At 41.1% G+C, this 288,358-nt stretch overlaps 5 protein-coding genes and 1 long non-coding RNA gene across 13 annotated transcripts; 3 read left to right on the top strand and 3 right to left on the bottom strand.

Annotated features, from left to right (window-relative positions):
- Positions 1 to 67,327: 67,327 nt before the first annotated feature.
- ptprub (protein tyrosine phosphatase receptor type Ub) lies at positions 67,328 to 257,411 on the bottom strand. Of its 4 annotated transcripts, XM_040012818.1 has the most exons (31): positions 256,666 to 257,411; positions 202,976 to 203,107; positions 159,660 to 159,931; positions 152,076 to 152,157; positions 147,262 to 147,377; positions 141,239 to 141,413; positions 138,366 to 138,659; positions 132,908 to 133,225; positions 129,754 to 129,863; positions 126,277 to 126,478; positions 123,951 to 124,053; positions 123,594 to 123,867; positions 116,401 to 116,437; positions 112,881 to 113,019; positions 111,900 to 111,923; positions 111,491 to 111,645; positions 110,686 to 110,873; positions 102,027 to 102,099; positions 101,847 to 101,923; positions 97,356 to 97,373; positions 95,800 to 95,836; positions 94,821 to 94,918; positions 87,801 to 87,917; positions 86,677 to 86,831; positions 85,150 to 85,285; positions 84,338 to 84,487; positions 81,163 to 81,477; positions 78,568 to 78,693; positions 76,548 to 76,705; positions 69,987 to 70,122; positions 67,328 to 69,882 (listed from the first exon to the last, which is right to left on the bottom strand). In XM_040012818.1, exons 1-31 carry the CDS (start codon positions 256,733 to 256,735, stop codon positions 69,820 to 69,822), a joined length of 4,350 nt encoding a protein of 1,449 aa, XP_039868752.1. In that variant the 5' UTR covers positions 256,736 to 257,411; the 3' UTR covers positions 67,328 to 69,819. The 4 variants fall into 4 exon arrangements, with proteins under 4 accessions (XP_039868752.1, XP_039868753.1, XP_039868754.1 ...); XM_040012819.1 differs by lacking the exon at positions 97,356 to 97,373 and having other exon boundaries at positions 256,666 to 257,409; XM_040012820.1 differs by lacking the exon at positions 111,900 to 111,923 and having other exon boundaries at positions 256,666 to 257,408.
- Positions 90,344 to 92,249, top strand: LOC120722068. Its single transcript, XM_040012833.1, has 3 exons — positions 90,344 to 90,439; positions 90,634 to 91,571; positions 91,661 to 92,249. The coding sequence occupies exons 1-3, from the start codon at positions 90,346 to 90,348 to the stop codon at positions 92,204 to 92,206; spliced, it is 1,578 nt and encodes a 525-aa protein (XP_039868767.1). The 5' UTR covers positions 90,344 to 90,345; the 3' UTR covers positions 92,207 to 92,249.
- On the top strand, positions 122,801 to 126,867 carry LOC120722072. 2 transcript variants are annotated; one of them, XR_005693325.1, is made up of 4 exons: positions 122,801 to 123,125; positions 123,695 to 123,860; positions 123,958 to 124,046; positions 126,721 to 126,867. It is a non-coding gene; the product is annotated as an uncharacterized LOC120722072 (long non-coding RNA). The 2 variants fall into 2 exon arrangements; XR_005693324.1 differs by lacking the exon at positions 126,721 to 126,867 and having other exon boundaries at positions 123,958 to 124,075.
- Positions 257,412 to 259,208: 1,797 nt separating the features above from the next.
- Positions 259,209 to 271,132, bottom strand: LOC120722069 (glucocorticoid modulatory element-binding protein 1-like). Of its 2 annotated transcripts, none has more exons than XM_040012835.1 (10): positions 270,705 to 271,132; positions 267,044 to 267,185; positions 265,475 to 265,533; positions 265,104 to 265,225; positions 264,845 to 264,948; positions 264,220 to 264,404; positions 263,757 to 263,903; positions 261,023 to 261,160; positions 260,668 to 260,784; positions 259,209 to 260,583 (listed from the first exon to the last, which is right to left on the bottom strand). In XM_040012835.1, exons 2-10 carry the CDS (start codon positions 267,166 to 267,168, stop codon positions 260,045 to 260,047), a joined length of 1,536 nt encoding a protein of 511 aa, XP_039868769.1. In that variant the 5' UTR covers positions 267,169 to 267,185; positions 270,705 to 271,132; the 3' UTR covers positions 259,209 to 260,044. The 2 variants fall into 2 exon arrangements, with proteins under 2 accessions (XP_039868769.1, XP_039868768.1); XM_040012834.1 differs by lacking the exon at positions 270,705 to 271,132 and adding an exon at positions 268,301 to 268,813.
- A 25-nt stretch (positions 271,133 to 271,157) lies between these two features.
- On the top strand, positions 271,158 to 284,003 carry si:dkey-34d22.1 (discoidin, CUB and LCCL domain-containing protein 1). Its single transcript, XM_040012829.1, has 15 exons — positions 271,158 to 271,322; positions 273,907 to 274,128; positions 275,518 to 275,655; positions 276,971 to 277,022; positions 277,105 to 277,177; positions 277,274 to 277,407; positions 277,522 to 277,559; positions 279,001 to 279,192; positions 279,369 to 279,481; positions 279,582 to 279,762; positions 279,890 to 279,982; positions 280,168 to 280,261; positions 280,404 to 280,447; positions 280,548 to 280,643; positions 282,806 to 284,003. Exons 1-15 carry the CDS (start codon positions 271,220 to 271,222, stop codon positions 283,183 to 283,185), a joined length of 1,953 nt encoding a protein of 650 aa, XP_039868763.1. The 5' UTR covers positions 271,158 to 271,219; the 3' UTR covers positions 283,186 to 284,003.
- Positions 283,408 to 287,143, bottom strand: si:ch211-79k12.2 (uncharacterized protein LOC568844 homolog). Of its 3 annotated transcripts, none has more exons than XM_040012832.1 (3): positions 287,006 to 287,143; positions 286,468 to 286,705; positions 283,408 to 286,384 (listed from the first exon to the last, which is right to left on the bottom strand). In XM_040012832.1, exons 2-3 carry the CDS (start codon positions 286,685 to 286,687, stop codon positions 284,835 to 284,837), a joined length of 1,770 nt encoding a protein of 589 aa, XP_039868766.1. In that variant the 5' UTR covers positions 286,688 to 286,705; positions 287,006 to 287,143; the 3' UTR covers positions 283,408 to 284,834. The 3 variants fall into 3 exon arrangements, with proteins under 3 accessions (XP_039868766.1, XP_039868765.1, XP_039868764.1); XM_040012831.1 differs by having other exon boundaries at positions 286,867 to 287,142; XM_040012830.1 differs by having other exon boundaries at positions 286,468 to 287,142.
- Positions 287,144 to 288,358: the final 1,215 nt, after the last annotated feature.

Raw genomic sequence — 288,358 nt, 5'->3', positions numbered from 1 at the left:
GAGGTGTGTGGTAAAAGTGACAGATGGATTCAAGGTAGGGGTGGTATTACATCAGGGATCAGCTCTGAGCCCCTTGTTGTTTTCAGTGATGATGGACAGGCTGACAGATGAGGTCAGGCAGGAGTGTCAATGGACTGTGATGTTGGCAGACAACATTGTGATCTCTAATGAGAGTAGGGAAGCAGGTGGAAGAGAGCCTGGACAAGTGGAGGTATGCTCTGGAGTGAAAAGGAATAAGGTCAGTAGAGGCAAGACAGAATGCATGCGTGAAGGAGAGGGAGACAGGTGGAGAAATGTAAAGAGCAGAGACAGTGAAGGTAGATGAGTTTAGATACCTGGGGCCAACCATTCCAACTGATGAGTGCAGGCAGGGTGGAGCGAGTGGAGATGACTATTACAGGTGATTTGTTTCTGAAGGACAGCAGCAAGAGTGAAAGGGTCTCACTACATGATACCTGTGAGACCTGCTATAATGTTCTGTTTGGAGATGGTAGAGTTGAAGATGCTCAGGTTTATAGTAACCAGAATGGATAGGATTAGAAATGAGTGTATCAGAGCAAGAGCTCAGGCTGAGCAGTTTGGATATAAAGTCAAAGAGGCAAGGCTGAGATGGTTTGGACATGTGCAGAGGAGGGACAGTGAAAATTTTTGAAAAAGGATGTTAATTTTTGGAGCCGCCGGGCAGGAGGTTCGTGAATGCAGTGAAGAGGTATTGCAGATGGTTGGTGTGACAGAGGAGGATGGAGACAGATGACCTGCTGTGGAGAACCTAAAGAGAGAAGAAGGTTTTAGTAACATGAAAATTATATAAATCTTTGAATTGTTTTTTTACCATAACATGAAATATTGAGAAGCATGTTCTTATTTTTATTTTTTCAACATTAAAAGCAGAGATTAATAAGCAGTTTTGGCTCTCTGCCATGCTGTGTGTTAAACTAAAAGAAGAAAAAACACTGAACATGGAAAAGTTGAATCATCAAAGCGAACATTCCTTTTTATTTAACGTCATTTTATTTTTCTGTCCAAAGTTCTCATTGTATTCAACAAAGGTGGTGGAGCAGAGAAGTTCATAAATGTTTTCTACATTAAACCCTTTCTTTTATCCGTTTCTTTCATGTGTGTCATTAGGAGAGATTTGTCTTCAGCTCACATATTCATGTTGCCTGAGTTTGGTTTCTCACTAATGCCACTGAAAATCTATTAAAAGTGAGCCACTGAATGTACAACCCAAAAAAAAAAGATTAATTTCAGGCCAAAGAGAAAAATTGATGATAGGCCACAGAAAAAGACGTAGAGAAAGGTGCATATAAACAAACCACAGACAGGGAGAAATGAGACAGGTTTTTAGAAAAATTAATTTGGACAGGAAGAGTGTGTGGAGGTTTTAGTTACAGCTGATGACTCTGCTGCGACAGATAGCTGCTCTAATAAAGAACTGGTCACAGCAGTCCTCTAAACTCCCTCTCTCTCCTCCGCAGGCAGGCTTTAACGCTGGCATTAAGCTGTTGTCAGCCCGCGCTCACACATAACAGAAACATTCTCAGAGGTCAAATGCCAGCCTGCATTGCCTAATCAGACACCAACTGGGACCATCACCATGACAGGGAGTGAGAGAAGAGAAGGTGATCTGCAACCAAATACCATCTGACAAAATCAAGACACATCAATCCACGTTTGAGCATTTCATCGCTCATTCTTTTAAGGTCTTTAGCAAAAAATGAAAGAGTTTTATGATGATGATGATTATCATTATCATTTTTATTATTATTCCTTATTATGCTCTAGTCTGTTCAAAGCATCACGTGAACATATAAAATGTTTTGTAAATTCTCTTATCTTAGAGTAGGAGTCAGTCGTGTTCCATGTCATGAAAATATCACTGCACAAAAGCTGACATCCACCTCAAACTGTGACCAAAAAAAAAAAGCTAAAGGTTGAGGTGACCTCCATGCAGGGTACCAGCATGGTAGAGTATCTTGTTTATTCCCTACTGCTTCAAAGCCTCTGGTGTATCAGATAATTTGGCCTTTTCCCTTCTCCTCCCATTTGGATCCATCATTCTTGGCTGTGTTATCTCTGACAGTATGGACCAGCACCCTCTTCCTCCACCTATCTTCTGGCTCTGACCTACAGGCAGATCAGCTATCAACCAAAAGGCATTCAGTAAGTACATGGTTTCATACAGTAGTTGGGACATGTTTTATTTGGACCTTGGCTTCTTTTTCTCTTATTTTCAGTACAGTTCTTGTACCTATTTTGAGAGGAATATTTTTTCGTCTGTCTGTTTGTTTGGGGTTTTTTTGTAGTTAATTAACACAGCCTTATGAATATTCAAGCACAAGAATGGGAACCTAACTTAATGTATGCATGCGTATTTTGCCTCCACTTTGTTATGAGTGTTGCCTAAAGCTTGCCACCTATTCTTATTAGTGATGGGTCGGTCGCGAACGAAATGGCTCTTAGAGCCGGATCTTTGAAGTGAACGTTGCGAGCCGGCTCCTTATTGGGAGCCGTGGGGTTTTTTTTTTTTCTTTCTTTCTCTCTTTCTTCTTCCCCTCTCTTTCACTTTTTTTCGCTTCACGCAGCAAGTCACCCTTGTGTTTGCGCTGAGCAGAGACGGCAAACAGAGCCTTGCGTTTGCGCCCCTCCCCCCTCTGCTCAGTGCTGAGCTGAGGGGGCGGGGCGGTAATTACACTCGCAACAGCAGTAGCACACAACAAGAGCAGGAGGGAGAGGGAAAGAAAGACAGCCGGGAGCAACAACAGGAGACAACTCCGTCACATTGGAAATGTACAGTAAAGAAAATGAGTGACACCAAGAAAAGTAGCAAAGTCTGGAACCATTTCAATCTTACTGACAAAACAAAGGCAGAGTGTAGAGTCTACAAGAAAAGGATATCATATAGAGCCGGCTCCACAAACAGCATGCACAGGCACCTGAGAACTGTCCACCCATCAGTGCAATGGGAAGATAAAACACAGTCAGTTGAGTGTGATATTAATATTTCTAAATGCCAACCTTTCCCTTAATTAAAGATCTGGGCGTTCTTTCCCCCCCTTTTTTTCCATATTTTATTGCATTGTGGTTTGCAGTGTTTTGTGTTGTTTCACTTTAAATTTGTTTAAAAGGAAAGAGTTGAAAATTTAAGTAGTTAAAAGTTGAAATGTATGAAATGTAAATAGATGTTTTTTGTATTTTAGAATTTATTTATTACATTTTATGTGGAGTGAATAAATAAAATTATATTTACAGTGGCCCCTAGAGACAAAGCACATACAAACTCCAAAACACAACAGAAGTGCTCCAGGATGCTAGGGGCCGTGTTGAGCTTTTATTACCTAGTGGCTACACAAGCCAGCAAGTACCAACAATCGGATTGGGTGTGTGGTAGTAACAGTTAAATTAAGTTTTTTCTCAATTATTTGAATATATATATATATATATATATATATATATATATTAGGGGTGCAACGATATTCGTATCGATATTGAACCGTTCGATACAGTGCTTTCGGTTCGGTACGCATATGTATCGAACAATACAACATTTGTAATTTATTTTATCAACTTTCCTTCTGACGATGCTGTCTGTGTGGAGCGCTCAGTGAATCTGCGTTCGACTACTCCGCCTAGGCTGCACTGTCGAGCGCAGATCCACTGAGCGCTCCACACAGACAGCATAGTCAGAAGGAAGAGCGCAGGGCAAGCTAGCGAGACAGAAGTTAAGCTCTCCTTGCAACATGGCAAATTGAACCTCCCCCACCCTCATTCAGATCTGGCGTTTGGAATTATTTTGGTTTTCATGTGACGTATGACCCTGAAGGTAAGCGAGTCATGGACTAAAGTAAAACAGTATGTTGGATGTGCCACGCAATGCTCAATTACATGGGTGGGAGCTAGTGTGTTAGCGCAGTTTGCTCGTTAACGTGTTGGCCGTCTAGCCCCATGCACGGGGCGATCGGCGGTAGCTCGTTAACGGAGATTTGCCGTGTTGTGGCGTTAAGGTCATTTTAACGAGGTTAACCTGAAAGCACTAGTGGGAACACAACGAATATGACTGCACATCGACGTCCCGGGGCTAGCGATTTTTTCAGTCAGGCTACCAAAATCTATCTCTGCCCTGCCCGTCGGGCTATTGTAGGAAGGAAAAATATATGTCAATGCTTTTGCATTCTTTCAGAAATGTAGCTGGGTAATTATGTCATTGGCATCGGTGAGCCACTGTCAATATTTGACATATTGAAATCGCGTTTGAATTTGCGCTTGTTTTTTTGCTTTCACTTTGCAATCACGTGAACTGTGTATAGAGAGCGACAATACTGATTGGTGAGTGATGATAATTTGTGCACCAATTCCTCTGACATTGTCTTATCAATCGTTAGCTTACTACGCAAACATGACAAGTGAAATCTCCCGCAGCTTAAACATGTGAGAGGTTGATCGTGCAGAGAATCGCTGAGCTTATGTGAGTGCGTGTGTAAAAGCAGCAGGATATATATTTTAGTTCTGCTGAGCCAAATAAGACAGGTCAGGGTGAAGAAGTGACAGCCAAAGAAAAGCTTACCGCAAAACGGAAAAGTTATGACAAATCAGACTATAAGGCAAAAAGAAAGTGCAGCTTTATGGTTTCATGGACAAAAGAATTTCTGTGGCTGCAATATGATGAGCTAAATAACCAGGGCTGCACATAAGTGGTCCGCAGGTGCGCATTCGCTGTCAAAATAAAAAACACGCACAAGGGTTAGGGTTAGTGTTGAACTTAAAAACTGTACTTTTGAGTTAAAATATATATTTATAATTTTAATAAATGACAAATTAAAAAGGAATGAACATTTTATTTTGTATCGAAAAAATATCGAACCGTGATACCAAAGTATCGAACCGAACCAAACCGTGAATTTTGTGTATCGTTGCACCCCTAATATATATATATATATATATATATATATTATTGTTTGTGTATTAATACAAAAACAATAGACATATGCATTCGATTGTGTAATTTAAGTGATCTAGGTAGCTCTGTTTTGGAAGTTCAGTTAGAGATGTGTTTTGGAATTTTTACGTGCTTTGGAATTTCCAAGTGTTTTGGAGTTTGTACATGTTTCGTCTCTAGAGGCCCCCATAAATAGTTATATATAAACATACATAAAGAAAACCACGTTTTTTTTACATTACTAATTCCTTTTGTGCATAATTTTATATTATTGTTAATAATAAATTAATTAAAGCAACAAAACAACCTGAAGAGCCGGTTGGGAGCCGAAAGAGCCGGCTCTCTTTAGTGAGCCGAGCCGAAAGAGCCGGTTCTCTAAAAAGAGCCGGAAATCCCATCACTAATTCTTATTTTTCTAGTTAAATAAACTCCTCCTCCTAATTAATATGTGCATCCATCCTTTACATTACTGCCATCTTGTGGCCACAGGTGGATATTGTCGCTGAAAGCACTCTTGTAGAATTGACCCTGTGCACGAGAAAATGCTAACTTCCTGGTTTGAGACCGGATGTGGGGTTGTACATTTCCGGTAGCTTTACTTTGCGGTCAATCGCTACTGCGAAGATATGCTCCAAAATCATGTCCAAAACTCGAAAACGGAAAGATCGCGTTAAGTTACAAAGAGCAGAAGGTGGGAACACTCACCACTGTTGTGTCATAAAAAAATCTAATGATCAATTTTGACGTTTAAAGAGTTTAGATCGATCAGTTGTTTACATCACTCAACACAAGCAGAACTGCATCACTGCATGCAGAAGACACATTGTCCACATTCAGAAGCACATCTCTGTATAGTGACTGGTCTTATGATTTAAACAGGCAAATATTCAGCATTCAAACTACAGGTGAAGAATAGTCAAACCAGATGTTTCCCGTTATGTCGATATCAGCTAGTCAAGTACACACCTACACAGCATGTTAACAAACCGTGAAAAAAGCCACACAAAAAATGAATGATTGCTGGTGTTGTGGAAGTTTTCCACTTAAATAAAGCCTGCAGACAAGCGGTAGCTAACATTCTTTAATCAAAACACACAAAGAACATACAACCAAGCTTGATGGAGAGCCTGCATGACCACGGGGCAGGGTCAGCAGAGTCTCACTGAGCCTAGTATGGCTCTCAGTTAAATACCTTCTTCAGGAACAAAAGGCAGTACACAGCTGTTTCACACCTTAAGGTTCACACTCCCTTGCTACTTCCCAGAGTCCTCGAAGAGACAAAAGACTGGTCCTCTGGAGTTCCTGTTTCCCCAACATCCTTACTACACCCCCTACCTTTGTCTTAAGTATGAGTGTCAGACATGTTAAAATCCAGTGGCACCAAGGCATTACAATAACGTGATTAATACATAAGTGAAAGAAATTCCTACACACTGGTAAGGGTTTCTATACATTAGTATTTACGAAGGGTATGTTGTGACTGTAGAATGTTTAGCTGATTTTAGAGTTTAGAAATGTGTTAAAATATAATGTAGAACTATTGTAGAGACACTGCCCTTAAAGTAATAAAGGCTGACTGTGTCGTGAACTTAGGAGTAGAGTGTAGGAGACCTCCCCCACTGAGTGGAAATCCCCAGAGGATGTTTTAGGGTGGGGGTCTCAACATTTGTAACTGTGGTTTGGAAGGGAGAGGGGTTTTATGACCTCTAGGGAGTTACCTACACCCACAGTGTTTTAACTGTCACGCACACACATCCACACGCACACTCACTCATGTGCACTCACACATACACACAGGTATGCGTACACAGTCACACACGAGCACTCACATAGACACGTGGGAACGCGCACATGTAGGCATTCATGTGCTCGTGCACATAGACACAGACACAGAGTTTGCAGCACACCGTGGGGGGTTTTATGATGGGGTCGCTTCTATAAAGCTGGCTGTAACTAACAAAGGGGTGAAGATTTTGGAGAGGGACACCGGCCTCGTCTTCCCTTCTAGAAGTGCATGCTTAAATGAAGATGAATAAAGATGAATAAAAGTTTTGTGAAAATGACTACTGAGTCCGGTGCCGTCTCTGGAAGTTTCGACGAATAAAAGAACCGGGGTAAAACTGATTTCTCAACATGACTTACCTTCAAAATTACAGTGGTCCCTCGCTAATAACGCGGTTCACCTTTCACCTCGCTGTTTCGCAGATTTTTTAGTGCAAGTTTGCATGCTTTTTTTTTACATCCCATTCAATTCAATTCAATTCAATTCAATTGTATTTATATAGCGCCAAATCACGACAAAAGTCGCCTCAAGGCGCTTCATAGATACAGAGAAAAACCCAACAATCATATGACCCCCTATGAGCAAGCACTTTGGCAACAGTGGGAAGGAAAAACTCCCTTTTAACAGGAAGAAACCATTGTGTCCTGCGTCCTGATCGCTGCAGACGATCTCCTCCGTGACGTCTCTCCTGTACAGTACAGAATCACTGCATCGATCGCTAGCAGTGTGACTGTGAAGTGCAGTACTGTATGTCCACGATGTCCACGAAACGTTTTGCACCGTCAAAAAATAAAATTGGCTACTTGATTTCACCTATCGCTGGTTATTTTTAGAACATAACACCCGCGATAAACGAGGGACAGCTGAGAAATATAACATTTGAATCCCTTTTCTCTTTTGCTCTGAGGCGCGGGGGGAAATATCGACAAGTCGATGAACATCATTTACAGATATATTGGGTAAATGCCCAAGACATCTATAGAAATGTAAATCGCCGCTTGATTCATTCATTTGCTTAACTTGTTTTGGGCCGTAAACAGGGCGTGAATTGGACACCGGAAACAAAGCTCCCCACAGGAGTTTCCGCACCGGAAGTAGCATATGCTAACGTGCACGTAGTCAATTATAGTTATCAGCGTTTTGAGGGTGTGTCTGTCTCCGATTAACACTGACTGGAGAGCGCAGCAGTGTTATTCTTTTGCTTTGCACATGCAAATTGTAACTAAACCACTCCTCTTTGAAGCTGATTCAAATTGCTGAATTACCTCCACAACATGTCTTGAAGTTCCCCAGAGGCCTGGTAAAAAACTAATCATTTGATTCAGGTGTGTTGACACAGGGTGATATCTAAAACCTGCAGGTCACCGGCACTCGAGGCCTGGAGTTGCCCACCCCTGCGGTAGAGCAAAGTGCAACGCAAGCTGCTGCTGATCTGCTTTCACTGCTCTCAGATCAGTTACTAGCCCCGCATAGCTAATGCTAACACAGTTAGCATTAGCAAGTAAACGAGCATGAGTGATTTTAGCATTGTAACAGATAAATTTTCTCTTGCTAATCACTTTGGCCAACATGTGTGAGGAGATCGTGTTTGATAAAGTTTGATAAAGTTGTTAATAACTCCATCAGCAAGGAAAACTTTGATGATGAGGGGAGGGGGCAGCAGCTCTAACTATGTCTGGTTATATAAAACAGGTAAATTCAACAGGTGCATGCTCAGCTAGCACTTTCAAATTAGCATTTATGAGAACCTCTGAACACAATGCATTTAACCAGCAGAGATCAGCAGTACTGTAATCCGATTGTTTTATTCAAGCAACAAGTAAAGGGATTACTATTGCAAAAAAGTAATCAGTAATTACTATTACTTTCCCGTAAGCTGTGTGTCGCTGAATCTGTATTTTATTTCTTTCTCCTGTGTTTTAATTGCATCTATTTGAAAGAGTGAGTGTAAACACAACACATTATTCTATTTTATATCCTGGAATATGCAGAAAATACATTTAAATCTTAAACAAATTTCTTCTTGACAAAGACTGTTGCATATAATTTAATTTTTGCTTGATGCTACGTGCATAAAGTTAAAATTTATAAAACTTATAAAATCATTTTTAAAAAGAGGCTTTTTCATTTGATTCAATTTTATATGATGGATTATGCAGAAAAAAATAGAATTGGGCTGAAAGGTCTATTGCTTTATTTTAAAAAGTAACTAAGTAATAAAGTAACTAATTACTTTTGAAAATAAGTAATCAGTCAAATAACAGGATTACTTTCTTAGAGAAGTAATCAGTAATTAGTAACTAGTTACTATGTTCAAGTAACTTGACCAACACTGTTAACCAGCTGCTTTGCCAACAATCCTCTTTCATTTTTCATTCATATTTTAATCCTTCCTGTATATATTTATAGTTACCATGTCTGATGAAGCATTTTAATACTATATATATATATAAAAAAAAAAACACTCAGCACGCCCCTGCGGGCGGTTTATCCTTCAAGCTCGGGTCCTCTACCAGAGGCCTGGGAGCTTGAGGGTCCTGCGCAGTATCTTAGCTGTTCCCAGAACTGCACTCTTCTGGACAGAGATCTCCGATGTTATTCCCGGGATCTGCTGGAGCCACTCGCCTAGCTTGGGAGTCACCGCACCTAGTGCTCCGATTACCACGGGGACCACTGTTACCTTCACCCTCCACATCCTCTCGAGCTCTTCTCTGAGCCCTTGGTATTTTTCCAGCTTCTCGTGTTCCTTCTTCCTGATATTGCTGTCATTCGGAACCGCTACATCGATCACTACGGCCGCCTTCTTCTGTTTGTCTACCACCACTATGTCCGGTTGGTTAGCCACCACCATTTTGTCCGTCTGTATCTGGAAGTCCCACAGGATCTTAGCTCGGTCATTCTCCACCACACTTGGGGGCATCTCCCATTTTGACCTTGGGACTTCCAGGTTATACTCGGCACAGATGTTCCTGTACACTATGCCGGCCACTTGGTTATGGCATTCCATGTATGCCTTGCCTGCTAGCATCTTGCACCCTGCTGTTATTTGCTGGATTGTCTTTGGGGCATCTTTACACAGCCTGCACCTGGGGTCTTGCCTGGTGTGATAGACTCCAGCCTCTATGGATCTTGTACTCAGAGCTTGTTCTCTGCCATGATTAGTGCCTCTGTGCTGTCTTTCAGTCCAGCTTTGTCCAGCCACTGGTAAGATCTCTGGATATCAGCCACCTCCTCTATCTGCCGGTGGTACATACCGTGCAGGGGCCTGTCCTTCCACGATGGTTCCTCGTCTCCCTCCTCTTTCTTGGGTTTCTGCTGCCTGAGGTATTCACTGAGCACTCGGTTAGTTTGGGCCATCTTCCAAATGTATTCTTGGATGTTCGTTGTCTAATCCTGGACTGTGGTGCTGACACTCACCAGTCCCCGGCCCCCTTCGTTCCGCTTATCGTACAGCCTCAGGGTGCTGGACTTGGGGTGAAACCCTCCATGTATGGTAAGGAGCTTTCTTGTCTTTATGTCAGTGGCGTCTATCTCCTCCTTTGGCCAGCCTATTACCCCAGCAGGGTACCTGATCACGGGCAGGGCATAGGTGTTGATGGCCCGGATCTTGTTCTTACCGTTCAGCTGACTCCTCAGGACTTGCCTGACCCTCTGCAGGTACTTGGTGGTTGCAGCCTTTCTAGCAGCCTCTTCATGGTTCCCATTCGCCTGCGGGATCCCCAGGTACTTGTAACTGTCCTCTATGTCTGCAATGTTGCCTTCTGGTAGTTCAATCCCCTCAGTTCTGACTACCTTCCCTCTCTTTGTTACCATTCGACTACACTTCTCCAGTCCGAACGACATTCCAATGTCATTGCTGTATAGCCTGGTAGTGTGGATCAGTGAATCGATGTCTCGTTCACTCTTTGCATACAGCTTGATGTCATCCATGTACAGGAGGTGGCTGACAACTGTTCCGTTCCGTAGTCGGTATCCGTAGCCAGTCTTGTTAATGATCTCACTGAGGGGGTTCAGGCCTATGCAGAACAGCAGTGGGGACAGAGCATCTCCTTGGTAGATCCCGCACTTGATGGTGATTTGTGCTATGGGCTTGGAGTTGGCCTCTAGTGTTGTACGCCACATCCCCATTGAGTTCCTGATGAAGGCTCTGAACTAAGAGCCTTCATCAGGAACTCAATGGGGTTCTTAGTTCAGAGCCTTCATCAGGAACTCAATGGGGATGTGGCGTACAACACTAGATCTTGTACAATTCTAGGCATTCCAGTATCCAGCTGTGGGGCATTGAATCATAGGCCTGATCAGGACCGTCCGACCTTCGGTTAGCCATTCCGGGTGTCTCTCGTTAACTAGCAGCTGGTTCATTTGTGCTGCCAGACGCTCGTGGAGTGCAGTCAGCTTCTTTAGCCAGTAGGCTTGAACCATGTCGGGCCCTGGTGCTGTCCAACTCTTCATACTGGAGACCCTTTCTTGGATATCTGCCACTGTGATGGTTACTGGACCCTGTTCAGGGAGGTCGCTATGGTCTGCCCTCAGATCCACTAGCCACTGAGCATTGCCGTTATGGGTTGCGTCCTTCTCCCATATGCTCTTCCAGTATTGCTCCGTCTCCAGCCTTGGTGGTGCTGTTCTCTTATTATTATTGTTCCCTTGCCACTGAGAGTACACCTTTGCTGGTTCTGTGGAGAACAGCTGGTTTATTCTCCTGCCTTCTATCTCTCTGGTGTACCTCCTCAAGCGGCTGGCCAAGGCTGTGAGTCTTTGCTTGCTGTATTTCTTATGCACCTTCTTTGTCACACCTTTCTGCAACTCCGTTAGTTGGCTAACCTCCCTCCGTGCTACTTTGATCTTGCCCTCTTGCCCTCCTTCTCCATTGAGGGTACTGCCCCTTGTGGCTGTTCAACTTGTAGCCAGGCATCTCACTGATCACTGCTGCCGTATTGTTAGTGTTGGTAATCGTGGTTGTAGGTATTGTCCGTAGTGCTGCATTAACATCATCTAGCAGACCTTCTGAGATCTTGGTAACCGGCTGCGGGGGATCCAGGTTTCAAGCTTGGCCATGATCCTATTTTTCTTTTTTTCGTCTCTCCCACCGATGCCTTCTTGTTCCAGTAGCCCACTTTTCGTCAGAGTGCCCTGGTTCCTCAACACCTGACGCGGACCTTGTTGATCCGGGCAACGTCCGAGCCGGCATGCCTTCATATTTATCTGTCTCGCTCATGTCTGCGGTAGGCTTGCTTAGCATAGGGGGTCTAGCCTTAGGACCCTTACTGGATACAGACGCAGGAATCGAACTTGCGATCCTCTGTTCCAAAGGCATGTAGTCTAACCACTACGCTATCCAGCTGCTATTGGTGGCCAGTATGGGGATATATATATATATATATATATACATATATATATGTAGAGAGAGAGAGAGAGAAATCGACTGTATTTAAATGAAGGCTTTTTTATGTTTTTTTGCTGCATTTCATTAAGTCTAAATTGGGCACAGAGTAGGAAGTTTTAATTGCTCTATAATTTCTCATGAGACCAAATGCTTTTATTTTGTCATAACTCAGCACACCTGTTGATTTGCAGAAGAAAGTGGAGAATAATTAATCGAAATCACAGGTTAATGTCCGCATAAGCTCTTGGGTTTCTGTGGTTATTTTCCAACAGTCTAAAGACTGCTGCACAAAATGTAAAAACCAGCCAGGGGACCAGCCTTGTATAATGTACTACATTACTCCAGTGAAGAGTCCAAATTGAAAGTGCCTGCTCCTTTCAGATACATAGTTGGTAAGTAAAACACCAGAAAGGTTGATGCTTTCAGTTTGGGTTCATTGGCTAAACAGAATATTATACATATATAAATGTATTTTTGACATTAATAAACTCTTAAGTTATGTGTTTTTTATTGTTGAATACAAGTATTCATATTTTTGTGTGTGGGTTGTTATTTAGGATATGTTCACCCTCTTGTTTAAGAGATTCTTACCAAATCTAGTCAAATCATGATAGTGAAGTTCAGTGTGTTAGTGGTGCTCCTGCAGAGTGCAAACAAGCTGATTACTTTTTTCATCTTTATTTATTTTTTGGCTTTGTATAATTCTTTGGTTACAGTCAGAATAAGCTCAGTATCTTCGGCAGTGTTGGTCAAGTTACTTGAAAAAAGTAATCAGTAACTAATTACTGATTACTTCCCCAAAAAAGTAATCCCGTTACTTTACTGATTACTTATTTTCAAAAGTAATTAATTACTTAGTTACTTAGTTACTTTTTAAAAACACGATTTACAACCTGAAGAGGTGATAAAGCGATAGATCTTTCAGCCCAATTCTACTTTTTTTACATAATCCATCATACAAAATGTAATCAAATGGAAAAGTCTCTTTTTAAAACTTGTTTTATCAGTTTTAATCTTTTAACTTTATGCATTAAGCAAAAATTTAATTATATGCAACATTCTCTGACTTGAAGAAATTATTTCAACATTTAAACCTATTTTCTACACATTCCAGCACATAAAATAAAATATTTTTGTGTTTACACTCACTCTTTCAAATAGATGCAAGTAAAACACAGCAGAAAATAAATAAAGTCAAAGACTAGCGGTCCTGTTGCTCTATTTTCACCTGTAAAGCAGGACTGGGGGTAGGCGGAGGTTTACCCTGGTGCAGGTGTGCCGCGGTCAGTTGAAGAATCCGCGAGTTTCTCTGTGAATTTCCCATTACGTCGTTGCGCACTCGGTGCTTGCTTGGAAGTTTAGGGGTTTTTTTCGCTGTAAAAAGAAGTTTTCTTCCCACGCACAATGGACACCAATGTTTTTGTCACTTTTTATGGAATCAAACTCAAAGTAAGGTCAGTACTTCCACGCTTTAAACGCTGCACGCTCATACTCTCTCCCACAATCGATATGTGATCCATTGTTGATCTGCACACAGCTGTTGTCACGAACGGCGCACTCGCTTACGTCACTGTCATGAGACATTCTCGCAAAAAATCACGGTTTTAGTAACGCAGTAACGCAGCGTTCCTATGGGAAAGTAACGGTAATCTAATTACCATTTTTGCAATAGTAATCCCTTACTTTACTCGTTACCTGAAAAAGGTAATCACATTACAGTAACGCGTTACAAGTAACGCGTTACTGCCCATCTCTGATCTTCGGTTTGTATAATCACATCATCTGGTAGAAAAATGTTGCATAAAAAGATAAGAACAACAAAGAGATTTGTTCTAAATGCTGACAAAACTAAACTGATGATATTGTCAGACTCAATCACTGGTATAGTCTTTTCTGTAAGGCTATTCTTGGTTCGTGCCCATCATACTTACTGACTTACATTATTTAAAAACAGTGTGGGGAGTTATTGTCTTCACTCATTTCGTCTGCTTTTTCAAAAGGTTTGCTCTGAATTTATAGAACAAGCATTTAAATTTGAAGCTTCTTCCTTCTGGAAAGAGCAATTCAACAAATAATACTTAAGGAACTGGTCTCATGAATGAAGTTAAATGTGATTTGAAATGATTTGGATGCAGTTGCAGATATTTTTCCTGGGTATTATTACCGTTGTGCTGCTAGTTTGTGCAATTGTACTGATCTTTCTTGGCTAGAAAACTCTAGTAAAAAAAAATATTCAGTCTTACTTTCTCCTGGTTAAATAAATAAAATAAAACGAAAAGATTTTTTGAATTTTTACAATGGTTTACTATCAGCAAGATAAAGGGACCAAAACATATTGGAATGAAAGTTACTTGCAATGTCCACCTACTTGAGAAAGTTGGCTTCAAAACCCAGAAATTAAGAATGCAGTGCACCACTGGGCTGGCAGCGCTACATCTTATTCCACACTTCTCACACTGGATAACCTCAGTGCACCCCAAGAAAATACCAGCTGCCAAATGCATTCTGTGCCCTCTGCCAATACAAAATATAGAGAGCCCTAAAACAGCCATGTTGGTAGCTCTGCAAAGCTGCAAAAAGGTACAATGGCACTTGGAGCAATATGCTAGTCCAAGCTCGGCATCATGGTCGTGGCAATGTTATCATGTTGACTTTACAATAATAATCCAGAGCATGGCAGGGATAAAGAGAATGGATTTAGTTTCATTGATGCTGGAAACATCAAGATGAAGAGTTAAGTTTGTTCTAAAGGGGGCTTGTGGGCTTTGCCAATTCTTTATTCCTAAACGTTTTAGTTAAAATCACTGTTTCAGGGTGGTTGAGGAGGACATTTCAGGGTTCATACATCATCTGGAAACCTCTATAAAAATTCATGTTAACACTGGTAGGCATTGCTGAAACAAAAAGATGAGAACAAAAGACAAAATTGTCTTAAAATGGATTTGATGAAATGTGGGGAAAAGCATAACTAGCAGTCAGGTGCTGCGAATCAAGCACTTGGATGTCTGATCATCAGTAAGTGTGTGCAGAAAAAAAATCCAAGAGCTTCATTTCAGACTCTACAGGCCTTAGTTAGCATGTTAAATGTTAAAATTCACAATAATAATAAACTGTATTTGTTTGTGCTTTTCAAACCACTCAGGGTCACCTTTCAGTACAAAATTAACAAGAACATTATTAAAAGAGATTTCAAATCCAGGAAGAATAAGATTGTAAAACATATAAAACAAGATGCTTGTGAGTGATACTCTGATGGAAAAAGATGGGATTTGAACTGTGTCAGAGATTGTAGTGGACAAAGGTGAAGTGGTAATAAGTTCCAAAGATGAGGTGCAGCTCAGGTAAAGGCTCCGACACCCATGGTGTTAAGTCTGAAGCGAGAAGCTGTCATGAGAGCAGCTGAAGCTGAGTGGAGGGCATTGGAAGTGGTGTAAGGATGAAGGAGGTCAGAAAGATATGGGAGTGCCAAGTCATTGAGAACTTTGAAAGTGAGAAGCATAATCTTGTACTAGATATGCTGGGGAATGGGGAGCCAGTGAATCTGGAGGAGAATAGGTGTAATATAGTCAGTAGACCTGGTGCAGGTGATGACTCTCACTACAGAGTTCTGTACAGTTTAAAGAGTATTTTTGAGAAGATAGGGAGAATGGCATTAAAACAATACAGATGAGAGGGGACCAGAGCATGAACCAGGATTTATGGGCTGTGTTCAGAAAGAAAAGATTGTGGTTGAAATGTTACGTAGGCTGAAGCACGGTGAATGTGAAACATTATTTATGATGAGGATGATAAAGGAGAAAGTATTGTCCAAGACTTTTGACACTATGGGAAAAAGCGGACCTGGGGTTTTTTGGCCACCAGAAAAAAAGTCTCTAAAACGTACACGACAGCATGACATAGGTTTGCAAAGTTGTATCTGAACAAACCATAAGACTTCTGGAACAATGTCCTTTGCACAAATGAGACCAAAGTATGGCGGTCTGGCTACAATGCACAGTGCCATGTTTGGTGATTGCCAAACAAAACATATCAACACAAACACCTCATGCCAACTATGAAACATGGTGGTGGAGATGTAGTTTGCAGTCACTGGACCTGCATACTTTGCAGTCACTGAATCAACCATGAATACCAAAGTATTCTAGAGTCAAATGTAAGGGCATCCATCCAACAGCTTAAGCTTGCCCCAAACTGGGTCATGCAACAGGACAATGATCCCAAACACAACAATAAATCTACAACAGAATGGCTAAAAAAGAAGAGACTCAGGGTGCTCCAATGGTTCAGCCAAAGCCCAGACCTCACCCTAATGGAAAAGCTTTGGCAGGACCTTAATAGAGCTGTGCATAAGTGAATGCAAATCTGAGTGACCTTAAGCAACGTTTTGAAGGAGAGCGGGTTAAAATTCCTCCACAACACCATGAGAGACTGATAAAGTTGTACATAAAATGATTACTTCAAGTTGTTGACATACTCAGGCTAAAGGTGGGTCTACTAGCTACTGAATTATGATGCGTATTTGGTGTGCACTGTGTGTGTGTGTGTGTGTGTACTTTACAGCACTCCTTAGAGTCATGCAAAAATATTCATTTTCAAAGCTGTACATGAATAATAATATCTTACAAGGCCTGAAAATATGAGGCATAGTAGTCAGGAACAGTGAGGATTTTTTTCAGGCTCACTGAGTGCAAATATGTGTATCATTCCATTCACTTATCATTAAGTAAAAATGCATTGCCTCAAACAAAGAAATCACTGTTGTTTGCTAATGAATCTATTCAAATGCAACAGTTAAGACAACACCTCTGGTCATGTTTGTTAGAAAGGATGATTACTATCCTGGCTCATCTTTTTTGTACTGTACTAGAGAGGGAGAAAAAACAGCAGTGCTCTGACTTCAGTATAATTAAGGGACAATGGTGCAACTGTGATGTCTTACAAGCCAATAATGGAGCCTTTAGTCAATAAGAATTGATCTGGGAGTCATTTCATTAATGACCGAGGCTAAAAGTTATGGTGGTTTTGTCTTAAAGAGTCAAAATAATAGACTTTTTTCAGAATGAATGTTCATGTAGCCATTTTGCAGATTTTGGGGGAATTTAGCTTAAATTACACAGACTGGATGAACTGTAACTGTGTGTTAAAGGATTTAACTATTGCTATAGCTAACTATTGTTAGCTATTGTAGTGCAATAGCTAACACTTTACTAAATATTCTACTAAATAAACACAGATGCAAAGATTTATACTGATTTCATGACTATACAATATTAACAAAAATAACATGCAGTATTAAACATCTATCATGGCAGAATACAAATGCGCTAAAAATCTGTCAACGCCTTGCTAATGCTCCCTGGTTAACATGATGTATCTATTTCTAGGTGCAGTGAGATTAAACTCTTACATTTCCTATCTGACCTTTTGTAATATGAAGCATATATTCCCCAATTATGTAAAAAGAAAGAATCACTAAAAAGCAAAAGAAATTATACATAATCTAATAGTTCGGCATTCAACTGGAAGAATCACTGACTAATAATTATTTATTCATTTCTTTATTTAAATAGGCAAACCAAAGGAATTTTTAGTAAACAGGTTTATTTTGCCAATAGTGTGTGTTGCTGCACAGCTTACACTCTCAAACAAATGACGTAAATTCTTCCACTGCAATATCAAATATAAGCAGTCACCCACAGAAGAAAATTATGCTAGGAGCATAACTTGCATTTGCATGCAAATGCAGCAAGTGATTTTTGGCAGAGGCAACGAAGAGGAACCATCATTTAATGGTTGCAGCTTGACATATTGTGTGTTTCTGCGCAACTCACTAATCCTCGACATTGTAATTGTTGGAGTCATACAGGGTTGTCAGGGCATAGAAAGGTCCTGATTAGCTCACACCTTTTACCATTCAGGGCTCTGTTCACAGGCATTTCACAGCGCTTTTAGCTTTGCCTTCTCATTAGTTACACAGGAGACCCGAGGTGCTATCCCTTCATTTAAGCTGATTATTTAACTTATTTAACTGGGCCTTCTCTTCTTTGTAACATACACCAAGGCTGCTCTCAAACTTCAACCAAGAATTTAACAAGGCAGACTAATTTGCTCCACAGGTTACACATTCAGTCGGCTAAGAACAATAGCCTCAGTTTAAATTCAATTAGTATAGGGATAAGTAAAAGTACTGGCTCAAACATGTAGTTGAGTCCATAAAAAAATACTAAAAATGTTCAAATAAAATTGTGATTAAAAAGTTCTACAGCTGCAATTATTAAAACAAAACAATTATTTGATTTGTAGATTGTTTTTAATATATGCTCTCTGAGCTGTAGTAGGGGAGAAAGGAAAATTTTATATAATATAAAGATGTTGCATTTTATGAATGAATGATCGCACCTCATAATCGCTTAATTGTTGATAGCATGGCATGACATTACCAGCATAAAAAAATATATAAAATGGCGAAAATGCGTTTGTTTCACTGCATTAAGTTGGAGTCATTTTGAGTTTTAAGGGCTATTAAACACTCACATCACAATGTCTAACCCTTCTAATTGTCCCATATGAGCTTCTGTGGTTTGTTTGAGCAGATTTTGCCCTGGTTCCTGCAGCCCCGAGCTGGTGTTTGCTTCTCTGTCTCCCTCACTGCCTCATGTTCTGATGGTCCTGGGGTGTGTCCACCAGGAGGAACAGCGATCACACTAAACACCTGTTTTTCATCATCCCACTCACCTGCAATACACAAGCACCGGCCTTTCCTCTCCAGCTTTGCCACATCATTTCAGCTGCCGACATGGTAATATCAGGCTTCTTGGGATTTAATCTCTTTCAAATATCGGTATTAGTCTACTTACCTTTTGTCTCGTCTGCTTCCCTCAGGATTCCCCCGGTGTGTGTGTGTGTGTGTGTGTGTGTGTGTGTGTGTGTGTGTGTGTGTGTGTGTGTGTGCGTGCTGCTGACTGGCTTCCCTTAGAAAGCTCTGGACTGTCAGGAAATCTCATATCTCTACCTGTCTCCCTGTGAGTCAGGAGTGAAACTCAGTTTCTGGAAATGCTGCAGACTCACCTGCAGGCCCACTCAGCAGTGTAGCTGTTTGGATTAGATTGGACTTTTCATTAGTCGCCCTGTCTGATTTATTTACCTGTGGATTTTGGACTTTAACATATTTCTAGTGCAATATTTAATATTATAATAAACCTGTTAAACTGCTTCTGCCATCTGCGTCTGCTCTGTGGTCCTTCTGTCCCAGTGTACGAAATGACCAAAATGAGTGAGTGCTAACATTCACAGTTCTGTTACATGCAGGCAAAAACAATCCTCTGATAAAGACCAAGTAATTTTGACCTAAGGGTCAGGAATAACTAGTAAATAGATCTAGTGTTGGGGCTGTTTGTCTCAGCCACTCATGTCTTGCTGGGAGAGATCACGGAATCAACTCTGCAAGAGAAATTATGAGTAGATAGAAACTATGCTGTACATGTGCTTGTAAGGAAAGTTTGCTCTGCAAACCGTAACACAAATTATCAGTGCTACTGCTGACCTTTTAAACTTATGGGCACTACTGAAAAGGTCTTTTGTTATTCACCACACATCTTCTGTACTGCGAACGTTCAGCTGTGCCACTGCCGGTCAGCCTAAATGGCCCCAAAATATGATGCTGGTGATTGAGGCTTGAGACATTTTTCTGTGATGGTCACAGTGCTGAAGTGAACCTCTCAGACAAGTATTAGAGTTGACAGTGGGCCTGCATTGCCAACCTCTGTAGTTATTTGCAAAGGACCACCCGTCTCTGTCTTCTCGGTGTCTTTATCTGCATGAAATGATGTATCGCTACTTCAGTGCATAAAATAGGCACATAAAGCGTGTGTTGCCTGGGCTGACACAAGACCCATCACTTCTAACTATGTGACACACAGCACAGAGTAACTGGGAGAACAGGCTAAGCTAAACCGCTGACTGCTTATGAAAAAACCTCAGCTTTGGGTCTGTGTGCATGAGCATGTGTTTGTGTTCTTTTGAAGCAGCGACAGACGTTAAATTATACAACTATGAAAGAATCTCTGTGTCAGCGATTTTTTTTTCACAGCCATTACAAGCTCTTTGACTGTTCAATAATAGATAAGGCTTAATAGCTTCTTCGCTGCTGCTTCTGGCTGTGTTTGACATGTAGTGAGATAATGAATGTAAAAGAGTGTTGGGGACATGGGTCACATGGTTAACATCTTTTTCTGGTGCTAAAAATGTCCCCTCGCTCCCTGTTATCCCCCGACTACCACCTGTCTGTGTGTTTTAGACATATTTCTAAAGAGCTCATTTCAGTGTCAGTATGCCAACAATCAATCTTACTCCACGCATCGCCAGCAACAGTATGTTCAGCTTTCTGTTTTTCTCACTTAATCGGAAAAAATTTCTTCTAAAAACTGGTCACTTTATTTTCTCTACCAAATAAAGCAATAACACTTTAAAACCTGGACACATCAGTTTTTAAACTAGAAAACTGTTAACACTACAGCCCCGTTTGTAACTGTCTGTAGCATGTTTGGGCCATTTTGAATGCAGTGAACAATGTTGGGTAGAGATTCAGATAAGCCTGGTACTGAGCACCTCTCATCCCAGCACAGGACCACACTGTCATTTACAGTAAATACTTCACTCAGCCATAGCCAAACAATATGGTGACAGTTTTGCTTCAGCCTGGAAATGACAGGTTATTTCTGTTATATAAAATTCAGTCAGCCAGACACTTTTTTAAGCAGTCAGTATGTTACCTGTGCGCATAAAAATACCTTCTGACTTTGAATTTACTTTCATGTGAGTGCACTTTGTTTGTTTTTTAAACCAGCGGGGATGATTGATGGAAAGCAGTCTGACTGGTCTGAGTCTGTTCTCTAAAACCTAAAAGAGGAATTATGGATTTGATCAACTGGATTTGATCAATTGGATTTGGTCAAATGCAATTGACACCCCTTTCTCAACGAGAAGTTTGGGCTTGGGTGAGCCTGAGTGCTGAAGATATCTACCTATTCGGAACCATGGTAACAGGGTTCTGGCTGATCGGAGCTGGCTTGGCCCTGACTTATCGAAGAATTAAGAAAGCGGAACCGGCTGTTCAAACCCCCACAAGGCTGCCCGCTGTGATTGGAACGATGGGAAGAGGCATGAGTTTCTCAAAATGGGCTCATTGAGTGCAGCACGGATAAGATCTTGGAAAAGCTACAGCTGCCGTGAATACTCAGAATAAGATCTCTGAGTGCAGACTGGATTACATCTCGGAAGGGCTTGCTCAGAATAAGATCTCTGAGCGCAAATTGGATGACATCTCGGGGAGGCACACTGTCGTGAGTTCTCAGAATCGGCTCTTTGAGCACAAGAATGACAACATCACAGAACACAAGTATGGCGAAGCTCGCGGCTCTCCAACGGGAGATTGAGAGACCAGTGTTGGACTGTAGAACTGCTTTGAAATTCATATGAGCTGTTCGCACTAAAGTAAAAAGCCCCATCACTTCATGCGGATACCCTCTCTCTCGGATTGCTCCTCACCCCCCACCCGACCCTGTGGCTTGTCACGTGTTCCATACTGTTGTGCTGTGGACATTTATGTGCTTTTTTGTGCAGAGGAGTTTTTTTGTTTCCTGTTCTCATGCTGTCCTCCCAGGAGCCCAGCATGAGTAGAGGTCTCTTTTTTTCCCTCTTGTACTTTCCCATTGTAGTGTATATTTCAGTGTTTTTCTTTTCTGTAATGCTACGGATCTCTGACCCGTATCCCCATGTGATGTCTGTGTTGTGTGTGTAAGGTCGGGGGGGTGGTCCTATTTCACTGCAGAGCAACCTGTACGTGGCGAATAAAGCCTTGATTGATTGATTGATTGATTGATTGAAAAGCACATGCGAGAAGATTTAACTCCTTCAGGTGCATCACTCAAGAAGTATTGAACTTAAATCTCATAATCTGCTGGTGCTACTGTCTTATTTTCCAGAAAAGGTTTGGATTACAGGTATAAATTTGGGTTTTTTTTAAGGGAACTAAGTGTTTCTGCACTGCACTAAAAATGACTTGTAGGGAGGCAGCTCGGGTGGATGACAGGAATACAGATTGGGAGTTTTGCTTCTGTAGAAAGCGCTGTTGAAATATTCTCCAATAACCCAAACTTCTGCATTTACCTGATGGTATCCTATCTGAACTTACAGTGTTTTGTCTTATTTCCACTTTTCCGTGGCAGTTGACACAGGTTCTCTGGTTGATTGATTTTGCTGCTGGTGCCTTATGCCTGTGTGCGCATGCGATAAGGCAGGTGGTTGTTAAACATGGCTGACATTAGTTAGAAGGTATGAACTCAGATTGAGGTGAGGCAGTATAAACAGATCTCTGTTAGTGGGTCCATCCCTCTGGGTCTGCTGCGCAGTGAAGCACAGAGATAGCCTTTCCATCCTTGTGGAGAACTGCTCAGAGAAAATTAGAGGCAGATTATTGATGAACGGCTTTAAGAAGTGAAAGCTCCTCCAGTGTGACAATGGGTGAATTATTCATTTCTTCACAGAGACCATTAAAATTTCATCAAATCTAGTTTGTTGTCATTTTTTGGCTTTTTTTTTTTTTTTTTTTTAATCGTAGATTGAAATATTCACAGTCAGAGCAGAGAGAGGCAACAACACGCAATCACTTTTTAACCAAAATATGGCCGCTGTAGTAGTCCTCGTATTTTTTTCTTTTTTTGTTCACAAGTATAAAATTATGTTTTTTAAAAATCATTTATTTTTTTCAGAGGTATTTGGCTATTTTAAATTATTTCTACTTCCGCATCTATAAAAAGCTGCGATGTAAGCAAAAGAATCACACATTGTTCTTTTAATGCTAACACGTTACCACATATCAGTTCTTAATGCAAATCAGAAGGTGACAAATGAAATGTTAATCACTGATATATTTTGTGGTTCTTTTATGTTTAATGCAAATTTCTATGCGAGTGTCCGTAAAAATAAATATTAATTAAGATTTGAGATGCTAGATGGCAATCACTGATGAATACACTTCTGCTTTGACAAGTTTCCCACAGAAAAGCTCATCATGTTACTGTTAAAAATGGTTCTTTTGATTCTTAGGGCCAAAAAGACAGTTAGAATTATTACTTGGAATTTGAAAATATTTTTAAACTCCCACAATTTGTGGAAGAAAATCAGATGTAACAAAAAAACAATGCATCAGAGGCCAGATAAGAGCATTTGTGCAGATAATGTTCAAAAATAGAGCGTGTGCAAGTGCATTGAGTTTTAAATCCTTTTTTAGGGGGTCCAGTTGTTGGGGATTGATATAATAACCAATATCCACTGCCTGAAACAAGTCATTTTAGTCCCCTTATTTTTAAGGCCCCTTATCTTTTTACTGGCCGTCCTCTCAGCTGGTTTCTGTAAACACAATCTGGTGTTTTGGAACATCACATCCTCTGTTTTTCTCAAATTATCTAAAAACTAAATACAAACCTAGTAATAGATATAAGTTCATGTTCTTTCTTTTTTCTGTAGCTGGAACAGCTTCGTATTTTACTGACAAACTGAGAATGATTTTTGTTCTAGACCACCTTAAAAACATTCTCAAAGATAGGATAAATGTAGCATTATCTTATTGTCTTTAATGTGGTCATCTGAGGCTGACAGCTACAGCTCTGAGCCTGAGATGACACATTAAGAAAATCTCCTCTTTGATGTCAAAAAACATTGAAAATCAAGCAGTCTGCAACTGCCTGATAACACTCATACATACACTGAGTTCATCATTAGAAACTGGTTATTTTTTAATATGATGATGCACTCCTTTAGTGGTTCTTTGTTACCCCTGCAAGCAGGATTCAATTTATAGTGACCCAAAAACCTTTTTCTTTTTTTTGTTTGTTTTTTTTTTGGCGCAAATGTAGAGGTTAACATCAACACTTCAAAATAAGAAGGTCTTGGGTTTGAATACACAGCCCAGCTGGGGTGCCCCAGTATGGAGTCTGCATGCTGTTCCTGGAGGCAGCCTCCATCCCCCTGCAACTGTAACTTGAACAAGTGGAAGAAGACTGATGTATGCTGATCCATCACAGTGTAATGGCTAAAATTCAATACCTGGACACACATATTATTACACCATATAATTCCATGTTCCTGTTGTCTGTCATAACATACTTTTGACTACCTGTAATTACTGAACGCTTGGTTACAACTGCCTGCCTTGTCCATAGTGTGAGCTCCCATCAGGTATTTCAGACACAGATCACCACTGCCTAGGTGTGAGGAAAGGTGGAGAAGAAAATTATTGGAGTGAAGAAAGACATTTAAAAAATTGTGAGGAATACAGTGAGGAAAATTAAAAGCTTCGACCGCTGCCAAGTAGCCCTGTACACTGACAGTCTCTGTGGACGTTCCACCGACAGCTGAACATGTCTGATAAGAAGTGAGCCAAGAAACAGTAGCAAAAAGAGAGGTACCGAGACTTAAAGGCAGAACGGTGAGGGGGTGTGAGGAGGATGGTGCTTATTTGATAGAACAAAACTATATCTAATATTAACTTAAATGAAACCTCCTCTCACCTGTTTCTGTACAAGTGCAACTTTGTAATGTAATCGTGTTCTTTGACTGCCCAGCAGTAGCATTTACATTGCTTTAATTATTCTAATTATTAAAAAAAAAGATTTTAAAAAAAGATGTCCTTTGGATCAAGGATAAAATATAAAGTATGGTTTATAATTCTAACAAACTTGAAAGTCAATTTATGTCAGCATCTTTATTTTTCAGCACAGCCATAATTATCTTAGGCAAGTTTTCTGCTAATTTGAGAGACATTGAAAGCTCTTTTTTTGCTCTGTTCTCTGTCAAGTTGAACCCACACTGCTTCTAAAATGTTGAAGTCCGGACTCTGAGGAGACCAATCCACCACTGACCACGTTCCAGGTACAATGGTTTGAAGTGTTTGCCCCCTTCATGAATTCCTATTTTTGTGTGTTTGTCACACTTAAATGTTTCAGATCATCAAACAAATTTAAATATTAGATAACTAAAGTAAACATGAAATGCAGTCTCTAAGTGAAAGTGTTTATTATTAAGGGGAAAAAGAAATCCAGACCTATGCCCCTGTGTGGAAAAAGTGATTTCCCCCCTAAACCTAATAACTGGTTGAGCCACGCTTAGCAGCAACAAGTGCAATCCAGCATTTGCGATAAATGGCAATGAACCTTTTCCAGTTGTGGAGGAATTTTGACCCACTCATCTTTGCAGACTCATTGTAATTCAACCACACTGGAGGGTTTGCAAGCATGAACCACCTTTTTAAGGGCATGCCAGAGTATCTCAGTCTGATTCAGGTCAGATCTTTGAGTAGGCCAGTCCAAAGTCCTCATTTAGATTTTTCTTAAGCCATTCAGAGGTGGACTTGCTGATGTGTTTTAGATCATTGTCCTGCTGCAGAACTCAAGCGCAGTTAAGCTTGAGATCACGCACAGATTCAAAAAAAGTTCAACTTTTGTCTCGTCCGTCCACAGAATATTTTCCCAGATGTCTTGGAGATCATCAAGATGTTTTTGGGCAAATATGAAACTTTTTGATCAGCAGTGGTTTTCTCCTTGAACTCTCCCACGGATGCCATTTTTGCCCAGTCCCTTTCTTATTGTTGAATCATAAACTCTGACCTTAACTGAGATGTGTGAAGACAAAGATTAGACGAAGACACATGTCTGAGTTAAGGTCATGAACTCTGACCTTAACTGAGACATGTGAATCTTGTTGTTCTTTAATGTTGAAACAAAGCCACCAAATATAAAATCTGAAAAAGATCAAAACAAAATATACAGAAATGAGTGGCGGCTCCAGATTTTGCAAAGTACTACACATGCCATACATTTAGATCTCGTTTGTGTTTTTAGTGTAGTAATATTTCACTACTACAGGGCCACAGAGACTGGCCTTTATATCATGAATTAGTTCAGTGCATTTTTTCATTAAAATACACAGTTTCTAAAGTTGCATTCAAATAAAACTGAGCCATCAGGGTTTTAACATAGAGCACATTAATCTGCTCCTCCTAGGTGAGGAGTCGTTTTTAAAATCCATACATACTGTATGCTGTGGTTGCCTTAACAGACTCTTTAATCTTGTATGACTCAGGCTACATGTAATGATAGCCAAAACAGAGCTTTTGTGACAGTTGTCTTAAGTAATGTTTCACTTTCAGCACAACACACAAGAAAACAGGAGTCTTCGTGCCTGCATTTGTCCCTGCGTTAGTGTTTCACATTATTAAATGTTGTGCTTTTATATTGCCAGGTCTATCAGAAGTCAGAAAATAAACAACATCCACAAAGTTGGCCCACAGGCCTTCAATGTGGCTGTGGAGATTAGAATGCAAATTTATTGGAAAGGGCTTTTTTGTACATTCCCAATCTTCACCTGAAAAACTCAGGTTTATAGAAGTCTGCTTCATCTTTCCCCGTTGCCTCTATAGCTGAATAAACAAAAGAGCTTTCATTTTAATCAGCTGAGTGAGTTGTTAAATTCAGCACATAAAAGGGTAAAACCTTGTGGGTCAGAGAATTTGAATATTTTCTTTTTGGACCTCCACAAAAAAAGAAAAATAAATATTTCTGAGTATGCGAGACTGCCTTTATCAGGCTGAACATTCAACCAATATTCCCTTTATGGTTTGAACAGCAGGCGACTGTTTTTAAAAAATAATCCAAGAACTTAAATAAACAAGAGCAAAAACACTGTATTTTGGATTGAGCTCATTTCCCACTAACATTCATCTGTCTGAGGGTGTTTTCAGTTCCATTGTTTCTCAGCGGTTTGTTTTTATTAACCATTTCCTCTATGCAAACTATTTTCACAGCTGTGCTGTTTTCTTCCTGCCTTCCTGCGGCAGTGTAGCTGACTGATATGGAAGAATGAACTGCCGGAAAGAAATTACCTTGGACTGGATCTATTCTAAGTAAAACCATTTTTGAAAGACTAAAGAGGGCTCTCAGGGTTCACATCACATGAGGTATCACCGCCAATGTGAAAACGGAGTGATAATTGCGTCGTCTCATGACACCTTTTGGTGTTTTCTGCCCTACTGAGTGATAATAACAGTTTTTGTCAATTAGTCAAACCTGATCCCAAACACCAGACTTTGTGATCATCTCTGTGGGACCCTGGTTATCGTGTAGTTTTTTGTACCTGAACAGAGATCACTACACACTGCTGTGCTCATCACCCCTGTCCACCCTAGTCTTTTAATCTGTCATGTAGCTACATGTTCTCTGACAGGGAGGCATGTCTGTTAGACCAACAAGTACTTCTTGTCAGCTGTGTCTTGGTCTAAAATTGCTACACTATGGGCCCAGACATGCTAGGGCACCCAGAAGTGGTGCTTGCAGACCAGCAGTATTGAAGGTAGTCGGCAGTGTTTTTCTTACTCAGGGTTACACAGTCTGCAAATTTAGAAAGGCTTTCTGCATTTACCCTGTTTGCTGAGGAATTAAACTTTTCCCAAGTGGGCTTTTTTGAAAGGGCTAGTTGTTCTCCCAGTCCAAGTGCATAAGAGTACAAATTATTTAAATTATTACAAGAGGTCCAAAGGAAATAGCAGTATTCACTATCCATTTAGCCACAAACCATAACCTTATATGGACTAGACTAATAACGTTGTATATTAGGCCTATTTGGAGGACTACTATTACCTGGGGATCACAAGTAATTTGTAATATTTGCAGATAGTCTGTAATCTTAATGCTAATGCTAATGCTAACATTCCACTGCAATATACCTAGCATATTTTGCCAAACACAGACGTTTAGACCATATTTGGTGAATGTGAATGACTTTTCTTTTTTGTTTTTATTTTCCCAGTGCTCCTTTGTTCTTTCTCTTTAGTAGTTGAATTATGGAGGCTCCATTGGCAATTAGAAATAAAAGTCCTGAATGTATTTCCCACTGAAAGTTAAGTAAGTCTTGTCTTGATGCATGCTCACCTGAATGCAGGTTTCCTCAGCCTTATAAACAGTACATTTGCATAATGATTAAAACTAGATTTCTATTCATCTGGATGCTGTGTCCACATGAATAGAATCAACTTTTTAAGTAAGGTTTGCACAGCAGGGAGACACATTTGTAGAAAGAGGAAAGCTTAAATGTAACTGTCATATTTTGGCTCTGCTGGCATTTTCTAAGTGTTTATTTAAAGGCTGGTGTGAACAAGTGGGCAGCTGGTGAGTATTTACAGGTAACTGGTTCTCAGAAGCTCTGTCAGAGAAGAGAGAGTGTTAGAAACTGGGAATAGTCCAGAGGGAATGGTTTGCTTATTGAGTGTTTTGTGATCTGAGATTTCAGCCTTACTTGCAAGGAGCTGCTCACAGGTGTGGAGTGAGCAGGGAGGTTCAGAGCTGGTATGTCCTTTGCTTTGCAGGGAATGTGAACAACTGATTGGAGCAGGAGAGAGAAAGGCTGTAGGTGCCTGCAGTTCCAAATCAAGGCGAGTTCCAGGGCCACTTCCAAAAGCTGAAAAAGAAGGAGTAATGAGAAACAGAGTTACAATGTGAGGAATTCGTAATGGCACAGGTAACGTAGAGAGCCTGATCTGGCAGAAATCTGTGGCATCCATCAGCCTGGATATACTGCAGTATTGATTGCTCCATTCTTCAAAGCTGTGGAAAGGACGGCATGAGCTAGAGGAAGTCGTAGAACAGGGAAAACGGAGCTGGTCCAAATACTCCACCTGAAACAAAACCCTACCCAGTTCGACCATGGCGTTATCAGAGGTGCAAAAAGTCTGCCGGATGGTCGGATAAAAAATGTGCATTGCCACATTGGTAGGAAACAATGTCTGCCTTTCAACCAGCTCAGCAGTTATGATTGTACATTAATAATGTGAATAATGTGAATAATGTGAATAGTGCTTTGGACAATCTAACTTTTATGATCTTGTAATTAGAGGCTAATGAAGTATTGGTTTCTTTCTGACCAGGATTTTCTCAATAATGCTTGGAGCAAAATGCAGCTAACCTGCAACTAATATATTATAGATGTTACATGAAAGATATATACCCACAGTGATTAAAAACAGTTGATAAAATGAGACGGTCCCACAGTAAGTCAAAGTGAAAGTGCAATAATGTGGAAATTAGTTTGGAATCAACAGTGTGCCACCATATGTGACTCCAAGTACAGTGTTTGCCTTTGCAACTGCCACCATATGAGGGGAAGCAGTGTGAAAATGATGAATAATAAAAGGATTAATTATTTCTCACCCGTACCACCAAGGGAGAAACCCCATATGGAGTTTTCAGTGAATGAATTAAACTCACAGATGTTTCAGCATCTGGTTGATCCTTTTGGCATTTGCCAAGGCAGGATGCATTACCGAGGGGGACCATACATGCTCTTTCCCCTGTTTTTGTGTGCTCACTTAGGCACTTCAAAGGTCTAGCACTTAGTTTACACAAAACTAAAATAAACTCCTGACAGGCCTGCCGCCAGCTCACTTTTGGTCTAAATTCACACTGAAGTTTGCTGATTGCTTACAGACCTGTAACTCAGATAGTGGGATCAACACAGCTATCGTTTACCTCTTGATTTGATTTTCTTTTACTTCTGTTAGTCTTCAAATTGTACAAAACTTTCAGAAACAAAATACACAGAGGAAGGTGGGCCTGTAATTGAGCTTGGCCAGAGCCGTCCTGATCACAGAAATCAATACATGAACATATACACAGGGCTGTACACGAGGCTTAAGAAGCTCTGGACTTCGTCATGTTGGAGCCTAAAAGCTTTCAAACGCACAGAGTTGTCAGGGTTTCTGGGTCGTTGACCCAGTATTTTCAGTTCACGTTCACTGTTTATCTACTGCCTGTTCCACTTCCTGTTTTATTGTGTTAGCCTTGGTCTGTGTGCATTATGTTCAGTCCTCTTCCCATTTATCATTAGTTCATTAGGTTCAGCTGTTCACTCACCTGTCTCCAACCGTTGTCATTGTTAGTCATGTATTTAAGCCCTCTCTTCCCTTCAGCCCTTGTCGTGTCATTGATGTTATGTTGTCGTTTCTGCCTGCGTTCAGCCAGCCAGTCAGTCCTTCAGTCAGTCCTTCAGTCAGTCCTTCAGTCAGTCGTCCAGCCAGTCGTCCAGCCAGTCGTCCAGCCAGCCAGCCATTTTCTACCTCTGTTCTGTTCATCCACTCCTTATAATAAACCTTCACCAGTCTTCACCTACCTGCGAGTCCTGCGTTTGGGTTCCTTCTTCCTCGCCTCCACACAATGCCTGACAAGAGTGTAAAGAGAGGTAGCACAGATCATCATTGTGCTGAAGGGGTGAGCTATACTGTAATCAATGTTTTCATAAAAAGAAGAGCAATCACTTTTTTATCACAATGTCAATGTCAGAAGTTAATTATTTTTTAAATCTGCATAATAAAGATTATTTTTTACACTAACAGGTCAATTTATCTCTGTAGAAAAAGCAGACACCATGAGATTACAAGATAATTTACCAAGACAAAAATAAAAATAGTTTTGTTAAGATCACTGTGTAGTTATGGAGAAGTCTGCAGATGTAAACAAGTCCCCTAATGTGGTTACTGGCAAAGTTAGCAGGATGCAGTGCCAGTAGCTTATCTCTATCAGAAAGACACAATGCAATGTCTGTCCATGTTAGATCCTGATTGCAGGCTGTTGCACTGATCACTAACAGGTACCTCTTAATTATTTTCTACAATGGACAGGATACCATCTGTGCAGTTTAACACACAATGTGAGAAAAATAATACTTTAAAATAATAATAATGTTTTATTTCACTTTTTATGGTGAGAAGGGACGTTTATACAAAATTTATAATAAGCTTTATTAAGTTTTTATTTATCATTAGCCATGCGGATGTGAGCAATAACAAAAGAAAACAGATATAGCTACTGTGTGTCACACCACCAACTGTTTATTTCAGAAATCATAGTAGCTCACTTTCTTGCCGATGAAGAAAAAACAGGATCATTTCACAAATCCACCCTCCTGTTGGGAAACAAAGTCTTTTTATTTGTTAAATTCTATGCTTGTCTACATTAACTATTTGGGCTATTTTATTTCCTCTTTTAAAGTGTTGACAAAGAAAAAAAAAAAAGCCTAAAAACAGCATGCTTGTCGATATCTTGTCTATGTCCTCTCAATGCTAATGTTTCATTGGATCCATGCAGTTGAAGACATATAAAGATAGATATGTTAATAATGTCAACATTAACAGACCTCTTAGAAAGCACACTGCTGCTGCATGCAGGTTGAATGTAAGTATAAGTGTGCCAGGGTCACTTACCATGATTCACTTCTTCCTATAAGAGCTACATTGCTTTCTCTTCTGCATACACTTATCAGGGTGTGGCTACCCTATCCCAGCTAACATAGGGCGGTGTACACCCCTCACAGGTCCCCAATGTGATGCAGGGCTAACGCAGAGATTCATACTCACATTCACCGCTACAGTATGGGCAACTTAGAATCAAGCTAACCTCAATTTCAATAATGAGAGAAGAATTGCAATTCACTTGGATGATTTATTTAGATAGAGAAATTACTGTATTTGGCGATTCGATTGGCATAACAGGAATACCAGCAATGATAGGATTTAGGACTGAACCCCTCAGAGTCTAGACGCTGGTGGTGGTGAAGATGAAGACTGAGGATTGAATAGAGCTCTGACTGAGGTGGAGGAGGTTGCACAAAAGAGAGTGTGAAAGGGAGAATAACAGAGCACACAGATTTAAACCATGCAAAGCAGAGGCTGGATGGCTCAAAGAAGGCCAGCAAGAAGAATAAACTCTGGAGTGTCTCCCTCTCTTTTTTCATTAAATCTTTAGCAGCACTTCTGTTTTTTCTGTATTTAAAGTTATCTGTTTTCATGGCCAGAGTACTCAATAGTGTCAACCAACTGCAACGAATGCCAACAGAGCAAAAGGACTTGAATGAACCAGTGCCACTCTGCCTGAAAAATTCAATACAATATTAAACTTTGTCTGATGGAATCCAGAGGTAGTTGAGGAATGCATTGTAAAGGCTGGAATCTACTTTTCCCTTTGAATCTTCATCAGAATTTGTTATGTAGTCAAAGTTTTTAAGATGCTGTGAGTAACTGGTGCTTCAAAAACTGCCTGGATTAGAAAGCAATCCCTCCTCAATCCTATCATTTTGACTTAATCTGAAACCATTTTGTCACACCAAAGTCACATCTGGGACTGAGCAGACCATGACATCCGAGCTCTAGCAAATTAATTTTTCAAACACTTCAAAGGCAGTCTGCCACAGCAAGAGCACCACTTTGCAACAGCAAGTTCATCATGCTCAGACCTTCGTACCAACTTTATACGCAACCTGAATTGTTCTGATTCTTAAATATAAGACATTTAAAGTGAATAGACTCAAGTTAAACATAGTTGATCTCCTTTTGTTTCCCCCTTTTTTCCTGTGCATGCTTATTCATATACCTATGTAATGTAAGGAGCATGGAAACAAAGAAACAGGACTTCATAAGTTCTTCCAGAAACTTCAGAAATAAGTGAAACGTCCAGTCGTTTTCATACTAACCGCCTTGACTACTATGACCTGGGTGACTGAGAACCTACACAGACATATTCCAATGTAATGACTTTACAGAAAACATACATATAAAGAAATGTGTTACTCCCCAAGTGATATAAACTTCTGAGTCACTGGGCATTTTTTTAGCATGCATCAGAAGTTATGATTGGATAATTACATGAAAGGATTTTCCGAGATTTCATTTGGTTTGGCCAATATTTGTCAAAATAAATTAACTTCTTTTGAAGCAAAGAAGCCAGACATCCACTGGTGTAAGCTCTAAGCAGACAGCTATGAAGAAACTAAAAAGGAAGCTGTTTTCCAAGATGTAAAATAAAAATATTCATGTGATATCATTCAGCCTCTACCTACAAATGAGCTGACAGTCTTTTTGAAGGAGACAGATACAAATACACAGAATGTAATTTAGGGAATACATTTAATATTTAAACGTATTTAGACACAGTAAAATAAATTAAGTAACAACTGACGGCTATAAAGGAAATGAGAAAAATTGTTCTGTAAGTACCTTTGGTGGGGCCTCTGTGGAGTTTGTATGTTATGTCTCCACGGATTTCCTCCTGGGTTTCTTTCCACAGTCCAAAGATATGCATTCTAGTATTACTACTGCTGCTACTACTACTAATAATAATAATAACTTTATTTATAAAGAACTTTCAAACAAAGTGCCAAACACTTATCAAAAACTAATAAGCATAGAATTAAGACACATAGGATAGCACACTCCCCAATAGTCTTTTTTTCTGGCTTTAGGAACTTTTAGTGGGCTAATTTAGGTGATGATTCTAAAGTCGTCCAACTTGACCCCACCTTTCACTGAGAGCTGGGATAGGCTCCAGCCCTCACACCAACTTCAATAGGTGGTTAAAAAAAAGGAGATCAATAGATTACTTTTGAAATATTTTAAAGGGAAAGAGACAAACGAGAGACACAAACGATAGTGTAAGTTTAATCAACAATTACCATTTGGGTATTTTAAAGAGGATCTTTGGCACGTCCTTTGGTTTGGAAGGGACAGCGCCAACCTGAAAAGGTTTACAGAGTCAAATGCTTTGATTAGATAATAAATTTCACGAGACAAAGTTTTTAAAAGTTTAAAACACTGTTTCCAGCTGTTATTGTTCAGGATAATTGGTAAGTTTTTGGTTTTTGTTTTTCAGTTTAAATTAAAAATTTGAGAGTAAGCCAGCCCATAATCTTTGCTAATCATTGTAACCACTACAAGTAACTATACCTGTCATTAAATATTTTTGTAATGAAACTTATGTGTTAGTTTAAATCCATTTATTAATAATATTTAAGTGGAAACCTGAGCTTTGATAGTGTCTTGGAGTCTTTGGTAGAGCTGATGCTTCTAGTGTGTTAAGGAAGAAGGTTAAAAAGAGAAAGAATAGGAAATGTGCATCCTCTCTGGGAAAGTTGTGCATTCTTACTGTGTGCGTCATTGAATTCTTAATAATATTTGAATTATAGTAATTGTTTCTACTTAAATTGCCATCGCTGGATGATTAAAAGCGCCATCTTCAGCTGACTTTAGCAATTAAAAAGAAATCACTCTGTTTAATATTCAACCAGTTATCTTTAATACTCCCCATTGTGACAAATGTCAGTATGTTAAATATGTTTGTTTTTCACGGAACAACCAGCACATTTAAGATATACCAGTGTAATAATCTTTTACAGTTATAGAAATAACCGACTCCCATACAAACAGTAGCCTTCATATAAGTAATAATAAAAAAAGTAGTGCTTATTGTTTAATGGATAAAAAATTATCATCGAGTTGTATCACGTTTTCAGTTGTTTTAACAATTTATGTATGTTTTTATTTCTTTTACTGTGTAATTAAACTGAAGCAAAGAAAATGAGTGTTGTAATTTTTAAATGCTCTTTCGTTTGAAAAAAAGGAGGTTTTGTTTTATTGCAGTACAAACAAACAAACATGTATAAAATAAGCCTGAGTAGACAAATTACATGGTTTTCATCAACACTGCTTCCCCTCAGGCATCGGTGTAATCTGAAAAGGAAAGCTAGTGTTGTGCAGTGTAAGGTAATGGCCCCAAATTACATTGTTTTCTGCTGTAATTTTTGGTCTGTTCAGCAAAATAGCCTCACCCAGCCATCTGTTTGCTCTTTGTGTGTCCTTCAATTCACTGCTATGTGCTATTAGTAGTGGCTAATCACAAAGCTGAAAGGTGGACTGAGTGGACCCACCAAAACGATGAGAATAATCTGTCGGGTATGTAATAAATTAATGTGTGTTATATATCGTTTTGAAATGTTTGGGGTTGTCTGTGTTCCTCAATTCCACATCATCACTGAGCTGTGACAGGGCAGGTGAAGCTGAACACAGGTTATGTAACAAATGTCTGTTTACGTGAGCCTTGCGGGATTGTTCGGAGACGTTACAAATGTACAGCACACTTAATATTCCCCCATGCAACCATCATCTAACCTCAGCTTTGTTCAGACAAACAAAAACCTCTAAGATTATATTTTCAGAGATATTTCATTTTAGAAATATAATAAACATGTAAACACACAAAGGGCCATAAAAACAGGGGGGGAAAACACATCAATCAAAAAAAGCAAATACTACATCTGTTTCCATTAGTGACAAAAACACTGTATAGTTGATCCATCTCATATCCATCAGTCTAACGCATACAGAAGAAACTGAAGAATTTATTTGAATTATGTTACTTTTGTCCTCTTTACTTTGGAAAGACAATGTGAAACATAATCAGAAAATATTTACCATTTACTATCCATCAGCTCCTGTCCAATAGGAGCTTATTAAATGTTTAAATCAGTTACTGAAGAAATCTATCTATCTATCTATCTATTGAGCACCTTATATTTTGAGCATCAGTTCTGATTAGAAAAGAAAACTTGCCATCTTTGCCTCAGTCCAAGTGTAATTGTACCAAACCGCTCATCTGGAAGGAATGTAAATCACCATTTCTCTTAAAAATGCCTGATCTCACTCCCACAGATGGACAAACTCAGGTCTTTAGGATCAATCAAGAAATTGCTAGTACTTAGACAAGGACACGAGGAGCTTAGTGACTCTTCCTGCTAATCTGTGATGGACCTCATTTGTACATTCCTAACTGAGCATTTTGCATTACAGCTATGTGCTGCTATGCCATGCTAGTAGTAGCGGTATCATTGTTGCAGTTATTTGTATTACATTAGTTATATAATCAAACAGCAAGGGTAATAAAAATGCAAAACACTTACATTAGTACCCTGGACGTGTGATCTTAAAGCCAAATTGATGCACATTTGTATAATAACAAGGCATCGAATTATAATAATTACAAGCTTTTAAGTAATTTTTGAGTATCTGTTCTGCTGCTGTACCTTTGTGGATTACATTTTTCACTCTCATGGTTAACGTTCATCTGCATCAGACAGTTGCTTCAATACAAAAGCTCTAAAACACCACCCACTCATTAACAAGCAGCAAAGAGACATAGTAACTATCTAGTGAACACAGTAGTGCATTTATCATCAAGAGAGCGAAAGAGATAAATCTCAATAGAAATAAGAAAATAAAGAAATAAAAAAATAGAGCTAAAACTTAAATTCGCTACATAGCCACAAACTGCCTTTAAATGAATACTACTGTTGCTTGGTGACAGCTGGATATGTAAGTATATAACAGTTAGCTGACAACTTAAATATAATGTTTAAATTTTGTGTCTGACACTTTCTCTAAATACACCAAGAAGGAAAAAAACATACAGCCATACAATTTAAAAGTGTTTTGTCCTCCAAAAGAACAGAACAGGTGGTATTTTCCTTGAATGGATTGTAATATATTAGTATTCATAATTAAGTGCAGCCACACCATTATATAACTTGAATATTGAGCACTGGCACACAGAAGTGTGTTTGTTTTTATTTTGACATATATGATACTATTAATTATGTAATAAAACATGAAAACTAAAGGTTGAATTTATAGTCTGAAGATATTCCAGATAGAAAACATGTGAGAAGTTGCAAACTGGTGTCACGAATCGATGTAGCAATGTCAGCTTTGTCATGGAGGAAATCAGGATTTGATCAAAAATAATGATAGTATAGAAAACTGGCATTGAAACAGTGAACAGTTTTCACACTCAATAGCATAATGGCCTGAAAATTGTTTGATAATTGTTTTCCTACTTTTGCAAATGAACAAAAACAGGATTTTAGATGCTTTACTCAAGTTGAAGTCACAGTTCTACTTAAGCAACAATACAAATGTTTGACCATCAAATTATACGTATAGCACTCGTTGTGCAAAATGGCCCTTCTGAGAATTATAGACTTTAACTTATTAGATCATAATTTTTGAGTGGTTAATTGTATATCATGGGCTGGAGATTATTTTAATTCTGTTGATACATGTAATGCAGGGTTGCTTTGTTTATAATAATCCATTATAATACAAACTCATTGAGTCCAAGTACTGCTGTTAGAACTGTTTGGACTTACAGTTATATCCATCTCACTGCAAACTTGCACTACAAACATAATGTTACATAACTAACATGACATAATTTTTGAATGTTGAGGGTCATTGCTGCCGGACGTGGGTTACTGATCTGGTAGCCTGGCTGCTCCTGGGTGGGTCCGGGACAGGCGTGGGGTTCTGGGGGCGCTCCGTCTCTGGGCTGGGGCCCTGGCTGCGCCTTGGGGGCATGGGTCCCGGTTGGTGTGTTGCCGAGGTTGTGGGCGGGTGGGTGTATGGGGGCCCAGCCCTGGTGCAGGGTGCCGCCGGTGCATCGAGCCACCTGGGGGGCTCTTCAACTGGTGGGGGAGGCTGTTACATCTTGCAGGAGGTCTCCTCTCTTCAGGAACTCACTCTGCAGGAGGGGGAGATATAGGAGAGGTGGAGGAAGATCTCAGCCTGGGCGTCTATTGTCTTGTGTAGTCTGGAAGATGAGTGGATGACGGGGTGGGTGCAGTTTTCTCTGTGGTGGGGTCGGGTGGGCTGTCCTGGGCTCTGTGGGGCCGGGCGGCGCTGCTGTTCTGGGCCCCGGTCCGGATGGGCCTGGGCCCCCTTTCCCTGGCGGGTTGCAGAGTATGGGGGGTGCCTACTGGGGTCAGCGGGGGAGCTGGCACCAGGGAGGGGTCACTTGCCCCTCCCTTCCTTCCCTCCCCATCTCCAGCTGCCTCCCTCTTCCCGCTCCACCACAATCACCCACACATGCAGGGCCTTGGGGTAAAGGTGTGTCACCAGGGTGCAGGGGAGGCATCCCCCCCCCCCATCCCCTTCTGGCTGCCTGTGCCTCAATTTTATCCCACAACTTAGACATTCACATTACTCACACTCTCATAACACATACATATAGGATCTTGGGGGTGGGCACGATACACGGACTCCAAAAGACCATCAGGGTGTACACCTCACCCCTGGGGTTGTTGCCCACCTCTCAATTTTAAATACACGTAGACATTGAGGGCTATCACGAGGGGCTATGCGCTTACCTGCTGCTCTCTGGCAGGTAGCTCCATGCCCTCCTGGGTTTTAAAGGCACCTTAGAACACACATGCATCAACACTACATATGAGCGGGCGGAGGGAGGTTTGGAGTCTTCTCTCACCCCCGTTCTCTGCAGCCTGTTGGAGCGGGGGGCCAGGAGGAGGAGTTGGCCGTCCGACTGGGGTCTGGAGTGTGGGGCCTCCCTGCTGCTGCCGAGTCGGGGCGGTCTGCTTCTCCCCACCCCAGGGAAAAGGGTAACACCACCTGGGTCTGGGTGCATTTTCATTCTGCAGGGGCGAGGGTACCTAGACCTGGGGTATAGAGTACGCTTGGGGAGTGTGATCGTGTGTACAGTGTCTCTCTTTGTCTGTCTCCACGTTGGGTGAGTGTGGAGTAAGTGCATATGAAAGCATGAGGGTGGGAATGGATGTTTGTATCTGTGTGTGCCTGTATATCTGTGTCTATATGTTAGGTTGGGTATCAGGCGTCACCTCTCTGGGGACATCTCAGGCCCTCCAAGGTATGGAGGCCTATCTCCCCCCACCACCACTTCCCCTGCCAGTGGCAGACGCCCTCAGACATCGGTGCGTTGGTGGTTCTTTGTGTCTGGGGATGGGCGTCCAGGTACACACCGGCTCACTCCTTGGTGGCTGCTTGTCGGGGCCTGGAGCCTGGGGTTCGCTCGGGCCACTTCGGAGGTGGGGTGCACCTCGGCCTCTCGGCCTGGGGCTCGGTCACTCAGGCACAGCTGGCTGCCGGCGGAGCTCACGGGCGCGTCACTGCAACTCCCCCTGGCTTCTGCTCCGCGGCTGCTGAGTGACCCCTCATCTGGGACTCTCCTCAGCTCTTTCTGGGACAGTGGCGCGGCTGCCCCTCTGTTGGTCTTCCTTGGTCTCTTGTGGTCTGGGGGCCTCTGGATGTCTGGAGTTTTGATCTCCTCCATACCTGCTTCATGCCCTGGAGGACAGGGCTGTGGCTCCCCACACCCTCTAACAGATCATTACATGAAGGAACACACACAAACTACACCCTTTTTGGCTCCTACCTCAAAGCACACTGTGCGCAGTCGATCTTACGTGCTGCACAATGATGTTTAATATTTAGTATTTACTGCTATATCCCCATAGATCATCGTGATGATGTTTATTATATTGCTCTCTTTTTCTTCTGCTTGTTTTCTCTTTTTTTCTTTCTCAACAGGTGATCCAGGAGATTGATATATCTATTTTTGTCTGCTTATTTTGTTGGTTTTTGTTTTTTGCCCCTTCTCCCCCGTCCCTCTTCTCCGCTGTTTTTCTTTCCCTCTTTCTTTCCCCCCTTTCTTTTCCCCGGTCAAGTCTGTCCCGTATTTAGCAAGTGAAAATAAAATAAAATAAACAATAAAAGGTGAATCACAAACGGGACAGGCAACAACAAAAAAAAAAGAATGTTGTTTTCCCTTTTATGCTGTATATTTGAATTGTCTTGTCTAACAAAAATATTTAAAAATATATACGTTTCAGTGCAAAACAAAGGACAATACTTGCATCAAAAATATATTGGAGTAAACGTACAAAACACTTTTTAAAAACTGTTCAGTTCAATTCAATTCAGTTTTATTTATATAGTGCTAAATCACAAGTCACCTCAAGTTGACCTTATATTTTAAGGTCAATAATACAGAATAATACAATAATACAGAAAAAAACAACATTTAGGCGACCTCCTATGAGCAATCACTTGGCGACAGTGGGAAGGAAAAGCTCCCTTTTAACAGGAAGAACCCTCCAGCAGAGCCAGACTCAGGGAAGAGCAGCCGTCTGCTGCGACCAGTTGGAGGTGAAGAAAAGTTTTACGAGTGTACTAGTTCTTTTTTCAGAAGTTGGATTCCCATTTGAACCATGCAACAGATGTTTAACAGGAAGCAATTCTGAAGCACAGGAGAAGTTGAGGTTTAGAGTGTTACCTCATCTGCTCTCCTTGATTATAACTGTGGCATCCTCTGAAATCCACATCACTTTTATTATTATAGTTGAGAGGTTTGGAGAGGTATAAACAAAAAAAGGTAAATGGTAACAGGGTTTTATAATGTGGCAACTCTGAAAGGGGACTTCACTTAAGTCAAGATGAAAAAGACGATAGTGCCACCAGTAACAGGTCGTGTCTCATTTGGATCAAGAGTGTTTTGTACAATCTAAAGCCAAGTTAACAGGCGCTGCTTTACTGAAAGCGTATTTCATAATCTGGAGAATATGTATCTTTGTTTTCTTTATATTGCTTATTTTTTGTGCACCTCTGTCCAAAGTGAGACACCACTGGTTGGCTTTCTATCCTTCGGGGAGCACTTTACATAAACAGCTACAGCTGGAAGAAAGCACTCTGCATTGAGCTTGCAGCTCTTTCAATTTATGCGTTACAATAGCTTTCACAAACATCATCAGAAATCCTCTGCTGGCAATAATGGACCTCTATTCAATCGCTGGCTCACACTTATCCCGCCAAGTGACATTGCCTGGTCTTTTGGACATCCTAGATAATATTATCTCTCCTGCACATACAATCATTATATTCCTACAGCACACGCTGTGAATGATCAGTAAATACCACACACAATAATGCAGGATCTACACACTTACATACCAGCACCAATGCAGTAATTAAAAATACACACTAAAGCACGAACTCACAACATTTACTGCAATATATGAGAGAATAATGAACAGCTGTCAGATATACAAGCCTTTTTAGATTTGGCTTAGGTTATCATTTGAGGCTGATTAATTTGCTGTACGGTAGTTTGTCTATCATCCAACAATATAGGTTAAGTTTGCATAAACTCTCAGAAACATGTATGCATACTTTGTGTCTCTGTATTCTAGAACTGTGCCAGTTGTCAGGGTCCACCCTGGCCTGTCTATCACAGGGACAAAGAGACAACCTAATGGCTAATTAGTGATTCTTAATTATTATTATTAGTAGTAGTAGTATTACTGGTAGTAGTATTAACTGGATTAATTCAGCAGAGAACATGCAAACTCACACAGACCCAGGACCTGCCTGCTGTAACAGGGCACCACCCTGCAACCCAAAACTTTAAACATTTTGAGAGAACTTTGCATCGCTCCTTCTAAAGAACAAGATCCTCTGTGTCCATTTTTTTAAGAGACACAAACTGCAAAAACGATTTCACTAATTATTTGTGTCTGGTGTCTCCATTACTCTTGTGTGGCTTGTCACTGCAGTCTGGCTTCCTAAATCCACAGTTGGTCATCAAAACTTTGGCAACTTTTGCCCTGACGCGTTTAACCAACCGGATTTTGTACATGGCTGACAAATAGCACTGAGAATCATGTGGCTATTTGTTTTCCTCTCAGATTACACACTTCTGTGTAAAGAGGGTCTACCTTACAATATAAAGCGCCTTGAAATGACTTTTGTTGTGATTTGGTGCTGTATAAATAAAATTTAATTGAATGGAAAAAAAATACCTGGTATTTTCCATACGTGTGCTTATGTTTGACACTCTATATCCGCTTTACCAAACATATATTAAAAAAATACGAATCTCTCTTTTACAGTAGAAAGTTGGATGAATTATTTGGGGGTTGAAAGGGCTCTCGGGGGATTGGACAGTACTAGAAGTACAGCACATACAGTACAAGGACAAGGCCCCCTCAACAGAGCCTCACCTGACAACACTACTGGTTTATTCAATAGAGTAAAATATTGCTGCTGGGCACTGAACACAGTTCTTTGTAGTGCTTTTCCCTCCTGTACCACCCATGTTCCCCCCAACCGTGCTGACTTCAACTGTACCTTTAGTTCAGGTTGAATTGGAGCACATTGTATTCTTCCACTACAAGAAATGGCTTTGTACTTTTACATAAAAGTATCAAAAGCTTTGTGTCAGACATATTACACACCTGATATTGTACATTTGGAAAAAGTGTGCATTCAGTACTTTTCAGTGTGTTCCGTTAGTGCCTGTATCCTCTTTCCTCTTCTCTTCTCTCTTTGCAAGTTTAATCTTTCAAATGATCTGTGTGCATGACACACCCGTACAGCCACAGGAAACACATACGGATAAAAATTATAATAACATAGTACAATATCCTCTCATGCATATTTCTTCAACCTTTATAGTGAAAGACTATTAGTCACTGTGACACTAAAAGGCATAAATAAATACAGCTATGGGTGAGTGGGTCAAAGGCCAGTGAAACAGAAGGGCTAAATACAGTCTACAGTTTGACATCTCGCATACTTGGGCCAAGGTGGTACGTGGAGTTGGATGGTGTGATGCCTTTTAGCATGCTTGGGGTTTTTTGTGTTTTTTTTGTAGTTACAGTATCTGTTTTTTATTTTGATCTTCACCTCTGCTGATATGAGAGAATACTTATTTTAACCTCCTTCTCCTGTGTCTAGGAATAATACGAAACTGTGTGTTAAGTAGTCAGCATGGTGGGGAATGACCTGAAGGAACGCATAGCAGACAAAGGACGCCATAAAAATAGCACGCGTCTGCCAATTTCTCTCAAAAATGTATCATTTCATCCTTGAAACTGTGTCCCGTGAAACACAAAGCAGAAGGCACTCAGGCATGAAGGATGTGCACATGCACAGAATACATATTCGTATATGGAGGAACCTCACATGCTTTCTCACCGTTTACACAGTACTCTTGTGGGCACAGGGCAGAAGTGTAAAGTGTAAAGGTCCCTTTTATGTTCATAGTGTAGCTTTAAGGCCACGGGTCATTGTCTCTGGGAATGTCATTTGCCAGAACATTTTATGACACTGCTGGTCGACCTCATAAGCCCCAGGGATGCTGCAGAGAGGAAGAATCTTTGTATTAAAGCTATAAATAAAGTCATTGGAGTTGCGATATTGTTTCGAACCTCTAGGCTGCTTGCTCACTCAGCTCCAGCAAAGGAAAATTTTCTGACTGTGACAGGTGTTAGAAGATTGTGTTTGGCCTCTGGGGTTATAGAAGAAGTTCTCTTGACATAGGCTACTGACCAACAGGATGCTTTGAGTGAGACATTGGCCCCCGATCAGGTCTATCTTCTGATAGAGTAAGTATCCCATTGTACTAAGTTTCACAGATGGGCAGTCCCCCCAGCACTGAACCACAAGCCTGTAACATGGTGATAAAATAGAGTAACTGGGCAGTGTTCCTCCTGATACTAAAGCAGGCAGGTTAAGGTCCACTGACATCTGCTTATAGTCTTTTGGCTTTGAGTTTCTACCTCATGAAGGCGAATTTGGAGCAAGTTTAAATGATGCCTCTTGCTGGAGCAGCCTGCGTGGTCATTATTTAAAAATGAGTCAAGGCACTCGAACAAGTTCAAAAACAACTGCAAAAAAACAGCAGCAGGGAGAGAAGCAGACATTGTGGAATCTATTTAGACAGGAAATTTTTTCAACTTTTTTGCTGCATAAAAGTGAAACATGACGACTGATGGGTGTTAAGCATGAATCTTTGCACTGCCAGATTCTTCCTCCAGTCATTAAATGTAAATTTCAGTTAATTTCAGTCCATTTTTCTTTCTAATCATTTGATTGGCTGTAGAGACTCAGCTCTATGGACTGAGTTGTTGTCTCTCCTCCAGCAAAGAGCTTTATCTTCATTTGCCTATTCGATTCTGTGACTGAGCACTGTTTTGCCAAGATGTTACCCAGTCACCTGCAACTAGATGTGGCCGCAGCTCCAGCAGAAAACAATCCCAGTCTTTTTCATGACTCGATATTCGAAAATCAGATACAGATTAGATGTGGGAGCATCAGCCCAGTAGAGTTAAACGCAATAACCAACCATAATGCCATTGCTATGTCCCTAAAAAGGGCTAGAGGATGAAGGGAGTTACGATAAAAGAGTCTATGTGAAAGAAAGACTCAGTGAAAGGAGGCTGAAAATGAAGACACTGTTATTAAAATACTCATTCCACCTGAATCAGCAAATTTTTACATTTTAGCTTGCTATAGCAAAGTTACATTTTCTGTTTCAACATTGTGCATACAAAATATGGGCTTTTCAAGGTGAATTTTCTTTTATAAAATGGGACTTTGCAGGAGTGATGGACTTTTTTATATATAGCCAAGACTCTCCCAAATGGTACATTGATATACTGATTCACGTTGACAGTAAGAAAGGCCAGGATAAATTACAGACTTTTTTTTTTTTCTATCTTTAATAGTTTTTGAGATGTTCAAACATTGCCTAAAATTTCAATGTGAAAATAAAAGGCCCTGAAAGTCAGTTGAATGGACTTGAAAGTATTTGACATATAATGCTAAAATTTCACAGCATTTTTAACATTTTTATGCAAATAGGAAACAGGCAAGCACGTTGATTTGGGATCAAGTCAATGAAGCTAGGGAGCTGTACCAAACATTAAAACAAAGACATCAACAAACCAGATGTACAGGTTACAGAATAAAGGTTAACAAATGGTCAAAAGAAATGGCAGCAACTACCCACTAGGAGCTCAGCATGATCAAAACACTAAAGCTCACCATGCTACAAAGGTGGCCCACACTGAGAGACTGGGTAGCTCTTCCATGGTTGATTGCTGAGTGGAGGCAACTGTGAACTAGTACTGGCTCCACAGGAGAGATGTGTGGCAGCTGAATCAGTGAGAGAAACAGGGGACACCCACACACAGGAGGCGTGCTAGGGCTGTAACACACCCTCTCATATGTACAAACTATGTTTGTAAAACAAGGTCACATATCATGTTTGCCAAGTTACTCTTTAACACATTTGACCGCTGTCGATTTACATGTACTTTGGAGCAAGAGCATAAATACCAAAGCTTAGCCTCCATAACAATGGAGGGCGAGGCTAATAGAGCCTCCCTGTATCCTTTTAATAGGTAAGGCTCAGTGGTCATCCTCTCCAAGGTCAGACAGCTGAACTCTTCTGTTTCTAAAATTGGGTCTGCTGTGGAATCCTAGTAAAAGCAGAACATCTATAGGTTGAGATAGATGCTTATTCTCCCAGAATGAGGACCTTGTGTTTTAAATGGCATAAATTTAAGCTGCATTTGAACGCAGTTGCTAATGGGTGTGGGGAACAAAGCTTTTAGATGACTCTTAAATAAATATGCATAAATATTTATGTATACAGATAATGTTCAACCTTACCTGATAAAATAAGCTCAAGATTGACTGGTAGATCAGACAACTAGTGTGATTTCTTTCATCAACAAGGAACTTAGTCACCAGGAGCATCCTAATTTACAACTAAGCAAGTGCTGTAGGGATTCTTGGTCTGTCGTAAGGATGCTAGGCTAAACCACAGGAACCTGCACGATTGTGTCAAATTGAGAGAAGCTAGTCTGAACATGGCCCCATGGCTTCAGTCCAGTGTTCATATTCTTTTGTATAATATACAATACAGAGCAAAAGTCTTGAGTCATTTTGCCCTTGAAGGGAGGGAGGATTTAATCGACTCCATTTGTTTGTCTGTCTGTTTGTTAGCAGTCTAATGTCCAGTTTTCAAGAAACCACATTCAATCTCTGCTTGATGGTAGATACCAATAACTTCTTGAGCTGATTTAATTTAGTAATTTAGTGGTCAAGGTTGCACCAAATGTGAAAAATCTGAAAAAAACTTTATGTGACCCACAATATACTTGGTCTTGGGGGAAATGAGTACCTAGGTTGGCCAGGCATTTTATCTTGACCTTCATTGTTAGCGCCTACTGTTCAAAGTTGATCTTGAAAAAAAGAATTTAAGAAACCACATCAAGTTATATAAATAATATGAAAGGACACGTATAGAGCTGTCCAACACGCTTTTTATTCTTCAATATGACGTCCTACAATGTAACAACCGTAACAGGCTGACGTCAGCATGCTATAACAAAAACATCATAAAACATCAAAGTTGTCGTTTAGCCCTCGCTGTTTCAGGTGGAGTTGTGCTCACTGAGTGATGTTGTTTGCCTCACAGACTCAGACTCACTTGACATTTTTAAATTGGTTTTGAGCAATAGTTCCCGAGGCTTTCTGAAGGTCTTCCACACAGTTTTCTTTGGATTTTGGTTACTTTTTCACTCACTTTTTGTCCAGTCCATTTCCAGAGGAATTTTCTTAAGCCACTTAACACTGACCTATGAATCGTTCAAGCATAAAAAAGACACCTAACTCAAAGTATAAACCTTTATTGTTTCTACACATGACTTATCAAAAAAAAAACAACCTTAAACTGGATCTTTAGGCACTTTGTTACAAGCAGCCTGTCACAAAAACACATGATATGGTGCAACTTTTTTATTGCCATAAAATGGCAAAGATAAAACAGTTTAATCCATCCACCGCAAATAAGGCAGAAAAAAATCCAGCGAAGATCTGAGACGGGAGCCAAGAGATGCATCTCGACCTTCTGTTGTTTCATCTACTGCTTGTTGGAGACTCATGGTTCAAGGATGAGTTCCAGCCGGTGGTGTTGATGGAATTATGACTACAGAAAAGTCCGATTTTGATCCACCAAGCAATGCAGTAAAAGCACACCTGGACAAAATAATCATAATTTTGATCGTCTTGACAGGAAACAGAACATGTAATTCCCATTTTCCTTGTAAAATGTAAAGAAATGAGGAGTAGCTCAAGACTTTTTGTACTGTATTTTTTTTCTTCCACAGAATACAAAACAGTGTTGCATAGAGCATTCACACGATTCAATACAACATAAAGTAGTATTTCTGACTTATTACTTTCCCACTAAATCAAGGCTCGACTTTTATTGTCAGTTGAATGATTTATTTACACAGCAGAGATTAGAAAAGATTCTGAAATATTCCGGTTCCCTGTTAAAATGTTTTACCCTTAATGAATCTGTGAGACACAAAAAAACAACACAATGACGGGCTGTCATCATTGGCAGTATCTCAGAACGTACTGTATTTTGGTAAACGAACAATTTTGGAGATGTACTCTAATCTTAAAGTAAAAAAAAAAAACCTTCTTGATGAAAATATCTCAGTACAGCCATTAGTCTGTTATTAACGTCTAAATTATACTAGACTACCAGAGTCTAAAGTGAGGCTTTCAGTATCATAGCATGGAAGAAGCCCACTGAGGGTCGGCCAGGTCATCTCGTGTAATATCATCACGTTCGCACCAGGCAGAGGACAGGGTTTCAACAACAGACAAGATTACAGGGGGTGTCTGTCTCTCACACTCTATTCCCACCAGACCACTCTCCTATTTCCATAAAGGGTCTTCTCAAACGATTGCCTGTGAGGTAAGCTGTGCTTCAGAGAGTGAATGAGTCCAAATCTGTGGACCTCTATTCTCTGTCAGCTCCATTTGCTGTTGAGAAATATGATCTGAACTGTCGTTAAAAAAGAAAGAAACAAAAGTGAGATTATGGTTTAGAAGTTTGAGTATTTTAAATGTATGTAGTCCAAACTTGGAGCCACTTGTCCTTTCAGAAGGACTGAGAACACCTGGATACTCAGCGCCAGAATAAACCAGACTGTTTTGTTTGAGGATGAAGAACCTGAGATCCAACTTATATATATAGCCTCTCATCTCAAAGCATTCAAAGCAAATAAACCAGCAACATTAACTCAAGGGCTTGAGGTTAGATGAAAAACCAGAGAGGCTGGCTTCTTTCTTGTCTCTCAAATTCCTATCTGTAACTTTTTCGTAATTTTATGCTTTGATTTTTTTTATTTTTTTTATTTTTTTTTTTGTAGATTTCCTTTAGAGTTTCTAGCTGCTATTTTTATTATGTTTTAGTCAGAAGATTAATGGTTTGAGCCCACGGGGTACACAAGAACAGGCAGCTGTGGGCGATAAAACTGGAAGATCAATGGATTTTAACATTAATGATGTTCCTGTTAATTATACCCCAATCCTGCTGGAGATACTGTTGGCACAGTCATAACAAGAGTTGTTTATGTCTTTGGTGAAGGGTCATTATATGTACAAGCCCTGGTTGGAGATCTATCCCTTTTTAATTATCTCTCCATTTGTTAAGTCCTGGTCATATACCCGCTGCATCGTGCTGCCAGCTGCACTTTTGAACTATAATGAGAAGGGGCAAGATTAATTATATTTTTAAGGCAAGGATGTAATAAACAACATCATGGAGGTCATACAAAGCAAACACTATCACAAGAATGTCCAGAGGATAACAAAAAACGACAAAGATTCAAAACTCAAAACGGGCAAATCTAAACGTAATATTTTGATTTATATGCTTACAGACACTTTGGTTATTAGTCAGTGTGTGACTGGCACAAAATCTTCATATCGCCAATACACAAAGGCTTCGTGGTTGGTTTCACTAATCCGAGAACAACCACTCTACAGTTTAATAAAAACTGTAGGTTTTGTTTTAACTTTAATTGGTCTTTTTAGTTGGACTGTAATTACAGACGCCTTGTCGCTTTTCAGGAATTCTTAACAGGATTTGATTTGGAAGCCTCGACAACCAAAATCCAAAACCGCACCATGCTTTCAAAAGAACAATGAAATCTTTGTCAGATGCGTCGACAATTAAATTTGCGTGTTCAAAACAACGGATTATCTTGGTGGATGGTTGGAAATGAAAGCATTCAAGTTAATTTCCCCCCAGATTTCTGGAAAAGACAAAAACACATTTATCAGACGTGCTGAGAGACGATCCTTGAGAAAAGCTAAGAGCTCCCCTGTCAGTAGTGCGTAGCATTGTGTGGTGCTAAGTGCCTCTGACTGAGTTCACTGAAATCATCTGTGCCTTCATTATCACCACAGAAACTGTACAAAGTCACTTGAATTGAACAAAAAAGATTACATGACTTCATTGTTTTGTATTTTGGTTTAATTGTATGTACCATTGGCTTTTAGAAATACTCGGGTCCAAAAACTGAAATAGCAAGAGAGGTTTGGGGCCATGCTCCCTAATGAAATGCTGATTTCCTTTATCTATATGTACATTTTAAGATGTTGGCAAACATTGTTCATGTGGCTGCTCTTAGTGTTTCGTCTCTCACTTTTTGATTTTTAGCATCTCTGCAGCATTGTTTCTCTCTCTGTCTGGATAGACAAACAGATACCTTTCATCTCTGTATCATTTCTCACATTTCTCAAACTGCACATAAATACCAGTGACACATTGTTTGTACTATATCATTTTTATACATCATTTCAGCATATTAATGAAGGTTACTTGGCTGCTCCCTTATTCACAGTGGGAATAATCCTTTTTGTTCTGCACCTAATAAATATCTAAGTAAAGATCAGAATTCCCAGCAGATTACAGCATTTTTTCATTTTGTAGCAGGAAAACTAAAAATAGTATTTACTATTTTGTGAACTGAGAAGCATTTTTCTAACTAACTACTAAGTTACGAGTAATGTTGGGATTGTACTCATCTAAAAGAAAATCACAAACCCAACAAAATAAATATAAACATTTGTAACGAATGTAAATATGAATGTGTAATTACTGTTCTAACTGCTGTGTTTTCAGGCTTTGTAAAATCACATTTTTGTAACCAGACTAGTTTGTAACAAACACTGTAATCGAGTATTTAAACCTTGCTTAAAGTTAAAGTGTTATTTTAAATGCTTATGAAACATCATTGAAGTATGTTGCATCATGCTATGAGCCCCCTAACTAGACTTTTCAGTTGGATCTGATTTCATTAGCGGCGTCTACTGTGTCATTTACCTCCTTTATGTAACTGTGGCAGTTACAGACCATTAGCTCTTTCGGGGTTGGATACTGTTATGGTTCCAACAACAGGGATTGTGCTGCTGCCGCCATCCAAACTAAACTGATATGCACATGTAGATATATATATGTCACATCCAGGAGATATAAACACACACTAATGTCCCTTGCTACATTTTGCTTCAAAACAGCATTCTTTTGCTCAAGGGCGGCATTGTTGTGTTTTCAAAGCACTAGAAAAGGTTATGTAAAACATGTTTTTGGATGCAACGGAGATCCTTGCTTGCCACTCTTGTGTCATGCGTAGTCTAAAATTACAAACAAGCCCAAGTTTCCTGTTGTTCACCCTTCTCCTTTGGGGATAACAGTGTAAATGTGCAGCAATCTACTATCCTAGGACTACAACGCCTTCCCTATCATGGTCTGTGTGGAGGCACTGCATTTCTGCAGCGCAGATTGAGTTCAAGCCCTTTTACTACTACCAACAATCTAGGCCATCTCTTTATATTTTTTTTTCTGAAATGAGGAGTCTGTGCGATTGACAGGGTGTTAATAGTACATGGATGAAACGAGAGCTGTTGTCTGTTCAGACGTGTGTGTCCTGACGGTAAAGACACACCTACTCTTTGGCCTTCCACACATGCTTATTATTCAAGCTGTTGGCAGCATTCCTCATGTGATGCAGGTATGGAGTGTAAGAGGGTTATGTTGATAGTTATATTCAGAGCACATGCACACATGATACATTTTCTGCATGGACATCACTGACACTTTTGAGGCAACACTGATGCAAATTTGACTACCAGCAGCAATCATCGGACTATTCCAACAATTGGTTGTTTTTTTTTGTTTATGGTACCTTACATAAGAAATTCAGACCGTACCTGATCCTCCAGTGTAACCTATTACTGACTGATCTCCACAGTGCTTATGTGCAGTCTTACAGTTATATACATGTCTTGTTGAATTCTAAAGTGGAAATTCACAATTACTGGAAAATGTGCCTGCATGTTGAATATAACATTAGATTTTTCAATGCAATATTTCCAAAGGCACGTTCACCCCGTATTTATTTATATTTCGCTAGGAAACAGGTGCAGTGATTTATTACAACATCTTCAAACATAAATGGAAATCCAATATGCAAGGAAACACACAGTACAATTCTAACCATCTTGAAAATCAGTGTTTGGTATGACCACTGTTATTATTCAGCACAGCATGAACTCAGTTTCTTGTAATTTCTATAAGGAGTCTTCAGGAATAGTTCTCCAGACTTCTTCATGGGCGTTCAAAGTTCTTTGGATGTTTCTGCGTCTGTAGCTCTCTTCCACAGCATGTCTTCTATCCTGTCTTCCTTCTCTCACTCCAACCAGATGGGCCTGCCCCTCCCTGAGCCTGGTTCTGCCGAAAGTTTCTTCCAGTTCAAAGGGAGTTTTTCCTTCCCACTGTCACCAAAGTGCTTGCTCACAGGGGGGATCATATGATTGTTAGGTTCTTCTCTTTAAGTATTATTGTAGGGTCTACCTTACAATATAAAGCGCCTTGAGGCCAATGTTGTTGTGATTTGGCGCTGCATAAATAAAATTGAATTGAATTGAACGATACTATATGTACTATTCTCTAATTTCCAAATGATTTCCAGTGTGGGTAAAATATTTCAAAGACCAAAAACGAAACAATTTTTTGCTGCTGTCTCCACTTGTAGTTTTGTTTTCTCCTGTTGTCACATCTTCATGATAAGCCTTTGTTATGTACATTATGACTGCAACAGCCTTTAATCTTGACAATCATACAGTAAGTCCAAGCATGTCTGTGCAAATCCAAGTGAGTGCTCATGTAATGCATTAACAGATTTGACACCAAATTTTAACCCAGTTGATTCAAAATGAGACTGAAAGTTACTCCAATAAATGAATCAGTCAGTGTCTCCACATCTGCGTGTGGAAATGCCAAGCGATTACAGTCTCAAGCAGTTTGAAGAATTGTGCCCGCCAGGATTTGACTCTGAGAAGAGACCGGTGCTGTCACACCTCACAGGGAGATTTATCGGAAGCTCTGCAAGAGGGTGCATGATTTCACAACACCTCTCTCCTGACTCAGGGGTCAGTGACAGAGACTTATGTGAGAGAAGACAGAAGTGTCATGGGGAAAATATGTGTGTCGGCTCACGTCAACACTGGTCTGCTCTCATATATGAAACAATAAGAAAGCAATAGCAGCAGTGATATAATAACTAATAATGGCATGATAGCATGACAAAGCCAAGTTCAAGTTAAAGTATTAAAAGGTCTGATCAGCAGCTCTGACCTCATGTTGATATGATAGTAGGAGATTCAAACTGGTGATATTTTTTTAAATAATAGTCTCGAGCTGAAAAAGGCAGGCTTTTATTTCTAAAGCCAAACCACTGAGTTTTCTAAATAATGCTAATTCCCCCTAGCAGCTCTATTAAGTTAAGCTAACATTAGTTGTGGAAATTCACTCTCCAACTTTAGTTTTTTTTTTCATTTAACTTGCTTCATGAGGGCCTCATAAATGGAGTCTTAAATATGTACTTGATTTCTACATGATAGTGTACTAAAAGACAGAGACTTAGGCATTATCTCCTAATTTAAAACTCAGCAGCTTCTAAAGTATCCATTGTAGTTTTACTGCAGAGTGGATCAGGATCCTAATTTGGTTCTAATGTAACTCTAACTGCTAAAAGCTAAGACAGACAAGATATTTCATCCTCCTGCTTTCAAACAGTGTGCCTCACTTTTAAAACCTAAAAGAGAATGTTTTAGGTTTTATAAATAAAGTCTGCACGACGACCATAATAGTATCTTGAATAACAAACGTGACTGGGATGATTGATGTAAAAGAAGTTGGAACAAAACCTGAGGTAGCATTGAAGACTTTTTTTGTGTTGGATTGTTTTGAGTAATCTGCAGCTCTGAGATGTTAACTAATTAAAAATTAAAAATCCTGTGGCAACTGAGTAAGGTAACTGTGAAGAAAAAAAACACCAGCAATTACTTGTCGCAGTGTCAGCAGAATCTCCTAAGTCATATGTGTCAAATGTGGCCTGTGAGAGCTTGTGCATGACTGTAAACTACGTTTCCCACAATGCATTTCAATTGTTTGAACCCCAGTGCCCCGGGTACCAAGGTCGAGAGGGAGAACATCTTAATGTGATGTACTGGCAGATCTGTTATTTAAATATAGACACATATGGTATCAACAGAAACTTCAAAATCTCAGCTAAAAGCTCATAAAACCATTTCAGCAACCACCAAAAAGCTAAAACAGCAAACTATCAAAGAGCAGGTAAACAGATTCAGCCAAAAGATGTAAAACAAAACAGGGACATGCCCATTGGGTACGGAAAGCCAACGTCTCACAGATTCTGAAACTCCAGAATTCGTCATTCTCCAACCAAAATTCATTGAACCAGCAGCTAAAGAAGAGCACCACACTCTTCTTCACGTTTGAAAAACATTGTAATGAATTCCCACTTACTTTGGCTGTCTTGCTTCCACCATGATAAAATTGCACGTCCTCCACAGCTCCATCTGTCAGTGTGCTTCGAAAGTATTTTCCCATCAAAAATCTCTATTTTCTGCCTTATTTGCTTGCTTATTATGCACCAGTCTACCATAGAGTGTTGTTTACCACTGTTTCTTCCCCCCCCACAAAAATGACATCTGACAAGAAAGCCTAATTTCTGCTATTCAGTCACAAACAAATTTCAACTTTCATAATTTATGCCAAATTGCAAAAAGCCTCTGTAACTTTGTGGCAAACAGAAAAGTTTATGTTTATCACTTTCTACTATATCAATCTCAGTTTTTTTATGACTACAATTTAAAAAAACAACAACATCCACAACAACAAAAAGCTGGATAGTCTGGTCAATGAGCTACCAGAACCTCTTCTGTAATTTTACACATTTATTTCTTACAGTTTAAGTCCAAAGAGTCGAGCTGGCAGATTTCTTTCTTTGTCACAGCAGCTTTTTCTTTAACATGTAGAAAAACAGTTACATATGTGACTGCATTTTTAGGTAAATAGTTGTATATAACTTTTTTGTTTACAAATTTTTTTGCATACGTTTTTTTTTTTAAATGTACTATTAATATTTGTATTTTAAGTTATGAAAAGAATTCACTAAACATGTCTGTGGTCTTTACAGTAAAAAAAAAAACGTTTTCTTACTATGATTGTATGTTCTTTGTGTGATTACAGATCAGTTGTGTTAATACAGTATGTCAATGAAAAAATAACTGTCAATTCAGACACGTGAGGTTGTGCTGACAATAATGATACCTAACAAGGTAAAAAAAACAACAAAAGTATGGCCAACTATATCCTGGACCCCAGAGGGTGAACCCAGTAGTCAGGAAAATTAGGCTTAAATGAAAATGTTTTCATGACAGCGCAGATTTCTGGCATTTTGTGTAAATGTAAGCGTGTAACAATCTGAGTGTGAAAGTTAAGCTAGACTTGTGTTTGTAAATGAACCACCCCATGTTGTGTAACTTTCTGGATTTTATACTTATTGGGCTACATACTTATTTATTATATAGGCTACACAGGACAGTAAAATAAAATAAAAATGCTACATAAAATGTTTTATGTAACTGAAACATGTTTCTGTGGACCAAAGAAAACAAGAAAGTTATAAACCATATTTATATGAAACGTGTAAAATTACTGCGTTTAATGTATTTTAACTGTATATAATGCATGTTATAGAGTGTAACACCTGCATATGTGTAAAAAAACAAACAAACATGGCTTTGATTTTGCCACCCTAAGAAAATGTCACTAGATCCGCCCCTGGTTCATGCACCACTTTATTCTGTTCCTTTTACTTGTCACTCACACACACTCGTGATACATGCATCGACAGCAAATTGGGGTTCAATATTTTTCTCAAAGAGCCGAGCAACAAACCAGTCACACAAGATTTTCTTTTTCTTGTACTTTCTGTGAGATTTCCAGTAATGCAGAGCATGTAACAAACACTCTCTCTCATTTTCTCTCAGACATAAGTGTGTGGAAATGTTTTAAAAATACAGCTATCATCCCATCACCTCACTGAGCCTGGCAAATATCAGTTTCTCTGTATATCATAATATGTGGCAGACTTTTTAAACTGCCGGTACGCATACTGTTCAAAAGGAAACAGTGGGACAACTCAAAATATCAAGGAAACTTTATTCTATATCTTATTGAGTTTTGTCCATTTTGACTGTTGTTGACTTTACTGAGACTTAGTTCAGGCAGCTTTAATTTTTAATTACAATGTTCCTGTAAGGTTAACAAGTTTTCCTTTGGCGCAGAATTTTACACCATGCACCCTTACTGATGCAACCCTCCAAATGATCTGGCAGCGCACTAGCTTGCTTACTTGGAAACTTTTGTATGTGTAAGTTAAACACATTTAACTTTCAATGTTATGTTGTTAAAACAATGCTGAATGAAGGGGACTCGACTGAAAGTTACTTACATGGTTAGCACTTTGAGCTAACAAGTGAAAAATCACTGGTTTGTATTTGGAGCCAACGTGAAGCCAACATTGTCACAAGTTGGAAAGTTTTATAACTCTAGAATTTTTTCTTGACTCAAAAATACCCATTATTGAAGATAATTGTTAACCTCATTGGTATAATGTAATTAGGCGAGTAAGAACACCTGAGCTTTCATTGTATAAATCTTAGTAAAGTCAACGACAGACAAAAGTTGAGAAAACTCAAAAAGTTACTGAATCACAGCTTAATATTTTGAGTTTTGTTTTTTTTTTCAGTTTTCTTTACAGTGTAATAGGCCACAGCACACATATTATTAGTCTATATTGCCATATAGTGTGTCCAGTTTTCCACTTTTTACAACCATTTATATACGTTAGTATTCTATCCATCTTACAGCAGAGATCACTGACTGCAGCAGAGGTTTGCATCTCCATAAAATGTCTTATCCTTCCCTGCACGGACCTTCTGTTAGTGCCAAAGCTAGAGTTGGACAAAACGATGACCTTTTTGTGTTGACACAACATGGCATGCATCAGAAACCATGTAAACTGACAACAAAGGTTGCATTCTTTGTTCTGCATTGCTTCGATGAGAAAATTATTTGTGATTCTAATATAATAAAGTGCATTTTAGATGCTTATATCTTCCACGAGACCAGTAATGTTAATAAAACACTAATAGCATCTCATTGCAGAACCATGTTTATTCTAAATCTCTACAGTGTGCACTACTCTTTGAAACCCGCCACTGTGGTCCCTGTAAATGCATCCAGTGCAAGAGCGCTACCCAGACGCTAGGCCAGAGATAAATCCTACTCATTTCCTGTGTTGACAGTCTGAGGCTGCTTCCTTGACTCGGTAAAATTAACGGCCCAGAACGTTATTTTCCCATCCAATATGCTGCCATCAATCATTCTGTGTGCCTTCATCGCTTTAAAAAATTATGTGTCACTGTTTTCTACAAAGGCAAAGCAACAAATTTAGTCACCAGGCAAAGGATTGATGATAAAATGCACACGTCTGACGGTAAAATGAAGGGGCCGTACAGAATTAAAGTTATTGCGCAACAATTAGTTATGAGTAGTTAGGTGCTTTAATTAAGAGAGTGGGGAACTGGATAAATGTGCTTCAAAAGTAAACGCGGAGGTGCGGGCCTACAGTGTACAGCGTTGGGTCACATTTGCAGGTTTTCTCTGATCAATTCATTGACATCAGTAATAGCAAGGTATTTGAAATTACTGCAGCTCGAGAGCTTTCTGTGACTTACAGACTTACCGAGAACAGGCTTAAACACTGACCTTACAAAATAACTAAAGTGCATCTAAAGAAAGTGCAATTTGCACGTCATTTGAAATTACAGAATCCTGGCAAAAGATTTAAAAGCTGATATTCTCCTCAGTAAGTGCATAAAAGTTTATTTTGACAAAAAAATGAAATTACGGTGGCTTGCACTTTATTTGTGAAGAGATCACAATGTGAGGGGAAAACTAGTGGCTGAAATAAAGTGTATTTATCATAGAATGACAACTAGCCTCATGTTCCCTGATAGACAGAGAAGAAGGTATATTACAGCTGTAGGCTGTGACTGCTCCTGCGTGAACTATATGGCGTTTTATTGCAGAGCGGGAAATTGCAAGTGCCAGGGAACAGAAGTGAGTGACATCAAGGAGGATAGTATGGTAAGGGAGCATGTAAAGCGCATCCTCATTTCACTTCCAGGCTTATGCTCTCCTACTCCCTGATCACAGAACAGCAAAGGCTGATGGGAGAGCGGATGGGTGGAGGGGAATGTGATTTGAGGGCATCGAGAAGCGGAACTGACAGAGACGGATTCACTGTGGCCCAAGCATGGAATTGCTTTTCCTTTCCCCTGGAACTGAGCTGGAAGTGTCTGCGGCTGCAAACAATCTCTAAGCAGGAGCTTTCACAAAGCCCAAGAGCCAGAACCATGAAAGCTCAGAGGCAGGTGAGAAAAACGCTGAACTATTTAGAACAAGAAAACGGGCAAAGTCAGCTTGAGTGCCCAGAAACTGTTGCATCAACACAAAGTTGTAATAACAAGATACTGTATGTTTTCCATCTTACAACATTAAGTGAAAAACGTGCGTTTGTTCACACAGTACGTGTCTGTGCATTTAAAGTGCAGACTATGTGTACAAAACCCTTCTTGTTGCTTATATGAGAGGAACAGAGTTCATGTGTCCACTGCTGTCGTGCTGCACAGCTAATTAGACAGGTGTTACAGAGCCCCAGGATACAGATAGGAAGACATGGGAGCATTTCACTCTCTCAGTTTGACACAACAGAGAAGGTGTTCTGTTCAATTTACACCTTAACCTGAGAGGAATTCCAGGCGGAGTTTGGTCAGGTATCCTAAAAACTCGAGGTTTGCAGGCAGTTTTATTTGAAGACATACCTCCGTTCCTAACCACAGTCACTGCTGCTACCGTCGTTATGACCGTATTAAATGAAAACCCTATCATCGTACTCCACACTGCACTGAGCCACAAGATGAGGTGTTGCAATGAAATGCATCATTAGAACCTATGTGCATTAGCTTAAAAACTACAGATTAAACTCCTGGTTTCTTCTAATGGTCCAAAGTCTCAGAGTTAACATTTGCTCTAAAGAGATCACATGAGCCCCTGGTGTTTCACCTCTAATGGTGCATGTCTGGGAGGACACTGGGCATTGGACTGAGATCCTCATTGTTACAAAACCTGCTTTTAATATTACTTCTCTTTTGCACAGCTTCTCCTCGGGTCGACAATGTTGTCAGGGTCTTTTATCACGTGAAGACAGGCTGGGGCAACCAATAAGCACACTGAGCCACAGTCTAAACCAGCAGTCTCCAACCTTTTTTGCGCCACGGACCGGTTTATGCCCAACAACATTTTCACGGACCGGCCTTTAAGGTGTCGCGGATAAATATAACAAAATAAAACTAGTACCGGTACCGAAAAAAAGAAGATTTATTCATAACACACTTGAAAATACCCAGGAAAACCGAGTTAACGATTAAAAACGATAACAAAATAACGCTGAAAACCGATAAAAACCCTGAAAACCATACATTTCACACCTGAGCCTCAACTCTCGCGGCCTGGTACCAAACGACTTACGGACCGGTACCGGTCCAAGGCCCGGGGGTTGGGGACCGTTGGTCTAAACCACTGAAGATGTGAGAGACTTTTAAACTCTCAAACAACCAAGTTTGTCCATGCTGGAAATGTCATTCATGTGACTGAAACACAGGCAGGATTATTCGAGCTTCTACTGGCCTATAGGAGTGACTTTTCCTTTTTCTGCATGCATTTAACGTGCATTTGGAGCAGATAATAAAAGAAGTGAAAGCAACAAACATCTACAATGAACAAGAAATGAATACATTCACAGATATGTTGTCCTCCTCAAATGTTGCTTGCACAGCTCAGCGTGGCCACAAGGGATGTCTACTGAACCAAAGACAAGAGAGTAACAATAACTGGCATCCAGTAGATATGACAAGGAGGTTGCTAGCTATTCTTCCATCTCTAATGTAAGCATTGCATTTGGCCATTCACGGTAATTACAGTCAGTTGTTGCCACTTTAGAGACACATGTCAAGCTCAATGCAATATGCAACATGGTTCAATGTGTTCGTGTTTTTCTGCTCATTCCAGCAGATTAACATCAAATATGGAGTTAGAATGCCACGGTGCATCAGTGAACTCAGTCTTTAAATAACAATGCCTTAGCACAAAGGCAAAGTCCAGTTAGTCGTCCACACCTAGCAGAGTGTGACTTTTCTTTTCTGCAAGTGTGCTCTCTCTGTCGTGCTTCTGAAACCTTCTTCATCCACTCTTAAAAAAAATTAAACGAAAAAGTAGAAATTGCTTTTCAGTAAATAGTGACAGCAAAACGGATTCGTGCCATGTTACAGGCGCTAAATCGGGATGTTTTGCATTGCTGGCAAAGCGTAATGTGATGCTGTGACAGGAGCAGAAAAGGCTGCCTGTTAACAGTATGTAGTTTAAAGGCAGACCTCACCGAGGACGCTGTTGTCGACGTTCTTTTGAGTGACACGGCAACATCAAATACAAGTTTCCACAATGAATGTCATGACCTCGTCACCCCGGTCACACGGCAGAGCAGACAGCTGACAAGCGGGCAGGGGGGAAAAAAAGCACCGCCCTACCCAACAAGCCCTCGATCAGCTGTCAGAAACTCACACCTCAAACAATCCCACCTGACACAAAACCGGTGAGATGCAGAGAGGATGAGGAAAGCACAAGAGGGCTAAAAAGGAAGGGAACAGATGGTGGGAGAGAAAGTTGAGGACGCTTAAAAAATAGACAAGAGGACAAAAAAGGAAATTGCAAGTGCAAGAGTGAAATTGATAAAAGGCTGCAAAAGCTGATCATTTTTTTAAAAAAGACAGAGTTAGATAGTCAAATGTAGTGAAACCGGGGCCATGCATTATTCTGTTATTATCCTGTCTGACGCAGTATCCAAAGATTTTTTTTTCTTGAGGTGCAGGCAAGCAGTCCAACCTGTGGAATGAAATATTAAAGAGCTCGTATCTGCATGCATGTAGATCCCTGGGTTCAGTCTACATGACATGACAGCATAATCCCCAGTGCTCTGAGGTTCAGGCACAGCATTAAACGAAGAAGCCATGCAGAGCGATGAAGAGAAATAGTTCCTTCTTCCCTTTAATTAGGTTTGAAGGTTGTGAAAGACCAGAACATGACACTGACAGTTACTCTCTGTGGGCAAAAGCCAAGACCTGGAGACCAATTTGTAGCCAAGTCATTCAGTACTACTGTCTTACTGACCTGCACAGGGATGGGAAGACGGTGGTAATAAGAGAAAAGCAAATTGTCAGATTTTATTAAATAAGCAATTTGTGCAAAATGTTCAACAAGTTTAAATAAAGTATTAACCCAGCAACTGCTAAAAGTAATAGTTTCACTTTTGGAAATTATGCTTTTGATAGGGTTTGGATACTAATGGCAGCTAGCTAGCTTAGCTTAAGGACAGGATCTTTCTGAAGTTTGGCTTTTACCAGAAGGCTGGAAATCAAAATTGCTTCATCTAAAAATATGACTGTTTATAGTTTTTAATTAACTATTATGTTATTTTGTTACCTTGCTTGCAGCAATGACAGCATTACTTATTGCTAACAGTTAGCCGATTTCAGTTCGTGCATCGGGAGGAGGAATATAGCAGAGTGATTTTGAGTAGATTAGATATTGTCATTACTTTTTTAATGCGCAAAAGAATAAGAGTGTGACAGTAAAGTCCAAACTGCCTCCATGACAGCCGACAATTGCATTATTCTGCTTGCACAACTTTGGCTTTTTTGGCCAAGAACACAAAGTTGAGTGTATGCTGACCTCAAACCTGCAGCCAGAGCCTAAACTTCAAAAGGTCACAAAGGCATCGATGAGCAGTCAAGCTAACAGCATTGTGGCCTCCATTTCTGTTCATGCTTCTGTAGTAGAATCTCTGTGGTGATCGACAGAGTCGAGATACTTTGGTTTTCAACTTTGCTTTACCTTCATACTCATCCAACTTGCAGACCACCACAGCAGATATTTTAAAAAGATTGAATGTGTGCAGATGCGTTGGACTGCAGCCTCAGATTTATAATGTCAGCTGGTAATTATGTGACAACGCATTTAAGATCAAGTTACACAGAAACATGAAAGTAATGTCAGTGTAACAAATTACTTTCTGCCTGGAGCAAAAAGTTACATTATACAAAAATTTACTTTAAAATAAGTTGTTTTGTTTTTTTACAAAAAAGGGGAACAAAGTAATGAGTAATAAATTACTTTTTTGACAACCCCAACACTGTTCTAGACAACATGTGCTTCATCTTTGTACAGAAAATACATAGTTATGTTTAACGTTTAGCTCAGTGTGTGTTTTTCTGTATGTGTGTAATATACAGAAAACAATCCTCTCTATAAAAAAAAAGAGCATGCAGGCAGTGTGGGAGTGCGCAACTATTCTCCACAGGATAAGGTGCTAAATGAAATGTAGACATTGTGAATGACGCTACATAGGTGTGAAAGACAAAGTACTCTGGGAAGTAATAGCGTTCTGGGCCATGTTTCCATTCAGGATGCAGACAACATTTTTTCACATAGCATGGCATTACTCAGCCCTGGCAGAAAGAAGATCAGTTGCCGCTATGGGGCTTCGTGAACCGGTGAACGTAGGGCTCCAGGGATGACAGAGTGGGGGAAGACTGGGGTTAATGCGGCCTGCAGTCGGGGATGTCTGGTGTGGAACAGAGATGGGAGAGCAGAGGACAACTGTGTTCTCCCTGAGGTTAATATAGTATTATCAGCTGCACAACTGTCCTCTCTTAGCCGCATCTATTTCAACAACTGCTGGAGGAAAGAAGGGGGCAGGAGGCGGGGGGATGAAGACAGAGAAAGATAAGAGAAGAAGCGACAAGAGAGAGAAGAAGGGCAAAAAAGGATGAGTGAGAAAAAAAACTTAGAAAACAAAGACAAAATAGATATTCTCAAGAGTGGACAGGAAAGTTTGAAGGCCTTGAAAGTTGATAACAGATTTAATTCTTCTCATATTATTTAATTTTAATGGCATAAAAAACACCATAAAACCCCAAAACAATAAAACGAAAACAAAACAAAAACACTAAGATGTCAAAAAATAGGAAGGTAGAAATCAAATCTAATCATTCTCAACGGGGGACATGTAATATGCAGGAGCTCCTGTGCCTGAATATGTTTTATAACTTAAAAGCAATAAAAGGTAATTCCATACTTTATTGACTTGAGTATACTCCCAGTGTTTGTTCCCTGCCTTTAGATGAAATCACAAAGACTCCTGCTCTTTCTTTAAGTTTGTCAAGGATCACAATGGAGTATGATTGATGCTAGTCGTCGCTTGTGGCCCCATTTTTCTGCTCTAAATAAACTGAAGGATAAATCCAGTTGCTAAGCCAGTCCCTCTAAGGGCTGACCTTTTGATAAGCTCATCTCTCAAATTTATAGCAGCTCGGAGAAGCATTATTGCCACAACCTAGAAATGGCTCATGTTGACATAAGATCGTTTACAAGCTTCTCCCCAGAAACCTCAAGGCTCAACATCTCTATGTGTGTACTAACAACGAGAGATTATCCTTGGAGCAAAATAACTTCAGCCTCTGCTTCACCTGAGATTGTGTTGTTATCGAGAGAGTGCGCGGTGGCAGAGACGGATTTTGTGTACACAATCCTGATATTTCATCACCACAACTTCCCAAACTTTTTTTTTTTTTGTCTCTCTCTGGATTATCCAACTTCTCTATCGCCTGCCGTGTTCATCCCCCTCCTCCAGCTTAATTCAGCTGTTGAACTCAACCCCACAAATGACACAAGTCAGAGGATCCAAAGTTAAAGGTGGCCGGTGTTGGTGGTGGCGGCAAGCTACTGTTGTGCTACCCAACAGCGAAAGGCGAGCGTGATAAAGAGGAAAGGGACGGCTGAATCACTCATGTGTCCTCTGATTCTGGTTATCTGTCTCAGGCTCCTTGTTTGCTTGCATGATCCAGGCTGGAACCATCAGAAGCTTCCTCTCTTCCCCTTGTTCATGTCAACCATGACTTTCACTGAACTCGGAGCACACTGTTGAGATAAGGACTCCAATCAGACTGACTGTGGCAATGGAACCGGTGAGAAAACATGGTGGACGGAGCCATCTGGCTGGCTCTTCTCGCTGTCCTCGCTCTGCTGAGCACAAAGCTGAACCACCTGTCTTGTCTGCTGCACTCTATAGCAGAAGCCGAGTACCACCAGGATGGTAGAACAAGATAGTGTGGATATGGTGTGTGTTTGTTTAGTTGTGTGTTTATAGTATAAAAAAAATGCTCAGAAAGAGAAGAATGGCTTTACTCAGTGGATGGGACTTTGTTTAAGTCTCTATTGGTCCTAAGGAATCATATAATACATCCCCAGACATACACCAGATATTTATCCCACTTTCTAAAAGCCTGCAACTTTATTTTCATGCCATCTTCTCTATCGACTTATTGACTGAGGCTTGGGCAAGGTCACCCGCAGAAGCTTCTGTGACAATATTCTCCCAGAGAATATTGGATTTTATCTGCATCTATTAGCAAAGCATTTGGCATGAAAGAAGAATCATTAAACATTTAGTAAGATACACCACTGTGCTTTGAAGAATAGCATTCTGCCGATGTTAAAACCCGGATCATGTCTCTGTAGCTATTAGGCAACGAGTGAGCATGTTTTTGAGTCCCAGACATTGCTTCTTTTTACAGTTGCAAGACTGTAAAAGTCACAAAACTATGAATAATTTATATTTACTGTGCAAAAGGTCTTGTTTGGAAAATTGGAAATAGGTGCAGCAATTTACTGAAACATGCAACCATTTATGGAAATACAGTATATAAGGGGGGAAAATGGGGTTTGTACAGTTGCAATGACCTTGAAAATCGATATATGATACGACCACCTTCATTCTATTGTTTTGAACCTTCACACGACCTTTACTATCTCAGACAAGCTTTCTTGTAGTTTAAGTAGTCTTCAGGAATACTTCATCAAATCTCTTGAAGGACACTGAAGCTATTCCTTGGATGTTGGCTGCCTCTGTGCTCTCTGTCAAGATGATTTGGACTCTGTCTTTATAGGTATTAATAGAGTAATAACACTGCATTAACATTGTGTTTGGGATCATTTTCATGCTGATAAATGAAGTCACTGCCATCTAGATGCTTTTCTGATTGCATGCTGGATCTACGTTCCTTTTCGGCAACGAGTTTGACAAGATTCCCAACACCAACGTTTGGAATACAGCCATACACCATGACAGAGCCTCCACCATGTTTTACTGATGGATGTAAACACTGACCTCCTCTGTATATGTTGATGATAATTTGAACCAAAAGTTTCAAATTTTACAATAAGACCTGTTGCTACTTATTTTCAGTGCAGCTCTTGTGTAATGTGGCATACTGCACCTGCTTCCCTTCCTTAAGAATGGATTTCTAATGAGCAGATGGATAAACTCAAGGACCTGATGCATACTCTGGTCTTTACTGGTATGCTTTAGATACTAAAGCTATCTGCTGCATATTGTTTATATGCTGTGGATAGTTTTTTAGCCATGCACCTTCTTCCTTTGTCCTCCATTTGTCCAGTTTTCTCACATTTTTAAGGACAAACTGAACACCATGCTTTTAACTAATAGCACTTTTCGAATCACCTTATAAGTGCAAATAAAAATTTTTTATATTATACGTTTATGTTAAACTCTGTTATATTTGGTGTAATACAAGGATTGGACTAAAAATGAGTGAAAAGGTGGCCAACTTTAAAAGAAAACCTGAATGAATATTGCTTAAGACCACTTAAAAGTAACAGCTTGGCTCCTTGGAAGCAAAATATAAAAATATGAGGGGGACACTCAAGACTTTGCACAATATTGTATTGTCTATCCAAATACCTTGAAGTAGATTTGTTTTAAAACTTCCATTAACAATAACATTAATCATACCTGATCAAATTACTAGATAATTTTTCAGCTTTCTCCGTTATATCAGCCAATAACAGAAGCTGTCGGAAGTCACAGCCGTTTTATAGAAAGATATCCGAGTGTATGTGGTGAGACTCAACAGGGAGACTGAGGAGAAGCCGACATCTATCGAGCCCATCAGTGACAGAATATAAGACAGGATGCTCCAAAGAGAGAGAAAAGACAAAGCCCTGTTGGATCCTGGCAAAGTGATAAGTGCCTTGACCACGACAGTCATTACACCATCAGAATTAAATGATAAGATTCCAATTACCAGCTAATTTAAACCGCCGGTCAAATATGAGAAATAAAAGATGGAAAAAAGGATTTTATGTTGTAATGGCTTTCTGCAGGTGAAAAGGGAAATTGAGAAAATCTTGCAGATATTAAATAGGGTTGTATAAATGACCTGTCTCCATAAAAATAGCTCATTGCCTCATTAATCTACAAGGTATTCCTGCCCTTTTCACCAACATGACTAGTGGAAAAGTACCAACTTAGGAATACTTAAATATACCGACACACTCCTTTAAAGTTTGTTTTTGCAGCTTAATCAATCTATGAGAAAATAAAGGCAAGTCTGCACAGCCTACATTGTCCTCATCCGAACAGTAGGGGGTCTTGTACTCTAATTAATCTGACTAGTCTCTCTGCTGAAGACTGGATCAGTTTGCAGGACTGCTGCATTATTCAACGTAGCCACGGGGTAAGAGAGGAAGTCTGTGGTCTGGAGTCACCTTACTCTGAGCTAAGGAGCAATGCAAGAGATGGAGAAAACGATGAGGAAAATACATTGAAAGTAATGGAAAATGAGCAGGGTGTGGCGGAGGGGTATGATTAAAAGAGATAAGGAAAAGAAACAGGGTGAGGGATCAGAAAGGCGGGTCAGATCAAATGGTCAATGCGGTTCAAGGTGACGGGAAAATGTTAAAAGATCACATCCGCATGAGAAACCGCAGGTGGGTCAGAGGGGATATAGACAGAAAGTCCATCTTTTGCCATCAGGTCTGTGCTTCTGCTGACAATCTGATCATGAAACCACGTTGTGTGTAGAGATGGACCGATCCGATATTACGTATCGGTCCGATACTGACCTAAATTACTGGATCGGATATCGGAGAAAAATAAAAAATGTAATCCGATCCATTAAATACCACGAAAGCACCTCACAAAACTTGCAACACACCGTAACTTACCTCAGAACGTTAGCACGTCGGAGCAGTATGCATCACATGATAGAGCGGCTGTGGCATGCGGGACCTGTCGGTGGTCTGGATAGCGTGTGGAGCTTCACTAGCAACCCGGCATTTCATCTCCGACAAAGTTATCCCCGAGAGAAGTAAAGCAAGTGTGTAAGTCCATCTCTGAATGTTTGTAAAGCATTCCTGCGTTAAGCTTAACAAGCGACTGCCTCTTCTTGCTGCTACTTCAATCATGAAACTGCTTAACGATCAGCTGATCGGCTTTTCTGTTGCGAGTCCGTCTCTGTTGTTTGTTTTTGGCCCACTTTGCACCAGAAAGAGGAAACCAGCGGATAAACAACAGCAGCACGTTTAAGCTTGATAAGCTGTTGTTAGAATTTATTTAATATTACTTTCTACTCGAGGATCTTTTTAAAAAAAGTTTAGCCAGGGGGGCCGATAGGGCATTAACAGGGAAAAGGGGGCACAAAGACATACTTTTCTTTCTTATTCTCATTTAAAATGTCTAGCTTTTAATAAATAATTATCTGACACCCAAAGTTTTAATTTGATGTAAAATGAATAGAAGTCAATTACTGTATATAGTAACTATTAAGTCTAATATATATACCCTAGTAAGCTATAGTACTTTTTCCTTTGGGAAGGTACCATCTGTGCAGTCTGCAATTTTGTTGAAGAAAGATGTTGAATCTATTTAATATTTCTTGAAAAATAATTGATTTCTGTGCATTTTTTTTCACACTGCATCAAATTAAGGTTGATTACGTCGATTAAGCATCATGAGTTGGAGCATGAGGGGTGGTTCCCCATTTTTTATTTATTTATTTTTGTTGTTGCTGGGAGTTGGAACCCTATTAGTTAGGTTGCTTAATATTTACGCTAAGTACTCTTTAAAATACCAGAATAGGGAGGATGGTGTAGGTTTAAGTTTATTAGATTGATCAGTATTGCTGAACTATGAAATATTTTTTTTTGCATACAGGTATAACAGAATAGCTTTAGTGTAGTTGTTGTTTTAAACTTGAGTATGAACTTATACAAAATGCAGCAAGATATTTAAAAAACAGTTTTGTTGATTAACAAACACTATATCGGATTCATATCGGTATCGGCAGATATCCAAATTTATGATATCGGTATCGGTATCGGACATAAAAAAGTGGTATCGTGCCATCTCTAGTTGTGTGTTGGGGTTTTTTAGCCGTGTATGCATTTGGTACAGAACATCCAATAAAGGCTGCGACAACGTCTTTTTTCCCCCCATTGTTCATTTATTGTTAATCGTTGGTATCGCTCAAAAGAAAGATCTTTCTACCCCGATATACATCTCTCTTCTTATTTTCTTTCATTAAATACACACCATGTCCCCACAAATACAATGATCAAAAACACAGTAGTCATGTACTGTTGGTTCATACAGAAAACAACAAGTGAAATCAAACGTCCTGTGTTGGCAGTTGTCACTCAGAAATAGTCATAATAAAAAGCTTTGGAATGGTAAAAGTATAATGCACTCACAGTCGTGGCTAAAGGTTGAAACAAATCATATGGATCGGGTTATTCTGAAATCACTGAAAAGAAAATGCAAAGCGTAACGAGCGCCCGAACACGCCTCATGAGCCGCTTCGCTCGCAGCGCTGGGATGAACGCTCGTCGTTAAAAGTTCTGACAAAAACTCACAAAATGCTCATTTACAGCAACATTCAGCTTTATGGTTATGTTGTGGTTACTTACTATACGTCTTTACTCTGGGCAAACATATAATATATTATTCACATAACATAATATACATCTGTATATACATATTCCTTCCACCCTTAACAAAAAAAGTGTCCAGGCACTTCCTTCAGCAATCTTTTGCCAGATCACTGACTACAATGTAGCTACCTCATTCTTCCTCCTCATCACAAACAAGCTGCTCTATTTGAGAATCTGTGGGAGTCTGGTGATGTTTGTATACTGTTAGATTGCTCACATATTCTGGTTATCCCACCTGAACCAGAGTGTGAGCTGCAAACTAGCAGCAGGGTTGCCTTTCTCAGCTTCTGCAGGCTTCAAGCTGTCTCTCCTTGTTCATTAGGATATGTCCTGGAGTGATACCTTTACCACCCTCCCTGAAAACCTCTACTTAAAGGAGTCTCGGGAAATGTGTTGGGGCATAACATATTTTAAAAGGCCTATGTTTTAAAATATCTCTAATGGAGCTTATTAGAGATATTTTTGTGGCTATAACGCAAAAGTGATTTAAAAAAAAAATAAATAAATCTCTTCCTCTGTGTAATGGGGTTTTTGCAAGAGCATGTTTCAAAGTTGTCTCTGATCATTATGTGTATCACAAATCCCAACCTGACTGCTTCTTACATTGATTCAGGCATGAAGAGTTCCAGTGCTCTCCAGGCCCTGGCCAACAGCTGAAAAAGAGTGGATTTTGTTTATCCATCAACTCTGCGGTAAGTCAGCAGCAGGGTATGTGGCCAACAGCTTCTTACTTTTACTACTTTTTTAAAACCACATTTCTGCAATCAAAAAAATATGTTCAGCAATGAGCGGTGACCCAAGATAGCACTCCCACCATCTACCCCATCTTAGTGCCCCCTACCCCCGGTTTTCTTTTTGCTTTTCTTAGACTTTTTTTGTTTTTACAGCACAACCAAACGCCTCGGACAATGAATGAGTAGAAGAGGTGCAGACTGAGACCTGTGTGACCGCACCAGTTCAGACACTTCACCACAGCATTAATGGCGCATCATTTTTCACACCAACACTGTGGCATCTCGATGCCTTTCAAACAGCTTTCGCCATCCTCTCCTTTTGCTGTCTCCGGTGAGTATAAAGTACAAACAATCACTTCGGAGCGAGAACATTAGCTGATGCAGTACATAGTGTTTGTTTGTAGGCATATATCAAGATGAAGCAATAGAACAAAGCAAAGGATTCAAGTCAGTCAGTGGGATTGGCACCGTGACAGTAACGAGACAGGAATCTCCCTCGGTGGCACCAGGCTCAGTGCCAGTAACGCCCACCTGTAGCACACATGGTAATCCAGCACAAACATTATGGAAAAATACAACACATTGCACTACTGTACAGTTTCTGCATCAATACTGTTGAATACTGGGCTGGTCTGCTTTACAATGTAGGTCTCTTAAAATCTCTTGTTCTTGTGTTCTACCCCAGGTGAAAAACTTTATCGATTTATTTGGTGGTTTCAATAAATCTGTCCTATCATTAGAGAATAAGGCAGTTTATGGTATGGTAGATAAGTCATGCCACGAGCACAGTGGACCGTTATTTTATGTAGCTCTTCCACGTTTAAATAATGCTGCTGTAACTCCAGAATTAGATCCAGCGTCTTCGGTTTGTACGAATGAAATGATGAAACACAGCCAAGGTGACCCTTGCTTTGAAGAGACAGGTCCACATTGCAGCTCCAAATATTGTTTTGCTGCTACAGAAACCCTTAGCACATACAAGATGTAGTCCAAGAGGCAAATAGGACCGAGAAAAGCACAAAAAAAAAAATATCAAAAGAGATAAACATCACCAACAAGGAGGAAATCACAGCTGTACATTAAAGGTTAAAAGTCAGAACCTTGACCATGTTTTTTTTCTTTGCTCTCCTTCCTCTGCAGTCCTTTCAAAGCCAACTTCACAGGTCCAAACATTTAAGTAGATGGGGGGTCACCAGGTGACCTTTGTCTCCAGCGCGTGGGAATTTGCTGCTGTCGTAAACGTTTAGTTGCTATCTGCCTTCAAAGCAGTCCAAGTACTCAAGGACAAGGTCATAGCAAAATCGATACTGGTCCTAAAGAAACAAAAAGGAAAAACACAAAACTAGAGTCAAAAATCTCAAATTTATTGAATTTGGGTTTTTTCAGTGAATTTACAGACTAGACTAAACTTCCATACCAGAGACTCGACCATGTTGGGTTTGCAGTTGCGTAGAGTTTTGACAGCATAGAATACGTCTACCATGTTCTGATACTGGATCATCTCGATGAGGATGTTGCAGGCACAGAAGGTCCCACTACGGCCACCACCATTGCTGTGGAAGAGAATACATTGTCTAATAACTATTACACAGTACAGGCATAAATCAATGCTGCTACTGTACCTATCCACAGGTATTCATGTGTATATGGACAGGACTCAATGCTCTCTGCCAGATCTGTTCAATCACTTCATGATTTGGACTAGTTAGCTAATTAGAGAAGTTACACAATGCAAACACTGCAGATACTAAGGTAATGAGAGATGATGAACACATGGATCCTTTGCTGCTCATTCCTCCTTTTGAAAGGCAAAGCCATGAATGTACACAAGCAGCATAGCAGCCCTCTCTGGCTGCGCTGATTAAAGCTGTGCTTGTGGATATGGTTAATGTTCAGATGTTACATTTATGGTTCAGTCCATAGTGCTATGGATAGATGCTGCTGTAACTCCTCTTTACTGCTCTAATGGACATTACCCAGAAAGCTCTGCTACAGTTTATGTCAGAGATAACAGTAGCAATTTTAGAGACTTCAGTACAATAGCACAAACAATCATAAAGAGTCAAAGCCGGACAAAACAAACCAAAAACAAGAAGCATCTGACAAAAAGCATAACCAGGCTAATCTACAGCAGTGTTTCCTTTCTTCCATTTATCTATTCATCTTCTACAGCTTATCCAGGGTCGGGTCACAGCCAAGTCCAGACCTCCTTCTCCAACTTCGCCAACTCCTCCAGCTTATCCAGTCAACGTAAAGACGTAAACACCCTGACAAGCTGAAGATGCAAACTCGCCGCATGTTCCGGGCCTATCCAGAAAACCCAGCCAAGGAAACATCCTAATCAGATGCCTGAGCCACCTTGTTTGGATCAGCTCTACTCTGAGTTCCTCTTCTGAGCACAGCCACCGTTTGAAGAAAGGGTTTGTTTCTGCAGTGTCATTCTGTCATCACTCAGAACTTTGTGATAAGAGGTGAACATAGGGATGTAGAATAACCAGTAAATTGATAGCGATGTTATTATAGACGTGTCAGCATCACTGCAGATGCTGCACCAGTCTGTCTGTTCACTCTTTCACTCCCCTCCCCTAACTCATTAACAAAAGCAGCTTGTCCCTCAGACTAGAAGGTGCTAATGCTCATTCTGACCACTGCACAACTGTGAGCTGCTCCAGTGCAAGCAGGAAGTCACCACCTGGTGATGGCAAAGGAACCACATCATCTGCAAAAAACAGCGATAAGACTCTGAGAGTGACATCCTTCTAGCACTTGGCTCCAGTCACCATAAGTGGTCAAATACCTTCTCCAAGTCCACAAACCACATCTACACTGGCGGCTCAAACACCCAAACATACTGAAATATTTGTATAGCGCTTTACTAGTCCCTAAGGACCCCAAAGCGCTTTACACAACCAGCCACCCATTCACACACACATTCACACACTGGTGAAGGCAAGCTACATTGTAGCCACAGCCACCCTGGGGCGCACTGACAGAGGCGAGGCTGGATGAAAACCACATTGTTCCTCCTTAATCCAAGGTTTGACCAACACAGAGTTATCATAGTTTTGTAGTTTTTAGTTTGTTTTTATTTTTATTTCATTTTTAGTTTAGGTACAGTTAGTTTTTAGAGCTGGTTCTCTTATTTCAGTTTAGTTTTTCAGTTTTTATTAGTTTCAGTCTTTTAAATTATTATTGCATGAAAGGCATATGTCTGAGGTAAGAGTTAGGAAAATCATAACTGGTATTACAAAAACAAAAAATCCAAGCAGTTGACTCCTTGTCTTGTCGACATCCAAAGTCTCAATAAGCACATTATCTATGACTCATCAGGCAAAACTAACAAATATTCCAACTAATCATATAACCTCCATTTTATTTTATTTTATTTTTTTTCATTTTTCAAAGTCTAGTTTTTATTTTACTGAAATATTTTTTCACATCTGGTTTCAGTTTTTAGTTTAGTTTTAGTTACCCATTATAACGTTGGACCAACTGGCACATTTATTCTCAATCTAGCGTTTCCCAGGGTGTGAATAAATATGGAGAGATAAGAACATCACCCTCGAAGTAAAACTCACGGCTTTTGCATGCAGCACACATTTCAGTTTTCTTCTACTTGGACGCTCACAGCTGACCTATAAAGGAAGTTCAGTGCAATGCTTATAAAAATGCACGGCATCAATGACTCTGTCGAGGCAGTACAAAAGATTATAATATAAAACACAGTGTTGATAATATCCAAAGATGGTTTGGGGTTGCCTCTGGCACAAAACAAGTGCAGGCTAAAAACTGTCTGAGATGGTAAGAGCTGGCCACTCATGTGCCTGCTGTGCTGCCCTGTTACTAATGTCGTGATAATGAAAGCAAAGATCCTTCAGTACATACATGACCACCAACGCAATTGCAGTGTCAGGTCATGCAATCATTTAATGATCCCAGCAGCTGTCTCAATTAATACTAGCTGCTGATGGTAAGACGACTGGTTGATTTAGTTCATCAAGATATTATTTCTTTCTCCAAAAGGTACAGATTGTTCCTGAGCACAGGTAAAGGTGCCTGTGGTCAAAGCAGCCACAGTCTATTTATAATACATACTATATCATACAATATATGGTCCAGAGGGAATGGAAAAACTTAATTAAAGTTAATGCAAGCTGACGAGTGTGAGGGGAAAATAACAAATGGGCAGACAAACTATCAACACAGAAATTTCTACCATGACCCTTCTGGGGCTGTGTAACATTACCATTGCATAATCCTGATATTTAGTAGGTGTTAGCAGTTTCGTGTAATATTTTATTTGAGTTAATAAAAAAGCTAAAGTTTGTTTTTCTTGTGTCAAAGAAAAGAAACATAATACTAAATAAGAAGGTGTATAACTGTATAACAGACTGGGTTGGAATCAGTAGTGAGCAAAGAATAGGTGGTTTTTGGGAAGAATACAAGTCAGAGTTGCTTTGGGTCATCGTGGCTCAAGAGTTGGGAGTTCGCCTTGTAATCGGAAGGTTGCCGGTTCGAGCCCCGGCTTGGACAGTCTCGGTCGTTGTGTCCTTGGGCAAGACACTTCACCCGTTGCCTATACTGGTGGTGGTCAGAGGACCCGGTGGCGCCAGTGTCCGGCAGCCTCGCCTCTGTCAGTGCGCCCCAGGGTGGCTGTGGCTACAATGTAGCTTGCCATCACCAGTGTGTGAATGTGTGCGTGAATGGGTGGCTGGTTGTGTAAAGCGCTTTGGGGTCCTTAGGGACTAGTAAAGCGCTATACAAATACAGGCCATTAACCATTTACCGTGGTGCAGTATTTTCTTTCTAAACTACCGGTTTATGTTAGGAGTAGGAGGCCCAAGTGAACGTAAAACATGAAATGAGAGCATTATCGAAGAATAAAAAGAGGCTTCATGGCTGTTTTCGCTCATGGGACACTACTGCATAATTTAACGAAGTGTATGCCATGAAATAAACATTTCTTGAAATGGAATATAAAAATTTGGCAAGTGATTGACAAAAAAAGTTCAAGCCTTCTTCATTAATGCATCAAATTAGTTTGATCCTTTGATATAATTTGCAACCTATAATATATACTTAGTCATGCTATTAGTGCAGCACTGTGTGCAGTCAAACTGACCACATTAGCTCAGACTGAAATACAGCACCAATAAATGGTTGGATATTTGTACATAAACATTTTTGATTCCCAAAAGGTATCTGATTGCCGTTGGTGGTCTACTTTTTCCCTTGCACCACTACGAGAGCGACATTTGTGATTCTGAGTGGAATGTTTCAACAGCTACCAAATGGATTGTCATTAAAGCAAGTGCCAACATTCAGGGTGCTTTTTTTCTTATCTGAAACCCTCAATAGGATAGTTTTAGTATATATAACATTTTCTAAGACTTTATATTTTGATGGTGATCACCCTCAAGTGCCCTGAGGCGACAGTTGTTGTGATTTGATGTTATATAAATAAAATTAATATTGAACTGATCACGGCTGATGTTACTGGCTAAACATCAGGATCATAGGAAGAATAAAACATAGATGCTGTTTCCTGGTCAAATGCAGAAGTGCCTGGAAGGTTTTATTCCATCCAAAAGAAACCAGAGGGCGATAGCTGTGGCTGCAAAATCACTCCCAGTCTCTTAGAAGTTGAGGCAAAAACAGCTTTCTGACTCAGCCTCTTTACACACTTTACTGCTGATTTTATGGTTTCAGTCCCTCATTTCGGGTCACACACAAAAAACCCTCACTGGCTAACAAGCTTCCGTCACAAGTCTTCAGCCCCACTGAGTGTGCATTTTAACATTTTGCAACCAAGAAGGTAATGGTGGAAAAATCCATCTCAAGACTTCAAAATGGGACTTTAGAAACGATGGTGATGTAATTGTAGCTACATCCATTTTTCATACTGTCTGTGATCAGCATGGGTTGATCTGATATCCTCGTGTTGGTGTAGTTCCCAGATCATCATACTAAATGTTGTTCCAGGATCAACATTGCAAGTGACCAATCAGAATGTTGTGACGTCATACTTTTGCGACTTCGGGAAAAACCGGCGTAAAACAAAAAACTGTACTTAAGCTGCGTGAAACCGCCTCTGTCCGCCGATCAACGGACCCTGACCCTAACCCTAACCGTAACCCTTTAATAAACAGTAAGCAGAATTGATATTGTCCTTGCAACATTGGAATTTCATAAATGCACGAATGGCTTGGCGCGCAAAGGAATAACGTCACAACAATGTGATTGGTCACTTGCAATGTTGAACCTGGAACAACATTTTCATGGTGGTCTGGGAACAACACCAACACGAGGATATCAGATCATCCGATCAGCATGTTAGCATTATCACGGTAAACGTGCTAGCATGCTTAGACTGTTAGCACCGCTTTAGACTAATACCTTTATTATGAGTTTAATTAACATATGGTGGGCAGTGGGTGCATGTGCAGTACTGTACAGAAGATCCATCCCCCATTTCTTTGTATTATGCTACAGGAGCAGTGATTTCTTGAAAGATGCAAACATAGATTGAAATACAGTGCATGAGGCAAAAACAGAGTTTTTACAGGCAGCTTGAAAGTCAGTATTTGCTACGACCTCCTTTATTCTTTAACACAGCCTGAACTTTCTTGGGTAGCTTTCTTGTAATTTCTGTAAGTAGTCAGGAATAGTTCTCCAGGCTTTTTGAAGAACATTCAAAGCTCTTTTTTGTGTTGATGTTGGCTGCCTTTTGTTCTGTTCTCCATCAAGATGATCCCACACTGCTTCCAGTGTGGGATCATTTCCAGGCTGGAAAATTAAGCTAGCAACAAAGTGCTAAAACATACAATTTAAATCTGGCATATTGACTCTTGGCTGAGTTGTCACACATAACAGTCAGAAAAAAAACTATTTATCTTACGAGACTACTTTAACAGATAACAAGATAAAAATCTGGATCCTTGGAAGCAAAATACAAGGAAATGATAGAAGGCTCAAGACTTTTCCGCAGTACGGCATATATATATTATCTATATGTACTCGTCTTATTTTTCCAGTATGAAATACATGTTTAACTGAATTCTGGAAAACAATAGTAGAAAACAAACAGTAATCTGATGACCCTGTATCTGAATTCCTATCTATCTCATAAAAACAGCATTTGTTTAAATTGAAACACAATATGAATATAAAATATTTATACAACATAAGAACAGCTATATGAGAAACACTGTAAGTAGTTTGAAATTGAGAAATAACACAATAGTGTGGCATTTTTGCCTTGTATACTCGCCCGGTCATCATAAATGTAAAACGCTATCAATAAGCTGATGAAGGACAAGCCACTTCCTCTCTCCTGAGACAAACGCAGCCAGGTGGGCCTGGGAGATTCTGCAGTGTATAGAAGCAATATTAAGGCAATCAATCGTCGTCAGTGCTCTGGCAGTGCTGGATTTAGTGTAGTGAGAACCATCGCATTCTGTATTAAGCTATAATTGATTTGATCTCCATAATCTCTTTCCTGGTTGTCGTGGGTAACACTGTGTGACAGCACTGAGTGATGTGCTTCTGGATGGGGGCGGTGGGGATGAGCGTGTGATGGGTTGGCAATGAGCTGGACGGCCCATTCATATTCATCAGCAGGGTGTGCTCTCCGGGGCTTTAGGACAACACAGACGCATATAACACCACTGACTTCACAGCACAGCACGGCGCAATTTGATTTTCTACAATATAAATACTGCCATGACAAATCACGCTGCATCTCATTGTGCCAAATCGCACATAACGACACAAAAACAAGGCAAGAATCGGTCGCCAATTTTACATTTCCTATGTTTTTTCATATACTTTTGCGACATCTCCCACCAAGAAAATGGTGTCGGCTTAAAATGCCTTCAAAATGTCTTCAACAGCAGCAAGAGCTTTTCAGAAATAGAATGGGCACATTACTGCCTTCTGTATCAATCTGCGTGACGCATGCTGCTAAAACATTACTCACAGGCAGTGCACAACTGTGCGTCCTTCTCCACACTCCCTTTGCCACTTGTGCACTTGAGCCAGCAGGTTGAGGAAAGCCTTCTTGGAGTCTGGAACGTCGCGATATGCCGACCAGCGCAGAAACTGGAACTGACACATCACCAGCTGGCCCTCTTGGAGCTTCAGATACAAGAGAAAGCACACAACACACATATCTGACACCATTGTTCTCTTTTGCTGAATATATGTATGCATGTGGCAAATAAATTGTTCTGGGTGTTTCTGTACATCTTGTGTGGTAGCCAGTTAGAAGCTACTTTTGAGTGCTCCCCAGGCTGTGTGTTGGCATTCGGCGCTGTGCTCACTCAGCAGCCTGACTTTGAGATATATGGGTCTGTGGGAGTAAGAGGGGCCCGCGCTGTGTCTGAAAGAGGTCCCTGTGTGTTCATAACCTTGTCCTGCAGAATCTCACCCAATACTTAAGGACCAGCGGAGAACTGTAAGTCATGCAAATTGGGCCGGCAAAGACACCGACGATGCATGGAGGAATTGCCTCAGTGGAAGCGGGATTTACACAGTGTGCTCTTTTTTGTACAAACCACATATCCGTACATATGCTTACAATGCACTTCCTTTGACTTTTACTCACTACCCTTGTATATCATTGTCAGGCAAAGGAAATCTACTCACTAATGCACAGAGAGGGGCTGAGTGAGGGAGAGGTGTGCGTTATTTTTGTGTGATTGTATTCCTTCCATGCTGTGTTAAGTTGCCCTCTCCCTGACTGTGATGTGCGCTGAGTAGAAAAGAGGTGCCATAGGTAGAGAGGGGAATGACGGGGGCGCAGTCGACACAGGAGGTGAGGATGCCAATCAAGACAGGAAGTTCTGGGCACCGCTTGTCGTGCTGCTTTTAATGGCATAGGGGAAACGCCTTGCATACAGATTTCTTTAGTAATTGGTTGATTTTGATCCTGAGCAGAATGCAAGCATGTGCGTATGTAAATTCCTGAGCATAAAACATGCATAACTACATATAAACAAACCAAACAGCCAACACAATGAAGTGAAAATGTTCTAGTCCTACATATAAAACACATTTGGGAATTCAGCTGAGGAAAGACCAAACTAACATTCCACTGTGCTTCCTCGACTATGACAGAACCACTGGTGCCTTCTTATTTTTTTTGTTTTTAGCCTATTTTCAGAGCTCTACCTAACGCTGCACTGTTTAAAAGGTGTGACGAGGTTTATGAGCAATTCAAAAGAAAATCTTCTTTGCTGCCGAAAAGAGTAGACGGCAACTGAAAATATGGCAGGCATCACAATGATGAAAGGTTCCTTTTTAGTATGCCAACGCGCGCATAAGAGAGGGAAGACACCTATCTAGGTAATAACAAGAAGAAATTGAAAAAGCGAAAGACTGACCTTTATGGCATGCATGTCAATGGCTTCCTCTTGCATGTTTTTCACGAAAAAGAAAATTCTTATAATAAAAATCATTCTCATGGGAATGTTTGATGGAAGCACTGGGGGCTCTGGTTCAATTTTCTGGACTGCTGAATATCAAAAGAATGTCCTTTGTAGTACGTATAATAAAGTCTATGAATAAAACTTCTACTCATCTGCCATTGTGCTCGATACAAATTTCCTGGCTCTCGTATAGAGTGTATTTTCTTAAGGGGACTTATTTGACAAACTCTTCTGTCCCATGAGGCGTAAACTAGTGAAGTGTTGCCGTGTTTGCATTAGTAACGCAAAAGCGCACACTATACGGAAATACAGTCTCATGTGAAACCCCGAGTTTCAGTTTGCATCCATAAAGGATATTGTAGAAAATGTTAGATGTATAACATTTATCTAAACCACCTGTAATACTTCTCTAGATTTTCAGGTGCACGTTAGAGGTGACGGCTCTGAAAGTACTGCAGGTAAAACCTCCCGCTCATACATTTCTAAAGCAGTTTAACTTAATATTTGTGAAATATCATTGAGCTCAATAAAATGTCCTGCGCTGGCTGTTTTGGGATGACAATGACTCACCCTCGTGACGTTCTTGACTCGAAATAGACGAGTTATGACGTCCTCGTCCGCTGACATAGACAGGAACTCCACTTCCATTGGCCCGTACTGCTGTAAACCAGGCTCCGGCCAGTACTGGACACATGGCTGCACAAACAACATGGGCAGAGACGAGTTCATTAGTGATTGAGCTTGAAAGAAAATGCATTTTTATGTAGCTGTGGCCATAATACTTGTTCTTAGAGCTCTGGATTATCAATTGCTGCTGGTGTTTATTAAAATAAAAGCAGCAGTTGGGTTACTGTGTGTTTTCATGGAATTTAAAAAGCCACACTAGTGTTAGCTAGAGAAGTTAGAGAAGCATTGCGAAGGGAGAGACCTAATGTGCTTTGAGAGATTTCAACAAGAGGGAGACAGAGCACCGCAGCCCCGCAAATGAACTCTATAACAGAGTTTATAACAAGATCTTGCAGTGGACATCTTAAAGTGGCTATAACTCAATTTTCAGACAAGACCCCACGGGCCGAAAGAAACGAGATGAAAACTTTTTAAAGGGGAGTGGATGAAAAGTGGGATTGAATAGGATCATTGCATTTGTTTTATTTTGTCTAGATTAGATAAGGTGCCGCAAAGAACAGCCATAAAAAACAGCACAGCACCTATTTTCCACTTAGCATGTGTAAACCAACAGTAAAGATGAAATATTCAGAACATTTATTAACATTTTAGCAATGCTCGTCACGGCTTTGGAGGTTATACTGATAGTTTAACGCTTGAGGACAGTTTTTACAAACTGCATTTGGTAGCTTTCACATTTAGTCATAAAAATAATAAGTATCTCTGTCTTAGCATATATATTTATAAATCCAGTATTGTTTGGGCTCTACTTTCTTCCTTCTTCAATTTTTTCCATCTTAGACCAAACGCCTGTTTTTCAAGGATCTGATGCACTGTAATACATATTTCACAAAGTTAATATTTAAAGACGGACTGAAAACCTTGTAAATCTAATGCCTAAAGGACAGAAAGGAGAATGCGTGAGCTATTATCTTCAGTGCCTTTGGCTTTTACAGGTGAACTCTGCAACTCACTCCTTATTCATGCCCATATTCATTATGCAAGACTGTAAATACAAGGTACTATGAGACTATACACAAGTACTTTAAATTGTCCTTCTAGCAGTACTAATAATAAATTGATGAAGGCCAGCGTTACTTTGTGTTGCAGACTTATGTATTTAAATTGTTTTTGACTCTTGTAGGCTGCATCCTTATTTTAGGACTGTTCTCACTTGTTTTGAATGCTTTCCCTTGGGCTACATTACTGGACTGCAAAGATTTCTTCTTCCTTTATTGCCAAACTGATGAGACCCAGTTGTACCTGTCCCGCAAGCTTAATTATTCAGCAACCTCGTTCTCTCTGCACAACTATTTATGTGCCATTAAGGACTGGAAGCTTGCCAATCTCCTTAAGCTTAATTCCAACAAAATGCAGTCAGGTTGTGCCAGCTTTTGGCTCTTTCACAGACTATGCGTTTCCTTCTGCTACAACTCGAGGAGTTACATTTGATCAGCTTCTCAGTCTGGTTTCCTATATTACTACCACAAGCTCATTAAATCCTGTTTCTTCCAGCTGACAAATGGCTTGAAGAGTGAAATCATTACTTTTCTTTAGGGACACAAAAGCAAACTACACGCTTCATGTTTGCTCGATGCTTATAATGATTTCTTATGTCGTAATCAGAAGAAACTATGTGAAAGATATGATTATGCATGACCACATGGAAAAGACAGGTCTGCTGGGGTAGAGAAATCCATAACTTTTCAGCATATTGTTGTTGTTGTTAATTAGCCTTCCGCGCTCCCCGTGGGTTCTGTTTTAAGACTTTAGAAAATGGCAATAACGTGTGGCAGTCACAGATCTTATCTGTTCAAATTCCATGACAGTTTATTTATTTTTTTTTTTTTGCCTAATGTCATCTTAAGCCCTTATTCACCTGCTCCAACCACATGAAATAGCTAGTGTTCAGGATTTAGCCTAGCAAAGACTTTAAAAGTCCTGAAGGCTAAAAAGGACAAGTTAATGACCACTAATCTCATGTTATGTTTCCACTAATTATTTTTAATATTGTTGGTTTAAAAATAATTTAAACCAAATTATTTTTTTAAAAAAATTATATGCTCATGAAAAAATGTGAGCTAGTTAAAAAAAATCTAAGATGTGGCTGGAGGGTAATGCAAGCCTATTCTTCAGAGATGTATCTTGAGAAGGGAAGGAAAAACTGGGGCGAGCGTTATCTAGTCATGCCTTGAGATCAATGTGGTCAGGGATCAAAGCCCAACAAAATGGCATGAAAGAACTAATCCCGAGCACAGTAAGATACAGAAACTGTACAGGCGGGGGATGTCAGGGAAAGTCTCGAATAAACTTCATACAACCCCAAGACTGAGAGTAAAAACTTGCACAGCAAACAGTGGCTCCTCTGTGTGTGTGCGTGCTCGCGTGCGTGTGTGTGTGTGTGTGTGTGTCAGATCTCAAATGTTTTAAGACATCTCTCTCTTTTTTCAGTGTCAACAAATCAATGGCAATAAAAAGTACCTAACACTTTGAACTTACCCAGGCAGAGTTTGACTGATTTAGCTGGTTGAGCATGACCACTGCCGTGCAGCCGTAGTCAAAAACCAGCCGCCAAAAATCGGCCGTGGTGCCCGGCAGAGGGTGAGGGGTCACAATGAAAGCAGCCTGCCGGTGGAAGCTGTCAGCGAGAGCAGCGTTGATGTAATTGTTACTCTCCCCTTCTGTCGTGACCAGGAACGCAAGGGCGCGATCGGGCGGGAGGACATCCATGCTGCGGTTCTTCTCTCGGTTTCTGGGTAAGAGAGCAATGCTGCACTCCTCCACATCCACGTGGGGAGTCACAGAGTTCAGCGTCTGAAAATGGAAATGTGTAAGAGGCCAGGTGAGAGGAAGGTGAGGATAAAGTGAAATTTGAGAAACCATTTAAAAGTGGAATATGTGAGGGGTGATGAGGCACCGCAGAGGAGTCTGAGATCTTAGGAAAGAGAAGGAGGTAGAAGAAGTGAACGAGACAGGAGGAGGGAGGACTGGAAAAAAGAGAATACAAAAAGACCAATGATGGTAATTGGTTTAGTCTTTGATACACTGAGCATCAGCAAACTAACTTAAAAGGAATAAAGCATAAGATTGGCAAACTGCGTAACAAAGCTGAGTGCAATAAAACAAATAAAAAAGAAATGTTGCATACTAATTATCCATAATGAATTTAATCATTATTACATTAAACAACTTGAAAAAAAATATTTGAATAATTAATGTATAGCATCAATAATAGATCTGTGACTTGCTGATCTCAGTGCTACCAATTGGCTGTTAGCCACAGGATGACAGAGTAAAAGGCAAACACAGCTCTTTGGTTGGTAGGGAGGCTTTTAGCATCAATGCCTGACAGAGAAGTTTACAGGATCAAAGCAGGGAGTGAAACACTTTCCTATATGAAAAGGTAACAGTTTGTTGCACCACCAACATTACTGCTCCCTACATACATCCATCATAATTTATACAATATGCATATTTTATGAGGATTAAATGGCACAAAATCATAAGGAGAAGCGCAAGTCTTTTTCGGAAGCACTTTGAAATGCTAAGTCACAGTGTGTGCTGGTTGAGCAGCGAGCGGCAGAGGAAGGTGAATGAAGCAGGTAGAGCGTTTTGGAACACAGCTGGCTCTCCTGTCTCCTAATCAAAACCTAATAAAATCTTCTGAGGGCACATTCCTTTAAACCACTCGAGGGGACATAAGTGGCAAAGAATAACAATGGAAACTAACATCATGTTTCATGTACGCACACATACATTATAGATGCAAACACGCCACACAGAGATATCTATTAGTCTGTTCCTTTATGCGCTCTTTGTCGAACTGATGTGTGCGCTACAAAGAGCATCTTCGTCTCTGCATGCGTGTCTGTGTTTTATTTGTTTTTCCCAAACAACCGTTCATCCTTTCTCCTTCATATCTGACAGGCGTGTTTGAAGTTGTTTGGATGAGCAGTTCACATATTTTGGTTAAAAGTTGACTGCATTTGAGATATTTATGGAACACCTGTGTGGTGTAGCTGCAATTACCGTGAATATATTCTCAACCTGTGGGAAACCACACAGTGGAATCCAGGCACACTGAAAACACCTGCTAAAATAGTCATGTGAAAAAGAAAGTTTTCACGGGACAGTGCTGTCCGATGAAATGCTAACTGCACCTTCCTGTTTCTTTAAGAATTAAGAGGGTAAGTAGCAGCCGGGTGCTGCTAATCATCTGCACTTGGCTAATTGATCATCAACAATCGTGAGCACCTGTAAAAGCACATGTTTTGGCTCTTTGGTGCTCTGGAGGGTTTAAGTGTGTTAACACCTGGGATGTCCCCTCTTTCCGAGAAGCAGACATCCCAGGAAAATTCACCCTACGGTCAGACCGTGCAGTGCTCAGAGAAACTGTAAAAGATCCAAAAGCTGCTTCTCAGACTCTGCAGTCCTCAGCTAGCATGTTAAATGTTAAAGTTCATGACAGTACAATTAGAAAAAGACTGAACAAGTATGACTTGCTTGGAAATGACCTAAATTTGAGTTCCATCTGAACAAACCACAAGATTTCTGGAACAATGTCCTTTGGACAGACCAAAGTGGAGATGTTTGACTATAACGCACAGCACAACGGCACAAACACCTCATACTAACTGTCACAGATGGAGGTAGAGGTGATGATTTGGGCTTGTTCTGCAGCCACAGGAGCTGGGCGCCCTGCGGTCATTGAGTTGACCGTGAGCTCCTCTTTGTACTAACGTATTCTAGACTTAAATGTTAGGCAATTTATTTGACAGCCAACGCTTGGTTGAAACTGGATCATGCAAAGCAGCAATTCTGTAACAGAATGCCCCCCCCCCCAAAAAAAAAAAAAAAAATCAGGGTGTTGCAATGATCCAAGGTCCAAACTTCCGGCTGATTGATGGTTTGATTGCTGTGGATAAATGAATGCCTGTAAACCTCAATGAAATAAAGTAATCTTATAATGACGAGTGGACTAACAAAGTCATGCAGAAAACAATTCAGCTTCATGTTATTGTTGCTGACGGTGCTTATTGAACCGTGAGATACACTATTTTCACATAACTAAAGTGGCCCAAATTTCTGTCTGTGATCGAGTTTTGTCTCCTCTCTCATGCTCATTTCTGTTTATTATCTGAGTTGTCTCTATGTTGGTCCTTTCTGTCTTCACTTTCACTTCACTCCCCCGAGAACATGGCTGGCTCTCCCTGAGCCTGCTGCAGCTGGAAGGACCGTTTGATCGTTGGTGTGCTCTCTCGAATATTCTGGGGCCTTTAGCTTACAATAAAAATCGCCTTGAGATGACTGTTGTTGTGAACTGGTGATATATGTTAAAAAAAAAGAACAAAAGAATTGAACTGAATTGAATCAACTGCCTGCAGGCGAGGGTGTTTAGGGAACACTGGTCACAGCCTGAATGTGAGATGCTGAGAGAGCACTGGAGTTAAAGCATTGGCAGACAGCCTGAAACTCACAACCTGTGAGATACATTTATCTTACTTTCAGCTAAAGAAAAGTAAGTGCATGTCCGGTGGCTGTGCTACTATCTGAATATCAGCCAAACAATATTAACTAAATTGAGCAAACCTACACTACATAACTACAAATGACTTCTAACTTGTACACAGTGGATCATTATCATGGCTCATTCTGACTTTGCAGCAACACTGACCTGAAACTCCTCTCGAAGCTGAGAGGAATTACTCTGAGAATCCACTCGCAGCATCTCTTTGTAAGTGACAGCAAACTCATTCACCAGGATGGCCGTCTCTCCGCACAGACACGCCTCTAGAATAGCATCATGGATGAAGATATACTGCTCCTGAAAAGACAGCAGGTGACATAATTTAGTTCATCGTTCAGGCTTTTGAATAACACATCAAAATATGTTATCTGAAGGTTGTAAGCAACCAGATGCTAAACACTACAAATGACGCAGGTTAAAACAGAAGCAGGTGAGAAACGTAAGTAAATAATCGAATAATAGTCAGAATGGGAGAAATCTTTCATAACCCGCCTTGTTCTGAATTAAACGTGCTTTAATGTTAGTGGTGTATCAAGGCCGCTGGAGAATAAATAAATATTTATTTGTAAACAAACACATGCAGTGTGCATTTAATTAGTGCGCCCCTGCAAATAGCTACAAATGCAATAAACAGCCAAGTCAACGTTGGATTTACATAATAAGAGGTAAAAATGCAAATTATGTGCACATCAAAGAACAGCACGTGCCTACACAGCAAACTGACAAAGAGACAGTCTTTTCTCTAAAACTTTAGCCGTGACCTTTACATACATCTAGAAGTGGGAGTATGGAAATGTACCCCCCTCACTTTTTGAATTCCCAAACAACAGAAGGAATTTTTACAAGCTTGGCTTTTCTGGGGGGGTTTGAGAAGATTATATTAAGGATCGAGATGTCACCTGCTAAATATGTGACATGTGCAAGAAATTGTGATTTCCTGGCTGCACTGCTGTCCTCACCTCCGTTTGAATCATGTTGATACGTCGAGAGCAGAGGGTTTTGACGCAGTTGTAGATATCCACCACGCCCTCACACTCGGCCATGTCCAACATGACATCCAGCACAATGTAGCAGCCGGTGCGACCTGCCCCCGCACTGCAACGGAAAGACCATCTTTTATAAGGAATTGTGTCTTAAAACATTAAAGGTCTGTGCATAGGATATGAGGGACCCATTGGCACAAATGGAACATAATATAATCATTGTGTTATAAATAAGTAATCAATATTGTTTAAATGGCTAAGAATGTGACAGATCTGCCCAATCTTATATATCTACAAAATGCAAGTACATGGGTCAAAAGTTTTCATACACTCGTGGGCATGAATGTCATTGTAATTTGGGGCTTTTAATGAGCTGTTCTTTTTCCAGATGGGATTGACTGGACAGCATACATCTTTGGTGGCTTTAAAAAACAAGAAATGGCTGCTCAAGTTTGAATTTATTTTGGATTTTCTCTCATCTACACAGGGTCAAAGGTATACATATAGGCCGAAATATAGACATACTCCCCAAAATCTTTTAATTATTGGTGATTAAGATTTTAAGATGTCTCTAAACTTGCCTATTAACTACTCAGTAATGATCAGGATGGAGTACAACTCACATTATCTCTTTGCAGTATAAAAAGGATTTGTTTGAAAGGAGTCACTGTACTGGCTGATACTCAAAGCAATGGGAAAGTCTAAAGACCTCGGTGAAGATCTAAGAAGGTGAATTGTAGAGTTACGCAATTTGGAAAGGATTCTTAGAGCCATTTCTAAAAAACTGCATAATACAAGATCATCAGATCAAACAAGTTATTCGGATGTGTCACTACTTTACCCGGGTTTAGAAGAAGAAAGTTGCCACCCCAGAGGAGAGGAAGTTAGGATGTTCAGGAACAACTCAAACAATAAGACTCAAGTCTACATGAACCATGAACTGGAAACTGCTGGAAACTTCAGTCAATGTCCACATTGAAACAAACTTGAAGAACTGTTAAATTGTCAAACAAGAATGAAGCCTCTGCTTCAAAACTGTCACCTTCAAGCTCAACTGAAATTTCTGGCTGCCCACATGAACAAGCCGAAACCGGAGAAAGGTCTTATTGTCAGACGTTTATTGTCAGAACTATTAGTGGGGACGTATATATAAATATATTTGACCCTGTGAGCATCAGAGAAAATCCAAGATAAATTCAAACTCGCACACTCAATTCTTGATTTTTAAAAACATTAAATATGTTTGCTGTACAATTCTTCCAACCCCGAAGAAAAAAAAATTCAAACAGTTGAAAGAAATCCTTAAAAGCGCAAAATTACCATCACATTCATGCCCATGTTAGAGCGACACATAGATATCTTATAGTAGAGTGCAGCGGTTTAGTGAGAGAGAGAGATTATACATATCTGTTACGCCAAAATAATGTATAACAGTTATAAATACAAAAGTTTATCAAAAGGTTATTAAAACATATATATAGCACTTGCAAGGCATTACGGTACCTGCAGTGAACCACGACAGGGCCAGCATCAGGTGGCGTAGAAGCTTTAACCCTTCGTATAAAAGCCAACAATCCAGTGGCGTGATAGGGCACCCCGTGTTCAGGCCAGGATGTGAAGTGGAACTGACGTACCTCATGCTTGGTCGAGTATCCTCTCTATCAACAGAAACACAGTGCACGTTAGTAGTTCAGGGAAAAAACAAAAACCATTGGCATTCTAATGCTAGCAATAGCCTACAGGCCTTGATCTCGCAGAAGATATGCTACAAACTATTCAGAGACTTTTTCCCTCTGTGATAGATGTGACAAATTTTTTTGGTTCAGAGTGAGGACACCCAGGACATTATTTACGCGGGGTGTTAGGTCTTCTAGGACAGTTAGGCCTCTGGGCCCCACATGTTAGGAGCAGCTGCAATCTGACAGATGTGCAGAAAGGAATTACTAAGGCTCTAGGGAGCTCAAGGAGGGGTAGCAGCTTTCTCTTTTCTTCTGGGAGGCTGCTGCAGTCACGTCGCAATTTCTTTTTCCATACAGAGATGACAAAGTAAAGCAATGCAAAGCAAAGATTTGTTGAAGACAGAAATCCAAAAAAAGAAAGTAAAAGAGCTATGAAAAACAAGCTGTCACCAGCTCGCAAACTCATGCCGATTTGAATAAGCAGCAGTTTGTGCCCGTGGAGAATGACTGTGACAGTGTGATGATAATGCTGTGTTTGTGCCACTGTCACTCCAGCACTGCTCTGAGCCCTTCCAATGAGAGATCCCCCAGGAGATTGACAGGATGGAGGCCATCGGGGGCACGGCACTGTAACAGCTATGCTGGAAAGACAGCAGGGGCATCCACAAAGCTACTGGTGTTAATTCCTCTCAGTTTAACACATGGACCTCGTGTCCATCAGCAAACCCCATCTAGTATCTAATCCCTTCTATTAATGCTCTACTTCTAATCCAAATTCCTGCTTCGCCAGGTAACATGATTAAGTTGTGTTTACATTGGTGAATCACAGAAAGAGATGAAGCAAAAACAGAACAAGATAAAAGGAATGTGTTTACGAGTAATCATAGATGATGTTCTACCAGGAAAGAGCAATCACAAACTGAGAATATAAAGAAATGCAAAACTCACCCTCTCCACTGCAAAGGTGCGAACTGTGTATTCAGCGAGTGTCTCTGTCTTAAGAAGAGTGATTTTGATGTCACCATACATCTCGGTGTCCTCTGGCCAATATTTGCAGCATTTCACCTGTTTCAAAAACGCGAAGGCGAAGTTTTAAACAATATTCAGAACTGCAAAACTGTAGAAAACGTGAGAGTAGTCAGTCTGCAGACAGAGAATAGTCAAGACACAATCTATTTTTTAAGTTTTAAACTTCTTTTTCTCCTTTTATATACTATCAGCATGTTAACAAATGGCTCACTGTGTTGCGTGAAATCACTACCCACACTTTTATTGAGTGGATTAAGCGGGTTGGTTTATGGTTTTGTGCACAAGCCATGCATTTATAGACTCCATCATGAACCGACGGCTCTCTGCTGAATTCCCACTGACAGGCAGCGCTAACTCAAGCAAAAGATCATTGGATGTATAAGATCTTTCTCAAATCTTTTCACAAAAGACACTGGAGGCTCAGTCATCTTTACTTCCTAAAATGAAGAGTAATGGTCTGAAGGCTTAAGTTAGGGTTTGTTAGATAAATCTAAGAGCCCCCCTAGCATGTTTCCTCGTGTCAGTATTGGATTTCTAGGGACTAAAATCCTTCCTGCGACATTTGAAATGAAACCACTGCATTTAGAGAGAGCGCATAATAAAATACTACTCTTTAAAAACACGACCAAGCCATTTTCAACAATTCATTCCAAAGTAAAGGAGATAATTGTAAAATGCATGAACACTATTCAAAATAATGAGATGATAATAATAAACGTGAAGTACTCAATTTCATGGTTTAACCACAACAGAAATATAATGATGTGAAATTTAACAAGTTAAAAAAAAATGTATTTATTTATTTATTTATTTATTTATTTATTTTGGGGGGGGGGGGCACACTTCAAATGATGTGGAAGAAAAAAATAGCAACCTGTTCTTTTGCAGATATCTTATCTTAGAGAGTAAAGAGAAGAACAACACAATAATCACATAATGAACAGCAGGGCAGTAATCTTTTTATTGTACCACCACCCAGTACAATGGAGGTAATTCTTTTTAATTTAATGGACGTGTTATTAGGATTCAGCCACACAGACCACTTCTCCAAACTGGACAAATGACTACTGTGTGATTTTCACCATCCGCCACAGTATATGTTTCTCCCGGCTCGAATGAAAAGGCTGGAATATTTAAGGTGGGATTTAAAGTAACTATGTTTATGTAAGGTAGAAAATAATACTGCTTAAGTATAGCAAGCAGAGCGTGTTCACAGACAGCAGCTCTAGATTTGTGGCCTGGAATACTGTATATATGCATTTGCAAGAATTGCAGTTTCATGATGTTTGAAATGCATGCATTCACCAAAAAACTCCACAGTAGCACACAGAGACAGGTTTGTGATGATTTCTGAACATGGTACAGAAAGTTAAAGCTATCTGAGTTCATTTATAAAAGTAAAATTCAATAGGACTTTTGGTCCATCCTTGGGCAATACTTTAAAACACTTAAACCCCCGCGGAGCCATCATTTTGCGTTTCTACCTATAAAACCCGGAGAGCAGTCAAATGGTGTAAGTGGAAGCTAAACTGGCTAGTCATTCATATGTATATTAGGCTGTTAAGTAGGAATTCTGGAGGGAGGGGAGTGGGGGAGTGGAGTGTTACAGTTTGCCATCTTAGGGAGAAATCAACACACATGGGTGTAGGTCCTTTGTTGCTGACATTTATTGATAAAAACAGTACAGTACAAAAAACCAACCATTTGTACACATATGTACAAATAATAATAAAAAGTGAGTGAGTGAGTACATTTCTACATTTTCAGCAATCACTCACAGTCCTGGCACTGCCATGGTATCTGTCGTCTGCATTTACCACATGTATATCTGTAGCAGTGAACACATTGCAAAGTGGCCTGATTTCTCTTGCATTTGTGTTTGACCTGACACGTGGCTCGTTGTTTTGTTGTAAAGGGTGGCAGGGCTTGGCTTCCTTTTGGTAGTGGAGCATTGACCAGTCGTCCATTGTGGCATCGATGTGATCACACCTTGTTTTGTTGTAAAGGGTGGCAGGGCTTGGCTTCCTTTTGGTAGTGGAGCATTGACCAGTCGTCCATTGTGGCATCAATGTGATCACACCTTGTTTTGTTGTAAAGGGTGGCAGGGCTTGGCTTCCTTTTGGTAGTGGAGCATTGACCAGTCGTCCATTGTGGCATCAATGTGATCACACCTTGTTTTGTTGTAAAGGGTGGCAGGGCTTGGCTTCCTTTTGGTAGTGGAGCTTTGACCAGTCGTCCATTGTGGCATCAATGTGATCACACCTTGTTTTGTTGTAAAGGGTGGCAGGGCTTGGCTTCCTTTTGGTAGTGGAGCATTGATCAGGAAGCCAAGCCCTATATATATGATACAATCTCACTGCACTTCGCCTAATCCTTCATTGCCCTGAAGAATTCTGTGGTGTACGGACCTCCTCTCCAAGGAAAGAAAATGCAGAGAAGACTGACCACTCAGCAGGCCTTGGAAATGATCCTGAGGGAAGTCGACCCTTGTGACTCAGATGGTGAAGACTTACAAGTTCAGCCAGATTCGGACTCAGAGCTGTCTGATCAGTCTTCCGGTTAGTTTCATTTCATGTTATTTCCTTTTTCATTTCAAACAAGTAAGTGGATGTAGTTAGTAAGTAAGATATTTCAGACATTATTCTGATACAGAGGAGGAGATACTGGAATTATAATTAGTATCTATGCATGCATTTGTGATTTTGTTTGACCTTCCCATTTTGCTCACAATTTGAATTTGTTCACACTGCAGATGAGGAGACTGCTTCTCCACCGAAAAAGAGACCTTGTTTGGGGACTGAGACAGCGAAAGATGGCACAGTGTGGCGTGAAGAACATGTGGGGACCTGTCTCCCTTTCACCCCAATAGAAGCGTACGCTGCAGATGGAGAGCCAACGGCTAAGGCCAGGAGAAGTATCTCGAGTCGCCTTCAGAGCTTCCTGTGTTTCATCACTCTTGACATGCTTCGTAGCATTCAAGAATGGACTATTCAACATGCACAGCAAACGGAGCATGTTCATTGGTTCATGGACCTCCCTGAACTAATGGCATTTATTGCAATTGTGATCTTGCGGGGGGTTTACAGGGTTCCATCTGTAAATGACTGCTGGTCAGCAAACCTGGGAAACCCACAGATAATTGGAACTATGGCACGAAACCGCTTCCAAAACATCATGCAACACCTACGCTTTGATGACAAGTCCACCCGCTGTGATCGAGCAAAGACTGACAAGTTTGCTGCAATTTCCAGTGTGTGGGGATCATTTGTCACCAACTGCATCACGTGTTACAACCCTGGTCTACATATCACCGTTGATGAACAGCTTTTCCCATCAAAGACTCGGTGCTGTTTCCTGCAGTATATTGCCAGTAAACCGGACAAGTTTGGGATCAAGTTTTGGGTGGCTTGCGACCTAAAATCCAAGTACATTTGCAATGTCTTCCCATATCTTGGCAAGGACCCCAATCGTCCCACTGGGGAGAGACTTTCTGAAAATGTAGTAATGAGGCTGATGGAACCATTCCTAGACAAGGGCAGAAATGTTACCACGGACAATTTTTTCACATCGCTTTCACTTGCACAAAAACTTCTTAGACGGAAAACCACCATCCTCGGCACAGTCAACAGGATTCGCAGGGAAATTCCTCAATCCACTAGACAGACAGATCGCAATGAATTCACCACTCAGGTATGTTACAGGTCTTTTGTGGTTCTATGTTTATGTGTTTCATTGTGTGTAAAAGGGCTATGGAAATAACAATTTATCTTATTTCTTAGGTGTTTTCAACCTCTGCTGCCACGCTGACGGCGTATGCGGCCAAACGGAAGAAGACAGTCTATATTCTTAGCAGCATGCACAGCGTGGTTCAGACTGATAACACCACCAAAAGGAAGCCAAACACTGTCACCCTTTACAACAAAACAAAGTGTGGCGTGGATGTGATGGACCAGATGGTTCGGGAGTACACTGTCTGCAAAGGAACACGGCGCTGGCCAGTCGCCGTGTTTTATAACATGATTGACATGGCAGCACTGAATGCACATGTGCTGTATCAAGCATGCACCGGGACGAAGGAAAGACGGGTGGACTTCCTGGTGGCGCTTGCAACAGAGTTGGCTAACTCTCATGTAGCTGGGAAGAAGGCAAGAAAAGAACAGTTGCTTCAGGCACAACCCTCCAAACCTAGCCCTGGGAAAAGAGCCACGTGTCAGGTCAAACACAAATGCAAGAGAAATCAGGCCACTGAGCGATGTGTTCGCTGCTACAGATACACATGTGGTAAATGCAGACTACAGATATGGCAGTGCCAGGATTGTGAGTGATTGCTGAAAATGTTGAATTGTTTGTACTCACTCACTTTTTATTATTATTTGTAAATATGTGTACAAATGGTTGGTTTTTTGTACTTTTTATCAATAAATCTCAGCAACAAAGGACCTACACCCATGTGTGTTGATTTCTCCCTAAGATGGCAAACGGAAACACTCCAAGTTGGTGACTTTTGGAGATTTATTTCCCTGGATGATTGAGAATGCATCAAGAAGTTCACAGCTTTTAGCAGCTCCCCCACCCCCTCAATCACACACCCCCACTCCCCTCCCTCCAGAATTCCTACTTAACAGCCTAATATACATATATTGTTTCTGTCAGATGTGCGGTCAGCCGAAGCTACAAATTAAAATTAACTTACTAAAAGCAACAAGTTGCTGTTGATGTGTGTTTACAAAGTATCCTTATATTCATCCCAGCTGCCCCCTAGCTAACAGAACCAGCCCAGTGTTGGAGCAATAGAAGTCGTCTCTGAGGCAGAAAAAAAGCTGTGGGTGCACTCGGCTTCAGAATAAAGCAAACACTACAACACAATAACATCAGTAAACTGCGCGCTTTATCTGAAGATTTCTAAGACACATCTTGAAACTTCCTTTATTTTAGAAAATGCATAACAGCAATCTGAAAAAGTAAATATAACTGTCTGACTGTAGCTTAAGACGTTTAATAATTTACCCTTGAACCGTCATGCAGCTGTTTTTCTTAGATTTATAGTGTACATATTATTGATTAATGCAATCTGCACCACCCTTACACAATGTCAGGCTTTTTTTAACTAACCTCATTTTAGCTTTTCTTTTGTTGTTATCACTGTTGTATGTATCAATGTTTGAACTCTCCCATAATGACCCTTACTAGGTGCCTGTGGCACAACTTTGCTGTTAATTTATTGTTTATTGTAGACTATACTATGCTGCTGTAACACAGCAGCAGGCTAAATGAGGGATCAATAAAATAACCTGCCTGTCTAACTGGTTAGGAGGTAAATGAGACAATTATGATAGCATACAGTAAGTTGCTATCACCAAGCCAGATAAGCAGGGAAATATTCTCTTTTGGTGTTTTGCAGCATTACCTTGGCATGAAATCGCACAATAAACTGCATGTGTGTTAAATACAGGCAGTTTAAATAAATCCACCAGAATCTTTAAATAAATCTACCAGAAGCAGATGGCTGGCTTAATGACATAAAAGGAAGGAAACAATTTGCCTGGTACTGTCCAAACAAAGGCTGAGTCACGACAGAGTGAAAATAGGACGGCAATGTCCTTGTGATTAGGAAAGAAAACAAAGCAAACAAGAATGGTGGCTGCACAAAGATTTCACTGAACCTTTGTTGCATTCAGTGACCTATTACAACTTGTAACAGCGACCAACTGGTTGCCCAAAGGTTGAGCCGCAACACCCTCGACCTCTGACCAACCGCTTTCAATCACAAGGCAATTGCAGGGGTCACCGGGTGGGAGGCAACGTGTCTCCAAACACTCATTGTGCGAATTGAACTGACTGCAATCAATCTCAGATACATCGGTGAAAGTTTGCAGATAACTGGCATAGAATTTATAAATACAGACAGATTGCCAACATGGTGAAATCAATCTAAGTCAATCTGTGCTTCTCAGCAGTAGGGGGTGAAATTCAGCTGATTGTATTCTGGTTACACGTCCAGATAATGATCTCTCTCTCTCTCTCTCTCTCTCTCTCTCAGGTAGAGCAGGTCCTCTACTAATCAGAAGGTTGGAGGTGCAATCCCTGGTTGCTCCAGGATATGCCAAATATCCTACGTCAACACATTGACCTCTAGTTGGTCTTCGATTGTTTGTGATTGTCAGCAAGTTGTATAAAGCGCTTTGAGTGCTTAGGTAGAGCAGCAAAGTGCTATTTAAAGACCAGTCCATTTACCATATAAAAGCAAGGTTGTCAAGGATGTTATTCTCCACTTAAATCACCATCCAGCAGCAACTACCTATTTGTGGAGGAGTTTCTGTTTCAGTTATGAAGTTGTGACTCAATCTGAATGTAATTAACTGAATTTGTCTTTAATGTGACTTTCTCTGTATATTGGAGGGAACAGATTTGTATTTGTGTTGACGTATCACAGTTAATTGCCATATTAAAACAAATATACTGCATGTAATTGCCAACTTCCTCCCATTTATTTGCAAACTGAGCCTGTCATTTTATCGTCTTGACACAGCAAAGCCACTTTGATGATGGCAAGTGACTGCCAGTGGTTGAAGCACTGGCCCCTGTCTTCAAAGCAACCATTTCAAAGGGCAACGTTGCACTCGGCTCCAGTAGTTTTGTCTCCCGTGCGACTGTAAGCTAACAAAGTCTGCAGGTCAGCACCTCTAAAACTAGTCATTTACCATACATTTAGTTTAATCTGTCCAAAAAGCTTCCAATTCACCAGATATTATCTTTCTGCAGTACTCGTTTTTTCCCAGTCAGTGCTAACTCACCGTTTCCATGCAGAGCAGGGTTGCAAACGCATAAAAAGCCTTTCATATTGACACCAAAAAGTCCCCTTATGATAAATGTGGTCTTTTTCTGAACACTGATTGGTGACAGGGACGGGGGAGGAAAAGGAGAGTGTACATCACTTACCCTGCCAACCTCCACCAGCTTAGTGATCATGACGATGCTGAAGCAATTTTCCTGCCACACCATCCTCCAAAAATCATAGAGAGTCTCCTGCTTAGGACCTAGTGGGAATAGGGAAGAAATAACAGAGGAAGAGACAAAAACGGCAGCATCAAAGCCTGCCCTCTCAATAACGGAGTTTCTGCTGTGAAATTTTGTATTATTGCGACCTAAGTGTCCTTTCTCAGATGGCAGGGTACTGATCTTTCGAGATTGTGCCATCAATAAAGTTATTGGAAATTCCAGGCAGGCAGAAGTAAGAGGCAATGGGTGACAAAACAACAGCAGTAGCTGATGATGAAAGCCCGGGGGACCGCCAGTCACTCACCAGGATCTGAGCAGGAGACGTTTAGGAAGTGAAAAACAGCTTTAAAAACGGGGATCACGTAGGAAGAAAAAGCTCTGAAACAGGAAAGTGCAGCTGACATCTTCTTTCTTTCCTTTACGTTTCATCTGCCTCTATCTGTTTAACAGGAGGGAAAGGAGGTGCGGGCGGAGGATGAACAGACCCTTAGGGATTTTGTGATGGGAGCTCCCTAGAAACTTGCTCCTCCTAAGAGGGAACGCTCATATTCCTGCAGATCCCAAGTGACCATCTGAAGCAAAAGTGCGTTTGAGCGACAGCGACTGAACTAAAGGTTCTCTGCGTGACAATGGACACATCGCTCCACATGTCACAGAGACTAAGAAGCTATAATTAATGTGTTTAATTATTCAACTCTACTCATAATTAATTCAGTGACTTCCCTAACACAGGCTCCATGGTTTGATAGTCACACTATCACCTTTGAAATTGGCAGAGAGATGGTTTTGGCAAGGGACTGTGCATGAGTAGGATCGTTGGCTGGATCATCTTCAATTTATTAAACTTCAACAAAAGGTACTCGCTGTACTGAATTCCCGCACACACAATTACACACCACAGCCTTGCCGGGATACTCACCCTGAGTGGCGATGAAGTGGTTGGATCGATGGTAGCCCTGAAACAGAGAAGAGGGATGACATGCTGAGTAAGCGATCTGCACCATAGGCACAGCTGTATGGGTGTCTCTCTCTCTCTGTGCTTCCCTCTTCCTTCCCTTGTTCCCTACATTCCCCTCTGTAAAGCCTGGTTTCTGTCTAATTCGTCATTGCTGTCTAACCTACTGACGCCTCCAGACCGCCTCCTTACCCTCGTTGACTCTGCAGACACGTGACGAACAAGTGCCGTTTCTTGAAAAACTGCTGACATCCCTAAAATAAGCTATTTATTCAGCTTGTCAGGCTAGTTAAGCAAACAATGCCTGAAAAGATATGATAAAGAACCTACAGGTGTGCATTTCTAAATTTCAGGTGTCCGGTTTATTTAGCCATCTCTGCCTCGGAGTGCCTACTCATAAAAATAAATCAATTTTCGTTGGAGATGCTATATGCACTGGGCGACGAATTAGCAACCCAAGAGGAAATTTCATCCTGAAATTCTTCCACTTGTCACAAGCCATACAGCTGGATCTGTGTCTTGCACACGTTACACATCAATGCACGACACCAGCAGTCTTCAAGAGGAAAATCAAAAGTACACAGCAAAGTTTTCTGAAAACCTTTATATCAAAGGATGTGACAACATTTGATATAGATGACAGACATTTTCATATGGCGAGTATGGGTTGAATATGAATGAACAATGAGATGTCACCTCTACAGCCTTGAGGGGGATAAACATGACAAAGACCACCTGAGGGACTTTGAAGCATAAACCCTTTTCAGGATGAGCAAACTGTTCAAAGGAGGTCCTCCTGGAAATAAGCACTGCTTAGCTAACCTTTTAAACGAAAGGAGACAACTGCCTTGAGATTGTATGAAAACATCAGCCAGAAAACTGCATAGATGGTTCCCTGTTTGCTGAGAGGAGCAGCTGGAATGATAATTGATGCTGCAATTACTTAACTTACAGGAGTCCGTGGAGGGGGAGAAGGCAGGTCAGGAATAATCTGAGAAGATTGCCAAGCCCACAGGCTCTCATCAAATCAGTATGATGAGGCAATCCATGTTGATAACACTATTTTTTATCTTTTTGCAGAGGGCATCTTCGTAATATTTTGAGTCCATCCACATTGCTGACGGATTGCTAAACTGAATCGCATCCACTCAGATAAATGTGGACATGTTTGAAATGGAGATGGATGACCAGTGCTGTGAGGCCTGCTATCCACAATTTCTCAGGCCCTGGCCAAACTCTATCAGCATGAATGCCAAGCTTTCTCCATATGAGACGGTTGCCATAACAACCGAAGATCCTCCATCCAGAGAGAGGACACATCTCTTTGTGTTCATTTAAAATCATGAGCTAAAAAGGGCATTTCTTTTGCATTTGATTGGTTTAATGCGCACTAACCTGATACACCCTGACCTTTGAGCATTTGTGGATAGAGGACAGTGGAAAGAGTAAGGAGGAAGGGGGTAGAGGGAAAAGGGAAATAGAGCAATGGCAGGCAGAAGAACGAGCAGTTAAGTACTTACTTCCCTGTTAATCCGAATCTACAGGGTCCGAGGTCGAGGAAGTGAGGTGGGAAGTAGAAAAGAAGACATATAGGCTAGTTAATGAAAGAAGCTTTAGGAGGTATGGTTAGAACAGCAGGGAAGCCTGCGTGTGCATAGGTGTTGATGAAAGAACAGCAAGAATTAGCTTCATCGTGTGTTAGCGCAATGACTTTGTGTGAATCAGTGACCTAAGGCCAATCCTGTTTGATCAACTCTCTTATCTCTCAGTTGTGTTTTTGTTCAAATTTGTGTTTTCTTTCCTTTTGAATTTGGCTTTAAAAGTATGCAAACAGTATTTTCATTGCATCTCGCAAATTCAAAGCAGCTAGTAAGCTTATATTAGTACTCTGCTTATTTAGCATTTTGCTCTCGTTGGCAAATTCATGATGCACAGTTAAACAGGGCGGTAGACCTGCAGTTATTCTGCACAACCAGATAATGTCTTCTTTATTCTGCATTTGCTTTAACTCATGCACTGCATATAACACTTAACAACAGAATGTGGTGTGCTAGTTACTTATTTAGCCACAAGATTTCGATACCACGCTCAAAAATTCTTTTCATTTTTTAACTTTTAGTCTTTGGCAGTCAGTTCATGAACAAAGCCGAGTACAGCTGTGCTACCGATTTGCAATGAGGAAAAAAGAAAAGGAAAAAGCATTCTCCCATTAGGCCAGAGCTAATTATGCTTAATATTTATCACTTTAAAGCTTATTGGTGCACGCCTTACCTAACAGGACTTTTGAAACCGTACAATCCAACCAGCGCACCGAGGTCTACGAACCAACTCCTCTTGGACATTCTGAGATCCAGACTTTGAAGCAGAGTCTTTTCAGTGGTGGCTCCTAATCTTTGGAACAACTTACCTTCTTACATAAGAGCTGCAGTGTCTCTATCATTTGAAAACACTTTGAATAACCTATTTTTTCTCCCTTGCTTTTGGGTCTAGTTGAGCGAGGAATCTTATTTTTCATACAAAAACAGCCTTATTTACCTGTTTTATTTGACTTCTAGTGTGTTTAATTAGTGACTGTTCCATAAAGTGTATATTTTATATAGCTTTTACAGCACTCTGGTTAACTGAGGCTGTTCAAATTAAGCTACAAAAATAACCTAATTTGACTCTACAGCAGTCTCAGTTTCTTGTGTGCCCCTTGGGACAATTTTCAACCACCACCCGCGACAGACCATTTCTAGAAAACAGACAACTATACCATTGTAAGAGAGATATTTTCAAATGCAAACAAGATTGGTTCATACTTTATTTCTTAGGCTTGATCATTAAAAAAGCTTTATTTGTGGGAAGTGAATGGGCTGAGCCAGAACCAAAACAACAAGAACAATAGAAAAGTGTCATGATTCACAGCAAGCGAGTAGTTTTCATTTAAATTAGTCCATATTGAAGTTTTCCTTTATACAGTCGAGCTTACAACAGAACTGAAAATGACTCAAGTAATGTCAAATAAGGGCTTCCTCTAATTTCACTGTAATATACACACTAAAACCCTTTTTACAGATTTAAATTCATAAAATCTCACTGAGGCACAAAGGCAGACTTAGTATAATTTATTAAGATTTAAACACTAAAAAAGCATGTTTGCTTTAGTTAGAATATGTGATGACTAAGTTCAGTTTGATCAGACCTTGTTACAGCCTGCGAGTGTTGCTATCAAGGTGCTGTCCACTGTTTGGTAAGTGTGAACATTGCACAACGTGCACATGCACGATGCTACTATCCGTGCCAGGGTTCATTACCAGGAGGCAGTCTTGAGTCCAGATGAAAGCTAGAAGGCCATTCAGACATGCACTCCCGTCCTGTTAATCTGAAAGCGTCTGATCGTGTCATCGTCATATCCAAATGGAAACCCTGGACCTCTTTTGAAATGCCTCCTAAGTGAATGCATCCAGTCACATCACCAGATAGCTACTATAAGATTATGACTACATCTTTATAAATTGCTCAGATCGTCACAGAATCCTTGTAAAAGTATAAACAGCATGAACTTAAAAACATTTTTTCTTTTCATTCAGAAATAAGACTCGTTTACCAGCACGATGCACTCATTGCCTTAAGTGTAACAAGTTGTTTGAATGTAAGACAGCCTTGCACATGCTGAAGCCATAAGAAACAGTAACATAAAGGGGAATTAGATCTTTATAACACAATGCTGTCACTTTAACAGGCAGATAAAGCCCAAAAGTGTAACATATCCCGTGTCTGAAAAGGAGTTGTACTGCTTTTAAGGATTTAACATTAGACCACTGTCTGTCACTTTTTCAAACAACAACAAAGGCCCTCTCTGCACTGCCTGTCACTACAGAATTGCATATGCATGCATATCTCAACACTCGCATCGACTCCTCGCATGACAGATGAGTGTCCTCCTTGTCTGCGTATCCCAGCTAGCCATACTCGTAGGATTTGGCGCACATGTTTGGCTGCGTATGCAATCGTCATGAGGATGGGGAGAGAGGGTTAATCACACGAAGCGCAGTGTAATCATAGTTAATCCTGAAGCACCCGCAGATTCAGATTTTGCTAATCTCCTATTGATTAACTTATCACCTTTTTTTCTGCGTGAACACTGCCCAACAACACTGTGTGAAAAGCAAGTGAACAGATTTAAATTTGGACGAAAAAAGGAGAAATTTAAAGCAAAAACTGAGAAAATCTTTGTATTTTTAGGGCCTTCTTATGCATATAACAACAAGATATTACCGTACTGCTATTTGTTATTTACAATATTTACATAGATTAACCCAGCATGGATAAAGAGTGTAATGGTGTAAGAGTATCTTCCTGAAGTGGGAGGAGCCTGTTGAGCCCAGTTATGAGGTGAGCCCATGGAGACATTAGGTTCAATTTCTTTGCTGGGAAAATGTCATCTGTTTTAGAGTTTAAGAATTTAAATAAATATTGTAAATGTGTGTTTGTTTACTGTCACGAACACCCCAAAACTCTTGATGCAGATAAAATGCAAAGTAGCAACAGCCATTAAGCACTGCTCTGCTCTCTCTGGTCTGCAAATGCTACAAGAAGCTGGTTCAGATATGCAAAGTTCTGTACACATCAGAAAGAAAATGCAAATAACCAGTCATTAAGCGACAAAGAGAGAAAACAGAGATCCAGCACTTTGTCCCCTCTGCTCTGAAAGCACGATAATGTTTCAGAGGGAGGAAAAACTTTTCCATTTAACCTCTGGTGAAATAATCACAGGCTGTCCAAAATATGCTCCACTGCGGCTGAGTACTTACAATTCATCTCGCTGGGTCAGGGAGTAACATCACTGACACTGACACTGTAGTGGCTGCTGAGTGGTGTTTTCCCTCTAATGCCCGCATGTCTGTGCCCTCAACGCTAATGGAGACCCTCACAATAACTACAGCCTAACAGCAGGCCAGGTTTTTAATGCCCTCTCATTGTAATGAACTCTCTAAAAGCATCTCACCACTGGCCTTTCTGTACAGAGTGTCAAACATTTAATGATACGATTTGGCCAAAAGGTAGAATTCACCCAAAATCAAGTCAATGTGAGGAACTAAAAATGACATAATTTGTCTTTAATGTATATCTTTTATAAATGTCTGGCAGACTGTTATCCTAAAAAAAAGAAGAATTATTTAAACTCTAACCATCCTCAAATGGAGTTGGGTGTACATAAGCACTTCTCTCTTTTATTCTTTTGTTTTACAGTCTGCCATACTTACAGTAGTCCCACTGAGAGGTGTGCAAAATAAATTTTGCAAGATCTAGATTGCCAGACTTCCCTTGACATTTCTCAAACGAACAGCAGTGTCACAACTATGACAGAGGATTCACAGGGAAACTGAAACACAAGTTTCTGCTTTTTTCCCCCCACATTCCTGGTTAAATCATTTATTAATAACTAACTGCTGCCTTCTAAGCACACGCGCTTCTGTTTTCTCAGTAAAAAATATAGCCTCGGCTAGCTGTAATGAATGACAACACATATGAATGGGAAACGTTAGCAACATACACATGTATTTCATATGATAAGTGAGAGATGTTGACTGCATGTGGTGTGACAGGAGGTGAACGGTGGAAAGGATCATCTCTGCTCGGCCCATCCAGAGATTGAATGACGACAGGGATGTCTATTTAATTTAGGGGGATTTGTAGCATCGTACAGAAAGGTTCATCTACTCTGCAAAGCATTAAATATATTTATCCTGTTCTGTTTTAATAAAAGTGATGGCACAGGTAAGTCTGGGTCAGGGATCCAATGTGGCAATTGACAACCATGGCATTTGGCAAAACACTGTCGGGAACGGTGTCTGATTGGATGAAAGCCTCCAGGTGAAAGTGGGGCAGCAGACTGGTGGGCTTACAGGAATGAGAGAGATGGACTGAGGCTTTGCAGAGTGTGAGAGATAGAGACTCAGCAGAGGCTATTTGTGTCCCATATTGAACCAAGACAGGAAAAAACAGAAAAGCAGAATCAGACTTACGTCAATGTAGTTTGCGTTAATGTAGTCTGAGTTGGGGTCTCCCAACAGAGGGTGGAGCTTCACTCTGTGTCGATCATCTGAGGGAGATAAAAATAAAAGAGCAAAGAAATATTAAAAATACCACTGTCACAACATTTTCTGTGTTTTTATTGATTTTTTAAACATTTTCTGATTACTTACATCCCAGCAAGGTGTCATGCCTCCCTTTTGTTTTGTCTTTTTTCTTTGTGCAGTCCCAGCCATCAAAGAAGCTCTGCGGATGAAGACGACACTTGTTGAAGATTTCAAGAGCAAAATCAAACACCTCCTAATCACAGTTTTCTCATGTTTTTCCAAGACGAAAAGGAAGATTGCATCTTGCGGTCAACAAGGAGCAGCAGCTTAGATCGAGAGCTCCTGTACACTAGGAAGTTTGGGGTTTTATGCATTATATGTAATTAAAGAAAAGATCTGTGTTAGCCGCAGATAGTCCTCGTCTGATCCCAGAGCCCTAATAAGTCACGGACCCCCCATTTGCAGCTAATCTTGTTAAAGCCCTCAGCAATTTAGAACTGGGTTTAAAGCTTTTGTGTCAATGAAAGTATCAAGAGGCAAACCAAAATAATCCAAGAATTAATTTTTTTCCCCACAGAGAAATAATGTCAGTTACATACAGTTCGGAGTGTCAGAGGCACATTCATCTGAAACTAATGAACACATTTAAATGTCAAGCTTCAGCTTTAATTAAAGCAGGTGAATTATGTACTGCGTATTAAAGAATACAACATGCCCAGAGATTAGAAATCAAAAGCAATTTGTCAGATAAACACAAAATCAAACACTATCATCATATCTATCATCTTGTGTGTTTGCCATCTTGTTCCGTTTATGTAATTCAGGGTCGCGGGGGGGTGGAGCCTATCCCAGCAGCGACAGAGAAAGAGGCGGGGACACCCTGGGTAGGTTACACAGAGAGAGCGAGACAACCATTCACACTCACGTTCACATACTAAGAATCCCGTTAAACTAACCCCACTAACTGCATGTGTTTGTACTGTGGGATGAAGCACCCGAATGATCCCACACAGACATGGGGAGAAAATCCTAACATCACACATATAGGCTCCGGCCAGATGGACCTTGTGCATTTGCTTCTAAATAATCCCAAATAAGAGAAAATAACTCCGCCACAGGCAATGTGGTGCAGGGAGACGCTCGTGTTTTTGATTACTAGTGAACTGAGGAAATACCAATCATTCCCTGAGAATTAAAGGTGGCCATAACACGATGGAAATGCTTCCATGAAGTGCGTGGGACTGTAAACAACAATACATGCTGTCGTCATGGCTACAGCTACTAATGGTTCTGATAATGCAGGAACCGCAGGTACTGCTGAAAGCAGTCCATATGAAGCTTTGAGAGGTTTTTTTAAAAAAAAAAAAAAACACGTGACCCTGACCTCGAGCACAGTTCGGGTGAAGAGCCATTAGGTGATTACTGTGTGTAAGGTTGATTACATTCTGACCAGTACTGCGGAGCAGGAATTGTAAACGGATGGATGGATAAGCTCATCGGTCCAGCTGGATGAGATAAAAAAAATTTCACATTTGAGAATGTCCCCGAGAAGCAGAATTAATAAAATAAAAAAATATGACTAAAAAGGTAAGACAATAAGACAACTGCTTACTTTACAGAACCGAAATCAATCAGCTTTAGGTCATGCTAAGTGCTAAAGAACATACTTGCATCTTTTTGTTCTTGGCTTTAGAAAGTAAGCTATGTGTGTTTCTGTAATAGTGCAGAATACTTTATTTATATATTTATGTATCTCTTTTTCTTTTTAAAGAAAGCATAAGAAATGAAGAGGAGCTAGCTTGTTTTGGGACTACAAGCTTACTATAAAAGGATAAAGTAGTCCATTTTCATTTGTGTGAGTGAACCTCCAGCCTAGCTTGGTTATCAAAAGCACATTTACAACTCCATCAGTGTGGATGTTATTGCTTTTTAACCAAGAGCGTGCCTTTTAACCCCCAGGTCATTAGCAAAGTAACATGGCTATTAAGAGCACACGAGACACCTTTAACAGGCTTCTTGTTTCTCTTTTACAATCCTGAGAAAAACAAAAATAACTTACTTGCTATGTGAGATAGAAATTGCCACATAAATCCACTTCACATTGCTGCTTACTGCTGTGCGACATACTGGCTGTTTGTGTACCTGCAGTTTACCAATCACAGTGTGAAAGCAGACAAACTGTCTACCACCTGCTTCATGGATGGCTTCTTAGTCATACTATAACACATCTCATTCACCGTTATCTGCCTGCCTGCATGGATGCACCAGCAAGCATTTACTCGCCCAAGTTGTCATAAGTCACTCAGTGGCTAAATTAAGCTTGCAAACAGCTCCCTCAGATCTGTGAATAAAAATACGCACACACCAGTGTACCCCCAGTGGTTTGCAGCCACTTGGGGAATTTTGTGAAACTCTGCCCAAGTCTGCATGCTGAGCAGGGGATTACAATGCAGTTCCCCCCGCAGAGAGCCAAGAACCAGCCAAATCCTGCCTAGGATTACACCCTCCTTCCTACTTTTTCCTCCTCTTTTCACACACTTCATTTCTGGGTCTGTCTTTCCCTCTGAATCACTTGTTCTTGTAACCAACTATTTCTCTCTCTGTCCACCTTTTCCTTTACTCCCTCCCTTATTTTATTGACACTACACCTCTGAGCTCTCTCTGCTTGTGTGAGTGCTCTGCTTCCTCTCCTGCTGCCTCAAGAGAGAAGCAGGAAAGTAAAGAATAAGAAAAAATACAGGAAAAACTGTGAGAGAATGGCAGAACAGTGAAGGAGAGAAAAACAACTCAGGCTTACGAAGGACTGATTAGAAACCATCGCTGGCAAAGGTCAGTGGGTGGGTAAGTCAAGAGGATTACATCATTTATTTGTTAAATTATTACACTTATAAATCAATTTTTTTTTTAATTTTAACATAGTGATGTTGTATCAGTGTCTCAGTAGATTTTATGACAGTAACAATCCAGTGGCAGACTTACTGTGCTGGATTAATCTTTGTGTCACTTTGACCCATCAATTTTTCAACCGCATAATTTTAAGATGACAATGAGTGAATTGTGGATCTCTCTGTGATGACTTTCACAATAATCCCCCCCAAACACACACACACACACACACACACACACACACACACACACACACACACACACACACACACACACACAGCCAAAATCCAATCAGAAATCTTATCTGCTAGAAAATATTCTACTAGAAAACAGCAGAATTAACAAGCTTGACCGATGTTTGTTTAAAAAAAAAAAGATTTAAAGACAGGAAAAAAAACACCAGCTGCCTATTTTTTTTTTTCTTTAAACAAACATAATAATTTGGTAGCCCCAGCTGCAACTAAACATCAAATCAGTGTTTGAATGAGTCCATCATTCTTTCTAACCTCAGCCTCAGGGTGCAAAGAGGTATAATGAAAGTTTTGAATTCTCCAGAAAAGCTCTGCCGCTGTTTACTTGTACGTTTCTGCGGTGGGAATACGACGGCGGTGACAGAAACCGCCACACGTATAAGCCCTTTTTACAGCTCACTGTAAATTCTTGATCAGTGTTTTTACAGAGCGCAGGTACTCCGCAGGGAAATAAAAACCTATGCCTGCCGAGGGAGTGTAATATGATACTCCTCATCATTTTCCTTCATAATAGAGAGAGACACTCCATAAAAACACATACTCTTAACACAGAGGGGGGAAAAAAAACACAAACACACACACAAAGAGATGTGTATTGATTTTTTGAGTGGAGTGTGTTTTGCCCGTGAGGGACAGTTTAATGAGTCTACAAGCAGAGTTCCAGAGGCGGAAACCATGAACCAGAGACAAAAGTTGTTTTCTCCCTCTCTTTTTTTTTTTGCAAATGTTTCAGGCCACGGGTGACAGAGATGGACTTCTCCTCAGGTTGTGAGCTCAACGTTCTGCCACAATTGTTCCATCGGGGAGAGGCATTCAGAGTTTTGGGCCCTTCGTTAGATAGCAAAGATAGAGACAGCAAAGCACAGCTAGAGGAGAAGGATATGTAATGTAAAATGTAAAAAATGAATAAATAAATAAAACAGCAGAGATAGAGACGGGCTCGTTATTGGTAAGACTGTGTATTATTATCATCATAATAGTTCAAAGAAAACAGGGCATTTGATCTCAGCGACACATGAGTTTTGAACTGAGGAATATTGGCTGACCCTTGATATCACTGGACACAAAAACCTAATAACCCCTACACACTACATTACAGGATAACTGGTGATTTGTACATTTCCTTGTGTTAACAAATCCCATTAAAAGATGAGAACCGCAACTTGAATCGTACTGGCTGTGTCCAAAGCTGGATTTAGCTTATGCCCCTTGGGGCCAGAGCTCCAGAAGAAGACATGTCACCCAGTGCAACATGTGACTCAATAATGAGTTCGTAAAAGTTTCTGGACAATAATGGGACACAAAGCTGTAAGACACACTAAACCAGGCTCTGGATGTATGTTAAGTCAAATACATTTGTAGCTAGTTTGCATCTCTTCAATAAGAAAAATATAGAAAATTACCATTGTTATAATGTAAGGACCCTCAGCTGCACATTATGGAGCATTGCCATGTTTGAGCTGTGACGGGGTCGAGACTTCTGGCTTCCAAATAATTACACACACTCTATATTTTCATGACAATTACAAGAAATCAAATGAACCAAACTGTGCCCGTCGCTAACAGCAAGTGCAAATCCACACGTTGTATTGTTAGATGTGCTCCAACAGAAAACATATACCGGGCATCACTAATGACAGTATTGATCTAGGCATCACAGTCTAATGATTACTTCTGAGAATAACAGAGCAGTGGGAGATAAATACTATCATAAATACTACACAACAGGGAGACTGTTATTTGGAGGCTTGAGTGACTGGGTGGCAAGAGCTCTCTTTTCTCAATTGTCTCCCTCTCACACAAAACGATCCCAGACAGCCCCTTCCTGTCCTCGTCGCCAAAAAAAAAAATCTGCTAGCAGTGGACGATGAGGCTCACTCGAGCTAGAGATGTTTAACCTCAAGACTGAGGTCATCTCTAGGGCCCAGATGAGGATAATTATTCATATGCACAACAACAGTGTGATCCAAATGCCTCTTTAACCTTGGTAATTAATTTCAGTGTGGGATAAGGAGGGCGGATGATGTGGAGGATTTCAGATTGATGGTCTCCCACTTTCAACATTCAGGCTATATGGCCTCTTTAAGCTCACAGTTATCTTCCACTGAGGCTGTGGCTAGAGTGCCCTGACACAAGTCCAGGTGTGTGTTGGGATTTTGTATCATTTATGATTGTGAGTGCATGAAATATATTAATTTGCCTTTACTGAATTAGTACACATCAAAGGTCAGGAGTAAAACATACAAAACCAGCTTTAAATAAAACAGGGAGGAGAAACTGCCGTAAAACTGACCTTGTGGCTTTAACTGGACCCAGACTTCAGCAGCCTTCAGCATGAGTATATCATTTGTTGGGAGGAGTTAAACAATGCTAACATGGTGCAAATTAAGCCAAACACATATTTGGAAACAATTTCAATTCACTTTCATAACACAGCAACAGTTGCCTCAAGGTAAAAACGCAGTAGAGAGAAAACCCCAACAATCAGACGACCCTTATTAGCAAGCACTTGGCGACAGTGGGAAGAAAAAACTCACATCTAACAGGAAATAAACAAATATCTCTTCTCCTGCTGTAAAAATAAAAACAAAACAACAACACACAGAACCTGAACCACAGGCAGCAACAACCCTTGCTTGCTTGTGCGAAAATAAGGGTACGTATACAAGCTGTCAACATAATCTAATAAGTCACTGATATAATTCCAGTTGACATAAAGGTTATTTTCTGCAAATGTGAATGCATGTGTACTTTAAAAATCAATCTCCTTTTTTAGCCTTGGGCACAAAAACAAACAAATAAAACAGAGAAATACCGATCCACAACATGAAATCACAGCCTATAGGCTTTCTTACTATTCTGAAATTTCCAGTTACTTTGGACACTTTACCAAATATCACATGGACTGGTGAAGTCATGGTGGACTGAATATCTGACCCAATTAAAAACTGCTGTTTTCCACCCCATCACCACAATAGACGGCTCACACTTTTGGGTCAATCCAGTTTAAAAATCAGTCACTTCTGAGAAATGTTCTCACCTGACTCATGAATCATGGCTAAAAGATGAGGCTGGTGTCAAAATGTGGGTACAAAGGAGAGCTTTTACGAGTTTGTTTAAGACAGGCACCTATCCCACATTGTTATATAATCCAAAATTCATTTTCTGAAGCTTTTCCCAGAAATGCATAAAATATCCAGGAAACCAATGCTTGTTGAAGAGCATCAAATAGGTGCAGTTTTGCTATGGAAACAGTGATGATCAAATGGAACTGATGCTAAAAGTGGGTGATCGCTTTAGATCATGAACTTTGGAGTGAGCAAAATAAATACAACTGATTTGGTTGCATTTTTCATCCAGGAATATCATATGAGGTACTCGGAAATGCTAGAAAAAATAAGACAACTTAATATGTACCAAATTTAAGCCCATCCCCATGAACTTACACAGCCTCTAGTTCAGAAAATTCAAAACTGACATAGTGTGAAGACAAAACTTTACGTGGCTTCACCACAAAACACAAAAACAGCTGATTCTGCAGGGTCAGGGGGGAGGCACTTCTGCGATGCAATGATCCTTTTCTGTGGAATAAATCTAATTTATATCGTCATCTCATCTCACATCTGTTTCTTTCTTTCCACTGGGTACCACTCCAGTCAGATCCCAAGTGGACTAAAAAGGGAACTAAAAGATAACAAAGTGTATAAGAAAGAACAAGTGCAATTCCTTGGTGTTTGAAGCTTTTTGTATGCGCATTCAAAAGCAAGCACAATTCCACCCTTCCTCCTAACAATGTTGGCAATTAAAGTCAAGCATTCCTACTGAGGGGGAGCCTCAGGACAGAACTAGGACACGTCTAAGAAGTAATGCTTTCCATCTGCCACTGAAACATCTGCAGAACCCTCAGAAGAAAAAGCCTTTAACTACTAGGTGTTACAAGTTGGGATGTAACACCGTAACACTACAGAAAATGCAAGAATAATATTTAGTAATACTAATTATGATAACATCACTATCAGCCAAGTTCTCCGAGCTGTTGGAGATAACTTGGCAAATATCATTTTAGTAAGTAATTTAAGGGAAAGGTGTAATTTCACCTGTCATCTTTAAAAGGTATGATAATGATATATTTAAACTTTTTATTTATAGGAAGGGAAGGAACCACAATTAAATTGGGCGATCAATGTGCCCCTAAGAAGAGAAGACCAAATACAAGGTAAAATCAACAAGTGCACCTATATGTACTAAATTCAAGGTCATCTTCTCCTGTACCTTGAACCAATTTCAGTGGAACTTCTATTTTTAGACTGCGCTCTGAAAGTCCCGTCATGACCGCTTGCACTTGTGCCTCTGGAATCTGGCTGGCACATGCCACAGCTCAGGTCATTTCCATTGAACGTTCGCCTCAGGACGTTACAGCAGAACTTCGCTGACCCCAGGGTGCAAATTCATTGAGCAAAGCCCCGTGACTGAAAATAAAAAATAGATAAATACATAAAAGCATACCTCCCCATTGCTAGCCTCCAATGTCACCGAAGGGGTTGGAAACTCTGGACTAAACAACTTGAAAATGCTGTTTGTTCTCTGGATTGTGCTTCCTCCTAATGCTCCTCGATACAAAAGTCCGATCAGTTTGTCACAGAAGTGGATATTTGCTCCCCGACCTCCTCTGAATAATTCCAAAGCACCGATGCATTTGGCCCGAAAGTGGGTAATGTGAAAATGGAAGCAGCTCTAGAATCGGTCCAAGTTTGGATGAGAGAGTGATCTTGAAGGGAGGACTGGACAGAAATGTAGTACTTTTAGGCATAATTTCACAATATCATGATCACACCCAACAAGTGTAAATTATGGAACTGAACCAAACAAGCACCTGAAGTACAAAATGTTAACTATCTCACAATATTAAAAATAACAAAACAAGCTCATCTCCATCTGTGTTTTTGTATATTTCCTCCCTGTAGCATCACTTTTAACAACTTTAACCAATACAAAAAGCTTTCAAGAGTCAGCAGAATGAAAGAGAGCAGATTCGGCTACACTTTGAGTGAAATTGCAGCAGCAACCATTGAAATCCATTAAATACGACAGCAGTGGTTTAGTGACACCTTCAGCTCGCAGTTCTGATAGCTCATTATTGCCTTTCATAGGCAGAATAGCCCCATCTTTTAGCATTAACATAGCTGAAACTCAAACTTCATGCTGGGTTCATTGAAAAAACATTGCTCTCTGAAGTTTTGGCTCGCGCTTTCTTCTTTGGGAAAGGCAAACACGTTTTCATACAAGTAAAGGACAACAATATTAAGGACAACTCCTCTCACTGACATCAACTAGCCAAAGAAGTAAAGGATACAGATGCGATCCAAGTACTTCAAATAGTCTGAAGCCTGAGCTTTTGGCTCACAGCAACTACTTGCATAGACTTTGACCTCATTATTTGAAACTTTGGCCATCTACCATTGCAACAGCACATATAAGACAGTAGGAAAAGTGTTATAGCTCCATTTTAAATAACTCAGCATGAGTGCACCAGCACCCATTCTTTATACCGCTGTTCATTTAACGTTGCCAGAGTGCAGGACTAATAGCTGTCTATGCTGTCTTATAATGTCACAGCGTTAAACAGGAGTACAACGGCGCCCTTTCACCTCATATTCCTGTTTAAAGCCGTAGCCCTCGGCGGTCTTCATCTGGTTAATGTGCTGGAGGAGGTCGGCCACTCTGACGGCAGGGTGGAGCTGTCCCGTGTGGTAGGGGGAACCTTTACGTCCACACTGGTGCCTCGGGGAGCCTCCCAGCAGGCTGCTGGCCTCGTTCACTGAACTTCGAGCATCACCTGAGCGACGCACACAGACACATTCACAGTTTGAGTGAGCTGAAACATTAATGACTCAGACACATCACGGCTTGAACAATTTATCGTTTTTTCTAACACTTGCGTGTCACGTTTATACTGGTGTGAATGTGTTAGCGGCACAGAAAGGCACTTTACAGGCCGATACATGACAAATACACGTCAGGCATGAAGTTTTGAATGGAGTTCGTCTCGATACAGATGTCTTCGTAATAGATCTTATGCTGATGCGTCGGCAACTCTTTCTCAGAAAGAGTGTGAAGCAGACAGGAATCTCGAGCATTTTTAGGATAAACACATCCATCTTTCCTCCTCTGTGATGCTGACAACATTAGAAAGCACAAAACTGACAAGAATCACAAATCATTTTTTTTTTTTATTTGCCATCTAGTGAGATTCTGTGTTTCTGTGTTGGCTTCAGGCGGTACTAGCTGACATGAAATCATACTGAAGGAGATTTTTCACATGTTGCAATTGATTGAAATATTTATGGAGCGATCGAGCAACGGCCAAAAAGATTACAAAGTGAGGGATGATGCATGTCAGATTCGGGGCTATGCAAAGCTTGCATGAGTGTCACAGCGGTGCACTTCTCTTACTTCGTGTGCCGCAAGTGTGTGAATCCATGAAGGAAAGAGCCATTCTTTCATCCTCCTGCAGGGTGCTCTGGTCTGTGAAACTGCGCTCCATAGAGCCCATATGGCTCTTCTCCTGGCGGTAGGTAATTGGCGTCTTATTCATGTTCCCTGGTTTCCTGTTAACGGATAGAGAAAACAATCAAGGGGCAATCAATATTAAGAAGAGATTGCCACAAGAGTCTCTGCAGTTATGTTTAGGTAGGGAAAAAAAAAAAAACACAGAAAGAAGCTTGTACACTTTTGATCTGCTGAGAGAAGAAAAAAAAGAGTGGTACACTCTTGTAACTCATGATTGACAGCCAGCAAGCGCACATGCACGTGTATGATGGATCACAAAACGATGGAAAAGCAAAGAGGTGGAGTCACTTACGGATAATAAGAGTAGTAGTCCCTTCTGGCAAGAGTGCAGGAGAAGAAGGGAAAAAAATAAAAATCAAGAGAAAGAAGAGATGTAAGATGAAAGCAATGTCAGCTAAGGGCAGAGCGCATTGATTACAGTGAAAATGAAAACCGTCCTCTCATGAGTTTAGCTGCGCAGGCGGCCATATGACACATGCGAGCGGATCAAGCAGGTGCTGACAGACTAAACCACAGCCGGGCAGAAAAATGTGTGTTTCTTTCAATCGAATACGTCTCAGTGTTACACTTCAAGGACTAGACCACGCGGCTTCCTGTCACAGCAAATTTAATAATCAATTCCCTAAAAGTGAAATTCATGGTGGCTTAGGAGAGCAACGCGGGCTAATGTGCAGAGTAGAAGCGACTTCCACAATCAAGATTATTCACCATTACCCTGAACGCTGTGTCAGCAATTTAAACACCGATTGCTGGAGCCTCTGACTAACTCCTATTTTGGCTGGATCTTTAGAATTCAATTTATCTTAAACAGGCGAGGGCGTCGAAGCCCGATTTGAGACTTTAGCTGCCGCTAAATAAATGCGGAGCCAGAGGTGTCGATGATTTACTGTAGACCTGCGGGATCATTGACTAATAATCTCTAAAAGCACACCTTTTCCCTCCCAATTACCATCTCATTTAAGGGTCAGGCGTCTGTTTGGTGTGTAATTAAGTGGCTAATTGAATTGCATCCGCCTTTAATTAAATACTTCACACTCAGGCTCTGCAGATGCGAGTTGTTTGGTCCCTCTGGTGCGATATAAGAAAAAGAAAAACAACGCCACGCCAGCTGTTTGCCCATCTTTTGGAAAGCGTGACCTTTGCAAAAGTCTAGCAAAGAGTAAAAGCCGATCACCGAGCTGCCGGAGAATAAAGCGTAAAAGGTAAAACTATGCGGGGTGATTAAGCACAATGACGCATGTTTTGTTCACAACGTCTATGGAAAGTTGTTTACCCTTTCTTGATGATGATAATGACGGCGCCCAGAAGGAGGATGAGCACTACCAGGCCTCCGGCGCACACACCGAGGATCAGCCCCATCTCCTCGGAGTGCTGCGACACCTCCAAAGCCTTGCGATGATCTTTACAGGCCGCTACACGAGGGAAGACAGAAGAGCCACATTAAAAAGGCAGAATGCAAACATAGAACTTAAAGGAACAAAGGGCAAAAAGGATTCAACAGAGGTAGGAAAGCTGAATTTTGTCATCCTGTCACACTACCTATCATAACCACTGCTAAGAGATCCACTGATCTGATCTGAGGCATTTTCAAAAAAATAGACAGAAATGAAAAACGTATGCAAATGAAGAGGTGACACTTTGAACAGGCTGTCCAAACAGATACAAGTGACATGTGCAAAATAAGCAGACTCGCTCCCACACGGAATGATTTTCTGTGATCATTTCAGACAGTTAAAGATATATGTCGCTACTATGACTACCATGATCGTTTTAAGCAGGTTTGTATGAATTGGAAAATTTTACAAGGCTCCAAATTTGGGAGAGTGAGGCGGTGAACTCACAGCAGCAAATCATTCTTGATTTAAAAGTTGTGCATTAAACATTATAATTATAATGCGACACGTTTGGATTGCAATTCATGCTGTCGTACACTCACTGACCTCTGAAGTCAATTTCCAATCAATAATCAGTTTCCAGTCAGAATCCTCCACACTGCTTTACAGTACAGTCTCAAGGTGCCCCGCTGTCTGTGAGCTACTGGAAAGGTCGTTACCATAATAGCAGGTTATTCATTTCTCCTACATAAAGCTTCATGCTTATGTAAATGGTGCTGAGCAGTGGGTCTTTCTTTGCCTTGTTCTAGGAGCCCACTGATCCAGTTTTTTTTTCCCTGTGTGTCAGCCTGTCCTCCAGGCCTTGACAGCCTGGAAACCAGCCCTCCAGAGCTTACTGGAACAGTATAAACTATCTGGAGAGTGGGAGAAAGTCAGAGCAGGCCTGGGGATAGAGCTCTATCTTACAGCCTGCTGGGGAAAAAGAAAATCAGATCTGGGGCAGGGAAAATGAAAACAGAGCCGTGCTTTAGTCCAACTATTTGCAGCCATGGGCACTTGGGCCGCCTTAGAACCCTCTGTCCAAATAAAGATGAAAGTAGTGCAATATCATGGTAGGATTTGGCTGGATTTTTTTAATCAATCATGAATGTCTGACATATCAGAATAGGGGGAAATTAGTCACTGGCCTGATATTAGTCTAAGGCTGTTATTTCTGAAACTGCTTTGGACATCACTTTCGTGTCGCTGTCCTCCGATTACATATTAATCCGATAGCGTGACATCTCTGCATGTGCTGCTTTTAAACGTCGCGTCTGCCGCCGTGGTGAGAAAGGATTTAGCCAGTGAGTGATTCCTTTTGTGGTTTCTGTTCACACACAGGGACACACCAACATCCAAAATGCCTTTGTGTCTCTGAGCGACTGTAACCAACAAATACCAAAGACTCCAGCGTGTCTGAGACGGGGCTCCATTCAAAGCACCGTCTCAGACACAAACTCAGATGCTCACTGTTTATTTTATGCCGCAACTTCATTTAAAATTAGGGGAAGGCTTCTTTATACGGGCTAAAAATGTAGCGGAGGAGGTGAAAAATCAATTTCAGTTTTCTGACATTTTGGACAGATAAGGCGGTTTTGCCTCTTTTACCCTCAAAATTTCTATTAAGCCAAACACGAGCATGAAATAGATTTCCACATGAATCCATGCACCTGCCAGCTGCCCGATGGTGGAAATTGGCACTTAGAGGAGAAATGGAAGTCTATTGTTGTGTTGAGCCTGCCAGAGGATCCTTAATTAAACTGTCACCTGGAAGTTGAAATGTAATCTCCAGCTTTGTTATCCAAGCCAGAATCATTTGCCTCCACTTCGCTTGTGATGGGCTGCTTGATAATAACGGCTTAGGACCCGATGATGCAGAGGCTCTGTTAATGGTAGAGGGATCATGGAGATCGTACATAGCAACAAAAAAAACAAAAAAACAACCCTGTGACCTGTTACACCTTGAAATTGGAAATACCCACATTTTTTTCTGTCATCAATGGGCATTTCAGGGGGTTTTCAGTTATATCACCATGCCTGTGGTGAAAATGTAGTGCTGGCAGTTTTTTTAAATCATAACTTTCAATTGTGCATTTAACCTTTTATTCTTTTGTCTTATCTCCACTTCTGTTCTCTCTACAGGTATTTTATTTCATTGCTAATTGTATTTTCTTTTTATCTTAGGAGCTCCATTGTTCATTTCTTTCATTCTGTCTCTGCCCAGTGTCAAATAAAAGTGGCACATGCAGCATAAAGTCTGTTGCTGTGGGGACTTTTAATTAATCAATGCCCAATTTGGCACTTGTGGGGAGCAAGAAGTCGAGCTGAAAAGGCTGGCCTCGCCTTAGCCTCATCTTTTTCATTATTTTCTCACAAAAGAAGAGGCCTTAACCAAAAAAAGAAAAAGACACCCCGCCAAGTCAATTTACTTGCAAGGCTCCTCTTACTGTTGCGGTGCTATGATAACTATAAATACATGACTTTTTATTTACCGTGATCTGACAGTGTACTATGGTGGAGGGGCTCTCCTGCCATAAGGACTTAGAGTCAATTTCTCTGCCCTTTTCATGTGCCTTTGAATCAAAAAAGCCGAGGTAAAGATAAGGAGGCAGGGAGGGCTTTCTCATACTGATAGGCCAAGGTAGCTCCATCTGGAAGTTTTGATCTGGAGAACCCTTCTGGACAGCGCAGAGGTCAGAGCCCTCAGATGTAGCTGTCTGGTGGGCTGCTGATGAGAACAAAGAGACTGCCTTTGATACGACGTGTCCCAGTGTCAGCCCCCAAACAAACAGGATGAAAGCCTGACCTCTAATCCTTCCCTGCTTGTTGCCCTTTTCTCTGAGGCCCAGTGCTAAACAACCGTGGCCGCCAGAGAAAATTTGTCCAGTTCTTCACCTTTTTACTTAAGAGAAGAGAGATAGGCGGGAACTACAGAGTACTAAGATGAAACCTTGCCTCTAACAACAGTGGCTGTAACAAAGGGAGGAAAAATAGTCCTTAAAGTGTCTTTTTTTCAATTTTAATAATTTGCTGATCAGGTCACTAATTTGTTTGAACCATCTGTCCCCTGTTAGTTTCCTCTTCACGGGACGGCAGGTTAACTATTGTTCGCTCTACCACGAGGTGTCACGAAGTAGCGACGCTGGGCAGTCAAACCGGCAGATCTGAAGTATTTGCACGTTTTAATGAACAAATAAATGGTGACAATGTATCGACAGCATATTAAAAACGAAAGCTACGCGAAGAATCACCTCATGAATATTTCATCCTACAACAGAGTAAACACACCATCACCGTCACATTCGTAATGTCCTGTCTTTCTACAAAAGTACACAATACTGCAAGTTATTTAGAAATGATGCAGGGAAATGGATTCAGGTCACAGTGTTTTTGGGAGGTGAGATATTTATGTTGAATTACCTTTGCGAGCAATGCGGATGCAGTTTATTCGAGATTCCTGAAAGAGAAAGACAACACAGACGTCAGGGGGAAAGTGTCACTTTGCATTTTGCATGAAAGAGATGTGATAATAGAAGAGAGGATGTGAAATACTGAGCCGAGGCGCACATATTTATCATGTGGTGAAAAAATTATGATTACAACACATAAAAACACACAAATGCTTTCAAAAATATGATGTTTATTCCCAAGACAAGCAGTACGGACTTAATGTTAGAAGTAATGCTAGCCCGCATCTAGAAGCATGATGCCGCCTTTCTTTTCAATTGTTCATACCCTCTGATTAGAAATACAAATTACTCAACACGAGTGGGTGGCACTCACGTCTCCAAAGAAAGCATAAAATGACTGAGTGTAAAATGACGAATTACCTCACAAGTTAAGATTCCTACTAACGACAGAAGAAAACAAAAAAATATCTAAAACCTGAGATCTGTGGTGAAGTGTATGAGAAGGAGATTAGGGATTCTATCTGAAGGAGAAAAGATGAAAGTTGAAACGAATTTAGCATAATTAAGAGGAGGGGTTTCAGACCAGTCCATCGCTATAAAAATCATTCATTTTATTCAAATTTCAGCTGATGGCATCTCTCTGTTACGAAAAGAACCTTTGTCAAACAGCACTAATGGGAACCAAGACTGTAATCCAATTCCATCCTGCCACCTCATGGAGGAGATGTATCATCAAATTAAGATTCAGAGATGCTAATTCGGGCATTATGGGACAATTATGCAAATTCTTCTATTCAGAAATGGGCAAAACGAGCTTTCCTCAAACTCCAGTTGCATTGCTTTTTTAAATTGAAAATACATTTTTAATCCGACACTTAAACAAGTCTTTAACTCCGTGGTTTAATCTGAAAATATAGAATCAAACTGTAAACAAACATGTCCCGTCACACAGAGTGCCATTTCTCCAGCCCAACAGTGTGTAAAACCTCACCACTAGATATCAGTAGATTGCAGATTGGAGTCAACCGAATCCAGTTTTCTTGCCCCTACTAATTCAAAAGCTTTGTGAAAGGAGTCCAATTAGAGTCAGTGAAACTCACTTCTGACCGATACTGAGGTGCTGTTGAAGATATACTTTTCTGTTGGTAACTGCTGCTATTTTGGCTGTTCCAAAGGTTGATTCTGCAGGTTTCCCCAACCTTATAAACAGTACATTTGCACAATAACTGAAACCAGCCCACTGAATGAACAATGGACTGTGAGGTCAGTTGCTTGATCATTAATATTAATTATTATTAATATAAATTATTAGCTGAATCAGTTATTGTGCAATGTACTGTTTATAAGGTTATTTATAAGGTTGGGGAAACCTGCAGTCAGCTGAAACTGAAGAAGTCACTCGGATAAGTGACAAAACGTTGCGCCTGTTGAAAACGCTACGTCCAGATGAACACAATCAACCTTTGGGATTTACTTACCTGGATGAATGAGCATGCATCAAGAAATTTTGGCTGTTGTTAATCTAGTTAGCTGCTAGTTAGCTTGCTTTCTTTGAAGTGGATCTAGCTTTGTTGGACTCTTTGCGAATAAACTCTAAGCTGGCCCTTCAGTTGATCCATCTACTGTACTTTTCACTAAAGCCTCATCAGAAATGCTCTCAGTAGAAAGATAGCTGTCAAGAAGCCATTCGTAAGGAAGAAAAACAGGGAGCAAAGGCTGAGGTTTGCCAAATTATAGAAAAATGAGACCAAAAACCATTGGCAACAGGTCAGATGGAGCAATGAATATAAATTTGAAATGTCTGGTTCGATGGTTTGGGGCTGTAATTGTTAACACAGACATGGCAGATTTTTGATTATCCATACAATAACATCTGGAAAGTATCTGATTGGCTTTGTTTTTCAGCATGACAATAATCCAAAAACACTGCCAGTGCAGTAAAAAAAGCATACTTTACTGGTAAAAACATACAATTATCCTGATAGAAAACCCAACAAAAGGCAGCCCAATATCCAAACTATTCCTGGAGACTCTTTAAAGGAATTAAGAGAAACTTGCCTAAGAGAGTTCAGGCTGTGTTGAAGAATAAAGGTGCCCAAACCAAATATTGACTTTCAAGCACCCTGAAAGTGAATTGAATGAATTCTGTGTTTGCCTCCATACTAGGGCTGGGCGATATGGCCTAAAATTCATATCGCGATATAATTTTGAAGCATGTGCGGTAACGATATATATCGCGATATATTCTTTTCTTCTGTATAACGTATTTATAATATATATAATGTTGTGCTACGTGATTGCTAGCGACACAGCTATATTAGCATAACATTAGCACAGTGAAGCTGGAGGATGAACGCCAACTTTTTTTCCACTCGATAAAAGTTAACGTGAGGGATTCTGGTGGTTGGGGACAAATGCAATCGCATAGCAGGATGCTATACACGGGCCAAACCTCAGTCAGGAGAACAACTGAGATCATTCATCCACAATACGATGTTAGTTATTAATATACTGCAACAACATGGGAATAGAGCAGCTGCGAGAGAATTCGGCATTAATGAATCAATGTTACGGAAGTGGAGGAAGCGCAGTTTTTGGCTTTCCCCATATTTCAAAAGTGCTTCATCTCTTTGCTATGACTGTCGCCCGCCATAATTTGCAGATGATACTGGTTGTAGCCACTGCGATGCTTTCAACCAAAACAGGCGCAGCTTGATAACATCATCAACATGCGATAGAGCTGTATAGTCAAAATCTCTATCGTTGGCCAAATTTATTTTGTTTCTATCGTATATCGTTTATATCACCCACCCCTACTCCATACTGTATTATTAACTGAAATGTTATAAGTAAATATTATACTAGTTAATGCTATATATATTATATTTCCATGTATGTCTGCATGGTTCGATAAATCGCTGCACCAATTTCCCATTTTCCTAGCAAAATATAAAGAAACACTTTTGCACATTACCACAATACAACGAAGCTGACAGGTGGATTTATATAACTTACTTTAAGCCACATTTCTAATATAATTTATATCAACTGCTATCAAATGATTATCAATTTGTTTTAATTAATACTATTCATCAAAGTGCAACCCACTTCATTTCCACTGCATGTATCAGGAGAACTGGAACATGCAGACTGCTGACTGGGGACTTTGAGCCTTCTGTGGACTGACTCAATTACATTAAACATTTTCCTTACGAAAGAAAAGCTGATTCATCTGAAGCAGTCTACTTTATGAAGAAAGTATTTGAAATCATTCATACATTCAATCATTACAAGCTTTGGCAAATTAAGACAGATACATTTACATCTCCTTAATGCAGATGATGAAAAATAGGTCGTCGTGATGGACAAGTAAATTTTTCAACTCGCATATCTAAGTCATTGTGCACTAGCTCAGCAGAAGTGTTAATTGGCAAGCTCCAGATTGTGGAAGAAACATCACGTCTCCCCACGCTGTGCCAGTTACGCCAGAGGGGCTGGTGGCTCCTGGCAGCTCTAAATACAAAACGCAAATGCCAACATGCAACACAGGGCTCTATGGCACACACTCAAGGTTTTTACAGTGTTTGTGTGTATGTGTGTGCAAAGTTTGGAGATCTAAGTGTAGTGGTTATAAATGGGTATGCTGTATCCTTCAAAGCTACAGCCTTTATCCACAGCTTTTCAAGTACCTCTTTAGATGGATCAATCAAAGCAATTACAGAGGCTTGAGAGTCACTCTCTAGATAATTAGCATGGGTAAATACCAAATATTATGGGTCCTATATACTGTTCAAACTGTTCCACCATTATAGAGGTTCAATGTTTCCCCTTCACAAAGACAAAACCTTAAATAAACCACAGAGATTCTGAAATAACGAGGCGTCCCAATAAGTCATAAAACGTGATGACAGCTCTGTTTGCCCCCCGGGGTGCAATAGCTTAAATAACTGTTAAAGATGACAATTATGTCAGCACGGCATCAACAAGTGTTTAATCCAGGTGTATGTGACTTTCAGATGCTTCACTCTTGGGAGAGAAACTACTTTCATTGCCAGCTTCTGGAGTGCTCTTTACATTTTTTTCTTCCACTAAAACGAGCAGGCATAAAGTAGTTACGCTTCGCTCTCTTCTTTACAAAACACCACTACAAAAATATCCCCAGTACATGCATTTGTGCCTCTGTACGCAATCGAATTCAAAATGCCAACGTTCACTTTTCTGGCCTACATTTTTGTGACAGTGTGCGCACAATGCGAAAATGTGAAAAGGCCTGTGATGCATAAATGCACATGGAGCACAAGCAGGAAGATACAAAACAGGACAAAACATTTAGCAATTGCTGAACCATTTCTGGTCCGTGCAGGCTACAGGAGCCAAACGTGAACATCTGCTTGATGGTTTTAATACACTTTGTCATTAGCACTTGGATGTGGCCACTTTTAAATGACTCTGGGAGGTGAAAAACTGCGCCTGCTAATGACGTTAATATCATTAACAAGCTAAGTGCCATGCCGTATAACTGTGTGCTCTGTTAGCAGTCTAATTACTGCTATTTTACACTCTTTAATACTTTTTTTGTTACATTATGCATATGACACCTTTTCTCCTGCAATCCTTGTCTTTTCATAATCCTGTTGTGATGTGTGTGGGTTATATACAAAAGCATAGGTTCGATTTAACTATACCGAACTCACTGACATCACACAGCTATTACACTGACATCAATGAAAAAGCTATATTAACCTCCTAGGACCTGCCGTCCACATATGTGGACATCACATTTTGGGTTATTTAGACCAAAATACTAAATTTTGCTCTACATGGGCCTGATATCCACTTACGAGGACATTATACTGCTACTGTTATATCAAAATTTTAAATGAATATCCTCATATGTGGCTCTCATTTTTCTTAAAAACAAAAATAAGGTAAAAAAAAAAATCTGGTAATTCTTTGTTTTTTACATTCATCGGGCCCCAATCAGCCCAAATATCAAAGAGAAATTAAAAATGCATGTCGTGAAAGAGTTCGGGTCTTAGGAGGTTAATAAGATCCTGTGCTAAGCAATGAACACTGAGCAAGGTCTGACACACTACCCGAAATATAGTGTTTGTGAGGGTAAACTTGTTCTGACTAAAACTCCTTGTGTTAAAAGCTGATTTAAGTGAAGTCGGTTCGGTCCTGTAGCACCGATATACAGATTTAAACACTCACTGCATCTGTACTTCCAGGCAAAGCAATGTTTAAAGGACTGAGGACAATGTTGGCTGTGTGATTTGGCACTGTGCTCCCATCACTGTGGGTCATGGATGCTGGCCCCCTGCCAGGCAAAACAAAGCCTAATCCCATCCGCCGGTAAAGCCAGGCCGCCCCTATCTAATCCCATTCTTGGTAGCCTAGCTGTGTGAAGTGCTCACACAGCACTCCGTCCGTGTGTTTTTTCACTGGGTTGGAAAAAGATCTTACTGGTGGGGACGAGCCACCCAGCTCCTGTTTGCAGGATTTTTAAAAACACTCACACGCACACTCCTAATGAAAAAGCAGCCGACAGAAATCGGAAAAAATAAGCAGACACGAGTGACCCAGCTTGCACGTATTTATCACCAGCTGATGATCACAGAAGACTGTGTTTTTACCTACGGCAATAACTCTCAGCTACATTGCCACAGTCTGTGAATATTAAAGCAGCAGCTTTCTACCACTGATCAGCTGCACCTGTGCCCAATTATCCTTAAGTAATTGCCTCACCCAGGTAGCAGCTCTTCCTGTAATGGAATTTGGAAAGGTAATGTGGCATCCTCTGGGTACAACTGAAGGTCTTTGTCTGTTCAAGAACAATGAAATGGAAGGAAGCACAGCCGTGTGGAAACAAGGTCTGCAAGTTTTTAGTGAGTGGACAGAAAAGCAGTCGCGTAAAAGCCTCAGGTTTAGTTCTGCGTTACCTTTGCCAGCTACATCTGGATTTCTCTCGAAGATAATTAACTAATTATTTGCATAAAGAAAGAGGGGAGCAGACAAGGACATGGAGGTAACAGGACAGAAAGAGGGGAGCAGACAAGGACATGGAGGTAACAGGACAGAAAGAGGGGAGCAGACAAGGACATGGAGGTAACAGGACAGAAAGAGGGGAGCAGACAAGGACATGGAGGTAACGGGACAGAAAGAGGGGAGCAGACAAGGACATGGAGGTAACGGGACAGAAAGGGGAGCAGACAAGGACATGGAGGTAACGGGACAGAAAGAGGGGAGCAGACAAGGACATGGAGGTAACAGGACAGAAAGGGGAGCAGACAAGGACATGGAGGTAACGGGACAGAAAGAGGGGAGCAGACAAGGACATGGAGGTAACGGGACAGAAAGAGGGGAGCAGACAAGGACATGGAGGTAACAGGACAGAAAGGGGAGCAGACAAGGACATGGAGGTAACGGGACAGAAAGGGGAGCAGACAAGGACATGGAGGTAACGGGACAGAAAGAGGGGAGCAGACAAGGACATGGAGGTAACGGGACAGAAAGAGGGGAGCAGACAAGGACATGGAGGTAACGGGACAGAAAGAGGGGAGCAGACAAGGACATGGAGGTAACAGGACAGAAAGAGGGGAGCAGACAAGGACATGGAGGTAACGGGACAGAAAGAGGGGAGCAGACAAGGACATGGAGGTAACGGGACAGAGGAGGCGAATGAAGTGGATTGTTTACTCTGAGTAATTCCACTTAATCAGAGCTTTGCTTGCTGTAAGTAATACATGCAAGTAATTCCTGTCTCAGAAATGCTTTGTTTGCAGAGAATCAAAGTGGTAGGATGTAAGCGTTTGTAGTTTTCAAGTAGTTACATTTGCCTGCAGTTTGTTTTCATCCAACAACCTCTTTCACTGCATAAGTGCTTGTTCAGAGGTCCACACAATACATCAGTCACAGCATTAGTACTTTAAATACAGATACTCATTAACGACCAAACACCACTGACTTCATTTGAGTACCACTGGCCAGGGATTAAACTGGGATAATATGGAGATGGGTGTGTTAACATCAGTGGTCAACAGAACAGTTTTCCATACAAAGGCCTGCAACTGATTTGAGAACATTTAATACATTAAAGAACAGGAGTGTCATTGGTACAATTTGACACAGACTATAACAAGGTCTGCAAAAACAACGTATCCAGATTTGCTGCAACACCAGTGCAAGTTTATAGTCACTCACCCCTCTGAAGTTGCTCATAGCCTGGAAGTAGACAAGGTAGCTTTTGCGGGGGTCCAAAGGGCTATTCCAGTAACCATTATACGTGTGATTGTCACCCACAGTAAAGGGACTGGCCTCGGGCAGACTGCTGGGCGGCAGCTCGGCTGTGTAGTAGTGAGGCGTCCCTCGGGCCTGGGCCTCCCCGTGTGACATGGGCAACGGAAAGCATTCCTGCACCCCCAGTTCCCGCTTCACTTTCTTCCCAGTTTCTTCCTCAACCACTACCTGGTATGTGCTGTACAAAGAGCGGATGTGCATTTTAATAAGCCTGGAGCATTGATGAAAATCATTTTTCTGTACCTGAAATGATCTCCTCACCTAACAGGTGCTCCTCTGCCTTGGGCGGGGCGCAGCAGGACAGTAATTGTGCTCTCTGTCTCACTCAGCGGAGACGGCATGTCTCCGTAATCAAAGGTGGGAGCTGTGGACACCAGACACAAAAGCTTACATGTCAAAAACAATAAAAGCACAGGCAAATAAGCACACGTCTAGCCTTAGCCAGTGCTCATTTCTGCCTCTTTGTCCTTTCACATAAACATGTTCATCCTTGAAATGTCACGTAACACGGAGCCTCACTCACTCACTATATAGCGTTTTCCTCATAATACACTAACTAGTGGCAATGCAGACAGTTGTTGATACACTGGCATATCTCGCCATGTCATTAAGATAAAAAATGTGCGCACACAGCTACATCACTATACCATCTTTTACATATTTACAGTTTAGACTATGGAACTAGAAATTCAGAGATGAATTTTTAAGTCAAGGGAGTCGACCTCATTTTGAATCGTGGGCCACACGCAGCCCAATTTGACCTTAAGTGGGTCGGATCAGCAAAACTTGATTTTGTCAATGTGCAGTCAAGAAGTTTAACTACAGTGCAGATCAATTTTTCCACACAAAGTTTTTCTACTGTAGCAAGTGAAAAGAAATCTGTCAGCACGACTCTTTGGGCTTAAATTATAAGAAAGAACTGTGTCAAATTACAAAAATAAATCTGTTTGTTCGTTGCACAGACAGCCCTGTAATTTTAACTTGCACTTAATTACTTTGTTTTAGTATGAATGACTGGGGGGGGGAGGTCTTTATCAGTGGGAAAAGCTGTAAAAAGTATGAAAATACAGGTGAAAGTTGAAAATTCTTATCCCATCTTTCACATTTTTCAAAGCTTCCCAGTGGGCCAGATTGGAGTCTTTGCCGAGCAGAGTCTGACCCCCCGAGCCTAATGTTTAACACCCCTGGTCTAAGCCGCACAAACTGTCTTTTTGAGCAAAGACTCGTTCCTTTGTCAGCATACAGGGATAAACGGGCTAATATACCCAAACCCCATATTGTCATTTTAAGTACAATGTTTGAATTTCCCTTCTAGTTGTCTTAGAAACAAGTCCAATTAAAAGTAAAGGGAGTGAAGCTAAATTGAATGGGTTTTTCATTTAAAAGGATTTGGCTAAAGTCATGCTCCTCCCTGGAGATGTGGCGGCACATTTTTCTTTAATATCAGCAGTCAATTAGCGAGGGGGAAGAGAGCAAACTATTCATGAGGAATCGATAATTATCATATTAAAAAGCAGTTCACTAATAGCGCAGAAGGAAAGAGCACGCATCAATTAAGGTGAGTTATTGAGGAAAACCAGATGCACTATTGTCGACATTACGTACTGCCAAAAAAGGAAAAAAAAGAGGGTTCGATGCCAGTTGCCACACTGAGCCTGTCTGAGAGATTAGTGCCCGTCAGCCACGACTCCGCGTGCACGCGAATGAGGAAACGTGCGTGGAAGGATACTCCGCGGTGGGTGTTGCTTGAAGATGCTGACAGTAGTGGCTGTTGAAGGTGTTCAGTGTTTGCTAGCTGTCAGTGCAGATTTGAGAGACGCTCAGTGTAAGTGAATGTTCTGCACCGTGGGCCAGAGGAGGAGGCTGAGGATGATCTGCAAAGACTTTTGGACTCTATCTGTGGTCTGGCTCCACGCCAGATTGCTGTCTGCCATACAGCGAGTGAGCCTGTGCACTAAATCTATAATTAAACAAACCGGACCTCTCTGCAAAGAGATGGGGGCAGAGAGAGTAAATGTTCGAGCGAGACCGAGTGGGAGTGGTCGTGCTGTGTGCTCCTCAGAGGTGTAATCTCATCCCTTAACAAGCGCAAATGCATCATTAAAAGGAAACAGAAACACAAAGGTTGGATTTCTATCACCAGTAATAAGCTCTGAGACTCTCAGAAGGGGTGTTCAGGTCCCGAGAATGTTCTAAATCTTTCTTCAAACATAACGCACAGCAGTGTCCCCTCTGTTGTGCTTTCCTGCTACCTGCAAGTTAATTTATGTCTTGAGAACTGTGAGATGACAGCGTGCCACTAGATTGGAAAGGCAATTGGAAAATAGCTCTTGCACTCTGGGAGCAGCAGTTTTGCCTCAGCGAGGGAAGAAGACACAGAGGTTAAAAGAGAGAAAACCTGATTTCTAATTATAGCACACAGTGGGTGAAGTCTCACTGTTGTACCTGCATGCTGCATTAGCGATAGGCAGCGATGGCACAGAGAACAGCCTCTACACGCCCGCCTTCATTTCTATCTTACGATTTTACACCAGATTTCACACCGTCGCCCACGATAGCACGGATGCTCCGACAGCGGCGCTCCTACCAGAGATGTTAGTGGTGATCTCGGTGAGGGCCGTCTGGCCAAAGCCCTTGGCCGTACGTGCCCGGACGGAGATTAGGTAAGTCGTTCCGGGGTGGAGGTTGGAGAACATGTGGTAGGTTTCGTTCTTGAGCTTTGACACTGTTCTCCTGGGTCCTGGGACGTTGATGCTCGGATCAGATGACTCGATACTCTGGTAGCTGATCTGATGTCAGATAGGGAATAAAAACAGCATAAAAAACAGTTAAAATGTTTTTTTGCTCTGTTGTTATACCTGCTAACAAACTTCAACTGTGATTTCCCCCCCACCAGTTGAGTTCATCAAATAGGTGCACAAATGGCTCGGTCATAAGTAGTAAATTAAATATTTCATTGATATGATTCACTTGACATGAAATAAAAACTGCTTCACTAAATAAACATGCTAATTGCTCATGTGGTTTCCAGTTTCAGGTGAATACGTCTTGATTGGCATGGTCGCCATTAGCTCAAAGGCATACGAGCAACATGGAGCTCTGGTGAGAAGCATTGGAAGCCGTAAGTGATTTTCTGACTAAGTAACTCATTATGAAGGCCAGAGACGGAACCTCACGCACTAAAAAGTATTTCCAAGCATGAAAATCAATACTGTGAAGTGTTTATGAGTTTAATTAACACTTGTTAACACTACGAAATCGGTGCGCGAGAGTGTCCTCAAAAAAGTGTAATCTTTTCAAAAGTTTTTCCTCGAGAGGTGATTAGCTGTGCCTCTACCTCATGAGAATTTCCACTTATGCTCTTTGAAATAGTGGAGAGCTAAATGAGATGACCTTACCGCAATCAGACAAGGGTGAGCGTATTAGGGAAACGTGGAGCTGGAGGAGATCCACTTCACTGAAGAAACGAACACACACACGATGCGTACCGTATGTGCTCGTGCGCGTGCACGTGCACGTTGCACACACCGGCGCTGACGCTCGAGCTGAACCGAAGCTTCTGCTGATTATCATAAGAAGAGCTTAATGTCTGCTCATGCTCGTAGGGAGAAGATAGAATTATGAGCCATCCAGTGACTGAGAACAGACAGACCACTGTGTTTCTGCTACAAAGGCATTCATAAAAAATGCCAGACCCAGCACAGAAGAACGAGGGGGGCTTGCAGGACAGCTTTCTGGTCGATAGGCTCAGGCAGACTGGTCAATAGTTTAATCTGAGAGAAATGAAGAGGATTTCTACAGCTTTGTATAAAGCTTTCTTTGTCAGTTGAGGAAGATCAGTGTACACTACAGTGTAAAAATCTTGTGCAGCCTCCACTTTATATGTCAAACTGGAAATTCTATTTAATATATCCTTGAGGTGACATTGCAAGAAAAGCCACGGAAGGAAGAGTTGAGCATGCTCAACTCTTCTGCAAACAGAGGGTGTAAAGTAAATGCAAAATGATTGTCCAGCTAAGCAGAAGCCCTACAGCAAAAATTTGTGTATCGATTAAGGTGCCACTCTCTGTTTCTACAGGACAAGAAGACCAAGCCATGTGCTCAAGGGTCAGCAAAAGCATATCCAGTCATCGCTGCTATTTTTGTTTATAAAGACACACATGCATTGTCCGTTGGGTGGAAAAAGAAAAAAGCATAAACTGCAGCAGAGCGGTTGTGTGATTAAGCACATACTTTATCTGTGCTGTGCCAGTTGCAGCAATGCTGAAATTGGTTCAGCAACTAGAGAGGGAAATATTTTTTGCACTAGGCAGGAAACAAAAAAGAACAGGCACGTTTCAGTTCCAGGAAAATGCTGTTTGGGTTTGTTATTTTTTTTGTATTGCTGGAGATTTTTTTTTGTGCTGGTAAAAATATTGAATATAAAGTTAACAACCCCTTAAAAAGAACCTCTAAATTTATCAAACCAAATGGGAAAATTATATTTTATTCTTGACCACAAAAATGGCATGGAAGCAGTAGAACAAACTACATCCACATCCACCTCAGTTTAATTTATGAGTTTAGTCGTATGTATGATGCAAGCAACCCAATAAAGAAACTCAGCCTGCAGTTAAGCACCTGATCGTGCATTTTGCTTAGCTTTAAGACTTTACCAGCTATCCCAGCAGCCCTTTATGTGTTGGAGGTACGTTTCATCCTACAGAGGTCACACAGCAGATGCCTGCACCGGGACTTTTACTGAAACTGTGAGTAAGGCGTCTATACTTTGCAGGCATTATATATTCTGGGGAGGTCTTGCATTGGATGACACCCAGGAGTGATTGCCACTCAAAATCTCAGAAGAAGATCATAGTTGATCTTCTATCATAGTTGAGTTCAGAGTGTCAGTCTCCTTTTTTCAGGCAGCATGTATGACCTACGTCTCTCACATGACACACTGTTGATGGCACACGTGGCACAAATGTTTTACTCACTGGCTCAATGGTCTTTCATTAATTTGCCTGATTTACAAAATTAAGGATGTTTAAATTTATTAAAACTGATTTTTTTTTTATTCTTTACATTTGACGTCTTAAAACTCATCCCTGCATCACTTTTCTTTTCAGCAATAGTGTATGCACTCATACAATCCCGATGCTCACTTTTATCACTATACAATACCAATAGGGTTAATACCACCAGGCTTTCCATCTGTAGTATATAATATTTAACAACTTTATTTAGAATATTACTGGGTTTTTCTTTGTATTGTCAAAGCCACTTTACAAATAAGGCACCACGGTTGCAGGTGGCACGGATAGCTTGGATGGCAGGTGAGGGAGAGAAACTGACAGAGACCTCACTCTGCGCCTTTCAACTGAAATGCCGACAGTGTTTAACAGGACGTTGAAATATGATTAAACATAATACTATTTAAACAACCAAAGTCAGATTCAAATTAAATTTTCCAGCTGTCTGTCAGGGCAGGAGAGGAATATCAGAGTTACTATTGGCTAGAGAATACGAGCTAGTTTGATGGTTTCCTAGCAATAACACGTTTAATATCTGTGTTTATTTTACTGTAGATCAATGTAATTTCATTTTTTTAAAGATTCATCTGAGCATATGAAATTCTCTTTTAGTTGTAGTCTAAAATCACTACTGTACAGACTGCACTTAAATAACTGATTCATCATCATCAGACACTTTGTACACAGAAATATTTTCCCAGTTAGTTTCTGGTACGCAAACCATGGCAACCCTGAATAAAGTTCAAGATAAAGCACAGAGACGTTGATTAATCACCCATCCAGCCACTGGTATTTAACATGCTGATATGTATGGGTACAGCCTTGCTTGTTATTAGATTTGAATATGTTTACACTCCAGAATCATTAAAAGAATCAGCAAACAACAGCACAGCAACCATGTTAGCTGATTAAGTCAACTTTTAAGTCCAGCGGAGCCAACAATGATAACAGAGAGACTACTAAATGCTCGCACCTGCCTCAATCCACCAAACTCTACAACCAATTAAATTTACACATCGAAGAAATTCACCCTCATGTCTCCATGGGCTCACCTCATACTGGGTAATAAGTCCATTGGGCTCAACAGGCTCCTCCCACTTCAGGAAGATCATGTCATCCAGTGGGGTGAAGGTGAGCGACTCCGGTGCGATGCCTCCAGGGACTATGAGAAATTACAGAACAAACATTTGTCAGGGAAACTGAAGGGCTAATCACACAGTGATCCTCTCCTGTCAATATCACAGAGTGAATGTCATTGTGGCCCAGAGCGACGCATCACACAAAGCACTCTGACACACAGAGCAGTAGGCAGGCAAAACTCACAAAAAGGATACAGTTTATTCATGAACTGCATAAATTATGCACCCATTACAAAGATGAGAAAAAAGAAAATATTATAAAAGAATTATATTTTTTATTCTGCTTCAGTCAAAGCTTAAATATACTGATGAATATGTGAAGGCCTGAGCTCTCAACTATACATGGTTTTGGGGCCATTCAGTTGAAGTCCTGGTCCCAGCGGTCTGTGCGAGTACTGCGCAGAGGAAGACTGTTATGTGAGATTCAGGCCTGAGGCTAAAGCGAGAGCCAAACAGCTGAGTTGACTGTTTTTTTGAATTGGGTTAGTCAGGACGACAAATTTGCTTATTGGGACTTTTGGAAAAGGTGGTTCTAATTGGCACACACTGTTTGTATTTATACATATACTCATCTTTATCTAAGCAAAAGAAAAACATTCACTCTCTTATTTGGTTGCTCTTTTTCTATCTTTCTCTGTACGTATGTGTGTATGTAGCTTTCTGAAAAATCCTGTTTGTTTAGATGTTTTTCCTTTTTTTGGTTCACGGCAGAATTGATTTCTCCTTTAGCCACCACGCAGAAAATCTGTGAAGGCACACAGGAATAATAGGAGATAAGAAATAAGAACAAAATCCTATCTCGGGATTGCCCGAGTCTCAGATATGTTTTCTCTTTTATGTTATTTCCATCTAAAAATGAAATGGATCTTTTGTGATGCTGACTCAGTCAGCCGGTCGCCCTTTCTGTATTAATGCGTAAGGGAGAAGGGGAGGAGAAGTTTTAATTACACAAAACTGGGCTGATAATGGATTTGTGTATTTTGAACACTGATGGAAAAGCAGAATTACACCAATCTGGCATAACATTATGACCACTGCCAGGTGAAGCAAATAACACTGATTATCTCTTCATCATGGCACCTGTTAGTGAGTGGGTGATATTAAGGAGCAAGTGAACATTTTGTCCTAAAAGCTGATTTGTTAGAAGCAGAAATCTGGCAAACCTAAGGATCTGAGCAAGTCTGAGATGTGCCAAATTGTGATGCTAGATAACTGGGTCAGATCATATCCAGAACTGTAACTCTGGGATGTTCCCAGTCTGCAGTCGTTTATATCTATCAAACACAAAGAAAGAACAGCGGTGAACCAGCAGCAAGGTTACAGGTGACCAAGGATCACTAATGCACAGAGCTGTTCTGGTAGAAAGGTGTCAGAATCTACATCCGCATTGCAGTTTGTTGTGTACCCCTGTCCCCAAATGAAAGCACCAACAATGGTCACGAAGCATCAGAACTGGACCACGGAGCCATGGAGGAAGGTATCCACATTTTCTTTGACATCACATGGATGGCCGGTTGTGTGTGCATCGCTTACCATGGTGAAACACCTGGTGTTAGGATGCACTATGGCAGGGGTGTCCAACTCCAGGCCTCAAGGGCCGGTGTCCTGCAGGTTTTTGATCTCACCCTGGGCCAACACCGCTGAATCAAATGATTAGTTCATTACCAGGCCTCTGAAGAACTTGTTGAGGAGGTAATTTAGCCATTTAAATCAGCCATGTTGGATCAAGGACACATTTAAAACCTATAGGACAGCAGCCCTTGAGGCCTGGAGTTGGACACTATGGGAGGAAGACCAGCCACCGGAGGCAGTGTGATGCTTTCTACTTGGAAACCTTGGGTCCTGTCATCCATGTGGATGGTACATTGACATATATCAATACCTAAGCACTGAAACCGTATTCCCTGATGGCTGTGGCCTCTTTCAGCAGGGTAGTGCGCCCTGCTACAAAACTAAAATAGTTCAGGAGCACAACAACAAGTTGTTTAGCCTCTAAATTCCCCTCAAAATCTCAATCCAATCAAGCATCTGTGGGATGTGCTTGACAAACAAGTCTAACAAGTCCATGGAGGCTTCATCTTACAATTTACAGGGCTTAAAGGTTCTGTTTCTAACAGCTTGGTGCCAGATACACCAGCACATCTTAGGGGTCGGGTGAAGTCCATGCCTCAATAGCTCAGGGCTTTTTTGCAAGCAAAAGAGGGACGACACAATCCTAGGGAGGTGGTGTATGTCCACAAAATTATAACATGGGACAGTTTCAATGTGGGAAGCCTGCACTTATTATGAGAACATACAGTGAGCTAACCCCAGACCGCAGTTTAGCATGTGACAATATGAGCAAATGCTTTAAGGCAATAAAACGTTGGACTGCCAACATTTAGTGGGAACCACATATTATTGGAACTTGTACTTTGTGATAATTGGAGAGTGGAGGGTTTCTGTTTGTTTGTTTTTTTAAGAAAATAACATTTATAATATGAAGGCCTGATGAATGACGGTGTCTTTGGCTGTTAAGGAGCGAGAGCAGCTTTAAGATTTTTCCCAGCTGCTCTAATATTAGTACACCTTGCTAATGTTACAGCTTTTTAAAGCAACAGTCCTACAATATTCTCACCTTCATCAAGGTCACAATGCTTTTGAAGAAAAGTGTTTCGGAAAGGTGTTGATTGGATTTTTTATTTTAATCTCGGAAGCGCTCAGCTTTTTGTTTCTCTCAGTTGTACTGCAATATAAAGCAAGGTGATTCTGTTATTTAGCCTCCCTTCATTGATTTAAATGAGGTGGAAAAGATAATAAACAGAAACGCCTGCTAGTAGGAAACAACGAGTTCAACAGCAACACAGACTACATCCGCCATTATAAAACAGTTTCACTGAAATCATTAGAACTTTAATAAACATTTGATCAGATATTAATGTTGCACTTTGCTGCAGATCTAATAAACTGGTAGTGAACCTTGAATGTGTAGCATTCATCCAGTGGCTCTATTCGGTTTTAGTTTCTCTGCGCTCCGTCTTTTACCATCTATCTACTGTCTTTTCTGTAATCTCCTTCTGGGACTTACTGTCCTCCTCCGTCTGAAAGGTGACCTCTCTGCCCTCTTTCTTCCCCTCTGGATTTGCCAGTGACAGACGGACATGGATGGCATGGTAGGGTGGCAGATCACGCAGCGTGAAGCGTGAGGCATTGTGTTCCACTGCAAGGCACTCGCGTACGGTGGTGTTGTGGCCGCCGCCTCCTCCCGCCATGGTGTAGCGGTAGCACAGGGACACTGAGTAGGTGTGGCAGCGTGTCAGGTTGAACGCCAAATTCTCCCACTGCAGGGACAACTGCCTGGGCTGGATATCTGTGGCGGCGAGTCCCCGTAATGCGCGCATGGGCTCTGTGAGAGATTGAGGAAAAGGATATGAGAGATATGGACAAGACACAGGTAAGCTTTTATTGTGAAATATTGGATTTTTGACAGAACATCCAGCAAATAGCCTGCATTACTAATATAACAGGACCACCCGGGCAGTTTTCAAGCTGTTCCTCTTCTACGTGCCGCCATACTGCCCTGCCACAGTGCAGAGGTCATTTTGCTGCCAGCACAACACACCCACATCCCTGATGGCAGAACAGGAACTTGCACCAATTGCGCTAATTAATCGGACAGGCCGCGGGTTGCTGTTGCACTCCCACCAGTCTCCTCCCTTTCCCCTACCGCAGAGCAAAGTGGTCATGCAGTAGTTTCACTCCTTCGCCCTGAGGTTTAATCCACATACAAAAAACACAAGAGCATTCACTTCCGCTGGTCAGTGTTACTGACGGGTCATCGCTGTGGCCCGGTCCATATTTTTAGAAGGCACCGAGTTAATTCTGGTCACTGGCGGGTTAACCCCGACTTTCTCTAACTCGTACTAAAAGAACAACAGCTGCGTCTGTGATATTCCCCTTGAATTTATTTGCTCACTGAAAGATACAGAGAGCCTCTATACCCAGAGGCACAGACCGGCCAGTGTTCGGGAGGACGTCCGAAACTGAAGCAAGGCCAAGTTAAGCCAAGGACATCCTCCGTATCAATGGAGGTATTTATCAGTGGAAATTATTAACACAATCAATGCCGTTTTTGTCAAGCAATATGCTACATAATGCATTGTATGGCTTTATTCTTTTAATAGGGCACGATGAGTAATGGGCCAGGGAGGCAGGGAATGACAGCAAAGATATCGGGTACAGCAAGAGATCAGTGGAGTTTGAGGTTACTGGCCAAGGTCTTCATTCCCTCGCTGACTTGCACACTCAGAGGGATTCTCGCTGCAGCACAGATTAGTGCAGAGAACTTAAATAAAGTGGCTAATGCATCACTGAGCAGGGGCTAATGCATTAAGACAAGTATTATCTGAGAAAATGGATTCAAAAGGTGCTCTGTACTTGTGCAAGGACACACAGGCACACAAACAGACATCACATACATATGTACATATATATATATATTCCAGACTGTCTGAGACACTTAGCTAGAGCAGTGGAGATTTTATGACAGTTCCAATCTATAGTAAAGGTCTCTGCAATCACCAACTTTCTCTTTTAATTTGCTATCTGGCATCTCAGGGTAGATGGAAATATGAACAGAGCATTGATCTGAACCTCATCCAGAGTAATGTGACGGTAGATAAATGGGTGGGCACGGTAATCGCACCGTAGTAGACTGCACCCAGTAAGAAATGTTAATGTACCATTGTTCAGTGTGACTGAGGATTGTCTTAATGGTGCAGTTGACAGTCTGCACAGTCTGAGAGCTAAATAAAGAGAGGCATTTAACTGCTGAGTTGATGAAAGCACCACCAAAGCGGCCACAGTGTGCTCATTATGGGTTTTCTCAAAGTGGACATTTGTGCCAGCCCCTTCCCCTAGCCTCGTCTTATTTGTCTGTATGCCACGGGCACCCGTTCCCTGGCACCCCGTGGCATGAAAACTGCAGCCGTCCCAACATGGACGAAAGCCCACAGCACCGTGGTGATGAACGGAGATTGGAAGTTAGAGAAGATGTGATTGGTTCTGGTTTACTTCCTCTAAAATTGTAGCATGGGACAGCAGCAGTATAGATTGTGTTATACAGACATTCACTCACACCCTGGTGCACAGAAATCCAAATCTGCCCATACAGGGAATTCTGCCTCTGAATGGAAGACATGATAAACGACATGCCAAGTAAGGCAAAGCACTTGTGTTCCTAATGTGCCTAATTTTAGTCGGGCTCCAGCGTTGGCTCCCTCTAACAGACCAAAAGCATCACGGGCAGGGGCTTTCCAGAAGGTTCAGTGACCCAGCAGCAGGTGGAAGCCCATTAGCATAGTTTGGGGACCACCTGCAGTACAAACGCTCGCCTCTCCTCTGTGGTTTACTTGAGGGGCTTCAAGCTGTGCTAATGCACCGTGCTGATAATCACAGCAATGGCTCATCAGGCACACCTGGATGACCATCGGAGCCAGGTGGAGACCGTGTTCACATTCACGGCCATTAGTTTTACAGCAGCGGCGCTAGGATGGCTCGCCACCACGAGGATGTATATGTGCACAGCGCAGCCGGCTAGCCAACATGCTTCACCATGAAAGTGCCAGATTAGTCACAGTGGTGAGACACGGCTTCGGGAGAGGAAATTCACTTCCTAAATACAAAAGAGGGTCCAAAATATCCCTTCTGTTCACCGGATAATTACAACCTTCCCCGAAACCAAACCACAACAACAACAGCAACCCCGCCGATCTATTTTCTCATACTTAAATGTAATCGGGCCAGCAGCGAGTGCATGTGCGTCTGTCTGTATTCAGGATTCAGCAGAAGCATGCAGGGTGAGCAGGGGTGGCGTGCACCAGATGGTTTGAAGGTTTGGGTCAGGGGAACTCTGGGAGACAGCCGGTTATTAGAGCTACTGAAGGGTCAAGAATGTGAGACGCACCAGGAGGAGATTCATAGTGTTGAAGTGTATAACAAAATACACACGTGTCAGAACTGTAAACACTGATTTGTGTCATGCAAAAGCCAATCAAATGAAGCCCCCACAACACACACAGACACACACGTATATATATGTACAAGATACACTGATGGGCCAAATTAATTTCACCTACACTTCCTCTGTGTTGAACTAGTGCTGCATCTAAATGCCCTGTTTAACAGCTCAGCAAACACAGCAGTATTACTTATCCCACACATGGCTGAACAACCTAATGTCACAGTGGTTGAAATGTAAATACATCATTAAAGGCAGAGTTTAGTGACTTTCACAAACACCGATAGCAGCAACTGTGAAAGCAATTTCCGTACGTTATGATTCCGCTCTCGCTTCACTTCTCGCACGCTCGCTTTCATTTTTACTCTCACTTTGAAAAACTACCCCGACTCCACCGCCATCGCCTTCCCTCTACTCTACTTCTTCTTGCTATCAACCTTTTTTTTTTTTTTTTATTGGGAATTTTCTCTGTCTCTCGTTGTTGCGGAGCGGTGTGCGGGGATAGGCGAAGGAGGGCAGAGAGCTCACTCACGGCGCCTGATGAATGAGGGGTGTCTCTGGCTGTTGGGAGAGGAGAGTAGCTTTAATATGTCATTGGAGAGGAGGCCAGGGAGGCTCTAGTGGAGCAGGGTAGGAAGATATGTGAGGGATGGTGTGTGGCAGGGAGAGACCGTTGGGCATAGAGAAGAGTGATGACCATGGAAGACGTGAATCCACAGACTGCCTTTGGGTAACACAAAGCTCTCCATTTTGTGTGTCTGTGACTACATCGCACACATTGCACATTCAGGCAGCGGTAATGACTACCTGCAGCTTCTGTGTGTGCATCTGCAGTAACGCAGTTTGTTGTATGTATATTTAAAAGAGAGCACGGTTATGGGGCCCTGCTCTTCTCCTGGGTGTTCTGTGTCTGAACAGTGACAAACGACAGAGACGGGAAACGCGAGCGGGACAAAATGAACAAAAACAATAAAAAGGCTTGATCAGAGCCTTAAAATGGACCAGAGAAAAATGATGATTTGGGGAATTGTTAAGTGTTAGTCTGAATAACGTAAGAGTCAAATGATAATGAGCTGTCTCTTTTTAAATTACAGTAGGCAGAAATCAACATTGTTGAGTTATTATTAGCCAAAAAAATCTTCTTTTTTCAGTTTTCTGACAAATCAAGAAAATCTTTCACCTGCTGATTCTTGTCCATTTGTTACACTAGCCAAATAAAATTTCTGTCTCCTCCAGTAGATACCAAAGAAGCCCTTTTTTAGACTAGCTACTGCAGTCAGCCAGCTGCTATCTTTTAAATAACCGTCAAAGCAATATTGCCATGCTGGCAGCAAATAAAGTCCCTTTCAGTCTCCTTGGCTACAGAGTTCAGAGAACACCAGTGATAACAAATATGCCTTTCTTATGAGATAAGTGCAGTATATGCAGCGACTGAGTCAGAACTTGTCTATCAGCTTCTCACTGATTGAATTTTAGCAGATTATCGTGACCAGCGCAGTCTCATATTGTAAGCTTCCTTTAAGTTGCAGTGTGTGGCTGTTGGGCATCAGTACAATGAGCTGAGGGTCTTTATTAGAACAGCTTCATCATAAGAAGGGGCCATATCTATAGGTATTATCATAGCCGAAATTAAAAGTATAAGCCTATCTGATTTAGAAATTCACTGAGCTGAGCTAAAGTAGAGGATGAGAGCTGCCTCGCACTTTACGGTTTATTAGTGTTCAACGTACTTTATCCTCATATGGTTTGCTCGGGGGTACTGCATTGCCTAAATAATGCAGATACCTCAGAGGTTTTTCAGAAACACAACGTGTTGTTTGGTGAGCTATTTCCACGCAATATCAACCCCCAATAAAAAAAAAAAAAAGATGTTTAAAAAAAGAAATGTTCTCACTTTTGTAACAACTCCAAACAGGAAACAGCTGACAAGACTGTCATCGTCTCTTCACACATGACAGCATACAAGATTTAGAGCTGCACACTGGCATAAACAAGATGTTAACAATAAGGCAGACATTCATCTGTTATTCAAATGAAAGCTTCCCCGTGGAGCTTTCGAGTGGAGCGTCTTCTTATTGTCTCGTGCACACGCACTAAGAGGCACGTCGACGTGAGGTGGCGTGACAGGTAGCGGGCCATGGAAAATATCAACGAGCCGGCACAAGCAGGAAGGACTCGTGCTGCTTAATAGTAAACACATAAACCGAGGTTGAAGCTTTGCAAGAAGGGAAGCACAATCATGTGTCTGCATATCAGGGATATGCAAAATGAATTTTGGGTGATTAGCAGCAATTTTTGTCTGCTTACAAGGAATCTCCAGAGAGTACCGTGCAGTATGGATGATACACTCCTTAAGAGTGTGTTTAGCTCCTTATGTCATCGTTTGGTACATTTACCCCATTAATCTTCTTTAAATCCTTAAAAGAAAACACACTTCCTGTGTTAAAAGAGAGAATATATACAGCATAAAATCCCATTTTTATGAAGCTCTTATGAACCAAAGAGTTTGGGAACAATTATTAGTCACCTGCACACTTGGTCCTGCTCACGAGAGGAGGTCCCGGAGGGCCGGTTCCGCCTTCTCCCGGTCGAGTCAGCAGCACGCTGATGTGATACTCTGTGTCTGGATCCAGGTGCCACAGCTTATAGGTGACCATGTTGACTCCATGCACCTCTGACCATGGAGACTGGCTGGCACGATACTCAATCTCCTTCCTGATAATAGGGCCATCTCCCAGGATAGAGTTGGTGTTGAGCTGGATGATCAGGTAAGTGGAGCCAGCACGCAGAAGCTGAGGCGGCGCAATGGGGGATGGGGGTACTGTCGGAGAAAATGAAAAGCAGTGTTTTCTCGTTTTGCTGGTTAAGAACACATTGGTATTGATAAAAGCACTTCCTGGCAGGCCGGCAGCACTGCTGCACAATCTAGGGTGGTAAAGTTGTGCTATTAATTTTACTAATCAGGCGTATGCAAATAGATTTCTGGCTATGTTAAAGCCCACTGAGTCTTAAATGAGTCTCCAGAGACTGCAGGATGTGAGCAGGTCAAACTATGTTCAAATAGCAGATTAGTCATACCTATTAACGGGGCGTTCAAAGCCTTGCATACATTTTTTAGCAAAAAACAGCTGTGCATGCGTCGCATTGAACGTGACATTCTCTGTAACTCAGACAATAATTACTGTGCGTGTTTTTCTCCAACTTCTCAGACAGCCGGCCACCACGATGAAAGAGCTGAATACATTACTGCTGGTAAAGCCTGGCAAACTGAGAATTAATACCACTGCCCACGTCACTTTCTGGCAGATCCAAGCCGCTAAACACTTACACAGGCAACCGTGAGAGTGAGGGATGGGAAAGCCAAAAGAAATGTGGACAAAGCATGAGAAAAGATCAGAGTTAGATCTGTGGCTGTGACTAATCCTTCATCCCTGCCTCTGTCTTTTATGGCCCTCCTCTCTGTGGGTTTTTCGACAACTTCACCTCTACTCTGTATTGCTTCTTTGTGCCTGCAGCAGCTCATCTTTTAACTGTCAATGGATGCATCTATAATAAAAGGCCAAATTTGAGCAAACAGGCAAACAGCCAGTGCGATTACCTTCAAAGCATCTCACCTACCCCTTTCACACTTTAAGTAGACTCAATTTTATCTGCTAATTTATCGTATCCCCCCCTAGTTCATTAATAGTTGTCACTTCCATGAAAACAAACCAAGCTCTCAGTGCTAGTGTCTGTTTAATGTGGGACTCCTCGTCGGTGCAACATTTATGTTTCTGCCAATGCATTTTCAAATATGCTTAGGACAGAATATGTGTGCACATATAAACTCAGGGCCCACAACAATAGCCCGAGACATACGGACAAGGTAAAACTGTTTTATTAATCATGTAGCTATCTCCGAGCCCTCCGTGGAGCAGTAGAAGGGTTTACTATGATTCTCGCATTCTTTCTGCATTATATAAACGAGTAGATCCAACTCATTAAGGGGATGATTAGGCTCTTTTTAGCAGAGCAGAGGGGAAAAGGGATTTATGAAAGCCTTGTTAAGTCAGCGAAGAGCACAGCCAGTTATGGAGTTTCAGGCAGCTGACATGAGAATAACTTAACTGGCCATTGCATTTACTGGTGGTGCAGCCTTGCCAGAAAGAACATCTTTGTCCTGATTATAACAAAATAAGGAAAGCAACAACCACAAAGACACAATGACACTTATTCACTGAGAGTGTGAGCAAATCACAGCCATCTGTCAAGTACATTCGCTGTGTCCTGGTTTTCTGGCACTCGCTGGTTAACGTTCTAGCAAAGGGGGCTCCTTTTTGCAGCAAATCAGTCTATCGCGACACTAAAATCAACCCACGTTGTCTTATCAGTAAAAGGACTATGGAAGCGAGGCATTACAAAGCTCATATGTGCCATGCTCACAATGTAATTTAAGCATGTGAGCATCCTAACATTCACTAACTCGTAGTAAATACAGCTGACGTTGATGGATGGTTTGAGATTATGGTGCTGCAAAAAAAAAAAAAAAAAGACAATCTCATGCATGTGCCCAGCACTTAAAAAAAACTACAAAAGCAGGGGACTTCCTCGTGGTGGGATCCTAACTGTTGGCTAAAATTCACAGCAGCCCATCCAACGGTTGTCCACCAAAGTGGTGGACTGCACCAATCTATCAGCCAGCCAAGCGACAGACACTGATATCCACAGAGCCACTCTGCTAGCTTGGCTTAAAAACTCCTTTTGAGCTTGTCCTCACTCTCATTTGCGCTCCATTCGGTCTTTAAAAACGTAATAACAAGAGCATACAGTAGAGGACAAGGGGATTGAGAATCCCTTACATCCTTATTTTCCTTTCTTTACTTTGCTGAGGGCTCGGGTTTGTTATGCCAGCAAACCATCCCGCAAGCCATGTCATTACTATGCTGTCAAAGCGGTGGTGTTGGGCGGTGGGGATGGAGTGAGTAATGGTAGTGAGGTCACCATCTGCGCTACATGATATGACAAGGGCTGCAGGAGTCCCATGCAAGTGAACAGCTTTCTGACAGAGAGCTGAAGAGCTCAGTATGGCAGTCTATCTGGCAACTACAGCTCAGGATGCCGCACATGCCAGGGAGACTGTGGATATCACTTAAAAAGCCTTCAAGTGAGTCGCTGTAGCATACAAGTTGTGAATAAGAAATTTCTCTGGAAATAAATTAGAAATAAATGCGCGAGACATTCGCAGTCATGCACAAATGATATCCTGTGGGTATCTGTTTCCTTTTTAATTCTTCTTTCAATCACACGCAGTACTGTACTGTGTCCAAGACAAGCAGGAAATCATAACGGCTGGGATGATGGAGAATGAAGGCTAAAAGGAAACAATAATAACAGTCAGAGAAAAGGGAAAAGGATGTTTACCTTTGACAACGAGTTCAGCAAAGTTTGAGACTCCGGAGCCTCTGGGGGACTGAGTGACGCAGCGGTAAAGGTCTTGATCAGTTCGCTGGACGCTGTCGAGCTGGAAGGACACCACAAAGCGTCGATGGCTCAGGTGCTTGACTGACGCCATTGTTAAAATGTCCCCATTGTGTCTCTGGAAAGCAGAAAAGGACATGGTCAGAGAAACCAGGATAGGCCATGACCTGTCCCTCTCACACGCACACAGATATAAATCATCTTATACAGCACAATAACACAGTCTTTTACACCCGCACGCACATAAGTGTAGATGTTTCTGTAGTAGTGTGAGAAATTCACAAAATACAAATGCATAATAACTCTGAACGACGTCTTTAAAATCTAGAGCTATGCAAAAAAAAAGGCGGGCATTGAAGGCTGAGATGTCCTCACTGTTACTCTTTAGCATGAGTCAAGTTGTCAACACCCAAGATCTTTGGCATGGGATAATGCAACATGATAAAGTCTCTCCATTACACCCTCGACATCTTTCAGACTCAGTGTCCCAGTTTGTAATGAAGGCCTGAAGGACGGCAGAAGACAACGGCTGTCACATAGTGAGTGGCCCTCACCATGACTGGAAACTGACCTTCAGTTGTAAAATTAGCGGAGTGTCCCTTCAGCTGATGGAAGACCTCGCTGACTGACTCACTAATTAAAACAGATTTTTAGCAAATATTAGTTATTTAACCTCCTAAGACCCGAACTCTTCCACGGCATGCATTTTTAATTTCTCTTTGATATTTGGGCTGATTGGGACCTGATGAATGTAAAAACAAAGAATTAATAAAAAAATATTTTTTACCGGTACCTAATTTTTGTTTCTGAGAAAAATGAGAGCCACTTATGAGGATATTCGTTTAAAATTTCGATAGAACAGTAGCAGTATAATGTCCTCGTAAGTGGATATCAGGCCCTTGTAGAGCAAAATTGAGTATTTTGGTCTAAATAACCCAAAATGTGATGTCCACATATGTGGACGCCAGGTCCTAGGAGGTTAAAGGCATGAAAAATATGCAGATGTTCAATCGGCATGGAGTTGTATGCTTTACGTTGACAGTATTAGTATTACAGAGCATGTTTGTGTCATATCCACGCGGAATCCCAGAATAGCTGGGGATGTTTGCCTGTAATGTTATAGCATATACCATCACCAGACACTTCATTAGGTATACTCTGCAACTTTTGCAGTTTTTTTCTGACTTCTGACTCTGGCACCAGTAAAACAAGCTCCTGAAAACACTCCTCAGAGATTTGGGTCCATATTAATGCAAAATAGCATCACACAGCTTCTGCAGATATGTCAGCTGCACATCCAAGTTGAGAATCTACTGTTCCACTACATCCCAAAGGTGCTCTATTAGATTGAGATCTGGTGACTGTGGAGGCCATTTGAGTACAGTGAACTCATTGTCATGTTTAAGAAACCAGTTTGAGATGATATTAGCTTTGTATCACTGTGCGTTAACCTGCTGGAAACAGCCATCCAAAGATCAGTACACTGTAGTCATAAAAAGTCAGTAATAATACTCTGGTTATGAAAATCACTTAGTACTAAGGAGCTCAAAGTGTGCCAGGAAAATATCCCTGATACTATTACACCACCACGTGTCTGAACAATTGATACGAAGCAAGATGGATCCATGCATTCATGTTGCTTATACCAGATTCTGACCCTACCATCTGAATGTTGCTCCACACATCCAACCAGTCAGTGTTTTTCCAGTTTTCGATTGTTCAATTTAAGCTTGTGCAAATTGCAGCCTCAGTTTCCTGTTCTTAAGTGACAGGAGTCACACCCACAGTAGTCTTCTGTTGCTGTACCCCGTTTAACATATTCAGAGATGTTCTTCTGCATATCTTGGTTGTAAGTAGCTTTTATTTTGAGTTGCTGTTGTCCTCCCATCACGCAGTCTGGGCATTCTTCTCTGACATCAACAGAGGTCAGCAGTTTCTGAAATACTCAGACCAGCCAAACAACCAGCAAATGGTGCCAGACTGGCACATTCAAAATCCCATTCAAGTAACAAGAAGCTGACCAAGCATAGCTAATAAAGCAGCTGGTGAGTTTAGGTGTATAAGGAGTCTTTGCCCTCTTTTAGTTTCCCTGCCTTCTATTTGCCTCTGCTCCCTTGTTTTGGTACTTTGTTTACTTTGTCTTTTAAGTACGGGTTCATTATGTTTCATACACTGATGTTTTTATTATAAACACCCTTGCACACACAACATCCAGCCTTCCCTATTAGCACAGGACACACACACACACACACTAACAACCTTTATGGTTGCCTCCACAGTTACCGCACCGTGAACTCCTGGAACACAAAGCTAATAATGTAGCAATACACAAATTATTGCTATCTGGGTCACTTCTAGTTAGAGCTGTGTGATTAAAAAGAAGAATCGTCCAGTTGTGTACAATTTCATTAGAATGGAAGGACCATCTCCCTGATTTAATCATGCAATATTACGATCAGACGTGCTTTAATGAAAACAAATGAAATCTTGTTAAAATAATAGTGATTATGGGGGTAATATATGTCATGAGCGTCGTGCCCTAATGGAACCCATCTTCGACTTCATCTGTCCTTAGCGTGCAATGTTATTGAAGCAAAACATTTAACCGTTCAACAGTTACAATCGGGAGACAGATGGACTTTAATGCATCAAAGTTTAATCACTCTAGCACAGATAATACTTGAATGATGGCATGAAGAGGCACGAAAGTGCAGAAATGGCCGCTGCTGAGAGGCACCAATCTGTCTGCACTTCAGAGGATGGGGTGTATGTGCTTGTGTGTCTATGTGCAGCTTCTGTGTGTGTAGGGCTAGGCCTGGGTCTGGGGCTCCCTGAGCATTGATCCCCACATTGCTATTAAGGGTGGGCCTCTCTGTTGCACGGTGGAGGCTCCACTGGGTGTCAAGCGGTTCTCGGGGGCCCGGAGTCTGGGTCCCCCATCCTTAGCTTGGCTGGGATGATTGGCCGCTGCCTCTGGTCCTCTGGCACTCTTGCCCTTGGCTGTGGAAGCTCCATCCAGGACCTCCAGGGTCTTTCCCTGTCTGCCTCTAGCTCTTGGGGGGGAATGGTTGGAGTGTGACCCACATTTTCAAGTATGTTTCATCACAAATGATCTCACACACACACACACACACACACACACACACACACACATTTGTCTGTCTGTTTCATCCTCACCCCCCCCCCCCTTCTTTTCTCTCTTTCTTTCTGTCCCTTTTCTTTTTCTATTCCTCCACTTTTTTCTCCAGGCTTTCACGCCCTGTTCACTTTAGCAAAATATTCACACAGATAATAATATGAATAATAAAATAAAATAATAAGATTACGAGAGGAGCCTACAGTGAGTCCATAGTGCTCCTCTTGGTAAAGCTAATGTGTTTGACACAACAAAGCATTCACACCTAAGCAGTCTTAGCAAAAAAAAAAAAAAGAAAAAATGTCCGCTTGTTTCAGTCTAAGAAGAATGGAAAGAAAAGCGAGTTGTGGCAGAAAGTAGGAAGTGGAGAAAAAACTGTGACAGAGAAAAAAAAAAAGAGGCTCCAGTGAATGTTGCATGATGCACCTAGCTGTTGCACTGTGAGAGGCCTTTCTCACTTGTTCCACACCATTAAAACCACTAGCATCTGTCACATCCTCACTGTTTCAGAATAACACATTGGCTCTGGCATTTTTTTCCTCATGTTTTCAGGCCATTCTCTCCGTGTGTGAAATAGTGGACATGAATCATCATTCTAGTACTTTTGATCCGACAGCTTTCACAAAATGAGAATGTGAGCGTACTGTTATTAGCAGCGAGACCTCTGGGTTACACTGGGCCATTTGGGCTTCTGTCATACTGCTGATTTGAGGCTTTCAAAAAGCCACAGACCACAGGAACCTCAGGCCGAGTCTTGCAAACAAACACATAAACACACACCCCCTGATTAGGGTTAAAAAGTCAACAAATCTTGTAACCGCAGGAAAAAGAAAAAAAGAATACAGTAATGTATCCTTCCTGCATCTTTTCTATTCCTGTTTTTTTGTTACTTGGCTGGTGAATTACAGAAAGGAGACAGCAGAAATCAGAATAAATCAGAGTAAATGAAATAGCATGCGATCACTTCATGTTACATAAACAATCTGGCTATAGCTAATTGGCGAGGAAACGACAAAAACGATCTGTTAATCTGGCAGGCGTGTATGGTTGAGACTGCGGTACAGCTGGTACTGCAGACACAATCAACACGAAAGGGCACAACAACAGAAAACAGCCTGAGAGGTGCATGTGTGGAGCAGACAATGGAAGAGGACAGCTGAAGGTAGAAGAGCGGTAGGAGGGGAAAAAAAGCATTCCAGTGGCCTGAAGATCTCATTACAGTAGGCGTCTGTAGGGTTATGCCAGCTAATTACCCAACGCATTTGCCTTCATCTTTGTGTTTGACTAAATGGGTGGCTTGATCAGAGAGGTATGGATGAGGATACAGCAATTACCTAAATCACACGTCTCCCATTTTCAAACAATGCAGAAGGTTTTCCTGGGTCAGCTTTGATTAATGCTGGCTGCAGTCGGTGGTAAGATGCTCAAAAGCACTGAATATGTGGCTACATGCTAACTGTATGCATGAGATGGACAAATTATGAATCCCTACAATATGTCTTTAATTGGGCCTCGAGAAGAGAAGAGTTAAAAAAAAATACTCATTCACATGGATTCAAATGGCGACCATCATGTGAATAGATACAGTGCAAAAGGACAAGAACACAGCGATCCTATCAGCAAGGCGACTTTTCAGAGGCAGCGGAGTGAAGGCACTTCAAGGCCTTCATAGCCTTTATAGCATTCAGCCTTTGTGTACCATCTTTATTTAAGGATAAATACGTCTGGCTACATATAATGATGACACAGAGAGAGACGTGACAGTTATGTATGCAGTAAACTGTAGCAGCATGTGAAAACTTAACCATGAGTCACAGACCTGCGGACAAATCACTAAACACAAAGATCAACACACCTATGATATATTTCCATTACGTGGATTGACTTATCCTAACCCAGGGTTTCCACTGTGCATTCACTTAAAAGGTGCAAAGTAACTGATTTTAAAAGCTAAAACTGTAATGTTAGAAAATTATGAACCAATTACTCAAATAATACAGACAAATGAGTGCCGTGATTTTTTGTGAGAGGAAACACACCCTCATTAATAATGTTATTAATAACATAAAGTTGTTTGCAGCCAACAGGAGAAAAAAACATCAAGGTCCAAGAATCTGCATTTATTATTGATGCTCATCAGGGAAAGGCTTAAGACATGACTGTAAAACTTTAGATATTCCTACAATCTGCACTCCGAGAGCTTCCAGGATCGGTGACACTATTTTTGGATCGGCGGTGATTTCATACCAATTGATCTCTAATCTAGAACATAACCTGCTCCGGAGCATATGAAATCTACAGCATAAGTTACCATCATGATATAGCCTGGTAAAGTACAGAAAAAACACAGCCTTTGTCGTACTAAACACCCAGGGTTCAACCTGAAGTTGCCCTGATAAGATGAAATCTTACTTCACACTACAGGCCTCAGGACTCCAGGCTGTAGGCTATAGCTTCTACTTGAAATGAATGTTCAAATTTCTTTTTTGAAAAATCAATCAAATAACAACAAGGAGAAACAAAATAACCAGATAACAAGAAAAAAGGTGCAAAGTTGAATAAAATTGACACAATATTTGTGGTCGCATGTGTCTTTTTCTGTGTGCAGGATGGTTTTCTCTTCATAGGAAAGTGTGTGATGACTTTTACTGTGTCCCACGTGCCCAGGGAGCCTTGTCTAATAATCCGTCTGTAACATTAGGCACTAGAGTTAGTATTAAAAGAAGTCTTCCCTTTGTACTGTTGCCATGTTGAAGGTAAAAATACAACAAGCTGACACACAGTAAACACAGGTTACTTTCAGCAATAAACACCATCATGAAGCACTAACCTCCAACAGGAACTTCTCAGCCTCTGATGCCCTTCCAGCAGCAACACACTGGAAAGTGGCATTTTGCCCAGCATTGACCTCCTCATCTCCTAGCCTGGAGAAGTGTGGCGCCTTATCTAAAGAGACAGACAGAGAGAGAGAGACCCACTGTGAGATTAAAAAAAAACAAAACCCATTACCTTTCAACCGTTCACAATGCAAGTCAGCTTCAGATTAACATAACATGTTTTTATCCAGGTTTTCTTTTTGTTTGTTTTTTTAAATGCAAGAACAGAAATTTCAGGCTTTTTCTGTTTTGAAACAGCAGTTTGGAGGACTTTGTATGAAACTGACCGGCTATGAAGGGCAACCATTAAAAACATAAATCAGTTTATCAGTAGTTTGGCAGCAATTTATTCACATATTTTCATTCGGTTCATTCAGTTTGCATCAGCCTTTTCAGGCTGAGGGGTAAGAATTGATTTTCGTTTCCAGTTTCTCCACGGTCAAAATTAAGTCTAAATTTGCACTGCATTTTCAAAAAAATGTAATTAAGATATAAAATACAAGAAAAACATTTATAGAAATTGAGTGTTGTTGATGTTAAAGCCACTGATGCCCATTTTCTTTCCGTAATGTTTAATCCACCAGTATGTACAAAGCTCTGATATTTTTAATGCTAAAATTGTTGTTTTGGCATGAATTATTGTTGTTATCCATCAATTTTCAAATTTAGCTTTTTACAGAAATGCTGAAAAAATAGTACATAATTATTATTATCTAAGATGCCAAATTACAGTTATTTACTTGTGTTCCTGAACACACAGATAGTTTTGCTCAACGTTATGCTCAATTAATCTGTGACTTCACAGAGAAGTCGAGTGCGTCGGCTCAAATTTGGGTATAAACAGGTGAATTCTCCAGAGAATTTTGACCAGTTTCCAAAATACTCCCGTTTCTTTGTTTTTATGGCAGGTTGTGTAATAAATGTGTTCAGCGCTGCTGCGTATATATTTTTATCGCGATGGAAATTCTGTAAATGCAAATGTGGGCAGTGGCTCGCTCAGAGCCCACCACTAAAATAACTTACAAACAACATCAGATTAGAGGGGATCTATAGATAAGCACAATGTGGGAGTGAATCTGTGGAAGAAAAGCCAGCGAGTGAGCATTGGCTCTCTGCATTTCGACTAATAATGTCCCAGCAACCTGCGCGGGAGCCGCCAATGAGTCAGTGTGTGGGAGTAGCCCTCTCACCCAACTCCATGATTAACAATAGAGCAATGAGTACCAAACCCCTGCAGAGCCAAATCACTGGGTAAATGCTGGCAGCACTGCCTGCCAACTCTGAGAGATGGGGTAGCAAAAGTTGACATGTCACTCCAGATGACTGACAGGAGGAGAATGCAGGGCTGCTGTGAAGCCGAAGCATCGGGGAGAAGCAAATGTTTGCGTCTCACTCATCTTCTGCCTGGTTTTGCACAAGACTCTGTTCCCATCTAGCTGCGAGGAAGATGACAATTTCTTCATCTTGTTTGTATACAGTAAGTAAAGGAGAGTGCTTGCATTTGTACCCCACATGTGGCCATGTTTCCTTTGAGTGACTTTCCCTCCTAAGGTTTATTCATAATTCATGCGAGCCAAATATACAGTAAACAAACACTGAAATGAGTGTGAATAGAAGAGAACAAGCTCTGCATTTGGAACCGACTGCAGTGTTATACAGCTAAATGTGTCAGATCCTATCCTCGGGACTCTTTAGCGCGATAAATATTTCATTGGGCTGCAACACTGGTTTCAGAGTCAAAGATTAAGACTCAGGAGAATACAACAAAAATGTCAACCATGCTTTATCCAGTATTCCCAGAAAGGAACTTTTTGTCGAGAGTTCCTCTTAGTTTTGTTTTTGTTTTTTTTTGTATGCAACACTTAATGTCTTTTCACTCCTTTTCTTCCTCCACACTCTTTGCTGCCAAGTAAGGCAGGCTGGCTATGTGCCACATCATAAGGCATGTTCAGGTCTTGATGAGAGTCTTAATTATTTAATGACCACAGTGGGAGCATTCAGAAGTTGCCATCTGCTATGTCTGGAAGTAAAAGGGTGTCTGACTGGGTGATATGCATACAGTATAGGTACAAAGCAATCTCACAGCCAATGTTCACGTAATAGAGCTCCTGGTGGTATCCTCTGTAACGTGAAATCCCCGAGGTGTCCAACTCAGCAAGAATTAAAAAAAAAAGAAATAAAAAACAGGGATATAACAGAGATCCCCCTGAGAGTAAAATATCCTTCAAGCTTGTGTCAGGTATATAAGTCACATGAAAGCAGCGTGGCTCAGGTGTTAAATGTGCTATGAACTGACAAGAGCCCTTGTGTTCAGCAGTGGGACTGTACAGGGAGTGTGTAAGTGACAGGGAGAGACTTTGTCCGAGTATTAAGCTCGGGAGCTTTAGCGAATACATTTTATACACAGACTGTACATCACTGTGTAAAAGTCTTGAGCCACCACTCATTTCTTTATATTTTGCTTGGAAATGGGAAATAGGTGCTGTAATTGATATAAACGTGCAACCATACATGTTAATACAGTATATAAGGCAAAAACAGAGCCAGTACTTTTTAATAAGCTTGAAAGTCAATATTTGGTGTGACCACCTTTATTTCTCAGGCAGTTTTCATGTCATTTCATGATCTAGTCTTCAGGAATAGCTCTCCCGGCTTCTCTAAGGACAAAAATGGATGCTGTTTGGATGTTGGCTGTATTTTGTTTTGTCCAGTGATCCCACACTGCTTCAACATCCGTGAGGTCTAAGCTCTGAGGGGGCCAATCCATGACTGATTGGGTGTTTTTCTATCCAGGTGTTCTTTTACTGCATTGCCAGTGTGTTTGGGATCACTTTCGGGTTTAAATATGAAGTCATTGCTCATCACACACTTTCCAGATGGTATTTACATGGTGGATCAAAATCTGACTGTACTTTTCTGTGTTCATATTTCTGTCAGTTTTGGCAACATCCCCAACACCACAGCTCCAAATCATGATGAGCCTCCACTGTGTTTTACATGTGACTGTAGACTGTTGCAGCTCACTCCTGAGCTCCTCCATGCACAATGATGACTTGAACCAAAAATTTCCAAACTGGATTTATCATCTATCAGACCTGTTGCCACTGTTTTATTTTACCATACCTCAGATTTTTCTCCCTTTTCCTCTTCCTTAAAAACGACTTCTCGACTGCCCGCCTTCCACTGACACCATTTCCAGGGAGACTTCAGTGAGCAGTAGATGGATCAACTCAAGGGCCAGATGCATCTCTCAGGTCCTCTGTTAGATTTTTTTTTATGATGATGTGAATTTCAGATAACATTTATCTGCTGTAGATAGTTGTTTTTTTTGTTTGGCCTGCTACTTTTTCAGCTAATAGCTCTTTGGAAATCACCTTGTTGGTACAAAAATGCTATATTATATCTGTCAAATTGTTCTCTTTGTCACTTTTCAGAGATTCAACTTTCAGAGATTCAAAAAAATGGGGAAAAAAATGTTGTTTTTGCAACAGGCTTCTAGTAACAAAGTGTCTAAAGATGCAATTTAAAACGGGTTCTTTTGCAATGTTGTCTGTTATGTGTAACAGATTCATCTTGTGTGTTGTTGCCTTTTTTTGTGCTTAAATGAGTCATAGGTCAGGGTTAAGAGGCTTACAAACAAAAACTCAGAAAACAGTCAGGTACAAAATGTTCATAGAAAAACTGAGACCCTCATAAAGCCTGGAGAACTGCTAATCACTCACACAGTAGTGCATATAAAAGATGTATCCAAGCCTGAAACTAAAGCTAGTGCCAATGTCATCGGTGCCTTAAACCTAAACAAACCTTGATGTGATTCACTCGTCACAGTCGTTTCAGGGACCTAGTAAGTGATACACATTTGATAATACTGGAAATAATCCAGCAGCAGTGACTGTAATTTGGTGTACACACCAACGTAGAAGGTGGCAGTGCTGCAGCTCAACACTGATTGCCACTTACCATAATAGGAAAGAAGAACTCCAGTTCCCAGCAAAGTGTCCGGCTGCAGCTGATCCATAAAATCAAGCTGAACTAGAAGACAGATAACACACTACCAGCACCTGACAAACCTACCTTGTTATTGCTGGAGTTTGGAGAAAATTGCTGAGATATCACCAAGAGTTTGTTTGGTCAACATAACTGTAGCGGAAAAACCTGACAATATGACAGTCCTAGCAGGTTTTTTAAAAAAGCAATAATGTCCATCTTTTATATACTATTTATATACTCTTGTTTCACACAAAGTTGTCAAGTTTAGGAAGAAAACTGAAATGCTCCTTTCACTTTTTCACCAGTGACACAAAAAGCCCTGTGCTGCTGGGAGCTGTTTATTATAACAACAAAAAAAAAAACAACCGTGAACAGGAGGCGTTTTCATTAAGCTTTAAAATGCAGCTAAATGTAGAAAACCTCTTTATGAGATAAGTGCAAGAAAATGCGGAAGCCTTCACAGAGACTGAATTTGAGATTACACTAATTAACAAATAAATCTGCCTGTCAAAGCGTGCTGGAGGCAAAACGACAGGTGTGTTCTCAGGTGGAAGGGAGTGTTGGCATTTGGGTGTCACAGTGTCTTAATAGTGCCGTTGTTGTCACAGCGTGCCCCGGGAGAGCTTGTCGTACTAATATAAAAGGCCAATCAGCCATTACTCTTCTCCTCATCACATTTATATTTCATGCTGCTTTAAAATCTGTTTTACCCCCACCCCAAGAAAAAAAGCTAAATATTTCTTTCCTGCAGCATCTTCTGTGACTGCAATCCACTTACAGCAAGGATAGTTGAGCACCATGATGTCATCTATGGCAATGTAGCCTCGCCGCTCCTTCGAAACCGTTGCCTCAATCAGCACCTGCAAAAGTGAACATTAATAAATGATGAGCAGATTTTATTCGTTAGCAGAGCAGCTAAAGCATATACTTTTCATTAGCCTGATGCTCTCGAAGCTGAAGTGTCAGCGCATTTGAGGGCTGTGTGAATTCTACTCCACTCTGCTCTTGTTCCTTCTACTGCGACAGATGGATTAATTACAAACACACCCATCACCGCATGTTTTACCTCAGTCCACGGGGCCAAGGGAAATAATTGATTTATCAGGAGGTACACAGAGTTGTTTTTGTTGTGTCGCATTCTAAACGCAGGACAGCCACAGCAGCTGATAATGCAACTTGCCACGAGACTCAAGGGGAGGACAAACCTCCACACCCTCCTATGGAACAATAAGCTGGATGAGCTGTGGGCTCTCATGAAACCTAATCAATATCAAATCACCAACCTCAGTAACACTGAGAGAGTTATGGGACACGGGGGTGATGTTTGTTTTTGCACCACCAAGGACAGTCTCCCATCCACAAGTTTGATCAAAGGCCAGCTTTGAGTTATTGTTTCTCATAATCCTCTGACAAAGTGATTACAGCATGTTTCCTGTCGCTGGGTTTGGATTTTTACTGAGGCTCCACCCCAAATTAAAATGAAATCACATCCTCAAAGCTGCTTTAAATGTGTCTCACATGATATTCTAAATCATGTTAGCTTAATCTTTACAAGGTCAAATACATTGGCGGCCACCAGAGCTCCCCCTCAGCCTCCTGGAAGTACTGGATCATCTGTTACCAGGTTCAAAATGTTCCATTCTTATTGTTTAATGTTGAAACACTAAGCAGGCAACATCTTTTAACACTTTTAATTCATCTTTTAATTGTCCCCTGGCCTTAAAATCCAAACAGTTACATCAGTCTGACAGGAGGAAAGTTACTATCACTATGAAAATTCACAGAATGCAAATTGGGAAAAAGCTCTGAATGCTGTCAGAAGAAACTGTGGTGCTGGTGTAGATACATATTATACTGCACCGTTGAAAAACCTGCAAAATAAAAACAAACTCAGGGAAAAATATCACTGTAGCTGAATACTTCTCTGCCAATACCAAAATTATACTTTGCAAAACCTCTGTCTGAGAGCTGGTTAGGTTTTTTTTTTTTTTTTTTTTACTTTTTGATTTACACTGAAGGAACTTTGACACCCACATCATCTCTGCTACCGCAATCCTCTTATGTTTGAACACCTAATTTAAGAGTCACAACTGCATCTTCAGGACCTCTGGCCCAAACCGCAGCCTTCCACAGTCAGCAGGACGGAGACGGTCCACCTTCTTTGGGCTTTGAAAGAAAGACGCCAACCGGTGTGACAACAAACTCAGCCATGCGTGACCCCTAAAGGCACCTTCCCAGAGAGATGGTGATGGGATGTGAGGAGATTGGGGTCAGCTGAAAAAAGAAAAAAAGTCCAGACAGGATGCCATGCAGGAAGCCAGGCATGCACAGAGGGGAGGCTTGAAGCTTGCAGAAGGAGAAGTGGAGTGGAGAGGAGAGGAGAGGTGAAAGGAAAAGCAGGAGGAAGGGTCCTGGCTGCTGGGTCTCCTGGAGTTGGAGGCTGACCCCGCTCTGTCCACAGCTGGCTGCTCTACTCACAGAGGAGCACTGAGGCTAATCTCCTTCTGTCAGAGTCAATTTTTCCTGTTTGTTCCCAGACTTTGTTGGAACCTGAGCTGGAAGATGGCACCGCTTTTCAAAAGCAATATTAACGTTTTACTGTTTTCATCGTTTTCCCCCTTCTTCAGGTTGTCAATTCGCTTAAAAGCAGAGTCCTCCCCTCTGATTTGATTTTCTCTGCCTTTCCATTTTTCGCTGTCTGCCTTTATTTCTTTCATCTTCCTCTCACGTCTTCTTTACTTAACTCCTTACAAGCCCCTGCTTAACCAGAAAACAAACAAACAAATCATTGCTATAATGAAAGCATAATACACTTCCGTATGTTGACCTGAATTAGCTGTGTAAACACATGCGGCCATGCCATTAGACTAACATCAAAATTAGCCAGAAACACTGATTGGGCTTAATGGCATACAAGACAGAGGGAAAAAAATGTCTCCGAAGTCTAATTAAGGTGTTATTACTCTCCGCTGAGCTAAAGCACTGAGGAGATTGATTGCTGGTTAATCCTTGAACTTCTTAGCCATTAGAAGAGCAGCTTTTTACGAGGGAGACATTCAGAGCATTTGTTTTAATAAACAACCTCTGCGGATTTTTATTGAAAGCCACTTTCCCAATGAAACTTTCCATGTGCCTATTCTTTATTCTAATGAGCTGCTACTTTTCTTTCTCGGGGTAAAAACGCAGGCATCATCTTTTGGAGATAAAAAAAATAAGGAAATAAATAAATAAAAGAGTGACACCGCGGTGATTTACGGCTGATATAAGATGCACATTATGAGAACATATTACATTATCCTGTAATACTGGCTTTTAGAAACGGTTATAATGTATACAAATCTGGAGACAATTTATTTGGCCCTATAAACGACCTGCTACCTTTCCTCCAGTCACGAGACACAATTAGGCACACCAGGCTTTCACTCACCATGAGACACAGTCATGCATTAGATAGATGACAAAGGATTGCGTGCTGAAGTAAATCTGATTGGGTAGGAATACCAAAGAATAGCAGCCAGTGTCTGAAGATATAATTTCAATGTCAAGAATCCCAATTCGCTCTGTACAGCGTTAAAAAAACGAAAACCTTTAATGTAGCCATGGGCTCAGCTTGAGGACTCTCAGCAGGCTACAGCGAGGAAAATAGCAGAAATTATCAGACAAAGAGGAGACACACAGATTCTCATTTACAAGCCTTTGATGTGTTTAATGCATGTTATCTTTTTCCTTTTTAACTGAAATTGGTTTTATAAGTAAACAAGATAACATCATGGGAAATCGTTTTACATATCGAGACTTAATAATAACAATGTGAAAAAATGTCTGAGCGTGTCTATGAAAGTAGACGCTCTGTCACTTTGTTATTCTGGAGCATTCAGGTGTGTCTTAACACAATGCCAAGGAGAAAAGATGTCAGCACTGATCTTAGAGGAGCAGCTGTTGCTGCCCATTAGCCTTGGAAGGGTTATAAGGGCATTTCCAAACAATTTAAAGTCCATCATTCACAAGTTTATTCCCATGTGGGAAACATTCAAACACTAGTCAATCTTTCCAGAAGTGGACATGGCAGCAAATTCACCCCCCAAGGTCAGCTGTGCAATGATCAAAAGAGCTACATGTCAGACTCCACAGGCCTCAGCTAGCATGCTTCATGTTCAAAAGTTCAAAATACTATAATTAGAAAAAGCCTGAACAGGTAGAGGTTCTTTAGAAGGGTTGGCGGGAGTTTCTTCACTCTAAAAAGAACATCAGCTGCACGGTTTACGTTTGCACAGTTGCATTTGAACAAACCACAAGACAGGTGGTGGTGAGAATTAGCTGTAATGCTCAGTACCGTGTTAGTGCAAATTAGTGCAAACACCACATTTCAACAGTCAGGCACCGTGGTGCAGGGCTAATGACCGGGGCTTTTTTTTTGCAGCCACAGTCGCCGCAATCATCAGACCACGAACTCCTCTGCACACCAACGTATTCTAGAGTCAAATATGAGGCCGTCTGTCTGACTGAAATCGGGGTCATGCAACAGAACAACGATCCCAAACACAGCAGCAAATCTATAACATAATGACCCAACGTCCAGACCTCAGTCGGATTAAAATGCTGTGGCAAGAGTGACGATGATGTGAGAGACTGATAAAGTCACACAGAAAATGATTACTTCAGTTTATCACTGCTAAAGGTGGTTCTACAAATACTCAATCCTGTTCTTGTTTACTTTCAAAACGGTTTCACACGATTGTATATTCACATTTTCTCAATCATTTGCTAAAAAAAAGAGGTGAAACACACATTGAACAAAACATTTCTTGTACAGTTATTTTATAGATGACACAAATATATAGGGAGTCAACATAAAACTATGATAAATGCCTTTGTGCACGATAATCATGTGGCAAACGTTTGACATCGTGTCAGCCATGCAGTGTGAAATTAAAATTTCATAGAAATCACCAGGTAAAAGAAAAGAAAAAGAAAAATATTATGTTTGCATCATACCATATCAACATATTGGGAAAAGTAAGAAAAGGAAACAAGAAGACAGGAGGGGTTGGCTGGGACCGGGTGGGTTCAGCGCAGAGGTGCATGTCTCCGGCTCTAGTTAGCAGTTTTGGGGGCTCGATAACATCTTTAATATTTGATAACAAGATTCTCCAGGTATTGCAAACACTCTAAACCAATATGAGGCAGAGAGAAATATGGCAATGCACAGCAGATCGCACTCGCACGACATTTTCAATCGAGACATCTCAAGGTGATCTTACTGCCTTCTATTTTCCATTCCTGAAACCCATTGCACTCCAAATCCCAATTTCACATCTGTGATAGGAGGAAGAGACTCCTGTCAGCCCTCGCATTAATATACACGGCAACCTGATCAGAAAATTTACAATAAAGTGCACATAAAGTGCAAACATAGACATGTTAAAGAAAAAAAGAAAAAGAAAAACATCATCATTCATTTTCGATAAAATCCTCAAACACTCAAGTTGGATATAATCAAGAAAATAATTTTTTAAATCACCAGGAAAGCGAACAAAGGAGATTGGAGTGATTGTGGTTTTTCGGCATATTAATCCCCTTAGTTTTGGTGATTATCAGAGAATTTGTCAGACTCCACTTAATTACATTCCACAATGACATTTTCAAGAAATAAACACAGACTGAGTGCGTGCCCCAAACAAAGTATTTCATTACACCCCAAAACGGTGAAAGCTCGAGTGTAATCTCACGTCTGTATCTCTGCAGTGTAAAAGCCTGACATTTTGTATCCCTGTGCTGTAGGCAAGAAACTGGCTCCTCCAATATGTCCTGAAACCTAATAAGGCAGAAGAACTTGAGGATTTAAAAACTGTCTCCAAAAGCTTGTGTGTTCCCGTGGGATTTATTTTAGTCACAGACAATGATAAGAAGGGCCCATTATCCACCGCTGCTTCAAAAGAGTGCTTTTCTACTTTAATGACAGTGTAAATCAGCCTGCCTATCATTTGAAACCCAAAGTGGAAGTATTACACCTGCCATGGAGCTAATATAAACAAAGACTTTCACCATTTACAGTCACACAAAGCTGCTGCTATACAGCTAAAAAAAAAAAAAACATGTAAAAATGAAAGTTGAACGCTGTGCCACTGCAAACTTCTGTTCCCCCTTTTCGTTGCTGCTTCACAATAGGGGATGGCCAGCACTATTAGATACCATTAAAGAAAACATTGAGCTTTTACACCTCCCCACTTGCCCTTCTCTCCGTTCTGCCTGTGCAACAGAGAGCAATGACGTGTTGCAAGACAAGGCCCACTGTCATTCCACAGTGATGAGGTTTTTGACTGCCGAGGGATTAGCAATGTAAGCCGTGGCATATGTGACTTTGTGGAGGCAGTTTGTTTTGTTTCCTTTGTACTCAGAAGCAGTATGAGGTCAGCTGAGTTAAAGTGAAATGTGAGATGAAAGTAGAAGAAAGAAATAAGGAAAACTACATTGCTTTAATTCCTCACAAGCTAAAATTGGATACAGTTTTTCTAACGGTGCCAATATCTGCTGATCAAATCCCAAATATTAGCAATTTAATCCAATCTGAACACCGTGTTCCCCCCCAACATGACATAAAAGCCATTAGCAGTTTAAGCTGTTCTATTAAAAGCCACTACTGTCAATTCTAATTCAAGTGTAAGGCCCATCTTCTTCTTCTTCCCTTGTACTGTTTGTCCTGTCTTCAGAGCCATCTACTCCTCCTCATAAGCCCATTATAAAGCTCCTTCTCCTATCTGGAGCCTCTCATTGGCAGCTGCAGCATAATTCTGACTCACCTATGAGCCATCACTGTTTACTGGGATGCTAACGAGACCGAGAGACGAGAGAGTACACAGCTCCCCGGAGAAAGGGAAAGGAATAAACCGGCGATGTTCAAAAAGCAAATTCAATAGCACTTGACTGGCGAAGAAAACGCAGGATAGGTTTTATTATTTTATTCAGGACTTATCTGCGCTGATGTTATGATAGGGTGAAACTGTGGTTAGTGAGTCTGTTTTATAACACGGAGATGGCAGCTCTCTTCCACTTCCAGCTCGCTCACTGTTAAACATGCAGAATGAGAGCAAACCTCCACTTAATGTATTTAATAAGGGTACAGTGAAAGTAGCGATTTGCGATGAAAATGCCATGAAAAGAAAAGAATCAGACAGTGTGGACCTCATTATTTGCCACTGATGAGCAGTTTCACTGGCAGGCGTCCTTTGCTACTCTGTTTATGGGGCCAAAGCTCAAGAGACACTGCAACTGGATTTGGCACTGATTAGTGCAGCTCGCTGTCTTCTTGTATAGTTAGTGATTTGTAGCTACTGACTTGATATCCGGAAATATAGCTACAGATGGCAGCGCCACAAACTCAGTGGGTTTCACTATAATGGTTTGTTTCTCTTTCAATCAAAGAAAAATAATGTCCCTTTTTAACTTAGGTCAACAAACGTTGGTGTTTAATTATAACCTGGAAAAGAAGTAGATACATAAAGTATGCCTGAAATATTATTTTCTGCTATGAGTCAAATGCCCCTGACTGTAATACTGTTCTGTACAATATATACATGTGTTTGATCCTGTTAACCTAACATTGTTTACCTTATTTTCAGATCGCATGATGTCGGGAGAAAGGCATCACCCTGCATCTACACCCCAGGCCTGCACAACGCTAAGGACTATTATTTACATAGTGAAGGTCACATCTTGCAGGTCTGAATAGAATTTAATTAAGTCAGCAGGATTGACAGTTCTTGATAAAATGCACACTACTCAACTTAATTGCTTTTTGACAGCTTCGCAGAGTTTGCAGAAAGAAGAAATTGGATTAATAGACGGATAACACTCACGCTCACCTGACTGTGCCATGTGCAGACCACAGCATATCAGACCCTCACAGTGCATGCCAGTCACTGTCTGCGTGCTGCATGCACACAATGGCGTACCACACGAATTGTTAGAGTGAAGTGAAAGTGCAGAAAAACAAACCTCGCAGGGTGAAATCTCCACCAGGCATTCCCTTGTGAGATCTACTTAGGTGCTTTAAGCACCAGCATTGGCTACATCCGCAAGGGAATCAGTGCTAATTAAGTTGCAAATGTAAGTAATTAACTGTACCTCGAGGCTAAAATGAGTAGTGATCAACAGAGCCTCACTGTGTACCATTTTTAAGCTCTACATGATCGCGGTCAATGAGTCTGTATATCTCCAACAAAAAAAAAAAGTTAAGTTCTTAGAGGAGCATCAAGCAGCTACTTTGAACAACACGTCCGACATATTAAAAGCGAGGATGACGAAGACTTTAAGTCAGTTTTAAATCAGTTTCATCAACATATTTAAATATGAATGTTTGTACCTGGTATTCGTTCGGCCAGAAGGTGCTGACAGCCAGCTCAACCTGATGCCACTGTTTGCCATGAGGCCCCGACGTGTTCCACACTGGACTGCCGAGCGGGCCGCCGTTGACCCGCACATATGCCCGTAGAGCCCCGGGACTGTGGCCATCACGGCTATACAGGAAGTAGCTGAACTGGACGCAGTGCGTGTCATTTTCACTCAGTGTCTGCAGCAGCAGCTGAGCACGATGACCCACGGCATGCTGGGAGGAGTTCACCAGCATATAGGACCCTGGAAAAAAAGCAGGACAGAATGCAACAATTAATCGCTGTATTCAACATTTATGTGTTATTAAAAGTTGGGCTCATTAACTGTGAAGCCAATTTTTCTGCTGCTCTGTATTGGCCGGTTTAAGCCTGAAAACAATGTAAAAGTATTTTAAATCATTGCGTTCACCAGATGTCTTACATGCGTCAGAAACAGACATCATTTACAAGTTGCGGAAGTGAAGCGTGCATTTTAAAAAAGTTAACTAGTCTCTCGAATACCTGAGGTGTTTATTCATTTTAAATTGGAAAATGAAGTCAACCACACAGACACTTGCACTATCTTCTACACCCGTGTTTTCCTGAGGCAGTAATAACTTTTTGGACATTCATGTATTTTTCATTCATGTATTTTACAATTTGACTGTGTTGTTTTCTTTAGAAACAAGGGGCAATATTGAAAATCATAGTTTGAGTTTATTTATATATGTAATAATGCATAATGGGAAAATACACAATCTACAGTACTGCACAAAACTCTTGAGAAACCCATCACTTTTTTATTGTACTTCGAAAATGGAAATTAGGTGCAGCAATTTATTGAAACATACATTTAAATGCAGCATGTAAAGCGACTCTAATGAGCTTCAACACAGCTTGAACTGTTATTGCTTTACGTAGCTTTCAGGAATAGTACTCCAGGCTTCTTGAAGAAAAGTTGAAAATACTTCTTTGGATTTTGGCTCCTTTCGTTTTGCAATAACGTTCAGGTTCAGGCTCTAGTGAGGTCAATCCATGACTAATAGTGTCACTGTGTTTTTCTATCCAGGTATGATTTTGAAGTATTGGCAGTGTTTTTTTGGAGTCACTGTCATGCTGAGAAATTAGGCTGTTGTAAATCAGATGCTTTCCAGATACAGGTACTGCATGGAAGATCAAAATTGTGCTTCGTAATTCCATTAATTCTGATCTGAAAAGATCGCCAACACCAGAGGCTGAAATCCAGACACTGTATTTTATAGATGTTATAGACGCTCATGGTTGTACCCATCTCCTGACCTCCTCCATACATATTGGTGATGATTTGAACCAAAAATTCTGGATTTTGGATGCTTTACTTTGTCAGACCTCTTGTCAATGATTTTCAGTTCAGTTCTTGTGGAATTTGGCACACATCAACCTTTTCTTCCTCTTTGCCTTCCTTAAGAATGGCTTCTTGACAGTAGTTAGTAGTGGACTGAACAACCATATCCATCTGTCAGGTCCTGTGTCAGGTTTCTACTAGATTTGTCCTGTTTGTTAAGGACAATTTGAGTTTCCTCAAATTTTTTAAGGACACACTGCACACCATGCAGAAATGTATCAACCTTTCAGCTACTGGCTGCTTGGGAATCACTTTGTTACGGAGCCCCGCGGGGGACATGGGAGAAAAAAAAAATTAAGACGGACTTTTGCGAGATCTCGCAAAAAAAATGTCGGGATCTCGCAAAAGTTTTGCAAGATCTCGCAAAAGTTTTAGCCGCATTCTTCGGAGGCCACCAGCTCGAAGCTGACCGGGAGGTCGAGGCACGATGTCTCGACCTCCCGTTAGCTTCGAGATGGTGGGTGTCAGATCTCCGAAAACGTCGGAGCACTTTTGCAAATATGTGATGTCTTGTAAACCGAGCAGGTATCTAATGTTTACACAGCTACATTCACGCCTCAAAATATCTTAAAAGTGTATTTCGTGACCCAGAAAGAGTAATATTACAACTAAGTAGCTGCCGCCATTGTTGGAATTTGTTGTTTTGTGAGATCCCGAGTTTGTTTTGCGAGATCTCGCAAAACGTTTGCGAGATCTCGCAAAAGTCCGTCTTAATTTTTTTTTCTCCCATGTCCCCTGCGGGGCTCCGTACTTTGTTGATGCAAGAATGTTATTTTATGCCTTTTGAACTGTGTTATATTTGGCATTTCTCAGATTCAGCTAAAGAAATGGGAACAAATTATGTTTTTGTGACAGGGTCCTACTAGCAACTTTAAAGTGAATCAGAAACAGAATACTTTATTAATCCCTAAGGAAACTGTGTAGACACACATGCTCCAAGACAGTAAGAACAGAAACTAAATACAGGTTGCAACATATAACATAATAGCTCTAATTATTATTGTTATTATATCTGTGTGCTACACAAAATTAATATACTTTGACATCAAGTTGCCCCTTTTATCTTTCTTATTTGCTCTGTAGAGGATGTGCAAATGTGCACTCTTTGCTAAGTTGCCCATCGGCTTAACAAAAAAACAAAATGTTCCTTTGGAAATGGTACAAGGACTGGACTGAGGATGAGTGAAAACGCAGGTAATGTCCAAAGAAAAACTTTGAAACATCTTTAGAAAGCCTGGAGAACTACTGCTCAAGACCGCTATAACAAAATGACAAGAAAGTCTGGCTCCCTGGAAGTAAAATATAACGAAATGAGGGCTGGCTCATGACTCGCACAGTACCGTACAAGCGTATAACAGGAGGAATATGAAAAAGAGAGTAAATTAGTTACATTAGTGCTCATACCGCGAACATGTCCATAGCACAGACTTATTCATCTAATTTAAGTGGTTGAGCTTTGCAAATGAATCACTGAGGCATTTTTGGGAAACAGACTCCCATGAACCAAGGCAAACATATCAGACAAGGAACAAATCTTTTTTTAACCACTTTTCGCCGTGTGAATCAGAAAGAAGAAAAATGAAAGTATTATCCGGCAAGTCACTGCTATGTGTGTAGGTGGTTAACAAAAGGGGAAAAAAATTAAATGTGGGCTTTTGAATGTACAGACACATTCAGTTCTGGCGATGGCAGCAGTGAATACCGGAGACAAATGAGGGGACCGAGTGAGAAAAGAAACTGAGTGAGAAAAATGAGCTCATGGCCAGTTTCCCTCTTCCCTCTTCACCAAGGTGACGCCGAGGTAAAAACGAGATTCACAAACCCCCCGACCGCCCCAAAGCCTCCTCTAATCAGGATAACATAACCCCATTGCCCTTTGCCTCGCATCTGTCCTGCCTTGAGTCTGTGCCCACTAACGTGATTAGCACAACAATGTTTGGAGACCTTCCTGTGTACTCAAATAATCAAGCCTGTTGTCTTTGTACTCCAAGGTCTTTCTGTTCTCAGTCAGAAACAAGCCCGAGAGACCAGACAGTCACAGCCTTGGCGCCAGGTGTCCAGAAGACACTTATTCTCCTCTCAGATGTAATAGCATGTGAATGGTGCAGAAGCCAGACAGAGGGAAAAAATCTTAACATCCCACCGAGTTTGCACCTCTGAAATAGGAGCCTCTCTGACAATAAGCATCTGGGGGAACACACCATACCTACAGAAGTACTCTGAGTTATGAATATAGAAGTCTTTAGCTTTTTTATCCTCATCTCTATTAAACGCCAAACAAGCACCTGATGGAGTCATCTGCTTCTTCACAAGCACAACCAGCCACTGAGAACACACTAATTACCTCTTTGAGCGCAAATAAGACAAAATGCCTAAATTTACAAGCTGATGTTCTACATAATGAGATTGAGATTCACAACTCTTAACCCCGGAGCCATAAAAAACATTAAATCAAGGAGCTGTATGGCCGCTCATTATGTGAAAGCTATACGTGGCCTTTGCTATAAAACCGCATTGCACTGCAGCGCACTGTCAACACCTCCTGATTTGTGTCCTGTCCCGCGCTTGGCATCTCGGCACTCTCATTTCGCTTTGCTTAATTAGATCTTTCAGAGTCCGTCTCCTCTCTCGCACCCTCCAGGCCCACGAGGGACTCATAAAATACCAGAAAAGGGCTGAGGTGCTGAGGCCATACTGTCCTCACTGTGCCTCCTGTTTTATATATAGGCATTATTAACACCTTTCTGTTGACTCTGCAATAACGTCACGTGAGAACGGACAGAGCAGCCGCCCTGCTGCCCTTTAACCTGCTTGAAGACTCAAACCGAAGACGGAGTGAAGTCATAAATTTAATAAGGGTTAGCACGTGTGTGTGAAAGCAAATGATGGCGAAAAACTGAAACACTGTGACAAATTAAATGGAGGTCCTGGACACAGTCGGTGCAGTAATCCCGATATACTGGGAGATAATCCACATTAGCTCGCTCAGTATGGGCTTTATGTATATTACTTGATTTGATTTGGCAAGTTTTCGAAGCCCTGCCTCTGTGTAAGCAGGAATTTCTGCTCCTAATTAAATGGTTGTGTCTGAGGGCTGAAAAGGCTAAGCAAAAGCATTTAACAAAAGGAAACATAATGGGAAATTAATCAAATCTATTTCTACACAATGTGTTTCTTTTTTCTGTTATGTAATCCGTTTAGTAAAAAAGTAAATAGACATTGATTTTTTTGTGCCTTTTCTCATACACAGACAACAAATATATCTCCTTTCTTTTAAAGGGAATTAACACTTTAAATACGATACAAAGATATAATTTAATTCGAGCACACATAAGGCGGGAGACTGGGAGACCTCCGTGTACTTCAGAACCAATGTTGAACAGCGTGAACGGAACATGAAGAAAACGAAATGTTTTCAGGCATAAACTGAAGTGGGTGACGGTGTGACAAAATGTCTTTTTGCAGCAGCACTCTCTGCACACTCCATCTGACCTTGTTTGCCAAGTCTATATTATGGAGACAGAACATCTCTGCAGGGCCCTGTGCAAGGACGGAGACGAGAAAAGGAAGGGCAACACCTATTCAATTTCCTCTCAATAACTGACACTTTGGAGAAGGCGTCGATTTTTGATTTAAAAAAAAAAAAAAAACAAGCGAAAGAAAGAAGACCTCATCGGGGTCAAAGGGCTGCCTGCGAAGTGGTCCAACTTCAGAGTGCATTGCAGTGATGGGATTGTTAATATTAACCGTTAAGGCCAGTCAATTCAGGTTTACCTTGACATAGGGACACTGAACAACATCTTTAGAAGAAACTGCGAAGACGAAGAAATTGTTATGTCCTAGCGAGTCATCTTCGGGAAGTAAAGAAGAGGTCAGACTGAATTGTTACTGTCTTGCACACACAAAGTAATGACACCGTTCAGTCACTCGAAAAAACCCTTGGATTTATCTGAAAAGCGCTGCTCAACCAGAGTTTGTCTGCTTTTATTATAGTCATCATCTCATTGATTGAACACCTGGAGTGTCAGCGTGTCATTAGCACCTAAAACCCACCTAAACTGTGGCGTAAAGTCGTTTTTGCTTCAGTGACACCTGCCGCTGTAATCCATTCAAACAACCAAATGTATTTCAGGTCTATAAGGCAACATCTGAAAAGTCTACAGCTATGATGGCAAACTGTTCATGTTGCTGTATCGCCACTAATGTTGAATACTGAGGTGTATTGGTCAATTTTCATGTTTACATTCAGTTTTTTAGCATTTTATGAAGCCGTTCAACACAAAATTTAAAACAAATATGTTTGTCAAGCTGCCCACACAGGAAGCCATTTGTTCATCGTGCATTGCTTTCAAGCTGACAGTTTATCGCTTGTGGGCATTGCAGGTAACCTTGGAAACCCTCTAAAGTATTTAGGTCATGCATCAAACAACAGTATCCTGCACTCTTATTGGTCGTCGCTTTAATCACTGAAGTGAGTTGTTGTTGGCGGTTGAGACGAGTTTCTCTTGGGTCCCATCCGCTTTGTGTCTCCAGGGTTATTTTGACCATAGCTGCTTGGAGTTGTCAAATATCACTGGCTTTCTATGGTTACTCCATTGCTGCAAATCACCTCCAGTGTGGACACAGCTAAAAAGCATCTTAATTGAAGACAAACTAAGTGCAAAACAGTTTTCTCTTTCTTCATTTTACCATGCTTCTTGCTGAGAACTATATGGAACTGCCCATGTCCTCTGACTCTACCCTGCTGCTGAGCAGTGTTGTGGGTAACGCTTTCCAAAGCAATGCATCACTGTAATCTCATAAATTCAACACTAAATTCAGTAATTACATTGCAGTTACAATTATGTTGTTACTTGCATTACAAAGGTTTTTCAGTTATCTGAACGATGGCTGGACAGAAAGAAAAAACATCAAACATATTTGATCCTTCCTGAACACAATCACCGCTAAAATGAGCTGAAATAGGGTTCATATGCATCGAGGAGGAAAACAGCGGTCCGCTCTACAACTCTTGAGGAGAGGAGATATGAACATTAGGTTTATTTTTATTTCACGAAAGAACAAGAGCATGATGATAAAGTGCAGACTATATCAGGACACATAATTATTGCATTGCACTGCTAGCACAACATTAGTTCAAGCATCTGCAGCATGCTAACACTGAGACAGAAAACCCAGAACCCCGAGTGAGCTTCAACAGGTAACAAAGTCATGGTAGCCTCTGTTTCAAGGTAGAATCACTGTGGCGTTTGCTTTGAAGACTCTTTGGGTGCTTTTCAACTTTACTTTTTTCTTGTAGATTTTGTAAACACTAAAATAAAGATTGTATTTTTGTCCTCATGGGAGTTTGTGTCCGTGTATGAGACTGTAGGTTCAGGTTTATATAGTTAACTAATAGTTATGTGACGGTGCTTCTTACACATCATGTAAGAAGCAACATGAAAATAATGTATTAAGTAGTTACTACTTACATTTAAGAAAAGTAACGAGTATTGTGTAATACACTTTTCTGAGTAAATACACCAACACTGTTGCTAAGTAACTTTAACAAATCTTCCCAGAGGCAAATGTTGCTGCTCACAGTATCTTTTCCATCTCAGGAGAAAATAATCAACTTCATTTAAGGAGCCTGATGAATTCTGACCTGTTTCTGGTGAACTGCCCTTTGGGAGAATTAAGGAGCGAAACAACAAATCAATTACTGACTAATTATCCTGCGTAGGTTGAAAATAACTAGAGAAACCCAGTTCTCTTAGGTTGTCTTTAATTTTGAGTTCAACAGCCTCATGGAGCAATCAATAAACAAAAAAAGGAAAAAGCTTGTAGGATTCAGATCTTGGCATTGTCTGACTTTGGTGTCAGATGAAGTGCATGCAGTGCTGAGAACAATGCAAGCTACCGTACTTTTGCCATTAATGAAAACTGAAAGTACAATAAAGTTACTCATCATATTTTCCTTGCATTTAAATCTGGAAGTCACTCTTGACAGAATTCAGCATGAAATATCCCACGCTGCTCTTTCTTTCAGCAGCCAGCAGATCATCACCTTAAACGTGCAGTACCAATCATTGCACGTCACCAGCACCAAAAACACAGCATGAGCAACTCAACTGCAAATATAAAGAAAAAGACGAACTACACCTCGGTATGACAGACTGACGCACGCCAACGCAGCCCTTCCAAATGCTACAACACAAGTGACGTGCAGTCGGCAGACACAAAGAGGTGACGGTTTGTGATCGGCTCACTCCCTGGTGGGACACAGAGTACATCCCCACTGTGGGGCCCACTCAAACAGGTTTTGCATCTCACACTATAATATTATACCTGGGTTATGCATGCAATATTTTATTGAGAGAATTGAAGCAGACATTTAAATGTAACACAAAATGATTTTCTTTAGAATTTAATTACATCCTCCTACACTCGTACTCCCACATGGAGTAACTGGTAAAGAAATGTTTAGTAATTACAGCTAATAATGATGCTAATGCCAACTTAGAGTGTTCTTTTGTACGTCTGATAAATTATTTTGAGAGAATAATCTGAAACAATTTGTTGATAAATAAAGAAGTTTTAATGATCCACACAATCTTAATTTGAAAACAACAGAATTAAAAGCTTCCAGATAATTACGTGGCTTTAAAATACTTTAAATAATTTGAAAAAGTATGTGCTGAATATATCAAAACAACTAGTCTTGTGATCAAGGGGCAACCTCCAGAGCTAAAAGTTAAGCTACAAACTGCAGTACCTGTAGGTGCCACATGAGGCCGACTAAAATTGGCTTCTATGGAAAGATTCTCCCATCATAACAACTCTAGCAGGGATCATTTTTACTATAACTCATCCACCTCGACATTTGATGTGTGGGTGTGGCTCCATTATTGCCAGTCAGTGTCTGGTAGGACTCATTTCTTTGAGTCATTATACAAGACTTCTTAAACTGTGTGTTCTTTTAGTCTTTTGAAGAATTTTTAACAGCTTATCTGATGATTACAGAGTCTCCACGAAGTCTGAGCTCCAGTTTTGGTGAATAAAATTCCAGTTTTTATTAATCCAAATCATTTCAATTAATTTATTACAGTGGGGCCTTTAGCTTACAATATAAAGCTCCTTGAGTTGACTGTTGTGATTTGGCTCTAAATGCAATTGAACAGAATCTTTCATACGGTCTGTGGTTGTGAGGCATCATGCAGATCTTAGAGACATCTCTGAGAACAGAAAAAACCTTCAGAGTTGAGAATTCATTTTGATCAGTGAGATCATACTCATTTTTGATTTTCATTCTTTTGGCTCTCACTGTCATCTTTAAGAACTGGTTTAGAAAAGAAATCAATGCAGTTTGAGATCTTAAATTGAGGTTGAAGGATATTTCTCAGGACCTGAATTTAAGAAGTATGGTGAAATGGCCAAATTCTCATTCTGATGGTAAATTGATCCCAATTTTCAAGAAGAGTTTTTTTTTATTTCCTTTCATCCCTGAGGTTTTGATAAGTGAAATAAAAATGCTATTAAATGGATTTACTGCGTATTTACAAAGAGATTCCAGTTTGTCCGATTTTATTTTATTTTTGCGTCATTTATTTTCTTTGCTTCTGATGCTAACTATGTAGTTAGTTACTACTAGTTAACTACGGTCTTGATTGGATTGATTATCCAATGAGACCATATCCCATCATTATGGTAGCACAATGGTAGATGGTTTCATCTTCTTCTTCTTTCACCTGATCATTATAAGAGTTTTGCCACAGGATCGGTACAGTACAATATTTCAGAAACCAGTCTCTTTGTACCATAATTTCCTAGTTTATCATCAAATATCAGGTTCTGTGATGACTGAAAACCACATTTAATGTGTATTTAAAAAGTCAAAAAGCTTTTGAATATACTAGAATGCAATTTATTTGTATATCCACTGACATTGTGAATCTGAGAATTAAATAAAAATAGTATCTTTTAAGTCACTTTAAAAACTTGCTTTAATCTGATGATCTGATCTTCCCCACAATTTTTTTCCCCTGCTGCAATTTTCATTATTAAAGCTAAAGACTAGAGCATAGATCAAGTTATTCAGATCACACTGCAGTGTATAACGCTGCAATGCATGCCCCCACCCACACATACAATGCATACACAGCAGCACCTTTCATGAATTATATTCTGAAGCACCATAAAATCTGATAAAATTCTATCTATCCATTGATGTTATTCCCAAGGGCAAAAAAGAACATCCATAACAAAATTAGGGCCCATCCACCACATCATAATTCATACCGTGCACCACTGCATTACAGGCTGGTCACAGGCTGCATGTGACACTATCTGTGACAAGCCACAATGGACACAAAACACAAAGCCGGGCGATAAACTGAGAACGGGATTTGGATTGTGCACTGCATCGGGATCACAAATTAAGCAAAGTATAAAAAGGTAAAGACAAAATAAAGCTGTTAAGAAGGACGATTGTCAGAGGAAAATGGGAGACATAACATGAAAACACAACAAAAGGATAAAGTATATTCTTTGTTTATCCCCCTACCCTACCAAAGGCACCAAACATTCCTCAGTAAAGCCTTGTTTGTCTAACATCCAAGGCCAAAGTCCAAGTAATCTCAAACACGCAAGAGAGTAGCAGGCCTACAGGTCTGACAATAATGGGATCAATGGCTGTGTTAGGGTTTAAGAAATGTCCTTGATGCTGCTTGCTGTGCCATTACTGTTAGTCTGAGTCGCTGCCACCTCTTTGCACTTTGGCCTTGATGTTCATCTTTTCCCCGTGTCTTCATCATGCACTCTCTATTGAGGTCATATGGGATTTCAGACTCAATCTCTGAGGGTGCCCTAACTCTCTTTATTTGCTGCTGTTTGCAATATCCTACAAGTAGAAGAAGCTACATTCAGCTGCTCCCTTATTCACAAGGGGTCTTCATAGCGGGTAACTCCAAATGTTTTGATTGGTCACGAGTTCTACCCCAGGATTGTTGTCTCCTCCGGGAATCATCAGGCAAATGTGTAAACCACTACACGATGGAGCCACTGTAACATCCTATAAATAAATAAAGAGGGGGGAAGAGTGGGCATCGGCGTGAAAAGCACATTGCCATTGTCATTTCCTGGCGTTTGGTCTCACACTGAGAAATGTAGTTCACAGATCTAAAACCGCCTCATTATGTAGCAAAATTGTTCACAGAACCATAACAGCTTTCAGTGGAAGATGCCACAGTCTTGTCGCTAACACCAGATGTTAATGTGGTTATTATCCATCGCTGCAGAAAACAAATGGCAGATAAAATTGTTCTTTGATTCTTTGTTGGGGTTTTTTTCGCCTGTCTGACCTTATCGATAATTTGAGGCAGGCCTGGAAGTGTGTAAACAACGTAGATGGAGGCTTTGATAAAAGGAAACCCGTTGGGAGGATGGACAACTTCTCTTCCTAATGGAAGATCTCATACAGGGACAAACCAATAATAAGACATCACACAGACTTAATCGACCGACAGCAATAACACACAATGAGAGTGTTCCTACTAAGAGGCTGAGGATGACCTTATACTCAAAAAGAAAAGCAGCACAACAGTTTCATCTGAGCATATGGCAGTAAAGTGTTATGGGCGCCATTTTTTTGTCAGCATCCATTTTCATCTGTAAGGGATTTACAATACCCTCTTCATTTTGATGCTTCCAACTATGTTTTCTTACAAAATTCAAGTCATTCTTTTTGTATTACTATTATTCTGCAGAAGAACAGTTCGCTTTCACTTCACTTTTCTCGCCTACATCCATCAGTTATAAATTAAAACTGCTTTATTGGTTGGAGCTCGTCAGTTATTTAAGTCACTGTTCGTTATCCTTTAAGCAGAAACCTCACAAAAGGAGTTTGTGTAAAGAATATGGAAAATACGGAGACAAACCTTGTTATAGTCAGGAGTGTAGAGAGTATTAAATGTTATAATAACTCTGTAATGCAAAGATGTCTGTTCTAAGCAGTAGAAGACAATATTTTTGTTTATAAAGCTGTAAAAGTACAAGATGAAAGAATAAAGCTTAAAAAAAACTTGTTTTAGCTACCAAATCTATCTGGTTATTCTACACGTGGCCTTTTTATGTCACTGAAACTAAGAACTGTCAGGGCCCTGGGTCTGTGACCCAGCATCCTGAGTTTATTTTTAGTTAGGGTTTAGTTTTAATTTAGAGTTTTAATCTAGTTTGTGTTTCATCTGTTTCCTTGTTTATGAGTCTTTTCCTGTCCTCTGTGTTTAACTTTTGGTTATGCTTGTGCTTCTTTTATTTTGAAAGTCTTGTCTTTCCATGTTGAGTGTGTTTAGTTTTTCTTCCCCTGCGGCGTCAGGGCTATTTGTGTCAGCTGTGTTTCCCCAGGTGTTTCCACTTCCCTCTTCTGTGTATTTCCTCTGTCTCCCTCCCTCTGTGTCGGTTTGTCTGTCCATCTCGCTTCATGTCACGTCAGGTCTCAGGATGTTTCAAGCTACTGTTCAAGTCCATGTTCATGTTCATGTTTAGATTACTTCACGCCAAAGTTGTGCATGTACTTGTTCAGTTTCATGTTGTGGTTTCACGTTCTAGTTTTCATGTGTAGTTTAGCTGTCCCCCGTTTAGTTTAGTTTGGTTATGCCCCTGTTCGCCCTGCCGTGTTTTGTGCTCGTGTATTCAGCCTATTAAACGGCTCGCTTTGTGTTACACTTAGTTTCCTTCTCTTCCGTGTTTACATTTTAGTCTCCTTCACAAACACACCGGCCATCCGGTCGTAACAAGGACAGTGGTGGAAGGTTAATTTTCTCCATTTTATCTCTTTATAAACTGCTACTAGTTACATTAGATGATGAAATAGTGAAACAGACAGAGTAAAAATCCAGCATTTAGTCTCTATTTAATCAAGATTTCCAAAAGCGTGGGAGCCAGATGTGGTCCAGAGCCCATTCAATGGCCAGGTCTGTTCTAGAAGAACTGCTGCTGCACAGCTGGATGCCAACTCCATAAACAAGCAGGTGCCTGATTTTGCTAATGTGTTGGTTTTTTTCTTCTTTTTGTTGTAGTTGTCTGTCGCCCGAGTATCTTATACCACCATGACCGGCTGAGCTATGATTGGACAGTTGCTGTTTGCAGAAGTTCAGTCTATCTAAAGCTCAACAAAAGGAAAGAGCATTCATTGAATTCACATTATGCAACCTACAAACCTCACACTAATAGAAATGGCATTTTCTTTCTGTTCTTTTCCAGAGTGAAAATTTGACATTTACTGCAGCAAATCACATGTCTGCTCACACACAGACTACAATGTCAGACATGTGAAAACATCACTCCTAGCTGGATAGGGAACCTTCTCCATTGCGGCTGGATCAATAGAGCAGCCTACTGCTTTGCATCAGGGCATGAAGGACTGACAGGTTTTCTATTCTCAAGGCTGACACACCACCTGAAGTGCAGAACCTAATCTCATTTTCAGCCCCCACTCATTCTATCATTCACAGCTCCACCTCTGTCATACTCATTCTCTTGCATTCATATCATTTTTCACTATCACCGCCGCCATCCATCAAGCAGCTTCACTCTCCCACACACAACATTCAAAGAAGTGAACATTATTGACATTTTCTGTTCTTTAAAACAATCTGCCCCTTCGGCTGTAGTATTTTTCATTGACCAGAGATCAACTTCAAATGGCATCTCCTCTGTCATTCATTTCTAAATGTTAATAATGGACGAGTCACTTCCTCAATTTATCATTTTTCATCTTCTATTTCGAGGACTTCAAAGTATTCTTATTTATCTGCTCGCCGTGTCCTTATTTCTTTGACTTCACTGTTCTCCAAAGAACTAATTTAAAATGCAAAAGCGGACCAAAGGGTGACAGAAAGAAAAAGTATTGAATTAGGCTGTACGGTGCCACGGGGCACTTATAACCTTTTTCCAGTACTTTTCCTTTATCTACACTGTTAACAACTCATCTCCTTTTTCTGCTCTTGACTTTATCTTTTCCAAGCAAGCACAGTGACTGGTTTCTCTACAGGTCTTTATCGCCCGTGGGGCCGAGCAGACCATTACCAATCCCTCTGGGGACAGCCCTGCACGCACCGGGTAGAAACGAAGAGAGTAAGGGAGTAGGAGGCCAGCTGAGGACTGATGTTCGAGCGCAAAATAAATGAATTACAACTGCTATTGTCAAAGTAGCTAGTGCCTTCCAGCATTTGAGAAAGATAAGGCCACGTCAGCAAGTGTTGTTGTCTTCCTTCCAAGGAGAGAGGCGGCTGGCGCTGACCTTTTGAATTGTCCTCCAGGCAGTTCAGGATCAACTGCCAGATTTGGCCAGAAGAGAAGCAGCTGAGTGGACATGAATAAAAAAGTGGAAGTGAGACAGATTTCCTCTTCTTGACTGTTTCTTTTTATGCGTTGGAACTCCAAAAAGGCTCTACTGTCTTTGACTGCACAGAGGAAGAATGGACAACTAGTGCTTAATGATGATAATTCGGGCAAATAAAACAGCATTCAGCAAACATAACACTATATTCAACACATGTGATTGCTAAAGCAGTAGCATGAAAAAAGCTGCTGTATGCTGCAAAAAAGCTGCTCTATGTATAAACTGTATCTTTAATTAAATTGGACATTGTTAAGAATGCCACCATTTCACATATTTTAGGTGCAAAAGTACCCAACTCCTATGTTGGGACTAAAAAGGAGCACTTGAAGGCAATCACAAAGCCATACCTCAAATGTGTTCACTGATTATTTCCTCTTATGTGCTTAAAGGTCTGCTAATCAAAAAAAAATCTCCCGCTGCAGTCCCGCATATTCTTAGCACTACATGGCTGACCATCCATGGAACAGCCTAATTATACGCAAGCCCTAGTGAGGAAAAAAGCGTTCCCTAACTCAGAATGGAACAACATGAACGCAGGAATCATCCGGCATTAAAAAAGACGTTTTCTGCACATGCACGAGTGACTCTATTTGCACTAGTTGTTCCCACGACAGCCAGACCGACATAGGTGGGGTTATCAGCAGCCCTGAACAAACCAAAAGACAAGCCTTCACTAGCTTTGGCCACAATCCAACCTACTGTATATCAGCTATTAAGTAACTCATTAACAGAGATTAGTTTAGTTATTAAACCTATACTACTTTTAATACATTGCAGTCTGTTAAAATGTAACCTACCCCTTAAAACTTAGACACTAATGAACAGGAACTGCAATTTTGCTGTGTGACTGAGGAGCCATTTGTAAGGCAGAGACTTGACCGTACACACTTTAACATATTTGGTGTAAATAAATAACAATTGGACATTTTCTAATGTACATTTTTCATACTTGACTGTCACCACCTTGTTTACAGCTCTCTGCTACCTGCAGTGTCAATATGCATGTCCCAGCTTGTTTGTTACACGGTGTGCTTAGCAACAGTGTATGTGTGTGTGTGCACATGAGACAATGAGGATAAGATCTCCCCTGGGGTTCCAAAGGTCGGTCAGTGGTGCAATTAACCATGCAATCAGGCTCTAACCTCTATTGCTAAAAGACAAACTAGATAACCACGTGGCCCTGATTCATTTTGTCTCCATTCAGTCTGTAAAGTGTCTATCAGCATCACTCTCAGCAGCATGGTTAAAGAGCAATCCCACACCACTGTTCTACAAAATGAACATGTCCTAAGGCCCAGCCAGACCGCTAAGAACCAGCTTCTATCAGGTCGGTGTTTATTTTTTAATTATGCATTAAGATATTAAGATTTTTTTGAGGACAGTAATCACCTCTAAATGCATTTCCTCTTTAAATCAGTTTGATGCTACTACAATCCACAGCCAAAAAGATGTATCAAGGCTCATCAAATTTGGAAGTGTGGCCCTGACAACAGCTGTGATACGCCAGACTGGTCAACCTCATCTTCCCCTGTAGCGTACTGGAGGCCAAGAAGCTGCGAACAGACGCAGTCTGGGCGTGTGGCGAAAGAAGCCGAGACTTTCTTCCCGTCTTGCTCAGTTGTGGCTCAGGGGTGGTGCAGAAATCCATAACCCTCACCTCCTGACACTTAGCAGCACTTTATCAGCCAGTCATCACCCGCAGAGTACACATAGCACAGCCCTGGAAAACACGCTCTGTCCCTTAAGTATATTTAAAAAGCTTTCATAACAGCGGATACAATATTGATAAAGTGTGGTGCCTCTTTAAATCACTATCCATTAAGATCAGTAGAATAGGTGTGTGTTGTGTTTTGTTTTTTTCATTAGGTAAAAAAAACCACATTAAGTTAAAATGCTGTGATATGCTGATAGCCTCTTAAGACCCAACACCGTATTCAGGCAATTTTAATAGTTAATTACAGATGCAGTGGCTGCTTGACATTTACATAAAAATTAGATTTTCTGAATTAAACTTGTATGGTTTAGAACTCTTCTGCTATTTGTCTTCACAGAATCTAAGCACGGGGAAAAGGGAATCTATTTGTGCAAAAAACTATAAAATAACAATACTAATGAAATGTTTGAGGAAGCGTTCATAAATCAGCTTTTTCATAACATCTAATTATGTGCACCTAACAACCGAGCATATGTTCAAATGTAACTCAGGTGCAGCTCTCTGACAATAATAGCTTGAGAATATACACATATGGCTCTGCTTCACTGTCCTACATTCAATGCCAAGGGTATTCACACATTCCTCTCTAAAGCCTGCCCATTCAGTTTCACTGCAGCAACCAGGCCTTAAGGGCTTCATGCATATTAGTGGTTCCCCTTAGCAACGCTGCCTGGACAACACGTCTGTCCCATCTTGACCGAAGCAGGGGAAATTTTTGACACTGCGATGCACTGTTCCAGTTTATCTAGAGGTGTTTTATAAATACAGTACCGCCAAATACTGTTGTTATTAATACTAAGACATGTAGGACCCCACACACAGATTTCTGTACTTCATGATTCCTTGTGGTGATGCTGGTCAACATTAAGAGCAAAATGAATGGTAGTTAACTAACTTGCAGGGGAAATGAGGGATGGCTGTGGAAAAGCAATCACAGGGCTCATTATTTGGCACATGAATAAATTCACACACAGACTGACAGCTTAATGTAAGGATTATTAATTACAGGATTCTTGCTTTTTGCCTCTTTGGGGGTATTTTTTCCTGTAATGACGCATTATTTATCTGTGTTTTACACTGAGTCTGGTGGGATCTCTGTATCAAGACACCATCGGTATCGTAAGAATTGTGACATGTCACAGACATGCTGCCATCTCTAATCTTTAGAGTCAGGCATTACACTAAACTGAACTGCTAAAATTAGCGTCTATGTGACCTTTTCTTCTGGGATTAAACAATATTTTAGCTTTAGACCTATATAATCTTTGTCTTGCCTCTCAATATCTAAAGAGATAGATAATAGGCATAAATTCTTGGAAGTCCATTCATTAGTTTCCAGGATGCACCAAAGGCTAAATTTAACATTGCTCCAGTGGAAAAACCAGCTGTCAGCACCCATCTAGTATAATTTCTAGCACTAAAACACTGAACAGATTCAATTTGTAGAGTTCATTTTTTTTCCTCACAACGACGGGACTGTGAATCATCAGAGGTAGAATTTCCCCCACCGGACTCAGACGAGAGGCAGAGCAGTTTTGTGTCTTTGATATTCAGAGAAAGAGAGACGATGCAGTGACAGGCTAATGTTTTTGGATTCGATTTTCATTAGCTCCTTGTTATCAGTGGTTGATCCCATTAACGTGTCAGCAGGGTAACATCAGAGGTTTCTAGGGACATAGGGTGAAGACATGTAACATGCACACCATGGTTTGGTCATATCTGTGGATGGAAAGCTAATGAGCTACTCAGGAGAGCAAATCAGTGGCAGCTGACAAAAGCTGACATGATAGGAAGTTATTCTCAAAGCACTTCAGGGGTAATTAGTGCAGTTATACTACATGCACTAGAAAGATATTGTTGCTTTTGTTGTTGTATTTTAAGTTCCACTCAAAGTTGGCTTTGTGGTGTTTAATTGTTTTGTTCCAGGCACGTTGTATCCCAAAGTATTACAGTCAACAGTGATAAATTAGCACATCACCATTCAAGCAAAAACATGCTTATGCAATCTCCTCGAATTCTCTCTTCCAGCGTCTTCATCCACACATACAAACACATGTGCACGTGTGTATATAAACCTACATGTTGACACTTGTGTGACAATGATGTCAACAGACCATTTACTGCATGCGTCACCATTGTCATCAGACACGCTGTCCAGTAGCACCATTCATCTTGTGACACTAAACTCTGCCACCTCTAAGCTGCTGGATGCCAACACATTTAAGGTGAATGGTAAATGGACTGGTTCTTTGTAGCGCTTTTCTACTCTACTTGAGCACTCTAAGCACTTTATATATCCCTCATTCACACAAGCACATTTTCCCATGCTTTTTCTACTGAAGAGCTTTCTATCCAACATTCACACTCTGATGGATACATCGCGGAGAAACTTGGGGTTCAATAGCTTGCCCAAGGATGTCTGGCATGCAGATTGGCGCAGTCAGGCATCGAACCACCAACCTTCCAATTAATAGATGGCTCCTACAGCCAAACCTTAAAAGTGCTTCACCGGTGACAGAGCTTCTGTCTGCAGCTTTGTGATATAGCAGCACATTGTTGGCTCCGCTAACACTGCATTGCATTTATTTATTTGCACCCACTGAATGACCAGTGCGAACAGCAGCACTGCCATGTGGCAGCAAGGCGCTGCACAGAAAGAGGGATTCTGTCCACTCCATGGCAGAAGGACTTCAGCGGCTGATGGATGGACAGGTGCCAGGCTCGGCCCAAGATGAGGCCACAGTCTAGTGCCAGACAGATAAATCTCAAGCAGACACTGATAGGCTGCAGAGTCATCATAATGACAGGTGGGCTGGAGCCAAAGACAGGCGGCTGCGGTGCCGCCCATCCCAGAGGTGTAATGTGCTTGTGATTAACTGTCAATCCCTCCTGTTTGGTGGACAGACGTTCAAGCACAGTAAGAAGCACTCATCATTGTGACAGCTACTGTAGCTCTGACCTTGGGCTTCACCAAGAGGGCTGCACACATTTCCTTAGAAATTTCTATAAATGTAAACAATTAATCCAAAGCAATTAAGAATAAGTCTGTTTTTTTGTTTCTTTTTTATTGAGATTCATACACAGCATTGCAATAAACTACAAGTACGCCACAGAGCGAAGCAGCTCTTTAAAGGAGAAAGGGTTTTTTCATGGACGGATGTTTTTATATGTTACAAAAGGACAAATGCTGCTGTTAATAATGAACTTATTGATGGCGCAATTAACTGCTTCAAGTTTCAGCATTAGTGTCGGCTTCTTAATTAGCTTTCCATCCATCTAAATGTCAGGCAAGTTTTGTTTTTCAGACAATTAAAAACATGACAGTTATGTGAAAATTAGAAGTAATTCCCTAAAGATTTACAGAACTGTAAAAAAGCAGTTCTCTCTAAAAATTTACAATAAAACAATTATTTAACAATAAAAAGAGATCCAAGCTGAATCTTGAAGCTCAGCATGACACCATCCGAAACCTCGGGATTGCTTGTTTATGCGTGTCCCTGCCCACAGAACCGCTACTATACACTCTTAAGAAAGAAATCAGTACGTGATGGCTTATTGTGATTCAAACAAAACATGCTTTTCTTTCCAAAGCGACTGCTGCTGACAGGGTCTATTGCTCAGTGAGTTTTTCTCAAACATCAACTCAGAGCAGCTCTTTCAATCACTGAGTTACATATCTGATTGTCAAAGTTAGTCTTAATAATCCACAGTCTGCACTGACAGCTGTGTTCATCGGAGCTCCTTTCTACAGTTGAAGTGCCTTGAAAAAAAAAATTTTTTTGAAATCCACCCAGCGTACTGACAGACGCTGTATCTGAAAACAAACCCTGCATTTTCACTGCTGTCCACAGTGAAGGTGGGTATCGCTCCAAACTAACTGCGGTTTCTGCTTCCTAAGGACTTTTAAATGCTTTCTTAATGTGTGATGTTTTATTTCACTAGAAAACCTATATCATGCCCAGCTAAAACTGGCTGTTTGCCAGGTACAAAGAGTGAAATGGAGCCAGATATATTACATCCATATATCTTTAGAACTTAGCAAATATGTGCATGACTAGATACCACTGAGGGTACATCCTATATTTGTCTTGTAATACAAGTACGTCGGTAATGGCAGTGCAAAGCTGGGATAAAAACACACATTAAATGTTCATAATTCATTCATCTTTGCCTGCTATGTGCTTTCACATGCTGCAAAAAACCCAAAAAAGGCCTATTTGTTTAAATTTTATTTATGCACATAGGAAAATGTGGCTGACCCATCACCACTAGGCACCATTAGTTCTCATACCTGACTCATCTTGAGTGTAGGATGAACGTCACGGGAAAAAATCCAAACTTCAGGCAGAAAGCGCTCGGCTATATTAAACAGCTGCACTAACCGTAAAATGTCAAAACCATAGGTGCTGCCAGTTACCAGCTTTGGAGCGCAAATACAAAAATACATTTCTGCATATTGACAGAACGAGAAATTCAATAATTATACAATATTCTCAAGATGTTTTATGCAAATTAACGAATGCAACAAAGTGCCATAAGCGCTATTGGGACTGTAGTCATCATCTGATGAGGAACGCCTGTTGTTTGAAAACAAACACCTGCTGTGGGTTGAGATGGCCGTGTGGCAACGTTACGGTATATTACAGCAGCTGTGACTAACTCCAAAAGTACGTTTAAAGCAACAGGTGCTGAATTCACGGCGTGGAGTGTGAAGGTGGTTGCCCCCACCACCCCAAAGTCATGCTTGTTATATTAATTGGTGATTCTAAATTGGCCATTGGTGTTAATATCAGAGTGAATGGTTGTCTGTCTCTCTATTAGCCCTCTGAGACGTGTCCAGGGTGTACTGTGCCTTTTGCTTTCACCTCTCAACCCTGATTTGGATAAACTGTTAAGAAAAGGCTTGGATGAACACCATTAAAAGCCCATTCGTGATTTTTTTTTTTTTTGCAGTTTTTCTTTCTTTTCTATTATATTATTCTATTCTAACACAATTTTCTACTGCTGAAGGATCACATTCATACACAACAGCAAGCCAAAGCTAGTTGAACCCTCTCCTCCACCATAAAAGTGGTTTCTGTTTTCCAAAGCTTGGCAGAAAGTATGCTTTTCTTCCTCTGTTTTGTTTAACCTCCCATCGATTACTACCTCTGGCTGGCTGAGAGCAGAGAGACTTTTTTTTTCTCCCTTCTTTGTGGCGCCTCTCTGTGGTGTGACATCCTTGTCCTGACAATAACACTAGGAGAGGAGAACAAAACCTTAAGAAAAAAAAGAGAGAGGGAGAGAGACAGAGATGCAGCGAGGCAGCACGGCCGCACAGCCAAACGCACTTTCCCGAGCCTTTGTTTTCAGCACATTGCCTTGAGTATGCAACTATGCAGAGTAAAACACAAAGAAGAGTGATTAAAACAGACACAGGGAAAACAAATTTAGACTCGGTATTCCTCGTGACTGTTTTCCTTCCTTCGCTGCACGCAATGTTGTAATTGTGCTCTTCTGCTATCTTTTTTGTTACAGTCTGCTTCTGACATTACATTCTCCTGCTTTCTTGTCTATCTGTGTACCTTAAGGTTTGCGGATGATGAGTTGAGCACAGTTCAGTACTGGGATGTCTGCCCTCCGGCAAAGTGGCATTCTCTCAGACTAAAAGCCAGGCTGAATATACATAGTGAAAGGGTTTTTTTTTTTACTTAATCTGCATTTTGATGATACGGTTTGTCCTTTCACATGTGATAAAGAGAAATAGGAAAACAATTACTTGCATTCCTCTTGTACTATCAGTGCTCTGTCAATCTGGGGAATTAATGCACACAAGCCTTTGCAAATTTACAGAACTGCGGAGAAGCCATCTTCAGTGTTTCTTGAAAGGCACAGTCATTTTTACAAATGCTTGCTTTAAAATAATCAATAAAACAAAGTGAACAAAACCTTTTCTTTCCCTCCCAAAAAACTTGCCTGGTTTTGAAATCTCGACGGACAACTCAGACTCCACTTCACCTCCTTGTCTGCCAGGGCTTTTATCTGTACCTCTTGCTTAAAAAGGATCAGAAACTGTCAACTGCCAGACTCTGAAGGGCTGCAGCATGGCCATTAGGCAACCACAGAGACTGCTGTGCTCGCTTTCAGAGGGTTTGCGATAGAGCGGCTCTAAAAAGCTCTGCCAAGCCCCAGCCTAAGGGAGCTCCTGCAAGCTCGGGGCCCTATTTCTGCTCCTACATCCAGACTGCACTCATCAGCCAGTCTGTCTGCAATCAACAATAGAGCCAGATGGACAGAGACTGAAGGATCCACCGGCTGGCTCTACTGTATAGGCAGCCAAGAAGTACAGTGCTCGAAGTAACTTTGTTAAGTCGTGAGGACATTTGTTTCAGAGAATAAACAGGTGCATGGGCACCTGGTACCCACACAGTGTTTTTAACCTCTGTTTGTCCAGCTGGTGTTTGCTGAGCATGCACATGCTATTTTAGAGACAAGCACGCACATATGTGCTTCTTTACTGCCATAACATGATCCTGTCTGCAAAACACAAAGTCCACAATGGGCCAAAGCGTGTATGTGGTCTTTGTCCCTGCAAGGACACCACCAGCACACTGATTAAACTACGCACCACATCTCATTAATTCTGACCATACCAGGGGAAAAAAGCTGTTATATTGAAAGATACAGTGTGCTACTGTTGTATTATGTGGAAACATGTGCATGTTTATTGTTTTAACATCTTTTCAGGCATGAATGTAATTTAACATTCTAGATGCGCCATATTTAAATTAAAAAGTGCCACGAGAACAGCTCGGATGAAGTGTTTAATCAAAAGGCATAATTATTCATTCAAGACTTTCTGGGAAGAAGAGTCTACGATTAGAACATTGAGAAGAGTTACTGCACATCATAGAGCTGTGGTTTCAAAATGACTTCAAATATCTAAATGTGGTTTGTTTGGTTTTTGTTTGGCAAAGATTGTCTTTCATCTTTAGTGGTCTTAAAGCACCAAATTACATGGTTTTGCACCATATGTTCAAATATCACCTGACAAGTATCTCTCAGCTAAACAGTTTTATTGTTTGTTTGTTTTTTCCGGGTTTTGCCAAAGCTAATTTAGGATGTGCAGTCCCATTTTTCCACACACTGGGTTAGTGTTCCTTCAGCTAAATCCAGCATGTTTTCTTTTTATTTGACTTCATAATGAAAAAATAGCACTAGTCCCAAAGTAGATGGCTTACTTAATAGCCAAAACAAAGCTTATCAGCCATCTGCTTGCATTGCATTTAAAAGTCCCAGAGGTCTTATGAGACCAAATGCAAAGCATGTTAGGAACAAAGAGGGCAGACTGTACATTTCTGTGTGGTTCAGTGACCTGTTGAGCCTCACAGGGCACGATCCTTATGAAAGGAAGCCAAGCAGAACCACAGGGGGAGTAAAAAAAAAAAAGCCCGAAAGCCAGCGGCATTTGCAGACGAGCCTTTGAAGTGTGGATAGGGTAGATAGGGCTAAACCTTTATGCTTAATACGTCACAGAGAGGATTTAAAGCTGCTCCCTGCCTATGTAAACAAGCAGGGATGGTCCATGTGTCCATACACATTTATGAAAACATTGTCTCTGGAAATTTTTTTTGTTTTTTTTAAGCACACACTAATAAACATGGGCAGTAGTACTGGCATATTTGCATATATGAGGGAGCTGATTTAAGCCGTTCCTTATTTGCATTGTCTTTGAAGTGCTCCTATTGGTAGTGTAAAGGAGTTCGACCCGTTAAAGCCCACAGAAACAGGATTAGTCTAGCCCCGCTTCCTAATTAATTGCCGGGATGTTTGGCTAATAAATCTTGGTTATCTGGCCCTCTAATCGTAGCAGGAGATAGCAGGACTCTGACCCAGCCGCTGGAATGTTTAACAGTCTGTGCTTTCTGTAATCAAGCTCAGAGAAATGTGGAGGGAATATCTGCTTTATTTTGCTCTTCTCCTAATTTAATTAACAAAAAGATAGGCCACTGCATTGCGGAAATTGTAGTGCATCATTAGATTAGTCGCTAATTGGATACCAGTTCTCTGTAGCGAGTTCTGCTGTGTGTGTTTTTAAGAACTTTTCTTGAAGAAGCAAAGTTAGGAATTGTTTGACTGTGGTAGATAGTTCTAGTACACATAGATGGAGTGTCTTGAGACTGACATGCTAGCAGACATCTGAGTAGAAAACATAAGGACACCCTCACACCCAGAGGCATACAAGGCTACAGCAATGAGCACACGCTGGGAAGGCAAGTAGATGGTGTTTGGCTGCTCCCGCCCCACCACAGACTGCTGGCCTCTCCAGAGAATTGGAGCCGAGATCTTAGTCTAGCTCTCAGAGACTGTTGCAACATGTCTGAGCGAGAGGGCATTTGTAATGCACCAACCAGGGCTCGAACAGAACTGCAATGTCATCTCATTCTCAATATCATGAGCAAAGTGTGAAATAAAACTCAGTGTTAGACTGGATAGAATATTTTGAGAGAGGGTTGGGGGGGCAGAAAGTGAGCAAATGAGTGAGAGAAAAGCTGAGATGCAGGTGCAAATGTGCAGCTCGAGATTCAGTGAAATGGAAAACGTGTGTGTGAGGACTTTGGTTAGTTATGTTGTGAGGACATAAGTCTGCTTGGATAGTCTCCTGATGGGGACTTGGTCCAAACCTGGTGCTCATTTTTTAAAAAAACCAAAAAAAAAACCAAAAAAAAAAAACCATGAAACTTAGTATTGCAACTGAGCTTAGTAAGGTTAGGTTCAGCTAAGTGAAAGTGAATTTTATGTCCTGTGTGCATGTGCAAAAATAGATGCGTGTGATCCTGGGCTGGGAAGACTCCTCTGCTCCCAGAGAGGCCCCAGATAAATTAGGTTAAGTGATGTGCAAATCCCACAGCTGTTTGAAGGATCGTTTTGCAGCCATATAAGGGGCATCCAGCTGCGCGTCGCAGATTGTCCCCGCCACCTCAAAGGGAACACACGGGACGACGAGAGGAGTGGCAGAAAGCCGCAGGAGCACTTTGAAACACTATATTTCCCACAAGTTAGATTTTGAAATTCCCTGTTTTCTCAGCAAAGAAAAACATCACAATCAAAGCATATAAAAGAATATGAGTTTCCTCTGAAGTTATGATTATGGCTTTTTCTATTGCTCCCTTTAGAGAGCAAGGCCCTTAGCAAGGTGACAAGGAAGCCGCCCGCATAGCGGTGGGAGCTGGAACTTAATAATTGTACTGTCACAATAAAACTGATGCAGAGCCTCCAGATTTCAGTTTATGGCTTTGCTTCAGAAAAACAAAAAAACAGCTGATTCGCTAAACATGGCTGCCTTACGCTTCCCTACACAAATCAATTACTGTCGATGAAGAACATAAGTCAGCAAAGTGGATGCATGCAAGATGGTGTGCATCTACGTGCCTGTGCCAACTTTATTCACGCATGTCTTGCGTTTGTGTGGCACCAATTTACTGCGTGTGGCAGTGTCCTCATTCCCATCGTTTGATATTAATATCTGAGCAAATGCTGTCAGACAGCTCTTTGGGAAGAACCCCCAGCAGTCATTAGCTGTAACAACCTGGGAGTGTTCCTCGGAGGGCTACGCTCTTCACTGCGATTAATTCAATTCAATTCAATTCAATTTTATTTATATAGCACCAAATCACAACAAAAGTCACCTCAAGGCGCTTTATATTGTACAGGAGATACAGAGAAAAACCCAACAATCATATGACCCCCTATGAGCAAGCACTTTGGCGACAGTGGGAAGGAAAAACTCCCTTTTAACAGGAAGAAACCTCCGGCAGAACCAGGCTCAGGGAGGGGCGGGGCCATCTGCTGCGACCGGTTGAGGTGAGAGAAGGAAGACAAGATAAAAGACATGCTGTTGAAGAGAGACAGAGGTTAATAACAGATATGATTCAATGCAGAGAGGTCTATTAACACATAGTGAGTGAGAAAGGTGACTGGAAAGGAAAAACTCAATGCATCATGGGAATCCCCGGCAGCCTACGTCTATTGCAGCATAACTAAGGGGGGATTCAGGGTCACCTGGTCCAGCCCTAACTATATGCTTTAGCAAAAAGGAAAGTTTGAAGCCTAATCTTAAAAGTAGAGATAGTGTCTGTCTCCTGAATCCAAACTGGAAGCTGGTTCCACAGAAGAGGGGCCTGAAAACTGAAGGCTCTGCCTCCCATTCTACTTTTAAATACTCTAGGAACAACAAGTAGGCCTGCAGAGTGAGAGCAAAGTGCTCTAATAGGGTGATATGGTACTACAAGGTCATTAAGATAAGATGGGGCCTGATTATTTAAGACCTTGTATGTGAGGAGCAGGATTTTGAATTCAATTCTGGATTTAACAGGAAGCCAATGAAGGGAAGCCAAAACAGGAGAAATATGCTCTCTCTTTCTAGTCCCTGTCAGTACTCTTGCTGCAGCATTTTGGATTAGCTGAAGGCTTTTCAGGGAGTTTTTTGGACATCCTGATAATAATGAATTACAGTAGTCCAGCCTGGAAGTAATAAATGCATGAACTAGTTTTTCAGCGTCACTCTGAGACAGGATATTTCTAAATTTAGAGATGTTGTCCAAATGGAAGAAAGCAGTCTTACATATTTGTTTAATATGTGCGTTGAAGGACATGTCCTGGTCAAAAATGACTCCAAGGTTCCTCACAGCGTTACTGGAGGCCAAGGTAATGCCATCCAGAGTAAGAATCTGGTTAGATACCATATTTCTAATCTTTTCAGGGCCGAGTACAATAACCTCAGTTTTATCTGAATTAAGAAGCAGAAAGTTAGCAGCCATCCAGGTCTTTATGTCTTTAAGACATTCCTGCAGTTTAACTAATTGGTGTGTGTTATCTGGCTTCATAGATAGATAGAGCTGGGTGTCATCAGCATAGCAGTGAAAATGTATGCTATGTCTTCTAATGATACTGCCTAAGGGAAGCATGTATAATGTAAACACAATTGGTCCTAGCACTGAACCCTGTGGAACACCATAATTGACCTTAGTGTGAAGAGGACTCTCCATTTACATGCACAAATTGGAGTTTATTAGATAGATATGATACAAATCACTGCAGCACAGTACCTGTAATACCTACAGCATGCTCTAATCACTCTAATAGGATATCATGATCAACAGTATCGAATGCAGCACTAAGGTCTAGCAGGACAAGCATAGAGATGAGTCCACTGTCAGAGGCCATAAGAAGATCATTTGTAACCTTCACTAAAGCAGTTTCTGTGCTGTGATGAGCTCTGAAACCTGACTGAAGCTCTTCAAATAAACCATTCCTCTGCAGATGATCTGTTAGCTGTTTGACAACTACTCTTTCAAGGATTTTTGATATGAAAGGAAGGTTGGAGATTGGCCTATAATTAGCTAAGACTGCTGGGTCTAGAGATGGCTTTTTGAGTAAAGGTTTAACTACAGCCAACTTGAAGGCCTGTGGTACATAGCCGATCATTAGAGATAGGTTGATCATATTAAGATTGAAGCATTAATTAATGGCAGGACTTCTTTGAGCAGTTTTGTAGGAATGGGGTCTAAAAGACACGTTGATGGTTTGGAGGAAGTAATTATTGAAGTTAACTCAGAAAGATCAACTGGAGAAAAAGAGTCTAACTTAACATCAATGGTACTAAGAGTAGCTGTAGATAATATTACATCTGTGGGATGATTATTGGTAATTTTTTCTCTAATGATAAAAAATTTATTTGTGAAGAAGTTCATGAAGTCATTACTAGTTAACGTTAAAGGGATGGTTGGCTCAGTAGAGCTCTGACTTTTTGTCAGCCTGGCTACAGTACTGAAGAGAAACCTGGGGTTGTTCTTATTTTCTTATTTCAGGGACGAATAGTAAGATGTTCTGGCTTTGCGGGGGTCTTTCTTATAAAGCAGCAAACTATTTCTCCAGGCTAAATGATGATCCTCTAAATTTGTGACACGCCATTTCCTCTCCAGATTACGAGTCATCTGCTTTAGGGTACGTGTTTGAGAATTATACCACAGAGTCAGGTACTTCTGATTTGAGGCCTTAGTTTTCACCAGAGCTACATTATCCAGAGTCGTACGTAGTGAGGAGATAAAATTATTAACAAGATAATCGACCTCTGTTGGAGTAGCGTTCAGATAGCTGCTCTGCTCTGTGTTGGTACAGGGCATTGAAGATGATAACAGTGGGTGGATTATATTCTTAAACTTAGTTACAGCGCTTTCAGAAAGACATCTACTGTGATAAAGTCTACTCTACACTGCTGTGTAAATCAATTATTGTAAATGTAACGATTACAAACAATAAAAAGACAGCCGGGCCAACGATGCCATGATTGAGCTAACTTTGCGGGCATCGGCGATGGTCTAACACTATGCAATAAACATTTAGAGTTTTATACCTTTTTGTTTTCCACAACAATTTTGAGACATCAAGCTGTGGCTTGCACAAGCATCTGCAGCCTCATTCCGTTCACCATCGCAAAAATACAGTTCCCGCTTTGTGCCATTCACACTCTATTACTGCAGTCAGTATGTCTGAAGGTAGGAGGCACTGAACAGATTTGATGGAGGCAGTAAAAACTGCAATGGCTGTGAAAAAGGAATCGAATGTGGTAATCCTACAGATGCCATAAAAGCACACAAGGCACTCCTCGAAACGTGCATCTCTCATTTTCCAAAGCTGTTGTAACCTTTATCCTCTTTATTTCCGAACTTACCAGCTAGGCCAACATTTACAGTCAGAGCGGAAAATGTATTCTATCTGCAGACCATCCAGTATTAGAGGGAGGCCTTTGTTTCTCACAAATATAATCTCCACAGACTTATTATCACCCCCCAACACACACACACACTCTGTCTCCAATGACATTGAAGAATCCTCATGAAAGCCAACCCCTCCTCTTCTAATTCGTCAGCTATGCCTTTGGAGGAGAGGGTGTCGAAGAAAAGTAGGGTTTACATCGGTTTACATTGGCCTATTGAATTTACTCATTTTTTCAAAACAAAATATTTGAAGTAATTGTGATACAACATTTTGCAAAAGCCTTGAGCTATCCCTTTTTTTTCTTTTTTTTAAGTGGTCTTAAACAGCAGTTCTCCAAGTTTAGCTGCTTTTTCAGGTCAGTCCTTGTATTTGCAGAATGATGTTTTTCATGTGTTTGTCTCAGAAATGGTCTCTGGCTATCAAGAAGCCATTCTTAAGGAAAGGAAAAAGGTCAAACAGGCTGAAGTATGCCAAATTACACAGGAACTTGACTAAAAATCATTGGCGAATTGAGTGATGAATCCTAATAAAATATGAAACTTTAAGTTCAAATTGTCATCAATATCTATGAAGGCAATCAGAACACAGGTGGTTGTCTACATCTGTAAGTGACGGCATGGTTTTAACAGTCAATAGTCGGTAAAGTACAGATTCAGTGCAGTAAAGCTATACCTGGATAGAACAGCACACAGTGAAACACTATCAGTCATGGACTGAGTCTGGACCTCAACATTATTGAGGTCATATTTTTCATTTACTTTCATTTACTTACTGAAAAATAAAGAAATGGTGGGTGTATATATCCACCTTTAAAATCTTAAGCTGAAAGCCACGTGCACAACATTGTTAAAATAATATTTTCAGTATTTGACATTTTCATGTGATTTTTTAATAATGGTTTGCAGCTGCAGGAGTAAAATACAACACAGCAACATCGAGAAACTTTTCTCTGTCAATACAAAGTATGATGCCTCTGGGCACCTGTCAGTACCTGGAACCAGCTCAAAGTCTGTGCACTACAATGCTTAAATAAACTTTGATTTAAGGATTTCAAAGGTGCTAACTCCAAATACTGACAAATATTTATTTTTATTATAGACAGTATACTTTAAAATTCTTTAATTAAAGTCTGTAATCTCATATTTTTTCCCTTAATACACTATGACCTTTGCAAAAGCAGGAAATCATTCACTGGAATACTTATAAAAGGGTGTCAGTAAATTCTTTAACCCATTTAGGCATGACAGTGTTTTAAACACACAAAGAAAAAAGATAATTTTAAATAAAGTTTGAATTCATCTTTGTCTTCAGTCATCTGTGGCGTCCCTTCTTCATCCAAGCCTTACCACCGTCACGTCTTTCACACTACAATAACTTATCTGAAAGGCAATACGCTTCATATGTGTTAATAGAGAATAATACAGTTTGGTGAAGCAAGAGAAGCCAATTATCAACAGTCTGCTTAAAAGCTTAGAGGTGGTCACACATATTAAACAGACGGCCAACATGAGAAGCGGTGCAGATATTTCATCAGTCAGATCTGAGATATTACTGTTGTCACTCCTAACTAACACAGAGCTGTGTTAGTTAGGAGTTATATTTCAGCTCGCTTCTACCATCTATTTCCACATGTGCTGATTTCCCTCCATATCAGATATCATTAAGGACGGGAGTGAAGTGAAGAAAGGGATGCCAGATCTGATGCAGACTATTTATATTCAGGCAGCTCGGGCTGATCTGAGTAAAAGACAGGCAACAAATTCAGGGAGAGCTCTGCACCCCTGAGACCTGATATAATATATTACTTATTGTGTATAATTCAAATAGCCATCCATCTCTAGTTAGTCATTCCGCTTGCATCAGGCCTTTCACATTCATTATCATATCAGTTAACACGATTTAATGCAAATGGCTCCACCCAGAAGCAGTGCCTACATATCAATTACTGACAGACTGTTGTGCACGACAAGAGTTATTATGGTAACAATGCTGAGTTAAATTGCACCTGAGAGGAAGTGTGTGAATGCGAATGTCAGGCATGGATAAGACATTACCCGGGAACATGAAGAAGAGGAATGAAATGTTTTGTCCCCACTCTATTATTCTATAAAGGACCCTTTTGGCACTTCATGAGCCTCCAACCAGATGCTAACTCAAGAGGATCCTACATCTCAAATCAATGTTATTTCAACAAATGGTGATGAAATAACCTACACTCAGAACCTCTACTGGTAACTAGATTGCCACCCACTATGTCTACAGAAGAAGAAAAAAAGAGCACAGAAATCATTAAGTCTCACAGCTCAGGATCAATAGCTGCATACAAATTGTGCTCATGCCATTTGCAGGGATATTTATCTCTGCAATTCTCTTGCCCCCCAGGTATGAAACATATACGGCAGTTTCAGTCCTAAATGATACATCCATCAACTGGTGAGCCAAAGTGACAGCTGATGTAAATATAGCACATGTAGACACCTTTATTTCCAGGACTCAACAAATAATATGTTTTGAAACAATGACCGAATCATTTTCAGATGCTTTGTGCTTGTGAGATTTAAAGTGCAGGGATGCATGCTTTTGTGCTGTTGTGCTCTGTGAAGAGTTGCAACTAGTTCTCCCCACTGGGACTTTTTTTTAAGAATGAACCGAGTCCTAGAGGGCACTGCATTTATAAGCAGATGGTGGTGGATTCACACTCCCACAGGAGATCGCTACAACATTTATTTCCCTTTAGAAAAGCAGTCAACCTAACAATGAAAATGAAGCAAACGCCAGAGAATAATGCCTCTCAAATGGCGAGTCAGCAGCGATAACTGCAACATTCTCATCCCACAGCAAAATGAGTTTAATGTATGAGGGATGTATATGTCAGGAATTGGAACAAACCAGAGGAGAGACAAGTTTTTTTTCCCCCTTCTTTCATTAAATAACTGCAGAGGTCTGATATAGGTTACATTATCTTTGCTCTAAGTACAATTTTCTGCAGAAGTAAACTCTCAGTTATCCAAGCCTGCTGATAAAGTGTCGGCTACACATGGGTAGGTACTCCCTTACCATTTTTGTCGCTGATACGTTCTCCCTCGCCTTACCGTGCCTTTTTCTGTTTTGTGCACCAGTGGGCTGTTTCCATTTTGTTGGTGCCATCATCAACACAACACCAGACCAAAACCAAAAATCTATCCTCTATACTCTTTGACTCACATCCATATGAGTCTTCGGAAGTCTTTGCATTTTTCACCAAAAATCATTCTTTAAAAGGAATCCAGACTTTGTTTTTTTTTTTCATGTCACATATTTGATGCTGTTACAAAAGTTTTTAAAAAAAAAGACATCAGCATATCTGTTTGGGTAAAGCTAGCCAAAGACAGTCGAACAAAGACTGGACTGGACAAATGTTTCCGATGTTTGTTGTCTTATCTTCACCGCCTGTAAATATCTCTCAAAACTATGAAACATGTAGTTTAAAAAACAGTTTCTGATGCCTAAGCTGTAAATTACTACTTTGCCCCAAATCCTCCAGAATACCCCTTGGATATAAGGGTAAAATCCCGGCTCAGTGCAGCCACACATTCCTACTGGTGCGATCAGCCAGCGAAATTTGCCTCCTCAGCACTGGTGACTGCTTCATCTTTACCCCGTGGCAATAACGCCAAGTCGATTGCAACTGTTCATGGAAATTTAGTAGAATCTTTGATGGATGTTTAATCATTTATGAGCATGTTAGAAATGACTCATGCTCAGTACTAAACTACAATCATTCAAAGAAAGTACACAGTTTGACAAGTTTAAGTTAAAAATTCATAGAAAATAAAGAAAGACAGATAAATGAAATCAGTTTTTGTATGTTAATCTGGAAGCTTTGAAATTGGTTTTTGCATGCTGTCACGTTTGTGCAAGTAATTCCTTAGTTAAAGCTCAAGCTTTTGTGTCAGGGCTGAAACAGCCATTCTCAAAGTCAAGAGGAGAGCAGCCCACTTAAAATTCACAAATTCCCACGGGGCCCACCCAATCTTAAATCTTCACTTTAATCAAATTAAGAGAGAAAAACAATTTCCTTGAAAATGTTATTCAAAAAGCATAAAAAAAAACAAAAACACAGGCTGTTAGCTATAAATCGCAATTGCAACCCAGTCATATGCAAAGAGTTAAGGCAAATATGCAACCCACCCGCCACTGGGACACAAACGTCAATACAAGAGCAGTAATTAGGTTTCTTATTCACTTTTTGTATAAATAAATCCATTTATATAAATATGTAACTGAACATTGTACACACTTTCAGATTCACTGGTCTATAATGTCAGTGGGAGCAAGTAACATTTAAAATGGTGATCTCAGGCACACTCTGAATGTGAGTACAGAAGCTACGCCCACCTGCCGTTCAAAACTTCTGTTTGTGAGCAGCAGCCAACCAGAAGAAAGTTGGCAGGAGGGAAGAGAAAGAAAACACCTCTTTTCAGCTAAGAGATAAGTGAGGGGCTATTAAAGATAGTTAAGGATTATTCTACTAGAAACTAGGACTACAACTGCACAAGTGGAAATTAGCATAACAGACCGTGTTTAAGGTGAGGGAGATAGTCACAAAAGGATTTATAAAGTAAACTTTTTGAGTCCCAGAAATCTCAGCCCAACACACACTAGGCGCATTCACTGTTACTTCAGTAACTTTCGTATTAGGCTGATTAAATGGCACACGGCATCCTGCTCTGGATATAAATTGTAGGCTGTAGCATCATCCAACACTGATATAATTGGTGTGTGCACAACCTTGGCAACCTTGTGTTCTGCAATATATAAAACTTTGTTTATTAACTGCGGAGTTTGTTTGTCAAACCTTTATTTGCTGATAAGGAACCCTGTTCCTCACCTTTAGCAACGAAGCTGCATACAAAGTGCAGGTCTATTTTATGGTCTACTGTGTCACAAGCTCATGTTTGAGCTTATTTATGAGGCACAATGTCATACATAATTATTCAGAGTAAGCCTAAATAAAAGCAGACAATTCTAAACAAAGATGCAGCTCAACAACAAAATGCAACAATGACCTGTTAATACTGTGCTAGAGCCAATAGTGTCCTAAACCTGACCAACTACATCCCTTTTTACTCACTAATTACAAAGATTTCTCTTCACAAAGAGTGTAAAACAGATTTAAATGCTCAAAGCAAGACATCAGATGCTATCTTGATAAGGTGTGTTGATGTTTTGGAGAAAATTATGTCAAGATACACTTTTAATAAATCACTGCAAAAGCTGAAGTTTTCCATGATTTAATTGTAGTGCCTGATGATGCCAGAATGAGAGACTGCATCCCTAAAGTCTTTGCTTTGAGCAAAATACCGTCAGAGCTGTCAAAACCATGAACATTTTTTAATTAATAAAATGTTATCAAAGTAACAAATTTGCATTCATCTCATCTGCCAGTGTTCAAGTGCTCAGACATGCTTTACTCTCTATATTCAAACTGCTATATGGCTAATGAATGAGTTACTGCAGTTGCAAACGAGGAGTTTTTCCTTCTCTTTACATTTTCCCTCCCATTTTTAATTCATATGTATTGGGAAGGCTCGATTCAGTCCTGTGCACAAACAGAATTTTAAGAAATAGCAATGTGGTCTGGTTTCAAACAACTTTCCAGAACCTGTGATCTGCAGAGATTTCAAGAGAGTTGGAGCAAAGTATGAACACGGAGGAGCAGAGGAGAGCACAGAGGCTGGGAGATATCCAGTAGCACACAGCCGTCCGCACTAGGCACATATACAAAGCCAATTCCAATCTCCAGATCGCCAAAGAGAGAATGTGTGATTAGCAGAAAAGAGGAGGATATCAGAAGAAGAAAGAGAGCTTCAAATATTTAAAGAACATGTTCAAAGACAGCAGGCAGTAGTAAAAATGTCTTTTAACTTCATTCAAGCATCCACATTTGATTCACAAAGATGCTTTAACTCTGTTAATCTTCTGCTTACTAAAACAGCAGCAGAAAGACTCTGTTGGATTAAATGATTCATTCAGTTTTGCAAGTATTCTTCTGACCGCAGCTCTGAGCTGTGAGCTTATGCTAAACTAGAATATCGATATCAACACAGTAACTGGGTTTTGTGTTTATATTACGTGAAAATATTAGTTTAAATAATGTGTATTTCACACTCACATTCTCCAACCGTTTCCTAGAAATGTGTCTGAACTCACTCTGTGCTTACTATATAGTGGTCTATTGAGTTTTATTGAGTTAGCTATTTTGCAGTGCTGTCCAAATGTTTAGTGAGTATTGCTACACCATATATAGTGTCCTCAAATTACCCCGCAGTGCTCTGTAAAACTAGTGCAGAACCAATAATCAAGCTTTTTAGACCATTATGAGTTGCACAGAAGGGAAAAAAAAGGCAGACAGAAAAGAAAGTGCATCACAACATAAACTCAATCCAAGAACAGGTATTTAAACATCATTTGTAACACTTCCTTGTTCGAATCCTGGCCAGAGTTTGTCTGTGTGGAGTACTACAGCTTACTGCAAGTTCAGGTCTGACGGCACTAGCCATTTCAAATCCAATCTGAAGACCTACCTATTTGTCAAGGCTTTCACATCTCTCTGACACCTCTTATTCTGTTTTAGCTATTGTGGTCTTTTATCTCATTGGATGATGTTTGCATGTGTATGTGTATACATGTAACTTATGTTCACGTATGTATGCTTGTGTGTGAATGTGTAAATTTTTGTATGTGCATATTTGCATTTACACATATTTTTCACAAACAGATATGGATGTCTTACAATGTTTTTGTATAATGTTTTCATCTTATCTATTTTAATTCTTTTCATTATATTATCCCTCTGTTCAGCACTTTGGCCAACACTTGATGTCTTTTAAATGTGCTACCTGACTTGACTTCCGGGTCCAGACTCTGTTTCACGTCCCAAAGTCAAACAAACACTGTGGCATTACTGAGAGTTACAAACGGTCTAAATTCTTTCATCTTTAATAAATTGATCAGTGTGGTTGCTCTACCAGGTGTAACAATTAAGTTTAACATCCAAGCATTCACGAAAACGGAATTTATGAAATTTAACGGAGTTAGAAGTTAGATGGAAACTAGCGAGCTAACTTCCATGCTAAGCATCATATAACATGTTCTGACTGAGAGACTTCTGAAAAAATTCAAATGTACAGCTCTGCTTTCACTTCAGACATAAATTAAGACAGAAAACTAAACAGTTGTGACTTTTGTAGGGTTACTGAAGTTAGGCTAGCTGGTATATAATGATGTGCTACGTGGTGGCCAGCTACACAGCTAAGGTTAGCATAATATGAACACATTAGCACAGTGAAGCTGGAGGATGAAAGCTAACTTTTTCCCAGTCGATAAAAGTTCACATGAGGGTTCCCAATGGTTAGGGACAAATGTAATTGCATGGCAGGATGCTGTAAACGGACCAAACTTTAGTGAGGAGAACAACCAAGATAATCTATCCACAGGTTAGTAATTAAGATACCGCTTCATGGGCTGGGCTGTAGTTACATCGTAAGGTTTTAAAAACTAAGCTTTAAAATGAATAGTGATGATAAAAACCAAGAGAGGCCGGCAGTGATCACTGACTGTTTTAGGGACATGTTCAGATTTAATAGAGCAAGATACAAAGCTTTAAAACAGGTTAAAAACACAACAGCCTTAATAAACACAAAGTAGTTTGGACCCGGAAGCAGGTTTCGTCACGTTATCACTTAAAGACTGGATTCCACAGTCTTCATGGATGTGAGATAGATGAAGTGCAAAGAATAAATTGTTATATGAATGCAGTAAAAAAAAATTACTTGTAGTCTAAAGCGCCATGAGTGGTCCATAAGACTAAAAAAATAAATGTGACTACATTACATTGTTAAAAGAGCAGGAAAAAATATCTAACTACTCAAGTGTGTCAAATACAAAAGTTACTGCAGCTGACACCCACATAGCCATTTTCAAAAGCTGTACTAATACACTCTTCAAGTGGCCGGTTATTTTATCTCACATGAGTTAAGGTGGTTCACCTAGAAAGTGTATTTAGCTACACCTCCAATTATATTATTTAAACTGCAACCTTGCACATAAAAGCCCTCTAGCTACCCCTCTAAAGTGACACTAATTAGACAGAAACCAGCCAAAGGGGGCTGCATTATCATGCCTTCCTATCATCTGGGTACCTGTGTGGGTGAGTGAAAAACAAAGAATTAAAAAAAAAGACTGGTCACAGAGTATACTTCAGCTGGACTGCAGGCTTCAGTGATTGGCAAAATGTCTGCGTTTCCCAAATGTGTCTCTATCATTCACATTAATGAATCGCCCTTACCTTGTTGAGGAGGCATAAAGGGAGCAGCTGCTCGCTTCCCTGAATAGCAATTCAATTAATCGGTTATATTTTAAAAGCTGCTGTGTAGTTACAGCATTTTTGAGATGCTTTAAAAGGACACTGGGCTTTCAGACATTTATATTATACATCAGTGATCAATGAATATGATGTCCTTTGCCTCGAAGTAATGAGTCTTAAGCAATTATCCCAGTGAGCCAGTAGCTCCCCTTCCAAGCCGCGGAAGGTTTTCTAGCAAATACCACAGTTGATTTCACTAATTATTTCCTGCCTCTCTGATTGAAGGTGTGTTAATTAGTAAAATCAGCTGGTGGAACGTTTGGCTGGAGTGAAACACGCAGAGCCTACCAGAAGACCGGACTCGTCTCCTTTAAAATGAAATGCTGTCCTCTGTAACCCAAGCCAAATGATAAATATGGCTGTGCAATGTTAAAAGGTTCCCCCCAAACCCTTCAAGAACAAAAGATGCATCACCATCCCAGAAAACAAACAGCAGACTACTTTATCTCATCTCTGATTTCATTCATCATGACACAGTTTTAGCCTTGTAGGCGAGCCTTCTCTGTAAAGCTGATAAGTCACTTCGGCTATTGCGCGACATTTTTTTTTTTTTTATTAAGATTTACTCAGCTGTGACTCTGGCCTTCATATTTTTGCTCACCCTTTCAGGTCCGTCCTCACCTATTTTTCTCCCCAAAACAAAAAAACACTGCAACACATCAGAAGGAAATTGTAATTGTTTTCAAAGAGTAAGGGGGAGGTCTAGCTTTGCAAACAAACAAATCCATCAGCTATTGACATTTGAGATATCAAAAGTGACATAAACGAGCTGCGGACACAAAATTCTCCCGACTCTCGCGCAGGATTATTGGAGTCTGAATTACCTCTGGGACACCTTTACGTTTCACATTCACTCACTGTTTATGTTCATTTTCACTCACGGTTTGTTTAGGCTCAGGCATTAAACTACTCGTTTAAGGTGAGGCACGAAAACTGTAGGATTTGCAGAAACGCATCTGCAGGCTTTAGTATGCGCACAACCGCACGTCTCCAAAGACAAAAGAGTCAGAATGAAATTAAAGCTCCTACTGCACAGTTTCTGTCTCCCCTCTCCTCTCCCAGCAGAGGCGAAACAGGATACAGCAGCTAACCCTCTTGCCTTCAGAGCCCCCTGGGCCTTCTAACAGCGTGTAGTCAGTGGGAAATAATCTTACTAGAACACTGGTTTACCAAAACAGCCCAGATAGTGCTGATCCAGCACTCCAAGCCAAAACATTACCCACTCCAGCAGAACATCTGGGTCCATTCTTCTTCTTCTCACAACAACACACAAGGCTGAAGTGAGCTTGACTCGAGCACACAGAGCATAACATAAAATGCATGAAGATTACACAAACATGAATAATAATCAGTAACCATGAAATGTCTCCCACACATTGTTCGGATTAAGAAACGTACTTTAACGATATTAAACAAGTGTTAGAGTGACGACTTTAGATTTTACCCCCAGCATGCACTTCATCGCTGTAATGACATCTTGAACAAACAGTGTCCCATCACCATAACTGATCAGTTATGCAACACCAAAAAATGCAGTTTTTGAACAAAATGACTGTCTTCAAATAAAAAGTTACTTTCGGCTGCTGCCGTATTCACATGGGGTAATCACCACAGCGGGTAGCTCCGCATGTTTGATTTAGCAGATTTTGAATACCGGATTCCCTTCATGATGCAACCCCAGAGGGATTTGTGTCTCCTCCAGGGATCAGACGGCTATCTTCAGTTTAAAGTCAGCTACACCTAATGCAGTAAAACCAGTAATGAGTCGCTGGTTTTAAACTGAACTGATTAATCAGAAGATAAAAAAGAACATGAATAGAAAGCAGCTGTGTATTTTTTACACTTGCTTTCTCCTAAAACAGTCAAATAGTATCTGCATGATCGCTATGGAAGACTTTTCTCCACCTACAGCAAGGCAAAATACGCCTGAGGGAATGGTGGAGAGGCAGAAAAGGTAGAACCAGTAAGGATCTTTTCACACATGCAGAAGGATCTCAGGTCATTCTCAATGACACGCACCATAATGTGGAGCTGATCTGTAGTGTGGAGCTGAGGCCAAACAGAGGTGAGAGGAGACGGATAAAGACCAGAATGGCTGCCCAGTAGAGGAAATCAGGCTGGAAATACAGGTGGATGCACATTTCACTGTATGAATTAGCTCTGTTCAGGTCATTACATTGTGTACACTGCTGCAGTACGTACCAGCTGACCAGACTCTAACTCTACAACAATACTTAAAGCCATAGTTCATACAAGTCTCAACCTTTCTTTGACCCGAGGTCCAATCGAACTATAAAGTCTATTAAAGGTCTCTCGGGCATTTATGTCCAAGACTTCTGCACTGCTAGCTAATAAAATAAGGTACACAGTCAATAAATTGACTCCGTAGCTTTTTGCAGTGTAGCAGAAACACGGAGACGGATTTAGACAGAAACAGGATCTTCAGTGGATGTGTGCTGCTGGAAAGAAAACATTTACAAAAAAGATGAGAGGAGCGCGAGGGATTAGCATGCAAAGGATGGTGAGACTAAAGCGGCAGCATATTCAACACTTTGTTTTAGTACTGTCAAAGTTTTTCTGCGTGACTCAGCTGAAAACTGTCCCAAAAACTGCACATCCAAGAGACACTGTCTGGCCTGTACGGCTGCTGAGGCAGAAAGTTTGTGGGAAACATTTCAGCCCTTACAGTATGCCTCGCACTTGACTTGGGGGTGGGTGGGGCTGTCCTAATATCTGTATACATTTTTACATGATATAAAGTGTCTTACTGAAATATCACCGATACAATTCCTTTCTCTAACACACAATGACGAGACAAGCCCAGACATGTCTGAGAGTGAGAGCAGCTAGTTAGAAAAGTGTCTCACTAAAGGTGGAAACAACAAACCTGTTTCAACAAACCTTGAGGCACAAAAGGACCGTTGAGTCTGCTATAAAGGCATGTAAGGAGGAGATGCTAGCAGCTGGTGATGCGTAACGCAAATGGAAACAAACGACTCCACCAGCATCACTGGAGCATTTGCCCGTTACACTTTGTATGACAGGAAGAGCAAACAGTGGACGGAAAGTAGCTTTAAGCAGCTGATTAAAAAGCTGAACCCACCATCATAGGCAGGAAATATTTTTTTATTTCAGTTTTATTATGCAACAACATTGTGCAGCTCCTAAACTTTACATATTTCACTTACTTTAGTTACCGTTAGACTAAAGCAGCTGTGTTGTAGTTTGACTTTCATGATTTTCATTCAAAACACTACGTAAGCTTCTTTTGCATTGACAGTTAACTTATGCTACGTCGCTATAATCCTCCTCCTGCTGCCACTTAGTTTTAATAGGTTCACATAATGACAGCAAACAGTTGGAAAAGAAAGATGGAAATTAATTTTATCTGCACTAATAAATGCTGCCGTCTGTAAGCTGCAATCACAGATCTTGTTTCTTTTTCTACACTATCAGAAATATCTTTATCGTAATATTTCTCAAAATATCGGTGATATTACTTTGAGGCTACAGAAGAACGCCACGTTTACATGGATGTCATGAAAGACATGAGGCTCTTTGCTTTTGCATTACACACCTGAAACTCTGACATCCCTGTCACGCTGTATTTTGACTGTAGTAGCAGGTTTTGATAACAGTGATCAGAAAATGCTGATTTGGAGCCAAGTCTTACAAATGAAATGCTAAGAAATGGCGTGTTATTCAAGGTGTTAACCAGCTGAGGTATTTTACTTTTTAAATGCAGCCACAAGGATCAATTATCCACCCTTTCTGTTGTTTTTTTCTTGAAGCCTCTTAGTCACCACTGGCACATTCCTTAAACAAAGGAACTCTTAAGCAGTGTTGCCAACTCCTCAGTAAGGAAAATCACTATTGGCTGTCCTAAAAGTCGCTAGAAGTTGCTAAATGACGTCATCGCCTAATTTGCATAATTGGTCATGCTAATCTAATTGTAACCTATGTTGCTGGAGAGAGAAATAACATCGTGGAAGAGACATAAAGTGAGTAAAAAATGTCCTAAATGCATTTAGAGTTTATTTAGAACTACAAATTAAATTTCTTTTAGCAATTATTGTTTTTTTAATGTCACAATTCCAACCCTGCTCCTTTACCCGGGCTTGGACCGGCAAAAGTGACCCGAAATAGGCACTCTGGTGGAGTTACTTTGTGTGTGTGTTTATAAGTAGTCTTAAACCTTGTGATCCACAAAACAGCATAAGAGTAAAAGAAGAACTGATTGTGTTACAGCACCCGCTGCTTGTTGAGAGTAAAAGCGATACGCACTTTCACGTCTTTTTTTAGCGACTTTTTTTTAGAAGTAAAGTCACTAAGGGGTCTGAAAACTCGCTAAATATAGCGACAAAGTCGCTAAGTTGGCAACACTGCTCTTAAGTATTCACATTCTGAGTGAGGAATCCAGGGTCTGCATTCAGTTTTTCACCCTTCTTTCCAAAAATGACCCTGTACTTGTTAGAGCTTTGTAATGGCCTACGAGGTGCCCCATACTTTTTGCTCTACTTTGCCTGCTTCACACAATTTTCTCATCCAAGGACACTTTGGCGTGTGGACCGAGGGAGCTGGCAATCACTCACTTCACTTCCACCAACAAGGTGAACAAGGAAAGCTAAATACATCACCATTAGCTGTTTTTAACCCCATTTAATGGATTTTCGCTTAAGGCGACCCTGATACAGTATAATGAATATTGCAGCAGACCCATAACTTTTCAAGCTTAATGAATCTGGCTTTCAGAAAATGAGGTACACTTGACATGCAAACACATTCTTCTCGTACAAGGTTATCATCCTGCACGCCTCACTTGTTCATTTAAACAAAAGCAAAAGAATGAAAGATTATCAAAAATCAGCCAGAAATCTCAACTCTAATTCCAAATAAAGTAAGATGTGATAAAAAAAAAAAAGGACCAGTCTTATTAAGACCTCACTGCGCTCTTTCTTCCTTTTTCTTTTTGTTTTGTAAGACTATTTTGTCTTTCATGGGAGCAGTAGTCTCTAATTTCTCCTGGGAGCCACAAGCTGCTGCTATCTCAGCTGTGTTTACTAATCTTCCCTCGACACCAATTTCTCAGCCCCGCAAAGTTAATACTGGTCCAATGTAAATAGCCTTATCTCATAAACTCTTGTTATTCCCCCCACCTTAGCTGCCCAATGTGATACATGGTTAGAAGTCAACACAAGGGGATTAAGTCAGAGAGGAGGAGAAAAAGACAAAAACTTCCTGTGCCTGTATCTGCGGTAAGATTATCCGCCTTAAATAACACGGCAGAGAAAATGTCAAGTTATAACACAATGAAGAAACGCTGCTGTCAATATACAGTGACAACATTTAGGAGAGGAACATGAATAATACACGGGTTCTTGTGCAGGGCTGAAGGATGAGCGTCTAATAAATGAGACAGAATTTGTCTCCTGGTCGACGGATCGATCGTGGACTGACGCTCACAGCCGTCGTGTGCAGATTACGCTACCTGCCTCATTCCACCTGTGCAGGTCTGTTCCACTGATGGCTCTGGATTGTTGTAAATGCCATGGCAGTAAGTTTTAATTAAACCCGAAGGGAAAAGAATTAATAATCTCATTGCCTGCTGTGAACTGGATGGCGGCTGCAGGCAGATTCTCGCTCGAATGCTGATGATGTGTGGCTGAATGAAGAGTGATTTGGGATTAAATGTGAGATTTATCGAGTTCAGAAGTGTATTTGGATAACCACCTGCAGACAAGAAGCGATTTTAATGCTTTAAATCAAAACCACAAGTACCCGGCTTTTAAATTACCCCTGCAGGGTGTTTTTGACCGTTTTCAAAGGCTACTTGAGTTGATAGTTTCCAAACGGACAGAATGTTCCCTGAAGCCTGCATTTATTTCTTTTTAGATGATGTATCTGATTGTATCCTATCTTGTCATCTCTCCATCTGTTCCTCTTAGCTGCCCCGTCTTTATGTCTACTGAATTAGCTCTGTTCTACCAACAAATCATACCAGTGCTTTCTTTGAGGCTTAAAGAAACGGTTCCTCCTATTTAGTGTGCAAGTGCTCTCCCCATCCTCTTGTAAAATGAACACTTAAATGTACGTCTGTGTCATGGATTTGTTGCATTCTCATTACCATATCACACACTGATTGATTGGTTAAACCCGAGGGAGGTCAATTTCTTAATCATATTCCAAGTTTTCCCCCAGTAGAAGTAGTTTACCGGAGAGAGCACTGCAGCCACTGGTATTTTATGCTGAGAAGCTGAAACAGCAATCTTCTCTTTGTCAGATCCCTGTAGGTATTTGTTAATGCAGAGATGGAGGAGCGCCTTATAAACTATGCATGCCATCACCCTCTGGCAACCACCAGTGGAGAAGATGATGGCAGGGAAATGCTGGTTTCCATTAGTCCTGTGAGGCTGGTTAACATAAAATTATCCTTGGGGTTAGCAGGAAGCAGATAAAACCAGGGTGAGGGCTTCATTAAATTTGATGCATAACGGACACAGGACATTTTTAAAGGCCGATAATGCCAGCCACATTAATACAAACAAGTCTATGTATTTCCCAGACATGAAAACAGGGCGCCTGTGTCCCATGCACGCTCGTGTGTTTCAGTGTCTAAAAACACTACAAAGTAAAGAGGACAGGGAACCATGAGCACAGAGTACTCACCCTTCAGCAGGTCAGAGTTGGCAGAAGGTGAACTCTGTGTCCTAAACAACAGCCAGTCAAAGTCATCCTCCTCTCCTTGGGTGAAGTCACACAGATTAGGGTCTGAATCCTCTTCGAACGTGCAGCCAGCAGCTAAAAGGTGAGAGGAAAACATCAACTGACCATCAGTGACAGAAACAAAGTACATCAAGACAGATTCACCTCAAAGGTTAAAACTCCACACAGGTTAATACATCATTTTCTACTTTCATTGAAATCAACAGCCTATTTAGTGTTGAAGATGAATAAGAAAACAATAAACTAGATATTTGTTTAAGAAGCCATAACTAGAGAATGCAGCGGTTATTGTTTCAGCTTTAGTGTCATGGTAATTTTATGAGTCACAACTTAATGTGACCTGTTTTTTAAATTCCCCCCGGGACTTCTTCCTTTTATGGAAACTGGGAAAAACAAACACAGCTTCACAATGTCTTCCTCCTACATCTTCCAATCTTAGCTGCCAGCCACAACTAGATGTGCATCAAAGCCACACTCACCACCTCTCGACCCTTTCTGGCCAAATAAATAGCCTCAGCTCAGTGTTGATGCCAATGCCAACGACACAGCCCTGGTTTCAAGTAATAACTTAGGTGTAACAAATTGGTACAATAACTGTAACAGGGATTGCAACTTGTGTCTCTCCTAGAGTCGTTTTTTCACCCATAACAATTACAAAGATGTTTCACTGTGAATGCTACATTATTTGTGCTAAAATTCAATAAAGTGATCAAACAACACTGTTGTAGCAATTTGCAGACAAACTGCTGTCAGAAATCAACAATGTGACCACCAGTCACATTTTAATGCAGGCTCAACCCCATGTCGTTCTCAGTGTGCATTTCAAGCACACCAACTTGTTCTAATATGAATAAATTCTCTCCAACCAAACCAACAATAAGCCCGAGCCATGTGAGCGATAATTACCTCAAACTCGCACAAAAAGAAACAAAGCCTGGCAAAAGCAATGATTACCCCTGAATCTGAGGCGAAATACCCCTCCCATAAAGCATTGACAAACAAGACTACACATCCTAAAGCCCTTTCACAAAGGCATATACAAATAGCAATAACATTTGCAGAAAGCAGCCACTCTGGGGAATGTAGTGATTATAATAATACCTCACAACCTGCCATTCTATGCGCCAAAAAGCAAATTTTTTCAAATTATATTTAATAGCTATGGCTTTAATGGCCCTTGGGTCCAGAATAATGTGCTTCAGTTGTTGCTCTCTGCATCTGTTGCCATATTTCACATTAGTCCATCGGCATGAGAATTACACTCTAACAGTGGGCAGTTTGAACTGCTCAGTCATAAGACCAGAGGTTGTGTCAGTACTAATTGGAGCAGGACAGCACGAAACAGTCACGCTAATGACAGGAATAACCACAAGCAGGTTCTGAAGGTGACCCCTGTGATATACAACTTTATTGCTGCTCTTTTGTCTCTAATCCTCAATTTTGAAAAATGGCTTCAGTATGACAGGCTGCAGAGAAAAACACATGCAGCCTTTCTGTAGTGAGGAATCATAACTCTGTTACTATTGTGACCGCTCCAGTTGTTATAGTTAGTTAGTTATAGGGCAAATAATATTGTAGCATCTGATTTTTATTTTATCCTGTTTCCCATGGTGTGGTTTCTGGGTGTGTGTGGGTGATTTTCAATGCTGTAGTGCAAATAATCAAATCAGAGGCTGACTGACTGTCACATCGAGGGCATTGATCCCACGACAGTGGAGATGACACTACTTGGGGGGGTTGATCAGATCAGTGCCATTCCAGCTTTTCATTAAATCTAAAAGCACTCCTGTTTCAGAGTGAAAACTACCATTTAATAAATAAAAAAGAAACTTCAAAGCATCGCAGGACTTGCCCCAAAAAACCTAGAAATATTCCTGCTGTGTATTAACAGCTTGTCTGATAATTGATAGATCAGAGTTCCTTACAAAGGTGAGATGCACAGCTCTTTCTTGCAGCTTGTCGAACTGCAGCTACAACTCGAGGCTGCTGTTGGTGGCATCCTGCAGTTGTGAAGGTCGTCTCTAAAGAAATTACACTCACGGTCTGTTGGCTTTGCAAGTGATGGTACATCTGCTGTGATGGGCTGCTAGAGAGGAACGACCACTCTCCCGAGTGAAAAGACCATCCCTAACGTGACATCATTGACGAGTTAAAACTTGTGCTCCATGATGATGTAGACCACGTTACAGATCTGAGTCATTTTCACATACTTATTTGCTCTAAAAGTCTACTGTTGTAAATGGAGCAGAGGCTACTTCAACATGTATGAAAAGCAGAAAAGGTTGAGCATCAAAGCAGTCTTTTGTATATTTTTTACAGCATAATATATCATTTTAATTGACAGCGTGTTGTGCTGTTTAAATTTGAGCTTACTGCATATTAAGTACTGAAATTAAATGGCACTAGTAGGCAAAGAGCACAGAAGGGGGTTTCATTCTGGCACGCTAAACTGCTGACTGGATCATCTGTGTCTGAAGAGGAAAACATGAGACTAAGCATAGTGCACATAACAATTTCATTAAAAAAAATTATAATATCCTTGTATTGTAGGGCAGCATGGTGGCACAGTGGTTAGGACTATTGCCTCACAGCAAGATGGTCCTGTGCTCGACTTCACCATCTGGCCAGAGTCCTTCTGTGTGCAGTTTGCATGTGGTCCGATATGCACTTAGTGGGTTAGGTTAGTTGATGATTCTAAATTGCCACCCATCAATATGACTGTGAGTGCAAATGGTTGTTTGTCTCTGTGTAGCCCACTGACAGACTGACGACCTGTCCAGTGCGTACTCCGCCTGCTGCCCTATGACACTTGGGATATTATAGATGTCATGTTGACAGCAGTAAAAAATATCCTATTCTAACAGACTTCAGAGTATATAGGACCATTCTGGTTCCTGAAATATTTTTGCAAAAATAAATAAATAGAATGGAAATGAACAGATTTCCCGTTTCCTGGCTTAGATAAGGGAATATCTGATTTAAAAACAAAAATCAGGTTAAGGCACTAAAAGTTAACCCGCTGACTAATTTAGCAACTCAATCCTCTTCTCTTTCTTCCTGTCATGTGGCAAGCACCTCACAAAGGCAAAACAAATGTCCCAAACTACACTTGAAAACAGACAAAAACAACATTAACCATATAAAGCCACACTAGCAGCCATATAGTGGCATATTGAGACAAATAGATGCTTTGACGGACATGCTAACCTGCTTAAAGTACCATCCAGCCTTCTGATTTATAAAATTGTGTGTTGCTGCTGTCTTGTTTCAAAGGTTACCACCAGTCCAATTTATTGAACTGCAGCACAAACAAACACTTAGGGTGCCCTTGCCTACGGCCAGCCTATTACAATATCGCTACAGCCTTCACTGATTGTATGATAGCACAGGAGCACATTTACAATCATGTAAGCTTGGTCCATTGGGTGACGGTAGCAGCCAACCAGGAGGGGTGGGAGTGTGTGCATCACCCTCTGGGTTTGATTTATTGCCCCATGCTGGGCTGTTACTGCACAGATCTGCTGCTGAGGCCAGGGGTTAATTGTCCCGCACTGGGGTCTATTTCTAATAGAACAGCCAGAGATATGGGACCTGACACATCCAAACGCTGGCACTATATTATTCCCCGCTGCTTCAGTAAATGAAGCACACAGACTCCTCCCTACAAAAGTCTCGGAGAAGGAAGCCAAAATCTAAGGCCAGAGCTACCCGGGAATGTCATCTCCTTTAGAGCACACTGGGAGAGATCCAGCTCATCTATCATGACAAGCACTCTCCCTCCGCTGCTCCTTCTGGAGGACCAATGGATGTACGGGGTGTCAGTGGCCATTTTTTACCTGAATAATTACAGCATAATTTAGTGCACTGACCATTGCATAGCTAGACACCGCCAAGGTTTGGTGGCTGAGAAAAAAAAGACTCATTTAAGAGCTTGAGCCACTGTTCATCCTGTTGTTGGCTGATGTATGTATTTGGCAACATAAAATGAGATGTTACTACTTCTTGGATAAACACTTTCTAGGAATGACACAAATGAATAGAATAAATCAAGATAGACGACAACGTCCAGTCTCAGTGTTAGGGCTTTCCATTTTTATTACAAAGGAAGTGGCTGATCTGCTGTCAGCCCCTTCTTCTCTCAGCATTTGCAGCTTGCAGAACCAGCAATAAGGCTTTTTCTAAAAGATTTTCTTATGAATCTTCCATGTTTTTTATCGTAATCCCAATAATGTAAATTTTAAATGCATATTTAAATTCATAATAATTATTTATTTACTTGCCAAATCAAATCAAATGTTTTACTTTTTTGAAATCTGACCAGCCAACACCAGTCAACTGCTTGTTAAGGCAAATATCTAATCAGCCTGTCACACGGCATCAACTCAGTGTGTTTAGGCATTCAGACATGTTCAAGACGACCTGTTGAAGTTCAAACCAAGCATGCAAATGGGGATTTTCCAAGCGCAATCGTCTCTCGAGTGCACAGAGTGGTCAGAAAAAGAAAGAAAGCTCAAAAATGGAAATAGAGGCTACAATTCACCCCAACAGAAAACTTGAAAAATTGGCACCCATAATACTTTCTATCGTTAGCTCAGGCTGGTTGTGACGATAATGGTGTGGAGGATATTTTCTTAGCACACTTTAGACCAGTTAGTACCAACTACATATCATTTAAATACCACGGACAACTTATGGATTGTTGCTGGACATGTCCATCCCTTTATGACCACAGTGTACCCATTATCTGAACACACCATGTCACAGAGGACACAACATCGCAAACTGGTTTCTTGAACACGACAATGAGTTGAGCACCCATTGTATTCAAATCGCTTACACAGTCACCAGATCTCAATCCAATAGAGCACCTTTGGGTTGCAGCAGAACAGGAGATGCACATCGCAAACGTGCAGCTGACAAATCTGCTGCAACTGCATCAATGTGGACTAAAATCTCTAAGGAATGTTTCCATCATAAAGAGTTAAGACAGTTTTGAAGACATATGGGGTTCAACCCAATACTAGCAAGTGCATGCTATATTTTAGGTATATCATTTGTAGAGCAAATGTCAGCTGTGATGAACTAGTTTTCAGGATTTAATACCAGTAGAAAACATAGTGGAACTGCTCAGTGGTGCTAAATCATCACTCTGTGGTTCTCTACATACAGCACAGCTGTGAACTGATGGGAGGGTCTGACCAATCGGGTGGTGATTTATAGACTAAAGTGAAAACGATTTGTGTCACTTTTTGGTTTCATCTCTTTGTTTAACACTAATCTCAGTATTTACTGTAGTTTACGCTTGATCTCCACAGATTAAGCCACAAATAAATCAATACATAACCTCTCTGACTTGACAGAAAACAGAACTAGCTTCAGATTTACACCGAGGAAGTGAGGAGCCGGGTTCTGTCAGAAGACGTATGTAGTGTGTCCTCCATCATTTCATACGGACATAAAAGAAGGTGAAAACTGGTTTGCAAGACTCTCCAATTTGGCACAGCATTCAGGGCTGATACGTAAAAAAATCTTCCCCAGCTTTATGTGAGCAGTAAATCATGTCTATGAGTCTCTCTCTGCTCATATCAGCAGTTAGTGTCACATGTAGCTCTTCATATTAGATTTGGTATCTCGCCCTCTGTTTACTTGTATAATCCCCCGCCTTGCTATCTAATTAGAGTGTCGCTGTGCACGGTGAATATTGTCAGAATCTCTGCTTATCCCTTTATTTGCATACGTTTTAGGCATAACATCGCTGGCCTAAGCTTCTTTAAAGGTGCCGCTACTCTGACAAACTTTTCACTTGAATAAATCATAATCAGAAACACAAGCAGAAGAGAGTCCTTCCTGAGCCACAGAATACCTAAGAGTTAAACTGTTGTTGGTATTTCAAGACCGTTAAACGATCAGTGGACAGCCATCAAAGTGAAATCTTAAAGTGTACGCCCTCTCTTTTCTAATATTTCAAAGAAGAAGAATGACACACTTTTGAAACCAGAAAGTAATCCTTTGATCTGAAACACTGCAGCTAATCTTTTCGCTCCTTCTGAGATTCCGTACAGAGAGTGAGCAGAATAAAAACTGCAGATTCCAAAAGGGCAGTGTTTGTACAGATTGTAAATTAGCAGCACTTGTTTGAGTACCAAATTGCCATATCGACCACTCACAGAGGCAGTAAAAATCTGTATGGGAGAACATTGGGGTAAATTAGCTCAAGTAATGTCATTCGGTTGGGTATATAGCCACATGACAAAAATTCTGGGACTCTTGACAACAGCTCAAAGGCGGCACAGAAATCCTTAACATTTTTAATCCTTTAATCCATGTCATAAGACCCCTGACCAGGTCTGAACCGCAGAGTCCTACCTGTGGCTCAGACTTGCAAAAGATTATAAAATATAACTATGCTAGGAAGTGAAAGAAATGCTAATAAATAGCATATTTTCTTTCAGAAAACAATAGACTGTGTTTATGGATAAAATGAGGCGACTGCAATGCTATGATACAGGCTTCATCACTGATGTGCAGCAAACAGCCAAATATCTGAAGGTGAAATTTGAGATTTGCACAGTATATCATCATATCACCCATACCTGCATGCACTATTAAATAAGTGGAAAAGTAAATGGAGCAATCATAAAGGAATATACACATTATGTGTCATAATGTGCTCTCTGTCCACTTTAGCAAGTCTATAAATGACTCGTGTAGCTCACAAATGGATTATTGCCAGCAGAGTTTTTCGTGGTAGTTTTGCACTGAGCAGCACTATTTGTAAAGTGGTGTTATTTAGTCTTAATTGGACAATCAGTGATTGAGAGGATGTTTCTGCCCATAAAGGATCTTTCAGGGTCTTTTCACCTCTATTTATCTTGGCTTCAATATAGAGAGTTCTATACTGCAGCACTCAGTCACTTTAGACCTTTACTGGATCCCACGTATCATAATTTTCCACCACAGCTCAGATGTGAACGTTTTTTCCCCATAAACACGCAAGGTTGAGTCGGTAACATCTACAAGGAGGTCCCATCACTGGGTGTGTGTTGCTCTGTTTGTTGAATGTGTCGATGATATTTTCTTAGCTACTTTATTGATGTAAATGAGAAGATATTTGTTGTTGTTATGTTCCAGTACATACATGGCTCCATCATTCAGCCAGTTAGCGTAACTTAATTTAAAAACTGGAAAGAAAACAGGAATCCTGATTCAGTTTAACCTGAGATCCATTTGAAAAATGAAGATTCAAGGAAGAAATGCGACATTATAGAGTGGGCTGCATTAACAGCTGTTGTGAGAATGATTTAGAAGAAATGTTACCTTTGGACAGAGGCGGGAAAAGTTTCTCCCCCCTGATTTTACTTTTTATGTGAAGCTAAGACAGCTTGAAAGGTATCAACGGTAAACTTACATTTTACTGGCATATATGAGCGTGACATTGATCTTCTCGTACAATCCTCAGCAAGAAACTCTATTGCTGCAGGTGTAAAAACACCACTTTAACACACAATTTCATCAAATAAGATCCAAGTTGGCAGAAAATCTGCAATTACTCTTTCTTTTCCCTGAAATTCCTAGAATTTTATTTGGATACCATTCAAGACTTGGCATTGCACGTGGAAGGTTTGATATCATGTGCAAAAAATAAAAACTATAATAATAATCAGAGAAAATTTTGAAAGAAGAATGATAAACACATGCAGCTGTAAAGCATTTTGGTCTTTTTTGGGGAGGGTGAAAACACAACAGAATTCAAAAACACTTGAGACCTAGCTGCTTGTTTATAACAAAAATAAAAAATAAAAAAAGGTTCTGCTCCAAAAAAAAGATGCGCATGCTTTGCCCTGCTAGAAATTCCAACTTCTACCCTTAATTATTAAGCAGCCCTATAGGTAATGAACACCAGAACCTGTCAAATCATCTGGGAAATGCAGCCCGGCGAAGAGGCGAAGATGCTTGTTGTATCATCCACAGAAGGGAAACAAACTGTGCTGAGAAGCTGAGAGCTCTTCCACTCCACACAGAAAGCCTCATATGATTCTGGGGTGAGTGCACGTCTGGCTGGTGGGGATCCAGGTGGGAACGGGTGAGTAATACTGGAAGCAGTTAGGGGGGAGGAGAGTGGTTGATTTGCATTGCTGTGAGTGTGGCCCTATGCATCAGCAGGGGACAGGTATATTTATTCACTACAGAGACTCTTCTCGCCAGCACTCCCCTGGCTGCCTCTGAAAGCCATCCATCCCCACACCTGAATATGCAATGAAATCATCTCTCTGCCTCCCTGGGCATTAATAACTCAACCCTAGTGGCTGGATGGGCCCAGTCAGACACAGAGGGGACTGGAAGCAGATTGAGAGAAGAAAGGGCTGGAGATGGCGAACAGGTACCGCAGAGGCGCTCAGCTTCGGGGTGTACTACGTTGAAAAACCAGTGTGCTGCAAGGGAGCATCTAGAGGGGGCGGAGAAACTAAGCGACTTTAAGAGGGGAGAGCTGAGCCTTAGGGTTGCAAAAAGACCCCCACTGCAATAATAATGTGCTCCTCAGATCCTCCCCCTTACTTTGTGGAAAAATATCAATATCGTATAGTGATAACACAGCGGAACGGCTACAGCTCACTGTCAACAGAAATCAAAAGTGTACAAAATCAAGACGGTTTATAAAGCTGGGGGAAAAACACATGACCTATTTCACCTTATTGCAGATGTTAACCTGCAAGTAAAGAGGATAAAAAAAGAAGAAGAAACAAAAGTAACAATCTGTCTCTTTAAGTGAAAAAACTATATGTAAGTTGTTACATTTGTAACATTTCAAGATACAAAGTATCAATATAATGACTCAATCATATTATACTGGAAGCTTGTAAAACATTACACTGCTGGTATAATCAGATCAGTTGTGAGGGAAATGTGACATTTTACAAATATATTTGTAATCAACCTGCATTCTGTTCATGCTCTTGCTTTCCTGCTGTTGTTCCTTTTCAGGCAGTCAATCACATGCATACGATTACATCCAGAATTTGTTGGACAATGACACGTTTCTTACTTGTAATTTTGCCTCTACACCACCGCAGTGGATTTGAAATCAAACAATCAACGTGTGATTGAAGTGCAGACTTCCAGATTTAATTCAAGCAGTTTTTAAACTGCACCTGTTTTCATACACAGTCTCAAATTTTCAGAGGCTCAAACTAAATTGGACAAACTAACATACTTTTAAATATAAGGGTTGTTTTTAACACTTGAATGAAAATCCTTCATAAACGACTGCCTCAAGTCTAGAATTCATGGCCGTCAGCAAATGCTGTGTTTCCTCCTTTGAGATGCTTTGCTAGGCTTTTACTGGTGTCACCTTCTGATGCTGCTGGTTTGCTCTGCATTCTGTCATGTATTTAATAACTAAGCCTGCTCTATTGGGTTGACATCGCCCACTGAAGAATATCCCATTCTTTGCTTTGAGAAACTCTTGGGTTGCTTTTAGAGTTTGCTTTGAGTCCATCCTGGTACTTCTATCAGCAGTCACACCAATAAACACTACTGAATCAATTCCACTGGCAGCCATACATTCCAATGCCACATCGTTGGCTACACCATGTTGGGCAGATAATGGCATATGCTTCAGATGACGAGTTGTTTCTTTCTTTCTCCAGATTTTTCTCTTCCCATCAGTCCAATAAGTTCATTTTGCTTTCATCTGTTCGGACTGTTAGATGTTTTCTGGCAAAGTCTAATCTGGCCTTCTTGTTCTTCAGTGTAACCAGTGGTTTGCACTTTGTTGTAAATCCTCTGTCTTTAGATTGATTGTACACTGTGACAATGATAATGATACACCTACTTCTTCCTGTGAAATTTTGTAACCATGGAAATAATTCTGTCATCATACACTTTTTTCCTCTTCTGTGGTCTTTCAGGACCTTTGATGTTCATCAGCTGCACTCCTTTTTAAATGTGGCCACTCCTAACGTCTTTCGTCATTCAGATTTTTAATTAATTTTTTATTTGTCCCAACATAATAGCAAGAGAATAGGCTTGCCAATAAAAATGCTTGTTAGTCAGTTTTCCAATTACATATGAGCCTCCAAAAATGGAGGCCTATTAAACTGGCTGTAAATTCTTAATAGTTAATGCAGTATTTTTGTTGCACCCCTTGAGTTAAAGCTAGACTGCTGCACTTTAATTAGTTGTTTAATGTAAAACTCCACTGTGGTGGTGTACAGAGGCAAAATTACAAAACAAATTGGGCATTAATCAAAAAAAGCAGAGTATCCTAAATGAAATCATTGTGGATCTTTTAAATTATATATGGCTCAAATCTATTGTACTTTTTCTTATATCAAAGAATTAATAAAAACATTCAGTTTCATTTGTCAAAAGTGAGACGATAGCTGTTACCTAATCAGGATAATAAACCCCTGATACAGAGTAGAGGTTGCTTTGTGTTGCAACAATTAACATTTAACACCTGTAATGAACATAAAATACTCTGGGATGAGTAAAGTTAAAGACTCGTATGCTCCTACAGCAAAAAGAAAACACACACATAACCTCTCCCCCTTGTCTACTCCGGTAATTTCCATACCTTCCCGAAATTCAAATGAAGTAAAGTTACACAAGCAAAGAACATTTTCCCTTTTCATCTTCCAAGCATGAACAATGACAAAACGGTTTCCTACAGCTGTATTCACGGCGAATCCAAAGATACCAGTCAGCTGCAATTCATCTTGAAATTAATTTTGCCTTCACTTTGAAAGACCGGTACAATATTTCATCCTGGATGGTGGGTTGATGATAAAGGTATCCCAGATGTCAGTGGAATAAGAATCAAAAATATTAATCTTCTGATATCAGCCTGTTCTGTGCTATTCTGAGGGCAGCACAAAGAAAAAAACAACAAGGACACAGAGACAAAAGCAGCCTGAGCTTGTTGTCTCTTGTTTCTCCTTTTCAGTGAAAACATGAAAACATCAATTATTCCACTTTCTAGATCCTGCCGGTTTAATGTCAGGGGGAGAGAAAAAAATCTCTGTTCACTGATGAAAGGGCGTTGGGTGTAATTATTAGATTTTTATTGTTGTTTTTTTACCAAAAATTATCTATTCTCATCGATATCGATACATATTCATCTCCACTTTCTCACCACCTCCACAACGGGAAAAACGAGGAGCATGCAGTCACTGGCCAATACATTAGGTACACCTGTTCAACTGAACGTTAATGCAAATTAGTCTCATCACAGCAACTCGGTGCATTTAGATGTGAAGACATGGTCAAGTTGACCTCCTGAAATTCAAACTGAGCATCAGAATGAGGAAGAAAAGTGATTTAAGTGACTTTCAATGTGCCGTGGTTGTTGGTGCCAGACAGGCTGGTCAGAGTATTTCAGAAACTGCTGATCAGCAGGGATTTTCCCACAAATCCAGCTACAGAGAACGGTCTGAAAAAGAGAAGAGAGCGGCAGTTCTCTGGGTGAAAATACCTTGCTGATGTCAGACGTCAGAGGAGAATGAGATGCTTGGTTCAAGTTGATAGGAAGGCAACAACAAGTCAAATAACTACTCATTACAGCCAAGGTATATAGAAGAGCATCTCCGATTGCACAACACGTTGATCTTTTTGGGCTACATCAGCTGACAATGGAAAATTATAGAACTATTGCCCGGTCTGAGAAATCCAAATTTCTTGTGGGAAATACAGTTGGTAGAGTCAGAGCGAATTTCCCATTATTTAAACACCACAGTCTACCTGAGTGTGGCCATGTCCATCTCACAGTGTATCCATCTTCCAGCAGGATAGTGAGCCATGTCACAAAGCTCAGATCATCTCAAACTGGTTTCTTGAGCATGTCAATTAGTTCCCTGTACTCAAACGCCCTCCACAGTCCACAGATCTCCATCCACTGGAGCACCTTTGGAGGAGATTTGCATCCTGAGTGATGCTATAATGTCAATAAGGACTAAAATCTCTGAGGAGTGCTTCTGGCACCTTATTGAATATCAACAGAAAACATGGTGGAAATGCTCAGCAGTACTAAACCATCACGCTGTGATTTTCTTTATACGGCACAGCTGTAAAATAACTGGAGGGTCTGATCATTATGTTGATGATTTATACTCTGAAGTAAAACAAAAAATTGTGTTACTTTTTGGTTCCGTCTCTTCATTTAACACTAATCTCAGTGTTTGCAGTGCAAGAATTAGGACAGCTCTGCAGGCAAAACGCCTTTGGAAAATAACCAGTACCAGCAAGGTGTACCTCATGAGGCAATTGGTGAGCGTATGTGTTTTGTGACAGCAAAGCAAAATCTAAAGGCCCATAATTAGCAGGACAAAGTTTGTCTGGCTCACTCTTCAACATCTGCTTTTCTTTAGAGAGACAGAGAAATGAAAGGGGGAAATCTTATAAAGGAACTAATCCTGCAAGTTCAAAGCGGGGGAATAATAACTCCACAGTGCGCCTGTGGAGTGTAATGAGGAAACCCACAGCAAAGTGAAGGACCAGAGGACATGTGTCTCTTCCAGCCAGTGACAGACTGAGACAAACCTGCAGAAAGGGGCCTCTTACATGTGAAGGGACTTTACCACCACTAAGCCAAATACTGCTTGTTTTGATAAAGTGCAATAAAAAAACCATCTGTTTATTGACTAGTGTCCATCAGCTCTCTTGCTTAATGACTGTGGTATGTTTATAATTCCTGGTTGGTTTTCTCTTTGGTTTAAGGCAAGAACTGAAAGAACTGGCTGCATAAAATTGATCAACTGATCTCCAGTAAACAGCAGAGGGCTCCACTCTGACTGACATTTTTCACCATGTTCTGACATCTGACAGCCGTGACTGCGTAAGTGATCATGAAAGTACACAACAAATTAATCAATGATAACAATATTGGACCTATGGCAGCACAAAACCATGCAATTTGAAGATTGAGGTGTGGAAGGTTTCTTTTTGCCATTTTATGAAAATTTATGGCCACGGGGTTAATTGATTAATCAAAACGCAATCATTATAGTAATGAAGTTTTGTTGGGAAGCGTGCATAAATGGCTCCCCTCTAATTACCTTCCTGGCCTTTTTAATTTATGGTTAAAGAAAACAGCTCATGGATTTTTAAGGTTGTTTTTTTTTTAATATGTATATAAGAGAGTCCACGCCATCAATGTCAAACGTTCCAAAATTGCATGTTAAATCTGTAAAAGTAACACAGTGACACCGATGAGTATTGGAGCTTCGTGTAGCCTAATCACATTTCCTGTGAAAACCCACAGCCTCATTCAACAGTTTTTATATATCATAAAGAGGAGATAAATATTAAACTATGACACACCTCACTTATAAAAATAATTGATCCCTTTAATTTAGATAGTAATGCCTCATGACCTAATCATAATGATTCATAATCCATCTTAGCTTCATGAATCACAACGTTATTACATTCTTTCCACTATGGAGTCGTTCAAATGTGCTTAAGAGGTGATTATGACGTGTCAAACAAATAAAAATACACACACACACACTTGCCTGTTGATACGTTACTTCCAAGTATATAGTATGTGTAGTCTTTGGGTAGGTACTGTAGCAGGATGTGTGTCTAACTGAAGGATTAAACTAGGCAGGCTTGAATGTTTCCACCTGATAATGCTTCCTGTAGCTGTTGTTGCAGCAGCTGAATTGCTAAAGTAAACATATGACTCACTGCCCGGCTGAGCAGTGTTGTTTGAAAACAGCTTCCTGGTTCGTAGACGGGTCGTTTTTGTGTGACTTCATCACATGTAGCAGAGGGTAACCAAAGGGTCGTTTAAAGGTCACAAGTACTGCGTCTGAATTTAACATCTACACTTATTTGGGGGTAAACAAACTCCCACACCAGAGGGAACTACAGACACTCACTTCCCACTTCAGCTGACCTCCACCAATCGCATGCAATCCCTGACCAGCTGAGCTGAGTCCATTTGACTGCACGTCCTCTTCAAACCGCCTGCAGCGTCCCAGCTCACCAAGGGTGGGGGGGGGTAACTGGTGTCTATCAACTCTGCTAAACTACATACCCCGTAGCAGCTTCACCGCTCTGCTGCCTGTCAATTCCACTTACACAAAGGCAGCCAATTGCTGTCTCCACAACCTGCAGCCTTTCAATTCCACTAACCCACATATAGGATTGCATGCAGGGAGGGGAGCAGGAGAAGAGCATTTCAGTTCACGCAGCCTTTCTTTGTACGTCTGTGTTTCTAATTCGCCATCCATTGTTCTCGTCTGGAGCACATTTAGCATAAAACATGCGCGCGCCGCCTTCCTTTGTTTTTACAGTTGACATCAATGAGGAGGAGACAAAGGACAGATAATTTTACCCTTCGTACAGGGCAAAGCCATGCTCTGCCAAAAATGTTAGAAACGGTCTAGTGTTTTGTAAAGACCAACATGATCCTGTGCCTGTGAATAGAGATTGAAAATGTGACGTCATTCAGGGGCAAAACCACAAAGAATTCTGGGAACTCGTGGCAAGAGGTACTAGCGCACGCAGGCTTTCAATTGAAATCAGTTACACAGCGATAAAAAGAAACACAAAAATGGCAAGAAGCCGTTGTATTATTAACTGCAATAGCCGGTCGTATGACAGCCACGGGAAGCCGACGGGTAAAGAGATCGGTTGTTATCGGATTACGTCATTGAAGAGAAATTGTTCGAGCCATGTTTCCGAAGTAACAAAGAGGCGACGGATGGCCTGGATTGCAGCCCACCAAAGACCATATATAACGTCTCAGAACACTCCAGCTCACATGTTAGTCTGCTCCAAGCATTCCCACAAAGGTCAGAGTTTTGTAGTAGTTAATACGTCATTTTTCATAACATAATTGGTGATATGGGTTACAAGCAAGTCTGGCGCTGAACAGAAATTGTCGCACTATGCTCCTTTATTTATTGTGCATAAATAGTGAATTGTCCTGACACAATATTGCGTTTCGCTTCTGTTATTATGGTACATTGACAAAAACATATACTTTTATTCACAGGATAAAACAGGTTTTTTGTATCACTAATTGCGCAGTAGGATTACAACATACAATATTATTGTCACTGCTACATTTCTGTGATGCTACCAGAAATTATTTCCACTACTAATTAATTACCGTTGAGCTCAAAGGTTATATTAATACACGGTTAACGAATGTGTATTTATGAAGATGATTTGTGAGACTGGTAAACTTATGATATGTACGATGGTCTTTCGTTCTACACGGTGCATTTCAAGGTCCTGCACCCATCCGTCGGTAAACTGTACCTGTGCTTGTTGCAGTGACCTGAAGTTACTAAACTTCATGAGTGCATGCACTCACTCCAAGAACCGTATAATTATAAATATGAGCGTGGTGAAAGTTGGGCAGCACGCTAACGTCTTTTGTCCACTCTGTGTGCTCGTAAGGGTCTGACCCTTTCACTCCTTTGATTTTTTCCTCGTATCTTTTCTTTGTCTGTTCGTCGAGTCTGTCTTTGTACGGACCGGCATTGTTTTGTACAAAACAATGCCGGTCCGTTTGTAGAAAAACCAAGAAGGTATTGGAACCGGAGACTGAACGTTTTGCAGTGCTGCAAATTCTTGCATTTGATGCGGTACATGGATTGTTTTGCCACGAGTTCCCGGCATGCAATGCGCGAAAATCACGTGGTCTGTCAATCTCTATACTCGACCTAACAAACAAATCTTATCTTGAAACGAGAGGAGGAGAAGTGGTGCACTTTGTGAACTCCCAAAGAATCTGCATGATGTAACATCCTAAAAACATGCTTATGCATCACTGATCTGTTCTTTATCTTTAACATATCTTTAAGTTTTGTTCTTGTTTTTTAATCTGTGTGTTTGTTTCATGCCAAATCTGCAGTTTGGATGTCCTCCAAAGGCCATGACTTATCGGGAGAGATGCAAAATCTTCCCAAAGTAAAAGAGTTCAATGACGGTGTTAATCCGTGATAGCAGTAAAACAGTAAAACAGCACAAGTTGTGCTCTTGTTGACTCCAGCCATCCGTCTTCTTCAGCTTATCCAATTCAGGGTCATCGGGGTGCTGGAGCCTTATCCTTGGTCTCATAGGGTTTGTCGCAGAGCTAACTAAATTGTTCACACTCATAGCCACGGTCAAATTAGGATCACCAGTTAAACTTATATGCATATCTTTGGACTGTGGGAGGAAGCCGGAGTACCCAGAGAGCAGTCACGCAGGCACGGCGAGAACATGCAAACAGAAAAGCCTCAGCTGGCTCATAAATTCAAATCCAGGACCTCCTAGAGGTAACGATGCTAACCAATACACCCCTGTGCTTTGGCTAAGATATATTTGAATTATTTAATGACATGCCTGCAGTGTAGAATTGTGTCTGTGTCTATGCAAATCAACACTCATATCTCCACGATGGAGGGGAAAGTATTCAAGAGACTAGCACGCATCAGCTTTTTTGATTAATAAACAGAGATTTTAGGGTCTGATTGCATTTGATTTACATCTCACTGCAGGACACTCGATTGTTCTAAATGAGACAAGTTCAAATTAGCGAAAAACAAATAGAAATGAAGAGAATGTTAAGGCAGAAAATGCATTTAACTTAGCATGCAGATGCGCAGCCTTACATGACCTGTTTTAAACCGCAGCTAAGCTTACGTAATGATAACTGACAGAGCAACCGCCAGTGTGAATCTATCATATTAATAAAAGAAAGAAATCTGCCTGACAGCAAAACCCAAAGTGTTGACTGTAATTAGACTGCACAACATTCTTAGTTTGTTATAGGCTGAATACTATTTTAAGACGTCTGACGGCTGACTCCACAGCTACTCAGACGAGGAGCATCGTCCCATTTCTGCCTGACATTTTAAGGGATTAGAAGTGGAGAGGGCTAGTTCCACCTGTGCTAGGGGAGCACGTGGGGGGGAGCCAAGAAGTATTTAAATCTACTTTAAAAAAGAAGTTAAGTATTTGTGTGGAGAGAGGGTCGTGTGCGAGCTGTGCGGCTGATTTGGAGAAAAGGATTGCACTGAAACGAGTCCTCAGACAGGTGCTCTGCCACGGCCCCCAGAAATGATATGAGAGGAGAAACTCAGTGCCTGGCACAGATTTTAATGGCAATAAGCAGGTGGAGGTGAAATACTCAGTTAAACATACAGGTAAACACATGTAATAAATCCTCCATATTTTATCTGAATGTTTTTGAGAAAGAAGCATCTATACGGCTATCTACTAACGATTTTACAGCGCAGTGTAAAATACATCTTATGGCTGTACAACTGATCATTGCAGGAGTCTATACCTGCAGTGATGCAAAATAAAGACGGGCCAAAAATGGCCAACAGCTTGCTCACTGTGGAGTCCTCTATTAGTGAATGAGAGACCGGGGGATTGATTTTGGACACAGCTGACAGTTCCTAGAAAGAAAAGAAAAGGAACAGGAGGAAAAAGCAAAGCAGGAACGAAAGAAATTCAAAACAAATGAAACATCTGGCCCTATGTAAAGTGAAAGTGAGGGTTTCTTCTTCAGTTCCTGTAAAAAAAATAAAATAAAATAAAAAATAGACAACCTGCTTCTCCAGATGGCTCCGTGCACTCAGATGATGATCCTATGGGGGATCTTATGAACAGCGTTGACAGTCTGAATGACAACAGTGTCAACATGCACGGCGCTGAAGACAAATGGAAAACTGAATAATAAATGCTTGGGTAGGAGGGGGGAGTAAAAAGTCAAACTCCTCTAAAGGGGCATGCTTTTTCACCTTTTAATTCCTTCCTCCTCTCCTCCCCAGCCTCCACCTGCTCTCCACCACTTTCTGGGCTACCACCCAGCTAGCCGTCAGTGCCCACCTGATCGTCTCCTCGTATCCGGGCACCACGAGCACATGGTCTTTTGGCCTGCTGTGGACCAGTTTCCTGATGCAGCTGCCACCTGCCCATTCGTGTGGTGTTTTGCATCAATCTCACTGTGGCTGAGGCCAAAGCGGCCAGTCCAGTGCTCGCTCGTATACGCACGAGGAGTGTGCGCAAGTGCCTCAGTAAGCATTCATTTATATACGCTGCTGCTGCACGGAAACAAGGCGAACCGGCCGCCAGTCAAACAAAGATGGACATGTAGAGAAATGGGAATAGACGTGGCGCAATCACAGATGAGGATGTGCTTTCACACTCGATTCAGGCAGAGATGGCCAAAAAGACACCAAATAAACCTAATTCCCGACTTTCCTGGCTGCCGCGGGACATAAATCCTGCCCTCTGACTTCATTCTCAGCAGCATTCAATAGTTTATGGTTTCAAATCATCGCTTATATGCGTGGATTTTGACTGTTTTCAAAAATATTTGGCGACATCCACCCATCAGCTGTAACTCCTGCTTAAATCCTCAGAGAACACATGAAAAGTAAAAATTAGAGGCCAACTTCTTCATCGGCCTCCTAGAAGCACATGCTCCACATCAATCATCAGATGCATAATGAGAGGAGCAGCAACCTCAAATTAAAGCCAGGGTTGTTTTTATTTCACACTGTGTCTGATTTTTTTTTTTTTGACATAAAAAATAAGCACGTGTGAGCGTTTCTGCAGGTCTCTCGGGGGCTAATCAGTGAGGCTTTGACAGATCGTCTGCTCTCGACATCATGCAATGAGGGAAAAGGGAACACAGGTTCCAGCGCTAAGAGTTCCCGCATCTGGCTGGTTGTGTTAGCAACAAGATGAGGACTGTGACCGAGACCATGTTTCAGCCATGTTAGGCCAAGTGTAGATGGCAGGAACAAAGAGCCTTGTTTAAAGAGATTAGCTATGCCTCAGTCACTGCACTTTGAAGGCACACTCAAAGCTTCCTGTGTGGAAAATACTATTTTGAACAAATCTAAATTTCCATTCACTCCCCGTGCTTTGGAGTCAAATGTATCACACGTTACTAAGAACCCCATGGATTCACACCTGGACCTGCACATCTAAGGAAAATGTTTAAAAGCCTTATGTTAAAGAAGGAGAAGCAGCCTAATGCTGCTGATTTCATGGCAACAAAAAAACTGAAAACATGCATCAAAGTGCAACTGCAATTTGTGCTCTATTAAAATGCTGCAAATAAAAACTAAGCGTGCATGCTACACTGAGAGTTAGAGATAGGAGGAAGAAAGATCAGAGGTAATAGCACTGCCTACTGGAGCCCAGCCAGTCAGCAGGGGACAGTGTTTGAGGTGAGAATCCTGTGGGGAACAGAGAGAGGGAAGGCTGCCAAGACTTGCTGTTAGAAAGCTAATTAAACTATTGGCCCATTGTGAGGGAGGTGAGAGTTGAAGAATGGGCTCATGCTCACCCCGAGCAGCGGCTCTGTAGCTCGAGAGCAGCCGCACTCTCTGAGGGAAATTTTCCAGAGAGTTATACAAAAAAGGCAGACGAGGGCCTTTGGATGACGCCGCTCCGTCTCTCTGCTGATCATCTCTCCTTTCTCTGTTCGTGCACTCTCCGACTCAGCCTTCGCGGAGAAAAAGCAATTCCAGGGATCCTTCTGCAGCCTCAATCACTGTCCTGTGAGAGCAGTGATGAGTTCCTCATGTGTTCAGATATTAAAAGGGAAAACACAATAGGCCGCCACACAATAAATTCCGCACAAAATCGGCGGGTCGGGCTTACGCCGCGCCGACAAGCAGCGGTGCTGTGTGTGTAGCAGGCATCTGTGGCTTTACTCTCTTGTTTATTGGACTATGAAAGCGGGGGCGTCTAAAGGAGCCTCTGACTGACGGCAGCAGCTGTCTTTCTTTGAAGCTGTGGCACACAGGAGGCTGGAGACTAAGTGATTTGATGACATGGCTCCTTCTAATATTTACTTTACTAAACACTATTTAAATATGTCTAAAGCAAAGGGAAGGGGGAAAAAAAGCGCTTGCAAATGTTCAGCAGGAATGAGAGTTACTGGAAGCATCCACAGGTAGGTGCGCAATATATTTGTCAGACCTTTCTGCACAACATCAAACTCAACATAAAAACACTCTGAGAGCAAACAGATGGGGCCCCTTTAGTCCACGCAAATCATTCCTCCCTTTGCTGTCCTAGTCACACATAAATGCTGTAATTCTGCCGCTGAAGAGATCCAAGAAAAAAATTGAAAGAAATCTGCAGCGTGAGGACGTTGTCCTGGCATATGTGCCAGACTGGTGGAAGACGGTGAGAGAGGCCTTCATTTGTTATATATGGCTGCCTGCCAAAAAAGAAAAGAAAGAAAGAAAAAAGTAAGAGCAGTGTGCACGTATGTGGGCTCTGAGCGCCCATCCAAACATTTTTCTTCTTTAACTAAATGTTAGAGCTGAAGTGCTTTACCTTTGTGCACGAAAGGAAACGGATGGAAGGAGTGAAAGAAAAGCACCGTCAATATTTACCGTTTCCATTTCTAATGTGTCACGCTGCAAGCCCATATGGAAAATAAAGAGGATGTAGGAAACGTTTATGTTTTATAAACGCATTAAAACCACATTTAAAAAATCAACTAAAATATCACCTCTGACATGATTACATGAGCTCAGCGACGACATATTGTTATCAGTGGATGGAAAACCCCTTTTATTATCTGTGCTAATGTTCGGGGTTACACTCTGCATTGACAGAGCCGCCACAGGAACCCGCACAGCCCTCAGTCTGCATCCTGCTGTATCTCAGTTGCAATTCTGCACTGGTTGATCAGCCTGGCTGATGGAAGACCTCCAGGCTATCTCCTCCCCGTACATTCAGCCACAGACGTGGGAGCCGTGCTGAAAAAAGGGAACTAGAGGCTTTGCAGAGGCTCCGGCTAACTGAGAAGTCAGGGAGGAGACTGGGGGGGGGGGGCTACACAGCTGTAGAGCAATTTCACTTTTACGCCGAGATAAGCCTGGATGTTTTATCACTGCTGGATTCACGTCATTTGTAACTGAAGTTTCCACTTAACATGCAATGATAAAGTGCCAGCTTAAGCCACGCATGTGAGATACATCTTTACTTACCAAGTTATCTGAACGGATCTATTTTTCATTTTTCTGCTTAAATTCATCTAAGATGACCCAGTTCTCTCAGTACTTGGAATTCTCTTTTGACTGTCGACAGCCAAAGACATCAAACACAAAGTCAAATGCCCATCAAATATGTAGCATCAGCCAAATCACTGAAACATGACTGACTGGTGTGCTATTTGTCCTCCAAAAGCTAATAATTTCAAATGCCACTTATTTTACATCATTTTTTTCTCCACCAAATCCTAAAGAACAAGATGTACTCAAAGGCAAACGCCGAGCGGAGATAACATGTTGTTCCTAAAATGTATATACACACCGAATAAAAGCTCGCTTTGCAACACCTTGTCTTGAGAGAGAGTCTTTTTCCACAGGACAGAAGTGCACCTCAAATAGATTTTTATGGCAGCGCCCTGTGAAAGGTTTTAGCTGCTTTCAAAGACCAATGCGATTTAGTAAAAGGTCACAAAATAATCCAATCCTTTCATGAGGTGTCTCCTTCAGATCTCCCCCCCCCCCTTTTTTTTTTTTTTTTTTTTTAAGTGCTGCACTTTTGTGTAATAATATCTTCCATGAAGGTGCAATCTTGGCTTTGGAAAGGTCTTGAAAGGGGAATTAAATTGTTGAGAGCACAGAAACACTACCACCCTGTAATCCTCAAGTGTCTGATAGTTTAATTTGCCTTCAAGTACAGTCATTCAATTTGTGCGCCATGCTACACAGTTATAATCTATACTTTCAGTGATGAGTGTTTTTCAAGCTTAACAAGATACTGACAGCATCCAGGGAGCCATTTTAATTCTAGTCTTCACATTGGGACTTTTATAGCCTCATTACTCAGCCAAAGTAAAATAAGTTAAGGGTCTTAATCAGGGATCAAGCAGTTTGAGACCTCTCACTGAGAAGATTAAAGGTGAAAATACCCTGGGACACCTGTCATTAGACGGGAGTGGGGGGCTGAGTGGGTTTTTATAAGGCTGCTTTTCTCTAATATCCTGCTCCCATCATCCGATTGTCTTCCATAGTGGTGGAGAATCCCTGCTGGGACACTTCACTTCACATTTCCTCAGCACCAGACTGACAAGCGTACGCCCAGGAAGGTCCTCTAAAAGACGGATTCATCTCCTAATTATAAAACCTGACTATGCTGAAATCGGACTGCTATTATTGAAACCGTAAAGAAAACAGCTAAACATCTCATCGGCCTAATTATGGCTGTCAGAGAAAAGAACCTATAGACGAGGGCTGGCTCGATAGCAAAGAAGAAAAAAAGATTTCTAAAAGCCTTACGGCATCTCGCTAAAAATACATTCACTTTTTCAGTCATGAAATCAAAAGTTCTTCTTGTCAGAATCTCTCTAACAGGCTTCTTCTTTGGGTGGGGGGTAGACAACTGCTCAGATTGGTGAAAACAAGCACCAACTGGATCTCTCTAGATGGCATCACAGACTGAGTGAGCATCCATTTTATTACCACTGCACACAGAAGGATGCAGAGCGATAGGCTCCCATTGTGAAGTCTGCGGACTGAGATGTTTCCATCATGATGCCCTCTGACAACATAATTATGCATTGTATCTCACTTCGCACGGCTCGCCAAACCACATCAGCAACAGCTCAGGGTCCAGTAGCACAGCAGCGGCGGCGGTGGTGGAAAAGCTGAGGGATGCAGGGGGAGGAGGGGAGGAGGTTTGAAGCTCAGACCCTGGAGCTAAGCAAATGCAACGCAGTGGCAGAAGATTGGAGTCCAGACACAGAGGGGCTGAAAAGGGATGTCAAAGGAGCGGCAGTGGTCTTTCACTTTGCATCAACGTCAGATTAAGGGCACTGGCAAGAAGAGCAGGAAGCTGAGACACCGAGGGGCAAGGGTGGCAAAGGAGTGTGAGGAGCAAGAAAAGAGAGTGTTAATCCTTAAGCTAGCGCTGCCATGGAGCATAACACGAAAGTCACTTTAAGGACTCGAACCACGATGGAGGACGATGACAAGAGATCTCTCCTACACAAAAGCAGAAATACAGGCGTGTGCTGTAAACCAAAAGATATTACTTACTCAAGTAGCGACACTTGACTGGAAACTCACACGTTTTAAACATTATTTTTTAAAAGAGTGTGAGCGTGCACCAACTCACCCTTCACCGATTAAACCGACACAGATTTCATCATTCAAACAGACTTTCTCCTTTTGTGGGGTGGCTGTAGCTCAGGTGGTAGAGCAGGTCAGCCACTAACCAGACTAACCAGAAGGTTGGTGGTTCAATCCCAGTCTGCTCCGGTCTGCATGCCAAATATACTTGGGCAAGATAATAACCCCATGTTGCTCTCCATCGGAGTGTGAATGTGTATGAATGATAGAGCTGAAGTGCTTGTGTGACTGGGTGAATGAAGTAGTTGTATCAAGCTCAGCTCAGACAGAGTCAAAAAGTGCTTTATAAGAACCAGTCTATTTACCATCTTGTAACTGCAACACTGTCACATTTTTTCTTGTGAGAATGACAGGAGGAGTCCAACTGAGTTCAAATGAAAGCCTAAATGAGGTATGCAACCACATCCACACAAATCAGTCGCACGATTTCACTTTTTGCAACATTCAGCACAAGAAATTTCAGGATGAATGATTCAGTGCTAAGAAACCAAGGAAAGACATCCAACCAATCAAAGTGTAGCTCAGCACTGATGGCAGATGGCAACTTCCAGTATTTCCCTGTTTGCAAATGTGTTTTATCACTTTTTTTCTTTTTATTTCTTAAAAAGTGATCGAGACATATTTCATGAAATGTTCTGTCTCAATATTGCAGAGGTTATATCCAATATAGAAGTGTGATAACGCAGCGGATGAGAGACTCCCTTCTCTATAATCGCGTGCCTCCCGCTGTACAAAACAATGTGTCTGCACTTGCGCTCCTCTGGGTTCTTTTCACCACTTTGTCTTCAAGAAAATGGACACGGAAAAAAATCCAAACGGTGACACAATGCCAAATAAAACATACAGGGTGGGCCTTTGAAATATATGCATTTGGGTTTTTTATCCATCCCAGATGAGACGGCAAAGATTTGCCGCACCACGCTGCAAATGATCCCCTTTAACTCTCCGAGGTCATCGCTGTAGAAGTCCAGGTGACCCGTGGGTCCTTCCGCAGCCAATGGGGGATGCAAGGTAAACCGGGCGGGGGCTTGAAAAGTGGCTCCTCAAATCTCCACCTTCATTAATCACACTTTGCATGCCCACGGCCCACAGAGCAGTGTGACAGTGACAGCGCTGAGAATGATTAATACTTAATGCAGCGTTTAAGAGAATGATTTATGCCATCTGTTAGTGGATGACATGCTGCAGAAGTTGGCTTCAGCACTAACACACACTTGTCAGCAAGGATTAGGAGAATGATACATAACTTAATCTCAGGAGCAGCAGGTCACCTCCAAAATTAGGCTGATTCTGGACCATGAACACAAGGAGGAGAGGTGGGTGTTAGGGGAGGATATACAGGGGTGGATGTGCATAACCCCAGCGAGAAATTAATTGGAGCTGGTCAGGAACGGTCCAGCGTAATCAGGCACTGTGTTCATTCAGTATTAACCCCTAACATGCAACGGCCTGTTAGTTGTTCATTACGATCTCTAACCATACATCCATCCATTTCCTGCTAATTATCGGTGAGTGTGGTACTGAGTGGTACGGTTGTCCGTGTTCGTGTCCTCCAGCCTGTCCTGGGAGCTTCTGAGGCATTTACAGAGCAGACAGGGAACATACTCCCTACAAAAATAGAAAAAAAAAAAACCCTCTGACTTCTAACCGATCCCAATGAAACGGAGCACCGGCTCTGCTGGAAGCTCCATCCGAGTGTCCTCATGCTTCATTCTGTGGCTAATGGAAATTTTATTCATGATCTAAAGTTGGGTTTTGATGAACAGTTCACCAGCATTTTTCACTCACTGACAGTAGTGTTGCTATGCATATGGGTACAAAATTAGGTAATTTCAGACCTTAATTATCCCCCCCCCAACCCCAAGTAACTGTGCTTATCCATTTAGTTTATGACGCAGGGAAACAGTTGGCGATAGTGCTAACAATGTGGTGCTGAAAAGTAGAAAATTACTGAGTGCCGCTACTCTCTGTAATTCTATAATGATTTGACTTCACCATCAAAAAAAGCTTCTGGAGTTAGAAAATTTAACAGAAGAAACCACAAGCGCCTAAGATTGCCAGTTACAATCATCATGTGGCAGCGTTCTGATCCCAGATACAGTCACATGGCACCTTGTGGTTATATCTTAACCTAAAAATCTAGAGTAATACTTCTGGTAAGTTTATCTAAGCTTGTGGAGACAAGAAAAAAAGGTCAGCTGAGAGCTTTACCTTCAGACTGTGTTCCCTACTTCCACGAAAAGTCCAGTGCAAAGTGTCTACAAACAAAAGTAAATATTACAGATATAAGAGCAACCACAAGACTTGTTTTAATAAACTGATGAGACAATTAGCATACGTAGTCTCTGATTTAATATTCTACTGATTGTGAACCCTTTAAAAACGCTGGACCTTTCCAGGCGGGTGTCACGATTTGTTTCTGCGCAACCTCCATACAGAAGTCCACCATCCACCCATTTTCTTGACCTTTTATTATCCACAAAGCTAACACATAGAGACAGCCAAACGTATTGAAGGTTCTCATTTTTATTTTTATGTAAAGTTGTAGGGTGGTTCTGGGCTTTAGTGGGCTTTAGATTACTATATTTTTACAGAGTGTACAAGATTTAACCAAAACTTAAACCATGAGGGTAAATTTAGAGCAAGAAGCCCTAACCTCATGCTACTGCACTATTACAAGCTCCTTCTGATCTCAACACTAGATTGCAAATGAGCAGCCTTATCTCTCCCTCCTTCTCTTGCTCCCCATTGGCCCTGTAATATTTACATATTCAAACAAACTGTCAAAGTCCCAAAGCAAACAATTTGTTATCCACCAGAGTTTGCATGGTTAAAAATATTCCACATCTAATCTGCATAAAAGTATCAGTCTTTCGTCAGGGATTACTGGCTTTTCTCGCTGTCCTCTCTCCTTTTTGTTCCTCGCAGAGCTTTCAGATGACAAGGTGAATGCAAGGATAATCAGTTTGGTCACCGCGTTGAATCTTTTTTTTTTTTTTTGCCTGGAAGGTTACACTCTTGTTTCATGTTTGAGGTTCCCGCTGAGAGGTAATCAACAAAATCAGTCCTTCAACAATACCCCCGTCTGTACTTAACCCAATAAAACAGCCTGTCCAAAACTTCACTTCGCATTACTGTTAGCATCGTCCTTTCATAACAAAAACCATTTAAACCATTTTAAAAAAAAAAAATCAAACAAAGCACACAATACTGCATTGAAATAGGTAGAAAGGGTGTCACTCTGTGTAACTATTCTTGAACAGCAAGTGTTTTATTCTACACAGTGGGGATGTTTGTCAGTCGTGGGCAAGCACCGTCTTGCCTGTCGGTAGTGTCCAAGAGCAACAAAATGCAAAACTGGAAAAGCTTGATGTGTGGATAAAGTTTCCCAAAACATCCAACATGTCGCAAAAAGATGCCTCACACGAGATCACCTTTGGAAAACAGTTATCATTCAAAGCTGCTGGTGTGTGCCATACGTAAACAAATTAGTAATACGTTTTTGTTTTTTTATTACAGCAAAAATACCAGCTGAGGTGTTTTAATAAGCCAAAGACACAGCATGTGATGTGCTGGAGCTGCACGCTCTATCCAATTAATTTAGAGTCATGAAATTGCCACCCTGCGCACCAAAGCCAGAAAGTGAAGCTGTCGGAATAAAAAAACATTACAACTATTTATAAAGGGAAGATAATTATTTCCCTCAACCTATTTAACTTTGCTTTTGGTTGCACCTTTACTCTTTGCCGGTGAAAGTGCCTCCCGTCTGTCTACAAATAGAAGAGAACATGAAATAAATAAATAAATAATACAACAAGGTACTTATAGCAGCGAGCGGGAAGGCTTTTTTGAGCGTATATTGCACCGTAGGAATCCACAGCAAGATCTGCTTTAAACAAGCAGCAATATGTCAAACAATGCTAACCTCACATCGCTCATTTCTCAAATCACAAGCGATACTGATGTCTCATTAGCGCCCAGGCACAACTGTAGAGTCTCTGCAGACTGATGCATCAGCAGACAGAGCTGTAAAGCAGCTCTTCTCCTTCTCCTGTGACTTTCTACATGAACTCCAGTGCTGTAAAAGAAAAGCGGGGCAGTATATGGGAAGCTCATACACGCTCATGATTGATTGATTGTTACACAGTGGTAAATCAAAGAGTGGGGTGCCTTTTCAATCACGGGCAAAGTCTTTGAACATAAATAACAGCTACCATCTTGCCTTTGGCAGTTTCATCTCAGTATAAACACAGGCACTTGGCAGTCATCGCGCACAGTGAAAAGTCTCTTTGAGCAGGAGACGGAATTCCTCACAAATGTAAATTTATGTACACCCATTTGACACTTTCCACTCGTGACTGGTTTGTATTTTGCCTCCTTCTCCATCCTACTTATTATAGGAGATGATTAGCAATTTTTCCAGGCCCAGTCAGGCAATGAAGAAGACGACCAGGCGGGATCTCGAGTCTAGAGCCCTGCCTGCCACAATAGACGGCAGGTAAATCCCTGCCGCGCGTTGACAACAAAGAGCCGCTGCAGAAATTCACCTGAGACCCGAGTCTGTCCTAGTCTGCAGAGGAACACCAATAAAAACTCTGTTAAGAAGGCGCTTTCTTCTCAGGCTATTAGTACCAAAGAGCGCTTGTCTGCGCTTTTCTTCGTAATTTCAGAATGGTATCACAATTATCGAGCCCGGGAGAAATTACTGAGCGACGTAAGGGCAATTTAGTCATACTAAAAAAGAAAAAAAGAAAAAATAATGTTGCATTAAGAGCATTATTTCTCACATCTGTCCCTTCATTCAACTCATTTCTGGGTCCTACTTTGAATTCGAGACATTTATGCAGACCATCTTAAGAGAAAAATCTCACCACTGACAATTTGGCTGCTAATGGACCCATCAGTTCTAAATTCACAGCCAAAAAAGAAATGCTTTCACAGACTTGGACTCATTCTTGATGAGTCTTTCATATATACATATATATTTATATATTTTGACAGTGCTTTTCGGGGGTTTGCCAGTCCCTCTATGATGTGAAGAGAAAATGAGTTAAGACCAATCCTTTTTTTGGCAGGGCTGCATCTCTCGAAATCCACAGAGTAGCACAGAAAAAAATATAAATAGATAAAGCATAATAAACACACTTAAAAGCTCAGTGATGTGTACGTACAAGCTGGTTTGGCTTTCATAAAGAGCTTTTCCACTTTGCCCATCAAGTGTCTGACAGAGTAAAGGATCTCAGACTTGAATACCAACTGGAGACGAGGACAGACACCACAATGATCCATGTGGACTCGTGCCAACCTAATGACAACCAAACTACACAAAAATAATTTATGGGCCACAGTTTTGTGGATATTTTGCATATATAACCAACCCATTATCATGTGAAAGAGGTCCAGATTCTTTCTAAACGATGAAATCTTTTTAGGCATCTGCATTTGCATACGCAGTATTTTCTTACTTCCCATAAAACGGATTCACACTGAGTCAGTTATCACTTCATTGCCTCAAACTGGGTCATCGTGTCTCCAGGCACAATTACAGCCAAAACCTTAGCGAGACAAATTCACTGTCAGTCTCTGCGCCACTTTTATGTATGTGGCACGGAGACTGACAGAGCTGCCAGCAGGACAGTCAAAGATGAATATATATATATATATATATATATATATATATATATATATATATATATATATATATATATATATATATATATATACACACACACACACACACACACACACACACACAGAGAGGTCGATAGGAGACAAACGCATCTAATAAGCCAATGATGAACTCTGAGGGTCCCTCTTCTGGGGCCCTGATTCTAACAAATGTAGTATTGACTTCACAGACACTCAAAGGAACACGTTACGTTTCCAGCAAGGACAAAGAGTGCTGAGAGATGAGACATGAGCTGCAGAGGGTTCAAGTATGGATCATACAATCGACTTAATACCACCCATCTAATGACAAGCAGAGCAAAACAGACATGCAACAGCCTCACAGCCTGACAGGACAAACCAACATAGTGTAAAGACTATAACTGTTAATATGCATTCACCAGGGCTGGAACTACAATACTTATTAATATTGCTTAAGTATTGCCTTTGATATTTCCTAAACTCGAAGGGAAAGTCTTCTAAAGTCTTGGTTTTTTTTTTCACATAAAATATTAAAGTCAAAATATTTTTCATTCAGTAAACATTGATATTAACATTAGTAATGTTAGTATGTGAAAAACATTAGTAACTTATTACTTCACTGAAGTTCTGGTTACAAAAAATCACCATCCATAAATGATTAGCTTACAGTGATTTAATGGTAGTGCTAATACTTAACATACATTTGAATGATTACGAGAAAATGAAGACAAAATGTGGGAATTACTTCCAGATACATTATTAATATGACTTCCTGGAGGGTTATCACTAACCCCCAACAATAAGTCAGGAACACATTAAAGCCATTTCACCTGCAGTTATTCATCAAAGTGATTCAGTAATGTTAACTACTGCTATGCAGCTCCACGCTGTGCATTATACATATGACTTATGGGGCTCTGAGGCTGAATTACAGTCACATGCTACAGAGCCTGGTGAGTCAGACTGCAATGGCACTGCTTCACCTGTGTGTATGGGTCTGAGTGTGTATGTGCACACAATGGGTCTAATGAAGAAGAAAAGAGCATTTTAAATTCATCTTTAGTCATTGATCGTTTCCACGAAAATCTTTCCTTCTGCTATTTTATATTTCAAAATCATTGCTTTAAATTTGTAGTGAAAGCAAAATAATAAAAAAAAGTAAGCGTACACAGACTGGAGGATGAAATTAGGGTTTTTTTTAACATGGTAAACACTCAGTCTTGTGTTTAGTGTATTCAATTAAAGAATTCTGTAGTTTTGGTTAAAAATAGAGTGACACAAGTAGCACAGGGTCCATTATGCTTATACTCTAGAAAAAAGCTAACTTGTGTTCAAGCAAACATACTAATCAACATTTTTTCATACAGCCACTGGCCACTTCATTAGGCCCACCTTGCTAGTACCAAGTTGGTCCTCAGAACTGCTTTAATTCTTTGTGGCACGACTTCAGCTGCATTGAACATGCTCAGCAATGGTTTCCCAACCTTCTGTTGACCAATTTTGGTGAGCCCGTGTAAAATGTAGCCTCAGTTTCCTGTTCCCAGCTAACAGGAGCTGCCTTCAGTGTGGTCTTCTGCTGCTCTAGTCCATCTGCTTCAAGGCTAAAGGTGTATAGGAGATGCTGTTCTACATACCTTGGTTGCCTTTCAATTAACTCAAAGCAATTTGACCTTTCCCCTCTGACCTCTGACATCAGAGGGGCATTTTCACCCACTGGATAGTTTCTTTCTTTTTTTCAGACCATTCTCTGTAAACCCTGTGAGAAAAATATCACCTTTCTTCCTCATTCCAATGCCGCAGTTTGACCTCAGTTTGGTCATCTTGATAATGTTTACATGTCTAAATATACTGAATTTCTGCCATTGGATTGGCTAATTATATATTCCCATTTTTTAAGAGAAAGCTTGTCTTCTATTGTTTGCTTTCTATTAGTACCAATGTCTGAGCATAAGAGGAAAAAGCATGTTTATAGCCTCTACGAAAAAGTGATTTCTGTCGTGGTTTCTAGAGCTATTGTGACCGTGTTAGTCAAGATTTTATACGCAAAGAAACAAAAATCGAAAACAGAAGTGGTCACATTTGAACATCTGATCGGAGCAGGTGAATGACACCTGAACCCCGGCCCTCTTTGGAAACATGCCACAGTTTATGCCTGATGATAGAATTGTTGTTTTTTAAAGAACTACAAATGACAGAAAACTATGTACTTAATATTTCACAGGAGAAGACACTTTTTGAATGGCGGTCTGTGGACAGAGAGATCCTCTGGGTCCAGCGCCGAGCGACCTTCAGCAATATGACGTTTTAGGCAGGGTCACACTTGCCTCAATTTTCAGTGGCTTTCTCCATCTCTTATATACAGACTATAGTAGTGTTAGACTAGGATATCACTGTGTGTGTGTCTGTGTGTGTGTGTGTTTTCAGCACACTGTTTATTTTGTCTTATTGTGTGTTAGTATTAACAGTACTAACGTTACATTTATGCACACACATGTGCGTTATCTGAATATTTGTGTTTATCTTTCTGTGTTTGCATACAGTGCACATAGTTGCTCGTGTGCCGTGTGGGTCAGCAGTAGCGAAGCGGAGTGTGTGATAAATGTCCTGTTTGGTGCTGACAGAGCAGGTCCTGGAAAGCTATACGGTCCCAGGGGCGGGAGGCTAATCATGGCGGTTTCTCTGGAGCCCTTATGCCACTGAATGACAAACAACTGTAAGCGCCACTCAACAGAAAAGTACACACAAGAATACACGCTCACAACACTGATTTAATCTCCGTCCCAAATGTTGATGATCAAGTTGAGTCACGTTAAATTTGTCCATAAAGCCCTTTAACAAACAGGTTTATCGCAGGGTGGCTCCAAAAAGAGCAGAACAAACCAATGAAAGACTAAAGCTGGTCTTGATGCAGTCAAGACTCATCCTTGTAGCTGGTAATAAATTGACACAGGGATTCAAAAGCATCTGAGTGGCTCTGAGGAAAAGGTAATGAGTGTTTTTGGCTTTTCATTACCTGGAATTTAATTACTTACAACCACCAGAGTAATGAATGTGTACGCGAGCTTCGTTTAGCCCACTGTGAAGCATTTTGAGTGTTTTCCATGCTTATCCTCTTGACAATATTTGCATTGGTGATCAGAGCTGATACTGTGTGTAGACACAGTTCTGTTTAACAAAACATTAATTATGTAAACCCAACAAAAGCAAAGCCAGCTCCCCTGGCCTCTGTTTCCCTCCATTTCTATCATTCTCTCATCCACTTAAGTCTGCATTCAGCCCTCCATCCTGCAAATGACAAACACACATATTCAGAAACACACACACAGTGCAGTGAAGCAGAACGCATCTGGCTACACACCCCGTCAATCTCACACTGCTGTGTGGCCTTTCTGAGGAACAACTCCGGCTCTGTCCAGTCTTGCTGCTGCTGCTGATTGGAGGTTTCACTCAGTACTGCATGAAATCCCACATAACACAGACAGGGAAAATATGAGCAGAGGGCGAGAAAGGGGTACACAAAGAGGGGTAAAAGTAGAGGGAGGGGCAGCAGGAGGAGTAAAAAGAGAGGGAACGGGCTAAAGAGATTAAAAAAAAAAAACGAGAAGCCAACAGGGGAAAGGAAAGCTGCAGAAAGGGCAGAGCGAGACCAGAGAGAAATCTGAGATACACTTGTGCCTACCAAGCACTTCTTTTTCAGCTCCAGCAGCACTAAACACATGCATATGAAAAGCGCCGGTCGCTGCAATAGCAGCACGACTCCCCAAAACTCGTCTGAAGCGTGGCGCTGCTATGAAAATAAAACATTTTCAACTTCCAGCGCTCTACGCCATGGGCGCTAAAGACATGCAAAGTTCTCGGCGCTGCCAAGAACATGCCATAGCACATCTGAAAATAATGTGGAGAAAAAAAAAGTAAATAGAGGCCCCCCTGTGAACATGTAGCCTCAGGTTGCGTGGGGGGTGGAACGGTGTCAAACGGGTGGATCGGGTCGATCGAGACGTGAATGGAGCGCGGCGTGAAGGAAAAGTATGACAAACAGAGCCACAGCTTAACGACTCATAATAGCATTACCGCCTCTTCTAACCCTCCGTGCTCAAGGTAAGAATGACTTCTCCTGAGCACGCTGGGGCGAGAAGAGAGTTAAAGGAAGCAATGACACTGACTGAGGAAAGCACAGTGCAGCTGTGAAACCTCTGGCAGATACTAAAGGAACACTCCACGATATCTTCATACTAATCCTGCTCCTCTGGGTGCAAACTGCAGACGTCGCACTGTCAGAGCACAAATGAGGTGTGCTGCACCGTTGCAAAGATAACAGCTTTCTTTACACCTCAATGTGTGTGAAAGACAGAGAAAAGACAGAAGGAGACTGGGAATTTAGATTTATAGTGTGCATGCATGCTTTTGTATTTTAGTGATGTCATAAAATGGCATTTTAGGACAGAATAACCAGATATACTTTCTGCTTTTTGCTTCACGCAGACCCTCTTCTAATTTTTTATTTTCGAAATGAACAGAAAATTAATTACAAGCTTTGGTGGTTTTCAGCAGGTTTTAGGGGATGTTTACTGGGTCCGTCTGTGTCTTGTTTCATCTGTTATGTTTAGCCTGTGTCTAAAAAGTGACAAGTGTTTCCAAACTACTAATTTGCCTATTAATATAATAAATGGGACCTGTTAGTTTTGTATTTGCTATAGTTTATATATGAAGAGATAATAAATCATTAGAAGGCATGAGCACAGAGTTCATTTAACTGTATGTGTATATACTGTAAATAAAAGATGGGCATAGCTGCTGTTTTGAGAGGTCCATTTTTTATCCTATGTTTGAACATTTGCTGGACTATCCTATCCTGATTGTTCTTGGTAAACATCTCCACACTCCAAATTATATCCTGTTTTAACCCCTTTGTACCCCAGAACAGTCACGGCAGCAGGCAAGTTTCTATTACTGTATGTGTATGAAGACAGGCTTTGTAACAGATAACACTTGTTCAATCACTGAATCAGAAAAAAAGCTAGAACAAGAGATTGATTTATAATTATTTTTTAGGAAATATCATCAAAGCCGTCAATTTTATCATTTCAACACAACTAAAACACTTCTGGCCACTAAACTCTTCATGAACGGCCTTAAAATGGTTTCAGCCTTCACACTCCACAATATATCCTCGTGTTACCCAAGCCTAGTATCACATATCTCTATCTGAGGGTCCAGTAACCAGACAAGCCAAAAGGCCATGTGTCCAATCTGCTGTAAAAACCCTCTATGCCCCTGCCCTGCTCTGCTAATACGACCTTATTTGCAGGCAGCAGAAACAGCCATCTCGATCATGTGACCATTCCTCGCTTGGTTTCCAGTTGCAAGGCATGGATGTGGAGGATTTTATCAAAGGCCAAGGAAAGAGGGCAGTTAGTCTCCACATACACAGCTAATTCCACTCCCTTAAAAGGTGGCACGGCAAACAGGAAGCTCTCCACCCTACATATTGCTAAAGGCCAAAACAATGTGAGTACAGTGGCTGCTGAGATAATAACATAACATAGTGTGTTATGAGCTTTCATGTTGCTAAAACCACTAATGATCTACCTGACTGACTGTCTTTGTCTGGGTTTGCTGGTGCCTGGCGGCTCTCCTGCAGCACGGTGCCACACACAGCGTCACGATAATGGAAATGACAGGAGGAATTCGAAAGCTGTAATTTTCCCGAAATTATAATCTGCGCTTGTAAACATATACGTGTCCATGTCCTCGTTTACCCTGCAGGATCTGCGGTAGCTGATCGGAAAGAATAATCTGCATCCAAACACCCTTTGCCAGAATGACTTCATTTTCATGGGTGCTGTGTTTTGTGACTTTAAAGCCAGAGGTTGCAGTCAGCTCAGTTTTCCCCATTTCCCACAGATTCTGGCCCGTCAGCTTTAGACTGACAACACCAGGGCGGCTGTCGGCAGGACGTGTGAGATCTGTCCCTCGTTCCCTCCTCTCATCTCCATGTGTCTGCATTTTTACAGCTCTACCTGCCCCCGCCCCCCCACCCCTCACGCTCTTCACCTTGACCAGGATACATGACTGGGGAGCCAACAAGCCCGAACATGTGTATGTGAAGGTGTGTGTGTGCTTTCTCAAGCATTTGTAGGTCACAAAAAACAGCCTCACTGGGAGTCTGACAGAGGGCTTACTTTTCAGTCTGGACCGGCCCAAAAGCCTTGCTTATGAATGTTATATTATAGTGGTGTGTGCAAGGAGAATACAGAATTTGTACAATATATACACATTTACAAAAAAAGAAAAATCAACAGGTGAGTGCAGACACAAAGCTATTATAATGCATCACAGGACAATTCATGAAAGTGGCCGTCGCTGCAGCTCCCTCAAGAGATTTAAAGTGTTTAATCTGAAGCACATGGCTTCATGTGGATGGCTTAGACAGCTGTAATCTAACATGCCTCAAGGAACAAAATTCCTCTGTTATCCAGTCACTCACATCTGATGGAAAGTGGAAGGAACTGGGCCGCAAAAGTGGCCATAAAGTGACTGGAACTGCTTTCTGTGAATGATGCAAACCTATCTCGCTAACTCTGGTCCCCAAAGGACACCTTTGGAGCACAGAGTACGCTGACATACAGGAAGGTGAAAATATTTTTGCATATATGTCAGACGTCCATGTTTCAAATCAAACAAATTTTAATATTAGATAATCAGAGAAAATACAAAATGCAGTTTTTAAATGATGATTTTATTTATTAAAGGAATGGGGTCACCCAAATCTAATAACTTGATTTATCACCACTAGCAGCAAGAGCTGCAATCAGGTGTTTGCAATAACTGACGATGAACCTTTCACATTACTGGGGAAGAGTTCTAGGCTGCTCTTCTTTGCAGAATTGTTTAAATCTAGGCACATAAACAGGACCTTCATACTCTTCAAACCCTTTAAAGGTCATGCCAAAGCACCAATCAGATTTACTGCTTTCCTCCAAATGTAACAGGGATCAAACTTTTGTCTCGTCAGTCCACAGAATATATTCCCAAAAGTCTTGGGGATCGAGATGTTTTCTGGAAGTATGAGACGAGCCTTTTTGTTCTTTTTTTAATCAAGAGTGGTTTTTGTCTTGGACTCTCCCATGGATGACAATTTTATTCAAGTCTCTTTCTCTTTGTTGAATCATAAACTCTGACTTTAACTGATTTAAGAGAGGCCCTCAGTTCTGTAGATGTTGTTTGGAGTTCTTCAGTGACCTCCTGGATGAGTCGTCAATGTGCTCTTGGAGTATTTCTGGTAGGCCAGCACTCCTGGGAAGGTTAACCATTTTGTTTCAAGTTTTCTCCACTAGTGTTTAATGGCTCTCACTGTGGTTTGCTGGAGTCCCAAAACCTTAAAAATGGCTTTGTGACCCTTTGAAGACTAATAGATGTCAATTACTTCCCAGCTGTTCCTGGGTTTCTTGGCATGATGTGTTGGTTTTTGAGATCTTTTAGCCTACACTTTGTCAGACAGGTACTATTCATGGGTGTTCCTGATCAGGCTCACATGTGATTATTGAAAATAAAGCCAGTTCTGCAAAAAATATGTTTAGGTTATGATTTAACAAGTGGTACGGAATTACTTTTACACAGGGCTGCGTTTTTCCCCTCAACAAAGGAAATCGTCATTTAAAAATGAAACTTAGTATTCACTCAGGTAACCTTTGTCTTATATCAATATTTGTGTGATAATCTGAAACATTTAGCTGTGACAAATGTGCAAAAAATATGAAATCAAGAAGAGGGCAAATACTTTTCACAGCACTGTATATGTAAACCAGCACCAGTCTCATCAACTAATGAAGCGCGTGAATGTAAGAAGTGCTGCGGATCAATTCAGGTTAAAAGAGGTTAATGCCGTTTGCCCTCCGGGTAACAAAAGGGCACGCCTTGCATGACTGCAAATGTTTGGACATATTAGCTACATAAGATATGTTTTTAAAACCAATGGAACAAAAAAGTAGGCGGTACAGAATGACAAAAACAACCAATGAGCATCTAAAGTCTTAAAACACACACAGAGGCAGCCATTACCACAGGCCTGACATCAGCCAAATTACTGAAAGGAGCTTTTTAAACAGGCACCTGCTCATTACCTGAGGATGATTCACTTTTTTAAATTACAGAGCAACCACATGACCCAGGTGCATTAACCGCCCCTCCTTCCCTGCCTCCCTTCATGGCATCCAGAGATGCAAGCTCATGCACACAGATGCATACACAGCTAATCCTATTAAAAAAAACATGCACAGATTTTAGTTCTAGGTGTGACAATTTTACTCTGCGCCACTGTCGCCATCAAGACTTGGTTAGTATAATCAAGTTAATCTGCATAGCGGGGACTGGCTAATGAAGTTACCTTCTCCCATCACCCCAGGATAGGAAATTATGTCTCTGTCGGGGGTCTTTTAACCTCGACATGCACGCATGTTTCTCCCAACAGCCTCCGGAAACACACACCTTCACACACCAGCTTAATGAGTGCCTGGGGAGACAGGCAGACACACACACACACACACACACACATAGACACACACACACACACATAAAGACGGGTCTGCTTTGAGCTCACGTTCACTCTGCCTAGAATACTGAACCCTTCCCAGAAACACTGAGCGTACTGTGGATCCCCGAGAAGCCCTAAGGCTGAGAGGACAAGGGCAAAGATGGAGAGAAAACACAGAGCCTTGTGAGAAATGCAGAGGGAATGATGAGAGAAAGAAGCGAAATCAAGAACAGAAAAGCACCTTGGCACCGCAAGAGATGTGACTGATCCGAGGATATGTCTTTTAGAAAGCTCAGTGAAATCTAGTTTTACTTCATGTTCAGTTTGTTACGAGCATTGCAGAACCAGCCCAAGTTTAGGGATTATTTGAGACTCGTGACAGTTTTACAGGAATTTTCACATCACGTTACCACAGCCAAATGGAAAGCAATCAAGACGCTATCAATTTATTAGTTGTATTTATATTAAAAGCCTATATATAAATGTTTATGACCAAGGCATCCCTAAAAAAAGAAGCACATTGAATCACTGTGACTAAACATGGCCGCAGCAAAAGAGCAGCAGGCACCAGCTGTGAGAAAGCAGATGTTTTCCATGTATGTCTTCCAGTAATTCAGACTCACCACTTTCGGCAGCTGCTTTACAATAGAAGTCTCCCAGTAAAACAAACAGATGCCAGCTTTAAGCACGAAGCGGTAACCTACGCTCACTGAAACGAGCTATGCGAGCCATGTGAAACCTTTAGCCTTAATGTTGCTTGTTGGTTTATTTTTGTGAAGGATATTTAACATGGCTTCCCCCTGTTGACTACGTTGGTGAGCATGTGGAGCTCTGTCTTTTCATTTCCTCGCAACTTATTAAAATCAAACAAGTTCAAGATAATAACCGGCCAAATTATTATAACTGGATCAATAAGAACGTGTAAACATCAGGGCCGGTCTGGTCAATACGGTCTCTATTTGACTAAATTCTCCAAGCTCATTCGTCTTGCAGCCACCGGTGTCACTTTCATAAAAGAAAAGCGCTACATCAATAGCCTCTGATCCTTTTTTGATTATTATTTTTGGCAGCAGTAGAAACAGAGTCGCTGTGAAAGAAACTTTTATGTTTTCACAACTGAGGACTGGAGTCCATGTTGTGGGAGTTTAACTAATGTTTTCATTTTCTGAACTTCTACTCAGACGTGACTCCAGACTAATTGGTGGCATGTCAGGAAGTTCTCACTGGGACCGCCCTTCGTTAAAACAAATGATCAAAAAGGCCAGTTTAAACTTTACATATCAAAGCTCAACTACAACAAGTCAAATCCTCAGAAACACTAAACGAATTTGTCTGTGCTAAAATTATCTGCTAAAATTCACATTGTTTCGATTGTTAACATATTAGACATGGTATATTTCAGTATGATGGCTCTAATATACAGCCCAACCAATATAGGGGTTTTTAAGACCCATACCAACACGGATATTTCGCAATCCAAAAATCTGACGTTCCATTATATCGGTCAATGTGCAGGGCAATATGGCCAAAAAATATTTATCACAATATATATTTGAAAATTTGCAATAACAATATAACTATATCGTCAGTTATAATTGACGATGGTGAGACAAAAACTCCACAACTTTATTAGTGCAAAAAAATCCCCATCAATTTATTTTCACTTAAACAAGCAGCTGTTTATATTAGTTTAGTTCATTAGTTAGTTCCCCCCACCGTTTGCTACTTTTGTCATAAGGCGTGCAGCGCGTTTTACCCATATTCTATAGCGATATTTCATTTTCTTATCATTGCCTAACATTTTACCAGTATTACCGTGAAAGGTGTAATATGGCCCAGCGTACTGTAACGTGCGGTGGAGATAAAGCCAGCCACGGAGGTGTGCAGGTGGACAGCAATGAGCAACGACTTGTAACTTTCCACAAGTACTTATTTATTTTAAATATCAAAAATAAAACTCCCAGCTTTACGACACGTTACTGGAGAGGACACTAGTCCACATACACATGGAGTATGATTTAATGATTTAATCTGCTGCAAATACTAGAGTTTCATGTCTATTTACGTGCGCTCCACAGACTAAAGACAGATTTTGGGAACTCGTCACCTCACATGACCAGTAGAAGATAAGTAAGATTTCTGTCATCCAAGATTTTCTTTGGTTGACTACAACCCTAATAAACCTTTACTTAACCCTCAATAAGCCTTTATGTATAGCTCCTACATCTTTCTTTTAGCAGAAACTACTACAGATGTTTCTAGACACGTTTTGTGCAGCTGTTAGGTAAGAACATTCAATACTGTTCGAACTTATGAAAAACTCATCTTGTTCTCAATAAAACTCCCCTTCAATCTTTCTTAGCCTTTCACCCACACTTCACCTTTTATGAAGTTCAAAGAGAACGTATTAACCAGACACATTTTATTACAACTTGGGAGAAAAAAAATTCTTTCCTATCTGTGGAAAAAAGACAGACATACAGACCAATCTTAAATCCTTCAACAGAAGCTTGTGGCGCCACAGGGACTCACTGGACTGGGATAAATCCTCAGTTCCATGGCCTCGGCACTGAATGAGCCTGTTCCCCCAGGGGTACATGTGCCCAACCAAGCCAGCAGACAACCAGTGAAGTGAGAAACCTTGCTCGAGAGGTAAAACCTAGTTAATTCATCTGCTATATTGAAAGTTCACCAATGCATCTACCAAAGCTGCTGCCAAATCCAAATCTAAAGTTGTCTCCTGTTTTTATTGACCCATACAGCTCACAGAATGAGACATTTGCCCTAGTCGTGACTCAGGAAGAGGAATTAAGAAGTCAAGTTGTTTGGGAGGAGTTTTCTTCCTTTGCTTGTGCCATGTTAGCCAGACAAACACATTCCTGTCTCCCTCTTGTTCTGGCAGCACTATCTCAGTTAGGCCTCCATGCTGTGCAGTCCCTCTGATGGGATTAGCTCTTAAAGACTGTGGAAAACAATTCCCTGCTCCCTTCTCAATAAGGTCAAAACAAAGCATTGTTGTGTCATGTCATGCACTGATAATTCTGCCAGCTATGCACCTGCAGCAATGTTTTCTAATGCGCAAGCAGCTGATACCAGCAAAGTTCATTGTAAATAAGAGTAATGCGATAAATTAGGTGGTTCATTTGATGTAACCTTTTCGTGTTTGGATAAATCTTCCCTCTACATTGTTATTATTCACACTGGCCTGCTTCCATATCCTTTCTAAAGGGCAACAAATGGCTTCACTTATGGAGGTGGTGCAGAGGCTACAGGCATTGGGTTACCTCTGCACAATAAAAAGCTGGACTAACAACAAAGTGGCTGTCATACCACTCTTTGTTTCACATGCCAGACACAGGCTATCCATTTCAGCAGCCATGTTTCATAAAGCAGAGGAGGGCCAGGACCCAGTGGTATCGGACTTTTAGTCCCGCCTTACAGCTTGCTCACACTGTTAATGAGAACATTAATTACATTCCACAAAAATATCTCAAAAACTGTGTTTATGTGTGTGAGAGAGAGACAAACAGTCATGCATCTTTCCTTTTAGAGGCGCTGGTGTTAGGCAAACACATCGGAACATTGCTTAAATACCTCGGGGAGGTGTACAGCAAAACATTACCATTTTCTAATTAGGTTGAGACAAATTCTATAAAGTTTGAATGGGCATAGAAGAAAGATAAAGCGGGAAGGTGGGGTGCTGCACACTGTGGGTAAACAAAGCAATCTGCAGTAAAGCCTATTAGCGCAGGGCAAGGGATCTCAGCATCAACAGGGTTCCTTTGTCAGTCGTCTCATTGTCACATGATAGCAGTGCTAAGAAGGGTAATACCCATATTAACCACTATTCTCCTAATGCTTTTTCTCCTGTCTCCTGTGATCAGCCTGCTTCTAGCCATAATCCCGAACTAAGCTGATTCTTAATTACCCTGGCTGTCCGAACAGACAAAGGCCAGGGCCGACCTGCTCTGAGGTCTCTGACACACTGTGCACTCCGGCTACTCTATAAACACAGAATGGCTACAAAGCCCGTTCCTATAGCAAAGCCTGGCTTTTTGATCTTTGCTGTGCAATGCATTTATCATCACAACAGTGTGTCCTAAGAACGGTATGCTAATTTTTTTCATTAGCATTTTCACTCCGTGGAAGAATAAAACAAACAAAAGCGCCATAATAATCCACAAGGCTGTGATTTATGGAAGTTCAAAATGGCCAAAGGAGTTCAGCAAATATTTACATATAATCAGGTGGGAACAATCACCACTCTGGCTCTGCCACATACGCAAAACACACACGCGGCCAGCGCGCATGCAAACAGCCACACACTGAAGGGCCAAGCAATAATTACAATCTTCTGTTTGTGGTTTAGAATTAAGCTCTTTGTTAACGACACCCCGTGGGCTCACTGGGCATTCTTGCATATTTTTTGGCTTTTGTGCTAATGTGAGACACGCAAACGGTGCTCTGCCTTTGGCTGCGGTAGGTCCAGGCTATTTGAAAATACCATGAAAGCATTCCATCCATATTAGCCCTTCCAGGTCCTTCGCTAGATGTCTGCCATTCATATCAAAATGCCAAAACCAACAATAAAAGCGCTGAATTCTGGATCCACAGGGCATGCACGGGCCCTGTGAGTCGGCGTCTTTGCAGCAGCTCACTTCACAGGGATGCAGTCAGTCGTTTTCTACCATTGAAGTATATTTTAGAAACTCAAATATTATATAGTAGCAATCTATAAACTATAGCATAATGTTATATAAATCTCCAATTTGATTCAGTGACTTTTCCACATTAGTTCTAATGGCACCCTCTATTCTAAAAAAAAAAAGAACAACAGGAAATTCAATTCTTCTACTGTATGACAGACAAGCATTTCTGCAGATATCAAGTGTACAGAATGGCACTGTCATGCCATTGCCCACTCCAGCCTATCAATAAGTTCCTCTTCTCACGGGGCAATTACCTTCCCACTGCCAGCCTCATGTCAGTTGGCACACAAGTCAGACAGCAAGCACAGGTACAAAGAAAGGTTTTTCAAACCACTCGATGAGCCGTGTCTCAGGAACATCGGGCAGCTAAGAAATCACTTGCCCGGGAGGACCCTGGAAGGCCCTCTGCAGCGGTCCTGAGAGCCCTGAGGGCACGTTTGCCAGGGCTACCCTACTTGGAATTCAGGTAAGAAGATGACCAGCTTTTTTATATGTCTGCATAAAAAGACCTAAACATCAAAGCACTGTGCAGACATTAATCTTGCACCTATTTCTGAGCAACACAATAGGAGCACCGCGAACTGAGGATAAAGGGCAAATATTTTCTTGGTCAGGAGCTCTCTCTCTCTCTCTCTCTTCATTAGTGTCCTTGAAGAAGTGACTCGCATGCTGTCTTAATGCACTGGATAGCAAATACAGATCATGTTTTTGCCTTTGGGCAATTATACCATCCTGCCAAAGAAAATGAATAATAGATACTGTTTTCTATGAATTGGCTGCTAATGAATGGTTTGAATGTGCACACTGCAGATCAGGCCACACAGAAAATGGTAGAGAGGCAAATCCTGAACTTGCTCATGAAACTATAGAAGCCTATCAGATAAGGTGCAAAAGACTTATACATATATATATTTGGGTTGTCACAATCCCTTGAGCAACTGCTGAAAAAGCGGCGTGTCAAAGTGAGAAGTATTGTGACGGGAGGTCATGTAGGATCGAAAGGAGAGTTTCAAGAGGAAGAAGACAATAGGCTGACTGTGACAAGCTGTGTTTGAGAAATCAATACCCTCTGCTTTTGCTCTGTCTCACTTCAACACCTAAGTCAGAACAAAGCTTTCAAGGCTGGCCGAGTTCCCAAACTCTCTTTACTAACATCACTTGACAAAAGCTTTTCAACCCATCGAGCGGTTAGAAGCCGACACATCTGCTAGCGTATCACAGCACGTTGCCATATTCTGCAGACTCACTGCATTTGTTTACATTCAAAACTGAAACTGGTACTCACACAAAGCACCCGCGGTCCAGAGGAGAACGAGGACTGCATGAACTCTACAAAAATAAGGAAAATTACGAATCTGGAGGAGTAGCGTGCAACGTTCCTCACATGGACCTATGATGAAACTGCAAGCAACAGCCACATTAGTGATAAAACCATCCAACCCCAGTTTGGGTGTATTTTCACTTCAACTAGAATTTCTAATAGTTATTTAATTTAAACTCCTCAAAAAGAACCCTTAACATTTTTTCTCACTCCAGCCTATAAAGGCTCGGTCACAGGTCAGTGCACTGTGTACAGTTAACTCATTTCTCTGTGTGCAGGGTTAATGTTAGGACAGAGAGTATTTGAACCAAAGCAGGTTTTTTCTTTGTCCTTAACACTAACCCAATAGTTTTGGTTCTCAAAACCTAACTAAGCACAATAAAAAATGAAATTATCCCTTAATCCAGACTCTTTTCAGCCCAAGGACAAAAACTGCTGTAAAAAAAATTATATTTCCACTTTAAATGGCTCATTTAAAAAAAAAAAAACTACTTCAGTATGAACTATAAATATCAAATATTAATTATAGTTTTTAGATTTTGACCCTTTAAAGAAGAGGGACTCTAGCTGAGGTGGAGCTACATGCATGCTCCTACATGGTGCTGCCAGCTCTTCTCTTTCTGTCCATGCAAAAGTCACACTGCCCTTATATTTGCTGATGAGACAGGTTGGGAGCAGCACCCTGCAGATTTGAATTGATTTATTATTTGGCCTGTAAACACAAAATGCACATCTCTACATGAGTATGCAGTTCCTCTGTGATTCCACTGGGATCAAACCTCTGGCTGCTGGGACGTAGCAGAGCCTTGCACTCTATGTGGAAGACAAAAATATGGGGATGACCAAAACGTTGAGAAGTCCATCCTTTCACTGCTTCAACCGTCTCTTCTCCACCCACCCTCCAATCAGATGATTTAGAGTTGGACTCCAGCTGGTCTGTTTCCACCTCTGAAGCCTCCTCCATGTCAACCTGAGAGTCCTCAGAGGAGGATGAGGTGCCATCTTTCCAGAGCCTCCTGTGTGCTGTAAAGTCTTGCTATCTCCAAAATGACTGCTCCAGCACTCCTGCTCATACTTCTAACCATGGCTGCTGTGTAGCTGCACAAACTCCTCGAGCAAGAACCAAAATAAAGTCCAGTTTTGTTTTGGTTCTGGCTGCTGAGATATCTTTAAAGCTCTGAAAGATTACCTATGGCTTATAATTATTGAATTAGTTTATAACACAGTGAGGCCTTTAAAGAGAAAAGACTAGAAGGTGGACATCACGCGCACACACACGTGTCATTTACCATGGGTATGTTTGTGTGACATTAACCATGTCTTGAGCTTAAGGGAGCAGCAGCTTTGTCTGGTTGTTTGCACATGTGCATTGTGGATAAACCTCTGGTCTTTGACAGGAGCCTGATAGGAGACTAGCTTACTAGACAAGCTGCCACTGGCTCTGCTTTCACAGCTACCTTTGCAGGAAAGTTAAACAGGTGGAGGTTCCCCTTAGCATCTATGACAAATCACCTGTTTCAACAAATTCACTTTGTTTACCACCGCGCTTCGTTTTCGTTACCTTCCCCCAAGTTATGCTTTAGCATTTGCATGTATGTCATTCTGTCTGTGAACAAGATAGCTTAAACATTTTTGAGTGATCAGAATATAAAACTGTGTAGGGGGTGGAGGGTAACGTCGTGTTAACAAACCATTACAATTTGGCTTACACCCACCAAGATCTTCAAGGTAAACTTAAATATTTGTTGGTCAAAAATTGACAAAAAACCTTAGAAACTATGATTCTGTGGTGCGATGTGTACTGTCAAAATATATAAAGTAGTGTATAAAGACTTAAAATATCATGTTACATTTGACCTCTGACCTCTTCTTCAAGGTCACTAGATGGATCTATATAGAGCCATTTAAAATGACTGATAAAAACATGTTGGAAGGGGATACTTTGAGTATAGTTCATTCATTTTATTGTGACTTTGTTGTGCAATTGCACTAATATTTTTAATACTCCTAAAAGGCGTAGTACTTTTTTAGGCCTATTAGAACTATTTTTAATGGCTGTTTCTTTTTTTAGAAATATATACACACGTCACAGGACAATCATACTACGAATGTCTCATCATCTAATACTGATTCAGCACTAAACTAGATCTTATTTATATGTCAGCAACTTTGAAAAAATATCAGTATTTTAAGCCCCAGAATTGGTTGGTTAGTCAACATCATCACATGTTAATTGTATCTTAAATCAAGAGCTCTGTGCTGGGCCCTAAATTATTCATATTATATATAAATGACATATGTAATGTTTCCAAACTGTTAAAATGTGTATTGTTTGCTGATGATACCACTCTGTACTGCTCAGGTAAAAACGTAGAACAGCTGAAAAGGAGTTAAATATATTAAAAAACTGGTTTGATGTAAATAAGTTATCATTAAATATAAAGAAAACAAAATTGATTATTTTTGGCACTAGACAAATGAAAAATGTATCTAAAATCAGGGTTAATGGAATTGAAATTGAAAGAGTGTACGAAAATAAATTTCTTGGAGTGATGATTGATGATAAGCTGAGTTGGAAGTCTCATATAAACCATGTGAAAACAAAAATGTCAAAAACCATTGCTATTCTCTATAAAACAAAGCATGTCCTGAACAAAAAGTCATTAAACACACTTTATTGTACTCTGTTGCTTCCATATATGACTTATTGTCTAGAGATATGGGGTAATGCATATAAAACAAATACTCTTCCTATTTTCAAGTTACAAAAAAGAGCTATAAGAATTATAAATCACTCAAACTATATAGAACCAACTAACATTTTGTTTATTAATCTGAATACCCTGAAATTTTATGATTTAGTTGAATATAAAATGGCACAGATAATGTATAAAGCACAAAATAACTTGCTTTGCCGCAGTACTCAGAAGCGTTTTAAAGTCAGAGAGAGTCAATATGACTTAAGGGGAACAGATTTCTTTAAAAAAAACAAGATAAGGACAAATATAAAGCAGAGATGTGTTTCTGTTAGAGGAGTTAACCTGTGGAATAGTTATGACAGTGATTTAAAAAGGTGTGGTTCATTTTCCTTGTTTAAAAACATGTTTAAAAATAGAGTAATAGAAAAATATATAAATCAAGAATGAAAAGAGCAAAAATAATAATACTGAAACTCTTGATTTTTTGCTTTGATGTAGTTACTTATCTAAGGTGGAAGGTTTTTTTGATTTGTTGTGTTTGTTTGTTTGTTTGTTTGTTTGTTTTTGCTTTGCTTTATTCTTTGCTTCGAGCCCTGTGTACAGGAGCTGCATGCAAAAAGATCTTTTGTTAAAAGGGTTGGCGTAATAAGCAAATGCTTCAGCCAATACCTTTTGATTAGCCTTGTCTTGTGCTTTCTTGCTTTGTGGTAATCTTTATTCTGTCTTCACTGAGATATTTGAATGCTAATCAATAAATCAATAAATCAAAATCAAATCAAAAGTACTGTAAACTTGTTATATGACATCAACAGGTTCAAAATCCCTCCGCTGAGTGACTTCCTGCCAGCTGGCACCTGTGCTACCCCAGCTGTCATGACCTACCTATAACCCACCAGCAGTGGCAGCTGTCACAGCTGAGTGTCACCCCGTGCCATGAGACTGTGCTGCAGGGAATCTTCAATCATGTAATGCAGAAGCTATAACTGAGAAGTTATTGCCTTTTTTTAAAAGATCTCAGTTTTAGTTATAGATTTCATGCAGGGCGAGCCTTGAATGCTGCGCTCTTTTAAATCAGCACAGTAGACATTATCCACGCTCTGTTACACTTTAACGCTCTTCAATTTCCACTGTGCTAATAAAGTTTATATGAAAGATTGTCAGTCTAATAAGTGTGGGATGCATCAGGGTGATAAGTGTTCAGGTTCATCCCTGGGTCTGCGTGAGGATATTTCTTTGCTGGAAGGAACTGGTCAAACCAGAAATACCACTTCCCTGCCTCCCCTTGAGAGCAGGTCTCATGGCACAAAGGCAACTAAATTCTGCATCTATTACAGGGAGAAAAATGTCCTGAAGAGAGTGTTTTGACTTTTAGAGGAGTGTCAGGGGCTCATATTTCGCTGACTGTTTCATATGCAAAGGACTAAAAAAGAAGCCGAACAATAGGTCAGATCTCGACTCCACAATCCCGTCCTAATTCTGAACTTTGATTCCAGCAGCATTTGTTACACACCGCATACACCAACTCAGAGGGCCTGAAGATTCTGGCAGGAAATTTTTGTTGACACAGAGAAAGGTAAAGAACTGAAACACGGCCAGCGGGCTAATTTTAAACTGCTCAGGAGGCTTTCTTTTCTCTGGGCAGGGGGATAAGGAGCGGCACTTGCAGCATCAGTCTTGCAGACCCAATTTCTGCAGTTGGGAAGGCACTGCCTTGGGGAGGAAAACACTGGGACTGAAACGGCTGCAAACTCAGAGCCCTGGTTATTTCCTTGTCGGCTAATTACACACCTGCATGCATGCACTCGAGCTATTCACTTTTCTTATTCAGGCTATAAACTCTTGCCAATCTGTGTTCAGTGATAATATTCCATGTCCGTTACTCAAGTGAAACATGTGCTTTTAAGTGATAATGAGCATGTCAGCTATTTTAAGTCAGACCAGTACATCGACTACATATTTTATAGCTTCCCTTTATGATCCAGTATGCAGCTTCCCTGTGAAACAAAAGCTCACCATTTCCTGTTTAAAAGCATTTCGGCTTTTACCTCTTTCTTGTACGCTATGCATACGGCTAACATTACTCCGCTCTTTGTGGGCACTTACGTAATGCAGGTCCTCGCTGACTGACCAGCTAATTCCCACTCCTACATCAAACTTGCAGGCCACTGGCGCTATGCCACTTTGATCAAATTTAAGTAAAATGGACTTCCCAGAGTTTGAAAGATCAATACCACATTAATAACAACTGGCAGAGGGAGCAAAGAGACCCGCACTCCGGCTGTAGAGTGGAAAGGAAGAGACAGGCCAAGGCAGGCGACTGACTGTAAATCTCTCAACTCTTGGCATCTCTTCCAGGGTGTTGGAAGGTGTCACAGTAACCCCGAAGAGCTCACCGTGGCAGCAGCTCAAGCCCATGCTAGCATCAGTGTCATGGCAAGTTCAGTCACTCAGCAACACGGGACCCTGCTGCATGTCAAGGCTTCAGCGTGTGATTTCGTGGTCTTACAAGCAGAGACGGAGGTGATGTTAACATGCACACATATGAAAATGACAGGGGACCACACGTACACATGCAATTTTCATCAATATGCTAAAACATTCATAGCGTACGTCACAGAGTGCAGCTTTCAAATTAAAAAAAAAAAGAATGAGCGGGCTATGAATCTAAGCAAAGAACTAGAATACATTTAAATTGAATTTGAAGAGCCTCAGCGATCACAGCTCAGAAATCCACAAGAAGCCAAGCCTTCGGCCAAACGTGCACCTCAATTATTAAAAGAAATGTCTGAAATGTAGTGCGGTGTAAATAAAAACAGAATGCGAGGATCTGCTAATCATTTAAACCCTACATTTAAGTGTACACAGAAAGTGGCACATGACTATCAGCTGTACATTTTCAATTTGATGCCAGCAACGTGCTCCAAAAGAAAGTCTGGACAGGGGCATGTTTACCTCTGTGTTGCATCATCTCTTCTTTTAACAACACTCTGCAAGCAAGAAGGCAAGAAAGGAAAAGGTTTCCCATTCCTGCTTGATGTGAGCACCTCAACAGTTCATGGCCTCTTTTTCATACGTTTGCTGTAGAATAGCAGCGCGCAAGTATTGAATACAAATATGATCTGGAGAGCAGATGCCATGCTAATTTCTCTAGTGTCTCGTTGCTTTACGTTTCACGGTCGTTTATTCTTTTCTAAAGGAGAAAATCTGTTTTTGGATTTCCCACTTGTTGTTTCTCAGGACTCCCGTGGCCTGATTCCTGGCCCCTTCATAATACACTTACAATAAGAGACCTCGACAGGATAATAAGTGTCATGTATAATTATCTCCAATCTGCCAGGTTTCCCTCCCAGTGGTTCCTTTCAGCACTTTGTGCTGGCCGGCGAGACCAGATACAAAGCAGTGAGGGCACACAGAGAAAGGCAAGGCTAAATGGCACAGGAGACACACACACACACGCGCGCACAGCGGAAGCAAACCTGCCTTTGGGCTTTGCCCTGTTCTCAAAGACAACGACCTGCTCTTTCTCTGCCTCTAAAACATGACTCCCAACCAGTGCTTGACCTTTCTGAAGAGCAAACAATCCTCTGCCTGAGTAGGCCACAACTCACAGAGCTCTTCAACAGACAGGGGAGAGAAAAAAACTAAGTTGGGACTGATTTAGAAACAGAACACTAGCATGTGATAATTAAAAAGAGAACAGGAAAAACGCTTAGCAGGATTAATTAAGCACAACAATCACAAGATGTGCGTGAGCCGCAGCCTGGCATAGGAGAAGACTAATAAATGCCTGCACACTCAGCAGAGCACCGAGATGGGGAAGATGCATGGGAAAGACATGAGAGATTAGCCCAGATGAAGACGGAGCAGGCCCCAGACCGGACACATGCCTTCACTGATGAGGCGTACCAATCATGGCACTTGGCATGAAGCAGAGCTCCTTGAGTACACACGGTAGATGGATACGTTTCATCTTCCAGCCTTGTGAGATGAGTAAGCCGATCGTGGCCTGGCTCTCTTCCACGTAGCCCCACATTACAATAGATGAGAAACAGGAGAGACAGGCTGGAGAGCAGAGGGCTTCTCTCATAAGCAGCCTGTTTAATCAGACACACGCACACGTGCAAGCCAAAGGCAGAAAGGCCGGCATGCACGAGCTCTGCAAATGTCCTGCTGTGGCCTCAGCAGAAAAACAAAACACCCCAACAATCTATCTGAACGAATCCCTCTGTCGCTCTCATCTTCTCCCTCTCTGAAATTCTTTCCCCACCGTCCTCCCGCTTCAATCCCTTCCCTCACAGTTGCAAAGTTTTCCATCTGCTCTCTGAATTACTGCCCCTGATCCCACAAAGATGGAAATCAACCAGTCATTTCAGGAGTCTGATTTAGGCCCAATCCTTACTGCCCGTTCGTATTCCATCCACAGATGGTGGCCTGGCTCCTGCAGGGAACACTTCCACTTGGTGGATTTACTGCAATTCTGTGGTGCGAGGCAACATTTTCTACATGATGGGTATTTTTTTTTTCTTTCTCCAGCAATAATTCACAAATGCATCAGAGGGTCTTTTTTTTCCTCGCCATTCAGTTAGAAGCTTATTACAGTGAGCACGTCTAATGGACTCTCAAGAACCAATATGTAACAGCTACAAATAGGCGCCGGGAGATGAATAATGCTACAATAATAACCTTTTGCAATAAAGAAAATAGTCAAATTGGCACAGCATAAACATTTAAATAGCCTGGGAACACTTCTTTTGAAATAATATAGCGACTGAATTATTTTAGCCACATATATACCGTTTTATTGTTGTCTGTTTGGTACATGTATCAATACATCTGCTAATGCTTGTATAGGTGTGTGTTAACTTTTTAGTTAGTCAGTTTACTATGATGCATGATTAAGTTACATTACTGTGTTTTTTTTTTCTTAAAATTATGTAAAAGACGATCTGATTATCATTGCAGCTCCATCCCCTCTATGCTTCTAAGTGCAGGTGTTTCCATATTACACATCCCAGGATCGGTGCTTTTGTTTATGCAGTTTAAACCCGAGGCCCCGAGGTGTTATTCATCCCATGCCATGCTTAAGCTAGACAGTCTGGGCTCCGCGGCCCTTTTCATCTTGATCTAAGCGTTAGCTTATTCAGGGAAATAAGCAAAAAAAAAAAGGATATTCTGCCTTAACTTTAGATCAAACTGGGAAATGAGTCATGAGACGCGGGATAATTACACCACTCAGTTGACAACATTCAGTGCTAATAGAGGAGACAGATGGTAAGTGAACATTCGTTCTATTCCCTTAAGAGACAACAGGGGAGTGAAAGTGGCAGTTTGAGCTCCATAGGATGGAGGAAACGCGCTCATATAGCTGTACAACTGGAACGTCGACCGTCTACATGACGGGCTCTTTATGCGAATTTGATGCAAATGTCGTGCTTTTCTTTATTTTTAATCACACACACTGCAGTGAGTCCAGTGCAGCAGATAGAGATAATAATCATTTCACTTGACGGCCTGCATTGACCCAAAGCACAAGCAAGAAAGGGTTATGGATTGAAAGATATGGATCGGAAGAGGTGAAAGGGGCGAGAAAATGAAAAGAGAAGTGAGCTCTAATTGTTCTAAAGCATCCAAGGTGGAGACGTGGTCCTCGCCCAATCACAGCAAAAGAGACTCTCTAAAGATTGTGAGATTCAAAGCTGCATTTATGCGTGCTCCCTAACTTCGCCTCCCACAGGATTCAGGTAGGTGGAGGAGCCATGAGGGGAAGTCAAGCCAGGGGAGAGGAGGAGGAGGAGGAGTGGCATCAGTCACGTAGAAGAGAAGCTGCAAAAACTGGCAACTAAACTGTTACCTATTAGCAGCTAATGGGAAAGTGGAAGACGTCAAGGACTTGCAACACTCCAGTTAACAAACTTTTAAAAAAAAAAGAAAAAGGAACGACAGCATGTACATTTTTGTTGACAGACTCCCTCACACAGCGTTGCGTAGTGAAGCGTTGTTGTTCCATTCAGCTCTTTTAATTACCTGTGTGTGATTTAATCCTTCATATGTCTCAGCCCATTCCTCTTAATGATGTGCTCCATTCAGCTCTCCACAAAACATATTATGCTTGGTTTGTTGGGGGGGGGAGGTTTTTTATTTTTTTTTAGTGCTGTTTTTGTTGCTGCTGCTTCTTTCACTTACACAGAGCATCAGTGGCTTCTCCCTTGTCTCGTGAACCACTAAGCAGGGCAAGAAAGAAATGCAAATCCTGGCAAAAGTAATAATGGAAAACATCAAGCCAATTTCCTTCCGCAGGTGACAAGCGCTGTGGTGCATATTTATACAGTCTGCCGTGTAAATGATATCCATGTTAACGCCTTATTAGCCTTATTAGGTTTAATGCACAATGTGCATATGCATGTGTGTGCATTAATTCAAACAGGCCCAAGCCGTTTCAGGCACTGAGAAAAAAAATTAATCCAGAACACCTGAGTTTATACCTGTATCTGAATAAATGTTTAATTCCTTAATATGACATTTATTCTCATTGCTTTTTTTCTTTCTCCTTCCACCTTTCAAATGAGGCAGTTTTTTCCCCATTTCTTTTCTAAAGATTTCATTTATAAGGTATAATCCAATCTCAAGAATAAACTAGAGGAAAAAGTCAGACACTGCATCCTATTCATCTGAGAAAAAAATCCTCAGTCTCCCAATCCAGCCTCGCAATAGACGAATAGACTTCTTCCAACAATAAAATCAGCCTCTAAAATGTTCTCTCTTTTTTAACGTGTCAGTTTTGAAATTAAGAGCCGCTTGGTGAGCTTTCTGCAGCCAGACAGCCCACCTCGTCCAAGGAGAAACAGGAGCATCTCACCACCTTGAGATAAAAATGTGGCATCTGTGAGAAAGATTCATCTAATCCCAGAGTGCACGCGACAATTAACCAGTAATCACAGCAGTGTCACATTCAAACTTTTTAAAGAGTCTCCGACTCCCCCTGTTTAAACCGACGCCGGTGTGGTTTTGGTTTTTGACGGGGGGGTCTGGATGTCATCAAGGATTGGGTCAAGGCTGTGGGGATATGAGAGACTCGTGCACACATGCTCTGCGGGGATCTCTGATTTTATTTTTCGTTTTTAAGGAGGAAAACCGTCGCTCTGAATGAACTGATGTCTAACTTTGGATCGCAGACACCGTTCAGGCTACCTGGCGCCTTTAAATGGGGCTTGGGCGATAACAGAAAGCAGAAGCGGCGCAGCGCAAAAGGGCTGTACTGTTTAGGGAAATGGAAGCTTTTTTTCCCCCCCGACCCAGAGCACCCATTCGCAGTCATCCTAACCACCAACCTTTGTTTTTTTTTCTTCCTTTTATTAACCTTGGAAACTTGAAGCTTCAGTTTATGAAAGTTATTGCTCGTAGCTTCTGCTGGGAGGACAGCGTCCCACGGTAAGTCGTGGAAAGGGGCAGAAAGGCGCAGATAAACGCAGCAGCGTGTTTTGGAGGAACAGGAGCACAAAAGTTGGCACCTCCACCAGATTCGCTCCGCTTTTTCTTTCAGTGGACTTTCATCCGCATGGTAAAACTTCCCAAACGTGTCCACGAGATCGAGATGAACGTGTGCCTTACCTGTTGGCCCCTCGATGCCATCGGCGTAGATCTGAACAGTCAAAATTAAGAGAAAGGCGCAGGTGTTCATCGTGTAGATGATTTAGTCCACTTTAAATGTGCAGAAGAAATCATTTCATTTACTTGGTGCGATCCGGCAGCGCAGGCAGAGCGGAGCCCATTTAGTCCCCCCCAAAAAAATCTGACTGAGTGGAGTTTCGGAGACACTGAAGCAGACAGGGCAGAGCTAGTTCTGCAAACTGACGTCAGGGTAAACATTTCAGGGGAGAGATTTCTTTCTCAAGCCCACTTTCAGTCCCAGCCTCCACTTCGCCCTCCGCGGGATTCAGAGTATGAGCCGGGCGCCTCCAAGCGGTCAGATCTATCAATGGCACCGAGGTGCTCAAACGTCGGCGAAGCAAAACCCCACAATGTGAGAGATTGTGTGTCTCTATACCTGTATGTTTGTGAGAACCCTTTAGTTGGCAATCACTTTTTTGCGACTCTTTTATTTGACCTCACTGCCTCAAAGTGCTATCTCATGTGTAAAAGTAGATTGTAAGATTTAAAGAAAGGTTAGTCACGTTGCTTTAAGAGGTCCAGCCACAGAGATCAGATTTGGCTCAGACAGTGAGATACTTTTCATATATTTAATGTTAAGGAGAAGCTCTCTAATCTTCCCTGGCCAGAGGCTCCAAACACAGGTACAGTAGTCTGATAACAATGCCTACAGGCGGAGGAATGGCCTACTTATTATTCCAGCTAAAGCTACATCACTGCACACAGTTGAGAATTAAAACTAAACATTTAAATATGCTAAATCATGTTTTAAAATCATATCAGCAACCTGAGGACTAATGAATCAAGTAATGCACAAACTATCCTGGAAAAAAATATTTTTTTTGTCATGTTAGCGACTGTTTTACAGCCGAGGTAAGACGTATACTCACACAAGACAGACAGGTAAGCATGCCTTCACGCCTACCCATGACAGGTGCAAAGCATATCTCTCCATAAATTATGTGGTCTGTCATGTTGTGTGCATTGAATTTGCATTTAATGAGACTACATTTTCTCTCCAACCCCAGCTGGCTGTGTTTGTTGGAGTCCACCTGATATAATGGACGGCAGAAATCAGGTATCATGCAGAGTGAAATATAAAACAGAGATGGAGCGACTACATGGAAAGAGGTAAGAACCCCACTGTGACTTTGATACGTATAAATGCATATCTGGTTGTCTTGCTTGTCCTGTCTGGTGTGTGTGAAAACACAAGTTGTGTATTTGAATATGAATTCCTGGATATTCTTTCCATCCAGCAACGTGTGCACTTGTATTTGATTACAGCTTTTTTCTTCCCAGCCTAAACGTCTTGCATAAGTGCTGATGTGACAGTCGCTCTTGTTCAGGTTAAAAGCTGACACGTTTAGCTGCTGCTCCAGGACCCCCAATTTGATCAAGATGCCATTAAGCAGGCTAATCATCATTCATTTTGCTGCGATGTGTGAGCACTAAGGCCGTGGATTAAATTAAAGGTGGCCACAGAGATGCATCTAAGTCCAAACATGAGAGCACATTGCAGACTTTAATGCCGTTAGCCCGGAATGACAGATGAATGATACGACGCTCAGCCGATTACTTAATTTAACCAAAGGAGCACAATATATGTCAGGCTAACAATTCTAATTACACCTGCGTGATGCACAGCAGAGCTTTTCTTCCAAGTATTCGAACCACAGAGCAGCAATTTATATAAACAAGCTCAGAATTCTCCATTATAGTTTAATTTGTGTTAAACTTAATAGAATGTTGCAAAATACTGTTCGAATAATCCAACAGCAGGACAGGTGTCAGCGGAGATGCTGAGAACCGCACTACGATGAAAGTCATTTTATCAGCTGCCACTCACGTTGCCTCACAAACAACTACATCTGCCCAGGCAGTGTTGTGCATGAATTGATAATAACATATCATCAGAGTTCTGAGAGAAGCTGTCAAAGGCAAATCATCAGCGTCTATCACGCGGCCTCGGCATGCAGCTCGAAAAGCAAACAAACAGCGAAACGCAACGGGGAGGCAAACATGAGAAGGCTACTGTACTTCACTGTGTGTGGCCTAAAACGCTGAAGATCGGTCAGTCAAACCGGCGATACCTTAAAAAACAGGACAATTTCCACCGGCTGTCAAAAAGAAACTGCAAGTCCAACACAGTGATAAGGGAACTCACAGCAGCAGTGTTTCCTCCTCTGCAGGCTGATAAGCTGTTCAAATACACTCGTTTCTGTTGTGAGGAGGTCAGTAAGGTAACAGGTGTCCGCGTGAGACGTTAGAACAATCTGACTGTGAGAAGTAATGAGATGAATGAAGCCGCTGAGATTAAAACCAGCAGGGAAACTTTGAATAAACAATGACCTCTGTGCGCAATTTATTGGCTTCCTGCCTGTACGGTCAGTAGATTAACCACCAACGTTTTCCAATTTCCATCAACGCCCTGACTTTAAAAAGGATCAGTAAATTGAGTGGTGTGAAGTTAGCGCTTGAAGAAAACTCACACGCTGCTGCTGTTAAAAATTCAAAATGCGAAGGTTTTTATTCAAAATGCATTCATTATCGCTCAAGGTCATTTTGATGGCTATTTCTCCCTTCTTACTTTTAACTAGCAAGGGGATAGTTACTGCAAGATTCTGTATTTGTTAGTACTCAGTGTAAGGGGAGTGATTAGAAACTGGGAGCCATACATCTTCAGGCAGGATGTGTCTGCAGGTGGTCAAATCCTAATCACAGCCTGAGTGAGAAATATTTCACAAAATCTAAAAGATATAAATCGCAAAACACAAGTAACAAAATAAGTATTTTACAAGTTGCTAAAAAAATCTATCATTAATTAGTGACAGTGTTCAGCTAGAGGAAGAGTGTCATCAAAGACGGCAGACTTGTAAAGGATTGGAAACACTGATACTATGTGGGTGATAATAATAAAAAAACAACCAGACCAGCACACCTTCATTGTCACCTGAAATGTCAATGATTTTTTCTGTTAAGTGCTGGTGTCATGTAAAATCTCAAAAAGCAGTAATAAATCTTCGTATTGCCAAATAGGGCATATTATGACACCCATAATGACTCGAACAATGGTTTGGGACAGTCGGTCACTTAATCGACGAGTCACTTCAGTTGTATTACCTCTGATGCTGTAAAATCCAGCATTTCCATTTAAGAACATTAAAAAGCGTCTGTGTGAGAAGACAACCCCACTAACTGTACTGCATATTTCACTGTGGAAAAAGTAGAGTTTGACAAAGTCATATTGTTTTTAATTGTTTCTCCGCTCCGTGTCTTCTTTCAGTTCCCGGCACATTCCCTCAATTAGTCCCGCAGAATCCCTCTGGGGTCGTCTGCCTCACTTACTTTTATGTTTCTTTGATGCCTTTCTCCCCATAATCACCTTTTCAATGTCGTGCAAGCCTTCTGTCGCCTCGTCCCTTCTAACATGAGATCCCTCCCAAAACTTTACACTCCCTTGTCCAGGTTCTTTGTGGATCCCTGATGTGTCCTTTCTCTTGTTGCCTTCCCTTCCCAGCCCATGAAACTTCTCCTGGTTGTCTGCCTCACTGATCTCTCGGTCCCCCTCCAGCGTGGCACTGTGGACATCCCTGTCTGTCCTGCCAGTTTCAGCATGACAACGCTGGCTGGTGTAGGCAGAGAAATGGGCAAAGAGCTGAGGGTTTATTGTGAGATGAGGGTAAGATGCAGCACATAAACCTGTGATAGAATGAGGCTGGATCACTGTGGCTGATTTGACAGAGGGCAGCGAGCTCTGGGGATGGCTGCTCGTCTGGCTTTTACGCTGAGTTCGAGGGTGTTTTAGTGATGAGGCTTTTTTAGATGTCCCTTTATCACAGCTCTGCTTCCCCTTGTCCTCCGAGAGCTCATCGAAGTCTACACAAGAAGAAAATTATCGTTAATTCGCTTCATCGGGGTATCTCTGCATGTGCCGCATGATAGTTTTGAATGCTTTCTCACCATAAACACTGTTATGGATCTTTTTCTTTTCAGTCTGGCTGCGCCTCAGGTCTGTGGCTTGTTTCACCGAATCCAAAAGCCCAAACATCTCACACAAGGAATTAAGCAGCATGACATCTAACAAAATAATCAAGAGTCAGCTACAAGGCTTTTGAATGATTTGTCCACAATGAAGTCAGCTGTTTGCAAAATCAATAGCAATGAATTTTCAGAGATTTAGCTGGTGGGGCCTTTATTGAAAATCTTTTTGAAACCTGATTTTTCAACTTTTGACTCAGCTGACGTTTTATTAACATCAACACTGAATCATTTTTCACAGACCAGGGGTTAGATGGGTCCCACTGTAGGCAATTACCTGTTTCCTGCAGGTTTCCGTTCTCACTGCGAAGCTCCACCCGCTTAAAAGTGCTGAACAGTTCATTCTGGAGGCTGGATAGGACCTCCCCCATCATCCCGCAGTCTGCCACACCCTTCCACAGAGTCAACACCCCGTCTACAGGAGGTCAAATAGGTAGGGCGTTATAATGGGATATCAAGAAATCTATGCAAGTGTGTGCATGTTTGTCCTTTCTTTTTGTTAGTTTGTGTAAAAGTATACAATGCTTTGTGTTGCTGTGGGGACAGGCAGCAAGAAAAATAGGGTTGGAGGTGAAATTTGGAGAGAGTCAGAGCTTTGAAAGAGGAATAAAAGAGAGAAGAAAAACAGAAACAGAATATGTCAGGGTTGGATAAACACTGGGAACAAATATACAGAGATAAAGGAAATAGGAGTGATGCAGCAGTTGGAGAGAGGATGTCAAATATGTGACAGAGGGAACGACAAAAGAGTGTGAAAATGGGTCAGAAAAGAGGTGCTCCAAGAGGAGAGAAAGGAGGGCAAGGCGAATTTGAGAGTGAATGAAGAATTACTGGAGATCTGCGCAAATCTGAGCCAAAAAAAAAGTCAAGCGCATGAAAGTGGTAAAAATGTCAAAGATGCTTGATATGAAATGCATGCAAATTCATGTTTGCTTAAAATCTGTCGAGATAAATGCAGAATGTCTGGTGAAGATATTCCAAATACCGTTTAAGGCCCTCTGAAGTTAAATTCATTCATTTCTTTACATCGTGCATTACAGAGAAGCAGCACATTTCTTCAGCAGCTGATAGAGGAGTAGAGGTGTAAGCTGTGAATTGGCTATATGTTTTAAGCCCTATGACAAGCAGCACTCCATGTGCTGTGACACATTTCCATTTGCCTTTCACTAAACCATCTCAGGCTATTTTACTGAGGACCCGGACTGAGAACCTGACAATTTATTTGGAGCCGATACCTATACCTATTTTTAGAAAGTAAAACAATTCAGATATCAATATTGAACATTATTCTTATTATTAAAACCATCTGTAAAATACCACCACACGTTTTACCTTTTTAAATCGGCACAAACTGTTCCGTGCAAAATTGCTGAGCCACTCCTTATTTCGTTATATTTTGCTTCCAAGGAAACTAGACTTTTTTTTTTAATTTTTAAAGCGAGCAGCAGTTCAAGTCCAGGTTTTCTGAAGGTCTTTCAAACGTTTTTCAGTCCAGTCCTTGTACCTGACCTGATTTTAGTGGAATGTTTCTTTTGTTTGTTAAGTCGTTTAACATTGACCTGTGAATCATTCAAGCATAAAAAAACATTACACGTGACAAAGAACTAATTTTAAATTGTATCTTGATGGAGTTTATTACAAGCAGCCTGTGTTAGATTTATGGAAGATGCCAAAGATGTCACGGTTTGATATGCAAAGTATTATTGAAAGGTTTTGTCATGGTTCATGGAAATGTTGGAGATCGTGTCAACAAACTTGATGGAATTCTGAACACAGAAAAACACCATCAGATTTTGATCCGCTATGTAATACCATGTGGAAAGAATCTGACTAACACTGGCTTCACGTTTCAGCATCACAGTGATACCAAACACACAATGGAACACTATCGGTCATGGATCGGCCTCCCCAGAGCCCAGAACCTCCTCGAGACTACTTAAAGAAAAGTTGAAAAAAGCTTGAATCAGAGGTTTCAGGCTGTGTTGAAGATTAAAGGTTGTCACACCAAATATTGACTTACAAGCTTGTTAGAACTTTACAAACTCTGTTTTTGACTTATATACTATACTTCAATGTATGTTTTGACATTTTAGTAAATCTCGGCACATTTTTCCCTTTGTCCTAGCAAAATATAAAGAAACGATGGGTGTGTCAAGACTTTTGCACAGTACCAATATCGATGCAACTCTAGGCTAAAGATGCATCGATATCTACTGTCATCTACTTTAAAGAGCACCTGATAAGGTCACTTAAAACACCCTTAAATCAAAGTTTGGTTAGAATAGCACTTAGAAATGTCAGATGGGGTCAGCAGCTCTTTAAGGACGGTCTGCAGGAATGGCACAACTGCAGATTCAAAGGTTCAGTGGTTTGGTGGAGGGGTCAAACAATTGATGCTGCAAGAGGTGTGACACAAGGGACAAATGGACTGCAGGATGACTCATTTAAACCCTTCAGGGCAGGTTTCAGGGCTCACAGACGTACAACCTCTTCAAGATCTGTGGGCTGAAGTTGTGCCTCCACCCATGATAGCATTGAAACTTTTAAAGTCAAACATTTCTAAGGAACATTTCCTTTAACAGATGGAAAAGTAACACATGCCAGGAGTAAATAAAACCTTCATGATGCCGGAGCCTACAGGACATATTCTAGCATATAACCTGACAGTCATTTGCAGTTAAACATGTGACTTGCACATGCTCCATGTGCTGTGCCCAAAACTGCAGTAAGCCACTAAATGGCTTCTAAACAGAGCATATACCCATGTGGCAACTGCTTAAACACCCAAAGTGGAGCAGTAGAGGTGAGCAGTTTGCTGCTGTGTAGGCTATCATGAAAGGAGATGCCATCTGCTTTCCCGGTTCCAACAGTGACTGATTGTGCACAGATTTTCCCGCTGAACAGTAATTATCTGGGTGTTATCTTTATTTAAAATAGGGCGTACCTGCCTTATGCAGTTTATTAATCTATTCAACAAGCACCCCAGTGTATGCACGTGTTCTTATAATTACCAGGTACGTCAGCCATCTTTCTTTTGGTAGCATGTCCATTGGCTGTTACAGGGTTTAGAAGCCTCCGTGGACCGTTGCTCCACTCTGCTGCTGCACTAATCCTATCCTGCAAACTCTCCTGCACCTCTGCCGCCTTATGTGCATCTTCTGAAATGGGAACAAAATGCAGTGAAACCCATAATGCGACCACTCCTCTCTGGATTTTATTTTCTTCTGTGCGGTGGTGAGGTAAACATTAAAAGCAAACTTTTTATTGCTGATGTTTATATTTAAACGTCAAGCTTATTAAAGCGTTCACTACTTTCCAAAAAATACAAAACCCCTAAGGCTGTGTTTCTTTTCTGTAAATGTTCAAGTGGTTTCCAAAGTGTTTAGGTTCTGTTTCCTGAGTGATGCCGCAGCAGCCCAAGCATATGTGGGAGGCAAAAAAAAAGCAGCAAACTGAATGCCAACTGAAATCTACCTGTCACGGGAGACACCTGCCCTCCAACAGGGTCAAGAGCCAGACACGACAGGCTCGGCTGCACCGAGTTCCCAGGAGGAAGCCGCGTTCTGCTGATCAGCACATCAAATTTAGTGCTGTGGCAGGTGTTGCTGCACAGGGTGTCATGCTGGTAGAAATCTATCTGGCCGGAGTCCATCATTTTCCTGCACGGGGAGAGCCAGGTTAACACTGCAAAGTTTCCAGGAAAATATTTACGCTACGTAGCTACGGGGGGATGTTAGGACTGAATTTCCAGTGAGTTCCTGATAGCTTCTCAGCGGTGTGCTCGACACAGAGTGCCTTGATCTGGCCTCTGGAGGAATGAAGATGAAAAGAACAGATAGGGCCTTTTGAGCTTTGTGTACCATCTCACAGTAATACCAACAACAAGCGCAAACATGATAAAGAGGTGAGAAGTGTTTCTCGGCAGCTTGCATCCGTGCTATTTGATCCTGCTATCATGATAATGCCACTTACAGACTGCCTCTGGAATGCACCAGCAAACCCTGACAGACTCCAAGCAGCTGCAAATTATATGAGTGAGACTTTAGATGTGCGCCGCTCTACAACAAAAAGCAGACAAAAAGAAGTTATATGAGTCTACCTGAGCATTACTCCTCCCAGCCTGATGGCTCTTTTCCAGTCCTTTAGAGTAGCTTTCCCTGCCAGATGCACAAACTGCTTAGGACTGATGAGCTCGTCATTGAACTGTTAAAAAAAAGGGAGGACAGCACACATTATGTTTCTGAGAGAGTAATAAGACAGAAGGGACCAAAATGCCATCGCGGAGAAAGGTTTTCAAAAATTAATTTTGCAGTAATAATAAGGTAATAATTAAACGATCACACTAAACATCAACTTACTTTGACGCATCTGACGTTGATTCCGGGGCACACAAACTTCTTAAACAGCAGCACCGCCCTGCTGTCCCCGCAAGTGATGGGGTAGCCATACTCGACCTCATCTCCATCTGCTTCACTGTCATCTAAACGTTACAGAACACAAACATCGTCGTGACCGCCTGCAGAGGCATTACAGTGTGCATTTGCAGTAATGAAAGTCAGAATCGTCAAACACCCCAGGAGGTTTGTCAATACTCTCCGTGTATATCTGTTAAATGACAGTGAAGCTTGAGAGATTCATTATTCCGTTTACTGCATCGGTTAGACTGAATAAGCTGTGTGTTTGAAAGGTTCAGTTCAGCAATTAGTTGCAATGTCTTTGTGTCATTCACCATGATGCGTCTCTATGGCCAGGACTGTAGTGCCAGTGTCTGCAATGTCATCATTCATCCTGCAGAGGGCGACAGATCCACACATATAAAATAATTATTTATTGCACGCAAGCCTTGGAAATATTCTTAAAATGCGTGCAAGTTGGCTGCATGTATACACAGAACGACCAGATGTCACTCTTTATGTGGGACTGCAAAGCATTTGTATTGTTTATAGAGGAAATATCCTCAGTGTCAGTATTTGTTAGTTTGCTTTAAAAAAACTTTTACAATTTGCCTGATAAAGCATTGATGACGTCTTTATTGAGACTTTGGATGTCTACAAGAATCTCAGCCTCCATACAATAATAATTTAAGAAGTCTAAAACTAACACTGAAACTAAGAAAAAAATCAACTAAAGCCAAACATTTCCAAACAATAAAAATACTGGCAGCCACCAGTGCTACTCAGTGCATAATAAAGGAAGATTTTTTACTATAGTCAAAGGAAGGTCAGCCTGCATGATGCTATGCCTGTCAATGACATTTTCCCCCCAAAAAATCTGTCTTTTTATGGTAATGGGAGGCGCTACAGGAGCCTCCGGACTAAAACCACCAGGTACCGGAACAGCTTCTTCCCCACAGCTGTCAGACTCCTGAACTCTGCCTCCTGACATCTGACCCACGTTAACACATGGACTGAACATACACACACCCACAACGGACAACTGTACCCTCAAACACACAATAATAACATGGACTGAACCACCACTCACAACCACTAGCACTTTATATAGCCTCTGTAGGAATTATATCTCACTTATCTTAACTGCACTACTGTATAGCTCTGTGTAAATAATCATTCTGTACATTCGATAATCTTTAATCCTACAACTGTTTACAACTTGCATAGTTCCCATTTCTGTATAGCTGTATATCTCAGATTCTGTAAAGTTATTTATTTCATATTCTGTATAGTTTTTCATATTTATATCCTGTTCATAGCCTGTTCATAGCTTGTACTCACTACAGCCTGTACATACTTATAGAATATTCACAACATACTTCATACCGTGTACATTATAACATACCATAATAGACCCATTTCTGTAATATACTCACATATCTATATTATTGCTAATATATATTGTTAATATATCTATATCACTAAAGCACTTCTGGATGGATGCAAACTGCATTTCGTTGCCCTGTACCTGTGCATGTGCAATGACAATAAAGTTGAATTCTATTCTATTCTATTCTATTCTATTCAATCTGTGAATGCATCCGTACTGAAACTCAAAGACTGTTAGCTAAAAGAATCAACAGTGAAATAACAATAACTTCAGTTTCCTTTTATGCTCATTGTATTTATTTAGCAAGAGTTGGAAAGGTTGCCTTTAAATATAATATAGTTGTTAAGGTGTCTCACTTTAGGATGTGGTCATCTTCTGTATACCTGCCTGACTTTGTGTTCTTTGAATTAAGTCTGCATTAAACAACAGATGTATCTCACATAATTTGTTTAACACAAAGATCACTGTGCTCTTCACACAAACAAAGCGCTTATATTAATACGAGCCACTTTACCCATGCAGGACGGGCTGCAGGTGCAAGAGGACTTGAGATTTTTGCTCAGTACTGCTCTGCTCTCCCTCCTCTTCCCTCGCAGTCATGACCTCCTCTGAAGACACGGTGACCTGAGCACCCGCCATCACCTCTCTTCTCGGAGCTGCAGACAGAAAAGGGCGAGCAGGCGTGTTAACGTCCACATGACAAGAGTGCACGCTTTAATGCACATGCAAATCACTGAGTTTTACCCGCCCACCCCCTCTAACAGCCTTTTCTTGCATGCAACTGTCATAGAAATGAGTCCATACAGGGCTTAAAATGACATAATCCTCACATCACCGGGCCTTGCTTCCTATGCTGCTGCTAAGAATGCACAAGAACATCGTAAATACTGAAACAAAAGCTTACAGCTTTTACTAAAGCACTGCCTACAAACGTAACACAGCAAAGTCTATTCAAGGATATTCATCTATTTAATTCATTCAGTCAAAGGAATAATCTGACATCAGATCAGTCAGTCTGTTGAACAAATGCAATCTGCAGGAGCATTGTTACCAGATGAAATAAAGCAAGCTCTAGTTTATATCAGTCTGCAAAGCATGCTGCCATGTAGTCTGCCTATATGTATGTGTATGTGTGTGCTATAATTATGGCTACAGAACACCTTAAGAATTTGCTTTAAAAATTGGCACATAATCACATTATGGAGTGGTCAAATGTGAACAAAGTACCCACTGGACTGTGATAATATACGGTCAGTGCGAAATGGGAAACCGCTCCAGGGTAAAAAGCTACCGATTAATAATAAATAAAGTGCCTTTGCAATCATTCGAGCCTGGTTCTCTCTATTATATCACTTCAGTCCAACATAAGTAGGAGATGATAGCAGATACATATGAAAAGCACCGAGGAGAAACTCATTTATAAACTGTTTGGGTGATTCCACAGCAGAGACACAGTGGCTGGCAGGCTTGTTATGTAGTAAAGAGCAGATAACAGCACTGATTAATAACTTCCACGCTGTATTAAGTGGCCTTAACGCAGTGTGGATCACCAACTCATACAGCACGAACAGTTGCGTGCCTTGCTCACACTCCTGCACCCACTCAAACTGACGTCTGCTTGGTGCGGAGGCACGCACACCCCGACAGGGACGCGCGACCCTGTCCTTTTAAAAAATAAAAATAAAAAGGCGCACAAAACACCGTGTCCCGTGTCAAACTCCCACACACTCTACCTGCGACTGTATGTAGACATTGTCGTAGTTTTACTCACCGTTTTACAGCAGGGGATAATTCATCCTCCGGTCGTCAGAGAAGTGCGATAGCATGCGCAGTGCTGCTTCGCTTAGACTTCCTGCAGTGAAGGCAGCATTTGCCTGAGAAGCATCTGTCCCGCTGTCACGAGAAGCGGTTGGCTCGCACGCGATGTGTAAATCGGTCAGACTGCTCTTATGTGGCTTGGATTGAGCGCCTCCACGGCTGTGCACAGGCTGAAAGCTTTCCAGCCTCAGAGCATGTTTCCAATCCAGGGAAAATCCGCAAGAACTATTATTATTATTATTAGTAGTAGTAGTAGTAGTAGTAGTATCATTATTATTACACAAATTACATATCTTAGCTCAACAATCTGGGTTTTGTTTAAGTTGTTACAAGTGTAGCTTTATGGTTTTAATACGACAGGCTCAACCCTCACGTCACCTACATATTTGATTGATTGATTGAATCTTTATTTTGAACATGTTGAAAAAGTACAACAAAATAGAATTAAAAGAGACAAATGAACAAAGCAAAGCAAAAGGAAAACGAGCAACCACAACTCCAAATAACGTTCATGTTCAAAAAGGAGCAGGAAGAAGCACAAGCTTATTTAATCCCACCCCTTTTCCACTATCTAGTATCAATAGACTACAGAAATACCTCCTTGCAATTACATTATATGTCATGTGTATTTTTTATTTTTTTTTTAATATATATACATATATGTTTCTATCTATCCATACATACATATATAGACATACGCACATATACACATTTTCAATAACCCCATTAACACCTCAAGGATGCACAACCTACAAATATATATATATATACCCATACCAACATACCCGTGCACCCGCACACAGATGAAAATATTAGACAAGAACACCCTATCAAATCTCTACCTTTTCCCTGTACCCTGTAAAAACCATATCCTTAAACCGCTTTTTAAACTGCGCCATGCTCGGACATTGCTTCATATCTTTACTTAGTCTGTTCCACAGCTTCACTCCACACACAGAGATGCAAAAACTTTTTAATGTTGTACGGATACGAGGATGTTTTAAATTTAATTCCCCCCTCAAATTGTATCCCCGTTCCCTTTTAGAAAACATTTTTAGAATATTGTCAGGAAGCAGGTTGTTTATTGCTTTATATATAATTTGTGCAGTGAGAAAATGAACCAGATCTGTGAATTTTAGAATTTTTGATTTTCAGAATAGTGGATTTGTATGATCTCTGTAACCAGTTTTATGGATTATCCTTAAGGCCCTTTTTTGTAATATAAAGATTGATGATAGCGAACATTTGTAAGTATTGCCCCAAACCTCTGCACAGTAATTCAAATACGGTGCAATCAGGGAACAATAGAGAATGTGGAGTGATTTGTGGTCCAGAATGTGTTTTACTTTACTCAAGATTGAGACACTTCTTGAAATTTTGTTATGTATATGATTTATATGAGACTTCCAGTTTAATTTATCATCTATAATCACACCAAGAAACTTATGTTCAAGTACTCTTTCAATTTCCACACCATCTAAATGAATCTGCACTTGTGCATTTCTAAGGGAATTCCCAAATAAGATCATTTTAGTTTTACTTAGATTTAGCGATAGTTTGTTCCTGTTAAACCATTTTTTAATTTTGCACATTTCTGAAGTAATTGTATCCAGCAGCTCCTTTAGATTCCCCCCAGAACAAAAAATATTTGTGTCATCTGCAAATAATACTAATTTTAATATATCAGATGCCTTACAAATATCATTTATATAAATAATAAATAATTTTGGATACATATTGTACTTTACACTCTACACCTGGTCTTGATGGTCGAAGAATGTGTTGATGCAATAATAATGCAATAATATTTAACAAGCATGGACCGGACCAGGGATTTTTTTGAGGTGACCTTTGGAGAGTCACACCAGCAGGTGGTGTAATCCTTACAGCCAGAAGCATCAAGGCTGCCCAGATTGGGGCTCGTAGTGCAGCAGGATCAGCTCTCCTGTTCATGTGTGTGACCAGAGCATGCCCCAGCTCTCTCTCAGGTACAACAGACCCACATCTCCAATATTCTGATAACTTCCAGTCTATAACTTTAAACCAGATGATGAATGCATGCATAGCCTCTCAGTCTTTCTTCTTTAAAATGACAATCAGAGTGCTCCTAGATCACATGAATACTCTGTGATACTTTGATTGGGGACTCATGGCATTAAGTGAATAAATACTTCAATTTGTTCATAATTTGGGTGCGTTTGACAGGAGTCTCCTGGGACAGCGACAAAACGATGTTTTTTTAAAAGCACTTGTCAAAGCAGAAATGTTTTTAAAGTGAAGAACTAACTGATTGACGAAGACATTAAAAGGCTGGAATAATAGAAAAACACACGTAAGATTAAAGAAAAAATACATACCTCTAAATCTTGAGGAAAAGGATTAATCGTGGCTCTAGAACAGGCGCTTGTTATATTTTTGTTGTTGCCTTGAATTCACCGGAAGATGGCAGTCTTAGCACTTAGACTGAGAACGGAAATTCGGGCGAGTCAATAAAGCGAACAGACGAGGTGTTTCTGAATGTTTCATGTTTGCTTTAAAACTGCACTTTCCACCTTTGACACGCACGCATCTTCAAATAAAGATCCCGGTTCGGCATTTCCATCGTTTCTAATGAGAGTAAATAAGAAGCACTGCTACCGCTGGCTGGTCTCAGGTCAGCGAACACCTACGGATCAGGCCAGCCCTATTTGGGAATGGAATCCCGGACACCAACTTGATTGACGTTTCAGGAGAGCCAATTGGAGACGGGGTTCGACACTCGTGACCAATAGTAAATATCCAGTACTCTGTGCTCCAACTTTTTATTGAAGCAAGACCCCTCGAGTCAGCGAGGCATGCACCTTACTTTTTCCTCGCCGAGCTCCTGGAAATCATGCTCGCAAAGTGCGAAAACATCGGGGATGCTGTGAAGTCTTTCATTGCCGGTTTGTGGATCGCTTTAAGCGTCTGTTCGGTGTGTGTTCGCGGCCAGGAGGGTAAGAAAACGCCTGTTATGTTGACGCTTTTGATAAGATAAGGATTGTGACGTGGGAGACGGATTTTCGCACATTTCGTTAGCTGCAACTAGAGCTGATAAGTAACTCGCTTGGTTTGAAGAGTTTCCCCCGTTTTCTTTTAATTAATCGCACGATTATTAATAATCAAGACTGATGACGTAGGATGAGCACCCAGTCGGCAGCCTCCTTTAAAACACATTTCTGCTGTGTTTAAGATAGTTGTTGTCATATAACCCTGCTAACTATTGCTGTTTAATGCATTTTCATCAGAAACTATTATTGGAAAGGCCACCATACCTTGTCCTGTATTCTGCACTGTACACATCCACACTTATTTTGCTGTTCCGATCATCTTTATGGCTCTAAGCCAGAATTAAAGTGCATTAATGTGTCTGTATTTAGGTGCAAAGGTCGCCGATTGGAAGTCATGTTAACAGTTTTTACAAACTCTTTCCTTGCCCGTGTGTACCTAGTGATCCCAGCAATCCTTTCCCAGAGTCTTTTTCTTTCTTTCAACACATCAGTCAGGCCTGTTATGAATCACAGTGACCATATATAAACATAGACAAACAAGCTATTGCCCTGCAGACTATGACTCCACCAGTCAGCCATACCACAAATCTTCAGTGTTGTTTTTGTCTGTCTCTGGGGCTTTGATTTCCGCACATCGGAAGATGATTAAGCCCTGGATACATCATTATTTAACTTAGCAAATATGCTATGCCCCAGCTTTGGTGGGGCCTAGGTTTGGGGGAAACATTTCTACCTCCGGGATTGAATAAGGGGATGTAGTGACAGGTAGCATAGGTGAACATCCTGTCTGCTAGTGTGGACCTGTAAGGACCTGCCAACAAAGCATGAAGTGGAAAACTATATTGCTGGCTTGTTTCTGATGGACTGTCTGCTATCCTAACACCCAAGCTTTCGGTGGTTTAGCTCCTGAGATTTCTAAACAGGTCAGAACAGCCTGAACACAAACCCAACAGACTGTGGGTGAAACAGCCCAGTGATCAGGGGGGCAATTACTGGTCACCCAGACATTTCCCAACATTACGCCCTCTTTAAAGCTGGGAAAAGTCCCCCGTGGCCGGCCTCCGGAAGGTGACAGATCCATGCTCTGCTGCCCAGAGTTACAGTATGTGGCTGCGGTATTTCCAGGGAATCCTTTGGGGACTTGAGGGGGGACAATAACAGTCGAAGGTTTATGATATGAGGAACTGAAGTGCTGTTGGGAAGGAGGTGACCAGCTCGGCTGATGCAGGAGGAGACACAGGGCGAATGGAAGGCTACCCTGTAACTTCCAGTCAACAAATATTCAGGAGCCTTTTAAGGGAAGCAAGGACAGCGCTGGTGTTTAGGCACAGACTGACCCTGGTGCCTTCCTCAGGTTTTGACCATTCTTGGAGCACATTACTTGGGGGAGTGAGAAGTGAGGGCAGGGAGTGTTAGTGTCTGAGCTTGTCACCCCCGCAACACCAATCTCTGTGTGACTCCTGTAGGAAAACATTTTTGTGACCAACAGGAATCTTAAACCATCTGAATGTTTGTGTTTTCTGTTCCTCTTCAAGTGTTAGTCATAGCAAGATGTAGTATATCAGCACTATGCTTTTTTTTTTCCTTCCTTGCTTTTGCCTGGGGAAAAGCACCTCTTGGTACTTAATCTTAAACAATTATGTTTTGCTCTGTATCCAACGTGCAGGTCACAGGTGTTACAGTTGAGCTCTTCCCTCATTGGTATTTCAAAAAGTCGTGATGACAGAAGGATAAGCATGCCCTGAGCTGCCGTACATGCTCAGATTAGACTCGTTGCTCATCTGTCTTGAAATGGTGTATTAACAAAGCCTTTAATATTTGTATTTAATTAAGAGAGCCAGTTACGTAGCTGTCTCAGGTTATGTCATTTTGGCTTTCCTTAAGGTCTATAATTCCACTCTGCTCACTGCCGTCAGCAGCTGAACAGTTGAAAATATTAATCAACTAGATGCTGACTCAGTTTGTAAAGATTTGTGACCAAAAGGCAAAAGATGCTGAGATGAGTGCCGGGAAAAAAATGTTAGTAATGGAGAAGTTTAAGCAGTTAAACATAATAACTCAAGAAGGAAGTCACCAAGGATTTTTAAATTGATATCAGTGGTCAACTTTTCTAAAAAATCACTCAGGATTTTCACAAGTGCATCTGTTCGGAGGCTGAGAGGTAGCAGTGGTAGCACCAGTATTTTTTAATGTTTGAATGATTCATAGGTCAGCGTTAAGTGGCCTGACAAACAAATAAAAGGAAAACATTCCTCTGGTCTGGATGGAGCGTCGGTGAAGAGACAGCCACTGTCGCTCAAGACAACTTTAACAACATTACAAGAAAATCTGGCTCCTTGGAAGGAGAATTTAAATAAATGAGGCGTGGGTTAAGACCTCTGTATCGGTTTTAGAAGTGAGTGATTAGGAAACATGAAACTGAAAGAAAAGGAAATCAGAAGTTGTTAGAAGTTAATCTTGATTTTTACCGTGTGAACTGTGCCCTTTTTTTCTTGTCGTAGCTTTTCTTATAGTGCTTGTTTTGTGTCAGGTAATGGCTGTGGACATACGCTGCTGGCACCAGAGACGGGCACCGTAGCCTCCCAGAACTATCCGGGTACCTACCCCAGTAACACCTGGTGTAAGTGGAGGCTTCGTGTACCACAGGGGCGCACGCTGCGACTGCTCTTTGGAGATTTTGATGTTGAGAGCAGTCCAGGCTGCAGCAATGGCTCTGTGATGATCACAGGCAAAAACGGAGAGCACAGCCTGGGTGAGCACACCTCTTGATTGTTTTATTTATTTATTAATAAATAATAAAGTTAACATTTTTGGTGGGAGAATAAATGAATTTACTATATTGTAGAGAGTTTGGGGGTCTCTGACATATCAGTCAACAAATTTACTTAAATATTTCTTTTTTTATTTTATTAAACATCAAGTTCATTTTCAAGCTCTCTCCACATACACACTGTATGACACATCACATAGGTATGGCCTTTAACTGACCCTTCAGACCTGATTCTAGGGTCTACTTTCACTCCCTGTCACTCTCATCACGTTTGCTGACCCCACTGTGGGAATGACCCTCGCTGTCCAATCGTAGTTTTTCCTCATAAAATCACTTTGTGTCCATTTCTTGTAAGTTGTTAAAAGTCCATTTTAGTGTATTGTTTGCCAGCTCACATAAGCGACAGGTCAGTGCTGTCAAAACATTACCCCGCAGGTTCTCCCTGTGACCCCCACTCACACAAACTTTGCAGCTGGGAATGAAAAGCTTGCAGCTGCCTGATAACCAGATAATCAAGTGTTTTGGAGCGAGGAAGGAAGGATCAGAGTTTAGAAGCACTGCTTTAGCATCATTGCCCTAAGAAAAGTGGTCTAGCTGCATAATGTTACCCTGAGGCAATGAACCAAACAAATCCTGTTTTTAGTAAGTAAATGAAATCAAAGTCTGTCTTTTAAACAACCTCATGTACTTCTTTAGATTCTTTCTTTCAGGCACATGCACATTTTAGCAGCAGCAGGTATTGTCTCATGGTTCCTGCCCCAAGTCAAAGGTCAAACTGTTCTCATCCTTATTTTACTGAACAGCGACATGTCTTGTGTCATTAATTTAAAATATATAAATACACATTTTAAGGGAGAGGGGAATACAAAAATGTGGTCACACACCAGATGTCTGATGAGAACTTTCCCGTGTCCTCATCAAATCTTAATTGACATACTTACTGACAGAGACTTTGTTCTCACTCATTACTGATGATCTTCCAGTCTGGATTGTATAACTCACTCAGGACATGCCATTGTGTTGATGCACTGACAGAAAAGGCAAACCATATTTCACAGGAGACGTGTAGGTTTTGCAACCAGCTGCATCGTATCCTGAGGGCATAAAAGTTGCTCCAAATTAAGGGTTGAGAGATTCAAGAGATATTCCACTAGGCTGACTATTGTATACATCATCAGATTTCACAGCGCCTCACTTTCTTACAGAAACTTCTTTTTGTTTTGTTTTAGTGTTTTTCTGTCTAACAGACTGTCAAATCTTCATTATTAAGGACTGGAAATGGATGTTTATAGTGCACCGGCGTGTGTGCTGACAGGCGTATTTATGTTCTTGTGCTTTATAAACGTAGTTTGTGGGAATGTGTGTTCACAGGTCCTCTGTGCGGGAAGCTTGATGCAGCCGGGAAGAATGTGACATTTAATAGCAATGAAGTAACAATAATGTTCAAGTCGGGCCCACATCGCTCTGGACGAGGGTTTCTGCTCTCTTATGCCACAGATCAGCAGCCAGGTACTCTATAATTTATGTCTTCTGACTGATGTCATGCTGGGTAACTTTTGATGGAAGCTTCTTTGTTATTCCGATTGCATTGGTTTATTTTTTTTTCACTGTTTATTTATAGCAGAGTAAATTTGACGCAGAAGGAAATAAAACCACAGAACACCAGAGCATTTCTGGCCTTGGGTAATCTGCAGGGCCAGGGATGAGCCTGTGAAATATTTTAAAACCAACTGTGCACCATATATAATAAATGCACACACACTAAAGCACAGAAGCTAAAGGGGAAACAAGGCTGTTACATTATGTCACGTTATGGTTATTTGTCTGATTTATATGTTATATAGGTGCGAGTGGGGTTGTGAGAGAGATCTTTTTTTAAGTTTACACTGATACAATCATAACACTAGCTGTTCTGTGACTATTTATCCTTCAGTATAACACATTTGCCCGTGTGTTGACGTGCGCGTGAGTGTATGAGTCATTGCTTATTGGCATTCACCCTCCATCGCCTCCATGTTGGCTCCGGCGTGTTTGCTCAGAGAGCAAGAGTTCTTCTCCTTCTCTCGGGCTGAATGGAATGAGGCCTCAAGCTTCAGTCTGTCACTTGGACCGTCTCGAGCTCTCCTCCCCTCCTCTTCTTCAGCCTGTTAACCACTCCAAGCCCACTGCCGTCCTGTATTCGTCGCTATAAGGCTTCTGAACCCAGCGGCTACTTGTTTCTTGTTTTCAGGGGTTTTTTTTTATTTGTTTTTCTTTGTACCCCGGCCAGTTGTGACATGCGTACACCCGGTATGTTTATTCATGGATTAAACCACAAATCTCACTAAATGATACACAATATCAGATTCTCCTTGGGTATTTTTTTTAAATAACCATGTAGCCTTACTTACTTAGTCTGAATAGCCTATATTCAGACTAAGTCTTAATTTTCCCGGCTGTGGCCTTGTGTACTGTGCACTATGTATCATAGTTTCCTGTTTTTGCTCAGTTGTTTATGAAATCCAGCAGTGTCTGGAGCTAAGTCTGTACTCAGACATACAAACCACTGTCTGTTGGCTGTGATCACACATGGACCTTTCGCTTTGCTCACAGTAACAAAGGCGTTAGTCACATCAACAGTGATGACCACTCATGCCTGACTATAGCACAGTTGTAGCATCCCAGACCGTCTCACACAGTCTGTTGTCTGTTTGTGTGGTTGAGCGAATGCCGAGGTGGTGTTATGTAAGCCCGAGACACATGGTCCACCCGTACATGCTGTCAAAATGTTAAAAAAGATTCATTTTGAGGAGCACCGTTTGAAGTTTTCTGTTTTTGTTTTCAGATCTCATTTCATGTTTACAACGGGGATCTCATTTTAGCTCGCAGCATTTAAGGTAAGCCGTGGACCTCTGCGTCTTCATCTCCGATTCAGTAGAGCTGCAAGTATTTCTCACATGTTCTTCTGCTCCTTCTCAGCGTGTATTGCCCTGCAGGATGCAAGAAGGTCACAGGGGACGTGTGGGGGAACTCTGAGCATGGTTACAGAGATGTAAGCACAGCAGATTTCATTAGGAAAAGCTGTATTGTACTGTGCTTCTTATCAAATACATGTCTGAAAAGGCTCCATCTCTCTCTTCTGCCACAGACTTCGGTGCTGTGCAAGTCTGCAGTCCATGCGGGAGCTACATCTGACAGTCTGGGAGGCCATATCACTGTGAATCGTGGGAGAAGCCTTACACTGTATGAATCCACCTTTGCCAATGGAGTCCTTTCAAAAATGTATGTGTTTGTTTTCCACATTTTGAATGAGATCTTGTGGAAATGTCTAGCTGCTAGTTTAGTGTAACTGATTTGTATTGATTATCAATATTTCTTTTTCACTTCTTTTGACAGGGGATCACTTTCTGAAAAGAAGCTGCTTTTCATCCAAGGTATGAGCCTGACTTTACATTCACAACTCCAAATAAAAACAGAATCTAGTGATTTGCTGATCTCGTAAAGCCATATTTTATTCTGGATCTGCTTCTTTTAACTCAAAATGTTTTAATTTGGTGAAAGGTACGGGATGCAGACAGGCCATTTCAGTAGCTAGACTTTTCTACCATGAAGCCTTTCTGTTCTCACAGGTGGTTTAGTATTGTCTTGCTGAGATTATTAAGGCCCTCCCTGAAGTAGAGGTCATCTGGATGGGAGTGCATGTTGCTCTAAAACCTCTATATACATTTCAGCACTGGTGGGGCCTTTATAGATGTGGAGACCTCAATTTAATATGCACTGACACCCCCGTACAATCGACCGTTGTCCACATATGGTTTCTTCTTTGCGCGATAGAGGTTTAACCTGTTGCTAATTAACCTAATTAGTTGCATAAATTCCACCAACTGTTTCTTTTTTAGAGCCACTTACTTTTCCAGCCTTTTGTACCAACATGTTTTTTATTATTATTTTTTAATAGACGTCTTGCTGCCATCAAATTTAAATTGTGCTCATATTTTTAATATAATAGTAAAATGTCTCAGTTTAAACATTTTCCAAGTTGTATTGTGAATGAATTTATGAGATTTGCAAATCACTGCATTCTGTTTTTGTTTTGTTTATTAAAAATGTTTACATATTTTTTTACATGTTACACGGTGTCCCAACTTTATTTTATTTTAAATTGGGGTTGTATAACTTCAGATGATGACGTTTAATGTTCACGATGTTTGAGGAAAATGTTTAGACAACCTTCGGCATGGCCGAGCGGTGTTCCAACAAAGGTAGGAAATAGGATGGACCCCTGAAGTGTAAACACAGGTGGTGGAGCAGATGGCAAACAAAGACCTTGGATGAAACTCTCTGAACATCCAGGATGTTATGGAGACTGGGGGGACATGGGTTGCATGAAAGGCAGAGTGACAGAATTGCAGTGAGTTTTAAAGAACAGGAAGTCGACACCTATTCACCCAGAGGTGGTGGGCAGGAATCCGAGTGGATCGGAGTGATGACGATAGAATAGCGGGCGAGAAGACTTGGACAGCGTGGGAAAGAGGAAGTAAAGAAAAGATGAGAACAGCAGGAGTAGCGCAAACACAGCTCTTCCTCGCTGAAGCTAAAGGCTTCATTACTATCTGAAGCAACCGGTTTGCTGTTTAGCTTCTTTAAATAAAACGATTTACATTTCTGCACGTTATTTGTTTAGGGTTTTTTTTTTTTTTCTTCTTCTTTTCACTTTTAAGGCAAAACAGTGTCCATTACTTTCTTGATTTCATGCAGTTCATCACAGGGAACATGAATCTGTGTGGTTTATAATGAAAATGTGTAGGCGAGTGTTACTATGAAGCTCAAATTATAATTCATCAGTTTGTTTGTTTTCCTTTGATCCGTGAACAGAGTGTAACAACAACTTGGCTGTTTCTGCTTTAAACGCCTCATCTTTTGCTGATAAAAACAGTCAAGAGCAGACAAAGTCAAGGAACGCCAGAAATAATGATTTCAGCCATAACTTCCTGCTCTGGACAGCAGACAGTAGTGACCAGAGCCCGTGGGTGGAGATGGAGCTGAGCGATAGAAGCAACATCACAGGTAAAAATAACAATAATAAGTATTTGTGTACATAATATGCTTAGTTTAAGCAATTTATTGTGATTTCATGAATCAGAGATGGGCTATTTTTGTTGTTTAAAATCCATGAAGCCTTTTATTTCTTTTTGAATATTGATCTGAAACAAAATCAAACAAGCGTTGTTCTCTTTCGTCAGGAATAGTAACAGCGGGGTCAGATGAGTACTACATGGAATCCTACATCCTTTCATTTAGTAAGGATAGAAAGAACTGGAAGCTTTACAAAGATGCTGCAAGCAAAGAAAGAAAGGTAGGTGTTCTGCTTAATGCTTTCACTGCCCCAACTTCCTGAGCTTTTTAAAGCAGTAGACATGCAGATGCTAACTCATTTTGGTCTTTGTGGCTCTTAGGTGTTTCAGGCCTACACCGATGGACACCTCAGAGTGCTCAATAGCTTGTTTCCTCCTGTGGTGGCTCGATTTGTCCGCCTCCAGCCGCTGAGTTGGCATGGGAGGGCTTCAGCTCAGATTCAGGTCCTGGGCTGTCCTGTTAGTAAGGCCACACCGAGGTCTTCCCGTCCACCAGGCGGTGGTAGGCAGTAGCTCATAAGCTTCCAGATTATCCACAATAAAGTTTGGTTTGTTTGCTTTTAACATGGTTTGATTTGCAGCTGAGTTTCCTGATGTGAAGTTTTCCTGTCTCGATAATTCCCCAACAGACTCTCCGTCCATCAAAGTTAACTCGGGTCCACTGCTCCCAAGCCCCACTCCCACCACCACTGAGTGCACCGTGTTAGTTGAAACAAAACAGAGTATGTACTTGTGTCATCCACCAACTCACCTGTATGAAGTTTATACGAGTAGATTACAGTCACACCAGTGCAAACAGGGCAATATAGCCATTAATCTGATCGGCAGCACTTTGTACTTTGTAATAACAGCATTCCTTCCTCACACGTGTTCAGTTGTTTACGCAGACTCTCTTGCACTCTTGCAGGCTCCAGTCAGCCAGTAATAGTGGCAGTGGGCGTGGCCCTCGGCCTGATGATATGTGGCAGTTGTGTGTTGGCTGGATTCTGGTTGAAGCGAAGGTACTGCACATGTACTAATGTTTAACTTTCCTGTATGGACATACTGTCACTGATTTTTGATACATGGATTGCTGTCACGAAATGTCAACGTTCATTATTTTATTTAACCTCTGAGTTTGTTTTTTGTTATTTGAAATTGTAGGAAAAAAGATTCACAAATGAAGTACTCCTACTCTGTCCCCACAAGTAAGTCTAGCACTTTTCAGATTATTTTTTTTTATATACTTTTTAGTTATGAATCCTTTTTTAATGTTGCAATGATTTTATGGTTATGATTTTTGTGTAGGTTCTCAGAGTTTGAAGGAAAAGAGTTTTCCCGGCTCACAGTCGTACCCTCTGGTTCGAAACGTCCACGATGCACTACCAAACCCTCCTCTTAATGGTGAGAATTCACATTTTTATCAATTACAGGAAGTTGCTGGTGCTGCTTTGTTCTTCTGCAAGTGTCGTCAGCTGCTACCTTTTGAAGTTTATTTGTCCTGTTAAGTGTTCGGCTCTCCATCTTTCCCGCTCTAATGGTCTCTAGCTTCAGTGGTCAGTTTGAGTAGCTCACGCCAAGCCTGACAGGCAAACAGTTCTCTCCACGGGCTGTCCATTCTTTCCTCTGGCTCAGCCCATCACCCGGTCACAGCATAAACATTCCTTTCTTTGGTCCACAGAGGCTCACTGAAAGAGACCCTTTAATTGGAGCTCGATACAGGGCACTCAGCCTACTCCCCCCCCCCTCCTCCCAGCAGTCCCATCTCTGCCTCCCTTACCCCTTCCCTCAGTGAGGGGGCCCTTCTCTGAGAGGTCCAGTGATAAACAGGACAGACGGTCAATGCTAAGACAATCAAAGCCCTCAGTAAAGCTTGTCTAATTAAAATAGCTCTGGGTCTTAGACTCCCTGTGTGCTCTTGAAAGTCCAGGCCTCCCACACCACGGCGTCTTCTGCGAGGACAAAGAGTAGTCTGGATGGATCTAAGTGCTAGACCGTCAGCCCTCATCCTTGCGATTAGATGAGACGTTGTTGGTGGCCAGACTTCTCGTGCAGCGCTCTGCATTGTCCTAGAGACAGCTATTTGGTAGAAAAGAAGCAGAAGTTTCCCAGAAATTGATTTGCAAGATGTAAACAAGAAGTGGAGTTTTTCCCATTATCGAAAGTAGCCTGCTGCTACATGTTTTAGTATCTGTGTGTTTAAGTTTGTGTAAAAATGTCTTGATGCATGCTCAATCATCCCCGTCAGGAAATTACAAAAAGTTGATGTTGTTCATCTGGATGTCGCATTTCACTGAAAACGCTGCATCCAGATGAACAAAATCAACAATCAAACCATCAAATCATATAAAAATAGTGATCTGTGACCTACTGATCTGGCAAACCAAGAACTTTTAGGAGCTGCGGTTCTGCTGGTCGGAAATGCCGACAAATCCCATGACTTTAAAAGCACCCAGACTGGAGTTGCGGTGCATATCTTCACTCTGTTAAATGTAGAGTCTGTTTGTGCACCAAGAAAGTCTTCAGAGGAAAACTACCTCACAGAATTCAGAGCGACTTTTAGGATAAGCCAGAGTCGTTCTGGATGCTGTGCAGAGATAAAACTGAACTTTTGTGGAGAGAAAAACTGAGCAGCTGCTGACAGAAAGAAGACCAGGCTGCTCTGTGGTTGGGTGGCACGAATAAAGGGAAGAACAGATTTTATTAAAATTCAGATTTGGTTGTTGTTGTGCAGGCACTTCAAGAAGCTGGCTTCTAAAGCAGACCTCAAATGTTATAGGATACAGCAGCTTCAGTTTTTAGAACCTAAACATTATGTAAAAGTCTGTGTGTGTACGATGAAAGTAAATGTGCCCGGGCCCCTCAAACTAATCAACTGCCAAATCCAATTTGTGAGGTAACACTGAGTGAATAAATGTATTCACTAGTTTATTGTGTCTTTTTGAAAACAGTTTGGATTTTTAACTTTCTGCCATAGTTGCAGGATTGATGCTACTCTCTTATTGGTCTTATTTATAGTTAGGTCAATCAGGTAGGTCATGTCATTGGTAGCGTTTATGTGCGTGTCACTGTTTCTGTCTGTAAACACAACGGCTCGAAATGCAGGGGTGCAGATTGGGGTCATGTTAACAAGCCATTTATAATTTGCCTTGCATGCACTGAGGTCTTGAAGGTCAACCTAATGATTTATTTCTTTATAAAAGCCTTGTAAGGTGTGTACTGTCAGCATGTAGAAAGTACTGTATAAAGATTTGAAATATCAGGTCACATTTGACCTTTTCTTTACGGTGAAGTAAGTTTACATAGTAATTAATTTTCATAAAAGGTCGATCTTTAAGACTGTGCTTAAAATTCTGCTGCTTTTGTTCTTATTGGCAACAATTAGGAGATGATATACCGGCATATGGAGATACTGAATGTCACGATACAGGATAGATCCAAATATCATGTCAGGTTTGACCTCTGATCTCACGAAGGTTTGCTGTATGTCAGGTGACCAGGAAAAAAAAATCTTGTATGACTTTTCTTACATTTACATTTTCTCTTTTCTTCTCTAATCCTCCCAGACTATGCTGAGCCAGCTCTTACACCTATTGGACATAAAGTTGGCTCAACGTTTAAGCCTTCCTCAGAAGAGTGTTATACTGCCCCCTTCACCTGCAGCCATTATGACACTCCTGGCTGCCTGCCCGAGTATGCAGAGCCACTTCCTCCAGAGCCTGAGTATGCCACTCCGTTCTCAGATCAGCCCTCTGACTCCAGCATCATTCCTGCACCGACATCCAGCCACAGTCAGTATGACTGCCCCTCACACAGGGTGCTCTTCAATGGCTACTGCACTCCCGCGCTACATGCCAATGGACCAAGACCAGTCAGTGCTGTCTATGCAGAACCCAAGTCTTGTGATTCTTTACAACAGAAACACACATACGAAGATCCTTTGTGAGCACAGCAAACTTAGACTCAGGAAAAGGCTCTTTGGAGTTGAAATGTGTGTTGGCACCAGAGCAACACTTGGAGTGGTCTGAAGTTGAACAGTGAGCTGGACAGTGCTGTTCAGAATGCACTAACTGGACCTCCCGTGAGTGATGTACCCAAGGAAGTCACTATGCATATGAGGGTATTCAGACTAAACACTGAGAGCCACATGGAGGCAGATATTTCCATCAAGGAAGTATGGGATAGGTTTTTTGTTTGTTTTTTTCTTCATATTGCACAAATAAATACAGGCTCAGTTTGTCTCAGAGATACTGTTTGATGAAATGTTTAATCACATAACTGCACTTTCCAAAAGCACATACAGAAATTTATGTGTAGTCTTCTCCACAAATTAAGGCAAAACAAAAAATGAATATGTTACAAAGCATTGTATTCACAATGTATCATTTCAAAAACATTTATGAAGCACTATAAATTGTAACCTGTAACAAAGAGTACTGTTATAATTACACATAACCACTAGGTGGCTGCCACGAGCTTCAGACGTTAAGCAACAATGGACTGTGTAATTATTTGTCTGCGCAGGTAATTATCACCCGGTAACATACCAACAGCTAAAAATAACTGTTTGGATTGTAGTACAACTGAGAGGCACGAAAGGCAGTAAGATGACATAATTAGGAAGGACTGTCCTTTGCTTGGATGAACAGCTGTGTTCAGCCACTTTTCCTGGAGAAAGAAATGCTCTGTCTAGTTAAACAAGTCTCCAGAGGAAGAGTACGTTCCTTCTGCTGGAGGCCGAGTTATCGCAAAATGTTAACATTTAAAAAAAAAAAAAAACACCTCTACTGGCCTTGTTTGTTAGGCCTTTGCTGCTGTATAGCACCTTTCTCAGAATTAAGTGAAAAATTATAATAGTTATATTTGTATACTTGTATTATTTTTTTTTTTTACTTTATATTATATCCCATGGAAAGTTGTTTTTTGTATAGAAGACATGTGGTTTTATAAATGATTAAGTTACTAAATAACTTAATTAAACCTGTGACACTGATGTTTACTACAGATCCATGTTTAACATATAAAATTGTACTTGTTCCTATTTCATTCGTATTTCAAGGCATTTTGTATAAAAAGAGCCAGGTGGCAGTCCTCAATCCCATAATAAAATGCTACTAAAAGCCCATCAAATTACATTAATGTGACATGCTTTCTGGTATCATAATACAACACTGGGACTGCTGGATAAGGCACAATTACACAGATGTGTTAGCAACCAGTTGGTTTGGTGTGTGTGATGGATGAACATCAGGCTCTCTTGGAAATTAGATTTTTTTTTTTTTTTTTACCTGGATATATAAAGGACTGCTAAAATGGGGTAAATCTGTACATACACGACACTTCACTCACATACATCAGGACTGAAAAGCTGATGGAGAATAGAAAAAAAAATACATGAATTCTAAAAGTAAACTGTGGTTGTGTTTAAATAGAAAAGGTTTAGCGTTGAGTTTCAGCACAATCTTAGTGTGAAATATCAGAAAAACACTTGAAAAGGAGTGCAATATTACTGAATTTCCAATTTGAAAGCAGTTTTGCTTAAAGAACAGATTCCATAAGATGTTCAGTCTGTTATAATCTACCAGCCGCAGTAATTTACTCTCTTTCACTTTCAGCATCTGTGCTGAACTCTTCCCTCTGCCCCTCCTCCTCTCTTCCCTCGTGGGAGTAATGCACCAGAGACTGGTGTCTGTTCCTGGACAGTGCGTCTTTAAAGCGCAGGCCGCAGTCTTCGCATGCATACGGCAGCCCCTCTCTTGCTCCTTCTGGCTGAGATTTGCCCTCGTTCCCACTGATCGGTGTAGAGGCGGGATGAGAAGCAATTAAATCTGAGGAATCCCGAGTATTCAGAACTGCGTGTGAGTCGATACCTGGACTGTTGGGTGCATTTAACGCAGCGCCGGTTGGAGGTGTCGTTCTGGGGCGCCCGGGCTGACAAGCACGACCTGTGGGTCCTCGGTACACGCCTCCTGTCTCCCCTGTGACCTCAGGAGCCAGCCCGTGGACTGTGCGGTAGTGGAAACGGATCCCGGAGCGGTTGGAAAAGCCCTTGCCACAGATGCTGCAGATAAAGGGTCTCTCTCCAGTGTGGATGCGAGTGTGGATCTTTAGCGCTCCGGACTGGGTGAAACACTTGCCACACTGGTTGCAGCGGTAGGGCTTCTCTCCTGTGTGCGTCCTCTGGTGGGCACGCACCCCTGCCAGATGGGGGAAACCTCTGCCACAGAAGCCACATGAATATGGCTTTTCACCCGTGTGAATCCGCCTGTGGATCTTCAGCGCTCCAGACTGGCTGAAACTTTTCCCACAGTCGGAGCATGAGTAGGGCCGTGCACCAGTGTGCACATTGAGGTGTATGCGGAGGTTGCTGTGTGAATTGAAGGCCCTGCCGCACTCTGTGCAAATGAACCCGGCTGGTTTGTGAGCGTGCTCGGAGCGCTGGTGTTGTAGCAGCTGGGACGGTCTAGAAAATGAGGCGGAGCAGTGCATGCAGGGATGCAGTGACGACAGCAAGGTTGTAGAAGTCCTAACCCTCTCCTCCTGCTGCTGTGCTTGCCTGTGCTGGCGGTGGCACACCTGATTACAGGCATGAAAGGAGTGAGGGCAAGACAAGCATGGAAACGCGCCAGAGAGCCGAGCAGAGTGCGAGTGGGCGAGCTGGGGGCAGGGTAAACAGGACGTTAAAGGGCAGTGGTGGTGGTGAAAGTGATGGTGAGCGTGGGTGTGAGAAAACGGGGAGTCTGTGCCCTCCTGGCGGCCTAGTGTCTGGGTACAGGTTTGCAGGCCGGGGTGACAACACAAGTGGGGAAACATAGAAAGATGGGACAAAGACGCTCTTGAAGGAGGCACATCAGAGTTTTGGTTCTGGCTCTGAGTCCCTCTGTCTACATCCTCGTTCTGTGATCGGCTGGGCAGGCCCGTCTCTAGCTCAGATGTAGTGGTGGTGGTGCTGCTGGGTAAGGTGGACTCTGGTAAACACATGCTAAGGCTCACTGGACCAGCAATACTGAGATCTTTTGGGTGGGATATGGTCTCTGAGTGTGGCGGCAAGGACAGAGGCTGTCTGGATGTTAGGGTCTCAAATGAAGGAGGGAGACTGGAGAAAGGGCAGCCAGGGCAGGTGCAGGCATGATGCAGATCTAAAGCTGAAGGACAAACCAAACCACATCAGTAGGAAAATAAAATTTACAAGAAAATGGGTGGACTTGTTTATTTACACGGCTCCTACCTTCTCTCCGGTCTCTGGTCTCTCTCGCCCTCTGTGATGCCCCTGCACCCATCTTTTCCTGAACAGGTCTAAGTGGCTCAAGCGATGTAGCTTTGAACGCAAGAGCACCATCAGCAGCACCACCTCCTGCCAGGCCCCATGCTGCATTAAGCACATCTGGCGGATTTTTTGAGGAGTTTCCAGATGTGATAAGGTCACCGAGGAACTGATGCATCTCCATCCAGGAGCACTGACCATGCTGCAAAAGGTACACAAAGCATGAGTGCAGAGGCTGCATGTGGTGAGTGAACAGACTCCACACAGTCCAGTTAGCTGGCTCGTGTGAGCTACTGGCTGCTCTCAAAATAGGCTGAAAACGTGACGTTTTAGCTAAAGCAAACAACAGACTCGCTTACTTACAATATCGCTACACTTGTCTTTGTCCATGAATTCAAAATAACGCCGCCGCTGGCGCCACAAAACCCACAGCAACGAATTTAAAGTTTTAAATTTCGATAGCACGGCTGGAAACGGTAAAAGAAAGTTACAGCTTTTACACCTCGGCTGTCGACCATCCGTGTAGCCCACTTAAAACATCCCGTCACCAGGCATTGTAGTTCCGGGATTTTTAAATCACGTGACGGGAGTTGTAGTCTTTTTTTCTTTCCTCCTTCTTTTTCAGAAAAGACGGGCGTTTGTTTATTTATTTTTTTTAATATCTACTGGTAAGTTGTATTAATTTTTTTTTATGTATTTATTTAATTTATAGCATCTTTTGTATCCTGATAAACTGCAACTGTTATGTCAAATATCAAATGTGATTTTTGACATAACAGTTACAATTAGGCTGTAGTTACCTACATGTTTTGTTTTGTTAGGTTACACCTATTCCACTGCTGGAAATGCAGATCTAATCAGCCAATCACACAGTGCCTGCTCAGTACATTTAGGTGTGTAGACATGGTCCAATGGTCCAGAGGACCTGCTGAAGTTCAAATTGAGCATCAGAATAGGGAAGAAAGGTGTTGGTGAACGGTTGTTGGTGTCAGGCGGGCCGGTCTGTTAAAGAGTATCAGCCAAAAACAATAAATATCCAGGAAGCATCAGTTCCTCGAGTGGTCAGAGATCAGAGGAGAATAGCCAGGCTGCTTCAAGCTGAAAGGAAGGCAACAGTAACTGAAGTGAGCACTCATTTATGTAGAAGAGAATCCCTGATTTACTCCCTGCAGACAGGCTACAGCAGCAGAAGATCACACCAGGTGTCATTCCTGTCAGCTAACTACAGGAAACTGAGGCCACTGTTAAATCTTGCCTCGTATCAAGATTTTTTAGGCACATTTGGGCAGAGCATGATTTAAACACCACGGTCTACCTGAGTAATGTTGCTGACCATCTGCATCCCTTTGTGACCACAGTGTACCCATGTTTCAATGGCTGTTTCCGGGAGTATAGTACACTATGTTGCAAAAAAGCTCAGATCATCTGAAACTGGTTTCTTGAACATGAAAATCAGGTGGCTTCTGCGGTCGCTAGATGTCAATCCAATAAAGCACCTTTATTTGGGGTGCAACAGGATGTGGAGCAGACAAATCTGCAGCAACTGTGATGCCATCATGTCAAAATGAACCAAAATCTTAGAGGAATGTTTCCAGAACCTTCTATGCCATGAAAAATTAAAGCTGTTCTGAAGACCAAAGGGGCTCTAACCTGGGACTAACAAAGTGTATCTAATGACGTATCTGATGAATCTATGTCTATACACACACAGACTGTGGGTAAATATATAATGCCTTTTACACCCACAATTGTGGCCTAATAAATATATTTTTAAAGTTGTTATTGACATGAAATTCTCACCAGATGTCGGTAACAACCAATCCAGTCCACACATGCCAAGAAATTTACCCATAGG

This window comes from Simochromis diagramma, unplaced genomic scaffold (genome assembly GCF_900408965.1).
Source record: "Simochromis diagramma unplaced genomic scaffold, fSimDia1.1 OVJJ01000618.1, whole genome shotgun sequence".
In the NCBI taxonomy this organism is placed as follows: Eukaryota; Metazoa; Chordata; class Actinopteri; order Cichliformes; family Cichlidae; genus Simochromis; species Simochromis diagramma.
The sequence above is the reverse complement of the archived record's forward strand: the minus strand, read 5'-3'. Positions and strand labels throughout refer to the sequence as shown.

Excerpts from the sequence above, each read along its gene's own strand:
- LOC120722068 (XM_040012833.1), top strand. The coding sequence starts at position 90,346 with ATGATCCTGAGGGAAGTCGACCCTTGTGACTCAGATGGTGAAGACTTA. Across the intron at positions 90,440-90,633 it reads GCTGTCTGATCAGTCTTCCG|ATGAGGAGACTGCTTCTCCA; the intron begins GTTAGTTTCATT and ends TTCACACTGCAG. Across the intron at positions 91,572-91,660 it reads GCAATGAATTCACCACTCAG|GTGTTTTCAACCTCTGCTGC; the intron begins GTATGTTACAGG and ends CTTATTTCTTAG.
- ptprub (XM_040012818.1), bottom strand. The coding sequence starts at position 256,735 with ATGAACACCTGCGCCTTTCTCTTAATTTTGACTGTTCAGATCTACGCC. Across the intron at positions 152,158-159,659 it reads TCTGGCCGAACGAATACCAG|GTGCTGATTGAGGCAACGGT; the intron begins GTACAAACATTC and ends TCACTTTTGCAG. Across the intron at positions 124,054-126,276 it reads GATCACCACTAACATCTCTG|CTCCCACCTTTGATTACGGA; the intron begins GTAGGAGCGCCG and ends TGGTGTCCACAG.
- LOC120722069 (XM_040012835.1), bottom strand. The coding sequence starts at position 267,168 with ATGGCGGGTGCTCAGGTCACCGTGTCTTCAGAGGAGGTCATGACTGCG. Across the intron at positions 263,904-264,219 it reads GCAGGTGTCTCCCGTGACAG|AAGATGCACATAAGGCGGCA; the intron begins GTAGATTTCAGT and ends TTCCCATTTCAG. Across the intron at positions 261,161-263,756 it reads AAAGATGGCTGACGTACCTG|ACGGGGTGTTGACTCTGTGG; the intron begins GTAATTATAAGA and ends GACCTCCTGTAG.
- si:dkey-34d22.1 (XM_040012829.1), top strand. The coding sequence starts at position 271,220 with ATGCTCGCAAAGTGCGAAAACATCGGGGATGCTGTGAAGTCTTTCATT. Across the intron at positions 277,178-277,273 it reads CTGAGCATGGTTACAGAGAT|ACTTCGGTGCTGTGCAAGTC; the intron begins GTAAGCACAGCA and ends CTTCTGCCACAG. Across the intron at positions 279,983-280,167 it reads GTTAGTTGAAACAAAACAGA|GCTCCAGTCAGCCAGTAATA; the intron begins GTATGTACTTGT and ends GCACTCTTGCAG.
- si:ch211-79k12.2 (XM_040012830.1), bottom strand. The coding sequence starts at position 286,744 with ATGCAGCCTCTGCACTCATGCTTTGTGTACCTTTTGCAGCATGGTCAG. Across the intron at positions 286,385-286,467 it reads GACCAGAGACCGGAGAGAAG|CTTTAGATCTGCATCATGCC; the intron begins GTAGGAGCCGTG and ends TTTGTCCTTCAG.